Source organism: Pogona vitticeps, chromosome 4 (assembly GCF_051106095.1).
Source record: "Pogona vitticeps strain Pit_001003342236 chromosome 4, PviZW2.1, whole genome shotgun sequence".
NCBI classification, from domain to species: domain Eukaryota; kingdom Metazoa; phylum Chordata; class Lepidosauria; order Squamata; family Agamidae; genus Pogona; species Pogona vitticeps.
Genome location: NC_135786.1, coordinates 63065802 through 63309594, shown reverse-complemented (window position 1 = coordinate 63309594; position 243793 = coordinate 63065802). Strand labels below are relative to the sequence as shown.

The window sequence follows — 243793 nt, the reverse complement described above, 5'->3', positions numbered from 1 at the left end:
CAAAGTATATACAGGGACCACTCACCAAGTGTGAAGTTACCAAAATATACAGAAAATTTGTGACCTGCCTTAAGAGATCAAAAGCTAGCTGATCTCTCCACTGGAGTAGGTTATCAGTGGCAAATGGTTATCTGTGTGCAGCCATGTTATTATGGGCTATCTGGATTGCCACAGGACAGCATAGTCACATAAAAACACAGAAATATTGCAACATTTCATAGGAAAACATCTGAAGAATATTAATTCAATCAAGAGAGGGACACAGATTTATGTAAAAATGAAGTATATTTCCGAGCAATATCTGAACATCGACATGCAGGTACAACATGAATAAAAATTATTGCACCTCTCTAATGTGGCAATTGTTCAAGTTTCTAAAAACACTTTATCCCACAGCATCCTCTGTTAGGCAGATGCCAACTGGCACCAGCGTGATATTGGAACTCAGCACGAAAGCTGTGTTCACAGTTTTCAAAATAACAAAAATTAAAATACAATGTAAACGCACACAGCTGTAAAATCATCTACTAGAAGTACGGCACCAACCTTCACATCCAGTAAAGTAAAACTGGAGGAAGACATCACCCTCCCCACAGGAAATCAACAAACAAAAATTTCAAATCACACCTTAATTCAGTGCTAATGGGGTTGGGGGACAGCAGGTGATTCCCTTTACCCTGCTCTATGGCAAATATTCCTTCATAGCATAATGGACACAACAAGATCTTGGTCATCTTTCCCCCAGGAGTGGCTTTTACCAGTGCTAACACCTAATATTTACACTAAATATCAATCTGATAGTCTTAGATGCACTGCGTTGTTGAGGAATGCATTAGCTGGATACTAAATGTTTAAAGACTGTGGAAAATTAATGAATTCCAAATATCCAAACTAAGAGAAACAAAAATATATGGTGTAAGATGGTTGTAGGTATCTTATAACAAAATGGAGTTCTGCATTCATAGAACACAACTGAGAGTTTCAGGTAGCTGAATCAGCATCAACTTGCTTAAGTGGACTGTGGACTGTCATACCAACACTTGTTTTCCCTCACCAAGGTAACTGAAATTTAATTCAGCTATTGTACACCACTTCTAGCAAGGCTCGATGATTGTTAAGTGCTTTTAAGATCTTAAATTCTGCCCTCAGTAATGTCATGACTGTTAGCAAGTATGTTTTGTTAACATGCGTTTTGATGAAACTTTCTTTAGCCAGTAATCTCACCAAAGTAGGTCCACAATTAAATGAATCTATGAAACAACAGTGAAAAATGAAGGCTTCTGGTAGCTTTAACAATTACAGGAGTTTCCTGTTAATGACATTATATCAAAAAGCATCTGCATGGCATTTATAATACAGAAATGTGGTGCCCAGTATCATTTATTTGGTTATGCTAGAGATATAAATCCTTTGGCTCTATTGTGTATACAGGTGCTACAAAGTATGCTTGAAGCTACATTATTTATCTCCAGGGCACAAAGTCATACAGTACCACTACAATTAATGTTCTCATATTATTCAAGTTAATGTGCGTTTCTGCGTAGCTATGCCATCAACTCATATGAGCAGCAATTCCCTTTTCCTAAATGCATCTGTGTACTGATGCCTCCAATTCTCTTTGCCCAGAGAACAACACAGCAAGTGACAGGCAGGTAAGATTTGTGGCTGAATGCAAAAGCATACAGCTAGCTCTTGCGTGCTCGTGGCATGATTAATAGAGATTAGTGTATTTTGCCTAATAAAAGTCACTGTGGGATCTGGGAACAAATATTGATGAAATATTGAGGATTGAAGTTTTAGTTTTATATAAGAGAAAGCTAATGGATATTCTTTTACAGTATCAACACACACACACACACACACATTCCTATCACACAAATGTAAACAAATAGTGGTTAATGTAAAAAGAACTCCAGGTCAAAGATAAATTGGTCCAAAACTGAAACCAAAGAATCTAGAATTAGGTGGAGGGGAAGAATCAAGGATTTCTCTCAAGAAACAAAAACTCTTGAAATGTGATGATAATAAATTAGGGTTTTAAGATCACAGTCCTAGTGAAGAACTATGTATATGTACTCCAAGGAGAAATGGTGTAGGAAAAGACTTAAAGCATGGCGGAGTAATGAAGCTGTATTGTAATTAGCTCCAGTGCTTGCTCCGAAAAGCTATTACAGTCACCATGTGATCACCTCTGTCTATGTAGAACAATAGACTATGCAAATAATTACCTTCTCTGCCCACACATACAGATGTATTCTGCTAGGCAAGGCTGTAAGTTAAAATCACAAGAATTATGGGATTTATGCAAATAGCCACCTCTGTCTATAAAATATAATTAGATTCAATGAGTAATACATCTGAAAGGCTGCAGATACTGTCTTATTGTGTATAACTGTATTTGTATATCTTATGTATCAGTGAAGTATTACACATTTAGCCATCCTTTTTGACAAAGCACCACATAGAGTTTTCAGAAAGTTACTTTAAAAAGCACACACACATACAAGCAATTTGAAAAAGAGGTTATAAGAGTAAGGAATGGAAAGGGATTTGAATAATAATCAATGTTTTGTCTGTACGTAGGATCCAATTTGTTGAACAAATGCAGGGTAATAAGGATTATATAATGTACAGTGGCTTATCCCAACCTCTTCCTTACAAATTACTGAAGATCACTTTCTACTAAGTCAGTACAGAACACTTTGGTAGATGTTAGCTCTTTCTACAAGAAGCTAACTAGCTCCCCAATAACTTCTCAATGCTGCAGTCTACTTTAATGAGAACCAACTAAATGAACTTACCCTTTTTTGAGGTGATCATCTGCTCTGAGCAAGTTATGGTTGGTAAGACCACAAGCATTATATATTTTAAAAGGCTGATGCTAGACTGTCATGCTTCTTTAAAAGCAGAGTAAAAATAAATCAAAATACAAACTGAAGGTTTGTCTGGATATTTCATTTAAATAGATCTTTAAAAGGGTACTGCTGCTTTGCTTAAGCTGACATTAAAAAGTTCTTTCAAAAAATATATGGAAGCTTATGATATGCCATAACAAGAATTTTAGGAGCCTGCCATCAAAAGGTTTGGGTTTTTTGTTGTTGTTTTCTTTGCCAATATAAAATATGATCTAAAATTCTGGATACAAGGAATAAAATTTGGAACTGGTGGTCAAAATATTTTCTTTTCCAGTGATCTGCTTCATTTTTGCGTATGTATCTTCAATTTTGAAAATTGAATGACTGAAAGAAAATTCAAAATTTAAGTAACTTTCTTTTAAGAGACTAAAAGTTGAAAGAGATGGTCAAAATGTTTTCTTTTCAAGTAAGTTGCCTTATTTTGCAAATATAGTTCTCTGGAATTTTGAAAAATTGAGGAAAATGAATGGAAGAAGGACAATGCAAAAATTAGGCAACTTTTTGAAGGGATGCAAGATTTGCAAATAATTTTGTAATTTTGCTCTAAAGATACCCTGTTAAGAGGCGTCCAATGACTGATGGTGTACAAAAATAGAACTGCAAGAATGAAAAAAGGCAAGAGTGTGAAAACACAAATCTACAAAAAATAGATGTACAAGATTTCTGTTTTACACTATGTTGTTCTAATGCTGTCTTTGTTTTAGAATGCAGAGATCCTGCTATGTTTTCTTCACAACATCACCTTCAGACAACAGGAAGTCTTTTGTTTGTGTCTGACCTCCAGCCTCTCTGATTTCTTCTGGCCTTAAAATAATCTCTTTTTTATAACTCAGGCTACTATCTAGTCCAGAAGAAATCCTAATGGTCTGCTTTGCAGTGCCAGTGGGCTGATCTTCAGAGGGAGGTATTAGCCACCTATCCACCAAAATTTCAGGTACAATAGAATTATCGGGTCTTGGCTCCTCTCTTCTTTCCACTGGACATTCTGACTCCCAAGACTTTGCTGGGCTTTCTGATTCAAAGTAGGAACCATACATGTTAGGGAGATCATCTATGCTGAAGGATTTGGCTCCTTCTGAACTCCACCCCTTCACTGTCTCCTGTATTCCTTGCTTGGAAACATTCTTTTTTATATAAACCAACTCCTTCTGAGGGCACTCTTCTCTTGTTACTTCTAGTTCTTTTGAGCCAGTTATGTTGGAATTTGCTGGATCCAACATGCCTTTTGCATCTGTTGTTAAAAATGCCTGCCAGGCAGCTGTTCCACCATCAGCTGGAGCATCAAGTGTAAAAACTGGAGTACCTGTAGTGTGATCTGTTGGACAACTTGGATTTCTATCACGTGACTGATTTTTATGCTTTGAAACTACTACTGGAGAGGCCAACTCCTGTGGTTCTTTAACACCAGAAGGTCTTTTTGCAGGCATTTCTCCACTGTCTGCCAGCTTCTGAATACTGGTGCTCTCCTTGGCAGACTGGGATTCCTGTTTTGGAGGGGCTTTGTTGAAGTCTATTTGGCTTACTAGTGGAAGAGAGCTCGTACTAGCTGTGCAAGTAGAAGAAAGTGCTAACAAAGCCATAGTATCATGAAATGATATGCAGGCAGTTTCTTGAGAAGCTGATTTCTTCACTTTATCTTTGTTATTTGCCAGTTCTGAGCAATCACCTTGACCAAGCTGTAGGAATCTCACTGATAGGCACTTCAACTGCTCTGGACAGTCTGTGTTTTCCTGGATAACCAGAGCATCTTTAGGGTCATTAGCATCTTTACTATCAGCAGCCTTCTGACAATTATGTTTATTGCCTTGTATTGACTCTAATGCCAATTGAGACTCTGATATTACCTTAACTGCTTCATAATTACTAGCTTTTTCTACAGATGAATTCCTTATACAAATCTCGGATTGTAACTCATCTGTGCTTGTTGGTGGTGTCCTTGCAGCATCCTGTTGTTGGTTTGCCCCTTTCTGCAAATTGCCAGTTTTGGGTTCTTCAGGAAGAAAAGCATCATCCTCCATACTGTCTTTGCTTTCCAAATTGGAAGAATGTTTCAAAACCTCACTGAAAGGATGAGAAATCTGCCTATCTCTACACAAGGGTGGTCGGTCTACTCTTCTCCCATCTTGACTGTCTTCTGAGCCTTCATCAGTTTCATCTTCAGAAGAATCAACTTCTGTAATGGCTTCTTGCTTCTGCAAAGATTCTCTTCTTTCCACTCTGTCCTGCCGAATGGCTCCAAGTTTTCTAGAAGAAGGTTTCTGCAATGACCCTTTTTCTGCAAGCCCAACTTTACCTCCAGTTGTTTCATTCATAGATTCCTGCCAGCTTTGGAGACCTGGATCTCTCTGGAGCATCTCCTTCTTGAATTCAGAATGAGATATGTCCAAACTGTGCTTCCGAGAAGAAGGTAACTTTTTTTCTGAGGAGGACAGAGAGGAAGTCAGTTTTTCAGCTGATTGGACCCTCTTTAGCAGAGGCGATCGTGGTGGCTCAGCACTTTTGGGCCTTGAAATCTGTCGGACAAGAGGTGGGGAGGAGTGTAATTTCACAGGAAAAGACTGCATGATGCTTGAACTCCCAACTGAATGCCCTGACAAAGGGGAAGGGGAGCGCTGTGGTGATGTAGACTGTGGGGTTGGTGAGGGAGTATGAGCTAGTGGTGAGAGAGGAATGTTTCCTGCAGATTTACGTCTTGGGGAGCGATACTGTCGCTGAAGCTTTGGTGCTAATCCATGTAAAGAGCTGGGCCGGATGTGTCCTGAACTGGCAGGAGAGTTGGGAACACTGGAACTAGGTGAACTGCTCTGAGAAGAGTTTCCACCAACTGTAAAAATCAAAAAGGGAAAACAAAAAATAGAATGTGTCAACGAATTCAAGGAGCATTAGGAATATGTATACCATATTTATACCATATTTATAATGATGTGGGTTTTGAAATACGGCAATATGGAATTGAATTAACAGGGCAAATGTGTTTTACTATGGCATAAAATATCAGGTAGTATTGATTTGGCCCCATCAGATTGTATTGTAATTTAATTTACTTATTTATAACTTATTCGGCATGTCTGCTTGGCACCATCTTTGTTCCAGCTTTATTTCCCAGACCAACTTGCTTGCACAACTCATCTAGGAATGCTTCAGCGTGCTATTATATTTATTCTTAGGGTCAAGACTTCTGCATTTCTAGGATTTCCACTCTTAGGATTTGGGGGCTGGGGGTAGAATCTGGGCATAGAAATCCAAAAAATACTCCCAGAAGTGGCCCAGAATCCCCCAGATAGAATTCTGGGATTGGGAGAACAAAAACAGAAGGCAAAAGAGAGGTATCCTCACCAGCGTATGTGTTTCATTCCATGTGTTTGTTCTGAAGAAAGTGGAGACACCTTAGTGCCTGCTGGTAGTCCCCACAGTGCTACATGGGATGAGTAGTTGAGAGGCTCCCTCTATATATCCTAAAGAGTAGAAAGACTAACCTCCTCATGGAGCACTGCAGTGGATCCCAGCAAGCACTGCAATTCCCAGCACACACCAGAATCTCTTCCTCTTCTTGGAACTAAAACATATGCTGGTAGGGAGACCAATCTTTTACCTTTTGTTTTCGCTCTCTAAAGTTCATAAATTCTGTGTAATTCCCTACACTCAGTAGATAAGGTTCTCAGCTCTCATCATATAGCTTGATCTCCTGGACAAGACTCTTCATCTGTACAGCTACTACATCTTGCTTATGCAATGTGGACTACTGTTTCTTCTATTAAATTAATGTGTCTTTTTGTATTCGTGAAGGCTTTCACAGCCGGGATCTAATGGTTGTTGTGGGTTTTTCGGGCTCTTTGGCCGTGTTTCTGAAGGTTCTTCCTAACGTTTTGCCAGTCTCTGTGGCCGGCATCTTCAGAGGACAGCACTCTGTGCTCTGGTGTAGTTTGCTTGGCAAACTACACCAGAGCACAGAGTGCTGTCCTCTGAAGATGCCGGCCACAGAGACTGGCAAAACGTTAGGAAGAACAACCTTTAGAACAAGGCCAAAGAGCCCGAAAAACCCACAACAACCATTAATGTGTCTTTCATTTGTTTCTAAGCCACTGAAATAATGTGACTTGCAGAAATCAAACTCTTTCATATTTTCTAGTGCATTCTTGATTCACTATAGAAATCCTGATATTTTATGTCCTATCTGCAGTATTCTCTAGCTTGAGAAAGCCCATTACTACTAAATCAGAGAGACCTGCTTAAAGATTCCGTCTATCCTTGTACCTGAATGTGCAGATTCAGGTGTAGATCGGTAACTCTGTGTTGGTGAACGAGGAGATAGATTGTGAGTTGGTGAACCCGGAACACTTTCCCCAGAAGACAGAGAACGGTTGAGGGAAGACAAGCTCCTGCTGGTGTGAAGGAGAGATGCTTGCTTCGTAATCTTCCTGAACAGAGAGCTCTTCTTTTTGCTGGAAAAATGAAAGTGAAGACCTGCCATCATTTGTAAAAGCAAGCAGATGCAGATCAAAAAGATTTTCTTTTGTCAATGTAAAAAGTTCTGCTTTTATACAGATGGGCTCTTTCTATTTATGGATGAGCCTTGGATGTAACAGATCTTTTTATGAAAAAAAGTGTAGAAACATCCCGCCCCCGACCCACCATTCCCCTCTTCCTGAATTAAATCCAAATCTTGCTCAGCTGACTTTCAGGGAATGCAAGACCTAAGAGCATTGTCTTCCATGGCAAATAACTGCTTACTATCTAAGACATACTTAAAAGTAAGTCTCTCATTATGTACACACACACACACACACACACACACACACACACACACACACACTGACCCACCAAAGAAACATACACTGGCACACATTACTTCTGTCAATTATTTACTATTGGGACATACCATTTTCCTTGGAAACAATCACTAACCTTTCCTGTCCATCTTTTGCTTTGCTTTTCTTGTTCCTCCTGGCCATTTTTGATTTGTAGCTAGCTTTGCGAGCTGGCCCCACTTTGATTGATGTGTTCTCAAAAGGTGTAGTAGATATGGATACTTTATTCCCGCTCTGAAACAAGGGAAAATATATTTGAACATCTTTTTATTCATCCATTGATCCCTTCTGAGTAGTGGATGTTGAAGCAAAGGGGAATGCCTGTCTTAAATTCCCCCGATTAATTCTTTTTCTTCTCATCCAGTATTTATTTTTTCTTTAGAAAATGCTGCTACAGAGACTTCCTGAATCAGACTCTTCTCTTCTCACTGATTAAACAACGAGTTTTCTAGTTCAATCACCATGGAAAAAGAAATAGAGGGCTAACGCCCGTTCTTATATGTCATGGTTCTACGGAAAACTGACCTCCGACTGGGACACAAGGTCTACAGAAAACCCATCCACACAAACTGGTACCTACACAAAAATTCCAACCACCAGCCATAGCAAAAAGAGGCATAATCAAAACACTGGTAAACCGTGCAAATCTGAACTGTGAAGCTCAGTTTCTCAGCACTGAACTCAACAATCTGAATTGGGCCCTACAGTCAAATGGCTATTCCAAAAATGAAATCACAAGAGCCATCAAACCAAGAAAACAACACCAAACTAAAGAGAAACAGCCACCCACAAATAAAGAATTTCTGCCATACATCAAAGGGGTCATGGACCGCATGGGGAAACTTTTGAAAAAACACAACCTACAAACAGTATTCAAGCCCACCACAGAAATACAACTAATGTTACAGTCAGCAAAGGACAGAAGGGAACCCCTCACCACTGCAGGAGCATATTGGATACCTTGCCGTTGTGGCCAGATATACATTGGAACCACAAAACACAGCATTCCCACCAGAAGCAAAGCACATGAGAGACACTGCAGACGAAAACAACCAGAAAAATCTGCAGTAGCTGAACATGCCCTAAAACAAGCTGGACATGAAATTCTATTTCAAAATACTGAAATACTGGACAACACCAGCAATTATTATGTCAGACTGCACAGGGAAGCCATTGAAATCCACAAGCACCAGCACAACTTCAACAAAAAGAGGAAAGTTTGAAACTCAACAAAACTTGGCTCCCAGCTCTGAAAAATACAGTGTGCAAAAGGTCAATGAACTGTACCCAGCCATAAGGACCGGGGATCACTACACACAAAAGACCAGCTAATGACACCCATCAATCACAGTGACAGATAATCTCTCCTCCTTATCATAACAATACACCCACAACAAGACAACACTAATCACCCATCTCCTGAAAAGGACAAAAGCCTATCTTGCAGCAATATATACTCCACTCCCAAGCAAACTACACCAGAGCACAGAGTGCTGTCCTCTGAAGATGCTGGCCACAGAGACTGGCGAAACGTTAGGAAGAACAACCTTCAGAACACAGCCAAAGAGCCCGAAAAACTCACAACAACCATTAGATTCCGCCTGCGAAATCCTTCACGAATACAAAGAATGGATTTGTTTGAAATGCAAGGCTGGAGAAGAGCTTTGTGGCTATCTTGGACTGCCACAAAGACAGACAAGGGATCCTAATACAAGTCAAGCCTGTACTTTCTGTGGAAGCAAAAATGAAACTGAGGCTTTCATACATGAGAAGACAAGTCTCTGGAAAAGACAATGCTGGAAATGGTTGAAGGCAGCAGAGAAAGAAGACCAAATATGAGATGGATAGATTCCTTAAAGCAGTGGGTTTTTTTCCCTTTACCAGGGACCCCCTTTAAATATCTTTTGTTGCTGCAGACTACTAGAAAGCGAGAGGGGTATTAGTGTCCTCTCTCTTTTTGCATATTTTCCTTTCCTCCTTATACCCAACGGAAAATACTGATTGTCTTGCTTTACATCGGTCCTCCTAATTCCTTTCTCCTGCTTTCTCTTTTGTATCACTTGGGCCACGGCCGGGACTTCAGGAGAAAACCATCTTTTTTGCAGATCAGGGAGAGCTGACGGTGGGCTCGGAGGTTGGGCAGCGGAGCCATGTGAGGGGCTGGGCAGGCGGCCTGATACTCTCTGCACCACCTCTTCCTTGCAGTGCCCCCCAGAATCATAACATTTCTTCAAGCCTTCCCAGGCCCCCTGTGAGGACATCACAGGCCCCCAGGTGCCTGCAGAATACAGGTTAAGAACCCATGCCATAAGGGAATCACAAGCTTGCATTTACAAGAGCTGAGCAAGGCTTCCAAGGACAGGACAGTCTGGAGATCATTCATTCACAGGGTTGCCATAAGTCAAAGGCAATTTGATGACACAACAAAAAACACTTCTGAATACTCTATACCTAGAAAACACTGAAAAGGGTTGCCATAGGTTAGAATGCACCTGCAGGCACCTAAGAATTATAAAGTATTACTAAAAATATGTAGTATCTTTGAATCAAAGATACTCACTTGAAAGGACACACCTAGCATGCCCGCTTAAAAATGTGCAGATTTGCTGTGCTATTGATGTATCATATAGGAAGAACCTAAGATTAAATAGGCAAGCTTTTTTGAAAGTAATGCTAGCAATCTATATAGGAAAACATTGTCTGAGAGTTAATATTACTTACAGCTTAAAGTCAGAAGAACAATCAGAGAAATATTTTCCTTAAGATTACATAGGATAAACTTTTAAACAATTCTGTTATTAAAGGATTGGCTGCCATATATTTGCAGTACAGATGGAATGTAATACTGTATATGAGGCACTGTATAGCCTCATATATTCTTAAAAAGCAAGCCTACCTGGGGAAACCAGAGCTACCATGGGAAACCATTTTAGAACAGAACAGGCACGAGGATACAACCTGTCCTTCGGTTGCCCTGATCTTAGGCTATGAAGATCAAAAACAGCACATTGAATTTAGCCCAGAAACAGACTGGAAAAGTGGACAAAGGACTTGCATAATATGGTCAACTCTCCCAGTCTCTGTATTTTAAACTACAGTTTTCAAATTTTTTGCAAAGGCAGTTCCATGCACATGAACATAGTTATCTATGTTCTATAGGAATCTATGCAGCTTATCTTTTTACAAATGGTACTGCAGCAAATGCACCAACTAAGTGCAACCTACAAGTTAAATGAAGAAAACAAGTCAAGATACTTCCAAGATGTACTGGGTGTGTCATGCAGCTTTATATGTACTTTCTAGTCATACTTTGCCCACTTGTCCTATAGCACATGTGCATTGTCTGTACCTTCAGGACCAACTCTACCACTTCAGTATGAACCAATCCATGTACAGGCTCTCCATTCACATGGGTGATCAAGTCCCCTTCCCGCAGACCAGCTTCACTTGCAGGCCCACCTTCTTCCACATGCTGCCAAGGAAAAACAAAAAAATTTGTCAGCTTCAAAAAAGAAATTATCTGGCCATATTAGTTACCCTCCTCAATTAACCACTCTCACTAGCAGACATTCTAGAAAGTAAATGCCAAAAATTGCAGCAATGCACATCACTTAGTTGTTTTTTTGTCCTGCCATTTACAAAGATGGTTCCTCGTTCTCAAGTCATGCCACTCACTCATGCAACACCAGTTCTCTGGTATCTCAGGAAGAGGTCTTCTTTAGTTCTTACATCTAGGGCCTTTTACCTGGAGATGCTGGAAATTGCATCTGGAACGTTTTATATGTACGTAAAGAATATGGTGTAGCTCTAAAATGAACATCATTAATTATTTCTACCATGATTATTTTTAAATGTCTAACATAAACATTTATGAGTCAATGGATAAACACAATGAAAATAAATAACCCAAGAGGTGACAGGGTTTAATTTGTAGTTTACAACCTGTGTTTTTATCACACCTCAGTTTTTCTACATAATGCAGTCTTTGTTAAGGTCAAGTGAAATAAGGATCAGAAACAGATTTACTAAAGCTATTATTCTACTGCATTTTATTATTATATTACTGCTAATTAGCTTCAAAACAATCTCTATTTAAATGAAGAAACCTTAAGTGATATCTGTAGGGAAATGAGGACAAACTTTAACATCCCTTTTCTCTTTTACCAAATAATACAATGCAGTTAAAAATGACAATTATTATTTATGGGAAATGGCTATAGCAGACAACCACACATCCTTCTCAAAGAAAGTACATGTGAAAGAAAGGCTGACAAAGAATATGGATGAAGGAGAAAGAGCACACGTATATTAAGCCCCTTGTATAACTCACAGCTGAACTGAATCCCAAATCTCTAGTCAATTCAGTGGGAAAACAGTGATGCTTTAAGACATGTAATCAACTTCAAGCAGATGTGAGAAATCCTAAGGGAAAGGAAATGATCTGAAGCAGACCATCATTGTCAACACAGCTCTGAAGGAATTAAATGTAATTAACCTATGGGTTACATCTCTGATAGAGAGCACCCCCTTACACATGCACAGATTTATTTCTTTAGAAAAGACTCACTATTTCTAAGATGATTCTAAGATTTTTTTTAAAAAAAACAAAACAGGGATTTTATCAGGCTCTGATTAATAAAGGTTCCTGTAATCCCAGATTAGGCTAAAGTCACTCATACAGGGACTAAGTATAAACATACCCAGACCATGTGATGCACTGTATAGATATCACTGTTCCCCATGTAAACTCTAATGGCACGAAGAGTGAAGCCATATTTCTTCCCAGCTCTGTGAATGATGATTGGTGGTTTAAGGTTTGTAACAGCTGGATAAAATTCTCGACTTGGAGATGAATCTCTTGAAGATGGGTTGGAGGAGAGAGAATGAGGTGACATAGGACTAGCTAATGGAGAACATGTATGATGCTCTAAATGAAAATACAAAAAGATTAGAAATTAGAAGTCAGGCCTTCAAAGAAAATTTTAATTCACAGTACACTAAGAAAAGGGAATAAGATATTTTGCCTACATTGAGAAATCTCATATTCTTGACCTTTGAAAAAAGTGTCCTAACATTAAACATCAGAAAATGTAAACTTAGTACTGCACTTTCCATGCCACAGCTATTCTGGCTGTTACTTCTTTATAAATATTATTTTATAATTCACATGTAAGCATATGCTCAAAAATATTCTGGTAAATCGTCTTTTAAGCCACAGCATTTTTCACTATACAAATAAGTATTGTTTCTTTATAAAATTACAGTAAAACTTAACTATAATCTATTCATTATATTTCAACAGAAAATGAGTATCTACAAAGAAATGAATGCCAATTACAGATCAGAGTGCTAAGGTCTACTATGTCTGCTACACAATTTAGACAGAGCAAAACTCCAAACAGGAACCAATTATGATATCCAATGCTTAGTTAGGAGACACTTTATTCTGACTCCACAAAGTAACTTTTTTAAAAAAATAAAAAATAAAAATAAAACTACTTTATTTCAAAATATGCAGCTTGCCCAAGACTACACAGGCTGGCTTTTCTCTTGGGAAGCACAGTGGGTAATCAGTCCTAGCCTCTGATTCTGTAGCCACATACCTAATGTACTGAGCTATCCAGCCACTATAAAACTGCCATATAAATCACAAATGTTTATAATATCTTGACTTTTAGTACAGTGTATGTGTGTAGGCATAAACAGAAAGATATAAAGGCATTAGGTGTTTATGGTCACAAGTTTGTTGCTTCTAGAAAATCACTTCAATTCTAAAAATTATAATTTTTATTGCACATTACCTGAGGGAATTAAAAGTGAGAGGGCAGTAGCTGATGCTGACTTAATAACTTTGTTGACAGGTCGTGATGTCCGCTTTTCTGCTGATTCACCAGAAAGTAACCTATGTCGGGCTCGCCTGACTGCTAAGTCACTTGTAGCTTTAGAAGTAGTAAATTCTGGGCCCTCACTACTGTTACTGCGGGTGCGCTGCTCACAGAAGTCTGTAGTGCTCCCAGCTACAATTTCAATTAACACAGATTAGAACCATAGGGAATTTCTAACAGCCTGCTCTCCTGCAGGCACATATATGAAATCAAAGTAATATTTACACACAGTCTAACACTGAACTTTCCTCAGAAACAAACCCAGACCCTAGACCTTATTTAAAATGCATTTAATAAGGGGTGATATAAGTCATAATAACATTATCAGATTTCCTTTTGCTTTTGAGAGAAAAATAATTAACCTGAAAAAAGATTACCTCCTGCAGCTTCTCTAAATAAAACAAACTGTGATACCATGCAGCAAGCAGTATGTATTTGAAATGAAAGTTATTGATTAAGAATCCAATCAGAAGATGAAGCCTGATTAAGTATAACTTAAATAGTATTCTAAGATTAAAATGGAATATCTCTATCAAAAACCATAAGTTAGCTATATCTTCTTCATATGATATTCTGCAATACAAATCAACATTGGAAATTATAATATTTTTAACATGGATGCAACACGAAGATGAACCAGGTTTTTAATGGTTGCAACATGAAACCCAGGGTTCTTTTGTGGAATTGTGCAACCCTGTGTATTACAATGGACTCATTCAAATAATCGTCACTAAATGTGACAAGGAAGCAATATCAGAACTGTCTCATCTGCCCAAGTGCATCTGTCCCATCTCTGGATAGTGGGTTAGTTTGTGAATGTACATGCACACAAAAGCTAGTGTGATGTTTCAAATTGCACCAGATTGCACACTTTATATCAATCTGAGTTACATATTACTGTATACATACAGTATAAGTTATTCAAACATTATCTCACATATGGATGTCCCAAGGAGAGGACCATCCAGTGGGTGGAGAGGCAAGATCCACATAGGGAGCAGTACAGTGGCAAATTAAATCAAGTACAGAGTACTTTAGAGATCATAATTTTATCCCCAAGGGTATCTACCTGACAGTGTTGAGCTGCTAACGCTACTGACAGTTGAAGAAGGTGTTTTGGGCCCATTCTCATCATCTAGTTGGAGTTCCCGTTCTACAGGCTGTTCTGGAATTGGAAAAGGAAGACCTTCTCGTGGCTGCATCACAGCCAGTGATGCTCCATCCAGTGCTTTCTTCTTCCCTTCTTCCTCAGCTGAAACAGCAAATCGAGACATATCGAGAAGTCCAGAACAACGCCGACGGACAGTCAGTGGTGGGCTGGAGTCACTCTCTGTATGAGAGGATTCAGACACTGAGATATGTTTACGCAGTCTGATGAGAAAACAGAACACATCTTGCTCAGTTTATTTTGCAATGACATTAGTGACTTTTAAAATCTAATGACTGGTAATGATGCAGAAGCATAACAAAGAGGATATCAAAAGTGGACAGTCTGGAGTAAATGAAAGAAGGAAGACAAAGCCTACTCCAGAATAGACCTTATTTTTCTTAATGCTGGTCTTAACGTGGTCTGGGAAGGATAAGCATTAGAGCCGTGGCAGGAGTTGGCGGGTGCTACGAGACAGCGAGCCACGAGATCGGCAGAACGCCGGAGGGTTAGCGCACCAACGCCATGTTGGTGTTTCTTTCCCCAGCCCTTTTCTTCCCCACTTCCCCCGCTTGTTGTCCCCCAGCCTATAAGGACATCACTCTAACTGTTACACTAGGGCTGAGAATGGTGGAATCTGTGCCTTTTTCAATCTGGCCCTCCGTGACTCTGATACTGTTTGTGCATAATACTGGGAACTCTGAACTAAGAACTGTGGTCTGGGAGTTATACCCCTTGAACGATTGTAAATCAGTGCTGCCTCCGATAACATCAAGGACAAGGACACACGGGGGAGAAAGTCAGACCTGGGATGCAGGTGGGGGGATAGTTATTATAGACACTTAATTAGTTGTTCTTTTATAATTATTGTTATTATTTCATTACTACTATTGTTATTATTTTATTATTATTTTATTATTATATTTTACTGCATTGGGTTCATGCATATGTACTTAATGCACATTATTTTTATTTTGATGCACTTTATATTTTATTGTTTTGATTATTTACTTCAATTATTATTAAGTTTGACACTGTTACTTTATATTTTTATTGCTTGTATTTAATTTAGTCCTTGTATAGTATAATTTTTTGTTATTCTTTGGTTTATCTGTATTAGTTTTTTTTTTTTTTTTTTTGTCTTTTGCTTTTCTTTTCTTCTCTATCTCTCCTTTTCGTCATGGAATGGGGGGCCCGCTTTCCCAGCGAGGGGCCACAAAACATCTCTGTGACCATTGGTAGAGGGCGATATGGCGTTGGCTCCGTCCCTACTCGTGTCAGAAGAACTTTGAACAGATGTTTAAAGGCTGTTCCTTGTTCTGAGTCGGAGACCAACCTTCAATATCGAGGTAACCAGACCAGCCAGCCCTCTACTCTACGCCTGGTGTTGTTGAATGCCAGGTCTGTATCTAACAAAACCCAACTAATTTATGACCTTATCTTGGAGGAAGATGCAGACCTGGCTTGCATAACCGAAACATGGATTGGCGGTGAGGGGGGTCCCCCCCTAGCTCTCATCTGTCCGCCCGGTTATGCTGTCCAACACCAGGGTAGACTGGAGGGACGGGGGGGGGGAGTTGCCATCGTCTACAAATCCACCTTGGAGGTAGCTAGGCGCTCCTCGGTGGTAAAGCCGGGTCTTGAGGCCCTCCACGTGTGGATTGGGGCCAGGGACGGTATTGGGATCTTGCTGGGCTACCGTGCTCCCCGCGACCCAGCCATTTCCCTACCGGAGCTGGTGGACTTTGTCTCCGCGGCACTGTTGGGTTCCCCGAGGCTATTGGTCCTGGGGGACTTTAACGTGCATGCGGGGGCAGGGACCTCCGGTCCAGCTCTTGAGTTCCTGGAGACCATGGCCTTCTTGAACATGTCCCAACATGTTAACGGCCCTACACACGTGGGTGGCCATACATTAGACCTGGTCTTTTCCACCAATGGGAGTGAGAGTGGTCCGATGGTGACTGACCTTGAGTCGGCTCCCTTGTCATGGTCGGATCACCACCTAATAAAATGCACCCTCAAGATGGCTCTCCCCCCTCGCAGGGAGCAAGGACCTATTGTCATGGTCCGCCCTCGAAGGCTACTGGATCCGACTGGATTCCAGGATGCCATGAGAGGGGTTACGGCTGACCTGGTTGGCGCTCCTGTCGAGGCTCTGGTCGACGGCTGGTTCACCGCCGCGGCTAGTGCCGTAGACACGATCGCGCCTAAACGCCCTCTCCGCCGCAGAGATCGCCCGGCGCCCTGGTTTAACCAGGATCTCCGGACGTCGAAGCGGGTCAGGAGACGGCTAGAGCGCAAATGGAGAAAGGACCCGACGGTTTTTAATCGTATAGCTGTTAAGGTCGCTACTAACCTTTACCAAGCTAAGGTAAAGGCTGCCAGTCGAACCTACCTCACTAACCGGATAAGTGAGGCATCCAACCAGCAGGCGGAATTATTCCGTATAGTACGTGACCTATCCGGAATTGGCCCGGGTGATAGGCCTCCCCCTAGTTTTACACCGGACCAATTTGCAGCATTTTTTAAATCTAAAGTGGAGGCCATCCGCCGGGACCTCTCCCCTTTTTTGAATACAGTGAGTCGAGCTGAGATGTCCAGCGCTCCGTCTTGCCCGGTGACTTTTGACTCCTTTCAGCCCGTCTCGCCCGACACTGTGGCCAGGACGCTTGATCGCTGTCGTGCCACCACCTCCTCCTTGGACCCTTGCCCGGCCTGGCTAATCAAGGCAGCCAGGCCTTCAACAACAGAATGGGCTACTGTAATAATTAATGGGTCTTTCCTTGAGGGCAGATTTCCTTCTGCCCTCAAGGAAACACTCATTAGGCCCATCAGAAAGAAACCTAGTTTGGCGGCGGACGAAATTGGCAATTATAGGCCCGTCGCCAATGTTTCTTTCTTGAGCAAGGTAGTCGAGAGGGTGGTGGCCGATCAGCTTCAGGCGCTCCTGGATGAAACAGATGCCCTGGATCCATTCCAGTCGGGCTTCAGGCCGCGCCATGGAACAGAAACGGCATTGGTCGCCCTGTGTGATGACCTATTGAGGGAGGCCGACAGGGGCAAAGTGTCTCTGCTGGTCCTCCTCGATATCTCAGCGGCCTTTGATACCATTGACCATGGTATCCTCCTGGGGAGGCTCTCTGAGTTGGGAATTGGTGGCCTCGCATTGGCCTGGCTCCGTTCCTTCTTGGTGGACCGCCCCCAGAGAGTACAGCTTGGGGAGGCTGTCTCGGCCCCGTGGAGCCTCAATTGTGGGGTCCCACAGGGGTCGATCATCTCCCCAATGCTGTTCAACATCTATATGAGGCCGCTGGGTGGGGTCATCAGGAGGTGTGGGGCACTGTGCCACCAATATGCGGATGACACACAGCTCTACATCTCCTTTTTTCCAACTGCAGGAGATGCCGTTCTGTCCCTTCAGCGTTGCCTGGAGTCCGTACTGGAATGGATGCAGGAGAACGGGCTGAGGCTGAACCCGGACAAGACGGAGGTACTGAGGGTGGGTGCCCCCACACTTGGGGATATGGGAAACTCCCTCACTTTTGGGGGGGTGACTCTGTCCGCCAGGGATGGGGTCCGCAGCTTGGGGATCCATCTGGACCCGGCGCTCACCATGGAATCCCAGGTGGCGTCCGTGGTCCGCACCGCTTTCTTTCATCTTAGGCGGATAGCCCAGCTGCGGCCCTACCTCGATGTTGGGGCTCTCACCACTTTGGTGCATGCGCTTGTAATCTCAAGATTAGACCACTGTAATGCGCTCTACGTGGGGCTACCTTTGAGGCTGCTGCGGAAACTACAGGTGGTGCAGAATGCTGCGGCCAGATTACTCAGTGGAGTGAGAAGATACCAACATATCTCCCCCACTCTGGCCGCGTTGCATTGGCTGCCCATCCGATTCCGCATCGACTTCAAAGTCTTGATGCTTACTTACAAAGCCCTAAACGGTTTAGGACCTCGATACTTGATGGAGCGCCTTCTCCCACCAAGATCTACCCGTGTCACTCGTGCAAGCCAGGAGGTGAGGCTGAGGAGCCTAACGCCGAGAGAGGCCCGGAAGGAAAAGACTAGAAATAGGGCCTTCTCGGCGGTGGCTCCTCGCCTCTGGAACAACTTACCTCCTGAGATTCGCGCGGCTCCCTCGCTGGGCATGTTCAAGAAACAATTAAAAACGCTGTTGTATAAGCGGGCCTTTCCAACAGAAAACTCCTGACGATTTTCTTTCTATATCTTTTTAATTTCTATCTTTCTTAAATTGTAATGTTTTAAAATTTTGTTGTTGCTGTTTGTTGTGAGCCGCCTAGAGTGGTCTAGTACGACCAGATAGGCGGGATAGAAATAAAATAAATAAAATAATAAAATAAATAAATAAATGCTAGCTGTGCTTGCAATGGCACAAGATAATTTTAAGTTTCATTTTGAGCAAATATGATGTTTCAGTCAGAACAGAACTGAGACTGGCTAGACTTAAAAGACTGGAAAGCTACAACAATTATAACTGATTTTTCTCTCAGATTGATTACACAGTTCCATAAAGATGTTAAAAACAATTCAACAAATCTTTTAACCTGATATAGCTTTGACCTCTCAACATCATAAATAGCTGTGATTTCTCTTTTTCGTGTGTTCAAGCATACCAAACAAAAGCTACGTAAAATTTACATTTCATTTCAGAAATAAAAACTTTTAGCTGCAATCATTCATACTGAAAAACTGCAGCATTGCTTATAATGAACCTATAAGCCTCCAAATGTTACTTGACTAGAACTTCTACAACCACTATTAGAGATGGGCACGAATTGGAAAAATGGCAATTCATTTTGATTTGTGATTTGTCAAGGTCAACAAATCACAAATAATGAATTCATAATTTTTCTGACAAATCAACGAATCAATTCATCAATTCATTTTTGCCTGTAAAACACTATAATGTAGCCCCTCAAGCACCTAGAGACGCCAAAATCACAGGGAAGCTTTCCCTGATTCTCCTCTATAATCCCTCCAAGTTTGGTAAAGCATGGGATTCAGACCTCCAAATTATACACCCACAAAGTGGGTCCCCCCCAGGAAAGTGCCCTTTAACAGAAATCTAATGTTCACCAAACTTGGAGGGACTGAACAGGAGAGTCAGGGGAAGCTTCTTTGTGATTTTGGTGTCTCTGGTTTCTGGGGAGAAACTTTCCTGGGGGGCCCTCTTTGTGGGTGTATAACTTCGACATCTGAAACCAAACCTTTACCAAACTTTGGAGGTGTTTTTGAGAAGAGGTAGGGGAAGCTTCTCTGCCTAATGGAAAGTTTTATAGCCCAATAAATTGACATATCAAAAATTGCTAAAATTTACTGATTTGTATTCATCAGGGGCATTGATCGGGATGAATACGAATCAACATTAGAATGAGAACTTAAATCTGGAAGGCAGAAAATAGCAAAAAGAGTAATTTGGAATGTTGATATGACAATATGTATAGAATGGATATTAGTATGTCATTGTTTCTCCTCTTCCCTTTAACCTCAATCCCTTTTTCCTTCCTGTTACCCTTTGTTAAAAATAAAATATTTTTTAAAAAAGAATACAAATCAACAAATTAGTGCTTTTTGATTAATTTTGGTAATTTGTTTTTTAATTCATGCCCATCTCTAACCACTAACCATTAGCTATGTCTTGGGTGGAGATTCAAGATGAAGTCCAAAGACATCAGGAGGGCCATAGGTTTCCTTCCCCAATTCATAGAACTACAGCTTCACTTTAATTTAGTATGTTAAGCTTACATTTCAGGAGACCCAATCACCCAGCTGCGGTCTCGATTCTTCAAGCCACCTAGACTATCTAGTCTATCATCCTTTTCCTCACTCAGGCTACGCTTGGTGGGTGGTGGTGTTTTTCTCTCTTCATGGATAGAAAGACGTTCCATACTGCTGTATACCTATGGGTATAATCATATAAAATGCATACTAACAAGTGAAATATCATTGCTATAGTGTTTTAATAAAATAATATGGTAGATCAGAATTGCAAAGTTCAAATGAAAAGTTGGACTTCATAATCATCTTTGATTTTCTGTCTGCCCCATCCCCCAGTTTGCTCAGGGCTGGGGGGAAAACAAAGGAATAGCAGTCTAGTATCTCTACTACTCACTGTTCAGCTGTTGTCCAGACTATGGCCGTGCATTTTGCTGCACTAGTATTGCTGTAAAGGTTTTTTTTTTAATTTGTAGGACAAATTTTGCAAAACTGTGTTTAACAAATTCAATGCTAGATTAGGACCAGGGTGGCAATATTTTCAAAGCCTGAGATAAACTATTTCAAAAAATCCTGTAACAGGAACTTAACCCAGTTTTAAAAAAATATCCTGCCCCCATGAGCTAATATATTTAGTCAATCATACCTGAACTACTTTTACAATGACATTTGAAATCACTGAACGGTTAACAAAAGTAGACCAAATTCAACTGAAAAGCTGATTTGCATATGAGACTAATGAAAAGAACACTATTAAAAATTCACAACATCAACAGGAAAGCTGTTAATAAATTATCTGGCTGAATCATCAGAGAAGACTTTCAAAATATAATGAGCCTTTCATGCTGCCAACACTATGAATGCTGTACTATTTTTCAGTGTTCAAGATACGAACATGTCTGTACCACTCCATTTTTACACCAAACTTCCTGCCCCAAAATTCTGCAAGATATTTTCCAATTTGCATCTTATTCCAGCCCCATTGCTCACTTCCAGACTACTTTCTATGTCAGTTTATTCTTCATCAAAGAGGTATTATGCTTTTCATAATGTCCCCTATGTTTCAAACTATATGTGACACAAATATTGACACAAACAGTGAAACAAACTGCTGCTTCCGTTTTGACTTATATACCATCCTACAATGCTAGAGCACTCTCTGGGCAATTTACAACATAATTATGAAAAAAAAACTGACTTGCCCTCCAGAGAACGGGATATTCATTTTACCAACCTCAGAAGGATGGAAGGCTGCATTGACCTTGAGCCAGCCACCTGAACCCGTTGGGATTGTACTCAGGTCATGAACAGAGGTTTGACTGCAGTACTGCAGTTTAACCACTGCACCATAGGGCTCAATGCAAATTCTACTCCTTGCTTGCTGCGCTTTTTATTATCAAGCTCTCTTTCATATTAAATAAAACTGATCCATGAGGTGTGAATACTAAATACATTCAAAGATCAGTGCTAGGTGAAAATGAAAGGAAAAAGACATTTAATAAGGGAAACTGAAAACTTAGTATTGTATGCTTGAATGAGATACAAAGCTAGATCATGATTAATAGTCAATGGGAAAATAAAGTAAACACTTCGTGAATTTACAAAAATTAGGAATGATCTAATTTTTTCCTTATGATTTAAACTGGAAAGAACTGTCCTGAGGTACTGAAACACTTATAAAAATTGTGAGTGCATCAGGCACAACCACAAAGAAAGTTATGAATTTACTGTATTCTAACATATTTTGGTTTACAGAATGAACAAGTACAAAATGCAAAACCAAGAATTAGTAATCCTATAATACATTTATTACTGGTCAAAACATGGAGGGAGAATATCAAATATTTTTGAATTGTCAAAGTATGGATCAAGATATGTAAGGAAAATAGCACTAACTACATTTTAATTAAACAAAAATCTTCCGTCTTCACTATACCTTTCTTTTCTATCAAACACTGCTCATAGTGGCTAATAGCGATAATCAGCTAACTAACCCAAAAGCTACCAATGTAACCCTTGAGCTGTAGCACTGTAGGTGCAAAAACAGAGCAAGACTGACCAGTAATTTAAGACTCTGAACATTAAATTCTTGAATGTACAGAGGCATCTCTACTTTCTTAGGATAGAAAAGCCTATCATTTATTTAATATGTGCTAAGGCAGCTTTGTTGCATTTGGGCAAGAAACTGCTTATTCTGCTCACTGGGCAGTACATAGTAAGATACCAGCAACCCACCCATACATTATGTCAACAATATTCATGACTTCTTGACAATCTTACTGGGGATCTTTCAGTATTTACATATAACCTCCTCTAGGATTTTTCTAAATAACTAATTTCAAAAACCTTGTATGTGTCTATAGATAATGATGAAAACATACATGCATAATCTCTAACAAACTGGTTGAAATCCTGTTGTGCAGCTCTGTGTATGCAACAATGATGAAGTATCAGCAGTGGCAAAATGCCATAGCAGGTAATATACTCTTGAGGTCACTTCAGTTCTATTGGTTGTTCTACAGGTTTGTAATTGCCTACTAAAACGCCTAGGTTCCATGAAGGTTACTAATCACTGTACTTTAGTCTCTTTGGACCACAAATAAATTTAAATCACATTTAAATCAGCATTTTACACACCTTACTAAACCTTGGTGAACATGAGGAAAACTGTTTAATTTCCACGTGATCATCATCATTTGTGTCTTCCTCTTCCTCAGAATCTAAATGCTGATACCGCTCAGTACGAGCTGAAACAAGAACAGAGATTTAAGTTCAAGAATTCAGACAGAAGGAAACAGCTGACATTCACTATGCTCATAAACCAGTATCCTACATGGGACCCAAGACTTTCCTGAGATTCACTGTTAAAAACTAGGAAATTTATTATTATTATTATTATTATTATTATTATTATTATTATTATTATTATTATTATTATTATTATTATTATTATTATTATTATTATTATTATTATTATTATTATTATTATTATTATTATTATTATTTTCTTTATTTCTTTATTTGTTGTTGTTGTTGACCAAAGTCTACTCTGGGTGGCTATGAGCTTCATTCTTAATCAATAATCCATGATATCAGAATAAACTATGAATCAATAAAGGCAATTCTCAATTTAATAAACAACCAAAAGTATGGGAAACAAGCAGCCCACCCAGTGGCTATTTCTGCAGAGGCCGTGTTCCCGCCACCCCTCAGTGAATTTGCTACTGCAGTGGTGTTGATAAGTATCAGTGGCAGCAACGTCCTGACATTTTTTGAAAAACTTAAGGATCATTCCCCCATGCCCTTGTTTGCAAGTGTAATCATACTCCTAGGTGTAGGATTCCATGTATGATCAAAATGTGCAGAGTGTGTATGTGCTGGGTTTTAATGGAGGAAACTGTGTGTATATGTAGACCATTGTGAAAACAGCAACTCTGGTGGTGAAAGCAAGCATCAGGGGAGAGTGAAACCACTGGTTCTTAACTCTAAAAAAAGGATAGGATGTTTCATATATAAATGTCAGAGATGTAAAATAAAAATTCAGCTACCCAAACTTATTGTATACTCTTTCAACTTATACGGATGTTTTTTGCTATCAGGCAAGACCATTATTTCTAGTATTTCTTCCATTTCTGTTGGTGAGTACAGCTGTATTTCATTGGACTAACTGTCATGCTATTCAAACACCTGAAGTGAAAATGCACTCAATTGATACTTGATGATACAACACTGGAACAGTACTGTGTAGGTCATTTTCTGTATATCCTAAGAACAAACTGAAAGACATCCAATAACATCTGCTGGAAGTGCAAAGGGCATCTGTCAGAATAAGAGTGACAGCTTTTCTTATCAACAGCTGAGTCAAAATCTGATAGATGGTTCCCATAGCCACAGTGAAACTTAATCATTGCTTATTGTCATTGCCCATTATCTTCAGCTGGCTAGCAAGGGCAAAACAAGCTAAACATGACAAGTTCTCCCTCTACATTATGTTCGTGTTGCAACCGACTGACACCTCAAATACAAGAAAATAATCAAGAGAAATATATTCGCGAAGGCTTTCATGGCCGGGAGCTAATGGTTGTTGTGGGTTTTTCGGGCTCTTTGGCAGTGTTCAGAACACGGCCAAAGAGCCTGAAAAGCACACAACAACCAATCAAGAGAAAATTCATGCAATTATATTATTTGACGTATTTGATATGCATGCCCTGCTGCTAAAACTATTACAGCTACCTTTTCAGTTACATATACTGTACAGTGGTGCCTCGCTTAGCGATTGCATCGTTTAACGCAGTGGTCCCCAACCTTGGGCCTCCAGATGTTCTTGGACTACAACTCCCAGAAGCCTTCACCACCACCTCTGCTGGCCAGGATTTCTGGGAGATGAAGTCCAAGAACATCAGGAGGCCCAAGGTTGGGGACCACTGGTTTAACAATGTATTCGCTTAGCGATGAGGTTTTTGGAGCGACCTTGTGCTCCGTTTAGCGATGGTTCCTATGGGGAAATTTCGCATATCGATGTTCGGGACCTTGCCTCGCTTAGCGATGACAGTTTAGGTCCCCCTGTTTCGCTTAGCGATGTCCGTTTTCACTATTTTAAGTGTGTCTTAAAATGTTCAAAAACTGTTTTAAATGCTTGGAATCGTTAGTGCACCTTGTAAAACCTTTGCAAACTTAATTTGGCTTTGTTCTGACTCTTCGTTAATTTTTGGTGAATTTCCCCCCCCCCATTGGAATGCATTGAACTGTAGGTTTGACAGCTGTCAAACCTACAGTTCAATGCATTCCAATGGGGGGAATTCACCAAAAATTAACGAAGAGTCAGAACAAAGCCAAACCTACAGTTCAATGCATTCCAATGGGGGGGGGGGAATTCACCAAAAATTAACAAAGAGTCAGAACAAAGCCAAATTAAGTTTGCAAAGGTTTTACAAGGTGCACTAACAATTCCAAGCATTTAAAACAGTTTTTGAACATTTTAAGACACTTTAAAAATAGCGAAAACAGACCTATCAAAACCATTGAAATGCATTGAATAGGCTTCAATGCATTCCAATGGGGGAACCGTGTTTCACTTAGCAATGTTTCCTATGGCGATTTTCGCTTAAGGACGGTAATCCATTCCCATTGGAACGGATTATCCGGTTTTCAATGCATTCCTATGGGAAATGGTGTTTCGCTTAGCGATGTTTTCCCATAGCGATTTTTTTGAACCAATTAACATCGTTAAGCGAGGCACCACTGTATATATTTTATGTGCTGAACAAAACACATAAATGAAAGTTCCTGCCTCTCAGGCTTAATTTGTGAGAAATCTATGACAAACAATCTATTTTTCAGACTTTCAAAATCAAAAGCTTTGGTGTACAAAAATCACATGAGGATTGAAAACATGCATTTCAATTTACCAGAGAAGTTTATCCAATACAAACAGCAGATAAATCTATGCAAGAGAAAACTGTTTCTCTTGAGTCCTGTGATTCTCCTCTCCTATTTTGTAATAACACTAATTTGCAATGTGCATGTTCTACTTTTAATAAGCTCTAATAAAACTTATTTTATGTAGCTAGTCTAAATTCAATGTTAGTAGACCCACTGGAATTAATAAAATAAGAGGACTCAGAACTATTATAAGTGGCATTCATTTCAATGGGTTTATTCCATTTTGTTCTTAAATTGGACAAGCAAAGCTCATCCACTTTCCCACTTAATTCAGGAATAAATATTTAATACAAGCTTTATTTAGGGATTCAGGCCTCATGTGTTCCTCAATGTAAAACAGCAGGGATGTGATCCTTAGCCTAGACCCCTAGGTTGCAATGTGCAAGGCCTGGCACTGCCCCCCTCCTTATATTGTGATCTGTTTTCTGAAGTATATAGCTTGCTCTATATGCGTAGGTTCTCCAAGCGATTATGAAATCTAATCTGAAAAGTCCGAACTCTAGAGATGCAGGCCTAAAGATTGGAGGGCGGCAGATCTAGGTCATCAGGCTGTAATAAAGTCAATGAAGCAGGTAAACAGTTTTCTAGTGCACATGACCATGTGACATGGAAGTTTTGAGACCAGAAGTAATAAAGAAAGATTATTCTGAGACTGCAGGATGATACGTGATATTCCAGCACAAGGGACTACAATAGGTGGCTTCTGAATTACTGATGGTTGTACGCATTCTTTCTGAAGCTCAAAATCTTTGTGTGGTTCATTTTCATGAACAGGCTTCTGAGCTACTTTTTGGTACATCTTAATGCCTGACCGGAAAAAAATATTTTTAACTGTAAGCTTTCTTACTGTCGAAGTAACTTGTATCATCTTCTGATTCTAACTGTGGAATAAATTCTGCTTTTTGGCGGAGCAATCCATTCCAGTCCAAGTTCTTGAAGAACCTGTGCTGCTTCACTTCAAAAGCACCACCTGAAATGACAACATTGCAAAGGATTTCTTAAACCTTGTTTTTGGAAGTATAACCTAAACAATATAACATTCCTTTGAAACCTGATCTGAGACGACAACTTAGCCACAGAAAAATTACAGCCCACTAATTTACAGAAATAATGTTTCAGTAAATAAGTTAGAAGTATTATTACATATAAAACATATCAAAAATAAAACAAATATATTGCAGTACCTTAAAGACAAAGAGATTTATTTCAGTGTTAGCTTTCATGAATTAAAGTCAAATTCCTCAAAAAGACAGAGTGAAATATTCACTCACAGGTTTAGAGTACACATTAGCTTGGGTATTGACTCAGAGAAGAGAAATACAGGCACAGAAAATGAAATTACTATCACAAGTAAAGAGCTCTGTGAATATTGATTACATAAACATCGTAACTACAGCTAGGTGGTTAATTGTCAGCTCTTCAAGTTTATGCTTTTCTTTGAACCACAAATTTGCTAAATCAGGTGGTGGGTTTTCCCCCTGATTGACTTTGTGATTCTGAAGCCAGAGTAAAAATAAACAAATAAATAAATCTGTAGATTTTAAAGAAAAGTCTTAGTCTATTTAAGCCTTCAGAGTGCACCAAAATTTGTGGATGAAACCTACCTCAGTTGTCTCCCTCTCAAGTTATCCTATGTTGATTCTTTCCCCCCAAAACAGTCCTTTTGTATATTAATACTATCTGGAGTCACAGAGATGGGAGCAACTATAAAATCAAGTGTGGTGTCATAGATATTACCTGTTTTAGATTGTTGAGAAAGGCTGAGGAAATTGTAATTTTTATCAAACCCATATAAGAAAAATAAATTGTCCATTTTTAGTAATTTACAAAAAAAAAACCCAAACTTAGGTAAAAGAGGATATACAAAGGAAGCAATGTTTAATTATTTTTAAATCCTTTTTCTTTTTTTGAAAAGGAGAGGCAGATGGAACCCACTGAATGATGTGCCCAAGAAATCCTAATTAAAGGCTTGCATCTGCATTAGATATAAAAGATTATGGGTTAGGGTCCAGTAACTCCTTCAAATAAAAGCCATTAAATATACACTAGAGTGTTCTGAGATTTGTATACATGTAACCAAAAATCACATCACACAGAATCCTAAATACTGTACTGTACTTCAGCCAAAGGATAGCCCTGATTCAAGCCACCAGTGTACCAGGTGGTATTCTCGCATGAAGTTGCCAACACTCCATTTCTTGCTCAGAGTATCTGTTACATCAAAGGCTAACTTCTTGCATACAAAAAAGAGGCATATGTCATTGTAATTTGAAATTTAATTTATACAGTGGTATAAATTAAATGTAATTTATACAGAGCCACCCAAATAAAGGCATCACATGCTAAACTGCTCATGGAGTGCATTTGTGTGCTGAAGGGAAGATATATAAACTGCAGCATACAAAGAGATGAGGGGGTAATCTGATGGGTATCTCACATAAGTCTACTGCTACAAAACTGGTAAACAGAGCTGTTTGAAATTGTATGAAACTATGCTATATTATGGTTGTGTTTCTGCCTTCTAAACTGCTGATTCTTGCCTAATATTCCAAAATATTTTATAGTAAAAAAATAATTAAGCCTGATCTCAGAGTGATACCTTAATATTTTATGCTATTGAGGAAACCTATACTGTACTATGTACAGTATGGTAAGAGCTCTGGTAAAGCCTATCAAGGTGACACTTAGAAAAGGAGTTTTGAATATGTTCAATTAACTGCTTTGTCTTCAGCTGAAAAATATAATGGCACATCATCCTAAGACATGAACATCTGTTACAATAGACAACTTTTGTAGGCTGCTTGCGAACTACAACCTCCACTGCTGCCTAATTGGTCCCACATTTGACAATGTAGCAGTAAAAAAAATATGTTAAAGAGATTTCTATTATAAATGAACATACTCAGAGACAACACGCCTTTTAAAGTGGATTTGTAACCCAAAAGCCTCCTGGAAGTGCCAATGTGATTTAAAATAAAGGAACTACTTGTTGTATGCCTTGATTTTAAGCAGAAATGTATTTCAAAAGCAGATTTTCCTGTTCCCATGATACTGAATTGTGATCATATGCTAGAGAGCCCCCAAAAGATTCCAGAGGAGGAAGAAATGGTCCCTGGATATATGTAAGTTGCCACTGATCTAAATAGATTAATAGAAATTACTGAAAAACAGAAGGGAGAAATTATGTCATCACCTCATTTGTGAGAACTATGAGACAAAAATCCTGGTAAGTGATTGGATGTACAGTGGTGCCTCGCTTAGCGATCGCTCCGTTGAGCGATGAAATCGCTTTGTGATGGACTTTTGGCCATTGCTGGAGCGATCGCTTAGCGATGTCCCCTATGGCTAAAATTCGCTTTGCGATGATCGCGGGGAAGCGATCATGGCAAAGCGAACTTTTTTAAACAGCTGATCGGCGGTTCCAAAATGGCCGCTGCAAAAAACAAAATGGCCGCCACTGTTTTGCCTCGCTTTAGAGGCTCCCAAAACAGCCACCGCTATGGAGGAATTCCGCTTTAAGGTACGTTTTTAGCCCATAGGAACGTATTAAACGCGTTTTTAATACGTTCCTATGGGCTTTTTAATATCGCTTAGCGATTAAATCACTTAGCGATGTTTTTACCGGAACGGATTAACATTGCTAAGTGAGGCACCACTGTATATTTTTTGGTGTCATTGATTTTCAATGTTTGTTTAAGCTTAAAAAATGTAAGCAAATAAATGCTGTAGAACAGTGGTCCCCAACCCCAGTCTGTGACCTGGCAGCGGTCCAGGACCTGTGTCCGTGGCCTAGGCAGGACCGGACCACGGACACAGATCTCCCCCCGGAGCGCTCCCCCCCGCAAGCGTGCCCCACCCCCTGTGACACGTTGCCCTGTGAGTGTGACATGCCACCCCGTGAGCACAACATGCCCCCACCAACCAGTCCGCGGTTGGGAAAAGATTGGGGACCACTGCTGTAGAGTACAGAACAGTATGGCAGTACTGTCAAATGAAGCAAAAGAGATAGAAATAGAAACACTTAAAATGCCACACTATTCAAAAGTGAACCAGCTTTATCATGATTAAATTGTGTTTCAGAGCTTTCAAACAGTACCCAGCACTGGCACCTGCTAGAGCAGAGTGGATTGGATGGGAGATAGCATGTTGTGATACTTGTAACAAGTTAAGAATTGGAAAAAATCACATATTAATCCCTTTTCCATATGCAGTGATAACTTTCCACTACAGAACCATTCACAGGTTTTATCATTAAACCATAAAGAAATTAAAAAGAAAATTACTAAGGCAATTAATTAGTTATATTGTCACTGCACATTCTTCCCTGTAATTAGCAGTGGCCAGAGTGCCACTAGTGGCCCTGTAAGGTTTACACAGCTTTTCAGAGCTAATTATACCTGAGCTGTTGTGTCTTGTGCTACCAAGATGCATTTCATCAAGGAGCCACAATTTGCAGCTGCAAGTTATGCAGACCTTATGTGAATTTAGAATTCTGATTTTTTCAAACATCAACCTGGATTTGAATTCAATATTTCTAGAAAGTTCTTTTAAAAGATAACAATAAAAATAAATGTGTATCTGCACCTGTTCCAAGTCTTTCCATTGGGTTTTGTCGGAGAAGTTTACCAATGAGGTCCTGTGAATCTGGAGGTAACGCTTCCTCTCCTTCTGGCCAGGCAATCTCATCTACAGAAATCATATTGAACAGATTAGATCCAATAAAACTCCTAGGCTTAATCCAAATTATGAACATAATTGCTTTAATGAAAGAGGGCTTTCCTGACCCCTGCTCCCCAAATCCGGTCCCCTGTGGCCCATAAAAGCCATTCCTGATCTCATGGAAACCTGTAGATAACAAGTGCAGGACATTAGCAGTAGACGAAAATGAAACTGACAAGAATGGGGAGCACTGACTTTGAGCCAATTAAAGTAGTCAACCTCGCTGTTACTTTTGCATTCAAATCATGGTGTTAAAGATACAACACAGATTAAAATCTCCTTATTAAATAAACTATTGTTAATCAAATGAAGTTATAGCAGGTTATCTGGTTTCCATTAGTAAGCACTGCAGGGAGCTACATAAGGGCCATCTCATCATTACATATTATGGTGTATGTTCAGAATGCACACCTTCAGCGTGTGTGTGTGATTTATGAACAAAAAAGCTATCCCATGTTGCATGAAAATTGGTGCTTATGAAATTTACATTGTGTAATTGCTAATGCTATAAGATATGAAAGTGTCATATATAAATGTTAATGTGAGTCTCAATTAAAGCACAGAATATAAACCTATACTTAAAGGAAGATTCCGTATTATAAACTGAAATTATTTTGAGATCCGTATTAGAATGGAATGTTATAGCTGCAAGCATAAATTCTATTATTATCCCCAATGTTGTTCTTGTTAAGTGAAATGAAGTTCATCTCACTAATTCGCAGAACCATGTTAAAATCATCAGGAGGCCTTTCTCTTGGTACTGCCACCTTCACAGGTGGCTTGGTGGGGATACAGGAGAGAGCTTTTCTCTGTTGCTGCTCTGAGACTTGGAATTCCCTTCTACAAGAGGCCAGGCTGGCCCCATCTTTGCTGTCCTTCTGCAAGCAGGTGAAGACCTTTCTCTTCAGGCAAGCTTTCCCTTAATGACTGGCTGCCTGGGTGGGGTTTCAAAATAGATTATTATACAGTGGTGCCTCGCTTAACGAGCACACCATTTAATGACGAATCCGCATAGCAATGCGTTTTTTGCGATCGCTAATGCGATTGCATTGCGATGTTTTAGGTGGCAAAACATCGCATTGCGATGATCGGTAAGCGTTTCGCTTACCAATCTTCCCATTGCGATGTTTAGAAAACAGCTGATCGGCGGTTCCAAAATGGCTGCTGGGTGCAGAACATGGCCGCCCGCAGCGTTTTCGCGCCCTGCCCTCGCTTATCGAGGCGGCGAAAATGGCGGCCAGATGGGGAATCTTTGCTTACCGGTGAGTTTTCCCCCCATAGGAACGCATTAAACGGAGTTTAATGCATTCCTATGGGGTTTTACGTTCCTTATAGAGATGTTTCCGGATAGTGATGTTAATCCTGGAACAGATTAACATCGCTATGCGGGGCACCACTGTACTTTACTGCTTTGAACATGTTTGGTGTTGCTTTTATTTACCCCCTTTTTAGTATGGTATTTGTTTGATCCTTTTCAGCATTTATATACTCACTGCTCCTGGTTTTAAAAACTGTCTTTTAATGATGCAAGGTGCCTTGGGTCCTTTTTAAGAAGAAAGGGAAGGAAAAATATTTTTAATAACATAAATAAATAAATAATAAACCTATTCCAGAGCAAATTGGTAGAAACAATTATTAAGGTTAGAACTGTTGTAACACACAGACACACACACACACACACAACCCAAAAAAACCACACCAGTCTTGCTAAGGAAATAATAAAATGGGAAAATCCTGCTTCACTAACATCCTGGGGTTCTCTGAGAGCATCAATAAGGAAGAAGGTGAGAAAATCCCTGATTAAAGTCTCCAAAGTAAATTTACCAACATTTTCATCCCTGAGCACATAAGTTACCAGTTTAGGTGGTACATGGGGCTATACACAGACAATCCATATTTTTTAATTTAAAAAGCAAAACTGGCATTTATTTAATTTTTATTGTCATCTTATTTTTTCCTACTTCATTACATCCTCTCTTACTTTAATTTCCCCACTCCATTTTCCTCATTCCTCTATCTCCTCACATGACTGCAAATCATCAGCTTTAACAGTCAGAGGCAATATTCACAGAGCCCTCTGCCAAAGCACCTGCAGAAAACCCTCTGAGAGTGCTGCTAGAGCATTTCTAAGTCTGATGATATTACACAGCAGCATGTTTATGGCCAAAATACAGCAGCTGTGAGAATCAACTGAGATGTGTGAAATCAACCTGGAATAGCAGGAGAAAACTTCAGGTGAAGGGAATGGGATACCAAATAGGCGGCGGCAGCAACCGAGTAAATTGGTGGGAATTTGCTAAAGCGAAGACTCTTACAGAGTCTTTGGGAGCTGGGCTTCAGTTTGGGGAAAGTCAAGCTCAAGGGCTACACAGTCCTGATTTAGTAGATAAGGCACATGCAATAGCTAAAGAGCCCCCAGGTTTAGAGGCAGTATGCTTTTGAATTCCGGCTCTAGGGTAAAGTGCAGGGAAGAGCAACTGCTTCCTAATCAGTTTGTGTAGTTTCCAAAAGCATCCAGATGATTATTTAAAAAATAATTATTGTTGGCCTAGACAGAGCTTTGGTTTCTTCCAAAAGGACTCTCATGCACCATTCTTATAAATGAATTAGCTGCATGATCCTAGTTTACAAGAAGCTCCCACATCAGAATCTTGCTTTTCCTTCATTGTTCTTTTAATGGTTTGACTGATATCAAGATTCCATTTCAGTGTTTATTATGTCCATTGTATCTTTGTTGAAAGCTGTCTGGGAAGCTTGAATGTTGATTAATTAAATTGTCTTAGAGTCTTTTATGAAACACAGGCATAAACAACATGTCTTGATATAGAGATACAATACATACCACTGATAACTTGCCCGAATAACTCTTCTGGTGTATCACCAAAAAACGGAACACAGCCAACTAGAAACTCATAAAGTATTACTCCCATGGCCCACCAATCCACTGGCTTCCCGTAACCCTGCCGCAATATCACTTCTGGAGCAATATATTCTGGAGTTCCACACACCTGAAAAAGAAAGTGAGGAACAATTAAAGTGCAGAAAATAACTTGATACTTAAAGGCACTGCTATTCTGCATAGCTCATGGCATGTGGATACTTCTTAAGATAGTATTGCAGACTATATATTAATATAATTATAATATACCCAACAGCATAAGAGGATTGTCATGAATTGGGTACTCCGCTGATCCTAAGGCTCCCAAAGTTCTCCCCAGGTCAAAAAGAATCCTGAAGGAGTCTCAGAATCTAGAGTGTGTAATTATATTTAATACGTAATAAAATCCATGCCTGATGACATAATTATCTTGAGCTTGTGTAAATTTACATTATAGGATTTTGGTCATTATATGCTATGAGAATATTAAGAAAATTGTTTGGGGAAAGGCATGAGCACAACTAGATCGGTCTGATGCTGCAGTACAAATAATCACAGTATTTTAAGGACTCTTGAATAAATTTGGATTGCTGTCATGAAGTGACATGCTGCAAAAACTGCAATGAGCACTTGTTCTTTGTATCTTTAAAGAACAGTCTGTGGAGTTACTCACAGAGATTTTTTTAAAAAATGTATTTCTGCTTACCTGTTTATCCAAGAATTCTCGTGCATCTTTTTCAATATGATCTTCATACAGGTTAGTTGTCAGGCTCATTAAGCCAATTTTAGAGAGGCCAAAGTCAGTCAGTTTGATATGACCCATTGATGTTATGAGAAGACTGAATAAGAAGAGAGATCAATGTTAAAAGACATTTTTGAAAAATCAAGCAAACAATAGTGTTATACTATTACCTACTGAAATACTTGATAACATGTTATTACTTTAACAGTTTGACACAGAAAGTATAGTCTTATAGGAGAAAGAATGAAACATCTAAACAGACTTGGGTGAGTATTTCAATATACTGTACCACAATTTAAAATGCACATTTATAAAAATTTTCCAACTTTTACATAGTACAAATTAAGTAGATGGATTTTGCCAAAAAGAGGTTATTAAAATATGACCATATGCTAACGATAATGACAAGATAATGGGAAAGGTTAATCAGATGAATGGCATAGTAGTGAACTTTTTATTCACCACCATCTCCACCTCCAGTGGGGGAAAATCTGAATGCTGTTCTAACACGGGGGTTTCAGGGGGAGACTATTTCCTTAGGTATGCTGAACCAAAGTGTGGAATTAATCTGGGGCATCTTTAGATGCTTGGAAGCTAATCAGCAAAATTTCATGTTGCAGCTCAGCCAGTTCAGAACAGTCTGATATACATACCTGGGGTTCAATCAAGACTTACTCATGCTTAGAGCAGATGAAGTGAAATCAGTGAAACTTCAGTCATGATAACTGTGTTAAGTCATATCTATTTCAGTGACTCTACACTATAGTATAACTAAGTCTGGATTCAACACACTGTAAATTGAAATGGCCAAAATCCAAAAATTATGCCAGTATAACTCCATCAGTATAAATTTCAGCTGTGAAATACTGCATATTAGGAAGTTGGTGTAAGCACTTATTGTTTTAAAATCTTTCATCTATGGAGTTGCACCAGTAGGTAAAATTAATATGATTCTGACCAATAAATGGGCTAAGTCTCATGCTTCAAATTATATGGCATTTTTGGTTATGGTTTTACTTCCATTAATTTGTTTGCTAAGTAAGAGGACAAACATTGTTGCATTTAAAAAGTAAAACCCATTTTTAATTCTGTGGATATTGTTATAGAAGGAAGAGATCAAATACATACACAAAATCACAACGTGACATTTGTCAATAAGTAGATCAGTAACAAGAGCAAACCTGGAAAAAAAATTAAAAGTTGCCCTTGTAGAAGACAGAATATGGCACATGTTGTTCTTGTAACTATTTTTAGCAAGGACAGCTGCAACTGCAGGTCCAAACATGAGAAGCTAAAAGCGTACTTGTCAGGCTTTAGGTCACGGTGAACGATGCCATAATTGTGGAGATATTCCAGTGCCAGCACAGTTTCTGCAAAATACATCCTTGCCATATCAACAGGCAAAGCTCCGATATTCTTCAAAAGAGTTGCACAGTCTCCTCCTGGACCAAAATGAAAATACAGCATACACAGCATTTGGATCAATTATCATATGCCAGTGAAAGCTGAGAAATTACAACTTGCATACTTGTCTGTTCAAAATAAGTCCCACTGAGGCTGACTCTGAGAGAAGTGGACAGAAGATTGCAGTTCTACACAACTACTTTTTAAGAACAACTTCCTTTACGCCTGGGCCATGTTTTGGCAGAGTGTGCTGCCTCTGGCATAATGACTGCACAGGTGGGGTGGGGTGGTAGCTTTGTTCTGGCTTGCTTCTCACTGGATACATGCACAACTATGATCAGTTCCCATGGAGGTTCAAAACAGAAAAGGCGGCAAGCAAACTGAGAAATGGTAGGCCATTTCTGAAGTAGCATGGCAATCTTGACACCCAGTGGCCAGTGGAATGTTCCCTACTGTAGTGATATTGCAAGCAATTTTCATTAATTAAGGACATTTCAAAACAAGAATACTTAACATGCAGAAACACAACACTGAAACCACATAGGGACAATCTGTATCACTACTCACTAAGAGACTATTTAGGCAACACAAGCACACCAATATGCATCTCCGAGAATATTGGAAAGTATACAGTTTCACATTATAGTCACAACTGTTGTGATTGCGGGTTCCAGTGTGCATCTGTGTATATTGTAATAAAAATGTTAAACATCTTGCAATGCTTGAAATAAATGGTTCAGACTTTAGCACTAAAGTTTACTAAGACTCCAAAGATAGGTAGTGTTCTTGTCCTTGACAAATTTTTGGTTCATCATATAGTACTCTACTGATATGCTGGGAAGTGCAACAGTAATCTTATGAGAGGTTTGCATTATTCAGTGAGGAACTAGCTAGTTGCTGCAAACCACTTGTGGAACTACTGCTATACATGTGGACCTTTCAACAGGATACTGGCTAAAAGTTGAGGCAATGTGCAGGATATAATGCTTTCTGGAATCTACAGGATCCAATTCACTGTGACATTTGGAAACCAAAATCTTGGCTAAACCTTCAGAATATAAGGAAATAAATGCAAACATGGAATACTGGTAATGTTTACTCATAAAAACCCTTGCTACATGGATACAGAAACACATGCCTTCTTCTATTTAAAGTTTCTGAACAGCTGTCAAATGCATTTCTGTGTTTAGTGCACCATACCAGGATTTTCAGTTATGAATTAAATCAAATCAAGGCCAGGCCTGGCCTTTATTTAACTAAAATTTCCAATACATTCATGTCACAATAGCTGAAATTCTGCAGCTTAGTACAGTAAATCACAACTAGGAACAGCAATTGAATCAGTTGCTATTTGGTGAGTCAACTCCTACATAGGTTCCACTAATCCACTGGGCTACTCTAGTTGCGACTAACTCTGCTAAGCAATAGGATCTCCGCCAATATCTCCCAACTACCACTACAGTGTGCAGTTCTGTCTGGACCCTGTTCTGGTCACTAGCAGTCTTCCAAATCCACAGTTACGAGGCAAGTAAAGGAATATGTGATTGGTTTCATGCCCTGTGAACATTTGTCAGCTTCTCTCTTCCACAGAAGCTTCAGAAGCAGATACCAATGCCTCCAGACAAGAGCAGATACAGCCAACCACAATGACAATAGCCCTCAAGGAAATTTCTACAACAATCCCTTGTTAAAACACTGGATTCATAATGTGGATGTATCATTCTACTTTCAAAAATGGACCTTGTGATGTTGATTCTAGACTTACGTAATACTAAGCAGCACTTAGGGTCCATTAGGACATAAGAGTCAGCATATACTGTGCTCACTGTCTCTCTCATAATAGAACCAAGGTTCCCTCTAAGATGCACAGCTGCATGAGTGCACACAACTCTGTGCAGATTTCCTCCTCTTCTGCGCACCCACAGGAAGCGGTTTCAGACCATTTGATTCTGGTTGCGATGGAAGCCTGAGGGTGATGGAGTTGCATGTGGACAGAATCGCATGCAAGAGGGGTGGAGCCCTACCCAGCAGGGCTGAAAATTAGAGGGAACACTGAATGGAACCCACTTAAATCAATATTTAATGATCAGTATTAGAATTTGGTGAATTCTGTGGTGGTAAAACAATACCTTCCACGTACTCCATGACCATACAAAGGTGCCGCTTCGTTTCAAAGGAGCAGAACATGCTGACAACAAAGGGGTTTTCAGCAAAAGTTAAGATGTCTCTTTCTACAAAAGCTTGTTGAATTTGATTTCTCAACATGAGATTCTGTTTATTGATCTTCTTCACTGCAAAGCGCTCATGAGTAGTCCTGTGACGCACCAAGAACACTGCACTGAGAGAACACAAAAAAATTGAAATGTCATCATCAAGTCCTCAACTGTCTGAAGTTTCAAATGTTTGACCTCTCATGAAAACTATCAAAATGTAAAGAATGAAGTACAAATGTTCCACCCTTCTTTCTCTGCTTCTATTACAATGTTAAACAAGTGGACAAGATTTCTGCTGGACTCGCAGTAATCCTCAGTAAAAGTGGGAAGTCCAAGTTCATACATTACAGAAAAAATGGAGAAAGAAGATGTGTAGTAATACTAGAACTAGATTTTGAAAATGAAGTAATGTATTGTTCCAGTACTGCAAATCATAAATTACCATTACCGTATTTGCTGGAGTACAAGATGACTTTTTGGCCCTGAAAAACATGCCGCCAAGTTTGGGGGGGGGGGGTCGTCTTATACGCAGGGTGCACTTCCAGCAAACCCTCCCTCTCTCCCAGCTAAGTCACTTACCTGGTAGTAAGACCGAGTAGACAGCCCCGCTCCTTCTTGGTAGCCTGGGAACAGCCTGACTCTAGCGCCGAATAGCTGACTGTCGGGAACCAGCAGAGAGGCAGCAGCCATTTTGAGATGCGACCACATGGCTGCTGCCTCTCAAAATGGCTGCCGCCTCCCCAAAATAGCTGCCGCCTATCTGCTGGTTCCCGACAGTCAGCTGTTCGGCGCCGATGCTGTCCTTCTTCCAGCAAACCTCGCTCTCTCCCAGCGAAAGGAACCAAAAGCTGCAAAACAAACTCTCCCCATGATGCAGCCAAAGCAGAATCACGGAAGAGGGGGTAGTCTTATACGGCAAGTATATAACAAACTCTACATTTTGAGTGGAAATGTTTGGGGGTCGTCTTATATGCCCAGTCGCCTTATACGCCGGCAAATACGGTAATTAAAACTTTGCCTAGATATCCCTATATAACCCTTGATTGTTTAAAAAAAATGGGGCCCCACAATTTTTGCAGCCAAGTATTCTTTTCGCTTTTTAAACTGGCTATGCATTACTATCAAAACTGTCAACATATCTTCTTTGAATAATTTAACCAATCTCCTGTTCTTTGAAAGAGGCTACTGTATCATATGCTATATACAACAGCCAGGTTTCCATACAAAAATAGAACAGGTTATGGTTTATTAAATTTTGGTTTGTTTGTGTGTTCAAACCCAGCTTTGCAAACAAACCACAGTTTGCTACCCAGCCATAAACCACAGTTAGAAGTTATGTAGTTTTTGGACTGTAAATCCTGAGTTATATAAAGCATGCCTTTTTGTTACAGCTGAACTTTGAACTGTGGCTTGTTTTCCTAGCTGCCCACTGTGAAATAGGAGATAAAAGAAAGGTGGGAAGGTAACAGAACTAAGGGAATCATCTTCTGCAGGATAATTTGTGGCTGAAGCAGCAAAGCATGACTTAGTGTAATCTGCAAAATGCAGTCAAAAGCATGGTTTTCACACAACCAGGCCTACTGGTTTACCATGGATGAGCAGTTTGCTTGCCTTTTTGCTTATATGAGCACTGGGAGAAGGTAAACAAACAATTAACTTTTAATACATTGCTTTTTTTACTGTGATGAATGAACCCAGCAGGAAACCAGCTCTCTGGTTTGTCTTCCAACTGCTATAACTAGATAGAACAATAACTTTAATGCAAATCCTGGCTTATATTTCAAGTTCAGCAATGGGCAAATATAGCTTTCCCAATGGTGATGGGATACAATTCCCACTGTTGGCTATACTGACAAGGACTGATGGTAAATGTAGTCCAATAACTATCACCTAGAGAGACGCAGTTGCTCATCTCTGTTATAGCTTGTCAGAAAGAGAGATGGTGCCTGCCAAGTTCACATATCAATAGAAATAAACAGCATAACTGAGGGCCATTGACAGTTTAGGTCTTCCTGCTAAAACAGCAGGGATTTGGCAGCGTACACATCCTAGCACATCCTCACAAATCAGAATTCTCTTGAATCCCAGCTAGTTGTAACATCCCAATATAAAAATTATTTCATAAATAGCTAAAAGATATACAAGAATAGGTTATCGATCCTCATTCCCTTTTAAATATATTTTTGGAATGTAAACATTCAGTATTTGAAAATCTTAGCTAGCAAAACTATTGTACTTGATTTTCTAAAATAATATAGTCATCACAATTATTTTCATGCATTTTTCAATTTTATTTCAGATCTCAAGGCATGCAGAAGAACAGCCATCTGGATGACTACATAGAGAGCACATTTTATAATAATGCAAAGATAATGGCTTTATAAAGGACCTTAAAAGACAAACAATATAATGAGTTTTAAAGGAGTTTGCATTTACAATTTAATCCCTATCTCCCTTTATAATGTCTGATACAAACTCTACCCAACAGCTTTGTTTAGTTAATGTGAAACTAAAAACAAATACTGGAAACTGCATTGCAAATCTCCCATAAATTTGTCTTTCTAGGTTCTTTGTTGGCTTGCAAATGCTATTTTTAAATGGCAAGGCAAAATTTAATATCCTTACCCATATGCCCCATTGCTAATTAGTTTAATAGTTTCAAATTCCTCTTCAGACGGAGTTTTCTTGACTTGCACTGTTGCTCCCCGGCTCTGAAAACACATGAAAAACAGTTGCCCATTTCTTTTCCGTGTTTCTTTTTTGGGGAAACTTATTTAATGAATTCTGCGTTGGCATTATCTTTTAGAGAAAGATATATGTATTTCTAAAATGCAAGTTTTTGAACTACATTGTAGCTGGTTTATCTCAGTACACTTAAAATATTTATACTACTCTTTCCTGATATTTTCCACAGATACAAGGGAACATTTTTTCCTGCTTCTGGTTGCAGTTATAAGTGCATGTGCACATTGGGGGGTGAGGAAGGGAGAAACATATTTCAAAACTACAGGTTCCAACTAGGTTTCCTGTAAAACACAGTTCAAACAGCTGCTTCACCAAAAACCCAAATATAACATTTGCTTTTCTATTCATCTTATAAATACTTTGTAGTACTGTAACACTCAGGGATCTTTCCATGGAAAAAATGAATACTCATGGACTATTTGTTATTTGCAACACCATACTGAAACAGAATAGTTAGAATAGCTGCTGTTTTATTATCAAATGAATCATTTAGCTCAGTACCTTTCCCTCAGCAGAATCATCTGTTTCTGGAGTGTCTGGACTATCACAGCTATTCAACTGGGCCATTTCTGGAGGGAAAAACAGAAATGCACATTTCGAGAAAGCCTTCGAGAATACAGAAATGCACACTCTTAGAATGAAAAAGGTACACAATTTTTGGTGCTCACAGAAGCCAGGATCCTATCACATCAAACTAATTATGCAGTTGACTGCAAGGCAAGCAGCTGGAAATTCTGGCATCTAGGACCTTACTATAGAAGCAAAAGTTGTGTAGTCTCAATGATAATCACTGCTTACACAACAGCATTTTTGTATTGTTATGCCAGCAGGGATTTTTTTTCTCTGATGATTTTCAGCAGGTCCTTGGATAGAAGGATCTACCTAATTCCACCCATTGGCAACCCTTCCCTTAAATTCACATATTTCCATGTTCAGGATGATGAAAGGTTTTGTATGGATCCCTGTGAAGCTGAGGCTGAAGAATGTGGTGTCTTCTACAATTGTTCATATTGGAATCTTTCAATAAAAACACACTCATCACTGATTAGGGCAATAGGGAATATGATTCTATAATACAGTATTCTGTGATTGGACACATTAAACTGTCTGGCAATTTGTAGCACATACAGAAAATCTTGTAATTGCATGGGACGCTGTAGTGTTAAAACAGTACAGTATGAAGGGGGCCCATATAGCAAGTTTTACATTACTACAAGAGTATAATACATATCAAATTATTTATGCTATTATGTGGAGGGATGGGAATGGTTTTAACTTCAATTAAACATTAATTTATTGACAATATTAACACTGTAAATGTAACAAACAGAAACACACGAAGTTCCACAAGCACTTACTGTAGAATTTAATTTTCATTTTTACAAATAAGAAAGCAAGCTAAATCAATATTTGTAGCAAGTAGTTGCTTAATTGCCGAAAAGTTGTAAACATTTTAATTTTGATTATAGAGGCTGGAAGTAGCTGAAAGTTGTTTCCCTAAAGTTCACAAATATGGAAATGTTACAAATTGACAATATGGAAAATAAATCTGATTCACAAAGTTATGAAAGAACATGAAAGACGTGTGCATAAACAGTGTGTGCAGTGTATAGTTCTTATTACATTTCATATTATTTCAATAAAATAATGAAACAATTACAATTCAATTTCACTAAAACCCAAAGATAGTAATGTGAAATGTATTCTTCAGGTCTCTGGCTCACACAATCACCAATAAACATCTACCATGTTCTGCCTACTCATGTCTATGGCTGTAAATAGCATAACCATTTCCCTAAAATGGTTTTCCTCCATTGCTTTGAATCCTTATCCCCTAATTTTTCTGACAAATTAAGGTGCTATATGTCTTGTGTGTACTTCTGTGTATTTCTCTTTATTGCACTGATAAAAAGTGTATCAAACAAAGGCGAGCCAAATAAAGACAATTTACACTGGTGCCTTGACTTACGAACGCCTTGACCTACTAACATTTTGACTTACGAACAGCTCCGTTCACACAATTTTGCTTTGACTTGCGAACGAAGCTTTGACTTACGAATGGAAAAAGGCAGGGAAAGGGGGCGGGAAATTCAAATATACTAACCGTTGGTGGCGAAAAGGCTGCTTCTTTGTAGTTCTTTCACCCCAACAGTTCAGGAAAGGGATGCAGCAGCGGGGGTGGCCGAGTGCCGGGAGGCAGGAGCCCAGGAAATTCAAATGGCCTCCCGTCCGGGTTCTCACTCCCAATGCTGGATCCATCCCCACTGCTCGCTTCCCAGCCGGGCTCTGTCTCCCGGAGTCCGGCTGGAAAGTGAGCAGTGGGGACGGATCCAGTGCCAGGAGCTAGAGCCCGGCCAGGAGGCGAGGACCCATCCCGGCTGGGCAGCAGTGGCGGAGCCCAGGCCGGGCAATGGTGGACGGCAGTCTCGGCAGCAGTGGAGCCCAGGAAGCTGAGCATGGCCGGGACGCTTCAGAGGAGGCTTGATGGTGAGGTAAGGTGCTGCTTTTTGCATTTTTTTGAACTGTTTTGGGTGTCTTTTACATGGTGGGATTGGGCTGTTTGTGTTTATTTGTTGTTGTTGTTTTTTGCAGCCCCAGAGACCTGCAGTGTTTTATTTTTAATTTTTTTTGTTTGTGTGGTGTTTTTTTTTTTGAAATGCTGGAACAGATTAATCCCGTTCCCATGCATTTCAATGGGAAATGGTACTTTGACTTACAAATGTTTTGATTTACGAACATCTTCTGGGACGGATTAAGTTCGTAAGAAGGCACCGTTGTACATTTGATATTATTTTCATTAATTACTCCTCTCTTCCTTGTAGCTTCCAGGGCCATTTCATGCACTGTCCCATATTCTGGTGCAGTATTGAAGGCTGTAGGTGAAGGGAAATGGATGAAAACCACTTCCTCCCCCTGCTTCCATTACACAGTGAACCAATTTGTGGAGTTGTGCTCTTCCCAATTCTGGATCCAACCCAGGATGTACTGAAAATACACTTATACACAATATACATATTGTGGGCACCTGATACCAACTGTAGTCATCAAAGGAAACAAAAGTCACATCTATTTTAAAAATGACACTTTTCCTCACACATTACAAGATGTACCTACTTATCAAATTTCATAAAGTGCACATCAGTTATTAGTTGTCCGTACCAGAATATACAAGGATGGTTTGTGTTACTTAGCCTACTTGTGGTCTATGCAGCCCTAAGAATAAATAGTAAAAGTCCTTACCCTCCAGGGGATCTCTGGTGAGGCCCAGCTGGGAGATAATATAACGAGGGATATCACATTTAATTCCTTCCCCTTCCTTGGCATGGCCTTCAGCAGCTTCTAGCAGATGATAGAACTCTTCAGGATCAAATTCCTAATACCCCAATACATAAATACAGAGAACAGTTAATTTGATTTCCAGAAGATATAAAAGTTTATAACTTCGAATATTGATTAATCCTGATGAAAACAAGAAAATCAAACATAGTTTAACTTAAACATCAGGGGCTCTTCTACAAATTCAGAACAGATATGAACAGTTCATAGCACAAGTCACAGTGTAACACTATACAACATGTATGTATATTTTCTAGGATTAAATGTAAATCACTAGACAAAATTATTACTGGGAGTGAGTACGTACATAACATCATTTCAGTTGGCCATTCTCCCTACTGATTAAATTGCCCAGATTTAAATAAACCAAGCCAGAGATATTATGTGCCTCCTTCATGCTGAACATGTGCAAAACCTGAAATGAATCACCCTGATTCTCAAGTTTCACAAACTTGGCTTCAAACTATCTGAAGAAAATAGACACAGGACTAGAATTCTTCTTTAAAATAAATAAACCTCAAGATACTGGGATCACCAATATCTGGGATACAGGGAAGGCTTACTTCCGGGGACTAGCACTTGACATTGCAATGCAAAAGGAAAGAGAAAGAAATAAGCAATATCAAAATTTACTAATGGCCCTTAAAAAGAGGAAAAAGCTTTAAAGATAAACCCTACAGCACAACAACTTTAAAATAAGATTAATAGATTACAGCATAAAAATCTGCTTGACCAGGAAGAGATGGCAAGGAAAGTAGAATTCGCAAGACAAAACTTTTTTGAAGATGCAAATAAACCGGGAAGATGGCTCGTATATAAGATTTAAAAAGAAAGAGAAAATTCAATGATCAATTGACTTCTGGATAAGGAAGGGAAGGAAACCTTCAAACAGGAAAAAAATTAAAGAAATAGTTCTGAATTTTTTTGATAATCTGTACAAGAAAAAAGAAATCCCTTTGCAGCAACGAAAAGGAACCCTCCCCTGGAAGTTATCAGAGCAACAGTTAAAAAATTTAAATAACCCCATAGCAATGAATGAAATTATAGAAGCATGGGAAAAAACCGAAAAACAGTAAGACACCTGGACCAGACAGGTTGCTGGCAAAATACTATAAAGCTTTCCAGGAAAATCTGATACATTTCAAAAAACTGTTAGAAGTTATTGAGACTGGTGGAAAAAATACCTGAATCACGGAAAGAAGCCCATATATCTCTAATACATAAAACAGGAACAGAAAGGAATCAAATTAAGAATTATAGACCAATTTCCCTCTTAAATGTGCATTATAAGATTTTTGCCTCTATTTTGGCTAACAGGCTGAAAAAGGTCCTAACTCTAATGATATACAAAGATCAGACTATTTTTCTAACTAAACAGAAAATGGCTGCAAATATAAAACAGTAATAGACATACTGGAGTATTATGAAGCTCATCCAGAAAAGCAAATGATGTTAATCTTTTTAGATGCAGAGAAAGCCTTTGATAATGTGAATTGGGACTCTATACTGAACCATTTATATATATCCTGCCTATCTAGTCAACAACCACTCTAGGTGTTAAAGATGATGAGCCTTCAAAGAAGCTTTTTTCAGGTGGTGGAGTCAATTTATTGACAACAGAAAGCAAGAGTCAAGGTCAACGGCCAAATCTCAGAGGCGATTCAAATTCAATAGGGCACAAGACAAGGATGCCCCTTATCACCTTTACTTTTCATGTTGACATTAGAAATATTAAACAGAGAAATAAGGCAAAATCCCAGAAATAGGGGGCTGAGAATAAAAGGTGAGGAATATAAATTACAAACTTATGCTGAGAATTTGGTACTATGCTAGAAAACCCAGAGGAATCAATTAGAGAATTAATATCCACAATTAAAAACTTTGGTGCAGCATCAGGACTTAAACTAAATTATGAAAAAAATTGACAAAAATGTGACACAAGAAGAAGCAAAAAAAATTAGAATTAGAAACTAGCTTTCAACACATATCAAAAATTAAATATTTAGGAGTGTATATCTTAAAAAACCAAGTAGCTTGATGAATGACAATTATCTCCCAATACTTAAAGAAATACAGGAAAATCTGGAAAACTGGGGCAAACTGCAACTTTCAATGCTGGGTAGAACTGCAGCTATAAAGATGAACATTTTACCAAAACATTTGTTCCAAAATTTGCCAATATTGTTGAATTATACATACTGTATTTTAAGGACGTACATGAGGTGTTCTAAAACAGTGGTTCTTAACCTGGGTGATATCGCCCCCAGGGGGCGATTTCATTTTTCAGGGGGGTGATGGAACAAGAAGGGGCGACGGGGGGTGAAGGAACAGAAGAGGGGCAATATGGGGGTGATGGAGCGAGCCAAACCTGAGAAGGCGGCTGAAGCCGTGGTGCAGACAGCAGATCCAGAGCAGCTGGTGCTGGCAGCAGATCTGGTGCCGCCACCATGGGGAGGGGGGCAATGATAACTTCCTTAATGACTCAAGGGGGCGTTTCTTTCAAAAAGGTTAAGAACCACTGTTCTTAAAAAAACAACAATAAAACTCAAGCTCTACAAGATTTAGAAGAAAGAGGAGAAATAGGCTTACCAAATTGTCTACCTTACTACAAAGCCTGCACACTTAACTGGATAAAGGAATTGATTATTTTGGAGGACCTAAGACTTTTAAAACTGGAAGGGCACAATTTGAGATTAGGATGGCACGCATATATATGGTATGGCAAGGGCCAAGACCAAACACTTTTTTTTCTGATCACATTGTAAGGAAAGTGCTATACCAGGTCTGGCAAAAAATTCAGATGCAAATATACAAATAAATTCCAATATGGGTAGTGCCTTTGGAAGCTTTTACACAACCTTCTCTAATCTTGAAAGAACTGAGATATACGTATAAAGAGCTCTTAACCAAAGAGCAACAATTTAAAAATACACAGGAGCCGAAGGAAATAGGTCTACCGATGAATTGGTGGGTGATGCTAAAATTAGAATCCAGGTTTTAAAAAGACAAAATAGTGGATTTTTATGAAGGGAAGTTCAGGTGGATAAGTTATGGATTTATACTAGTGATAAGCCCAGAGGTTACCTCGAACCCCCCCAGGTTTGGGGCTCAAGGAAGAGGATCTAGAATGCAAAAGAGGTATCTTTCTACCACCATTGTCTGCTTCACTTCATGTGGTTCAGCTGGAAAGAACAACATGCCTCCTTCCTGGGAGTGACCCCACTACTCCATGGGAGGGTAGTTCAGTGAGAAGCTCCCCCTAGAATGGGTAGCAAGACTCCCCTTCCCATGGAACTGTGGGCAACTCCAGGAAGGCAGGCAACTGTGAAGGCATTCCCTTCTTCTTTCCAGGTGAATTACACTAAGATTTCTCAAATATTTTCATGGCTGCCACCACGAAATTTTTATTTCTATATTTACCTTTCAATATTTATTGTCTGTCATGTCAGCATCCCCATCTCATACACTGGTTTGGGTGGTAGAATGCTTACCTGGTACAAATACAGAAGACCAAACCCTATGCCAGGGTTACTTAGCAACTATTCAGATAGTGAGTACTAATTGTATTCACTCTCTGCATCATATCAGGATAGCATGGACAGGGTATCATATTAAAACACAGAATGAGTAAAATGACACTTGGAAATACTTTTGGGATCACATGGATAATCAAAGCACACTGTTGAAAAGAAAGGATTTGAATGTAGCAATGTAACTGAATGAAGCTGCTCTGTTTGGATCTGTTCCAGGTTGCATTATACTACCATTCAGCTATCTGGCACATAAAGCATGAACACAGAGGGAAGATAATACTTAAAAGCATACATAATTAAAATTTTTACTCCTTCAGTGTTAAACCCTCAAATTAACATGCTCAATAATTCATCTTAGAAGTCAACCACATTGTTGGAAATGTATCCTTTTATAGGAAATAATCTGCAATCATTTCTGGGCATGCAGGAGTTCATATCTCAATCTATGGCAATCTAAAATGAATGATACCAGATGCTCTCTATTATTACAAGAAATCAATAGCAGTAAGCATAGGAGGCCTATCACTATTTTTATGGTAATCTATGGTACCTAACATGCATGTATATTTATTAAGTCTTTCGCCCTAATTTTAGCTGTTTTTACTGTCATTTTATGTCAATCTGACTGATTGTAGCTGTTTTATCTTTTCACGGTCTTTGACTGGTGCATGTAGTCACACACACAGAGAGAGAGAGAGAGAGAGAGAGAGAGAGAGAGAGCAGACAGTATGGCTTATACAAAAGAGGATGTCAAACATCCATCTGGTAGTGGTGTAAAACTGTGGATGCCACCAAGGCCCTTGTGGTACTGGTGTATGTACCAGCTGGTAGGCCAACTGGATAGCATAGGCGATGCTCTGGAGATGCATTGGGAGGTAACTTGGAGCCCTTTCGAGGAGGGCTGGTAGCTGATAAAGAGTCGAGCAGAATATTGAAAGGGTTGCGTGCGGGCCACATAAATGGCAAGAGCACATCAGACATTGAGAATGTGAAGCATGTGCTTGTGAGTAGCGGATGGAGACAGAAAGGAGGACAGAAGAACGATGGGCCGAGAGAGGTGAAACTGGGAAACCACCTTCGGAAGGAATGAAATGTCCATAAAGAGATGAACCTTGTCAGGTAGTGACATCTGAAGGTAGTGATAGTCAGAGCATAGAGCTGCTAGCTCACTGGCATGTCATTCGGAGGTAATTGCCACAAGGAAAATAGTTTTAAATGTCAGGAGGCGTAGATGCGTAGATGCCAGGGGCTCAAAAGGGACCCATGTGAGATGTCTGAAGACTAGTATCAATTACCACTGGGGGGGAGCAGACATTGGGGTATATATGTGCTCTTAAGAAAATGCTTGATGGTTGGATGTTTAAAGAATTGAGAAGCTGGAGAAGTTAATAGTTGATGTGTGACAACAGGACAGAGATATACACTGAGCTATGACATAGAGAGGCCTTGCTGCTTGAGGTGAAGAAGGAAGTGTAAAACCATGTGAAGTGAAGGATTAATGGGTGACTTGGCTATGGAAGAAATAAAGAACACTCAGCAAGGAGGTAGAATCCTCCACACCACCAGATGAAGCGTTGGGAGATCTGGGTGGAGAATTTGAGCCCTGTTTTGAGTAAGGAGGTGAGGTGGACAAGGAAGGTGGTAGACTTTGGATGACAGCTGAAGCAGAGTCAAGAAACAGGACTGCCATGGCCTCCACAGAGCTACGAGAATGGCACTGATCTTGTCCTGATGAAGGCAGATGACTACTTAGTGCAGGAGTGGAAACAACAGAAACAGGTGAGTGTCCTGGGCCAACATCTGACAAAGGTATAGCCAAAGAAGTTCTTTCCAATCCCTGCACGAAAACAATAGCATCAGCATTTCCAATTTGTTCTGGAAGCAAATAGGTTGACCTTGGGTATCCCCCAACAGGTACAGAGGGCATGAAAAACTGTTTGGTCTGATTATCACTAGTGAGCCTCGTATTCCTTGTAGCTGAGTAGATCTGCAAGGTTGTTGTCTTGATTGGCTTCATGGACTGCTGTGAGGCACATGTGGTGGGAGAGCCACTATTCCCATAGATCCACTGCATGATACAAGAGGCTTGGGGAGTGAGTACCACCCTGTTTGAGAATATAATACATTGTAGTGATCAGTACCATTTTCCTGTAAAGACGGTTCTGGAAGACCTTGCAGGCTTTGATGATGGCCAGGAGCTCCAGCTCATTGATATGGAGCTGTTTCTCTCTCTGGGTGCCAATCTGGAGGGATCCACAGTGAGCTTCCCAGCTTGCTAGACTCATATCTGTAGTGACCTCTGTGTGTGGGTATGGCTGTTGGAAAGGTCTGCCCAATGTTGGGTTCTGTTTGGAGGACCACCAAGTGAGTTGAGTGGCAAGTTCAGGAATGACACATAAGACAGAGAAAGGGTTGAACACATTAAGAAAACATGTCTGAAGGGATATGCTGGATGATGGAAGTCATTGAGGCCATCATGCCTACAACACATTGCACCATCAATGGGGACATTGTTGTATGATGAGTGGAGGCATCGAGAAGATCAACTTGAGATGTTTATCCTCCGGGAGAAACATTTGAGCCATGTCACAATCTAGATAGGTGCCAATATAGTGGATGCAACTTTTTGGAACAAGACTAGACTTTTCTAAGTTTATAGCAAGGCCAAGGTCTTGAAGGAAACGTAGTGTGAAATGTATATCGCGCTGAGCTTTGCAGAGAGAATGTGTAACCAGAAGTCAGTGGTTGATGTTGAGTGCACTTAAACAAATATCCAGGCCTACCAGGTTTTAAAGTTATTTTCCATACTTCTTGGAATCTCAAATAGAGTAATTATTTTCTATGCTTCTTGGATTCCATCCATATTAAAAGTATATTCAAGGCTTGGGGGGTGGGCAGAATAAGTCAGTGTTTGGGTACCGGTTCATGGCTCAGGGAACAATAGAAGAAAATATTTACAGTTGGGAAGCAACTAAATAATAACTGTCCTTTTGAACTGCTGACTAGCAGCAAACTGAATGTCACTTTATCATGAATGAACTGAGCTTTATACTTTTCAACCACATTTACTGGATGATCCCAGTTCAGAAAAGAAAAAGAAAAAGAAAACAGCACCTATGTTGCCCAAAGATACAACGCTAGCTAAACTACTTCAGATCTTTTAAGAATATATAGGGGGATAACAATTCTCTCTTGGACCATTAAGATAAAGAAAAGTTGGTTGGAAAAGAAAGGAGGCTGGCTTCGGCTGAGAAGAAGGGGCTGAAGATGTGTTTCACCATACCAGCATGAACAAATACACACCATACCAATTCCTGAATTCCATGTATCCCCTTCAATCTGGCAGCCTATGAGCAATCAGCAGCTGGAGACCTCATTAATCAAGGCAGAGAAGAACTTGTGGAAGCAATAAACAATGTTACTTGAGCAAGAACTCAGCCCCTTGAAGATATAATTTCTAGTATATGGGAGGAGAATCTGACCCTCACAAAATCCCAAGTCCAGGCTTTAGCTCTCAGCCAAGAAGCAACCCAGGAGCTGGATGAGAAGCATCAGGAAGCCACCTATAATGATGTCCTGACAAAACGACAAATTCTAATCTGTTGCAGTCAGAGGATTCTGATAAACAGAAGACTACAGGCTATTATATGCAATAGCAGCAGCTGTTTTATTAGCAAGCAGCCATGAGTCATCTGTTGAGACCAAAGCTTCCCAGTTTAATTATGAATCCGAGCAATTTCTATAAATATGAGAGGAATGTATCAAGCCACACCTGGTGCAATTCATCCATCACCTTTGTACTATGCACCCTCTCTACTGAGTGGGGAAAAATCCAGGACCATTCCAAGGGAAATATACATTTTTCTACATTTAAGCCTATAATAAGACTAAGGTGTATAGTTCTAATGTGTCCAACATTGATTCATGTTAGATAAAGACTGTAATAAGATACAAGAATTCCACAACTATCAAATTAACAGGCACAGTTAGCATTCCTTCTGATATTTAGCAACTTCTGCTGCTGCACTCCGGACAGCACACCATTCATATATGCCAGTTCATAAGAGAGACTTTCTGTATGCATTCAGCAACATGCATATATATTGCAGAAGCTGCTCCATTCTATATTGAATATCAGCCTCAGTGCAACACCCATGTAGACCAAGGTTATTTAACAAGCTGGCTTGGGAAATTGCTACTCATTGGGAAAATATGCAAATCTGTTAGACACAGATAATCAGTTGCATTATACTATAGGTTGTGACCCTACTCACCATATCTGCACAGAGTAACAAATGAAATGGGTCAATACTTGAAGCAATACTACAGAGAACCAATGTATACTCCTTAATAGAGAAAGCTGCTCCCCACTGAACCAGAAAGACTTTTAGGAGAAACCTCTGGGATTTCCTGTGCGTTGCACAGTATTTTTAAGAACATCACTGAAGTACTAATTATTAGTTTCTGTGTACTGCCACAACATGTTATTAGTGATACAGCTCCTGAAATAATATATCTGCTTACCAGACATTCAAGCAATCGTGCAGGTCGTGCAATGATGATCATCAATTTTTTCACTAGTTGGGTTACAAATGTCACCTCTGAGCTCTCTGATCGTTCGTGAGCCTGTGGAAAGGTTTAAAGAAAGAATTGGTTCCATGTATGTTAAGTGCAGCAGCCATCATTGGTTGTTAGCTGCAGCTCACTAAAGGCATCAAAGAAGTAAGCAGCAATCAACATACTCTCCTTCCGTGTTGCCAAAGCTTTGCACTAACACAGGCTACAAGCCACAAGCAAAACTGCAGAAGATTTATTCATCAGAAATTCACTGAACACTTTCTCAACAGGATTTGAAAAAAAAAAATTCAATCACATGCTACTTTAACTATTTCCTATACCAAAATACATTTTTATATTTAGAATTAATTGGCGTACATTTTTGTTATTTCTATTACTCTAAAGAAAACGAATATTTCACTCTTTAATTCTTTTATAAGGACATTAATTTAAAATGCTGTGTCCACAGAAAGCAGCCTCTTGCCCACCCATATTGTAAGCTGTATAAGTATCTATATACCTACACACAAACTTCCACATATAATTCAGTGATGCAAACAGTACTGATACATCACTGTGAAGTACTTCAGCTCTGTTTTTAGTTACACTGATACATAATACTCGAGCAGTGCATCTCCTTTGCACCTTTCACATTCTTCTTTATACAGAAGAAAGAAGGGGGAACACATTTTCTATCTTATTTGCTCTGTATAATGAAGGTTATATCATTGTACAAGAAGACGCCATTCTTTATCATTACTCTAAAAGAACTAAAGATAACTGAAGGTATAACTTTGTAGGATGATAAATAATGCTTTAAAAAAGAGGTTCACCAATTAGATGAGTAGCAAACAATTATTGAGCTTTCTAAGAGCCTGCTGATGAAAGTGTACAATCCGTAAGTATAGCAGCCAACAATTACTTACTGACATTCATTTAGAAGAAATACAATTCCATACACAAACAAGCACTCCCCTTTATTTACAGAAATACTATTACATTACTCAACTTGGCTTAATTATCTATTAGAATTACTATTTCACAGCAAATGACATTTACACCTCTGAATTTACATAGTAAATGGAGACAGTTTAAACAAAGTGAATGAATACTTTATTAGGGTCAACAACCAGTAAAGTTTTAAACAACGTGTTATAGGAATGTTTTATGAATTTCTACACTAAAGTAATACACAATACTTTGAAAACCAGTGAAATAAACTAATAAACAAATCTAACTATTTACAATTTACAATTCTGCCTCCCCATTACCCAAAGGAAAATATACAATTCTCATGGATTCTAATGGATTTAGCTTGGACCTTATAATTTAACTAGGGTTTTTAACATTTTGTTTACATTTGTAAATTTATTAAATCTTAATATAAATTGAAATTAGATTTAGCATAAGCACCAATACTTAAAAAAAATTAAAACTATTTCCATAGACAAGGAAATTTGAAAACAAATGTTTAAGCTTTTTCAAAAACAAAGATTTAAGAAGCTGGTCATGCAATCATAATATTGCTTCATTTCCAAAATCAAATGTGAAAAAAACTTCCTAAAATTATTATCTGTGGTTAAATTAAAAGTTTATTAATGTAAACACAATTGTTTTTGTTCCCTATCAAGTCAAAAGTCAATAATATTTAATTTTTATCTTGCTTTGTATTTTGCAAAATCTAAGCTAAAATAAAAATGGTAACAGTAGTATATGGAAAGATTACAAAAACATAAAAATCAAAGACAACTTTTAATAGCCACTCAGCCATGATATCTGCACAGCACTGCAGCTCCAAAATCTTTAACAAAATATCCATTAGCTGTTTCTGTCTCTCAGTGGATACTCTAGACATCTTTCCAAATGTTTTGTTTTAGAATACATCTCATTTTTACTATGCCTTGTATGCATGGATTATATACCACATAGCTGCCTATCATTCATTTCCCTTGGTATGATGCATGCCATCTAATTAACAGCTCCAATGACAACATGCTTGTCTGAAGGTTGAGGATGATTTTTTTTTTCTTTTCTTGATGGCAAGGGATGGGGCTAAGCACGAGGGTGATGCCACCATTTGCTTATAGAAACAAAGTCATTTCCACTGACACATGTACTAGAGGTGGAAACAGGCAATTTACAAAGTGAGTCCCTTATCTGAAAGACTCATCCGTCACTAACTGTCGTCACTGAAGCATGAAATTAAAATCACTGTCCTCCTCTGGAGTCCAGCAGGACTAACAGTAGTCACAACTATGTAAATGAGCTAATACACTGATATAGACAGAGGCAGCCAAACACCAGAGAGAAAAACCGACACATGTGTATTAAAAATGGACATTCTAATTAGGGCTGCAGTTTAAGTGGACAATCATTCTTTATTAATGTCCGAGCACTGCACAGCTTCACATGTTGGGCAAATAAAATTCAAACAAATATTAAAATTATTGGATTATTTTTGACTAGAAGCAGGCTACTTCAATAGTGTTACCTCAGCTGTTTATTAGATCTTATTTGTACACGTGGTGGGACATAAATTGAATGTACATAAATGCTGCATTGATTCAGTTTCAACACATTCACACACAAAAAACTGTCCTATATCTAAGTAGCCTTATTTTACCTGATAATTATTTGATCTTCCTACTTCCCTTCAAAGTCTATTAGGTGAGTTTCAGTTGGTCCAGCCAGGATCTGTTTGCAGTCTCAGATTTTGAGTATTCACCCATTTGGCAAAGTGTGTTCTTTTTGCTCTCCATAGGTTTGTGCCTGGAGCCTGGTCCCATTTCCCTAGGAGGTTTTTGGCTGGGGATGAAGGCCAGGTATGTTTTCCATGTGTATTTTGCTGAGCCGTTTGTTTTGTGGGGGGGCATATCTTTGTTCTCCCTCATCACATGGCCGAAGAGGGAGGGCCTAGTGGTTTGAAATGGGATGTGCCTGTGACAAACCCAGACCTACTGGGATATGTCACACAGTTACACTAAGCTGCCACCAACCATTCCCTATAATAAGTCACACAGACCAGGGATGGATTTTTAAACAACAAAAGAATAAGGTTTATTTTAAATACAAACAGGGTAAATAAAACAATCAGGTGAATAAAATAAAGTAACGTGGCTTATTCTCACACACACAAGCATACAGTTTGGTTCACCTAGAACCTTTAACTTAAAGCACAGACCCTGAACCCATCAGTTCTGGCTAACCCACAGACACCTGAACTTATCAGGTTGGTACTCTGACACACAGTAGTACCCTGTCAGACACCCAGACTCCCACAACAGCTTCTTCTTCCCCAGCTGCTGCTTCGTCCCAACCCAGTGTCTCACAGTCTGTCTCAGCATCTACTCTTCACCACACAGGCATCACATATTTATACAGTACAGCCCCTCCTCCTGATGTCCCGCCTTCCACTCCCCATAGGATGGAACTTTCCCTCCAAACCCATGACAGACAGGTAACATCAGTGCTGTTATGTAACACCTCCCCTCTTTAAAAGTTGTTTTGTAGGGGGAAAGCTAAGGTGCTTTTCACCAAAAAACAACCTGAATAAAATACACAAAACCAGTTATACATACCCTATAATACTTACATATACTTACACTCCAAGTTAAACATAGCAAATAGGTATTTCAAACATTTACCATATGCATTACATCAATTTTACCTTTATTAATACAAACCAATTTAAAACCAGGTACATTTTAACTTTTTGTCTTCATTATATACATATAGTCCATGTTCTTTCGCCGTCTTCAGTCTTCAGGTCTTCTTGATAAGGCGTCAGCAACACAGTTCACTGACCCTCTGACCACCTTCACTTCAAAGTCATAGTCCTGTAAGTTCAAAGCCCACCTCATAAGTTTGCTATTGTGGGTTTTCATTGTCTTTAACCATTGCAATGGTGAATGGTCAGTACACAGAACAAAATGTCTTCCCCAGATGTAAGGCTTGGCCTTCTGGATCGCGTAGACTATGGCCAAACACTCCTTCTCCACGGTTGCCAAATGTCTCTCACCTTTTTGAAGTTTCCTACTCAGGTAGGACACCGGATGTTGGTCACCATTCTCATCCTCCTGGCACAGAACTGCTCCTACCCCGCTGTTAGACGCATCTGTGTAGATGATGAACTCCCGGTCGAAGTCTGGAGCACGCAGGACAGGATAGTTGATTAACGCCTCCTTCAACCTCTGGAACGCCGCCTCACAGTCGCTGGTCCACGGGATGCGGTCATCAGCCTTCTTCCTCGTCAGATCGGTCAGCGGAGCCGCAATCTCGCTAAACCTCGGGATGAACTTTCTGTAGTAGCCCACCAACCCAAGAAATGATTTGACTTTTCTCTTGGTGGTGGGTCTAGGCCAATCTCGAACAGCTTCTATTTTGGCCTCCCGGGGTTTTATCACTCCTCCCCCTACCATGTGACTCAAGTATTTTCTCTCTGGGATACCCAGCTGCAGTTTGCTCTCTCTGCAGGGCCCAGGCCACAGCACTTCCTCCCCTGGGTCAAAGTGCCTCTCCCTGCCTTGCTGGTCATCCCAAGCTTTCTTTCTGACCTTTTGAGCTTGCAGGGTCTCTGCTGCTAGCTCTAGGTTTCTCTTTAGGTCCTTCCTTAAAGAGTCTCTATATGTCACAACGTCTTGTGGGTCACCCTGGGCGATCTGCCCCCAACCCTGCTCGATCAAATCAAGGGGCCCCTTCACCCCTTTCCCAAATAAAAGTTCAAATGGACTGAACCCGGTACTGGTTTGTGGCACTGATCGATAAGCAACCAAAAGGGATTGCAGCTTCTGGTCCCAATTGTTTGGATTCTCTGCCAAGTAAGCCCTAATCATGCGCATTAGAGTCCCATTGAACTTCTCAGTTACCCCATCACTTTCAGGATGATAGGCAGTGGCTTCCCTGAGCTTTATTCCACAGATTTGCCATAAGCGTTTCATGAGCTTTGACGTGAACGATGTGCCCAAATCTGTGATTATCTCTGAGGCAAATCCCATCCTGGACATGTACCCCACCAAAGCATCGGCCACTGTGTTAGTTTCGATGTTTGTCAAGGGTATGGCTTCAGGATACCTTGTGGCATGGTCCACAATTGTTAGTATGAACCTGTTCCCCCTCTTTGTGGCCTTGGGCAAAGGTCCCACTATATCCACCCCTATGCATTTGAACGGAGTGTCAATCACAGGCAAAGGGCACAACTTTGCTTTGGTCCTGTCGCGGTTATTCCCCTGCCTTTGACACACATCACATTGTTTACAGAACTCCCTGATCTGCTTCCCTATGTCAGGCCAGTAGAAATTCTGTGTGATTCTCTGCTGTGTCTTGTTCACTCCTAAGTGCGCAGCAAACATGTCAGAGTGACCCCTTTGTAAGATCATAGGGCGATACTTTTCAGGTACCACCAGCTGACTTCTGATCCCATCTCCCCCTTTTGAGATATTCCTCAGGGTTTCTCTATATAAAATCCCCTTTTTCTCCAGAAATCTCACTGGGGTTTCAGGTGTTAGCTGGGCGTCAGTCACCTGTTCAAAACACTTTTGGAGAGTGGCGTCTGCCTTTTGCTCCTGTCCAAATCTGCTGTCTGTGGTTAAGGTTTCCACCACAGCTTCTGAACTCCCCTCTGCTTCCGTCTCTGGCTCATCATTACCCCCCTGAACTGTCCCCGTGGTGGCTTGTGAACGTGTAATCACTAGCACCCGTTTCACATGTTCAGCCAGGTCATTTCCCACGAGCACGGCTGCTGGCAGAGTCGATGAAATTGCTAGCCGCCAAACTCCCCTCCAGCCTTGAAAGTTGACAGGTACCTCCGCGACTGGCAGTGAGATTATCTGCCCCTCAACCCCTGCTACCTTTATGCTCTCATTCGGGATTATATATTCCCTAGGAATAATATCTGGATGGCACAGGGTTACCTGAGAACAAGTGTCCCGCAGCCCCCTATACTGGCGGTCAAGTATTCCTACGTCCACCCCTGCTGTCTCAAACAACTGAGAATCTGTTTTTATCAGCAAGCAGCGCTTCACCTCCATAAGAGGACCATTTTCCTCAGCCTGATCAGCAGAGGTAGCTGTTCCAGACTGAGTAGTCATGGCAACAGGCTCCCTCTGTGACAATGAGCTTTGCTCCTTCTGGACACAGAACACAGCTTTTGGCTTGGTCCCACTAGCATTCTGAGGCACCATTCCTTTTAGCTGCTTTAATTTCTGACACTCTGAGATTAGATGACCCTTTCCCTGACAGAAATAACATTTTCTGGCGTATTTTGATTCTCTCTCATCTTGTTTTGGTTTTCCCTCCAAAATCTGAGGTCTTGGTTTCATGTCTGAGGGCTTCCCTTCACCATGGGCCCCTCCCCCTTGCTGGCTTTTCCCTGGTCCCTGAGAGTACTTGCTGTAGGTTTCTTTGGGTTTACCTACAGATTTCCCCTCACCCAAGGGCTTTCTTATTTGGGAAATAAAATCTGCGATTTCTGCGGCTGCTGCCACAGATTTCGGTTTCCTTTCCCTCACCTGGAATTTCAATTCCCCATGCAGAACTGAATAGAACTGTTCCAGGGCTATCAAGTCTTTAAGCTGTTCATAGGTCTCTGTTCCCTCCTGCGACAGCCATTTCTCAAGCAGCCTCACCAATTGGGCCCCCACTTGGGTAAAAGTCTGTTCTGGCTTCTTGGTGAGGGACCTGAACCTTTGTCTCAGCTGCTCTGCATTTATCCCATGTCTTGCAAACACCAGTTTTTTAAAATCTGCAAAATCTTTCATCCGTTCCTCAGGCATCTCGGCATAAACCTCAGCCAGGCTACCACTGATTAAAGATCGCATGATGGTCATCTTCTCAGTTTCCCTCACTGAGAAGTCCACAAACGCTCTTTCCACTAAGGAAAAGAACACCTCAGGACAATCTCCCTTGTGGTACACAGGGAATTTCTTCAGGTCAGCCTTAGACAGTTGGCCTCCCTCAGAATCCCTATTATTATTATTGTTCTGGTTCATCATTTCCAGTTTTCTTAATTCAAACGCCATTCTTTCTTTTTCCAGAGCAATTCTCTCTCTCTCCCTCTCGATTTCCATTCTTTCTCTCTCTCTCTCTAATTCAAATTGCCGCTGTTTCTCTCTTTCCCTTTCCTCCATTTCCCTCACCCTCAGTTCATGCTGTTGGGCTAGGAGTATTTTTCTGAGTTCTGGGTCTTGCTCTCCTGTGCTGTCACCTTGCACTGAGCCAAATTCATCCTCAGAACCTTGGTCAATTTGGGGGTCTTTCACTTCACCCATGTCTGCTATCTTGCTTCGAGTCAAGGGCATAATCCCCCCTCAGAACAGGCTACTTTAAAAAGTCAAGCCTCAGAATAAAACGACCACTTTTTTCCTTCTTGCCTCAGAACCAGCTCTCCTAGAGATTGCTGCTGTTCTTCAGCACTAAATTTGCAACAGTATCGAGTCAGAGCCTACCCCCCTCTGCTGGGCCTCTCAGCTGGCAAGCTAGCTCACTGTTGCTACGCAGTTTTGCCTCAGCGTTTTCCCGCCAAAATCAGGCTGCCTCAGAGCACCTTAATCTAAGTCTCCCCAGTTGGCACGTTCTTCTACTAGTGCACCTCCCCGTGAGGTACACCTAGAAGATTACCTACGCGCCTCAGACTGTCCCTGACTAGACCCCCCTTGCTCTGGGCACACTTGCCAAGGCTTTGCTGGACCGCTGGACAACTGGACCAGTCGTATCCCACACGCTGGACACCAATCAATGTGACAAACCCAGACCTACTGGGATATGTCACACAGTTACACTAAGCTGCCACCAACCATTCCCTATAATAAGTCACACAGACCAGGGATGGATTTTTAAACAACAAAAGAATAAGGTTTATTTTAAATACAAACAGGGTAAATAAAACAATCAGGTGAATAAAATAAAGTAACGTGGCTTATTCTCACACACACAAGCATACAGTTTGGTTCACCTAGAACCTTTAACTTAAAGCACAGACCCTGAACCCATCAGTTCTGGCTAACCCACAGACACCTGAACTTATCAGGTTGGTACTCTGACACACAGTAGTACCCTGTCAGACACCCAGACTCCCACAACAGCTTCTTCTTCCCCAGCTGCTGCTTCGTCCCAACCCAGTGTCTCACAGTCTGTCTCAGCATCTACTCTTCACCACACAGGCATCACATATTTATACAGTACAGCCCCTCCTCCTGATGTCCCGCCTTCCACTCCCCATAGGATGGAACTTTCCCTCCAAACCCATGACAGACAGGTAACATCAGTGCTGTTATGTAACAGTGCCTGAGTATTCTCAAATACTCTAATTCTATCTCTGATCCTAATATGGTAAATAGGAATGGCCTGAGGGAGGGAGAGTTTCAGCTTTAAAGGAGGATGAGCAGGACAGCGTGTCTAATGGCGTGTGAAATTCTCTAATCCCATTTTTTACCCTAATTTGGTAAATAGGAAAGCCAACTAACATTGCATACACCTGGGGGGAGTATACTTTTAAAGGTCAGATCATATTTCCACACTATTAGAGAGCAGGCCAGGTAGGTGGGGCTCGTAAGCCCTGAAAGGCAGCCCATCTAGGAGAAGGAAAACTCTTATTTTAAACCTCCACTGCCTTGTGGCTATATCCACTTATGGAAAAGGCTTAAGGAGATAACCCCAAGGCAAAATCCGGAGCCGGAGTCCCAGAGGCAGTTCACTTCATTCTGGCAACTCCTGCAACGTCGCTGGAACCAGTTGTATTGGCTCTTGCCTTTCCACTGGACCATTTGGGTGACGTGGAGAGGGGGGATTTGCTGCTCGGGTAACAGCCTATCCTCCATATTATTTTACCCAGGCTTCGTGCTCTGGAGTGGACACTCCAGCTTCGCATACAGCGTCGAAGCAACACGGGAAGTAGCAGTTACCGGTTATAAGTCTTTGCTCAACTGGCGTAGAGCATGACGCCAGGGGCTACTTCTGACAGTGGGAGAGGTCACTGCACCTCACTAGGTAGATACCGCCCGCCTTAAGCTGGGCAGCCCCCAGCCACTAAGGTGCTACCTCGCCACGGTCTGTTAACTTCACGAGGTGCGTGGGGTTTAGGGTGAGACCTGAAAAGCAGATCGATAATCATGCACCATGCAACAATTGTAAGAAAACTTCTGGCCTAAAGCTGGGCACCTGGAATGTATGGACAATGACTCCTGGCTTTTCTGACTACGGCTTTCCTGACGACCTGCACAAAACAGACGATGTGCACAAGACAGCTGTCATTGACATGGAACTGAGTAGACTACAGATGGACATTGTTGCCCTGCAAGAGACAAGATTGCCAGACTCAGGATCTGTCAAAGAAAAAAACTTCTCATTCTTCTGGCAGGGAAAACCATCGAATGAGACCAGGGAATATGGTGTTGGCTTTGCAGTCAGAAATACTCTTCTGAGATACACTGTTCCACCTACTGTGGGGAGTGAAAGAATCCTATCTCTGCAGCTCCACTCATCAGCAGGACCAGTAACCCTCATTAGTGCATATGCACCAACACTGTCATCCACTACAGAAATGAAAGACAAATTCTATGATGATCTGGCAGCTACTATCAAAAAAGTCCCTGAAAGAGAGCCACTGTTCATTCTTGGAGACTTTAATGCTAGAGTTGGTGCTGATCACAATCCTTGGCCCACTTGTCTAGGCCATTTTGGCATTGGAAAGATGAATGAAAATGGCCAACGCTTGCTGGAGTTTTGCCGTTATTACGTATGGTCTTTGTGTCAGCAACACATTCTTTAATACAAAGCTTCAGCACAGAGTTTCCTGGAGACATCCAAGATCGAAGCATCAGCTCGATTTGATCCTCACTAGATGTTCTAGCCTTCCTAGTATTACAATCACACGCAGTTACCAGAGTGCTGATTGCGATACTGATCACTCCCTGGTGGTTATTAGTAGAGTAAAACTGTGAACAAAGTGATTGTATCACACGAAAAAGGAAGGAAGACTACGTATTGACATCAGCAAGACTCACGATCAAAGAAAAGTGAAGGAATTTGCCCAAGCACTTGAGAAAAGCCTTCCAAGTCCGGCTAACTAAATGCACCTGAACGATGGGAACATTTCAAGAACGCTGTGTATAACACCACCTTGTCCACATTTGGCAAGACCAAAAAGATGACTGACTGGTTCGAAGCCCACTCGGAGGAGCTAATGCCAGCCATCGAGGATAAGAGAAGAGCTCTAGCAGCATACAAAGCCTATCCTAGCGAGTACAACTTGCAAGCTCTTCGAGCTGCTCGTAGCCAAGTCCAACAGGCTGCCAGGAGATGCTCCAATGATTATTGGCTTCAGCTCTGCTCTCAGATACAGATAGCAGCACACACAGGTAACATCAAAAGAATGTATGACGGTATCAAGCAGGCCTTAGGTCCAATACAGAAGAAATCTGCTCCCTTAAAGTCTGTTACTGGTGTGATCATCCAGGACTGAGCACAGCAGATGGAACGCTGGGTGCAGCACTACACTGAGCTATGTTCCAAAGAGAATGTAGTAACCGAAGAAGCATTAAATAACATTGAGTGCCGGCTTGTCTTGGAAGAGCTGGACAGCAAACCAACCTTAGCAGAAATAAAATTGGCCTTGGATTCCCTCGCCTCCGGCAAGGCACCTGGAAGGGACAACATCCCTGTTGAAGTGCTGAAATGCTTTAAGGAGATCATCACCACCGAACTGTATGAAATCTTTTGTCTTTGCTGGAGGGAAGGTGGAGTACCACAGGACATGAAGGATGCAAAGATCGTCACCTTGTACAAGAACAAAGGAGACAGGGACGACTGCAATAATTACCGTGGCATCTCTCTTCTTAGCGTTGTAGGGAAGCTACTTGCCCGTGTTGTGCTGAAGAGGCTCCAGGTGCTTGCAGACAGAGTCTAACCAGAATCACAGTGTGGATTTCGAGCTAATAGATCCACCACTGACATGGTATTCTCCCTCTGACAGTTTCAGGAGAAATGCAGGGAACAACAGCCACTCTTAGTGGCCTTCATAGACCTTACAAAAGCATTTGACTTGGTTAGCAGGGATCGCCTTTTCAAAATACTTCCCAAGATTGGATGTCCACCTTGTCTCCTTAACATCATCAGATCCTTCCATGAGGGAATGAAAGGCACTGTGGTTTTTGACGGCTCCAGATCAGATCTCTTTGACACCCGAAGCGGAGTGAAACAGGGCTGTGTCCTTGCACCAACCCTTTTTGGGATCTTTTTTGCTATCATGCTGAAGCATGCCTTTGGATGCTTTTCTGGATGCTTTTTTGCTCTAGACTGAGAGCAAAAACCAAAGTTCAACTGAAATGCATGTGGGACTTCCTCTTTGCAGATGATGCAGCCGTCTTTTGAGACTGAAGGATGCCTAACTAACTAACTAACTAACTAACTAACTAACTAACTAACTAACTAACTAACTAACTAACTAACTAACTAACTAACTAACTAACTAACTAACTAACTAACTAACTAGGTTTAGCCTAGCCTCCTAGTTTAACATGTAGAGCTTGAGAGATGTACATAAAAATTTTCCTTGATTTTAGCTGTTATCTAGGGCAGTTGTTCCCAAATTTATTTTTATTTATTTATTTGATTTATATCCCGCCTATCTGGTCCAAACGGTCAAAGTTGCCTAGGTGGCTATGGACTACAATTCCCAGAGGCCTTCACCACCAGCTGTGCTGGCCAGGGTTTCTGGGAGTTGTAGTCCCAGAACACGTGGCTTACCCAAGGTTGGAAAACACTTATCTAGGGGGTTGGTGACCATGAAGTGGATGGGTTTGGTGTTGTATTACCTTATTTCATTTGTTATTTGCTAGCACCTTTCAGAGTAGTTTCAGAGTGGCAAATAATAGACTTTTTCAGTGGGGCAGATTTCCAATAAGCAGTAATAGTCTTGCATAATTCATTAACAGCTGCATCCACACATGTGGCATATGCTGATTTATACCATATGTTGATGGCAAATTCTGCTGTGGAGTAGCACAGGGACAAAGCTGTTATTCTTATTGTTTGTGGGCATGCACCCCAGTCTGACACAGCCAGTTTTCTAATTATGTTATTTTTGTGTCATTCTTCTGTCTAGTGTTTAAAGTCAGTATTTTTTTTTGTAGGTCAGAGTTTGATCCAGAGTGACACCCAAATACTTTGGGGTAGAACAATGTTCCAATATCTTGCCTCCTCAGCCAGCTCAGACAATAAAAGCTGTAATATACACTTAATAACAGACTTACAAACAAACTGATTCTTTGTGCAATGTTATTTATTTATAACAACTCTGGAACTGTGAGGCATAGTGACTACGTTACTATAAACCCATGGTGCATCCAGCCCTGACACAAAGAAGACTAGGAAGAAGTGAATTTACACATGTTGACAATTTTTTAAAAGAAGAATAACAAGAATAGAATGGAAAGAAGAAACTAATTTTTCTTTCTCAATGTCCTCCTACAAGAATTTCCTGTGTTATACCCTTCAGTACATAAGTATCTACCCCCAATGTATACTTCCTCCCAGAAGTACGTATAACAAGTAGTAATTTTCACACTACTTTTTATGGAGATGGTGATCTGAAGCTAATTTAGAAAAACTATTAATAAGTACCAAGCTCTCTTTGCTCAGTGCAATTCCATTAAAAGGCGGAGGGAAAAGAATGACAATTACTGCATTAGTATAGCCAGGGCTTGAAAAATGCACTCGTCTAGGATGAGTGAAAAAACACTGCTTGACGAGCCACAGCTCCCTCCCTCCCTCCCTGCCTCCTTACCCTCCACCGCTCTTGCTCTCTCTCTCTCTCTCTCAATGATCCTGCAGTCCTCCCCTCCCCCCTCCCATTGCAAAAGGAAAACAGCCCTCTTCTCACGAGAAGAGAAGTTCAAGCGACACATAGATATATAGCTATGCAGAAGAATGTAGAGTAGTCCCATGCTGCTGAATATGGAGATTCCCTGCTCCCAATTTCAACCCAACGAGGACACATCCTGGGGTGGGAGAGAACGGTGGCTCCATAAGAGGCCGGGCACTTTTGCTTTCACTTTTATTTTTGCTGGAGACATTCAAAAGAACAGCATTCAAAATACAAGCTTCATGACCTTACAGGCATGCAGGTAATAAAGCAATCCAACTCTGAGGGTATATTTATTTTGGGTTTGTACGCCCTGTTACGTAGAAATAAAAGTGAACAAGTGCCTAGTTTAAATTTGTGAACATAAACTGCAAGGCTATAGTCTGGTCATGCTGACTAGTGAAATTTTTGACTGACTGGTGAGACATTCTAAAAACTTTCAAGCCCTGAGTATGGCAAAGTCTGCCATTCTTTCACACAATGAATCTAATCATTTGTCTTATCCTTAATACTGCATTACAGTCAAGCACATTTTAAGTCAAAATGGGCAACCATGGTCCAAGTATTGCTACAACTTCCATCATCCCCAACCAACACAGTCCATGGATTATGACAGTTGCAATCCATTTGGCTGTCACATCTCTCCCCCACTTCCATTTTTCTGTTTTCTGAGGAATTTAAGACTAATGGCAAGAAGTCATATTTATTTTGCTTTAAGAAAAGGCTGTTTAGTTCAGTGGTTCTTAACCTTTGTTACTCAGGTGTTTTTGAACTGCAACTCCCAAAAACCTCAGCCAGCAGAGCTGATGGTGAAGGCTTCTGGGAGCTGCAGTCCAAAAACATCTGAGTAACAAAAGTTAAGAACCAGTGGTTTAGTTAACCAAGAAATATTTCATTATTTGCAGAAGTAATATCTATACTCCCATCAGGCAAAACATACAATCTGCAGACAGAAAATGGAATAATACAGCAAAAGAACACAACCAATTTCATCTTCTTTTGCTTTGATTCCCCAGATATTATGAATAGTAATTATATTGATTGTTTCGGGTTTTTCAGACTCTTTGGCCATGTTCTGAAGGTTGTTCTTCCTGACGTTTTGCCAGTCTCTGCGGCCGGCATCTTCACTGAAGATGAAGATGCCGGCCACAGAGACTGGCAAAACGTCAGGAAGAACAACCTTCAGAACACGGCCAAAGAGCCCAAAAAACCCACAACAACCATCAGATCCTGGCTGTGAAAGCCTTCGAGAATACAGTACAGTAATTAAATTCTCAAGATCATTCAGATATCATTTTTACTGTCCTGAAACCTGAAATAATAATTGAAAGGCAACATTCCCATTTTAACTGGTTCAAGCTGAATGTTCTGCATCTATCCAAAATCTTGAATTCCTTAATTAGAAGTGTCTTGACTTACTTGACTGAAAACCCTGTGGCACAACTCTACCTGTGCAACAGGAATGAAGTTGTCACCAATGGCAAACTGCCAATGATTACACACTTCTTTTTTTTTTAATTTCAGGGCGCACACAGTTTGCACAAAACTGAAAAAGGAAGTCTTTAATCAGCAACAATCTGCTGCTGTTCCTGCTGTAATTGCACAGGCAGCATCCATTCAACAAAGGTTTCAGTCAGCACATTATTCCAATGAAGGTGAACCTGACAACATGCAAGTCTCTTCCTGCCCTACGAATCCAACTAGTTAATAGACTATCCAGTTCAACTGGTTAATATGCTATTCATCCCCAAAAGGGATATTACATATTACTAAAATACTTACATCCTGCAGAAGTTTCTCAAGATTTTCCTGCAATTCATAGAAGTACCGAGAAGTAATTAGCCCTTCACGTGATTTATCCAGGCAGTCTCTGGCCAACTCAATAACTTGATGATGAACAAAACTTAGGACTCCATCTGCTATCTGCAGCACTTTCTCTGGTGTACTGGATGCAATAAATTCAGCCAACCGTTCCTCCATCTGAGCTGTGGCCTACACATAAAATAATAGTTAATGGCATTTTGTTACCAAAAGACAAGAGAATCAGTGAGCTTTGCTGGATAAAAACATATGAAACCTTTTAAATGAAGTGCCATCTAGTTGAGTGATACTATAGTTCTTAGGTGGAAGATATTCTGATTTAAGAAAACAGAAGAATGTGAAGTCAGCTAGGACACTCTGTGTATAAAACAGGTTGATGTATGCAAGCCAAATACATAAAATAGTCAAAGTACATATTACATGTAAGATCTGTAATTGGTTCCTTTGTTTTAATTTTTAATGTTTAAAAAGACACAAAAGCTATGAATTTGATCAAAGCAGTAGTACTGGCAAGGGGAAGGTAAGTCTACTGGTCATATTTACCTCCTATTCTGAAGCTGCTTTTTGTCCTTCAAAAAAAAAAAGCTATATTTCCTAATTAACAAATATCTCACACAACGTGCAGTCTGGTTCAAGCAAACTAAAACAGCGTTTGGAGAAACAGGATGATTAATATAATTTAATTTGATACTGATAACCAAAAATGATGGGGTTCCATTTATTATTTTTCATTTTATATGAGCAAACTCATTCTCCTGAAGATCTGGAAGAACTTCAGTGTAATCAAATACAGGATATTTGAGTAAGAAATTAGCTTTCTAATGCTGTGCTATAGTATCTCATGGTGAAGTGGTTAAACTGCAGTACTGCATCCCAAACTGCCTGTGATCTGGTTCAATCCCAGGTAGCCAGCTCAAGGTTGACTCAGTGTTCTGTCCTTCCAAGGTCGCAAGGATTCTCATTCTCATTCTCTCTCTCTCTCTCTTTACGTTATTCATGTGTTCCTATGTGTCTTTAGGTCACTTTCAAATGATGGTGACTCTAACTGGTCCTCCAAGGTATTTGAAATGTTTAAGAAGGGGTTTACCATAGCTGCCGCCACCTCTACAACTTTCTATGGCTGAGTGGATATATGAACTCAGGTCTCCTGAGTCTCAATCTGATGCTCTCTCCACTACTCTAAACTGCCACTTAAGAGTGCCTCATTAAACAGATTAATTAACTGTACTACTTCTTACCTTTGGAAATCGTTCTTTATACACATGGTTCATCATTACTATTTCACTATCAAAGGACACTGGAGAACGGCCAGGACTGGAGGAGAAAAAGTTCAAAATGTTATAACCAGTTGAAACTAATAATTGGAATCTGTTAAACACTAGTGTGGTATATCAACTAGAAATGACAAAAAAGAGAAATGTTATTTCACCTCTCAGAAAGTTAGACTGTAAAAGCAATAACAAAACTAAAATTACTAAAAACTGAGTCTTAAATCTTACTTTTCTCTCTCTCTTTTAAAAAAAAATGATTTATAATTAAAAGGAAAGAGGGGCGGAGAAGGTTTTTTTAATATCAGACATTAAGTAAAAATGCAAAAGCCAAATAAAAAGATCAGAGATGAGGTTCTGGTTGTCATTCCGCCGGACTAAATTTTAAGTTTTAGTTTATTTTTGTTAGTTTGATAGGAGGAGAGGTTGCACACGGGTACCTATTGGAAGGATAAATTTTGAAATTACATGTGTAAAGGAATGAGGCTTCCAACTTTAAAGGTGGAAGGCCTAGAATCAACAGTGAAAAGAAGAAGAATAGAAGCACTATTGAAGAAAAACAAGATGTACATTGTCTTTCTGCAAGAGACACATCAATCAGAAAATGGAGTCAATGAATTAAAGATGAACAATATAGACATTAAGTTGTATCTGTGGAAAAGATATAGAATGTAAGGCTGAGATTGCTTTGTTATCAATATATGAGAACGTGGAATATGACAAAATGATTAAAGAATTGATAACTAATCTAATAACAGCAGCTAGATTGATTATTGCTAGACAGTGGAAATTAAAGACTGAATTACAAATTGAAGAATGGTATAAAGAAATATGGAATATAGCATTAAATGATAAATTAACTTGTAATTTAAAGATGAAGAAAGGAGAGTTGAAAAAGAATAATTTTTATGTAATATGGGGCAAATTTTTGGAATATGTGTTAATAAGGGGAAAAGGGAGAGCTCCAAATCAAGAATCTATGCAGTTCTGGAGAGGAGGACAATAGAAGACGAAGAATGAGAAGAAGAAGAAAAAGAAGAATATGGCAAGAGGTCCCGTATATGGTGGTGGGGAACACTGTTATTGTGTTGTAAGTGCATATGTTTTATGTATATGATTTTTTTGTTATAGTTATAAATAAATAAAAAAATATATTTAAAAAAAAGAAAAAGAAAAATTTTTTTGGAACTTCTAAATCTAAAAGTGTAGCAATTATAATTTTTAAAAACTGAATGTAAAGTGGAAAAGGTAGTAAAAGATTGTAATGATAGATATGTAATACAAGGTAAAATGGGGCTGAAGAATATATTTTGGTTAATGTTTATAGACCTAATAATAAACAGGGAGAATTTTATGATAAGGTTTTGAAAGAAATGGAAAAGGTAAAGAAAGATTATGTTATTATGGCAGGATATTTTAATATGATTATGGATAAGACAAAAGAGAAAACTTTTTATGGTCAGTATGATATTTATCAAAGAAATACAATACTGAGCAAGAAGGTAAGAAATAACCAATTGAAGGATATTTGGAGAACTGAAAGGTGATGAAAGAAGATATACTTATTTTTCAGATGTACATAATAGTTACTCTAGAATAGATTATACAGTATATTCACATCTCAAGACTTAATTTCTAATATAGTTAATACTGATATTAATTCTATTAAAATAACAGATCATGCTTTGATGTCAATAGAGATTGAAATAAAAAAGATTATAAAGACTCTAAAAGGTGGAGAATGGATAATAATATTTTACAGTATCCAGAGGTAATAGAAAAGATAAAGAAGGAAAGGTTAGCATTATGGACAAAAAATGAAGCAGGAGATGCTAAATTAGGCCTGTTGTGGGACACAATGAAAGCAGTCTCAAGAGGAATAACAATAAGAGAATCCTGTAAATTTAAAAAAATTAGGGAAAGCAATGTGAAAAAATTGGAAAATGATCTAAAAAATTCAGAAAAAAAGATTTTTTTAAAAAAAGAAAGAGATAGAAGAATTTTGGTAGAAAGTCAGGCTAAGCGAAAGGAACCAGATAACATAGAAATAGAGAAAGTCCAGAGAGACTTGATGTATTTAAAGAGGCATGTTTTGAGTTTAATAATAAAAATTCAAAATTATTAGCTAGAATGTGTAAAAATAAAAGAGTAAAAACCTCAATAGGGATAATTAAAGATATAACAGGTAAGAGCTGTAATATAATGAAAGATAAATTGAAGATTTTTTCAGAAACGATATAAAGGAAATAATGTAATGAAACACAATATAGAAAATTACATAAATGAGAACTGAAAAATCAAATTATTGGAAGATGATAAAAGAATATTAGAAGAGATTAAAGAACAAGAAATTGTCAAAGTTATTAATAAGTTGAAAAATGGCAAAACACCAGGTCCTGATGGATTGAGTCCAGAATATTATAAGCATTTTAGTTCCATTTTGATACTTAAGTTAAAAATGTTTTATAGTAAAATAATGGAAGAAGAGATAATGCCTGCTTTTTGGAAACATTAACGATTCTTATTCCAAAACCCAACAAGGATCAAACAGATCTGGAATCTTATAGGCCCATATCTCTAATATACCAAGATGCTAAGATTTTTACTGCTATATTAGCAAATAGGTTAAATAGATTTATAGCAAATTATATTAAGGAAGACTAGTGTGGTTTTATTAAGGGAAGACAAATGGATAATTTAACTAGATGAGTTTTGAACATTATACATGAGATAGAGAAGGAAAAAATAAAAGCATTAGACATATTTAAGGCTTTTGATTGTGTTGAATGACCAACACTAAAACTTCTTATAAGAGGTTGGATAGAAAGGAAAAACTCTAATCACTGGGGGAAATAACCAATAATGATTTAAATAAGATGATTGCTAGAGGAAATCACTAATCAGATAGAAAAAAGGCTATCTTTTACTTTCCTTAATGGAGCTCTGTTGTTCCTACGTCCTGACCAAACGGCGGAAAAAAAGGAACTGAGGGGAAGGTTGAGGAGGCGGAGCTTGCTCCCTGGGAGGGTATCCTAATTGTTAGTCTTTTCTAAGCTCTAGAAACTTCCGAAATGTCCTGTGCAGAAGAAACCCATTTGTGTGCATTCACAGAGGCCCCAACAAAGAAGAAATTAATTTCTTATGCTAGAAACAGTATGTAAATATCACCTGAGGCTACGAGATCGAGGACGCATTGCTGGAGATTGTCGTCCTTCCTCATCTGTGACACTCTCTGTGCTGAAATGCTTTGTCAGGAAGTGAAGTTCATCAGGTGTTGGCTGATAGGGCAGTTGATGCAGCTTCTCCTGAGATGAGCAAGACGACTAAGAACAAAATGTATATAAGAGACTACTTAACGTAAGGTAACATACTTCTACACACTAGAACCCACAAACCCAAAGCCCATGACTCTTCTTTGGCTTCAAATTGCATTGAAGTGCTCCTTTGGACTCCTTATTTAATCCTCTAGTGAGGGAAAGAGATCTAATATAGAAAGAAACTCTCAGTTGCTACATCTGATCCATAGTCATAAGCCACTAGTCAGAACCTTTACTCAGAATAAACGAATAAAACAAGATCTAGGTAAAATATTTTATACCAAGATATTGTAGTTTTTATGAAAACTAAGAGTTAGCACTCATCTCTTGTCTCAAATACTTTAGACGCAATAACATCAAAATAGTCCTCCTTTAGATCCATCCATCCACTTTAGAAAAATCAGATAAAATCAAGGTTTCGTATAGTACAAGTGTAAAACATAAAATTGGGTTGCAACATTGGTACAACTGTTACAGGAATACAATAACTGCATAAGTTAAAACAGAAATGTTGGTTCTAGTTGATGTACATATACCCATCATTTGCTAATTTGCAAGTGTAGATAAGCCTGCCCAAATCAGACATTACATATTAATCTCAGATAAAACTTTCATATTCCCTGACATCAAATCAAATGTAATGCTTTTCATCAGTGACAGGATGTACATGCAGGTAAGAATAAATAAGTAATACACTCCAAATGGAAAAAAAAGGTGAAAAACATGCCTTCAGTATAAATGTTAACTGCATTAATACCCACTCGAAGTCCTGGAAACATCTCTAAAATCAGTCCAACCATGAAAGAGTTACAAAAACAATGACGGTCAAACTGACTTATTATAATGTATTGCTGAAAAAAGTAGAGGGGTAAGAACAAATTTAATACATGTATTTAATATTGGAATTAAAATAATATAATTAATGGTGTTTTACTAACTATGATGAATGTTAACTTACAGAAACTGTAGAACTGGGAGTGTTTGTTCCATATCCAGATGAAGGGAGGGAAGCCAGAGACCAGCGACGTCCATCCGTCCTGAAGAGAAATGCAAGCATTATTACGTATAAACAAAACTAACTCTAATTAATATAGTAATACCATCTTTTTTTCCTGTATAAGACACCCCTCTTTTCTCACCAAAAATTAAGAAATTAAACCAGGGCTTAGCAAAAGGAGGGGAAAGCAGGGATCAAAGCACTGCATGATCACTTTGATCTCTGCTTTCCCCTCCACTTGTTTTTTTCTCAGCTTCTGTGTATAAGACGACCCTCAATTTTCAGTCTAAAGTTTTTAGACAAAACTATCATCCTATACATGGAAAAATACAATACATTTCTTCCACAAAGTAACCATTATGCAGTTGTTAACGGCAAATGTGTTTACTTAGACTTAGCCGTCATCTTTATTTCTCCCTAAAATGGTAGCAGGTTGGCTATATGAAATCCAACATTTGAGTTGGAGGCAATCTTCTGGCACTTGGTTTTTAGGCCATATTTGTCTTTGCTCCTGGCAGTGCAGACAAGAGTGATTATGGGACTAGTCTGTTAGGGCAGATATCACATAAAGTACTTGAGAAACATGGAAAAACATTTAGTGCCATAAACAAGTATGAAGAGATGTATTTGAACACTCTATAATGTTAAGTAATTCCAAAGAATATAATGGCTGAAATCCAGTTGTGCTTTTATGTGAATGGCATAACTTTTACAGGTGATTGCCCCTCAATTAAGAAATTGCGAATGTGAGTCTGCATTCAATAGATAACGTCTATGGAGATTTCTTAATTCATGGCAATTTGCCAGTATGTGTTACACCTTTTACGCAAATGTGAAGCGGTTTTTCAACTAATCTATAGCTGGGTAGGGACAAGCTTCCAATTTCACGTAACAGATCCAGGAAAACACTTTTCATTTCTAAAGCATCTTTTTTTAAAAAAAAATGCAATGGAACAGCATGTGAACATTTAATAAACAATGCCTTCAATGCTTCATGCACAGGTATACAAATATTTAAGTTGTAGATATAGAATCCATGATAAAACTAAAAACTAATTTAGGCAATCTTTTGGACACAAAGATAATTGAATGCTGCTGCGGTATTTAGGCTGTGTCACACTTTATGTCAGAGGAGTACAGCACACTGGAGGTCAGAAAACCACTCACTGGAGTTTAAAAAAATATTTCAAGGACACTAAATGACGGATTGTAGGTTTAATTGCTATGTATGGTGTTTTAAAAATTATTTCAACACTGCCAACTTCCTGGACATTCGAAGTCATAGATGTGGCATTTCCAAAATTTATACCATACTTGATTCCCTGAACTTGGAAGACAACTAAAGTTACTACTGTGTGGTGACCACTTCATAAAGCCACCTATTCCAATTAGATCTGCTTAATAGAGAAATTGTTCCCCCACACACACACACACAATTGGCTTTGCAAAATTTTCTTGGAAGTAATGTGAAGATAGTCACTTTCTGGGGTTAATACGCATCTAAAAGAATGATCATGATATACTTAATTTGAACAGAGCAGCTACCAAAAAGCAAGATTTAAGGCTATTAAATTCATAATTTCCCCCTGCAAGACCATTCTAGCTTATCAGTACACATGCTTAGAATTTAGTCACTGACTGACATTTTACTATGGACAAAATTAAGCCTTATGGTGCCTTATGTAGCCGTTGTTTTACAAATAAATTTGTTTGTATCTACATTATATTACAGACTTACATTTAGATTATATCCTATTAAAATCCCCAAGGAACAAAAACAGCTAATGATGTTTAAAATGCAACAACAACAACAACAACAACAACAACAACAACAACAACAACAACAAAAACCTAGAGATTCCTTTCAAATGTTCAGGTGAAGCTGAGGAATTATCAGATCAGATCAGATCATATACAGTGGTGCCTCGTACAACGAGTGCCCCGTTTAACGATGAATTCGCATAGCGATGGCATTTTTGCCATCGCTTTTGCGATCGTATAACGATGTTGCCTATGGGGAAAAATCGCTTTGCGATGTTTTCCCCATAGGCACCATTTTCCCCCAGCTGAGCGGCGGGAGCCTCCGAAGGAGTGCTCCCGCAGCTCAGCTGGGGGAAAATGCCTGCGGTGGCCTCGGAAGGACCCTTCCGGAGGGTTCTTCCGAGGCCACCGCTGGGATTCCCCTTCCCCGCGGCCGGCTTCCCCAGCCATGGTCGGACTCTCAGGAGTCCGACCATGCATGGGGTAGCCTGCCGCGGGTCGGATCCAAGCCGCGGGGAGAGGGTGGGGGGATCCGGATGGATCCCACCACCCTCCCCCCGTGGCCTGAGGAGGGTGGGAGGCATGGCCGGACTCTTTGGCAGCCACCGCGGCTCGGATCCGAGCCGCGGCGGCTGCCGAAGAGTCCAGCCATGCCTCCCACCCCCACCCCCACCTCCTGCGGCTTGAGAAGGGTGGGAGGCATGGCCGGACTCCTTGGCAGGCACCGCGGCTCCGATCCGATCTGAGCCGCGGTGCCTGCCGAGGAGTCCAGCCATGCCTCCCACCCTTCTCAAGCCGCAGGGGGTGGGGGTGGGGGTGGGAGGCATGGCTGGACTCCTCGGCAGGCACCGCGGCTCCGATTCGATCTGAGCCGCGGTGCCTGCCGAGGAGTCCGGCCATGCCTCCCACCCTTCTCAAGCCGCAAGAGGTGGGGGGGTGGGAGGCATAGCCGGACTCCTTGGCAGGCACCGCGGCTCAGATCGGATCGGAGCCGCGGTGCCTGCCGAGGAGTCCGGCCATGCCTCCCACCCTTCGCAAGCCGCAGGAGGGGAGGGTGGGGGTGGGAGGCATGGCCGGACTCCTTGGCAGGCACCGTGGCTCAGATAGGATCGGAGCCGCGGTGCCTGCCGAGGAGTCCGGCCATGACTCCCACCCTTCTCAAGCCGCAGGAGGTGGGGGTGGGGGTGGGAGGCATGGCCGGACTCCTCGGCAGGCACCGCGGCTCGGATCGGATCGGAGCCGCGGTGCCTGCCAAGGAGTCCGGCTATGCCTCCCACCCACCACCCACCTCCTGTGGCTTGAGAAGGGTGGGAGGCATGGCCGACTGTGCTTGCAGCAGCGGAAGAGGTGCCCGGTGGAGGAGAAGGCAGGAGCTGATCTGTCATTTCTCCTCCACCGGGCACCTCTTCCGCTGCTGCAAGCAATTTCGGGGCAGTCCTTTGGGGGAAGCTGGGCTGTGGAGAAGAAAGGCAGAAGCCCATCCGATCTCCCCCCCCTCCACACTGGGCAGCTTCTCCCGCTGCTCCCGATGGTTGGGAGGGGAGATCGGATGGGCTTCTCCCTTTCTTCTCCACAGCCCGGCTCCTCCCAAAGGGCTACCCCGAAGTTGCTTGCAGCAGCGGAGGAGGTGCCCGGTGGAGGAGAAATGACAGATCGGCTCCTGCCTTCTCCTCCACCGGGCACCTCTTCCGCTGCTGCAAGCACAGTTGGGGCAGCCCTTTGGGAGAAGCCAGGTGGTGGGGGAGAAGGCAGGAGCCGATGCCGTCTTCCCCCCCTCCCCCAAGGCTTCTCCCAAAGGGCTGCGCCCGATAGTGGGGGAGAAAACCGGATAATCCGTTCCTATTGGAACGGATTATCCGGTTTTCAATGCATCTCTATGGGAAAACACGTTTCACTTAACGATGTTTTCCCATAGCGATGTTTTTTTTGGAACCAATTAACCTCGCTATGCGAGGCACCACTGTACTTCTTTATGCCCACCAATTCAAGAACATCAGGAAAAATAAATGGGCTAGGATACCAAGACACATGGGTGGATTTTATAAATACATGAGGCTTTACAAAGTTTGTATACACACTACTGAAAATACTTTCTGTTCTATAAGACAGTGGAAGAAATAGAAGCTGCACCCTTCCTCATTACCCAAACAGAGATCTGAGCCCTAAAAGTGACTCTTGAAATCATTCTTTTATAGTAGTACTTTTTATATTAGCAAGCCGTGAAACAAAAATAGTACATGGATGTTTCAGCAGGCCTTCCCTCCAGTTAATTCCTGAAGTTTTTCTTCCCTCTCCTTTTCTACTGTTTGTTTTCCGTTTTGTTGGATTTTGTTTATTGTTCACTATGTAATAATTTTATATTTACCTGTGCATTTTATGTGTGTTGTATTCATGTTGTAAACCGCCTAGAGTGGTCTAGGCAGGATATTAAATAAATGAATAAATGAATAAATGAATAAATAATAATAAATAATAAATAATAAATAATAATAAATAAATAAATAAATAAAAATAAAAATAAAAATAAAAATAAAAATAAAAATAAAAATAAAAAAAATAATAATAATAATAATAATAATAATAATAATAATAATAATAATAATAATAATAATAATAATAATAATAATAATAATAATAATAATAATAATAATAATAATAATAATAATAATAATAATAATAGTAGCATAATGTTCCAGTATAAGACAATGTTTAGAAGAACAGCAGAATTTTCTTAAAAGATGCAGTGTAGCAAAGTATAGAACTAGCATGCCTAAATGAAATTATAACAGCATATGAAGTCACTAGTACTGTAGCATGCAAAAGCATTCCATTTGCATTCCACACAAAACATATGAATATCTAGTGAAGTATTACGGTACCTGTCTGTCCTGTGTCCATGGCTATATAAGAGAAATAGCACCAGTGATAAAAAATTGGGGGGAAATCACAATCCACATGTAAAACCATAACAGATTATTATTGTTTTGCTTTTAAATCACCATGCCAGACTTTTATTTTTGAAGTAACACTGTGTAAATGTGTAAAACAAGCAAATAAACAGAACTAGTGTAGACACAGAAGAAATAAGTGAATGTACAAAAATTCACATTTTATGTATCTTTTTTTACACTGCAATAATTCTAATCACTCTAAAACATGCAGTTTTGGGAACTGCATGTTTTTGTTAATTAGGTTTGTGAAGACCTCAGTCTGAGAGTTTCTTGTTGTTCTGACTTTATAAGGCACATTAAAACTACAATAAAGAATATGGCCAGGAACAACAACTACAACACAAGCAGATACCTTGAAACCATACTATTAACAAATCCCTCCATAGGTTGATATATAAGGATAGGGACAAATAGAATGAACTATTACTACTAAAATATTGAATTAAAAAATACAAAATTTCAAAAACACACGCCATATTCTTGTAATCAGAAATAACTGTTCACAAAACAACATAATATGACCAACATTCCCTCTAATTTTCAGCCCTGACGGGCCAGGTTCCATCCCTTACATGTATGACTCCACTACCTGCAGGGTTCTGTCACAACCAGAACCAAAGGGGCTGGAAATGCTCACTATGGGTGCACAGAGGAGGAGGAACACTGTTTGGAGGGGGGAACCTTGATCATGACACGATACATATTATAATGAAAAAGAATTCACCATTTAAAAAATTGTAGTAAGACATCAGAGCAATGAAGGGTAAAAGAGAGAGACAGCATCCAGGTTCTATGTGGTGGCTGTCAAAATTTTACTCTCTGTGTATGCTAAAATCTACAATGAAATAGCTTATTAAAGGTTTTTTAAAAATAGAAGATATAGAAGCACAGTTCATTCAACTATAAGCACATGTAAACCCTTCTACAGCTGTCTTTTACTCAGAGCCCTTTAAAGCTCCTGCACTGTGGTGGGAGGGACTAAGTATTTATAGACAGCCAATTAAAGAATGGTATGGAGCTAGTTATTAAGGCACCTGGCCTTCTTCCAACTAGCTATCTCCTGAGATGGCAACAATAGAGAAGTGTATTAGTGGCTCAACAGGCCTGCCATAGGCCTTATGCACACTTGAGAATTAATGCTATTAGCACTCAATTAAGTGTGAGAGTAACACCATTTGTGACAGAGCAGACCCATACTGTACTTTGGAAGCTGCTGTAAACACAGTAAAAATATGGCCAAGTGGAGGGAAATATGCTTATAGCTGTGGGTTTGGAGACACACAGAACAGTCCATAGAACAAGGTTAGTCCTATCATTCATACAGCATACTGCAATATCAGTAAAAGGGGGGGGGTCTGATTAAGAGGTGGGAATATTGATCTCATTTACTTCCTCCCCTTCTTTTTTTTCTTGTAAGGAAGATCCTGGATGGTTCAAGCATATCAGGGGCAGCATGTTATGGCCTCTATGGAAAACTATTTCAATAAAGATGGTTCACTCTATACTCAATCCTTATCTTCTCATGAAAAAGGAGACAGGCATGAGGAAGATTACAGTCAGGGAAACTGGCATCTGTAAGTCTACAGGCACAGAGAAATGCTCTGTAATTCTGAAAGGAGAATGGAGAACAGGATGGAAATAGAATATGCTGGAGGGTTTAGGGAAATGTTACACTGAATATGTCATTTGAAAAGAAGGGTAAATATTCACACCACAGACGTTAAGACTAAACTAATGCAAGAACTTATTGACAAACACTATGCTCTATAACAGAGGTCGTCAACCCCTGGTCCAAGCCAGCTAGACTGGGCTGCGAAGACAGACCTCCCCCACGCACGCACTTCCCCCTCCAGCTGCTTTGTGCATGCGTGCATGTGTGTGCCAGCGCCTGCATGAGCGCTCCGCCACCCCTTCAAGCATGTGTCCAAGTGCCTGTGCGAAGGGGTGGAGGAGTGATCCCATCAGTGCTGGCACGTGTGTGCACACTCCCCACTGCTTCACGCATGCGCCCAAGAGTACCCACGTGAGAGTGAGTGCACTCCGCACGTACGCACAAGGGTGAGGGGGTGCCCCGCCTGCCTTAGCCAGTCCGCCGTCCCAAAAAGGTTGGGGACTGCTGTTCTATAATAGTGGCTCCCAATCTTGGGTCCCCAGATAGTATTGGACTAAAACTCCCAGAAACCTTTACCACTAGCTATACTGGCCAGGATTTGTGAGAGTTGTAGACCAATAACATCTGGGGACCCGGGGTTGGGAACCACTGCTCTATAAGGACAAAGGGAGAGAATACACAGTGGCATCTAATACAACATGGGAACATTTTCAGTTGATTTCAGAGCAATAACTGAAATCAGCTACAAAATCTGTTCCTGGTAAGTGGCACTGGGATATGAGCTAGGCAAATATAGCAATTGATCTTCTCCCCAAAAATTGTATTGGTAGGGGTGAATTTTGTATTTGTATTTACCAAAATAGAGCTGGTCTATCTCTTACAAAGATTGGCAGGCCAGGGAATCATCCCAAAAGCCTTCAAAGCACTTCCTTCAAGTAAATATCTCTCTTGTAGCTTGTGAACAAATTGTATTTAAAGATGGACCTCTTTGGGCAGTGAGTTCCAAATAGTCAAAGCAATTACTGAAAAAGTTGTGCTTTAAACTAATGCCAAGTACGTTTATAGTATGATTAGTAAATTTATTTATTTAAAATATTTTACTCCATCTTTCTCCTTAAAAGGACCCAGTGGCATACATCATTAAAAGAAAAACATTTAAAACCTAAAAACAGAACATATACAGATATTTTAAACAAATTAAACAAGTATATTAAAAATGGTAAATAAAATAATTATTTAAGGTCTTTGACTGCTTGCTGAAGAAGAGCAAAAATGGGGCCAGTCTGGCTTCCCAAGGGAGGACATTCCAGAGTTTGGGAGCAGCAACAGAGAAGGCTCTCTCCCATGTCCCCACCAAGGGCTCTTCTGAGGGTGGTGGGACTGAGAGAAAGGCTTCCTCTGATTATCTAAATGCCCATCCAGGCTCATAGAAGGAGATGCAGTATTTTAGATAGCTTGGGCTCAAGCCGTATAAGGCTCTTTAGGTTAAATATAATTTGAATATAATGTCTGTTTTCAAAAACGTGGATGCATGTAACAGCAATGGGTCTGCTATGTTTGCAATTTAATGTGTCCTCACGCCTAGATAATTTGGTTTGGCATTAATAATCCCTCTCATTTTCAAGTATCTTGATCTGAAGCTCTAGAACTTATAACAAGTAAGAAGCCGGGCACAATTCAAAGCCAGATCCTTTAAACTGAAACATTAAAGCACTAAACTTTTAATACCAAGGAAGTCTACGAAAGGATACTCAATTATTTTTAAGTCACACTCTTAAAGATCTAGATTTTTCTTAATACTAAGAATCTGTTTGTTAATTCAACTACTGATCATCTCAATGCCACAACCGGCCCATTAGAAAGAGAAAGGCAACCTGTGTCAGTGCTTGCGTTCATACAGTGTTTGTCACCTCACCTGGCATAGCTTGTTAGGGAGTAAAATCAGGTTGTATGGCATACATATCTCTGTCCTCTAGTAGTGAAGAACACATGGGAAGTGACATCACTGCCTCTCAGCATCTGCCACCTTGGGAATTGCTTGTTTCTCTCAATTTTCTGGCTATCACATAATGTACAGCCAATCACAAATGAGCTAACCCATATCCATGGCTACCTGCACCTGGCAGGAACTACAGGTGTTTTTGCGGGTAGGATCACTCTATTCTAGTTCAGTTTTTGGTATGTGTAACTGCCAGTATTGAACCAAAGCGGTACCAGTAGGTGTTTCTTCCAACAAATCCGTACTACATCACTTGGATGGCGAGCTAATAAATATGTCACTTACCAATAAATGAAAAAAAATTCTAGCTTTCCCCTGTTCCCTCCAGATAGGATGACAGGAGAGGGCATACGATTCCACCCTGCTTTTTTTCTTTACAATTCAGTGCTGTTTTATTTTGGTGACAGAATAATATGTCACTTACCAATAAATAAGAATAAAATCGAGCTTTCTCTTGTTCCCCTCTTTTGAGCAATGCTGTTTAAAGGTATTCTAACAATATTCATGGCCATAAATCAATAAGACCTACAAAGATTTCTTTTTTTTCATTTTTGTCAATACCATGACTATCTTAAAAAGACTACTAAGATTGATACATCTACATTTCTTCTGTGTTCTACACAGGGTCTGGAATACTATCGACACTAAATTGAGAATGGGAAACTTTTAGGCCTTGCTTCCTAGGGTTGGTGGGAATAAAATTGCTAACTGGGGATAAAGTTCCACTCTAACAATAACTTGAGGGGCACAAGTTCAATATCTCTGCAATTAATAAACATAAAACTAAAAGTTTTGGTATGGTGGTTTCGTATTCTGCTTGTGTAAAAGAGAAAACTGCAATTGTACAAAATGAAACAGACACAATTTTTGAAAAAAGCCTGAAAAAGGTAACTGCTATCATAGAAAGAACAGGAAAGGAAAAGATATTCAGATCCTGTCCATAGCTTTTATTCTTTTCAGTATTAGCTATTGTAATGATATGGGAATAAAAGCAGCTGGAGTGGGTAATTAGCAGTGAAGAAATTAACACTTTGCTTGATGCAAATAAACCCCTTCAGAAAGCACTCTACAACAGTGGTCCCCAACCTTGGGCCTCCAGATGTTCTTGGACTTCAACTCCCAGAAATCCTGGCCAGCAGAGGTGGTGGTGAAGGCTTCTGGGAGTTGTAGTCCAAGAATATCTGGAGGCCCAAGGTTGGGGAACACTGCTCTACAACACATAAGGGGTTGCCAAAAAGCTTTCTAACAGTTTGTCTACACTACACAGTTGCAGCAATTTGATACCATTTTACCAGTTCAGGGAATCGCCACAGAGCTCTCTCGGAGGAATTTGAAATACTTTACCAAAACTGCAACAACAGTGTAGGATACATATATTTTAAGAAAATTTATTGAATTAAATGTAAAATGCCTTCCTGCAGCATCTCATCTACTTAGAAAAGTACTGTAATGCATAATCAACCTCCTTTTATGTTTGGTGCAAAAGAAGGTCTAGCAAATGGTCAAGATAACACTATTAAAGTAGCCTGACTTCTTTAAGTCAAAAATGGAAAATACTGTATTCCCATATTTATGGAGCATCATAAAACAAGACAGGGTGTCAAGACAGGTGGAAATAGGAATTCAAAAGATGAACAAGTAATGCAATGCTCTTCTGATGAAGCAGACAATGACACCATATCATAATCCAACATTTTGCAGTTTAGTTCTTTTCCACCACAACAGCCAACAACAACACAAACAATAATAAAACACCATCAGGCATAGGGTATTTAGCTGTCTGGAAAAAGCAATGGCATTTATCTTGTTAAAGAAAATCAACCACCCACATGGTGGTTGAGCCAGACTATGTTTTTAAGCCATTCACTTCCTATAGTACTTCTGCTTTGGACAGGAACTAGATTTTAGCAGCGGGCCTGTCTGACCATCTTGCATCAACTCTCAACAGGATAGGATGACTCTAAATTTCTATTAGTCCAGAGCATGGAGTGGATATTGAGCCTCATCCCCAGAAGAATGACTAACGGCATGAAAGATCCACTTTCATGGGCTCTAGCTGACTTGAACTTTTTCTACCCATCAGCAGATTGAGTATGTTAAGTCTCTGAACATAAATGTTAAAACCACAGAAATATGAGCAATAAAGCTTGGGTCACCCAAATTTATATATCAGCCCACTTCTTCCCTACTTCTCCTGTTTTCAAAGCAGGATACAAAAGAAAGGAATTTTGCAGTTATTTCTACCTCTTTCCATTTATGTTCATATATCAACACAAGAATGCATTTTCATAAAGATAGAGACAAACAAACATTTACGTAAAACAGGTTTTGTTAATTCATGTGCTTTTTTGTTTTTGAAATGCCTCAAATTCTACATTTTAAACTACCAAAAATTAAATTACTAAGTTAAGAATTAAGGATACCAGACCAAATTACTTCAAGCAGCAGAAAACATTAATTGCATCAAATAGCTTTCACAGGAGAACAAAAATATTCACATACCTACGAGCAGGAACAAAGGAAAAGTGAGAAGGTGCATTTGGAGAGAAATTTCTGGGACTGTCCAACGGACTTCCACCTGTTCAAAAAGTACCAAAAAGAGGACATTTGTACTGCATTCACAATCAACCATTTATTATATTTCATGAGATGGTATACAGTTGTTTGTCACTTATAACAGCCAAGAAGGGATTTTTATATCCATTTTACTCTGCATTAAAAAATAAAGAGTTGGTCTTTCACTGCTTCCAGTGGTACAAATAAAAGTTTATTTTATCTGAACATGGCACCGAACAGTTTGCAATTTTCTAATTAATCTGCATTAAGACATTTAAACTACCTATTCAGATTACAGTGGTGCCTCGCTTAGCGATTGCTTCGTTTAACAATGAAATCACTTAGCGATGACTTTTTTGGAGCGATCTTGCGCTCCATTTAACGATGGTTCCTATGGGCAATTTTCGCATAGTGATGTTTGGGACCATGCTTCGCATAGCAATGACAGTTTGAGTCCCTCTGTTTTGCTTAACGATGGTTTTGACAGCCTCATGTTGGTTGTTTTTTAAATGCTTAAAAATGTTTTTAAAATGTTTAGAATGCTTGAAATCATAAGTGCACTTAATAAACCCTTTGTTAAACTAATTTAACTTTGTTCCGACTCTTTTTTAATTTGTTGTTATATTTTTCCCCCATTGAGATGCATTGAATAGGTTTCAATGCATTTCAATTGGGGAACCGTGTTTCGCTTAGCGATGTTTCCTATGGCGATTTTCGCTTAAGGACGGCAATCCGTTCCCATTGGAACGGATTATCCGGTTTTCAATGCATTTCTATGGGAAACTATGTTTTGCTTAGCGATGAAATCGCTTAACAGCGATTTTTGGGAACCAATTATCATCGTTAAGCGAGGCACCACTGTATTAAGATTCCCATTCACAAGAACAGCCCTGTTGAACTAAACCTAAGGCCTACAGTCCAGCATGCATTTCCTACAGTGGACAATGGAAAGCCCAAAAGCAGGACATGAATTAAACAGCATCATACCATTCATGTTCCTCAGCAACTGATATTAAGAGCCATTTTATTTATTTATTTATTTATTTATTTATTTATTTATTTATTTATTTATTTATTTATTTATTTATTGTATTTATACCCCGCCTATCTAGTCATTTCGACCACTCTAGGCGGCTATTTATTTATTTGATTTATACCCCGCCTATCTGGTCCGAAAGGACCACTCTAGGCAGCTAACAACCATAAAAATAATACAAGACAACGTAAATAGACAATTCTAAGAGATGAAAGCACTACATTAAATCACATAATACTGTATAATTCTGATATAACTAGCACCCATTGATGTATTCCATAAATGTGTCTAATTCCCTTTAAAGTTATCCAGGTTAGTATCTTAGGATAGTGAATTCCATGGTTTAACTATACACTGTACAAATATGTACTTTCTTTTACGTATATGTCTGAAATCTCCCATAATCATGCCCGTGAAGACCGTCTCTAGCATTCCATAATGTTACCCATGACCACTGCTTTCCCCACTTCAGAAGTGGGGAATCAATTTCATTGTATGTTGAGGTAACAGAAGGAGATTGTCACTCTTGTACTTTCTTTTCCAACACAATTTAATTTCTCAATCATCAAATCTGAGTAGTGAGAACAAGTGAAAAGACCATCCCTCTTCCCACCACTCTGTTCACTTTTCCAGAATGAGGTAAGGAGCCATACAGGCAGGGAAGGAATGAGGGAATACTGTATTTTTCCTTATATGAGGCTATACTTTTGTCTAAAATCTTTAGACTAAAAATTGAGGGTCATCTTATACATGGAAGTAAGCTGAGGAGTATAAGTGGAGGGGAAAGCAGGGATCAAAGTGATCCTGCATGGCTTTGATCCCTGCTTTCCCCTCCACTTGCTAAGCCCCACTTAGATTTCTTAATTTTGGGTTAGAAAAGTGAGGGGCATCTTATACATGGGGCATCTTATACACAGAAAAATATGGTATATACATCCTGGAAACATGTTACAAGAGGAACTCAGACAGGAGCATAGCAAGCTTCTCTAGAAGTGACAAGGGGGTGAGGGAGGAAAGAGACAGGAGGGAGCAATATGTACCTGCCTTTCTTTAGGTCTCTGCATCTGTACCCCTTTGTCCTATGTCTATTAGTGATCTTTTACCTCCACATCTCCACCCTGCTATATGTGTAACTATGACAAAATTTCAAAACTCACTTTTAAAAATTAATTCTGTAACTTAAGGCAATGTACTCCAAAAGTTTTGCTGTCTTTGATATGACATACCCTTTAATTACTTGATAAGATACTTACTTTTTCATTTTATATTTTTAAAAGACTGATAAAGTCATGTCATAAGATCTGAAAAATTCTACTTCATTCCTCTCACATATGAAGTTTTTTTTAATTTTACAAAAACAATGAATTACAGGTAATGACATTACCTGTGCATGCTGGTAATGCCAAGCTCTACTGTGTGATTCCCCTCTTTTCCATCCTCACTACATGGGTAAAGGTATATGATTGTGAATTTCTGGTTTTAATTCTCTAGTCCTATGTCTGGATGTACCTATTCCTATTTCCTCTCCTTCCCAACCCCTTGGGGTATTCATTCCTGTGCATTTATGGGCAGTGCAGAAGCCAATTTTCAAATGGTGAAGCCCTCCTTATAGAAGGCCTTTTGTGACAGTCAAAATAACACTGTTAGAATTCCAAGTATGCCCATAAGCTCAATGTTATGTTGCTTAAAATTTAAATATTCTGCTAAAAGATGACACAAATGAGTTGGATTTGGCAGGAGGTGTCAACATTAAGCAGAAGATTTAAATTTTAAGCAACACAACTTTGTCTGATTAAATAAGTGAAACAGATGTTAATGTAATCCTATGGACTACTTGGTTTAGCTCTCCGGATGGGAAAATTCTTAGGAAGGATTGGTTCTGTAAAAGTTTTACAGACATAGAACTGGATAGGAAAGCAGTTTCTGTTTCCCTGGAAGTAGGAACCAGGCTCTTATCACTTTGGTTTAGTTAATAGTTTGTCAACACGTATGTACAGGAGGGGCAATACCGTGACAAATTTCTTGTGGTGGTATTGTGTATTTATACTTTGTGTTTCGTTTTACAGTGTAAAAGGCTTTTCCTTAGACCTACATATCCTTGTGCCTTGAATACTTTTGCAAAAGAAGACACTGGGGGACAGGAATATTCTGCTTTTTGCGTTTGAGACTTTATAGGATTGTTCTGCCAGCAACTCCTGTTCTGCCACCTTATTGGGACATGGAAGTCAGGGTATATTTTTATATATTTGCTCTATGCACCTGGAGAGTATATACAGGCTGGTATACAAGTTAAAATAATAAAGAGCAAAGCACATTGTGCTTGTTATGTGCCATCCCATAGCACTCAAGGCACTCTCAGTGGTTTACAGTTTAATTATGCAGGCTACATATTGTTCTTCCCCTCACCCCCCCCCCCAAGCAAACTGGGTACACAATTTACCAGTCTTGGAAGGATGAAAGACTGCATCGACCTTAAGGTGGCCACCTGGGCCAGAATGAATTTAATTCAGGTTGTGAGCAGATTCTTCACTGCAGTGCTGCAGTTTAATCACTGCACCACAAGGGAAGGAGGGAGGAAGGAAGGGAGGAAGGAAGGAAGGAAGGAACTGACTTTCTTGGTTTTTCTTTGTTCGTATGTAGGTATGTCTCAAAAATAATTAAAAACTTGTTTGGGAAAAAAAGATGTTCCAGTACTGGCTTGCCTGCAAGTTGGTATGCTAACTGTATCGAATGCACTATCCATCTTGATATTGTTTGTGGAGAGGCAGGTGCACCCCTGTTAATGCCATGGTAGCACAAGAAGAGACGTGGAGAATGTCATAAGTTTTGTTTCTGTGGAGGTAGAAGGTGATGGCTCTTTTCACATCCAGAGTATGGAGCTTACGCTCAATCGGTGTGGATGGCGATGGGAATAGGGACGGAAGTATGATGGGTTGGTTTTTGTGGAATTCCGACACCACCTTGGGCAGGAAGGACACATCTAGGTACAAGGTGACCTTCTCAGGGTGCATCTGAAGATAGGGAGAGTCCAATCTGAGAGCAGCTAGCTCAATAGCTCTCGTGACGGATGTAACTGCCACAAGGAATGCCACCTTCAGAGAGAGTAACTTTTCATTACAGGTAGCCAGGGGTTCAAATGGTGGCTCTGTAAGCGCCTCAAGAACGAGCTGCAGTGACCATTGAGGCACAACTTTCTGTGATGGGGACGAACATTCTTCAAACCTTTTAGGAATCTCTTGAGCATAGGGTGGGAAAAAAGTTTAGTGGAGCTAGATCCGAGAGGTTGGTGAGCTACTATTGCTGAAACGTAGACCTTAATGGTAGAATGTGCCAATCCAAGGTTAAATAGATACATGACAAAGGTAAGTAGAGTCGAGAGAGATGATGGGACTGGGGTAAGTCCCTTAGATTCAGTGAATTTGAGGAAGAATTTCCATTTATTACGATGAGAAGTGGATGGCTTCCTAGCCTGATTTAAGATTGCACGGAATTCAGGGTTATCCTCCACACCGTCAGATGTAGGGATTGGACATCGGGATGAATTGCCCTGTCGCTCTGGGAGAGGAGAGACGGTATGGGAGGTAAGTGGAACAGTTTTGCGTTATCTCTCTCAGGTGGGCGAACCATGGTTGTGAGAATTGCATCTGTTCGGTATTGGATTATCCTGATTATTGTCTTGAGCAACACTGGTATCAGAGGAAAGAGGTGAGTTCCCTGGACCACGGTATCATGAACGCGTCCCCGAGAGATGCCATCTCTATGCCTGCTCTTGAACAGTACCTGGGGCACTTGGCCTTGAGATGGGAAGCAAAGAGGTCTATTGTAGGCTGACCCCACCTGCGGCAGATGTTCTGGAAAACAGTGTCATTGAGGGTGGGGAGCCTGCTTAGGCGGTCTGCCAAGTAGTTCTCCACCGATGAAATATGTATTGCATGAGGGGCAATACGGTGGGTACGACACCACTCCCAAAATTTTATGTTGAGGTGAAGAAGAGGAAGTGACTGAGTTCCTCCTTGTCTGTTTATGTAGTACATGACCGTGGTATTGTCGGTCACGAGCTATGATTTCCCCGCGATTCTGGGGAGGAAAGCCTGAAAGGCTTTTATGATGGCCAACATTTCCAATTGGTTTATGTGGAGCGTTCTTTTATCCTTTGACCATAGTCCATGTATCTGAAGTTACCAACAGTGTGCTTCCCAACCATGATGCATCTGTCATCACCTAGATTGACAAGAGAGGCGGCCAGAATGGTATGCCGACCAACAAGTTGTGGGGGCAGGCCCACCACATGAGCTGATTTGCCACCTGTGGCAGTACCAGGAGCTTTTCTAGCTGGGTGTCCGTTGCAGGATTGAATTGTGACAGGAACCAGGATTGAAGTGAACAGAGTTTGAGCTTGGTGTAGGGAACCACCGACGCTGTGGAAGCCATAAGGCCCAGCAAGTGCTGAATGTTGAGAGCGGTGATGGTACCAAGAGGTCAGAAAAGGTATACTGCCCAATGGATTTTTCACTATTCGATCGGGTGGTAGGAATGCTTTCGCCTGACGGGTGTCCAGTTGTGCTCCTATGTAACTCACGAGTTGTGATGATACTAGGTGGGATTTTTCTGAATTTATTTGTAAGCCTAATTCATGCAGGACCTGAAGAGTAGTTCTTGTGGCTATGATGGCCTCCTGATAGGTCCTGGCAACCAGGAGCCAATCGGTGATGTACGGGAAGAGCTTTAGCCTCTTGGTACGGAGGTAAGCCTCAACAGGGGCCATGCATTTTGTAAATGTCCTGGGGGCTGTGGAAAGCCCGAAGGGGAGAGCGACAAACTGGTAAATGGTGTGCTGGAACTGGAACTGGAGGAATCTTTGATGCGACGGTTGAATTGAAATATGAAAGTAAGCATCCTTGAGGTCGATTGTAGTAAACCAGTTTCCCTGCAATAGAAGAGGGAGAATGGAGTCCAGAGATAGCATACGGAATTTTTCGTAAAGAATATATTCATTGAGCTGTGGGAGGTCCATGATGGGCCTAATACCCCCATCTTTCTTAGGGACGGCAAAGTACCAAGAGAGAGAGAAAACGTTAGAGTCAGCAGATGGAACTATGACTATCGCCCCTCTCCTGAGGAGAGCTGAGATTTCCTCTAAAGGTAAGGAGAAGGGGGTGGGCTGGATGAAATCTGTCGGAGGGATGTGCGTGAATTCTATAGTGTATCCCCGTTCAATGATGGTCAGAACCCATTTGTCTGATGTAATTCTCCTCCATTGGGGAAGGAATGGACAAAGTTTGGTGGAGATACCAGGCCAAATAAGAATAGGGCTTACCCCTGCGTTGGGATTTCCGAAAGGGCTGTCTGGAGCCCTAATATTCTTGCTGCTTAGGTTGCAACGTGGTGGATTCAAGCAGCTGGTAGGCGGGTTCATGGTGTTGTTGCCTGCTGTGCCGAAAGGACTAGTACTGAGGGAGTTGTTGGTAGAACGGCTTCTTGTATGAAGGTTTCTGATACCGATAAGGTTGTTATGGGATGCAGGACTTAGCAGTCTTTCTCATTTTGTGGATAGTCTCCACTATGTCATCTGTTTTAGAGTTGAACAGCCCCACAGCATCAAAGGGAAGATCTTCGATTTTGGTCTTGGTATGTTTGCCGCCCTAAGCCAGGCATGTCATCTGAGTGCTATTGAGGAAAGCAGAGATTTGGAGGCGGTGCCAGTGATATGCTTCGCTGCCTGTCTTTGCTGCTTAGTGAGGGTATTGGCCTCTGCATAGGTACTGAGAGCTTCAGTCTTTAATGGTTCCGAAAGGGTTTGAAGCAAGGGGAGAATTCTGTTCCACAGATGCCTTTGGTAGGTGTCCATTGCAGCTTGGTAGTTTGAGATCCTAATAAGTAATGCCGCCAATGAGTAAAGCTTTTTTCCAAAGGAGTCGATCTTTCTGCCCTCCTTATTAACATGTGTGGGAGAAGATCTACTGTGAGAATTGTATTGAGTAGCCTCGACCCCGATGGAGTTGGAAATGGGATGTTTCAGTAGAAAATCCGAGTCCAAACCATGAGTTTTGTAATGGTGTTTAATCTTTCTCGGGATTTGGAGAGTTGAAGGCGATCTATCCCAAGAGCTCTTAACCAAAGTAAGGAGTGCCAGTATGAGGCTCAAACTAGGTTGAGGCGTTTTGTCCTGCTCCATATAATGAAAAACCAAGTCCAGTTCTTGCTGAGGAATTTGTGCATCAAATTTTAGTGTCTTCGCTATACGTAAGATAAGTTGCGCATATGACGTGTAGTCCTCAAAAGGGGACTGCAATATATTGCCAGTGGCACCAGCATCAGGAGCTTCAGATTCGGCAGATGATGAGCTGGCACCTCAAGACGACTGAGAGGTTGGTGGTCATGGTACCGGGGCTGATGGTATAGGTTGAGCATCCTATTGAGTAGATACAAAGAAAGGTTCCTATCATGGTCGTGAGGACCGGAGTACAACATGGTAGCCTGTACCAGGGCACGGCTTCTATGAAGTTTGAGTCATTTAGACGGCGCAGAAGGCGTCTGTATAATCAGTCTCTTTCGAGATGGTGCAGCTTGAGGAGTGGAGACATCCCCTTGGTACTGCAATGACATTTGCCGTGGAGGGGCTATGGGAGGGTACCAGGGTGGTAGCGTGTTGTCTGACCCTCTGTATTGATCATGATATCCATAACCCTAGTATGGATAGGGATGGTACCGGTCAGAGTATGGATGACCATAAGGAGGTAAATCCTCTGGATGGTATTATTGCTTCTGAAGCCCAGATGGCTGGTACAGAGAGGCATGTTTGTGTTTCTCCTTTCTTTTCCTACGAGTGCATGGAGCAGACTCCTGTTCCGACTCAGTCTTGGTATCTGCCCACCCTGAAGATCGAAGACTGAAAGGGGCTACAGCCCCAAATCAGCCCGAACTCGGAGACATGCTCGGAATATCAGGAGCTTGTTGGGCTGGAGGTATAGCGTGTTCCTCCCTGTTGGAAAGCTCAATATCGTCCCTTGAAGAATCCTGCACCGGTACAGGAGGTATAGAAAGAGGTCCGGTAGCCGGCTTGGCTAAGTCCTTTTGCCTCTTAGGCTTCTCTGTCCTTTTTCTAATTTGCAGGATTGGTAGACCATGGCTGAGCCTTGGAAGAAGCCGGCTTAGGTGGTTTTTTTAGAGTTCTTGGATTTCACAGGTAAAGAAGCCATGCTGGATAGAGACTGGGCAACAGGGCTAGTGGTCAATTTAGCAGCCTCCTGGCGAGGAGGGTTGGAGGAAGGGAGGGCTGTAGCCTCCATGGCAGGGTTGAGAGATTTTTCGTAGAGAAAAAAAATTCAGTTGTTGGAGCTGCAGCTTAATAGCCTGCTTGGAAAAACTCCTGCACACGGTGCACGAGTGGGTAAGATGGGTTTCCCACAAAACAAAATAAACAGAGATTGTGCCCATGTGTAAGTGGAATTTGTCGAAGACAAACAGAGCACTTCTTAAAACCTCGAGGGGTCATAAAACAAAAAGGGAAAGAAAAGGGGGGAAGGGGAGAAACGATAGAACGGGAAAAAAGGGATAAGCTGGAGGTTCTATCGTCGGAAAACAGTAGAATAATATAAAAATATACAATATAGAAAAAATGTTCAAAGATAGATTTAGCAAGGCTAAAATCACTTTCTTTAGTGCTCTAGTTTCCTAACGTCCTACTCGAATGGCGGAAAAGAGGAAACTGAAAGGAAGGTTGAGGAGGCGGAGCTTGTGCCCTGCAGGGGGGAACTAATTGACTTTTTTCCCCCTAAGCTCTAGAATCTTTCGAACGTCCTGCGCAGGCGCAGGATAAACCCATTTGTACATACACAAAGGCCACTATGAAGAACTACCCCTTAAAAATCTAACTTACCTTGAAAACACTATTAGGGTTGCTATAAATTGGTTGGGACTTGGTAGCATTTAACAACAGCAGCACTTAACAACAACAGCAGCACAAGTGTTATGAGGTACAGTTCGCTCAAACTATAACTTCTTGCAAACTTTAACTTGCAACTTCATATTTTTGGTCATGCTCTCTGCTGCTGCTCATGTAGTAGCAAAACAAAGTCTGAGGTTGCATGCTAATGCAACCAGTGAGATCTTCAGGCCTTCTCTCCATACTGTAGGTACTATCCTTTTTTTCTTGAAAAAGCTTCTAAGATGCTTTGAGGTGGTATGTCTATCAATGTAGTGTATGTACAGATGAAAGTAAAGACTATGACCAGGGAGAGTTCTTTTTTAAACTAGAATCCAAAGGTACTAAGGATAGTCAAATATAAAACAGTGGTACAGGCTGGCAAGCATACAATGAGACTTCAATAAAAAGGTTTCTGTGAGCAGATGAACCCAGGGTTTTGTGAAAGTATCAGGGCCAGTAAGAATGAAACAACAATACAAATACATATTGTTTCAAAGCACAACAACAGGTCTGCTCCCTCTTTCGGTTTTGGAAAGCTAATTTCAGTTGTTGCTATTAACAATGGCATATTTATTTTATTTTATTTAAAATATTTTTACTCTGCCTTTCTTATTATGAAGGACCCAATGTGGCTTACATCATTAAAAGACAATATTAAAGGATAAAAACAGTAAATATACAAATACTAAAAAGGATCAAACAGATACCACCATTAAGACATGGTTAACAAAACCAACACCAAAAACATATTCAAAACAATAATGTACAGCCGTCCATTTAGGCAGCCAGTCATTAAGGGAAAGCTTGCCTGAAGAGGAAGGTCTTCACCTTCTTATGGAAGGACACCAAAGATGGGGCCAGCCTGGCCCCCTCTGGGAGAGAGTTCCAAAGACTGGGAGCAATTACAGAGAAGGAGGCCAGTCAGACTATTGGTCCATCTAGCTCAGCCATGTCAAGTTCTACTAACACCAACTGTCTATGTCTTAACCAGAATTATTTTTTAGTCCTACTTGCAGATCTCTGATATCCCTTGATGGTCTACTATCCAGGGACTAACTAGGACAGACCTAATTCAGACTTAATTCAGTCCCAAATATACCATACCATATACAAGAGTAGACTTGTATTTAGATGGGCGGGGTACAAATAAATAAATAAATAAATTTATTTATTTATTTAAAAACAGATGCCTGGTATAATAAAAACAATAGCAGCTCTGTCCAACAATGATTTGCAGCAAGATCACATTTTCCATTACCGGCATGCCCATGGAGTGGAGAATGTGGCCGTGGAAGTGTTGGAGATGTGCTGGAGGTAACAATCAGGCTTTTTCTATTACTGGTCCGGCAGCTAAAATGAAAGTGAAGAAACACAAATACTTAAACAAGAAACAGAAACATTTTAGGACATTCATAATATGCTTGTATTGCTTTAAAAGATGCAACAGTGAGGTTTCCAGATAAAATAATATAAAAATGATGACTGGAACCCTGTTGTGCAGTCCCACATGTGCAAAATGAAGCTATTGCAGCAGTAATGAAAATCATGGCACAGTGGAAGTGCTATTCATGAAGTACTTCCCAGTACAACAATTGCAAAGGGAGCAATGCACCTTGTTACTTCAGCATAACTCCCAGCAAATGTATGGAAGTGTACTTTTATATTATGTAAAGACAAACAGGAGTTCATCCACTGTATAGAATTTCCTTGTTGAAACCCTGCTATCCTATACTAAATGCTGTTTCTGAGCTGAAAAGTTTTAAAGAATTAAGCAGTTTTATTCTGCTGCTTTCTATACTCTGCTGCTAGTTTCAGCTGCCGAGATATTTATAATTATGTAAGATGAACAATATTAATTGCTCTAATCAAATTCCATTCTTTCATTGGAAGTCTAGAGAATACAGTGGTGCCTCGCATAGCGATTGCATCGTATAACGATGAAATCGCTTTGCGATGAAGATTTTGCGATCGCTTTTGCGATCGCTTTCCAATGTTCTCTATGGGGGAATTTCGCTTTGCGATGATCAGATCCCTGGGGAACTGATCATGGCAAAGCAAGCTTCTCCAACAGCTGATCGGCGGAAAGAGGGGCTAAGGGCCTGGCCCCAATCCCCGCGCGCAGCCAGAGAGCTGCAAAGGAGGAGGCGGCCGCCGGGGACCGGAATCAAGGCGGCAGTGCTGGACGGGGGGGCGGCGCGCCAGAGACCCCCGCCCCGCCTGCTCCCCGTCGAGGAGACCGGGCATCATGCGGGGCTGGGTGGAATTTTGCTTTGCCCTGATCGGTTCCCTGCTAGGGGAACCGATCAAGGCAAAGCAACTGCGGAAGGAGGGGAGAAGGGCCTGGCCCCAATCCCCGCGCGCAGCCAGAGAGCTGCAAAGGAGGCGCCCGCCTGGGACCGGGATCAGGGCGGCAACGCTGGACAGGGCAGCAGCGTGCCAGAGACCCCCTCTCCGCCCCTTCGGCGCCCGGGCTCCCACTTGGGCTGAGCGTGCCTTCCTGCACATGGGAGCGGGGCGTGGGGTGCGTATGCTTGGCCGCTGCTGCCGGCAGTCCCCTTGGGGGCCTTCCTTGCCCTCCCCGCTTGGCTCGGGTTGCGGCGGGGTGTGTGTGCGAGGTGGCAGGGACGTCCCGGGAGCCGCGGCCTTTGTCCAATGCGGACAAACCCCGGAGGCCTTCCTTGCGGCGCCCGGGGAGCGCGGCCTTGTCCACCCGCCAGGTGCCGCGGGCAGGAGGGGGGAGGAGGCAGAGGCCGGAGCCGAGCGCCTTGGGCAGCCGATGCCCTGTCTGCGGGCTGGCCTTGGAAAGGCTCACTGCGTTTTGGGAGCGCCAAGGACCAGGGAGAGCCGGAGGAGCCCGGCCCCAGGAGGGAGAGGCCCCGCGCCCCGAGCAGTGTGTGTTTGCCCCGTGGCTGCCCAGGCAGCGGCCCGGACGCATCCTGCCCCTCTGGCCTGCCCGTCTGCGCCCCGGGAGAGCCCCGCCAAGGAGGCTGGGCATCGTGGGGGGCTGGCTGGCGGTGGAATTCCGCTTTGCCATGGTCGGTCCCCTGCTTGGGGAACAGATCATGGCAAAACAATGCTTTTTTAACAGCTGATGGGCGGTTTCAAAATGGCCACCCGATGTTTTCAGGACGGATTCCTCGCTTACCGAGGCGGCGAAAATGGCCACCCCTATGGAGGATCTTCGCTGAACAGTGAGTTTTTGCCCCATAGGAACGTATTAAACAGGGTTTAATGCGTTCCTATGGAGTTTTTTGTTCCGTTTAGCAATGTTTCCGGATAGCGACATTAATCCTGGAACGGATTAACGTTGCTATGCGGGGCACCACTGTACTAACAAAAGCTGCCCTTTTTGGGTGCAATTAATGGTGAACAAAACCAACATAATCCTGAAGCAAAATTTTCAGAGTTTGCACACCTACATCATGACAGATTATGGAATTGTGGGGTTTGGACACACTGGATCTTGAATGGTGACCAATGAAGAAGTACAGGAGCCTTGTGGCACTGTGGCTAAACTGCACTATTACAGTCAATGCTCTGCTCACGACCAGGGTTCAATTCCAGGAATCTGGCTCAAGGTTCACTCAGCCTTCCAAGTTTGGTGAACTGAGTACTGACTTCATGGGGGGGGGGGGATAGCCTGTATAATTAAATTGCACACCACCCAGAAAGTGCTTTAAGCATTATGCTGCCCTAAACAGTATGCTTTTCTCTTTGCTTTTACTAAGGCAGATCAATAAAGACCAATAAATTACAAAATGCAAGGATAATAACAAGAAAGGAAAGGTACAGACTGTTACTGCTGATCATCCCAGGTAAAATAAATGAGAAAAAAAGTGTAAAAAAGAGAAGAACTTGGATGAAGAACACTGGAAAATGTCTTCAGTGCAGGACAACACCATCATTCAGAGCTACTCTACCCAAAGTCTGGATAGCTATGATGATGTCTAACTGCCAATCTCCAACAACAACGACAACAACTACAATAATGTACTAGATGCCTGTAGTTTGCTGCATGGTTTCTTAAAATTCAACACGTTTTCTATCATATTTTCAACAAGTACTTCTGAGTGCTTAGGGCTTCAGATAGAGGGATAAATATTTCTCAGCATGTGCAACAGGCCTCTTTTCAGAGACTAGACCAATATATGGAAAAAAGTTGGAAGACGGACTCTATTAATAGAAGATAAAGTGGAAAGTGATAAAGAATAAATAAATGTTATCTTGTACATCATTCTACTTATTATGCCTTTTATTATCTAGACAAGTAGGGCTATCAAAGCAGAGCAACAATCCTGCTTAAAATAGAGATAATAAAGTGATTTGAAATATTAAAATGAAGAGATAAACCATAAATAAATACTCTGTTAAAATTGTCCTCCCTTGTCTACTGTAAAAAAGAGTACGATGAAAGTACCCTAAGTTGCTCTTTGATTAAGAAAGCCATCAAAATGGGATTGATTCATTACATAGGCTGAAATTTTGTTGCTGTAATTCACACCACATAAGGCTGATGACATCAGCAGCACCAACAATTTTTCAGAAACTAATAACTCCCTCCTTCCCTCCCATGGCCTCCATGGTTTCCTGAAGACGAATGAGATTACGTAAGAGCACTGAGAACTTTGGGAGAAATATTTTCGTTCAGAAAAATCACCACAGCTGATTATATTATCAGCTTTAATGCATTGCAATTTATACAAATAGGATTTTAGCCATAATTTGTCAGTTCATGCAGTTACATCTTAGGTTATAAAAGCCATTCTTAACTGCCTTGTGGCAACAAGTACAGTATTGCAGAATGAACTTAAAACATAAGTTGGGAGCAGTGAGGTACAAATGTATACCTAATTAGTGAGCTTCTTGCTACTAATCACTCCACTCCGTTCTCCACCTCCACCCACCACTACCAGGAAGAGAAATGATAACACACTTCTACTTATTAGTGATTTTTAGATTAGGCATCCTTCAGTCTCGAGAGACTATAGCAATGTGCTCTGTATGGAGGTCTTGGAAAAGTGACTACTGTGGCTGAGAAGGCCAATTCGAGAGTGACAATCCCTTCCACACTGAAGACAAATACAATCTGTTCCCTGTCCAGCTCCCTGATTTTGCTGCTTTCGGGACTGCCTCTTTGCCTCGGCTGCTGGACAAGGGTCTCTTCAAATTGGGAGAGGCCGTGATGCAATGCCTGCCTCTAGGCTGAACGCTCAGATGTCAGGGTTTCCCATCTCTTGAGGTCCATTCCTAAGGCCTTCAGATCCCACTTGCAGATATCCTTGTATCGCAGCGGTGGTCTCCTTCTGGGGAGATTTCCCTGCACTAATTCTCCATACAGGAGATCTTTTGGAATCTGACCATCAGCCATTCTCACGACATGCCCAAGCCAATGTAAATGTCGCTGTTTCAGTAATGTATACATGCTAAAAACTCCAGCTCGTTCTAGGACTACTCTATTTGGAACTTTGTCCTGCCAGGTGATACCAAAAATGTGTCGGAGACAACGCTTCAGAACGACAGCAGAAAAGATCCCAAACAGGGTCGGCACGAGGACACAGCCCTGTTTCACTCCGCTTCGGATGTCAAAGGGATCTGATGTTGAGCCATCAAAAACTACAGTGCCCTTCATTTCCTCATGAAACAACCTGATGATGTTAAGGAGTCGACGTGGACATCGAATCTTAAGAAGTAATTTTAGAAAGCCATCCCATCAAAGGCCTTTGTGAGATCTATGAAGGCCACAAACAGTGGCTGTCGTTGTTCCCTACATTTCTCCAGCAACTGTTTGAGGGAGAATACCATGTCAGTGGTGGATCTATTCGCTCGAAATCCACACTGTGATTCTGGACAGAATCTGTCTGCAAACACCTGGAGTCTCTTCAGTACAATACGGGCAAGCAGCTTCCCCACAACATTGAGAAGAGAGATGCCAGGGTAGTTACTGCAGTTGCCCCTGTCTTCTTTGTTCCAATCCTTATACAATCCTCAACAGCAATCTCCCCTAACTTTCAACAGTCTGGGCAGCAATTAGATGGAAGCCTAAGAAAAACAGGGGAGGATTTTAAAACATTTGCTCTTTCTTTGCAGTCCCCGAAAAATTGCTTAACGTTCTGCTTCTATAAAGGAAAAAAAATAAACTGGTTTACCAAGAAACAAGTAGTAAGACATCTAAAGTTCCTCTTGAAGACTCCTCCCTTACTAAAGGACCTAATCTCAGTTGAAACCATAAACAAATCTAACCAGATATAAAAAAGTAGTGTTATTGTTTCAAACAAAAAAATACCATCATTGATACTGAGGAAGAGACTCTTATTAAAGAAATTCGGAATTTTTCCAACTAGAGTGTTCGAAAACACCAAGATTTATCCCCTCCTCCCAAATCTCACTCCCAAGTCTCCTAACAAAGAGCCGGCAAGAATAACATTGCTAACACTGAAACCAAGGACAGAAACAGTCATGGAAACTGAACTAATCATGTGGCCGGATCCAACGGATACTGCACACAAGGAGGACAGCTATATGGTAGATCCGGTGCAGACAGGGACATCGGCAGTTTTCCCGGGCCTGTTAAGGGAAGCACAATCAGAGATTTTGGACAGGTTAAAGAACTGAGCTCACAACTCCAGAACTCAGCAAAGCCTGTTAATCCACCAGAGGGAAACATACAGGACAATGTAGTAAGTGGCACCACATGTGGGTTGGAGTTGTTAAATGTTAAGGAGGATAGGATACCGCTGACCACACCATCGATATCTGTCCTAAGAGCTATAAATCAAGAGTTAAATGGACAAACAGCTAGAATGATTATCTCCTCTGCCACCTCTGATATTAAAAAAACAGGGACTCCCCCATTCGCAATAGATGTGTATTCAATGATGCCGAAAAAATCTTAGATAACATTGAAAATACGGAATGACAAATATTTATCTCCCTGCTTAAGATACTCTCATGGAATGTTGCAGGGTGGTTTCGCTGTTTAACAAATGCATATGATAATCCCTTTGACCACCAGAAATTTGATATTATAGCAATTCAAGAGACTTGGACCAACCAAGAAATCACCTTGCAAGGGTACAATAACTATTGGGTGAAAGCCAGAAGGGGGGAGGGTCTAGGAAGGATGAAAGGAGGGTTGGCACTCACATACCCTAAATTTCAAATGTACAGAGAAACCTCCCATGGATTCAAGGGCTATGGCAATAGTTTTGGAAAGTAGGGAAGATAACCTAATTTTAATAAATGTATATATTCCCCCACTCACTTTAAAACTACAAATACAGTAACTGAAGCCTGGAGCTCTTTAGAGACATATATAGCAAACCTATTAGTAGATCACCCTAAGGCAAAGGTGCTACTTCTAGGAGATTTTAATGCATGCCTCGGCCCTGATGATACTAATCTTGAATCTAAGTACACTGGTGCCTCACTTAACAATTTTAATTGGTTCCAAAAAAAACATCGCTATGGGAAAACATCGCTAAGCGAAACACGTTTTCCCATAGAGATGCATTGAAAACCGGATAATCCGTTCCAAAAGGAACGGATTGCCGTCCTTAAGTGAAAATCACCATAGGAAACATCGCTAAGCGATACAATGTTTCCCCCATTGGAATACATTGAAGCCTATTCAATGCATTTCAATGGTTTTGCGATGTCTGCTTTTGCAATTTTAAGTGTTTCTTAAAAGGTTCAAAAATGGTTTTAAATGCTTGGAATCATTAGTGCACCTTCTAAAACGTGTGCAAACTTAATTTGGCTTTGTTCTGAGTCTTCGTTAATTTTTGGTGAATTTTTTTCTCCCCCATTGAAATGCATTGAACCCGATTTTGACAGCTGTCAAAATTGGGTTCAATGCATTCCAATGGGGGAGAAAAAAATTCACCAAAAATTAACGAAGACTCGGAAACTGTTTTAAATGCTTTGATTCATTAGAGCACCTTGTAAAATGTGTGCAAACTTAATTCGGCTTTGTTCTGACTCTTCGTTAATTTTTGGTGAATTCCCACCCCCCAAACGGGCACTTCAATGCATTCCAATGGGGGAGAAAAAAATTCACAGCAAGTATTGGCTGTTTTTGTTCATCTTCCCAATGCCAAAATGGCCTAGACAAGTGGGCCAAGAATTGTGATCAGCATCAACTCTAGTGTTAAAGTCTCTGCGAATGAACAGTGGCTCTCTGTCAGGGGCTTTTTTTGATAGTAGCTGCCAGATCGTTGTAGAATTTGTCTTTGACTTCTGTTGTGGACGACAGTGTTGGTGCATATGCACTAATGAGGGTGACCGATCCCACTGATGACTGGAGCTGCACAGACAGGATTCTTTCACTCCCCACAGTAGGTGGAACAATGGATCTCAGCAGAGTATTTCTGACCACAAAGCCAACACCATACTGTATTCCCGGGTCTTACTCAATGGTTTTCCCTACCAGAAGAATGAGATGTTTTTTCTTTGACAGATCCGGAGTCTGGCAATCTCATCTCTTGCAGGGCAACAATGTCCATCTGCAGTCTATTCAGTTCCATGTCGATGATAGCTGTCTTGTGCACGTCATCTATTTCCTGCAGGTTGTCAGAAAAGTCGCAGTCAGAAAAGCCAGGAGTCATTGTCCGTACATTCCAGGTGCCCAACTTTAGGGCAGAAGTTTTCTTATGATTGCATGGTGCAGGGTTATCGATCTGCTTGTTGGCTTTCACGCTAAACCCCTTGCACCCCGTGAGGTTAACAGACCATGGCAAGGTCGCATCTTACTGGCTGTGGATTGCCCAGCTTAAGGCGGGCAGTAGGTACCTAGTGAGGTGCAATGACCTCTCCCACCATCGGACGTAGCCCCTGGCATCATGCTCTATGCCAATTGAGCAAAGACTTATAATCAGTAACTGCTACTTCCCATGTTGTTTTGACATGTATGTGAAGCTGGAGTGTCCTCTCCAGAGCACAAAACCTGGATAAAATAGTACGGAGGATAGGCTGTTTCCCAAGCAGCATATCCCTCTTCTCCACGTTGCTGAAATAGTCCAATGGAAAGGCAAGAGCCAATACAACTGGTTCCAGCGACATCACAGGAGTTGCCAGAACGACACGAACTGCCTCCGACACTCCAGCTCCAGATTTTGCCTCGAGGTTCACTCCTGAAGCCTTTTCCATCAATGGATATAGCCACAAGGCAGTGGAGGTTTGAAATCAAAGTTTTCCTTCCCCTACATGGGCTGCCTTCCAAAGCTGACGAGGCCCACCTACCCAGCCTGCTCCCTAATAGTGCGGAAGTATGATTCGACCCCTAAAACTTTCCTCCCGCCCAGGTGTATGCAATGCTATCTGGCTTCATTATTTACCAGATTAGTCAAAAATAGAATCAGAGAACACAGCTCATCTCCTGCCTCAGCTTCCTCTTCAAGAAAAGGGCTTAGAGATACTGCTCATGTTCATTTAAAACTAAACCCCTGTCCCCTCAGACCATGCGATCAGGGAGAGCAAAGGTCAGCCTAGAAAAAATACCTCACCAAATAAAATGCCTTCCCAAACACAGCTCACCTCCTACCTCAGCTTCCCCTTCAGGAAAAGGGCTTAGAACTACTGTTCAGATTCATTTAAAGCTAAACCCCGCCCCCTCAGACCATGCAGTCAGGGAGAGCAAAGGTCAGAATCTTACTGGCTATTACGCTCCCGCATGGCCCTTGGTTGTTTCACCAATCAAAGGGCACAAGTTATGTGTCGTGTCACTGTCATCAGTTGATTGCATCAACATTATATATCATTAATAATAGAGGTCCAGGCAATGTGTCATTTTAAAAAGAACCAAACAGAAGTTGCTTATTATTACAAGTGATGAAGGTACAATCAATGTCTTTAACTCTTAACAAAATATCCTACTTCATCCACTCTCAACCGCCAAGCCCCTCTCTCTACACCAAACTACAATTTCAAAACTCAAAACTCTCAATCTAATCTCCTCCTCCTCCTGCAGAGACTCTTATATCTCATGACTTTGCCTCTCCAGCACTCTCATTGGCCCATGAAGATAGCACATTAATATTCATGACCTGGGTGGACACCACACTTGTGTTCACATAAGGTTTGTGTAATCTGCTATTGCTAACTGTGGTTAACTGACAAGGTACCAGAGTACATCTCATTGGCATGTCTAATCACATGCTCAACTGCACAATAGAAATGCACCCTAGCGCTTTATCAATTAACAGCAATTAGCTGTGGTACGTTACCTTCAAGCTGAATGAACACCAATAGAATTCTGGTCAATATCTTAAAGACAGTAATATCTGTTCCTTTCTCTCTGCGTAAATATCCTACCACTTCCTGCAGAGCCTACATGACAAATATTCCTTGCTATTGATAAAATGTGAAATCATATCCATAGAATGATGAAACCAGATAATATTTTTTAATGGACTCACTATATATCCAATACAGACTTGTGCAATCCCAGCCATTTCTTTAAAGGAACACATTTCTTATAGTCAGCACATCTCAAATGCATAATAATTAATCCACACCCTGAAGAAAAAAAATCCACATATTCTAAAGAAAAGTAATGTCAGAACCTACATGCCAACACTGTCAACATAATATATTTTAGGCCTGAAAGACTGGAAGGTTTCCTTAACATTGCTCTTTACTCAATGTCTAAACAGATTATCCCCACAGATGCAGGCAACTGCACTCCAACCAAGAATAATCTGTTTCATCCCTTCAGGAACCCAGCTTGAAGGAGAAAATCTTCACTAGCATTCATAAAATTACTGAAACTCTTAGGCAAGTGCTTTCATAATACTATTCATAGAAGTTTTCTTTATAGGAAACATTCTGCAGATGAAAACAAATATTTAAAAAAAATTTCTTCACAATGGAGCAAAATATATAAGTCTAAAATTGACATGTTAATGAAAAGTACCAGCTGCACAGCAACATTAAATAGATATGGAAGTTATAGCTTTAATTATAGTAATTTAGAGATGGAAGCAATTTTGCAAGCAATCGTACCACTGACAACAGGAATAATTAATGCCTTCAAAATAGATAACAAGCGAAGCATCCGGTATAACACTGCCTCCATATCTGTTAACAGTTTTAAAAGGTATCTTTTTCTAGAACAGATAAAATTATGAGGTATACATATTACATAGTTGCTATTTTGCATAACAATGTATTACAAATAAGAGTGTGTCACACACATCTTATTACTGTCTGTTGCATACTGAGAGCAAAGTACATTCCTATCAAATAACGAAAAGTGCACATAGAATCAAAGAGTAATTGAGTTGGAGGGGGTCTGTAAGGCTATTGAGTCAAATCCCCACAATGCAGGAATCCAAATCAAAGCAGATATGACAGATGGTTGTTCAAATTTCTTTTGAATGCTTCCAGCGCTGGAGCGCTCACCACCTCCTGAAGTATTTGTTTCCATTGCTGTACTACTCTTAACAGTTAAGAAGTTTTTCCTGATGTTCAGCCTAAATCAAGCTTCTTTGACCCCATTATTACGTGTCCTGCATTCTGGCATGACTGAGAACAGATCCTGCCACTCCTCAGCATGACTACTCTTTCAAGTACTTTAAAAGTGCTAGGATCTCTCCCCTCAGTTTTCTTTTCTCAAGGCTAAATATGCCCAGTTCTTTCAGTTTTCCCCATAGGGCTAGGTTTGCAGTCCCTTGATCATCCTTGTTGCCCTCCTCTGAACTTGCTCCAATTTGTTGGCGCCCTTTATACTGTGGGCTCCCAAACTGGACACAGTACTCAAGATGATGCCTAACCAGTACTGAATAGAGAGAGACTAGTATTTCATAGGATTTGAAGATTATATATCTGTTAATGCAGCCTAAAACAGCATCTACCTTTTTTGTAGCCACATCACACTGTCAGCTCATAATCAGCTTGTGATCTAAAATAATTCCAAGATCTTTATCGTTCGTAGTACAGTGGTGCCTCTGAATTTTTTGGGGGGTTCAAAAAAATTCATCGCTAAGTGAAAACATTGCTAAGCGAAACGCGGTTTCCCATTGAAATGCAATGAAAACCGGATAATCTGTTCCAATAGGAACGAATTGCCGTCCTTAAGCAAAAATGGCCATAGGAAACATTGCTAAGCAAAACGCAGTTCCCCAATTGAAATGCATTGAAACCTATTTAATGCATCTCAATGGGGGGAAAATTCAACAACAAATTAAAAAAGAGTCAGAACAAAGTCAGATTTGGTTAACAAAGGGTTTATTAAGTGCACTTTATGATTTCAAGCATTTTAAACAGGAAACTTTAACTTTATAACATTTAAAAAACAGCAAACATGAGGCTGTTTAAATCAACGTTAAGTGAAACAGGGGACCCAAAAATGTATACCATTTTTACTCTGTTACACTGTATATGATTATGTTTTTTTTGTTAATTGATTTGCCTATTTTAAGTTATACGTTTCTTTTTTTCTTGCTTTATTCTTTTCCCTCCCTTCCCCTCCCCCTTTTTTGTCATGGAATGGAAGGCCTGCCCTCCCAGCGAGGGGCCCCAAAACATCTCTGTGATCACGGGTAGGGGGAGATATGGCGTTGGCATCGTCCCTGCTCATGTTAGAAGAACGACGGACAGATGTTTAAAAGCTGTTCATTGTTCTGAGACGGTGACCAACCCCAAGTATCGAGGTAGCCACACCAGTCGGCCCTCCACTCTACGCCTGGTGTTGCTGAATGCCAGGCCTGTATCCAACAAGATCCAAGTAATTCACAACCTTATCTTGGAACAGGATGCAGACCTGGCATGCATAACCGAAACATGGATTGGCGGAGAGGGGGGTCCTCCCCTAGCACTCATCTGTCCACCCGGTTATGCTGTCCAACACCAGGGTAGACTGGAGGGTCGGGGGGGAGTAGCCATTGTCTATAAATCCAGCTTGGAGGTTGTTAGGCACTCCTCAGTGGTAAAGCCGGGTCTCGAGGCTCTCCACGTGTCGATTGGGGCCAGGGATGGTATTGGCATCTTGCTGGGTTAGCGTGCTCCCCACGACCCAGCCATTTCCCTACCGGAGCTGGTGGACTATGTCTCCGCGGCACTGTTGGGCTCCCCGAAGCTATTGGTTTTGGGGGACTTCAACGTGCATGTGGGGGCAGAGACCTTGGGGCCAGCTCTTGAGTTCTTGGAGACCATGGCCTTCTTGAACATGTCCCAACATGTAAACGGCCCCACCCACGTGGGTGGCCGCACACTTGACCTGGTTTTTTCCACTAATGGGAGTGAGAGTGGTACGATGGTGACTGACCTTGAGTTGGTACCCTTGTCATGGTCGGACCATCACCTAATAAAATGCACCCTTAAAATGGCTCTCCCCCCTTGCAGGGAGCTGGGACCTATTGTCATGGTCAGCCCTCGAAGGCTACTGGATCCCAGGAAGCAATGACAGGTGTCACGGTTGACCTGACTGGCGCTCCTGTTGAGGCTCTGGTTGATGGCTGGTTCGCCGCAGTGGCTAGGGCCATAGACATGATCGCTCCTAAACGCCCTCTCCGCCGTAGAGACTGCTCGGCGCCCTGGTTTAACCAGGAACTCCAGGCATTGAAGCGGGTCAGGAGACGACTAGAGCGCAAATGGAGAAAGAACTCGACGGATTTTGATTGGATTTCTGTCAAGGTCACTACTAACCTTTACCTGGCCAAGGTAAAGGCTGCCAGTCGAGCATACTTCGCTAACCGAATAAGCGAAGCATCCAACCAGCAGGTGGAGCTATTCCGTATAGTACGCAACCTATCCGGAATTGGTCTGAGGGATGGGCCTCCCCCTAGTTTTTCGCCAGACCAATTTGCAGCATTTTTAAAATCTAAAGTGGAGGCCATCCGCCGGGACCTCTCTCCTTTTACGAATACAGTGAGTCGAGCAGAGATGTCCAACGCTCCGTCTTGCCCGTGATTTTTGACTCCTTTCAGCCTGTCACGCCTGACTCTGTGGCCAGGGCGATTGACCGCTGTCGAGCCACCACCTCCTCCTTGGACCCTTGCCCAGCCGGGCTAATCAAACCAGCCAGGCCTTCAACAACAGAATGGGTCACGGTAATAATTAATGGGTCTTTCCTTGGGACACACTCATTAGGCCCATTAGGAAGAAACCTAGTTTGGCGGCAGACGAAATTATAGGCCCGTCGCCAATGTTTCTATCTTAACCAAGGTGGTCGAGATGGTGGTGGCCGATCAGCTTCAGGCACTCCTGGATAAAACGATGCCCTGGATCCATTTCAGTCCGGCTTCAGGCCGCACCATGGTACAGAAACGGCATTGGTCGCCCTGTGCGATGACCTATTGAGGGAGGCTGACAGGGGCAAAATGTCTCTACTAGTCCTCCTCAACATCTCAGCAGCCTTTGATACCATTGACTATGGTATCCTCCTGGGGAGGCTCTCCGAGTTGGGAATAGGTGGCTTGGCACTGGCCTGGCTCCGTTCCTTCTTGGAGGACTGCCCCCAGAGAGTACAACTTGGGGAGAGTATCTTGGCCCCATGGAGCCTCAATTGTGGGGTTCCACAGGGTTCGATTATCTCCCCAATGTTGTTCAATATCTACATGAGGCTGCTGGGTGGGGTCATCAGGGGGTGTGGGGCCATGTGTCATCAGTATGCTGATGACACTCAGCTCTACATCTCCTTTTTACCAACCACAGGAGATGCCGTTCTGTCCCTTCAGCGCTGCCTGGGGACTGTACTGCAATGGATGCAGGAGAACGGGCTGAGGCTGAACCCGGACAAGACAGAGGTATTGAGCGTGGGTGCCCCCACAGCTGGGAATTTGGGAAACTCTCTCTCTTTTGGGGGGGGTGACTCTGCCCGCCAAGGATGGGGTCCGCAGTCTGGGGATCCATGTGGACCCAGCGCTCACTATGGAATTCCAGGTGGCGTCAGTAGTCCGCACTGCCTTTTTTCACCTCAGGCGGATAGCCCAGCTGCGGTCCTACCCTGATGTCGGGGCCCTCACTACCTTGGTGCATGCGCTCGTAATCTCGAGATTAGACCACTGTAATGTGCTTTACGTGGGGCTACCTTTGAGGCTGCTGCGGAAACTACAGGTGGTGCAGAATGCGGTGGCCAGATTACTTAGTGGAGTGAAAAAATACCAACATATCTCACCCACTCTGGCCACATTGCATTGGCTGCCCATCCAATTCCGCATTGACTGCAAAGTGTTGATGCTTACATATAAAGCCCTAAACAGTTTAGGGCCTTGGTACTTGGCGGAACGCCTACTCCCACCAAGATCTACCCGTGTCACTCGTGCAAGCCAGGAGGTGAGGCTGAGGAGCCTAACGCTGAGGGAGGCCCGGAAGGAAAAGACAATAAATTGGGCCTTCTCGGCGGTGGCTCCTCGCCTCTGGAATAATCTACCTCCTAAGATTCGCAGGGCTCCCTCACTGGGTATCTTTAAGAATCAATTAAAGACATGGATGTTTCGGCAGGCCTTCCCACCAGATAATTCCTGACGTCCCCTCCTTCCTCTCTTATTGTGTTTTTTGTTTTGTGTAATGCTTTTGTCAGTTGAATTGTTATACATTTTAATGTCTCATTCTATGATTGTTAGCCGCCTAGAGTGTCCTGACCCAACCAGATAGGCGGGATATAAAATAAATAAATAAATAAATAAATAAATAAATAAAATAATCATTATGCGAAGCACGATCCCAACATCAATAAGCGAAAATCGCCCATAGGGACCATCGTTAAATGGAGTGCAAAAACGCTCCGAAAAAGTCATCGCTAAGTGAATTCACCTTTAAACGAAGCACTCGTTAAGCGAGGCACCACTGTACAAGCACATTTTGTTGTGATGAACTGTTTTAAAAGAAATAATTGTTTAAAGCTCATTAAACATACAGTGGTGCCTCGCAAGACGAGCATTTCGTTTAACAATGAAATCGCATAACGAAGAAGTTTTTGCAATCGCAAAACAATGTTTCCTATGGGGTTTTTTTTTGCTTTGTGATGATTGGTTACCTGCTTCGCTAACAGATTATCGCAAAACGAAGATTTCCGCACAGCTGATCGGCAGTTTCAAAATGGCCGCCGGGTTAAAAAAATGGCCGCCTGCTGTTTTCTGGGATGGATTCCTCGCTGCACGGGCTGCAAAAATGGCCGCACTATGGAGGATCTTCGCTGGACAGTGAGTTTCAAGCCCATAGGAACGCATTAATCGGGTTTTAATGTGTTTCTATGGGCTTTTAAAAATCACTTTACGATGTTTCCGTTCTACAGCGATTTCGCTGGAATGAATTAACGTCGTAATGCGAGGCACCACTGTATATGAACAGTTCTGTCACTTTTGGCCATTATCCTGCTTTTAACAGGATTGCACAAATAAAAAAGAAAGGCAACAGTAACTGATATTCAGAGATATGCTGGCCTTGAACCTCTGGTTTTGTACCAGGGCAAAGTTTCAGCTGCAACAGCTTCCAATGTAGAAAGCTTTCAATATTATTTTTATTATTCTTTAATTTTAAAAAAACAAATCCAGCACAGAAGATTTTTAAAGGATTTGTTCACCATTTTTGAAGAGTCACTGAGAAAGACAACTTATTTTTAATATAGCAGTGAGGTAAACCGCAATGAACAGGACTTAGACTTGCAGCTTTTAATGACAGCATTAATCTACTGTTTTAAATAAAAATTCAGCACAGTTGAATTTTTAATTCAACTTTTCTGAAATATCATGGAATCATTCCTTTAAAAGAAGCCAATTTCTTAAAGAAAATAAAAGTAGGGATTTAAGGATAAAATGTAGCCATTTGGCACCAGTCACCAAATGGAAAGAACAAATGCTCTATCTAGATGAGTTACAACATAGCTGCTGATTGATCAATCCCCTATTAGTACATCTAATTCCCCGCCTTAAAAATTATTGAATCCAGAGACGTCATCTGCGTCTATATGTTGCCTCTTCTGAGTGCCCTGACAAACAATTACATCAAGTGAGCACAATTTCCAGGGTTAAGATGGAATGCTTCCCAACTACCTACTTACCCCAAACTATGAATAAATTTTATCAACTCATGTTTTATTTGCCACAGAAGATCTCAAAATGCTCTAACTTTTACTGGCAAGGAAGATGCTCCAACCTTTCATCACTTTCCTGTTATTTTGTAACTCTCTGGTTTTTTTAAGGGATGTTACGAGAGTATTAACCAACAGAAAAGTTGATCCTAGTTCAGTGTGCAGATCATTTCCAAGTCACTCTGGAAATCAGTTCTACATGACCAATCAGAACACTTCTAGGTGTATGATCTTGGAGAAAAAAGCAGACTATATTTTCTCATCAGCCTGACCTTTTCAATGGCAAGCACCACCAGCTGTAGAAGAAATCATCTAGCTAAAGACTGCATACAAAAGCTAAGAAAGATGTTTAAAATTCAATAGGGCATAGCTAAATTAGGAAGCCAATTTTGATACTTTATAATGATAATTGTGTTCTGTCAAGTCAATTCTGACTTACGGAGGCCCTTTTCCAGGGTTTTCTAGGTAGAGAATACACATAATGATCTAGAATTTTCTCACCTCAATGGCAGGATGCTAACCATCTGCCCATCGCTCTCTAATCGTGCCATGAGGTCATAAAGAACTACAGTGGTGCCTTGACTTACGAACATCCCTACTTACGACCATTTCGAGTTACAACCAGCTCCATTCACAAAATTTTGCTTCTACTTGCAACCAGAGTTTCCACTTACAAACACAAAAAGGCAGGGGAAAAGGGCAGGAAATTCAAATTGCTAACTGTAGGTGGTGAAAGAGGCTGCTTCTTTATAGCTCTTTCGCCCCAGCAGTTAGACTGTGTGCGATCACAGGAGGCTTCCTTGTAAGGTAAGGTGCTGTTTTCTGCTTTTTAAAAACTGTTCTGGGTGTTTCTGCAGCATGGTTTTGGGCTGGGGAGGGTTATGTTTCTGTACTGTGATGGGTCTTGTGGGGGCTGGGTGTTTTTTGTCCCACCCCCCTCCATTTCCAATGAGTCTTGGGAGATTTGGTTGCTTTTTGGATTCCCCCCCCCCCATTTCCAATGGGTCTTGGGGGATTTCCTTGCTTTTTCAATTTTTCTGCCCATTTCCGATGGGCCTTGGGGAATTTGCTTTTTAGTTTTCTGATCTTGCATGATCTGCTTGATTGCTCTTTTGCTTTGACTTGTTTGCATTTGCAATGGGTCTTGCATGGTTGATTGCTTTTCTCCCCCCCCCCTTTCGGCTGGAAGGGATTAATCGTGTTTCCGACTGGTCTTGCAGTGATTTGGGCGGGGGGTTTCCTTCGGCCGGAATGGATTAATTGCATTTCAATGCATTCCAATGGGAAATGGAGCTTTGACTTACGACCATTTTGAGTTGCGACCGTCTTCCTGAACCAATTAAGTAAGTCGAGGCACTACTGTATATAGTGAGGAAAAGCTTTTATGTTTTCCTTGTTTTATTTTATTTTGATATGTAGTCTCCAAGATTGGTACTCCTAATTACTTCTCATGTCCAGGCACTGCATTTTCTGGACAGCTTTCAATTCTAGACCATAGCAGTGCAAAGCTTCAAATCTGGCAGCTGGATTATTTGACAATGGCTTTCACATATAGGAATGTTTTGTACATCTGCCTGAGCACACTTCATATTAACCCTTGAAAATGTTTGCTGAAAAATGCTTATCCCACTAGAATTCACTTCATTGAAAGTGATATTTATATATGAGTAAAACACCATATAACTATTCCTTTCCTCTTCTTTAAAAATCCTTACCATCAAACATCCACTCATTCTTCTGCCATTAAAAATACACTTTAAAATACAGGCATGTCAGTCTTTCTGTAGATCTTGTAGATATTATGTGAATGAGCATGAGACCATATTAATTATGCTGCACTTTTACACTTCCAAGTTCTGAGCCTGAAAGAATCCTTACATGTACACCCACAACATTAAAAGGGGGTGGGAGGGCATTTCACAGATAAGCATGGATTAAAGGAGCTAGTGAGAGACAACCTCATGCCACTATAAATAACCAGACTGAACATCAAAGTGTAAAGTGAATGGGCAGAACAAAACATTAACTCACTTTGTTTTGCCCTGCTTTACTTCTCTCTTTCAAGCAACTGTCAAATTTCTAAAGACCACTAGGCAGTTGTGTCTCTGTTGCTAAATATTGCTAAATATCCGCACTCCTAAATGATTCTACATTTGTCCTGTGTTAAGAGAGACTCTTCTTTAACTTGCTTGCTTGTCCAAGAAAAGAGAAAAGGTAACTCCTACAATTTAATGAGAATTGAAGAATTTTTAAGAATTAGCTGCGGTTTATGTTAGATACTCTATAGATTGCATATCAAGATTTTGAAAATGTTGATATTTTCAAGCAGAAGGTCACCAGACTTTAGGCTCATTTATATATTTTCAACAGTAAAGCACTCAAGGAACATCCCTTCACCATTTAACAGACATCACCTTTAACAGTCAGTGATTCAGGGGGTCATGGTGTTAACCATATTTTTGCCATTTGTGACTAGTTTTTCATTCTGGCAAACAACCCTTTGTCATGGTAATTATACCAGCAATCTTTCAACAGCAAGCCCAGATTGCTACAGATTTTCATTTAGCAAGTATTTGTTGTTGTTTTGTGCCATCAAGTCACCTCTCATTTATGGTGTCCCTATGAATGAGTGATCTCCAAAACATCCTATCTTCAACTGCCCTGCTCAGCTCTTTTAAACTCAAGCCTCTGGCTTCCTTTAGGGAGTTAATCCATCTCATATTTGATTGTCCTCTTTTCCTGCTGCCTTTCACCTTTCCTAGCATTATTGTCTTTTCCAGAGAATTCTGCCTTCACATAATATGCTCAAAGTGGGATAGCCTCAGTTTCAACATTTTGGCCTCCAGAGATAATTCAGGATTAATTCACTTTAGGGCTTGTTTGTCCAACGTTCACTAAATACCAGAGTGCAGATAATCTTGGTCTTGGTCTCCAGTGAAATCCTTAGACTTGATGATCTTTTCTAATTCCTCCATTGCTGCCATTCCTAGTCTCCTGATTTCTTGGCTGCAGTCTCCATTTGGATTGGTGGTGGTGGTGGTGGTGATGATAATCATCATCATCTTTAGACTACAGAGCTGGAAGAGACTGAGTCTTGTCAAGGAGGCACAGTGGGGAATCAAACTCCCAACCTCTGGTTCTGTAGCCAGAGACCTAAACCATTGAGCTATCCAGCAGTTCTTAATCTATTTAATAATTATCCATAACAACAAAACAATCATGTGTAATCAAAATGATTCTGACTTATGTTGATCCTTTCAAGTTTTTTTTTTTAAGTTATAAATCATGCAGAATTTGTTTGCATTTCCCTCTTCTGATGCACTCTGGGATTCTGCAGCTTGTCATTTGGTGAATGGAAATATGTTTTTTAAAACTATGGCAAAGTACTCTTTATATCTGAATGTAGAAAAAGAAGCTACAATTTCCTTTCCTACTTTTATCTCTCTAGATTTTCATAGATGAGATGGCCACCATAGTTCCTGAGTATTGAGCTACTCCCCCAGCATGAATTGCCAGCTTCCTTTTCCCTTCCATTTTACCATAGTAGCAGTCCTGGAAGCATATACCTGTGCAAGAGCAACTTCAAGTAATAAGCAATTTCAGATATGAAGCCTTTATAACTGAGATAATACCATATAATGAATGAAACTAGGGCTCAAATTGCATCAGAACAGCTCCAAGAAATGTGCTTCAATTAAGTTCTTTTCATCATTGTGTCCAAGAAATTTCTCATGACTAGGAAGGAAGGGATACAAGATTTGCAGATCATACTAACCTTCCAATCTTGGCTGAATAAGTCAAGCATACAGCCACCGTTTGCCTCAGTGTTATTTTTACAGATCAATATCAAGTTTAATACGGTCATAGACCAATATCGGAACATACAAATAAATGTACAAAAACAGTAAAACTCATATATAAAAACATGTACTAAGTTAAAAGCATCCTACCAAAGTAATATACTTAGTCTCCCTTTCAGGTTCCTACTAATAACTAAAATCAGGTACAGTGGACCCTCAACTTACAGACGGCTCAACTTACAGACTTTTCAAGTTACAGACTTCTCTGGCCACAAAATTTAGATTCGACTTGTAGCCAGAGAATCGACCTACAGACCAAAAAAACCAAAATGGAACAAAAATAGAGTAAAAACTGCCAGTTATGGGATTAATTGGTTTTCAATGCATTGTAGGTCAATGGAGATTCGACCTACAGACTTTTTGACTTGCAGCCACCGTTCCAATATGGATTAATTCCTTAAGTAGAGGGTCCACTGTAATTTAAAAACCTTCCTTTCACAGATTTTAACAGCAGCTGCAAGAAATTTCACCACATTGTACCAGATATCTATACTGCATCCAGACAGCAATAAAAGCAATAAAAGCCTCAGAGCACCCAGGGAGTAATTTTAGATGAGGTTCAATAAAATTTCTCCAAATAACAACATAATAAGGACAGTACAGTAGAACATGTGTAACTGTTTCTATTGCACCCAAATTACAAGAACAGCTACATTGAGAGTATGGAATTTTCTTATATTTCCCTTCTAGTACTGGCGATGGTGATGCATTTAGTTGTGCAAGGGTAAAGGCTCTACAATATCTGCATATTAACAATGAATAAAGGTAGTTAGCTGGTTTAAAACGCAGTAGCGCTTTATCCAAAGAAATACTACAGTGGGGTCTTGACTTGAGAACTTAATCCGTATTGGAAGGCGGTTCTCAAGTCAAAAAGTCTGTAGGTCAAGTCTCCATTGACCTACAGTGCATTGAAAATCGATTAATCCCGTAACAGGCCATTTTTGTTCCATTTTGGTTTTTTTCTGGTCTGTAAGTCAATTCTCAGGCTGCAAGTCAAACCTAAATTTTGCGGCCAGAGAAGTCTGTAACTCAAAAAGTCTGTAAGTCAAGCTGTCTGTAAGTCAAGGGTCCACTGTATTTGATATTGCTCCCAAATCATGTTGCAATCTTGGCTGAATAGGTCAAGCATACAGCCATAGGTCGCCTTAGTGTTTTATATGAACAGCTCACTAATTTATTATTAGCATTTAAACATAGCTTCCTATCGTACATGAATGAGGAACTACCAAGGAAGCCTGGATTCATAAGCCAACTTCCAGCTCTGATATAAAATTGATTGCTGATCTGCGCTGATTTGGAAACATATAACTATAGTTTCTTTTTACATAATTACATAGAAAGAACTATTGTGAAGCACTAAATCCCAGTTTGCTTTCCAATTACAAACATAGGATCTAAGCATGCATCTTCTTCTGTTAGTACATATCCTGGCTCATTAATTCAGGAATTTCAACTGTAAGATGTCTCCAGTAGGCAAGAGAACAAAGAGATAATTTTCCAGGTGATGTTAGCACTATAGTCAAAATAAAATAAAAAGGTCAGCTTCCTATAGTAAATGGGCTAGTTGTGTGACATTTTGATTGGTAATAACTGAACATCTATTACACAATATCTCCCTTGAAAGATGAAACCTGATTATAAAATGCATTACATATTTTTAATCTGTCTAGACTTTGGAAACTAAGTACTTTGCAAGATGAAGTTCAAAGTGTTTTCCATCCATTTGATCCCCATCAGACAGTAATATAAAATATGGAAGTATGCCAAGACACTGCAAACAACAATATGCCTGGCAAAATTTGTCTCACATAATAGTACCCTAGAGGTCACTTGATAACAAAGATAATAGAACCTCAGTGCTTACACTGAAATAAATTACTGATACTATGTTGACAAAGAGGCAATCTTAAATCTGTATAATGAGACCAGCTAAAATGTATGGCACTTATGACAATAATTATATCTTTTATGATACATGTACTGTTGACATTTGAATTAACATATGTATTTTCCCCTTAAATTGTGTAAGCAAAATTTTTAACACTTGGACTGAAACTGGATTCGTCTAAATTTTAAACCATACAATAATAGTAACCATTTTGAATTTTTTTAAACTGTTGGCAAACTGTATAGTTTTTGGGTGTTGCAGTACTTCAGCCTTCTTTTGCAAATATACTACATTTTAAAATTAATAGGACAGATTCCTCCTGTATTTTTATGACTTTTTATGGTCCTGAAACTCATGAATCTAGTTCAAATAAATAAAAATGAAAGTAACATACTTAATAGAACAACTAACAAAAACTGTAACAGTTGAACACAGTAACTTCGGGTGCTGCAGAATTATCTATCACATAACAAAATAAAGATACTACAAGTAGCCTATGGCATTGTTTCACAGAAATCCATGTCATGCTGGAAGAATATATATCTCACTATAGTAACTTACATACATAATAAAAAGATGCCAGTTCTTACAGCAGGTATCTCTAATCTAAACTTAGAACTACAGACCTAGAAGGGAGCCTATGGATAATCAAGTCCAGCCTTTGTCAAGGTGGCGCAGCAGGGAACCAAATGCCTAATCACTGGCTCCAAAACCAGATACCTAAACCACTGAGCTATCTGGTAGTTAAATTACTTCATGTATTTCTTTTCACGTTAACCTGTTGCATCAATTTATCTATTAATGCAACAAATTGTTTCTCCATTGTTCAATTGAACTTATTTTTGATCTTCAAGCTTTTTTGAAGCTTCTTCAAACAAATTCTAGTCAGAACTGCTACACACCACACTTCCACCAAATATGCACGTGAATTCCCTGAGCTTCATATTCTGTTTACTGAAGCACAGTGGGGTTAAAACCTACTTGTGGAAAAATTTAAGCCTGTGCCCTCCTTGCAGTCTGCCTGTTCCCAGCCCAGTTGCTTCACAGTCAAAGTCCAGCTGCGTTGTTTCATACAACTGGAAAGCTGTGAATGAGTCTATCCACAGCAGCTCAGAACAGAAAATTTCTGTATTTCCTGAAAGCATAAGAGTTTAACCATTGGGAATAAAGGAACCTCACTAATACATCAGTCAGTTTAGACAGAGGCAAACATATAGTACTGTACTAGGGCACATCTATAAAGGAAAGGGTTCAAAACTTCATGACACTAAAGGAAAAATTCAAAACCTTATGACATGTTCGTACATATTTTTGATTTAGAGCAAGCAATCATAATGACATCAACAGTTGCGCTTACACAGTCACCTTAATCATACAGACTTTCACTTAAGAGTGAAAACAAAGTTATAAATGGAGTTGAAATTATGTTTTTGTTAGCTGAGCTCAAACCAATAAGATTAATCTTGCCACTATTTTAGAAGTTCAAAAACAACAGACAGCCATTCTGTGGATATTAGTAGAAAATGAAATACCAAATAACCCAAATATGTTGTAACTTTTAATTGTGCTTCTTTCTTTTTGAACACTGCAAATATATGAATGCTATAATTTCCACATTAAATATTGGTTAATGCTTAGAATGATTTGTGTGAATTCATAGCCATCTTCTATCTCTTAACACTGGCATCATTAAATGTTAAAACCACAGAAAAATGCAAGAACTGCCAGATTACCAGCCTTATTAACACACTGAAATGACATATTTAAGTCCTGGTTTTGACAAAATGCTAGCACATACGCTACACAGCTTGAAGTGTCACATTAAAAATGCACTCAGAGATATTACTGCAAAGTAATAAAAAGTCATTTTGAAACACGAAATATTCCAGCTTTCATCTTAGTTTTAATATAGAACATTAGTTTAAACTGATGGGAAACAATATCTTGATTAATGTATATTCTTCTCTTATCTTCCTGAGGAAGAGGAAACAAATCTACACTCAACTTTCATTCTGCTAAAAAAAAATACTCCAAGCAATTCTGTACATTTTAATACTTACTGATAAAAACATCTACTTTATGTATTCAACCATATTTCTCATCCATCAGCTTTTAACTTTGTAATATTCTCAATCACAGGGAACAAATAAATCAAGGAAACATTATAAGATTTTGTTCTTAAAATCCTCTGATTACCTTTTGGATCGCCTCAACGTGCTGGTTTCTGGCAGCGAGAAATTGGATAGCACTGTCCAGAAGGAGTCAGACATGATTCTTTATGTACTTTCATTGCCAGGAAAAATACTGTACAATCAAGCCACAAGCAATAAATGAGGGATCAAGAAAACCAGTGACAGAGCCAATGCAAATTCCCTGTAGACTTTGCAGGCTGTTCCTTTAAAGCAAGTGAGGCAAGCAGACAGGAAAACAGGAAAGCTGCTGCTGCTTTCAATGTCTGTGCTTTCAATTGATTCCATCCATGCCTGTCTGCCTTCCTCTCTCTACTCAGAAAGGCATTCACAGAATAACAGTTTCCAAAGGAAACCAACCACAGGACAAGTCTCTTGTTTATTTATTTATTATTTATTTATTTATTTATTTTATTTATATCCCGCCTATCTGGTCGGGTCAGGACCACTCTAGGCGGCTAACAACCATAAAAAGTACAATAAAAATATATAAACAATGCAGTTTATTTAAATGTGCTAATTTATTCATTTTGTTCAAAACAAATACCATATCAGTGAAATTCCCTTCTCCTAGTTTGCCACTGAAATGAAGTTTAAGCATAGGAAATTTTATTTTGTCTACAGCACCCTATCTTTCTTATTGTAAATAAGAATTCATCACTAAATACGATTCTGACTTCAGAGCACACACAATGCAAACACAGAAACCCATAACATTGTGGAAGCAAAATAAATACAAGCTAGAAGCACAATACATTAAAATACTGTGCACACTGTAAGTACAGTGGTGCCTCGCTTAGTGACGTTAATCCGTTCCAGGAAAAATGTTGCTAAGCGATTTAATCGCTAAGCGATTTTTAAAAGCCCATAGAAACGCATTGAAATGTGTTTAATGAGTTCCTATGGGCTTAAAAACTGACCTTATGTGAAGATCCTCCATAGGGGCGGACATTTTGGTGCCTCTAAAGCAAGGCAAAACAGCGGGCGGCCATTTTGGAACTGCCCATCAGCTGTGCAAAAAAGGTCGCTTTGCCATGATCGCTTCCCCGCGATAATCGCAAAGCGATTTTCCCCCATAGGGGCCATCGCTAAGCGATCACTCTGGCGATGGCCAAAACCCCATCGCTAAGTGATTTCATCTCTCAACGGAGCGATTGCTAAGCAAGGCACCACTGTAATTTAAAAAGTGTAAAATACCAATATGTTGAAACAGTGATCACAAACCTCCACTTCCAAACTCAGAAGGCACATTACAGATGGAGCCAAGAAAACTCATGATGTAACTCCCATTCAGATCCCTGGGAATATAAGTATGTCTTTCCTTGGCATCAAAAATATGTCAGTGTCAAGATGAATTTTATCACGAACATCTCATAGATGCAGATGGATCACAGAAATAGTTTATTCCTGAACTCCCACATAGAGAAAGGCCTCTGAGGTCAAGCACAGTCATGAGGTAGGTTCATAGAAAGATGCTTCTTGGGGAGAAATACTTCTTGAGGTCCACAGCTCTGCACAGCTTTGCAAGTTAAAAACAGAACTCTGAATACAGCCAAGAAAAAAATGTGCAGGACAGAAAAGACATGGACTTTCATGTTCATATTGCCTACTTTCTGTCAACAGTCTAGCTGGTAAATCTGCCTAGCTACAGTTTCCAAACTGTCTGTAAAGACACCTTAAAGCACAACGCCCTGCTGTAATCCAGCCTGAGAGCAAACTTATTTGCTAGGGGCACTCAGCATACTAACTGTATTCCAAGGAGCTCTGGCATTTTTTGCTGTAGCTACAGTTTTATTTTGTTTTATATTGTTTGGCTTTGACTTTTTATCGTTACCTTTCTACTGGTTTTGTTTTTTTATTTCCTTGCCACTGCTTTGCTTGTATTGTTTTGTTAAGCTTTGTTGTTGTTTAGTCGTTAAGTCATGTTTGACTCTTTGTGACCCCATGGGCCAGAGCACGACAGGCCCTCCTGTCTTCCACTGCCTCCTGGAGATGGGTCAAAGTCATGTTGGTCGCTTCGATGACACTATCCAACCATCTTGTCAAACATCAAGGTCTTTTCCAGGGAGTCTTCTCTTCTCATGAGATGGCCAAAGTATTGGAGCCTCAGCTTAAGGATCTGTCCTTCCAGTGAGCACTCAGGGTTGATTTCCTTGAAAATGGATTTGTTCTCCTTGCAGTCCAGGGGACTTTCAAGATTCTCATCCAGCACCACAGTTCAAAAGCATCAATTCTTTGGTGGTCAGCCTTCTTTATGGTCCAGCTCTCACTTCCATACATCACTACTGGGAAAACCATAGCTTTGACCATGCAGACCTTTGTTGGCAAGGTGATGTCTCTGCTTTTTAAGATGCTGTCTAGGTTTGTCATCGCTTTCCTCCCAAGAAGGAGGAGTCTTTTAATTTCGTGGCTGCTGTCACCATCTGCAGTGATCATGGAGCCCAAGAAAGTAAAATCTGTCACTGTCTCCATATATTCCCCTTCTATTTGCCAGGAGGTGATGGGACCAGTGGCCATGATCTTAGTTTTTTTTTATGTTGAGCTTCAGAACATTTTTTCCACTCTCCTCTTTCACCCTCATTAAGAGGTTCTTTAATTCCTCCTCACTTTCTGCCATCAGAGTGATATCATCTGCATATCTGAGGTTGTTATTTCTTCCAGCAATCTTAATTCCAGCTTAGGATTCCTCCAGTCCGGCCTTACGCATGATGTATTCTGCATATAAGTTAAATAAGCAGGGAGACAATAGACAGCCTTGTCGTAATACTTTTCCACATATAGATTTCTCAGGAGACTGATAAGGTGGTCGGGCACTCCCATTTCTTTAAGAACTTGCCATAGTTTGTTGTGGTCCATATAGTCAAAGGCTTTTGTGTAGTCAATGAAGCAGAAGTAGATGTATTTCAGGAACTCTCTGGCTTTCTCCATAATCCAGCGCATGTTAGCAATTTGGTCTCGAGTTCCTCTGCCCCTTTGAAATCCAGCTTGTACTTCTGGAAGTTCTCAGTCCACATACTGCTGAAGCTTACCTTGGAGGATTCTGAGCATAACCTTGCTAGCATGTGAAATGAGTCCAATTGTACAGTAGTTGGAGCATTCTTTGGCATTGCCTTTCTTTGGGATTGGGATGTAGACTGATCTTTTCCAATCCTCTGGCCACTGCTGAGTTTTCCAAACTTGCTGGCATATTGAGTGTAGCACCTTAACAGCATCATCTTTTAAGATTATAATAGTTCAACTGGAATGCCATCACCTCCACTGGCCTTGTTGTTAGCCATGCTTTCTAAGGCCCACTTGACTTCGCTCTACAGGATGTCTGGCTCAAGGTCAGCAACCAAACTATCTGGGTTGTCCAGGAAATCCAGATCTGTGTGGTATAATTCTTCTATGTATTCTTGCCACCTCTTCTTGATCTCTTCTGTTTCTGTGAGCTCCCTACCATTTTTGTCCGCTCCAGGTCTTGTTTTTGATAACTGTATAGAACTTCTCCATCTTTGGCTGCAGAGAACGTAATAAATATGATTTCAGTATTGATCTCCATGTGTAAAGTTGCCTCTTGTGTTTTTGGAAAAGAGTGTTTGTGATGACCAGTTTGTTCTCTTGACAAAACTCGATTAGCCTTTGCCCTGCTTCATTTTGAACTCCAAGGCCAAATTTAGCTGCTGTTCCTTTTATCTCTTGACTCCCCATTTTAGCATTCCAGTCCCCTATAAGGACAAGAACATCTTTCTTTGGTGTCAGTTCTAGGTGTTGTAAGTCTTCATAGAATTGGCCAATTTCAGCAGCATCAGCGCATAAACTTGGATTACTGTGATGTTGAAAGATCTGCCTTGGATTCGTACTGAAATCATTCTATCATTTTTGAGATTGCATCCCAGTACAGCCTTTCCCACTCTTTTATTGACTATGAGGGCTCCTCCATTTCTTCTATGGGATTCTTGCCCACAATGCTAGATATGATAATCATCTGAATTGAATTCGCACATTCCCATCCATTTTAGTTCACTGACACCCAGGATGTCAATGTTTATTCTTGCCATCTCTTGTTTGACCACGTCCAGGTTACCAAGGTTCATAGATCTTACATTCCAGGTTCCTATGCAGTATTTTTCTTTGCAGTATCGGACTTTCCTTTCACTTCCAGGCACGTCCAAAGCTGAGCGTCCTTTCAGCTTCCGCCCAACCGCTTCATTAGCACCGGAGCTACTTGTCCTTGTCCTCCACTCTTCCTCAGTAGCATGTTGGACACCTTCCGACCTGAAGGGGTTATCTTCCAGCATCATATCTTTTAGCCTTTTGTTTCTGTCCATGGAGTTTTCTTGGCAAAGATACTGGAGTGGCTTGCCAGTTCCTGCTCCAGATGGATCGTATTTAGTCAGAACTCTCCACTATGGCCTGTCCCTCTTGGATGTCCCTGCACGGCATAGCCCATAGCTTCTCTGAATTACTCAAGCCCCTTTGTCATGACAAGGCAGCAATCGGTGATGGGATTAAGCTACTGCACTACATTGCTTTCCTCCTGTATCCTGCTTTGCCTCACTTTGGTTTTGCCTTGCTTTTTTTTTTTATTGCAACCTATGGCAGCTGACAGACAATTATGGCTGACAGATAGTCTTTGTCTCTCCTTAAGTGTCTGAAGAATCTGGGGCCCACAAAGCTCCTAACCATTCTTAGTAGCAAGCTCCTAAGAATTTCTCCTTAAACAACTGCAAGAGACAGTCCACACAAAGATCTGTATGAGATTGTCAACTCTTCTTCTGAATTTAGATTAAGTAATTTTTGGAACTTAAAGTTACATTCTCATTCTATAAAAAAAAGTGATGATAAATATAGAAAACGGCTTTCTACAATAATGAGGAAAGCAAACTGTAAATAATCTGTTGTTTTAAATTAACATGGTGCTTTTGATGAGCACCTGTCACAAATAACATACACAGGAGTTGAAATAAAAGAGAGACTGCTCTAAGAATAGTAGAGAGACAAATATATCACTTTTCAGCATTTTAGCGAAGTATAGCAGGATACACCTTGATTTTCAAAGAAGAGAATGGTGAGCATGTGAACTCTGTATGGTTTTGCAGGAACTTACAGATAGCCTGTCAGAGGCATTACATGAGAATCTGAGAACATGTCAAAGAAAGCTGGAAAATGTTTTATGACTGGGCCCAGAAACAAACATGAGTAGAGAATAGAGCATAGGTTATGGATTTTAGTACTGTAACACAGCCATGGAGCCAAGACAACCACTATACCAGAGGTCGTCAACCCCCGGTCCGCGCCCCATTGCCGGTCCGTGACTTGAGGGTGGGGGTGGGTGGGGAAGAGCCGGGAGACAGGACATGGCCAGCTGCTGGCTTCCCAGAGGGCTCCAACGAGGCCGGGGAAGGCTCTAGAACCGGCACCAGTGTCTGCATTTGAATTTCCCGCGGAGGGCGGCGAGGAGTAAAATAAAAAATGCTTATTAAAAAAAAGACTCCCAGGCTTCCGCCGTCGCCGCTGGCATGCACTCCCTCACCCCTTCAAGCATGCGCCCACGCACAGGGGTGGGCGTGTGGGTGGGCAGGTGCTCCTGCGCATGCGCAAAGCAGTGAGGGAATGCGCACGCGCTCCCCAACCACTTCATGCGTGCCTCGGAGAGCGCAAGCACGAAGGGCCGCCCCACCTCCTTCAGAGGCTCCGCCGATCCAGACTACTAAAAAGGTTTGGGAATGCTGCTATATACTGTATTATTATAACCACTTCCCTGTATTCCTTTGAGTGTTGTTTGTTTGTTATATGATGAAAATATTTAAAAAACTTTTAAAAAATCTATTTGCAGTTTCCATCTTTATTTAATTAATTTCCAGGACAATTTAGGGGGGTTGTTTGGGATAGCAACAGTTATCTTATGAAGAGGATTCTGCTACTACTGGGGTCTTCTCCCAAACAAGCCTCAGTATGTAACTTCTCAAGGGCTGGGAACCCAATTTTACTTCTGCAGTTGATACCTTCTTTTGGTGTGATTTCTCCAACTGTAAGAGGTTTACACAGCAGCATCCTGTCAATCCTTTTCCCTAACTCCCTTCTACAAATAGAAAGGTAAGGAACTTTGAAATTTGTATGATTTTGGTAAGAGAGAGAGAGAGAAGGTTGGTTGAGTTCACCAAAATAAAGTGAGTACAGAGCTCATTAAGACTGGGAGGACCAGCCAAGTGAAGTAAAAGCATGTAATGAGAGCTACTAGAACCAGCAAGGGTATTTTTGTAGGGCTGTAAAAGACTGTTTTATTTTGGACCTTTTATAACATTATAATTTGTCTCATTTATGACTGGGAGCTACATTACAATAAAGCTATCTATTATGTCTTGTTCTTGTACACTTTTATTTTTGTAAGTTGTCCGAGGAGAGAAAAGTATACAAGCAGTGTTTAGAACGACTTTATAGAGTTATTCACGTTTAGCTGGATATGTATTTGGAGGTAGTTGAGAAAGCACAGAAGGAGAGAATGCAAGTTTGAGTTTTCAACCGGAGGTAAGGAGAGTGTTTTTAGGGCACAAAGAAAGCTTTTGGATTTATTTGCTATTATCCTGTAGACTTCTTGGAAGTTTCACCCATTCCCCTCTCATCTAATTCTTTCCATATCTACTTTTTAATTTGAGCTATTCTGTATTTGCTGCCTTTCAGTGATATTACCTGATCTCTCTCTCTCTCTCTCTCTCTCTCTCTCTATTTCGTTAAGAATTTTAATTTAACTAGCAATACCATCCAATACAAATTACTTCTTAAGTTGATATTGTTTAAGAAAGTTCCGTAGAGCTAAGAATTAAGTATAAAATGAGACGTGCAAGAACCAGACAGAAGATAGTAACATTAAACTGAAACTCAAACCCAGTTATCAACTATTTCATCAGGCACACCTAAAATTGTCTGGGGTCTGAGAAGTACTCCTTAAGGTAGTAGATGAGGAGGACATGCAGACCATACAACCAGATTCATGCTTAGAATGCAGGCTGTTGAGATATGTGAGGGCTGTGTGACCATACTGCCATAACCATCCAGAGGGTTTATGAGACTACACAGGGGATTCTGTTTCCGCAATCAGCTCCATCACAATATCCTTTGCATTCTCCAACATATTCTGTGCAGTCTAGGATCCAATCATACATTTTTCTATCTAGGCATTCAAAAGAAGGGAAAAAATAGAAAAGAAAGAAGGTGACCAAGAGATCAGTAGTTTTGATAGCACAAAGAGATCCTCTGCAGAAAGTTGCAATAACACCAAGAGCAAGGCATGTATTCTCCAGGTCCACTGTCACAAAGACCACCTAATTCTGAAGCAGCTACAGTTGTGCCCCGCATGACAACGATAATCTGTTCCCCTGAAATCGCTGTTAAGCGAAATCATCGTCATGTGAAAAACAATTCCCCATTGGAATGCACTGAAACCCATTTAATGCGTTCCAATGGGGAAATTACCTCGTTGTCCAGCGAAGATCGCCCATAGGGAAGCCATTTTTCAAGCGCCAATCAGCTGTTAAAAGGGCTGCCCTGCAAAGCATGGGTCGGGAAAACACAGGGCAGCCATTTTAGGAACCCGACGATCAGCTGGAAAAATCATCTTTCGAACAAACAGTTCACGAAGCACGGACCTAATCATTGTCAAACGAAAATCCCCCATAGGAAACATTGTTTTGCGATCGCTATAGCGATCTCAAAAAATCATTGTCCAGCGGATTCGTCGTCATGTGGGGCACCACTGTATTAGATAGCCTAGAAGCCCTAGAAGAAGTGCAAAGGCAGTCCCAGTTGTGGCCAGGAAGCCCTTTCCTCAAAATTAGTGCACCAGCAGATCCCATTCCTGGAGAGATTTGATCTGGCTATGATGACAGGTACCTTAGTTACATCCTGGCTGGATTACTGTAATGCACTTTATGTGGCGTTGCTTATGGAAAGTGTCAGGAGACTTAAACAGGTTGAAAACACAGGAGCCATTTTGCTTACTGGGGAAAATATTTTTAACCCACCTTTTTCCTTAAAAATTATTATTTATTTTATTATTTATTATTATTATTTATTTTATTATTTATTATTATTATTTATTTTATTTATATCCCGCCTATCTAGTCAACTCAGGACCACTCTAGGCGGCTAACAAGAGAAAATAATAAAAGAAAACATATATAAGGCGGCATAAATAATAAAAATAATACTGTATGAGGAATTTTAAACTAGAGTAATCTTCAATACCATATTAAAGAGGTCCCCTCCAGTGACCTTTCAAAGTTCTCTTGGTCATCAATGCGAAGTGTGAAGGTCATATTCTGTGAGTACATGCATCCCACTGTAAGTGAATGACAACACTGAAATTTAAAACACTGAGTTTCAGGTTAAGGCTGAGAGAATGGGAAATGAAGTGCAAATAACTTCTCCTTCGCTGAAGACTCAACAGAAGGTTTATCAATTCAGATCCCATGAGTGAGATAACCAAGACAAGATTGACTGATGACAATGTCTAGAGCAGAGGTCCCCAACCCCCGGTCCACGACCCAGCAGTGGCCCATGGCCTGGGCAGGACTGGACCATGGACACAGAACTCCTGCCCCCATGCTAGCATGCTGCACACTTGCGCGCAAGCACGGTCTGCCCCCTGCGAGTGCGCTGCATGCATGCGCATGTGTGCCACCCATGTGAGCATGCCATGCCCCCCAACCAGTCCATGTTTGGGGACAGGTTGGGGACCACTGGTCTAGAGGAACTTCTATGACCGCTTCATTGTCTACCAGCAGTGAAGAAGTCAGAAAGGTTCTGTAGCTCAGTGGTCCCCAACCTTTTCCAAAACATGGACAAGTTTGGGCAGGTGCGATCTGTGCGTGGGGGTGCTTGCGGGCGGTGGGGTGCATGCTCACACATGCATGGGGTGGGGGTGTTCACAAGTGGGGGCGCACTCGTGCACATGCTCTGATGGCTGGGGCACCTGTGCATGCGTGTGGGCATGTGTGGGGGAGTCGGGGAGCAGGAGATCTGTCTACATGGCCTGGTCCTGCCAAGGCCACAGTCCGGTACCGGACCATGGATCAGGGGTTGGGGACAATGGAAGCTTCAAAACACTTAAAAAGAGAGTCATAATTTGTAAAAGACTGATGGTTTCTATTTGGTTCATGTGTTTCATGATTATTTTTCCTGTTCTTGCTGAATTTACATGACACCCTGATGTTCTTTGGGGTAACTCAAAAACATGATTCTTACACTGTCCACTTTACAACTTTACGAAACGCAAATGCATTAATTCCACTACATCCATGGCATAAATCAGCTGTCCAATTGTGTTCCAATAAAAATAGGAAAGCTATAAGGTTGGCAAGACTTTGTGCATGACAACCACTGAGGATGTCTTAGAAAAGGAAAACTTGCTTAATTCAAATAAGTTTCTGACATTTCTTGACACATACAGGACTGTCCATAACTCAACTGCCTTGAGCAAATGCTAGCTCTGCACTCAGCAGAAACAGCAGAAGTGTGGATTTCAATATATGCCAAGTCCATGAATTATTTCTGGTTATTCACTAATCCCATAACCAAGGATAAAAGGGCTATCAAAGGTCATGTTAAGCTATTTCATTTTAACAGGAGAGTCCAAAGGGGAATACAACATAAGGAGGATTAGTCAACATTTCAAGTGAGAATTGGGTCATAGTATGATTTGGAAATTACAGACATTTGGAAAATGAAAGATATACTTACACAACCCACTCAAGGTCTGAAACTAGAAAAGGAAGAGTCACAATTAGCAAAGACAACAGAAGTTAAGTATTATTTACCAGGTCATTCACCTGAAAGAATATATGTGTGATTGAACTAGATACTCTAAATTTAGAGAATTTTGTATATCTCCTCCACAGGTGTACTTATGTATTGAATCTGAATAAGGAATATACTTTCATTTGTGGTAGCAACGCATGTACAGTAAATGGTGACACACACAGACACAATGATCACTAGGAACTTATTATTATGGGATAATAGTTCCTGGAATACAGCTTGTGCTGCATCCACAGGACATAATACATATTAATGTATTCCACTATGTGAAACTATCTGGTAGATTAGACAGCAAATAAGATAGATATTAGGGAATCATCTTTGCAGGGCTTGGAAGGCTGGAAATGGAAAGAATACAAGAGCTTCTCTGTGTTGCTGGAAATATTGGCTAATATGACTGATGCTTTAAAGGAAATGGCAACAAAAATAAAGGCCATGAGAGAAGTAGAACTTCAAAATAGGATGACTCTGGACTTTTATTAAAACAAAAAGTAGGTATGTATGCTATTGTGGGAAAACAGTGCTGTGTTTATATTCCAGAAGGTACTCAGTCTTTCACCATGTAGATCAAATGCAGCAAGCTGTAACAGACTACAGAAAAACAGATAAAACAGTAAGATGGGAAAGTACTGGTACCTGGTTCAGAAGGAGGAGCAATATTAAGGTACTGTCTTATTGGGAAAGTCATATTTGTCTTTGGAAAATACGCAATATCTTGTGTGAAAGTAATGACAACAGTTACACTAAAAGACAAAAAAAAGTGAAAAAGAGATTCAGGGACTCGATATGAGAATCACTTGTAAGAATGAAATGGGACCTGAAAGTAGTAGTGAAGGTCAGAGCATGTTCCTGCAGCAAACAGAAATTAGACCATACAATTTGTCAGACAACAGTGAGAACAATTTTGATACTTCAGAAGAATCACCATACAGTACATGCCCATGACGAGTATTAACTAAGACAAATAATACAGACAAAAATTCAGGAGACAGTGCATATGCACCTTGCGTCTCTATTGATAAAATAAGAAACAATTCCCAAGGGTGGATGCACACAATCTCTAGAAATACATATAGTAGACCATGCTGCTTGGCTAACGTAGGATTTACAGGTAAAACAGAGCATACAGTAACAACACAGAAGCAGGTTGGCCTTGTTTTTCATCTAGATCAGCAGTCAGATGAGATTGGAAACAATGATCAGCACTATCCAAAACTTTAATCTACTCATTAGAAGACTGCAGTAGTATAATTTACTATAGTTAAGGGTAAGGATTAAGTGTAAGAAATAGGGACATAGATTATGAGCAAATGGAGCAAATAGTAAAGTCAATACCAGACCTGTGAGACAAATACAAAGCTCCCATGTATAGTATTGACTATGTAAAAAATGAATTAGTGTTAGAGAAAATAAAAGGTATTTTAGTATATTTGACATATTACAGGCCATATTCTGCATGATAAAGAAATTAAAATGAGATTCAGATAGGACGTTGTGAGCAGAGAGACGTCAGTGTGCCGTCCTCCAGTACATCAGCACCTGACGACGACCACGGTTGTATAGAAGGGGTGCTGGTGGAGATAGAACAGAAGAAAACAAAGAGACAAGCGACAGAGGTTTGCTTGGCTGATGATAAGGGGGTGGAGCAAGACCTGATTGCCTGGGAGGAGGTCTTAAGAGGTGGGGGAAAAACACGCAGGCTTTCCAAATAATGGTCAGAGAAGATGAAGAACGAAAAGATAAGGCGGTGCAGACAGACTGGGGCAGTGAACCGGGGTATCCAACTGGACTGCTCAAGGATTTTCCTAATCTCCATACTGGTGGAGATCTGCTACCGGATCCGGTGGGAGATAATGCTGCGAAAGGGGAGCTTGAGCCGCTAGAATGGACAGTGGTCATGTACCCCCGCAACCAGCATGGGGAACGGAGGGTGATTCATCCCAGTCCCTCTTTACTACAACAGTCGCGCAAGGGGGACTGGGCGAGGCATCCCTGTTGTGGGACGATCTGCGCGGTTCAGACCACCCCTTTGAGGCCGATGACGGATCGCGAGCAGTTTGGGCCAGCCCCAATGTAAGAAGCGACTGGATGGCACCAGAGTTAAGAGTTCGTAGTTATAAGGTTCTTCCAGAGTTAAGTTTAATGGACCATTTTAAAGCAGTAGAACAAGAAGTTTTGAATAATAAAAAGGAACCTGTAGAAGTTTTAAGTCAGCCTCCGTCTCTCATTTCCGCGCCTACCAGGGGGCCGCCCATGGCGGGAGAAGGACCCATTCACAGACATTTAGTGCTTGAAAATGTAGTTTAAATCTAAACTTGTCTGTGATATTAAAAAGGTTGCTGAAGTTGGCAGAAGGAAAACCACAAGTATTTTGAATCTGGAAAAATAAGGAGTCATAAAAGGAGGCACAAAGCTCAAAGGGAAAAAATGCAAGAAAGCAATCTATTTTGGCATTTGAAAGAATACATAAAAGGTGTTTACCATATTTTCCGTGTATAAGACAATACTTTTTTCTAAGATATTTAGAGTAAAAATTGAGGGTTGTCTTATACATGGAAGTAAGGAGGAGGAAGGATCAAAACGCTTTGACCCCTGATTTTCCCCTCCACTTTCTTGTGAAGAAAGAAATTTTGGGTTAGAAAAGTGGGGGGTGTCTTATACACGGGAAAATGTGGTAATTGGGAATAGATATCTGGTGTGGTGTAGTGGGTAGAGTAATGGACTAGGACTCAGAAGCCCTGGGTTTGAATCCCTGTTCAGCCATGGAAATTCAATGGGGGTATGGAATTGATAAAACTAAACCTTAAAATCTCAGTTACCTATGCTGGAACTGGAACCTGAGGAATCTTTGATGGGACGGGTGAACTGAAATATGAAATAAGCATCCTTCAGGTCGATGGTAGTAAACTAGTTTCCCTGTGATAGAAGAGGGAGAATGGAATCGAGAGTTAGCATACTGAATTTTTTGTAAAGTATGTATTTGTTGAGTTGTCAGAGGTCCATGATGAGTCTAATACCCCCATCCTTCTTAGGGACTGCAAAGTATCGAGAGAAGAAGCCCGCGTTAGAGTCAGAAGGTGGAACTATGACTATCGCCCCTCTCCTGAGGAGAGCTGAAATTTCCTCTTGTAAAGGTAAGGAGAAGGGGGTGGGCTCGATGGAATTTGTTGGGGGGGTTGCAAAAATTCTATCACGTACCCCCATTCAATGATGGCAAAACCCATTTGTCCATTGTAATCCTCCTCCATTGGGGAAGGAATGGACGGAGACTGGTAGAATTACAAGGGCAGTTAGGAATAGGGCTTACACCTGCATTGGGATTTGCGAAAAGGCTGTCTGGAGCCCTGATATTGCTGCTGCTTCGGTTGCATCATATTGGAATGAAGGGGCTGGTAGGCCTGCTCACGGTGTTGTTGCTTGCTGTACTGAAGGGACTGCTACTGAGGGAGTTGTTGGTAGAACAGCTTTTTATAAGGCAGTTTCTGATACCGATACGGTTGGTATGGGATGTAAGACTTAGCTGTCTTCCTCATTTTATGGATGTTCTCCATTATGTTGTCTGTTTTAGAGTTGAACAGCCCCACAGCATCGAAGGGAAGATCTTCGATTTTGGTCTTGTTATCATCTAGAATGTTTGCCGCCCTAAGCCAGGCATGTTGTCTGAGTGCTATTGAGGAAAGCAGAAATTTGGAGGCGGTGTCAGTGGTATGCTTCGCTGCCTGTCTTTGCTGCTTAGTGAGGATATTGGCCTCTGCATAGGTATTGAGAGCTTCAGTCTTTAACGGTTCCAAAAGGGTTTGAAGTGTGGGGAGGATTCTGATCCACAGATGTTTTTGGCAAGTGCCCATTGCAGCCTGGCAGTTGAAATTCTAATAAGTAATGCCGCCAATGAGCAAAGGTTTTTTTCCAAAGGAGTCGATCTTTCTGCCCCCTTATTCACAGGTGTGGTAGAAGACCTGCTGCGAGACTTGCATTGAATAGCCTCGACCACGATGAAGTTAGGTATCGGATGTTTAACCAGAAAATAAGGATCTGATCCATGATTTTTGTAGTGGTGTTCAATCTTTCGCAGGATTTGGAGAGTCGAAGGCGACCTATCCCAAGAATTTTTAACCAGAGTAAGGAGTGCCAGTATAAGGCTTAAACTAGGAGGGGTCCTGTCCTGCTCCATATCATGGAAAACTAAATCCATTTCTTGTTGTGGAATCTGTGCATCAAGTTTCAGTGTCTTAGCCATGCACAAGATAAGTTGTGCATATGATGTATAGTCCTCCAATGACTGTGGAAGATTGCCAGTGGCACCGCATCAGGAGCCTCGGATTCATCAGATGAGGATGCGTTGGAACCATGAGACAACTGAGAAGTCAATGGTGGTGGTCATGGTACTGGGGCTGGCAGTATAGGTTCAGCATCCTATTGGGTAGATACAGAGAAAGGTTCCGTATCATGGTCGTGAGGACTGGAGTACAGCGTGGTAGCCTGTACTGAGGAGCGGCTCCTGTGAAGCTTGAGTCATTTAGGAGGCACGGAAGGCATCAGCATCATCAATCTCTTTCAGGGTGGTGCAGCTTGGGGGGTGAAAATATCCCCTTGGTACTGCAAAGAAGTTTGCCGTGAAGGAGCTATGGGAGGGTACCAGGGTGGTAGCGGGTGATCCGACCCTCTGTATTGATCGTGGTATCCATAGCCCTGGTATGGATAGGGATGGTACCGGTCACAGTATGGATGACCATAAGGAGGTAAACCCTCTGGATGGTATTATTGCTCCTCAAACCCGGATGGCTGGTACAGAGAGGCATGTTTGCGTTTCTCCTTTCTTTTCCTAGGAGTGCATGGAGCGGACTCCTGTTCCGTCTCAGTCTCAGTATCTGCCCGCCCTGAAGATCGGGAGCTGAAAGGGGCTATGGCCGGGCTGGATGGTGCAACAGCCCCAAATCGGCCCGAACTCGGAGACATGCTCAGAATATAGTATCATGAGCTTGTTGGGCTGGAGGTATAGTGTTCCTCCCTGTCAGAAAGCCCAATATCGTCCCTTGAAGAATCTTGCACCGGTATAAGAGGTATAGAAAGAGGTGCGGTAGCCAGCTTGGCCAAGTCCTTTTGCCTCTTAGGCTTCTCCTTGTCCTTTTTCTTATTTGCAGGATTGGTAGATCTCAGCTGAGCCTTGGAAGAAGCCAGCTTAGGCGGGTTTTTTAGAGTTCTTGGATTTCACAGGTAAAGAAGTTGTGCTGGATAGAGATTAAGCAACAGGGCTAGTGGTCGATTTAGCAGCCTCCTGGCGAGGAGGGTTGGAGGAAGGGAGGGTTGTAGCCTCCATAGCAGGGTTGATTTCTCGTAGAGAAAAGATCTCAGTCATTGGAGCCGTAGCTTAATAGCCTGCTTGGAAAAAGTCCTGCACGCGGTGCACGACTGGGTGTGATGGGATTCCCCCAGACAAAATAAACAGAGATTGTGCCCATCTGTAAGTGGAATTTGTCTAAGACAAACGGAGCACTTCTTAAAGTCCCAAGGGGCCATAAAGCAAAAAGAAAATAAAAAGGGGGGGAAAACGTTGAGGGGAGGGGGGAAGATAGATTTACCAAAGCTAAAATCACTTTCCTTAGCGCTCTAGTTCCTAATGTCCTACTCGAACAGCAGAAAAGAGGATCTGAAAGGAAGGTTGAAGAGGTGGCGCTCATATCCTGTGGGGGGGGGACGAATTGTCTCTTTTTTTCCTCAGCTCTAGAATCTTCCAAACATCCTGCACAGGCGCAGGATAAACCCATTTATGTGCATTCACAGAGGCCACTACGAAGAAGAATTAACTTCAGTCTGTCTACCACATTTATTGCGCTAATTATATGTGCCAATTTCCTCTACTTCAAGTTATGTGGTAAAGATTTAAAAATATAGGAAGCTTTTAAAGGTAAGGGTAAAGGTTCCCCTTGACATTTAGTCCAGTCGTGTCCAACTCTAGGGGGCAGTGCTCATCCCCGTTTCCAAGCCATAGAGCCAACGTTTGTCCGTAGACAGTTTCTGTGGTCACATGGCCAGCACAACTAGACACGGAATGCCGTTACCTTCCCATCGAGGTGGTACCTATTTATCTACTTCATTTTTACATGCTTTCAAACTGCTAGGTTGGCAGGAGCTGGGACAAGCGACGGGAGCTCACTCCGTCGTGTGGATTCAATCTTACGGATGCTGGTCTTCCGACTCTGCAGCACAGAGGCTTCTGCAGTTTAATGCGCAGCGCCACCACATCCCACACATAAGAAGCTTTTACACTGTGAATAAAAACAAGTAGCAAATGTTAATAGTGGCATTTACAGCTGTAAAAGTGGACAGATAATGTTGGGAGCTCTAAGTAGTAACAGATGTCAGAGCTGTCATTTCCAGCTAACATTTGGGAAGTTTACTTTCATGTGATTCTTAGTGATCCATTTTATTGGCAGTAGTGCTTCCTGATATCTGGCTGCTTTATTCTGTGGCCCCCAAGAGTTTCTCAACAATGAAAGGGATTCCATGAGATCCTCGGGAACTTCAGGAGAGAAACTGAAAATGTTTTACAGTATTTCCAAAAAAATCACCAGGGCTACTGACTTCCTCAGCCTTATGTGGCGTAAGCTGCAGTGACAGGGTTACGCCACATAATTATGCACTCAGCTATAGACCTGCAACATTATTGCCAAACACTAGGAATTACACCACTTTAAGACTTTTAATTAAAGAAACTCTATTCTCTACTTATTATAACAGAAAATATTCTTAACAAGAGGCAACCACTGATAAAAGATACAAGAGAAGTGAAAAAAAAATACTGCATGAAGTATTCTATCAATACTGACCATCTCCCCAGACTACTTCTCACTTCCATAAATAGATACAATCAGCTTCTTGTTTTAAAAAATTACCACACCCAGCACAGATCTTATCTAAGCCAGAAAAGGAAAACTACTATCTCAGGCAAGCTTTTATTCTAATAACAACAACATAAGCAAATTTCCTGTTGTTGATCTGTATAGTGAAAGGAGAATGATAAAGACAGTGCTTCTAGGTGAGCAAATAAAATGGCACCAACAAATAATATCACAGTAGATAAAATCATTTAATAAAATGTTTATTAGAATTTTAAGATCCATTTTGATGAAGTGAGATCATACATAAACATTGCTGGAATGGTTAAGAAAGGCATCTGTAATGTTTCCATTGAATTTTTTTTACAGTCTGTAACGCCAGTACCTTTTTTATGCTAATATGAATTCTTCCATTGCAAGTCAATGTATGAAACTACAGTACATTATTAAAATACCATAGATTGAATTTCATTCTGTGATCTAGTAAGAAATACAGAGACATCATTACTATAAATCTTTCTAACTAGGAAAAGTCCCAATTGCATTTCTTTCCCTGCAGCAAATGGACAGGTAAAACAAGTCATTCCAAAGAAATTTCTGATGTATCTCCAGTTCTGAATTTCTGATCAGCTCAAATAATGGGAGTCAGAAGGCTGTTCGGAATTAGTATACAGATATAGCCAGAAACAAGCTTTTACCATTATGGTTTGGAAGGCAATCATCATCAGAAAAGCTACTGAGTTACAGAAACGCAACCTACAGCAAATATGCATGGTGCTGAACTGGTCTCATACCACAAGTTGAAAAACCAACAATCATGTAGAAATTGTAAAGGGCAACAAACCTAGATTGTACCCATATGCTGAAATACTCTAGCACAGCGATCCCCAACCTTTTTGGGACTGTGGACCAGTTGGGGGGTGTGGGCTTCATCTGTGTGGGTACAGGGGCACCCCTGCACTCACGGCTGGGCGTGTCATGCTCACAGAGGGGGCATGTCACACTTGTGGAGGGGTGTGCTGCGCTCGTGCGCCCCTCCACGAGCGCAACACGCCCACTCGCGAACACGACACGCCCGCCCGTAAGCATGACACACCCACCACACATGCATCCGGGGGGGGGGCGAGATCCATGTCTGTGGCCCAGTTCAAGGAAGCCCGCAGACCGGCAGCAAGCCATGGACCAGGGGTTGGGGACCCCTGCTCTAGCAAACTCACTTCACTGACACATTGTTCTCGATTCCTTCCAGTGTAAAAAGATATGGAAGAATCTGCCTTATAGTGGATCAGACTACTGGTCCACCTAGCTCAATATTGTCTCACTAGCAATGGTTACTCAGGATTCCAAACAGAATTATTTCCTAGTACAGTGGTTCTTAACCTTGGGTTACTCAGGTGTTTTTGGACTGCAACTCCCAGAAGACTTCACCACCAGCTGTGCTGGCTGGGGTTTCTGGGAGTTGCAGTTCAAAAACACCTGAGCAACCCAAGGTTAATAACCACTGTCCTAGTATAACATTGGGATCCCTGGTGTTACCTGGAGGTCTTTTATCTAAATACTAACTGGGCCCAACACTGCTTATGCAATCAGACAAGATCAGTGCTTTTTGGATAATATACAGTGGTGCCTCAACTTACAACCACCCCGATTTATGACCATTTCGAGTTATGGCCAGCTCCAGCCACAAAATTTTGCTTTGACTTGCGACCGGAGCTTCAAGTTACAACCAGAAAAAAGCAGGGGAAAATTCAAATTGCTAACCATTGGTGGTGAAGAGGCTGCTTCTTTGTAGCTCTTTCGCCCCAGCAGTTAGAGAGTGTGTGATCGGAGGAGGCTTTGGACTGCCTGGTAAAAGCCATTTAAAAACTTGGCTCTTTAGGCAGGCCTTCCCTTCAATCAATTAACTGATCTTTAGTCTTTGTTTTCTGAGTTATTTCATCATGGCAATGTTTTAGAAATAAGTGTTAAAGTTATGATGTACTGGATGATTTTATGATGTTTGTTACATTGTTATGTTTTTATCATGTGTGTAAGCCGCCCCGAGTAGACTTTGTCTAGGGGGGCAGGGTAAAAATCTAATAGAAGTAAGTAAAAGTAAAAAAAAAAAAAAAAACTGGCTCTTCTGGGTGGGTTTTGCAGCGTGGGTTTGGGCTGGATGATGGGGTTATGTTTCTATGCTGTGATGGGTCAGGTCTTGCAGGGTTTGTTTGTTTGCAGGGTTCCCCCCTAGCCACAGATAAGAAAAGGCCTAAGCAACACAGCAATGTAAAGGGACCTTTTGTAGAGCTATTTTCTAGAAAACTGCTAGGAATACATGACTGCTACACCATATGGTTACATCAGTGAGACATTATTTCCTCATGGGATCTAATTACAGTGGTTCCTTGACTTATGAACATCCCAACTTATGACCATTTCAAGTTACGATCAGCTCCAGCTGCAACATTTTTCTTCCACTTGCAATGACAGCTTCCACTTATGAACAGAAAAAGGCAGGGGGAAAAGGCGGAGAATTCAAATTTCTAACTGCAGGTGGCGATGAGGCTGCTTCTTTGTAGCTCTTTTGCCCCAGCAGTTAGAGAGTGTGCGTCATTGTTGTAGGCTTAGAACTGCCTCCTTCTGCTTCTGAGAGCATGTGTGCTTGCAGGGAGGCTTTGGGCTTCCTTGTAAGGTAAGGTGCTGTTTTCCGCTTTTTAAAAACTGTTCTGGGTGTTTCTGCAGCATGGTTTTGGGCTGGGGAGGATTATATTTCTGTGCTGTGATGGGTCTTCGGGGAGTTGTGCTTTTTTTGTTTCCTCCCCCCATTTCTGATGGGTCTTGGAGAGTATTGTTGCTTTTTGGATTTCCCCCCATTTCCAATGGGTCTTTGGGGGGGTTTCCTTGCTTTTTCGATTCCCCCAACTTCCGCTGGGTCTTGGGGGGTTCGTTTGCTTTTTAGTCCCCCCCATTTCTGATCTTGCATGATCTGCTTGACTGCTTTTTGATTTGTCTTGTTTGCATTTGCAATGGGTCTTGCACGGTTGATTGGGTTTTGATTTGTTTTCTTTGCATTAGGTCTTGCATGCTTGATTGCTTTTTGCTTTGTCTTGTTTGCATTTGCAATGGGTCTTGCACAGTTGATTGGTTTTTGCATTAGGTCTTGCACACTTGATTGCTTTTTGCTTTGTCTTGTTTACATTTGCGATGGATCTTGCACAGCTGATTGCTTTTCTTCCCCCCCCCCCTTTGGCTGGAAAGGATTAATCACATTTCCCACCGGTCTTGCAGTGATTGTTGTTGTTGTTTTCCCATCGGCTGGAATACATTAATTGCATTTCAGTGCATTCCAATGGGAAATGGTGCTTCAACTTATGACTATTTCGAGCTACTGTACGACCATTTTCCTGAACCAAGTAAGTCTGTAAATCGAGGCACCACTTTCAGTAAAAAAAAATTGGGGGGGTAATGTTATAACCAATACACAACAAAAATAAAACCAACCAACCCACGCCCAAACCATTATTCTGGCCATAACAGGTAAGACAGAGTGAAGTCCACCATCATTTGGGATATCACATCACTGAAAGCCACCAGAAGGCAAGAAATGAAGAAACAACCTCGCAAAAACTAAAATAGTGATAAACCAGGTAATTCTGGTTCCTGATAGTAAACCAGTAATAAAAAAAAATTGTTTAAATGTTTTGCCTTCAGTAAAATTTCAAAATAATATATAGCATATAATTTTATAGTAATTTTACATGAGATATAAGGTATTAATTTCCCAATAGAACTGACTTCCCTAAAGCTCAGATTTTTTTTCCGACACTGCAACAAGAGAACAGAAAACAGTCAGGAATGCTAGCACCTGTTTGTCTACACAGATAGGATGACTATGCCAAACGAGAAGAAATCTATGTAAATGTTTACAGAAGAACACTAACAAATAAATGCAATGTTATTTGTGGACAATGTAATAATTTACTAAACCAAGTGTGCTACATCCTCTCTCAGCTGTGGGTATTAAGAGTACAGTGCTGTTAAAAAATAACTTGACAAAATGAACTTTGATTCCAAATCAGTAGCAACAGTTACTGACTGGTAACCAAGTAAATAAAACAACAACAATGAGCAAGTAGATAAAATAGGATCAAGACCTTCACAGGTGAAAGCAACACTTTCCAAAGTGACTACAGAGTTGTGCTTTCATTATCAACTATGTTGTAAGGAAGATAAAAATGCAGCCTCTTAAAGTCTAACTGCTATGTTAATATGAGCTTTTGTGGGTGTCTACTTCCTCAATTGTTTGAAGAAGTAGGCTTGTCCACAAAAGCTTAAATTAAAATATAGCAGTTAGTCATTAAGGGACCAAAACATTTTTGTCTTTTTTTGTCTGACAGGCTTTCAACAGTTTCTATGATTCTCTGTTCAGACAAAGTCAAGCCTTCACCTCCATCTCTCTGAAAGTACACATATATTCAGACACTGGAAGTGTCAATGAATGCAGGATTATTGAGGAGGAGTCAACATGGGCAAGGAGACTGTGAAAAATATGCGTTGTGAATAAGTATGAATTAAGATTATAACATCAAGACTGCACTTCCTGCGAAGAAAATTAACATGTTTAAATCAGGAAGGAACAAAGAGAAGGTAATGTGATCCCCAAGATTACAAAAATGTAAAAGTGGGTGATACCTTTTATTAGACCACTAAAAGTCAAACAAATTGCAAGCTTCCATGAATAAAATTCCACTTCTTCAGTCTTAGCACAACTCCTCCATAGATACAGTGGTGCCCCGTATAGCGACGTTAATCCGTTCCAGGCTGATCCAGGCTGGGGAAAGCAGCGAGGGGTGGCTGCCAGCGAAGGGGACAGGGTGGGGGGGATCCCAAAGCCTTCGGGACCCCTCCACCCTGTCCCCGCCGCCCCGCGCTGCTTTCCTAGCCGAGATCGGACTCCCAGGAGCCCGATCCAGGCTGGGGAAAGCAGCGGGGGGTGGCTGCCAGCGAAGGGGACGGGGGGGGATCCCGAAGGCTTCCAGGCAAAAGCCTGGAAACCTTCGGGACCCCTCCACCCTGTCCCTGCCGCCCCGCGCTGCCGAGCCCAGGATGCCTGACAGGCATCGGGTCTCCCCACCTTCCCCCCGCGGCTTGGCTCCGGCTTGGATCCGACCCGCGGGGGCTACCCCGGGCATGGCTGGACTCTTGGGAGTCCAGCCATGGCAGGGCTAGCCCCCGCCGGTCCGATCCAAGCCACGGGGTGAGGGTGGGAGAGCGGGGGGATCCAGATGCCTTTCAGGCATCCCGGACTCAGATCCCACCCGCCGCCGGTTACCCAAGGCTGGGTAACCGGCAGCGGGTGGGATCCGAGCCCAGGATGCCTGACAGGCATCCGATCTCCCCACCTTCCCCCCGCGGCTTGGATCGGACCCGCGGGGGCCAGCCCTGCCATGGCTGGACGCTTGGGAGTCCAGCCATGGCAGGGCTAGCCCCCGCAGGTCCGATCCAAGCCGCGGAGTGAGGGTGGGAGAGCGGGGGGATCCGGATGCCTTTTAGGCATCCCGGGCTCGGATCCCACCCGCCGCCGGTTACCCAAGGCTGGGTAACCGGCGGCGGGTGGGATCTGAGCCCAGGATGCCTGACAGGCATCGGATCCCCCCATCTTCCCCCCGCGGTGGCCTCAGAAGGACCCTTCGGAAGGGTCCTTCGAAGCCCACCGCAGGCATTTTCCCCCAGCTGAGTGGCGGGAGCGCTCCTTTGGAGGCTCCCGCCGCTCAGCTGGGGGAAAATGGTGCCTATGGGGAAAACATCGCAAAGCGATTTTTCCCCATAGGCACCTTCGTTATACGATCGCAAAAGCGATGGCATTTTTGCCATCGCTATGCGAATTCGTCGTTAAACGGGGCACTCATTATACGAGGCACCACTGTAGTTTGTAAAGAGTGTAGACAAAAACCCAGAAATCAATTTTATATGCCTATGAGAGGTGACACTTAGGAGCAGGGGTGTAAAAATTCCAACCAGACTACAAAGCTGCTCAAGACAGCAGCTTCAGGATGACTTACATCACCTATTTTTGTTGGGATTCTGATACAATCTGTATCTGAAATAGCCTGATTTGTATCCCACTTACTCCTAGTGAATTCTTAGAGAGCAGTTTTTACTTCTAAAATTGCTAGTTTTTCATCACTGGATTCCTCTTCTAAGGAATCTGTCATATCTCTTTCACATAGTTATTTAGTATATTGTTTCTATCTTCTCTTTATCTTATCCTGATTGAGTAGTACACTCCACAACTGATCTATCAATGTCCCTAAACTTGGCTTTCTGCCAGTCTTAATTTCTTTGCCATTAATAATTTTAAGAGTTTCATCAGTCGTCTTATTTATTTATTTATTTATTTATTTATTTATCTATCTATCTATCTATCTATCTATCTATCTATCTATCTATCTATCTATCTATCTATCTATCTATCTATCTATTTATTTATTTATTTATTTATCTATTTATCTATTTATCTATTTATCTATTTTATTGAAGCTGCTCCTTTCATTCTGCTGCAGGAACAGTCTTTTTGCATTCTTCCCACTAATACCTATTTGTCACAATTTTTTTGGTTTTTAGTAAACTCTTTATATGGTCTTTAATTTTTCAGGAATGCAATTTAAATTATATTCTGATACTATGAATTTTTAACTGTTGTTCAACTTTGCTTTGCTTTTGACATTAACAGTGTATGGTCTGTACCTCAGTTTGCTCCTAGTCTTACTCTTGCAGAGAGAAAAGAGCTTGTTCACCATCCATTTCCAATTTTATAGTCTGTTTGGTTTCAGTGTATGGGACATCCAGTGACATCCATGTTACAATAATCTATTAGACTACATGAAGCAGGTATTTGCAACAAGCAAACTGTTGACTGTACAGAATTTTATGGGATGTTCTTCTGCTGTCGTTCTGACTCCTAGGACAAATTCTCCTCAGTGTCTGGTTTTGGTTTGTTTCTTACTTTTTATTTATTTATTTATTTATTTATTTATTTATTTATTTATTTATTTATTTATTTATTTATTTATTTATTTATTTATTTATTTATTTATGCTTCCAGGTTGCCTATGATTACCAGCAAATCCAGTTTTAGACTGTGAACAACTGCCACCTGCACAGAAGTGTTCAACTTCTTCTTAAATGTCTGTAATTAGAGCACAGACCTGAATGACGGTTTATGTTGATAAGCAAGAGATTGTTATTATTCAGTCCGACTTCGCATTATGGTCTCTAACTGCTTATGTTATGCATGCCTCACTATTACAGCCATTTCTGAGTTTATCACTTCCAGAGTAAAACTCTCTGTAGTTATCTGACTGAAAATGCCCTATTCCAGTTCTCTTTAGCTTACTCGGACTAAGTATTGGTATGTTTAAAAGTTCCATTTCTTCTTCTACAACTTCATACTTCATACTGGCTTCATACTTCTCACATGCTATGCTCCAATTTTATGCAACATCAGATATTCCTTTTGCTTTTATGTATATCAGGAACTAGACATCCTTTCAACTTTAACTTTAATCCACTGGCAACTGCAATATTTGTTATTTATCTTTGGCTCTTTCACAATAATCTCTCTACCTTGGAGTATCATTTTCCAGCATTACATCTTATTTCATTTTGAATAATAATAATAATAATAATAATAATAATAATAATAATAATAATAATAATAATAATAATAATAATAATAATAATAATAATAATAATAATAATTTATTGTCATTGTAAGTATATACACATACAACGAAATTCACAGTATTATCATAGTATTTCTGAGGTATAAAATATTCAGATGTACTGTATCTTCCTCTGCACAATACTAATAGTTAACTGTATAGCTGTTGCCTATGCCATGTCACTTTCCACTACTTCTGCCACTCAATGGTTCCTTTTCAAGAATTTCTCTGTCCTTATAGCTTTAGAACTGTCAATTCTCTTCTGATATGATTCTTAATTCCTGAAGAGGATGGATGCATATTAGCCGGCTTTGACCATTCCACTTTGGGCACTCTGCAAACAATACAGACTTGTAACAAAAGTCTAACCTCCTGAGGGCACTGCCCTAAACTTTCCTGACACACTCAAATCCCCCCAGCACATTAAGACATACACCTATCAGCCACAACATTAAAACCAGGTGAACTGAATAGCACTGATTACATCATTACAATGGCACCTGTCAAGTGGTGGGATATATCAAGCAGCAAGTGAACAGTCAGTTCTTGGCGTTCATGTGTTGGAAGCAGGAAATACGGGCAAGTGAAAAAGATCTGAGTGACTTTGACAAAAGCTAAGTAATAATGGCTAGATAACTGGGTCAGAGAATCTTGAAAACACCAAGTCTTGTGGAGTGGTATGTAGTGGTTAGTACCTACAAAAGTGGTGCAAGGAGGGACAACCAATGAATCGGCATCAGGGTTGAGGGTACCCAAGGCTCACTGATATACATGGGGAGTGAAGGCTAGCCCACCTGGTCCATTCACAAAGAAGAGCTACTGTAGCACAAATTTTGTGTGTGTGTTTTTTTTCCTGGGAGGAGCTGTTTGTGATAGTATACACGCTCAGAGAGGATAAGTTCATGCATATTGGGTAGCAAATTTTTACACTTTCCAGGTCAAAGCCCCAGTTGTCCCAACCTACTTACTGCTCAGGTGATGTTCTTGTATGTGGGCAGCTATGTACTCTCTAATTTTCTGTCCCGCTGGGGGGAGAGCTCCACCTCTTGCATGTGCAAGATCATCCCTGTGTGTGCATGTGACTCCACCCCACGTGTGGGGTTGTGCCACAACCAAAACCAAAGGGGCTGAAAATAATCACTGCAGGGAGGAAGAGGAAAGCTGTGTGGAGGGAGGCAGAGTTGAATGTACCTTTGAGGGAATCTTGGTGGGTAAGTAAGCATGTAAGTATGGACGGACAGCAGAGAATTGGCATTGATCTCCAATAATAATTTAGCCTCCTTAGTTGTCAAGTTTTAAACTAGATTAAGTTTTAAAATTATTTTTCAAAGGCAGCCCGCATATAATACACTGCAATAATCCATATGAAAGGATACTAGGAAATGAACATCCGCTTCATGATAAAAAGGAACTTTTACAGTCATACAACTCAGCACAGAACTATTTTTGATCTTCTCACACGTTGCCATGTTGAGTTTGTTGTCCTAGCACTACTTAAAGCATAGCTATCCTTCTGAACACATCTGTCATCCTAATCTCAAAACTTCACAGTGCAGTATTAACAACAAAGTCATCAGATATTTGAAAGACTGGCACATTTGCACATTTGTTTATGTTTTTACTCTCTATGCAAATGTAATAATTAAGAGGAATGGTGAGTACAGATTTTCTTAAAATCAACATTAAGAAATATTAAATCATAAATATTATGATAAAACATAGTTTTCTAAATGCCAGACAGTGATTTGAGCTTACAAATATGGACAGAAAAAAGGAACCTGACCTCCGTGCCATTTTTCAAAAAAATTAAAAAGAGCCAGTTAAAGGAAATAAGACTCCCAAGAATCTGTTCTTATTTGTCAGAAGAGATTGCAATACCTACTGTATTTGGGATGCAGGGTGAAATGCTGATAAGCCCTTGATTGAGAAAATTTTTACTCTGATTTATATTTACTCACTTTCCTCAAGTCTGTATGCAGTGAATGGAGTAGAGCTACTAAACACTGAAATAACCAAAGGAACTTTGCTGTCTGATGTGAGGGTAGCATTCCCTTCCTTATTCATTTCAACAAAAAGAAGCCAACCAGGCTTGTAACTGAATACTAATTCAAGACTGGTAACAGAACAACATTTTCCACTGCACATGGAAGTAGCAAGACAGCCTGGGTGTAAAGAACATGTCACATACATATCCTTTCTCTTTGTCATTGCTTGTTCACTAGGCTATCAAGTGCTTATTTCCTGTCGACGGAAACAAATGCTACATTGCAATAGCACGAGTTATTTGAATAGAGCAACAAATAGACTGAATTGCAGTCTAAACTGCAGTCCATTGTAACTTTCCCAAAACTATCTGACATCATAGGTCAAGGTGACTACAGTGTTTCCCCGAAAATAAGACAGGGTCTTATATTAATTTTTGCTCATAAAACCCCATTAAGGCTTATTTTCAGGGGATGTTTTATTTTAATGTTTTCAGTACAACAATCTATATTTATTCAAATACAGCTATGTCAGCTTCTTCTGGTTGCTGCACAATGGTGGAGGGAGGGGGTTCACTTAACTAGGGCTAATTTTGGAGTACGTATGGCTTATATTATGAGCATCATGAAAAAATCACACTAGGACTTATTTTCAGGTTAGGTCTTATTTTGGGGGAAACAGAGTAGGTAACAGCCACTGAGACCATCAAGAAGCAAATATGTTTGTCACCAAGGAATCAGCTCAGACATATAGGAGGAACAACTGCCCGACAGAGGGATCAGCAGCCCTGTTGTGATATTTTCAGTATCTAGGGCTCTATATGGGAAAAAAGTGGATAGCTTCCCTTATAGTTGTGACAACCACACAGAAAACAGCCCTAATGCTTCTACATTTAGACTTACATTTTAGAGATTCACAGGAAACCAGTTAAATCAACACAGGGTATCATAGCAGATACACATGTGACTACTGTTTCAGCTTCACATACAAACGTTTTTGAAAATATTTTATTATTTGGGAAGATAATCATTTTGACTTCTTTATTGGAGATCAACTGGAATAATGTGGCAAAGGGCATTTTCACTCTACTCTGAACCTTGTTGAGTCATAGTTACTAATTTCTCCAAACCAGGTGACTTCTGGGCACATTCAGGATTTTTTAAAAGAAGCTATTTTGGGCATACAACAGTTCATAAGGGACAAAATAGCCTTTCGGTGCTTTCCTTTAGCTTAGTGTGGGAATTTTAGGGAGCTCCACTTGGCCCAGCACTACTCTAGATGTTTGGTTATGTGCAATAGACAGTAACTTAAAACTGTAAGTTGACTCTTTAAACAATCCAAACAAACAGTTAAGCAAGACTGTATTAAACAGACAGTCCTAATTTAAACGTCTGCTTACCTCCACTGAAGTGGATTGCTGTAGCATGGGCTACCAGGATTACTCTGAGGTTGTGGGTTGAGATAAAACGCTAGAGGAGAAGTAGCAAGGGCACAATCAGCACTAAGTGGGATTTTAAGATGCTGCAGACCAGGTGCAGACGTAGGAGAAAACACGTGCTGATGGACATCACTTCCTCGGCAGTGTGAGAGGAAAGGAGAGGAGATTCTGACAAAGTACCATAATAAAAAGAGTCAGTGTCAATCCTGTTAAGCTTTTTTTTTTTCAGAAAAAAAACAAGCTGTGGATGGCAAATAGCACATCAGCTCCTAAATACAAGCACTATTGAAGCCAAATTAAGTTTTGTATCCCAATTAGAAATTGTACATTAAAAGTAAAACAGCTATATATCAGTCCCAAATATCTGCGTAAACCCTAGATCACATGAAAATATTGACTGCTAAACTCTGAGCTACTGACTTAGAATCTTCCATTATCATTTTCACATTTAATGGTACAGTTTGCTATTATTCAACATCACTTTGAATCATGGACCACAATCTGTAAGACCTGGGGCTTTTTAAGTGAAGGAAATATTAAGTAGTTCCTCCATGCTAGTGCTCACCAGCAATTTTTAATCACAAACTTTACTTTTAATTTATTTTTAAAATGCAAGACTGGTTATGTGCAAACTTCTGGAACTTGGAATATTTAAAAAGTTTCTACAGTATATTAGTTCATCAATGGAGAAAATCCGGGTAAGTTTTACTTAGACTTCAGCATCTCTATTATTTGACAATATTAAGTAGTTACAAGCTCTACAATTGTAATTTTTAATATAAGCTCAACAGCTCAATATTTACTTTTTTTAGAATGAATACAAATGAAACAACTAATTATTTCCATTATGTATAATATAACATTGTACTTAACATTAATTGCTTCTACACATAAGAAACTGGACAAATATAAGAACACTTCTTGTTAAAAGCTAAATGGAAATATGGATTTATCCAGGCAGGGACTATCTTGTTTTGCCAATTGTATGTCAGCCACTCTGGAAGGCGTTTTGACTGGAGAAAAAGATAAAACTGCATTGAATGTATAAGCACAGTCAGACTCAAAACTACCTGGTTCATTCTGAAAGGTTAACTAATTAAAGAAAATCTATTTCTCCAAAACAGTCCTTACTGGATCCGTAGAGAAGGGGCTCCAAATCGCTCTCTTCTTCGTTTCATCATTTCACTGGGTGAAACTCTATATTTTACTCAGTGAATGCAGATCTTACAGCCAGAAAAGTCTGAGAGCTATTAAATCCAATATCAAGCTTGTTGCGTAGTATCAGTATCAAGCATCGATACTGTGCATTCAGTTGCAGTCCAGATCTACCAGACAGATCACATCAGAATCCATTTTTTAAGAAGTCTTCTGCAAATGTATTTATGGCATTCAGGAACAACAGAGCTGTAGCCAACCAGCTTGAAGCCTACAACTGCAAAGGCAAAGATAGGGACTGAACCCTTTTGTCCCACAGCCTACGATATAAATCTGCCAGCACTCAAAGAGTTGTGGAACAGCAAATCATTGACAAACATTTGTTCACTTCAGCAAGCCACCAAAAAAGAAAGAAAGACACCAGAAATCAAGAGAGAGAAATGGCACATGAGCAGAAACGCTGGCAGAAGGCTCACATACCAAAATGAAAACTCACACGACAAAAGTAGTACAGTCAGAGCTCTGATCGAGAGTCTTAGGAAAGTTATAAGCAGCTGCAATATACTGCTATGAAATTATCTCAAAACTTTTTTTTCTTATCCCAGGATTATTTTATTGTGTTACCATTTTGATAGTATTTAAACAACCTCATTTTAAATGCTATTTTATAGCACACAAGGATTCTCAAGAGGTTAATCAGTTTTTCAATTGTATATAAATAAATCAGATTTTAAACTAATCAGTTTCTAATCAGTTCTAAATAGTTTTAATGAATTTGGAATAAGCTAATGAAGAATACAAGGGCTCAAAGGTTAAGAGATTTAAGATGCCCACAAAGTCCTTTTAAAGTTGGAATTTTCCTCATGAAGACTGATTCATTCAATTCAGCTATCAAATAGCAGTTCCTGTCACTGACTCAGTTTCACCATACATATACTGTTACTCAGCAATATTTTCAAACCCAGCATCTGTAAAAATTGCTACCTTATACCAAAAGACTGTTGGTCACTACAATGTTTATTTATATGTCTCTAATTATGACCAAGAACATACCATATGATACCTACAACTCATGCTAGTCCCAAATCTGTCCCTGTATCTATTCACTAAAAATCTCTGTATGACTAAACAATATGACCCATTAACTTTATGATGCAAAGAAGGGACTGGTAAACCACTTCTAAGTACTCTCTACTTAGTAAACCATGGGAAGGGTGACCATAAGTCAAAATCAACTTCCATGCCTACTATATTCAGAAAGTACAGTGAAATGTAGCAGGGTACATAAAGCTACCTTCAGCATATTTATTCATGGGCCGCTAATTTTGAGAACATCCAATATCCACTCATTTGTCTTCAATGATATACGAAGATAACAATCCACTGTTAAATATTATGCAGCAACACAAAAATTATTCCTTTATAGAGACAATATTCTGTTCTACCTTTATATTCACAGATGGAAAATGAGTGGGAGAAAGTATTACAAGAAAGAGAGAGCGAATGAGAAATACCACTTGGGGAAACCTCCCAGTGTGGTGATTCTTCTGCAACCAATATGTAGCGCCTTAGGTAATCTAAATAAAATGAGGACTTTTTTTAAAGAAAGTGAACCTCTGATCACCTCCTTGTTTGTTTATTTGTTTTCAAGTTTTAAAAACTTTTTTGGGAAATGTGCATCCTATGGATCCACCAAAGTTGTCCATCCCAAGTAGTGATATCCATCTTTCTGTCGTGAAGGCAGAGTAAAACATGATGCACAGTATGAACAGGAAAGGAAGTTATGGAACTATTTGACATTCTAACCACTGATTTGTACAATTCATAAGGCTATCTCAAGCCTTGTTACAAAAGGAATGAGCACACTGAGCACTGCATTAATACAAAGAAGTAATATTGTTATGCCTTGTTATGGTAAACTGCAATGAATATTACTTTTAACAAGTTACTTCCGAGCTTTGCACTGCTGATAGAAATAAAACAAATGAGTATGTTCCACATCTGTAAAATTACCTAAAAATAACTTTGAAGTTCCAGGTACACTTATCCATCAGTTATAATAATAATTTAGGAATTACAGTGGTTAATCCGTTCCAGGATTAACGTCGCTATCCGGATTTGTTGCTATGCGGGAGGGGGGAACCCATAGGAACGCATTAAACTCCGTTTAATGCGCTCCTATTGGGGAAAAACTCACCGCTATGCGGGGAATCCTCCATCCGGCCGCCATTTTCGCCACCCGGTAAGCGAGGGCAGGGCACAAAAATTCTGCAGGCGGCCATTTTCTGCACCCGGTGGCCATTTTGGAACCGCCGATCAGCTGTTTGTAAAACATCGCAATGCGAAGATCGGTAAGTGAAATGCTTACCAATCACCGCAATGCGATGTTTTGCCACCTAAAACATTGCAATGCGATCGCATTAGCGATCGCAAAAAATGCATCGCTATGCGGATTCGTCGTTAAGCGGTGCACTTGTTAAGCGAGGCACCATTGTAATTATACCTTGATTCCTAAAATGAATGAATTATATAGAACTGATTATTTGTAGACATTTAATTCTAAAATCTGTTTCAAGCTATACAGTCAAGTATGATTCTGAATGAGTCTCAAGTCTCCTGTGTCAGCAATCTGCATTGCCAAAATAGATACAATGAGCTATTTTCAACAATGAAAAGGGTAGACACAGTGAGTCCTCAATCTGAATTGGGACTCCAGCAAAAGGCAAAAGGTTCCCAAAATGAAGGAATCAATTTTCAGAAAAGAAATGTGCAAGTACAGTGGGCCCTCAATCTGTGGTTCTGATGAGTTCCTCATGCTTACTTCTGCAAAATGGGAAACTAGCCATTGCTGCTATCTCTGACTATAAAGTAGTACTGGCCCTAAAATGAGAGGCACTGATCACCAAACCAAAGAACAGCCATGCATATAATTCTGGTCCTTTAAAAATTCATTTTACCTCAGCATGAAAACTTTTGCCTTAAGAAACAATTCTGATATCTTTTAATTGATGCAATAAAATATTTGAATGGCTGGCTGAAATTTAAGCCAGTGTAGTCTTACTAGTATCTATTTAACACAGCTGAAGGCTCTTATGGAGTGTTCCAGTAATACTGTATACGCTTCCTGATCTAAGATCAACATTTTAAAATGCATTTACAGATGGGTCTAAAAATAACTACTTTGGCACCAGAAGCTATCCAAAGGATTTCAAGATAGTCAGCAAACATCTGTTAAGACAGGCATAGTAGATATAATAGAAATTAAGATATTGTATGATGAATTTCAACAGATGGGTCAGCAATTTTAAACTAAAGAAGAATCGCAGCATGATTTACTGTAGTCATCATCATGTTGCATTCATCAGTCTGGACTCCAAATAATATGGGGACACTTCTGAATCTGATTCAGTAATTGATATACTCAGTTCTATCTTCTTTGCTTCAGTATATAGATTTTTCTTCGTACTGTACAAAATTTAATAGTATAGTGATGCCTCAATTTACGAATGCCCCTACCTACGAACATTTTTACTTACGAACAGCTCCACTTGCAAAATTTAGCTTTGACTTGCGAGCGGAGCTTCGACATAAGAACAGAAAAAGGCAGGGGGAAAAGGTGGGAAAACCAACCATAGGAACAAATGCAAAACCAGTTAATCCGTCCACTACCACTAAGGGGAGAATTTTTCTTCTTTTGACCTAAGATGACTTAGGTTTTAAAAAAGGAAAGGAGGGAGGGAACAATGGAGAAGAGAAGAAAAAGTCTCCCTCTAGTGGTAGTGGATGGATTAACTGGTTTTGCATTTGTTCCTATGGGAATGAATGCTTCGGATTGCAACCGGCACCTCGAGGTACAACCAAAAAAAAGCCGGAACGGATTAATTGCATTTCAATGCATTTCAATGGGAAATTTTGCTTCGACTTACAACCATTTCGAGTTACGACCATATTCTGGAACGGATTAAGTTTGTAAATTGAGGCACCACTGTATAGCTTTTGTTAAACTGTGTTAGAATGCAACTGGCCATTTGAAACCATAACCCTGCCATAGTTATGTGAACAATTCAGGCAGAATGTTCTCTCTCCAAATTTTCACACACTGAGCCATCTGGAAATCTCTTCCCATTTATTGCTGCACAACAGTGCAGCTATGGATTTTGTGCAGCAAAGCAGCATTCTACAAAGTAATTCTAAAAACACAAACTGTCCAAACAAAACTTGTAACTTTGAAATTGAGCTTTGGATCTGCACCAAAAGGACAGGAAAGGAGGGCGGGAACAATGGAGAAAAGAAGAAAAAGTCTCCCTCTAGTGGTAGTGGATGGATTAATAGCAGACAGTCTGTTCTTGAGTTATGCCAGATTTGGGGAAGTCTGAACAAAGAGTTTTTGAGTTATTATTTTAAAAAAATAGAACTGTCCCTCCATGAAACAAGCAACCTCAAGTAACTCCAGATTTAAAGCAGATCACATAAACTGGAAATACTAATCTTTCATATTTTAAAATTTTATAATACTAAGCATGCCTGGGACAGGCCTGCCAGCAAGAACTTCATTAAACAAAACATTATAAGCATCCCTAGGTGGGGAGGGAAATATCTGAAGGTGACGGGCACAGAAACGTACTTAAATAAAGTAATGGAAGGTAAATCCTCCCAAAAGGGGAACATTTTGCCATATATCCCCAAGGAACTAGCATACAATTTTGTAAGACATATTCAGATTATTTCCCCTTACCTTAGAAAAACAGACATCAGCTACATTTTGTTCTAGTATTTTCCGTAAACATTATCCACCAGGAGCAGAATCTTGACCCCTCCTCCCAGTTATCCCATCTCTTCCCTCATATATTCCCGAGAGTCTACCTCCTTCCAGGTCCTGACACTCAAAACTCCTGAGACTAACCAGCAAGCACTTCCACTGGGAACAACTGAGATGGGGAAAAGAGAGGCAGGCACACAGCTTCCACTTTCTGTTCCTGTTAAACATAGAACTATGAAAGCAATAAAGGAGCTGTTCATAGAGCTACAATTTATAGCTCTATGGTCCATTCCTTTTCCTGTGGCACCCCTGCCGGGGTTTAACGGCGCCCCTTGGAGCCATGGAGCACAGTTTGGGAATAATGCATGTTTGCAAAGACTAAGCATGCTCAGTAAGCTCTAGAGGCTGTAGAACAATGCATGTTCAGTGGAAAATATTAAATTAAAAATGGTGGTGGGGAGTGAATTGACTTTTTAAATTTTTTACATTTTTATGATTATTCTGAAGAAGCAATGGATGCAAACCACTTCAGAAAGTCTTAATGTAGGTGAGCTCATGTGTTTCCAATCTTTACACTTATGCATTTTCCTACCAACTAGAGTGGTATGTGATCAGTACTACAACCCATACATTTATCACCAGGATGTATCTACTGGATATCATGTCAAACTGAAAGTGAATAATCTGAAATGTAGCTGATAGTAACAAAGCTGATGAAAGGTGGTGATAATGAAGCTTTTGATAGGAATGAGCAAAACACAGAATCCAAAACCAAAAACTGAAAAATAGGAAAACTGAGTAAGTCTGGACGCACAAGAGATAGTGACAAAGGTAGCAGGTAAAGAAGGTGACATTCCGGAGAAAGCATTTATTTACGATATTTATATTTATTTACGATATTTTTAAGCCGCACCATTACCAGTGGCTTCTGGGCGGCGTACAACAATATTAAAACTTAAAAACTTTAAAAACATTTAAAAAGACAATATAAAATATCATATATTAAAACAATTCTTAAAACATTAATATTAATAAGTCCTGCTGCTCATGTGGCCAGCTAGGGAATACTGTTTAATTAAAATGCTGGCTAAACAGAAAGGTCTTTGCCTGGCGCTGAAAAGCCAAGAGTGTTGGAGCCAGGCGGATCTCTATAGGGAGGGCATTCCAAAGTTGGGGGGCAACAGCCGAGAAGGCCTTATTTAGACATGCCATCCCCCTCACCTCTTTCAGGGATGGCACCTTCAGAAGGGCATCCTGGTCTGATCTTAGAGGACGGGCAGGCTCATATGGAAGAAGGTGGTCCTTTAGGTAACCAGGTCCCAAGCCGTTTAGGGCTTTATATATCAAAGTAAGCACTTTGAATTGGGCCCGAGCAGCAACTGGCAGCCAGTGTAAATTTTTCAGAACCGGCGTGATATGAGTCCGTGCAGCGGTGCCACTTACCAGCCACACAGCCCGGTTCTGTGCCAGTTGCAGTCGTCAGACAGTCTTCAAAGGCTGCCCCACGTATAGTGCATTGCAGTAGTGACTGTTGCCAGGCTCCGCTCATCCAGGTAAGGGCGAAGTTGATATATTCTCCAAAGCTGTAAGAAGGCACTCCCAGACACTGAGTCCACCTGGGCTTCCAAGGTCAGACCGGGGTCAAGGAGCACCCCCCAAGCTGCGGACCCTGTCCTTTAGGGGGAGTGTAATCCCGTCTAAGGCAGGGAAATGGCCCTTTAACCTATCTGGCGGGGCACCTACCAGCAGCACTTCTGACTTGTCTGGATTGAGCCTCAGTTTATTGACCCTCATCCAGACCATTATCGAGTCCAGGCACGAGTTCAGAACGGTGACAGGCAGTCTGGACACTACTGGTTTGAAATATCTTTGAAGTCTACTAGAAAACTGCAAGGGAGGCACTAGTCATGCCAGCTATAGATGTGTCAAACACTGGCATTAACAAAGAGAAGACTGTGAATGTTTATTTTAATACTAGAAAGTTTCATTAAAACAAATACAATAAAGTATCTTGTTTCTCAATTATAATGCCCTCGTTCAAAACTCCGCCAAGATGGCGCCGGCGCCGGGCGGTTAGCGTTTTCTCTGCCGCTCCAGCTTGCTTCTTGGTCTTTTTCTCTTTTTTCCTTTATGCTTTTTTTTTCTTTTCTTTCTCTTCTGATCCCCCTCCTCTCCCCCCATTTACCTGATGCCTACTGGGCGAGACGTGGAGTGCTGGGTCATGCTGGGCAGGACTTTGGAATGCGGAGCCGCCGCAGACCTGAATCGTGGAGGCGGAGGCTCGAAACACAGAGCCGCGGAGCACTCCGCGGAGCACACAGCTGGTTTGTTGTCGGAGTCCGGGAGCTCAGAAGCTGGGAGCCCTGTCTTGCTACCTTGGAGGAGGCTGGTGAGCGCTGGGAGTCAGAGGGAACCAGGATCCAGCTGGACGACCCAGCCGAGTCTCGAGGAGACCATCAGAAGGAAAGGACCTAGAGGCTGGAGACTCGCCCCCCTCCCCCCCCCCAGGTTCCTGCTGGACTCTGAAGGAGATCATCGGAGGGGGAAAAAGACCCAGAGGGGAAGAACCTGGAGGGAAGGTCCATCGAAGGGGAAAGAACCTAGAAGCTGGTGGTTCATGCCCCCTCCTCCCCCCCAGCCGGATTCTGGTTGAGTTCAGCGGTGGGAAAAGGATCCGAGGCTGGAGGTTAGCGCTCCCCTCCCCCCCCAGAAGTCAGCCCTATCAGCATGCCTGAAGCTGAAGTCTGCAGCCGGGGCGGCAGGACTCTTTCTGCCTGGTTGTGGCGAAGACCTTTAATTTTTTGGCATGCTGGTGTGCAAGGCTGTGGGGGGGGGACTCTGGGTGACTGTGAGCGAGAGTGAATTGGCTGTCCTGGTCCCTGGCTGGCTGGTCACCATGTTGGATCTCCAGGGGATGGGACTTCTTCTAGGACCGGTTCGCTCAGTCTCCCTTTTTCAGACTATCTGCAGAGACGCTCTGCCTCCTCCCACGGGGGAGGGGGGAAGGGCCAGCGACTGAAACAACTTTGCTCACCCTTGTGCTCATGATTAAGACCTTTGTGTTATCCTCCACGAGTAATATTCTCACTCCATCTTTAACATCAGTTTTAACAACACTAAAAATAACATAGAAATCTGCAATACTGAATAGACAAGGTCGTGTGGAGGAGGAGGGAGGATCAAGACTATATGTGGGGCTTAGCACGTGATTCCTCAAAAATGTATTTTAATTTTATACACCTGGGGTTTATAATTTGGGATATTTATTGTTTTTTTTTATTTTCTTTATTTTATAGTATATATTTGATTTATGTATATATTTGATTTATGTATTTCTCTTGTGCCTAAGTTTGTTTGTTTTAATAATTTAAATAATTCTTCTTTTCTCTTTCCTTTTCCTGGATATGAAGTGGAAGGCCTGCTTGCCCAGCGAGGGGCCTTCTAACATCTCTGTGATCATGGGTAGAGGGAGATATGGCGTTGGCACAGTCCCTACTCGTGTTAGAGGAACGATGAACAGATATTTGAAGGTCGTTCATTGTTCTGAGACTGTGATCAACCGCCAGTATCGAGGTAGCCAGCCTAGCCAGCCTTCCACTCTATCCCTGCTGCTGTTGAATGCCAGGTCTGTGTCCAATTAATCCCAGGTAATTCACGACCTTATCCTGGAGGAGGATGCAGACCTGGCATGCATAACCGAGACATGGATTAATGGGGAGAGGGGCCCTCCCCTGGCTCTCATCTGCCTGCCCGGTTATGCTGTCCAGCACCAGGGTAGACTGGAGGGGCGGGGGGAGTAGCCATTGTTTACAAATCCAACTTAGAGGTTACTAGGCACTCCTCGGTGGTAAAGCCAGGTCTAGAGGCACTCCACGTGTCAATAGGGGCTAGGGATGGTATTGGGATTTTGCTGGGTTACCGCGCTCCCCGCGACCCAGCCACTTCCGTACTGGATCTGGCCGACTTTGTCTCCGCGGCACTGTTGGGATCCCCGAGGCTCCTTGTCTTGGGTAATTTCAACGTGCATGTGGGGGCAGAGACTACAGGGCTAGCTCTTGAGTTCTTGGAAACCATGGCTTCCTTGAACATGTCCCAACATGTCATTGGCCCCACCCACGTGGGTGGCCATACGTTGGACCTGGTCTTTTCCACCAATTGGAGTGAGTGTGGTCTGGTGGTGACTGACCTCGTGTCGGTCCCCTTGTCATGGTCAGATCACCATCTAATAAAATGGCACTCCCCCCTCGCAGGGAGCAGGGACCTATTTCTATGGTCCGCCCTCAAAGGCTACTGGATCCTGTTGGATTCCAGGAGGCCATGACAGGTGTTTCGGCTGACCTGGCTGGCGCTCCTGTCGAGGCTCTGGTTGACAGCTGGTCCATCGCTGCCACTAGGGCTATAGAAATGATCGCGCCTAAACGCTCAGAGCTCGGCCTGTGCCCTGGTTCAACCAGGAGCTTCGAGCGATGAAGCGGTATAGGAGAAGGCTAGAGCGTAGGTGGAGGAAGAACCCGATGGATTACAATTGGATAGCTGTTAGGGTCGCAACTAACCTTTACCTGACTAAGGTAAAGGCTGCATGTAGATCATTCTTCACTAACCGGATAAGCGAAGCGTTCAACCAGCAGGCGGAATTATTCCGTATAGTCTGTGACCTATCCGGAACTGGTTCAGGTGATAGGGCTCCCCCTAGTTTTTCACGTGACCAGTTTGCAGCCTTCTTTAAATCTAAAGTGGAGGCCATCCGCCGGGAGCTCTCTCCTTTTTAAAATACAGTGAGTCGAGCAGAGATATCCAGCGCTCCGTCTTGCCCGGTAACTTTCGACTCCTTTCAGACTGTAATGCCTGATTCTGTGGCCAAGGTGACGGAAGGCCTGAATGAACATGGTTGTTCATTCAGGCCTTCCCTCCAGCCAGCTCTTAATTTTTTTTTAAATTGTAGTTGTTACTGAATCAGCATGTACCTGTCTGTGTTTTTATTGTTTGATTTTGTATGGAAGCCGCCTAAAGTGGACTCATAGTCCAGATAGGCGGGGTATAAATCTAATAAATAAATAAATAAATAAATAAATAAATAAATAAAGAAAGAAAGAAAGAAAGAAAGAAAGAAAGAAAGAAAGAAAGAAAGAAAGAAAGAAAGAAAGAAAGAAAGAAAGAAAGAAAGAAAGAAAGAAATCCTATTTAAGACTAAGAATCCTCATTAACTTCTCTTGTATGCAGCCTTTATTGATTTTAAGTCTGCCTTTGATCTTATTCCAAGAAATAAACTTTGGGCCAAATTTGAATCTACGAACATAGACAGATGGCTACTTCTGCTAATGAGGCGACTATATGAAAATACCCACCCGAGAGTCCTCTGTAATCCATCTGGAGTTCTATCCAATCCAATCACAGTTTTCAGTGGGGTCAGACAGGGTTGCATACTGGCTCCCACCTTGTTTAACCTCTACATGAATAACATAGTTGAAAATTTATCTAATTTATCTAAGCCTGAATTTCATCCCCCCAAGCTGCACTCATGCTTTATGCAGACGATACAGTTCTACTCTCATTAACATGTGGGACCAAGAAGACTCTTGAGGGGGCTTTCTTCCTATGTAATCTAGAGCAGTTAATAATTAATTACCAGAAGACCAACATTCTCATGGACAGTAGAAAAAGAGTGAAGCACAATTGGGCTATCAATGGTCATCCCATAGAGCAGGTTTCCAGCTATAAATACTTCGGCATAATCTTTCATGCCTCGCGTTCCTGGACCCCCCCCACACACACACACATAAAGCATGCAGCACTGAATGCTCATAAAAATGCAGTAGCATTAACAAGTTTTTTTCACATTAAAGGGGGTCACCATATCCCCTCAGCCATTCAGGTTTTCAAGGCTAAAGTTGTTGCTCAAATGTTCTATGGGTGCCAATTGTTTGCTTTATCTTCTTTATCTAACCTACGTCCTCTTGAGGTAGTTCAAACCAAGTTTTTTGAGATCTATCCTGACTGTACCCCCTTGTACACGTAATGTAGCCCTTCGTTTGGAGGCTGGCCTAATCACCATAAGAGCACGCACCAAAGTCCTAATGTTTAATTACTGGCTAAAGCTTATCTTCTCTTCAGAAGGCTTGGCACATATGTCACTTTCTGACTCCTTTCAATCAGATTGGAAACTCCAACTCACAAAAGAAATAAGGCAAATGGGTTCTTCCACCAACGCTCTCTTGGTGATGGGGCACATTGGTGCTAAAGCAGCAGTCAAACAAAGAACCTGGGACATAGAACTTTAAGAGCATATGAGCCAGTCAGGCAAATACTGTACAGTGTTGCTACTAATAATGCTTTTACAATGTCTTCATATTTGACTAGCACAATGACAACAAAGACCAGAAGAGCCTTCACATTAGCGAGACTTAATGTTTTACCGTCTAAGCTCATGGAGGGAAGATTTCAACATATACCTATTTTGGATTGCCTGTGTCCATGTAACGATGGCCAAGTGGAAACTGTAGGCCATGTTTTACTGTACTGTCTTTTCTATAGAGATATATGCACCAACCTCCTGAGCCCAATTAGATATCCAGGGAGACCAGATGAATTTTACATCAAGCTACTTCTTTCCAATGAAGACTCCCTTATTATACGCAGTAGCAATGGCACAGCACTCCCTTATAGTCTCCTGAGTTCACAGGTTGACTGGTTTTAGCATGAGGGTGGTTTATTGTCGAGTGTAGAGAAATGTTGTGGTCCCAACCGAAGGGACGAAATGTTTACAAATACGTAGGAAGGACTCCCTATAACCCAAAGACCCTATCCAAACCAGTTTGTCCTAGATAATCCAATGGTTCAAAGGATAGGTATAAAAAGGCTGTATTTGATTCTCCCCATATTTTACAACCAGTACACAATTAATTATCTGTTGTACACTTTTTAAATTGCATTTTGTATATTTTAGGCATAAATATGTTTTATGAGTTGGTCACCCAACCATAATAAATAAATTCATTCATTAACTTCTCAAACACTCCAACTAGAAACAGAGTTTCACATCTCCACTGAATAATGATATCAGTCTGTAATCTTAAAGCCAAGTTTGTTGCACATATACTTATCCATAGTGCTTAAAAGCACTTTCCGGGTAATTTATAGTTTAATTATGCAGGCTACATATTGCCCTGTGCCTGTGAGCTGGGTACTGTATTTACTGACTTATGAAGGATGGGATACTCAGTCAACCTCGAGCCAGCTACCTGAACCCATCAGGATAGCATTCATGTCATGAGTAGAGCCTTGACTTGCAGGACTGCAGTTTAACCATTGTGCCATGAGGCTCCTTATCTTAAAATCATGCATCATCATGAAATTCCTTGTACTACTAAAATCAAACAGAACAAGGCATTTAAAAAGTGTATTTAATTATAATAGTACAGCTTTACCAGCCTACATTGTTTCCCACTCCAGCACCTCTACAGAGGTGCAAAATCATGTGTGACTGTAAAAACTGGTAATTTGTATCAGTACTAGTTCATGGTCTTCATAGTACAGTAGCCTGATGTTTATGCTACCTTCCTCACTTCCTTTTCCTACAAACATATCAAACCCTCAAATTATTTTTTTTTAAGTTTTAGTTGCTATTAAGGAAAAAAGTGAAAAAATATACTTACAAGCTTCCTCTTCTAGGGAGACTGAGTTCCTTCTGGGGGAAAATAAAATAGAAAATTAAGTAAGTAGACAAGGACAAATGATTAACGAACACATATCCAGATACAACGTTATTGAAATATCAAGTTTGCAAAGCTTGCTTTTGATCAGATAACTGCACAATGGCTACATTGTTAATATTCCAACAAATTTATAATTTTGAATAAGCAGTGGGGATTACTGAGTCGGCAGTCTTTGTTTCAGCTGTACATTGTTCTAAATATACACAAGATTCCCAAGTTCCTGGTTCTTATAAATACCCAAACTGACTCTGAGAACATTACTGGTCTGGCAGCCAACATTTTATTTATGACTGCTACAGTCACACTATTAAGACTGTTAATATAGCTCAAAAGGTTCAAATTTCAAGATACCATAAATCTCAACCCCACATTTACATTGATGAGACCTGACCTCAGTTTTCTACATGTTCAACATGGAGATCTTAGGATTGTAGTGAAAGTGTTGCTACAATGTGTAGTAATGGCACATCATTACAAAAGGAAATGAAATAATAAAATTGTTAATGTTGCCCTTATATAAATGTATGACACAACCACACTAGAAATATTGTGCATGATTCTCATCAGTGCAAATCAGAAAGAATATGATCAAAGTGATGGAGTAAGATAGGTGGTTCAAAAAAAAGAATATAATTAAGAGGCTGAAGTTACGTTGACCCACTGTTCAGCTTAGCCTAAAGGCAATTGGCTGTGGGGACACAACAGAAGTACAGATAATTATGCATGATGTGGAGAAAGTGGACAGGCTTCTGTCATGCTATGAGAAGCTGGGGTCACCCCAAGGCCTAATAGTGAAGAAATTTAGGGCAAATAAAGGAAATGTTCACATACCACTCACACTTGGCTTGCAGAATTTGCTACCATTAGATGCAGTAACAGGCATCAACATTAATAGGTTTTAGAAGGCACTAGATCAGGGGTCTCCAACTCGCGGCCCAGGGGCCAACTGCGGCCCGCGGGATGATAGTTTGTGGCCTCCGCCTTAATATGAAAGTTTAATGTTAGTGAGGCCCACGGGTTTGATATGTATGGCACTTTACAGTGTTGTTTGTGGAGCTGAACGAACCTACCAATCACCGTGGGGTATATGGCTCTCGGGGGCAGGACATTGGCCAGGCTTGATGCAAGCAGAGATACATTTCTCAATGAGTGAAAGTTATAGCAGTGTTGCCACTGAGTGTTTTCTTCTGTGCCTGGCTGCCTGCCTCGTTTCTATTGGGCACAAGCAATTCATCCCAGCACACTGCGTTCACAACACTTCAAAAAAAGTTTTTTGAAGCTGCTGCCCAGCGGGACATTATATGTACAGTGGTGCCTCGCTTAACAAAAGCACCGTTTAACGAAGAATCCGCATAGCGACCCGTTTTTGGGGTAGCTAATACGATCGCATTGCAATGTTTAGATAGGCTAAACATCGCATTGCAATCATTTCTGCACCCGGCGGCCATTTTGGGAACAGCTGATTGGCTGTTCCAAAATGGCCGCTGGGTGCAGAAAATGGCCGCCCACACCATTTTCGCGCCCTGCCCTCGCTTACCGAGAGCACGAAAATGGCTGCCGGATGGGGGAAACTTCGCTAAACGGTGAGTACAGAAGCCATTGGAACGCATTAAACTAAGTTTAATGCGTTTCTATGGCGTTTTCCGTTCCGTATAGCGATGTTTCCCCAAAGCGACAGTTAATCCGGAACGGATTAACCTCACTATGCGGGGCACTACTGTATATATACGTTTGTGTACACACACACATACTGTACATCAATGGCACTTAGAGAATTAATATGAGCTCTGTCTCTCTCTGACAAAATAAAGCGAAGTGATGTGTATGCGGCAGGATAAAAGAAAAGTAAGAAACTTAATGCAGCCTAATGTAGTCTACAGTCACATAGTGACACCTGTCCATAGGCAATAACAGCCCTCAGTAACCCGGACCAATTATAGGGTTGCACCATTATTTGTGGGTCATTGTTTTTTATTTGCATCACACTATTTGCACTGACTCACACAATGAATATTACATATATTTCTATATGATGTAAAAGTAGTCAAAGCAAATGACATCAACAATAGCATGGTGTCATTTCCGCTTCTTTTTCCTGTAACAACAGCATGGCGGATAACAGTCTGTGAGCAGTCACCTTTTTTGCACTTGCTATCCCGGTACTTTCTACCATCTACAAATGCCATGGTGTTCATGTCATCATGAAAGACATGAACATCGAGCATAAAAACAAAGGAAACTGCTACCGGGCTTTTATCCGCCGACCACCATGCTGCAGTTACAAGAAAAAGAAGTGAAAATGAAGTTCTCCATGCGTTGAGACGTTCGCCATGCATCGGCTAAACACGTGATTGAAACTACAATGTGACAGTGACATCAAGTGGAATTATATATATTACACAACCCCAAGCATGTCTTTTTCAAAGCCTGCAGTGAAGAGAAAGGCTGGTGATGAGCACAGACAATTTCATAAAAGTGGGAAATTTCTGTGTTGAGCACAGGGGCACCCCAACATGTCTTATTTGAACAGAGAAAGTTTTGGTGCACAAGGAATATAATTTGAAACATCATTACACAACTAGACACGCTGAGCAGTATGCAAAATACCAGGGAGATGAGAGAGCCAACTGGGTTGTCAATCTTAAAACATGTCTACTGAGGCAACAAGATTTCTTCAAGAAAGCAACCAAAGAGAATAATGCAGCAGTCGAAGCTAGCTACGTGGTTAATGAGATGATTGCTAAAGCAGGAAAGCCATTCACAGAAGGTGAATTTGTCAAAAAGTGCATATTACAGGTTGCAAGTATACTCTGTCCAGAAAAGAAAGGTCAGTTTAGCAACATCAGCCTTTCTGCCAACACCGCAGCAGAGTGCATTTCTGACTTGTCATGACATTTATGCCCAACTGTGTGAGAAAGCCAAATGTTTCTGTGTATACTCAGTCGCTCTTGATAGTACCACAGACATCACCGACACTGCCCAGCTCGCAATGTATGTCCATGGGGTTGATGACAATTTTGAAGTGATGGAGGAATTGCTCACAGTAATTCCAATGCATGGCCAAACCACTGCTCAGGAGATATTTCACCAGCTGTGTGATGCCATTGAGAATGCTGGTTTGCCATGGAAGAGGTTTGTTGGAATAACAACCGATGGCGCGCCATCAATGACAGGGAGGAAAAATGGACTGGTGGTACTTGTTTAAAAAAAACTGGAAGAAGGGTGTGTGGAGGAAGCAATTGCTCTGCATTGCATCATCCATCAGTAGACCCTTTGCAGCAAATGCCTGAAGTTTGACAATGTGATGTCTGTTGTTGTTGTTGTTGTTGTTGTTGTTGTTGTTGTTGTTGTTGTTGTTAGTAGTAGTACTAGTAGTAGTAGCAGTAGTAGTAGTAGTAGTAGTAGTAGTAGTAGTAGTAGTAGTAGTAGTAGTAGTAATAATAATAATAATAATAATAATAATAATAATAATAATAATAATAATAATAATAATAATAATAATAATAATAATAATAATAATAATAATAATAATAACAACTGATTGATTGATTGATTATTCTTAATTTGTTTATTTTTTCATCTTATTTCGTGTTAAAAAATAAAAATAAATAGATTTGAGAAGATTGGAATTTTTTTAACAAAGCTTTTCTTGTGGAAAACCTGATGCGTCCCAGCCTCACCCAGCCTCTGCCTCCAGCGGTCCCCAGGTATATAGAGTTTGAGACCCCTGCACTAGATCAATATACAGCTATGAATAACTATTAGCAGTTATGTATTGCCCCCAGCATCAGAGGCAGTATATTTTTATACATCAATTGCTGCGTAACATGAGTGGGAAAATGCAGTTGCATTCATGTCATGCTTGTCACTTCCCCAAAGTATTTGATGGTCTATCATGTGAACAGAATGCTGAACTGAACAGACATATTCCCTGGCAAAATATTGCTCTTATGTTTATGTAGTTATTTTTAAGACATCTATTAAAACTAGCCCAAACCTGCCACATTAATCTAAAGGGGCAAGAAAAATCTATGGTTTCCCTTGATTATTTATATAGGTACAGTTCAGTTTATTAAGAGTCTGGGAAAGGGTTCCCAAACCATGTAAGATGCAGGTCTTCTTTGGGATTTTTGCTTATCTGTGTTTGTTCTTGGTCACAGAAAGCTAGGTTACCTAACTGTAACCATGGTTTTTCTAGTGGTCCTCTGGGAATTCACACAAATGGGTTTATCCTGCACCTGCGCAGGACTTGGAAGATTCTAGAGCTTAGAAAAAAGAAACAATTTAGTTCCTCCCCCCCCCGGCAGGGTATAGGCTTCACCTCCTCCACCTTCCTTTCAGTTCCCTCGTCTGCCGTTACCATATGGAATAGGTATCAAACAACGGTATCGTGACGGACAGTGGGGAGGAAGGGAGGGATGTGTCCGTCCACTGTCCATTCAATGGATTTAAATGGGGAAAACAAAAAATCGCCAAAAATTAACGAAGACTCAGAACAAAACCAAATTAAGTTTACACATGTTTCAGAAGGTGCACTACCGAATCCAAGCATTTAAAACAGGTTTCAAACATTTTAAGACACTTTTAAATGAGCAAAAACGGACATCGTTAAGTGAAATTCCCCCATAGAGAACATCGTTAAACGATGGGGAAATTTCCTCAAAGAAACCCATCGCAAAGCGAATACATCGTTAAACGAAGCAATCGCTAAGCGAGGCACCACTGTATATGGACACCGCCGTGTAGAGCGGTCGAAGTGGAGACTGCTCGAGTAGAATGGGCCTTCAAGCGTTCCAGTATCAGCTGGCCTGCAAGTTGATATGCCAGCTGTATCGCTTGCATTATGCACATTGATATGGTTTGTGGAGAGGCAGGGTTATCCCTATTAGGTCCAGAGCAGAGGAAAAGACAAGGAGAGCTTCGAAAGTGTCTCGTCCTTGGGCTTGGCCAGCAGAGGAGCCGAGGTAAGTGGAGGTTGCTCAACCGTACTGGGAGCAGACTTAGGAGTCTCCGAGCGTGGAGTCGAAGCAGGGAGAGTAGCGGCTTCCATGGTAAGAGTCTTTTCGTAGAGAAAGGAACGAAGCCGCTGGTGCCGAAGTTTAATAGCCTGTTTGGAGAGGCTCCTGCACGCGGTGCATGACTGGGCGCGGTGAAATTCCCTCAGACAAAACAAACACCGGTTGTGCCCGTCTGTTAATGGTATTTTTCTTAAACAGTGTACTGTTTGAAGCCCCGAGGGGCCATAAAAGAAAAGAAGAAAAACAAAATGCAAAAAGGAGAAAATGGTGGGGGATCCATTGTGGGGGGGGGTTGAGAATGGCGTATAGAATGGGAGAAAAAAGGAAATTAGTCAGCACCTATTTCTAAACTATTAAAAAAGAAAAGATAAAGTAAAAACAAGGAGTTTTACGGAAAAGAAAGCCCAAAAGGGCTAAGAACTTTCCTAAAAGTCGCTCTAACTATTCCAAATGCCCTACTGGAACAGCGGAAAAAGAGGAACTGAAAGGAAGATGGAGGAGGAGGAGGAGCCTATACCCTTGGGGGGAACTAAATTGTTTCTTTTTTTCTAAGCTCTAGAATCTTCCGAACATCCTGCACTGGATAAACCTATTTGTGTACATTCACAGAGACCACTACAAATAATCTCTGAATCATGGAATAAGGGGCCAATAAGGCCTCCTGTAACTTGAGACCATTATTATGTGTCCTGCACTGGGTGCAGATGACTGGGAACAAATCCTGCCCCTCCACTGTAAGATAATCTGATCTGAAGAGCGCTAAAGTGTCTCCCCTCAGCCTTCTTTTTTCAAAGTTAAACATGTCCAGTTCTTGTTGTATTTTCACATAGGGCTTGGTTTTTAATCCCCTGATAATCCTTGTTGCTCTTCTCTGATCTTGCTCTAGTCTGTCAGTACTGTATCTTTCTTAAAGTGAGGTATCCAGAACTTGACACAGTACTTAACATGAGGCTTAACCAGTGCCCAACAGAGAGGAACTAAACTGCATGTGATTTGGAGACTATATTTCTGTTAATGCAGCCTTATCAATATCTCTTTGAATTTTGTTCCTGTTTTCCAGAGTACAGTGGTGCCTCGCATGATGACGTTAATTCGTTCCAGCGAAATCACTGTAGAATGAAAACGTCTTCATGCGATTTTAAAAAGCCCATAGAAACGCATTAAAACCAGATTAATGCGTTCCTAGGGGCTTCAAACTCACCATCCAGCGAAGATCCTCCATAGCACGGCCATTTTCACTGCCTGTGCAGCGAGGAATCCGTGCGAAAACACAGCGGGCGGCCATTTTGTTTCCCCGGCGGCCATTTTGAAACCGACGATCAGCTGTTCAAAAATTATAGCTTTGCGATGATCGGTTCCCAAAGCAGGGAACCGATCATCGCAAAGCGATATTCCCCCATAGGGAACATCATTTTGCGATCGCTTTTGCAATTGCAAAAACATCAACGTCAAGCGATTTCGTCATCAAACGGAGCGCCCGTCTTGCAGGGCACCACTGTTAACCCCTTTTTGTTAACCCCAAAAAGGAGGGAAAAACTCCAGCGAAGACAACAGACTACAATGCACTACAACCAGCTGCTATTAATGCCAATTTATTGTTATACACAGCTAGGGCCCTTCGTCTTAAAAGCAGAGAAGAGCCCTGATAAAAAGCCAGCATTGGTATTATATAGGGTGATACAAAAAGAGCCGCCCAGAGTGGTCGACCAGACCAGATGGGCGGGATATAAATCAAATAAATAAATAAATAAATAAATTAGCTATTCCACCCAGTTTTGTGTCATCTGGAAATCTGACAAGCATTCCCTACCCCTGCACTCCATTAAAGTCATAAATAAAAATGAGGAAGAACACTTAGCATCCTTTGAAATCAAGAACTCCATTATAACATGGTTACTTTCCCCCAGAGTTCCCCTTATTGTCACTTCTTCCACCAAGTCATCTTTGCTGGTTAGAATCAAGTCCAGGACAATGAATCCTCTAGTTTCTTCCTCCACTTTTTCTAAGAGAATATTATTAGCTACACAAACCAGGAATTTCTTGGAAGGGCCATGTTTGGTAGAATTTGCCTCTCAACAAATATCAGGACATAAGATAAATAAAAGTGAATTTGAAGATCAATATTTTTTAAGTTTTAAGCAGACATTTGTATATTTGTCTGAGCTGTCTCAGGTTCTTTTTGGTCACAGGGGAAATCAGGACAGCACAACGTAAGAAACTAAGAATTTTTTCATATCAAAACTGATGGTATCAACTCAAGTAATTGCCCTAATTTAGTAAAGGACTGAATTAAATATGTTTATTGTTTCAACATCAGATCAGTATTTTAAATGCTATCAAATACAACAAATATATTTCTGCACCACTAGATGGTATCATTATCCTATTTAGAAATCTTTTAACACAATACAGTGGATCCTCTACTTACGGAATTAATCCGTATTGGAATTGTGGCTGCAGGTCAAAAAGTCTGTAGGTCAAGTCTCCATTGACCTACAATGCATAGAAAACCAATTAATGCCGTAACCGGCCATTTTTGTTCCATTTTTGTTCCATTTTGTTTTTTTTTCTGGTCTGTAGGTCGATTCTCCGGCTGCAAGTCAAACCTAAATTTTGCGACCAGAGAAGTCTGTAACTCAAAAAGCCTGTAAGTCGAGCCATCTGTAAGTCGAGGGTCCACTGTATTGTACATAAAAGTTATTGCCCATTATCAATTTTGGATTTTTCTCAGGAACCAATGCAAATATATTTGTTTTTTAAATAAAGATCATTATTTTGTATGTATCATAGTTAATAAATGAAAAAGATTTCTAGATATGAATCTATAGTTAATCTTTAGTGTTCAAATCTATGTTTAAAACATTTACTATAAAAAGGCAATTTTACTATTTTGTCATCCTTGAGAAGGCCATCTACTGATTTTCTGACACATCAGACATTTTCAATTAGAATAGTGATTTGTGATAGGGTTTTTTGTGGGAGGTTAACTTTAACTAGCCTTAACAATCTTCCCAGTTTAACTCAATTTTCAGCAAACGCATGTACCAAAATATTAAGAGTAAAGAGAGGTTATATTTCATTACAGCACTGAATTGTTGAGAGAAAACCTTTAAATAAAAATTTGGGGCAGATTCTCTTCTCTAGTTCTGAATTGCACCTGCAGGATATTTTCCCCTTCCCTTACTAGGACAACATATAGAATCTGATTGGAGATGTGTCCCACTGTCATGCCATTTTCAGTTCTTGTGCTGTTCACTTCTTTTCTCTCCCTCTTCTTCTTCATTAATGATTCCCTTTTGCAGTTCCTCTTTGACCTCCCCACTTCAGGTTCTCACTCCCAGCAGTACGTATAACAGTAGCTCCACACCTCAACTTGAAAATATTATTTCCACACAACTCTCAGCCAACAAGAACTTCTGCCATTTCAGTCCAATTCCAGCTAAAATGATATTTTAAGAATGAGAGGCAGTGTGGCATAGTGGGTAAAATGACAGACTAGGACTCACAGAGATCTGCTTTGCCATGGAATCTCATTGGTGGGTGGCACTACGAAACCTATTCTTTAAGTATTTCACATATTGAAAACTATATTAGGGTTGCCATAAGTCAGGTGCAAGTTGATGACACATAACATACACATGAAAAAAAAACCTCAGCTTTTGCTTTCTTAACTGACTGACAACAGGGGGCAATTTCCAAGCCTCTTCTCCTGACCATGTTAACTACAAAACACTCAATTCTGCGTCCCTTCCAAATATATGCCAAACATCTATGCTACTTATGTTCAAAACAAAAGCCTAGGTTGTAAAATGGAGCTGCCACAGGAAACTACTTATATCTAGGTATCTCTGGAGGAAAGAAGAAAACTTTTTCTCAGCCATTTTAATCCTGGTTTTGGCACAGAGTCTTGTGTTCCGTGCCAAAATAAACTAATAGTAATGTTTAATTTTGTGACTTGCATAGAATCAAAGTAATGGGGGACAATGCCACATGTGCTATTCAACCGTCTAAGAACTGGGAGGGGCAAGCTACTACTTTTTGGGAAAGAAAAAAGTACTCAACATGAATTCAGAGGAACTCTTTACTATATTCTCATAAACTAGTACAAATAACTTTTTGGCACTTTGCTTGGACTTAATTTATGGACCTTTCTCCTACACAACAATATCTACTCATCAAAACTTTAAGCTGCTTTTTGTTGCTGTTGTTTTTTTTATTTGTTTTTTGTTATAATGTAGTCTTAGTCTGCACTGAACTAATAAATCTGTGTCTAAAGTGATATAATCCAGACTGCAGATAAGGACTCATGACTGAATGCTCCCCTATATTAAAAGGAAAACCAGTATGGAATCAACTGGAATTCTCCTTCCTTCCATCTAGCTCCTTTGTGAAATTCAAAATGAGGAGAAATTGTCTCTTATTCCAGTAAGGAGGAGGATATGGGGAAGCAGCGTTATATGGACTTAAATCAATCTTTTCATCTTAGAATTACCTACTCTGAGATACAGCAGCTCTCCATGGATTCAAATAGGAGCCTTTCCCTGTCCTATCTGGAAAACTCTGTAACAAACCAGATGTTTACTTCTGAGCTATAGTCCTCTTAGCTTCCACACTGCGTTTAGAAGTTTTGATTACAATTATGAGGAGAACATTCTTGGGACGCATTCAGTGTAACCAAAATCTTCTCCATACCAGGGAGCCTTCTTTTCTATTTGGAATGTCCAGACTAGAGGAAAGCAGTTTTCCCTTGAAGTCACTTCCATTAACAATAAGAATAGAGAAATAAAGATAGCTTATAGTAAAAGGCAGAGTAAAGCAATAGATTTTTTAAAATACAGCTTAAAACTGCACTATGATTGATGATAACTGAATTAATTCCTCTCTTCCTATCAAACACCGCTTGAGAAAAGCTTGATAATAACACACATGGATACTTTCATAGTTATTAGCAGGAATCAGAGCAGGGGTATTAGTATGCCAGCTAACAAAATGAAGTCTGGAAGTTATATACTGTATCTCAGCTTATTCACAGCATTTGCATCTAACTATGCACAGCTCGGGGAGAAATAAAGGGTTTTCCCTCAGGGAATAAATAATTTCCACATTTTCAAAGAAAAATATCCGAATAAAATATACTGTCAGGTTGTAATCACTGTATTTGACCTAGTATTTAACTATGACAGTTATTTTTCATAGTTTAATAAATCCTGTTCTAAATGTTCTAATTATGTTTAATGCTCTATGTCACATAAAACCCTATGCACATATCAGAGGAAAACTGAAAAATACAATCAAATATAGTGCCAATTTCTTACAGATATTAGCTATCAACACACAAATGTTTTAGCTGTACAGTAAGATCATAGCCACTGGATCAATACCCACAGTTTCACTTAATCAACTCTTGGGTTATTAGAGATCCATTCCTTTGGTCTAGGCCAGATTTTCAGTATGCCTGGACCAGGTGGGAGGTGGGGAAGAACTCCATGCTAAACCCAGCAGGGGACAAGATTCTCCTTGTTCCTCCCCTTTCAATTCAAGGTCTCCCAGGCCCAGGCTGGATTGGCCCTCAGCCAAGGCAAAGCAAGATGTGGCATGCACGCTCTAATCCTGGCTTCTCTCGACCAAAATGTCTGCAATTGCACCAGCAACAGGATTGGGTCAAAGGGAGCAGTGGCAGCAGCTCAAGGGTGGGATCTGGGCTCCCCAGGCAGAAGCATGGAACTCCAATGTGCGCGGAGAAGGAGGATGAAGAGAAGGACCCAAGCAGCACTTGCATTTCCCCTGCCTCCATCACATGCTCCCCACCCTTCCCCATTCATTCTCCACTTCCCCCAGCTGATCTGGACCGCTTGGCCCCACCACCACCACCGGCAGAATTTGGACAGCAGCACATGAACGTGCAAAAAAGTTTCATCAGTTCTGTGACTTTACAATAAAAACTGGATTGCACTGAATTGAAAACAGTCTTTTCATTCTCTGGGCTCCTTGAGCAAAAAGTGAGTTGCCGCCACTGCCTGCTTTGAAAAGGTCTGTCTGCCTAGTTAAGCTGGTGGCAGGGCTTGCTGGAGAAGCTGAACTCGAAGAGTTCAGCATCTTGGGGTGGATCTTTAAATGGCTTAGAATTAGTTTAGCTGTTGCAGTGTTTCTGAAGGGTCATAATTCTCTTGGTGCAACCTCTATAGACCCTATTGGGCAGTGAGACCACATCTTTGAGGAAGCACCATGGCAGTGTTCTTTCTTTTTCTACAAATCAATAAGAAATAAAGGCCAAGAAGCCAATGGTATAGATAAACAACTAAAAAGCCTTTCTTGGTGGTGGTGGTTGTGGCTAAAGGTATGAAGATTTAGATTTCTATGCTGAAATTCCTTAGATTCCTGAATTTTGGCAACTGCAGTCCAAAAACATAGAAGGCCACACCCCTAGCACCTCCTTCAAATAAAGCTACTAAGGTGAACACAAATGCATTTTGAAGCAGCTTGTGAAAAGAATTTGAATAATCGCCTCTCTGCTTCTGTCTCTGGTTCAGTCTGGATTCACATGTTATTCATATGATAATTCAGTAACATAATGAAAATGTAGGTTCTCAACTACCTTTACTTAATGACTTTAATTCATATTGTATTTTATACCTGCCTTTCCCTTTCCCTTGTTTTTTTTTTTTTTTTTGCACTTAGGAATTGAAATTGCTAAATGTTTTTGAAGAAAAATATAAGTATCATCACACACATATTTTTATATGTAAGTCCTTCATGAATGGGTTTGTGCTTCACTTGGCATCTAAAATACTTACAACTCTCAAGAAAAAATAAAGTTATTCTGAGACAGAAAAACCCCAAAAACTGTGGTTTCCGATACTAAAATGAAAACTACACTGCATTACTTTAATCAAGAATATCTAATTTCCTTGTCAGTTTCATAATGACAAATATTCTCAAGGTGAAGTAAAAAATGCCAACTTGCCAACTAAGCAAACCCAGTGGATTAATTTACAGAACACCCTGACTGTGGCAAAAGGTTTATATTTGCAAGCCCATGGAAGCCCTATATCTTGTTGAGAAGTGGAAGAGTATTTTTTTTATCTTGGAAAGGCAAACTTTCTGTTTTTATTTGCTGAGCAGTCACAACTACTTCACCTTTTTACTTTAACACCATGTAACTAAGCAGGTCACAAACGTATTAAGAAATAAAAGGCAAAACATCTGGGATATCTAGTGAATTAAAAGATTAGGAGAATTTGTTAAAAATTGACATTTTAAGGCATCTGAACCTGTTCCATAATTAAAGTAAGCATATAGCCTGCAAGGCAAAAGTAGGATACTAAGACACATCAACTCCATTTGGAATTGGAAATGTAAGAATGCTGGCACACTTATAGAGTATGCTAGCCCTGTTCACTCTGTCTCCAGTTTCACTTCACTCATGCTCATTAAGAATAACAAATATGAAGAGAGAGCTCTGTTCTGTGTGGTTGCCTTCTACCTAAATCAGAAGCCTGACTTTTCAAGGTCATGAGACAAATGGAGAATCCACACAGATAACAGAGGCTTTCCCTTTATTGTCATCATCCTACACATACAGGAAGGTAACAGAAGGGGTGTCGAGTGGCAAGACTAAAATGTACCCTTCTATGCCTGAATGTTCCCCACATATGTAATGCATGAATAGGACCGTTATAAAATACAGTTCACAACCAACCAGTGACAGGCTCCTGACAGAGTAGCAGACCCCTGTTTAGCAAATTCTGAATATTAAATGTCACCATGATACTGAGAGGGAATCTAACCACATCCAGTGTCTTCTTCAGTTCTGCTCTGCATGTACTTCCAGTTTCTACTTCCTATTTAAGTACTGCTAAAATTATGGAAACTTCTGCTGGTTCAGAACATTGCAACATTGTCACTGTTACAGTGACAATGAAACTGATGTGCTATAGGTTGTTCGCTGGCAACAATTCAGAGTGCTGGTCATGACCTGTAAACATCCAAGTGATTTGGAATCAGGAGCCTGTCCATGTGTTGAGATTGTCCAGAAAAGCTCTTCCCTCTGTTCAGACAATATTTGGTATACATCTGGAAGGAATTTGAGAAAGGGTCTTCCAAGTGACTGCACACAAACAGTAGAACTCCTACCAAGGAACTTATTCCCTTACTAATAGTGTTTTGCTTATTGTGGGATGATTTAGTGAGAATCAATGTGGTACACTGGTTCCAGTGCTGGACTGGCATTGTCAATGCGGTACAGTAGTTAGAAAGTTGAAGGGGCACTGGAACATGGAGGTTCTACCTTCTGTTCAGTGATGAAATTGCCTGGATGATCTTCGACAGGGCACTCATTCTTTCTGATCTGACAGGATTGTCATGAGAATAATATGTGCAAAAGTAGTGTCATGTGGAGAGACCTATTTGGCTTTTTCCATGCTGCTCTGTGTTTTCACCTGTATTGCTAATTCAACTATGATTTTACTAGCGGCCTTTTTTCCTCTACTGCTCTGTAATTTTATTGTGATCTTGCTCACTTGTTTGTGAGTTAGTTACCTTTTACTATTAAACCAGTACTTTACTGAGATAAATGGCATGCAGTATAAATAGCTGTGGGAGAATCCTCTGAGAAGTAGTTCCTTAATGAGCTCAAACGTAAGGGTATTTATAATGGCAAGATGGCGCTGGTGCCTGCTGTTGCCTTTTTATGCTTTCCTTTCGGATTTACTCTGTTTGCATTTTGTTTTGTGCTCAGTTTGGTTCTCTGGGGAGGACTAATTGTTCTTTTCTTTATTATCATCATCTCTGGCTCCATTTATTACCTGATCTTCCGACTGCCATCTATCTGTTCCTTAGTTCAATTTATTTTTCTGCTCTCTTCACCTTCAGTGAAGGCTCGCCTGTTCTCTCCACCTTCAGTGAGGCCTATCTAACAAGAAATAGCATTTCTGAGTGCAGAAATCACTGTGCTATACCTGCTTGTGCTGCAAACGAAATTTAATGTAGTAAGTATTTAAATCTTCTCTCTGTGTATGTCTCAGTGTGTGTCTGCAATCTTGCCAAATAAATCAGTTAACTCTGTTATTTATTAGCATGTCCCATTTTGTATCCAGTTCAACACTGTTTAGATAACCTTAATTTCATTTATTTTAAAGAAAATATTTGTATTCAGCTGGATATACTGTTTTTTTTTACTATTTTTAAAGGGTAAATTGGATGGATCAATCGAAAGAGATACTTGTCGGCAATTTAAGGGAGCCAATATACATTTTCATTCAAAAGATATGTCCTGAAATATATGTGTGAAATGCAAATTGCTTTCGAGATTTCTCAGTTTCAAAAATGATTTTGTATCTGGCATAAGGGGATGATATTCAAAAAGCTTAAGCCCAACATCCCTTTGTGAGCACTGAACTGGTCACATAATGTAGTTCTTGCAAACTGTAAGTGATGCTGTGATAAATTCAAGTATAACATTATCAGAGTTGTTTGCTGATTTTCCATTTCAGCATTTTATGTATAGTTTAAATATATATATTTAAGCTACAGTATACCACAGAAATGAGTACACCCCCTCACATTTCATAAATATTTTACTATATCTTTTCATGTGACAGCACTAAAGAAATGACACTTGGTACAATGTAAAGCAGTGAGTATACAGCTTGTATTAACAGTGTAAATGCGCTACCCCCTCAAAATAAAACAACTCACAGCCATTAATGTCTAAAGTGCTGGCAACAAAAGTGAGTACACCCCTAAGTGACAATGTCCAAATTGGGCCCAAATAGCAATTTTCCCTCCCTGCTGTCATGAGACCCGTTAGTGTCACAAGTCTCAGGTGTGAAGAGGCCAACAGAAAATGAGTAGGTGAGACATTTATCAAACCAAAAATAAAAGCTAGCTTTTGACCATATGAGTCTTAATCAGGATAAGCATTTCTGAATTGTGCATTCTGCAGTAAAACATGCAAGTTTCAAAAGTTGTGGCAGTTGTTGGCGCCAGCCTTGTTTCATAAATGTGTGTTCCAAAATGCAGGCTGCAAATTACTTTTAGGCATTTATATGCTTTTTTGCATCATCCACAATGCAGAGGTACTGAGCCTGATGAAGGCTTGTATTGGGTCAAAAGCTAACATTTTTAAAATTACTTTAGTAATTATTTAGTATAATCAACTCTTGCTTGTGTATGGATCACATGGCTTTGCTTGTTTTCTCATGATTTTGTTGTCCAGAAATATTTTGGAGCTTATCGCATTCATATTATCACTGGAACAAATTATTTTTGCAGTACTGTTTGCTTCCCTTTGACAGAGTTTGCTTCCCTTTGACAGTACAGTCATTTCCATATCCATTTCTGGCAGTTCTGCTACTTTACTTTTCATTTAACTATTGATAGAAGTACCTAGCTTCACAAATGGTACTTTCCATCCTGCTCAGTGGTCTCTCTCTCTTTTCGTCTATCCAGTGTTCAGTCTTTTCCTTGGCTCACCCTACTCTCTTTCCTTACCAAGCAAGATGGTTTCACCCCGTGTTCACAAGCCATATAGAGGGAATTCCATTCAGAGCTTCTTAAAGGCCCTGTGAAGGTCTGAATGCCTTTTCCTCTCTTTAACAAATTCTGTCACCTACTGACATGATATTGCAAGCTATTTGTGGAATCATGTCACTTTGAACATATAGCAACTCTATGAATTGGCAAACTCCAAAAGGCACTTCATTAATAGCCCCTGCAAATCAGATCTTGCAAACTGTATGTTACAGCTGCCTTTTCTGAATCAATCCATTTCATGTTCTGTTTTCCTTTCCTGATGTGTTCAACTCTTCCCATCATTACTGCATTTTTCAGTGAGTCATGTGTTATGATATGCCCAAAGTCTACAGTCAGATTATAATTAACTAAAATGAATTAATGAATTTTGAAAAGCAAATGACTTACAGATGACCACCCCAAGGGTACCTCAGTATCCTTGCCAAGTTTCAGGTGTACAGATTCCACAGTGTTGGAGTTATGGCAGAAACAGACAAATACAATCATTTTTGTTACTACAGGTTTGCAGTTTATCTTTGACCTTAAATCTCTAATCCAGAATATAAGACATGCAGAGGGCTATTGTAACTTGAAACCTAGGTGAGAAAAATGAATTAAGCTCTGCTGTTACTACAGTACCACCTTAGAGAAGTTCCTGTCCCTCATCAAACAGTGTGGAGCACACAGCAGAACCTCAGAAACAGATAATTAAATCAAAAGACTGATTTTCTATTATACAGTACATCCAATGATATAACACATTCCCATTGCACATGATTTCATAAAATGCTATTATATTCTCATACAAGAAACATGTAAATTCTCATTAAGAGTAAAATTAACAAAGATATGCATCTCAGATTTGTATACATTATGAAAAATGTTTTCTGAAGCCTTTCCTACCAAAGCAATTACATCTATTGGCAATGCAGTTATTGAAGAAAAGGACTAAAAGGATTCGTACAGAATCCATTATAACATTTCTGGAATGTTAATCTAGGTGCCACGCCTATTTAAGTGTCAAAGATATGAAAGCAGCAAAATAACATTTGTTTGATCATAACTCAGTGTAACCTGAGTATAGTTTTATATTACAAAGGTCTATCCTGATAACCTACATATGAAATCCAGTGTTTCATGGTAATAAGAACATATTCATAAATCAGTGAAAAATGTTCTGGTGTGTTAAAGATTAAAGCTTCACATCACTACAACATTCGTTGTTCTTGTTTTTGAGTAGACTACTTCTGGGTACCCAGTATGATGTAATGGATCAAGTGACAGACCAGGACACTGGAGACCAGGGTTTAGATCCCGATCTGACTATGAAAACTCACTGGGGGAGTAGAATTTGTAAAACCTTAAATATTTCATTTACCTTGAAAGGGTCACTATAAGTCAGTTATGATTTGACAGCACATAATTAACTAGACTAGTTCTAAATGCAACTGTACCTGTCTTAAAACGTTCACTAAAACCAAAACATAAAATGAGAAAGCTGAGTGGTAGTAAGAATTTAAAAAAAAAAAAAACAGTTTAACCTAAGTTTTGTCTTTGTCATAAATGGAAGATTTGAGAATGGAGCTACTTGGATAATGTACTTGTATCATCTACCAAACTAAGTTTTCAGTTAGTCAATTACACCTCATCTCAATATAATGAGAATATAAATATCCATCCTTAGAGGATTTTAAAACTGCAGGGCCAGAAGACCTGCAGTCTAAGATCGAATCCACACAACGGAGTGAGTCCCCATTGCTTGTCCCAGCTCCCGCCAACCTAGGGGTTCGAAAGCATGCAAAATGCAAAATGCGAGTAGATAAATAGGTACCACCATGGTGGGAAGGTAACTGTGTTCCGTGTCTAGTTGAGCTGGCCACTGGCCCTGCAGTTTTAAAATCCTCAGACAAATGCTAGCTCTATGGGTTGGAAACGGAGATGACCACTGCCCCTTAGAGTCAGACACGACTGGACAAATTGTCAAGGGGAACCTTTTCCTTTACCTAAATTTGAGTTTCATTTACCAACCACAGGCCTTTTTACAATGCTAGACTCTTTCTGGTCAGAATACCTAGGAGCAAAGTACTCTAGTCACAGAACTGCATGAGACAAAACTGTGCAAGAACCACTGAATATACTTAAAGAACTGTCATCTTTTTTGTTTTGAAAGTTTCCACCTCTAATTGTGAAGATTATTCTGCTTGTACTGTAGGAGGTTTTCCAGAGGCCAGTGATATAATAGCAGCACCAACTACAGATTACTATAATATTCAGTAATTTAAAGGCAAGATATGACTACCAAAGGGAATGTTGTCACAGCACGGTATTTCTCTATTTAGATGAAGGAAACACAAGGGAATTATGAAGGCCAGTTATTATCAACCATTTGCCAAACAGGTATCTCCCTATTAGTGAAATAAACAGCAAAGTGTAGTACAACTGCCTTTTGTATAACCAAGATGAGTACATAGTCTTCTCTTCAGTCACTATGCTTTCAGAGAGATCAATACACTAATGCACTCACTGAAAGCAGCATTTATCGTAATTGATCTGCAGTTGTTTAGGAAAGATGGAAAACAAGACTTTGATAAATTTTAAAAATGATGTAAGCAATTCAGCTCTTTCTGCAGCACTTAAACATAAAAATACAACCATACCTTTGCACTGTGAAAAATAATGTATGACCCTGTGCCTCACCACTATACCTAATGACGACCTAGATGAGGTGCTATGTGGAAAACAGTTACCATCTTTGATCCTATAATGATACAATAATTGCATTTTCCTATCCATGGTGTTAAGAGTGTTGTAGGTCACTCCCTCTTGATATTTTTTAGCTTATTTTAACTGTCATCAGCATTATGTCTGTATTATCAGCCTTAATAATTGTTGGCTTTTAAATCAGGATTAAAATGAACCTAGCAAATATTTCTGAAACAGATTATCAACTGTATACACCACCAGTTGAAAACATCAATTTACTACTAACTGCTCACTCTCAAGAACAGAAGAAATGACAGGAACCAAATCAGAAACTGAAAGGAGGCAGTTCAACAATGTTTTGTGCAAAATTCAATGCTTTTGCAAGAAGTTCTAGAGATTTCAATAAATGTAACATCTGAATTTTTTCTTCTAAATATAACCCCAGATTCTTTAGGTCCAATATAGAAACCTTCCGCTGCAGTTCCAAAGGCGTGCTTCAGCATGACAGCAAAAAAGTTCCCAAACAGGGTCGGTGCGAGGACACAGCCCTGTTTCACTCCGCTTCGGATGTCAAAGGGATCTGATGTTGAGCCGTCAAAAACTACAGTGCCCTTCATTTCCTCATGAAACGACCTGATGAGGTTAAGGAGTCGAGGATGACATTCAATCTTGAGAAATATTTTTAAAAGGCCATCTCTGTTAACCAAATCAAAGGCCTTTGTGAGATCTATGAAGGCCACAAAAAGTGGCTGTCGTTGTTCCCTACATTTCTCCTGCAACTGTCTGAGGGAGAATACCATGTCAGTGGTAGATCTGTTAGCTCGAAATCCACACTGTGATTCTGGATACACTCTGCTTGCAAGTCTCTTCAGTACAACACAGGCAAGCAGCTCCCCCACAACAATAAGAGAGATGCCACGGTAGTTATTGCAGTCGCCCCTGTCTCCTTTGTTTGTATACAATGTGATGATGTTTGCATCCTTCATGTCCTGTGGTACTCCACCTTCACTCCAGCAGAGACAAAAGACTTCATGCAGTTCAGTGGTGATGATCTCTTTATAGCACTTCAACAGGGATGTTATCCTTCCCAGGTACGTTGCCAGAGGAGAGGAAATCCAAGGCCACTTCTATTTCTGCTAAAGTTGGTTCGCTGTCCAACTCTTCCAAGACCGGCAGGCACTCAATGTTATGTAATGCCGCTTTGGTTACTACATTCTCTCTGGAATATAGCTCAGAGTACTGCTGCACCCAGCAGTCCATCTGCTGTGCTCGGTCTTGGATGATCACACCTGTAGCAGACTTCAAGGGAGCAGATTTCTTCTGTATTGGACATAAAGCCTGCTTGATACCCTCATACATTCCTTTGATGTTACCTGCGTCCGCTGCTATCTGTATCTGAGAGCAGAGCTGAAGCCAATAATTGTTGGAACATCTCCTGCAACCTGTTGGACTTGGCTACAAGCAGCTCAAAGAGCCTGGAAATTGTACCCACTAGGACAAACTTTGTGTGCTGCTAGAGTTCTCCTTTTATCCTCAGTGGCTGACATCAACTCCTCCAAATGGGCTTCAAACCAGTCTGCCGTCTTTTTGGTCTTCTTGCTAAATGTGGACAAGGCGGTGTTATAAACAATGTTCTTGAAATGTTCCCATTATTCAGGCACAGTTGCATCAGCCGGGCCTGGAAGGGTTTCCTCAAGCGCTTGGGCAAATTCCTCCACTTTTCTTTGATTGCGAGTCTTGCTGATATCAATACGTGGTCTTCCTTCCTTTTTCATGTGATACAATCACTTTGTTCGCAGTTTTACTCTACTACACACCAGGGAGTGATCAGTATCACAATCAGCACTCTGGTAACTGCATGTGATTGTAATAATAGGAAGGCTAGAACATCTAGTGAGGATCAAATCGAGCTGATGCCAATGCTTCAATCTTCGATGTCTCCAGCAAACTCTATGCTGAAGCTTCATATTAAAGAACGTGTTGCCGACACAAAGACCATAATAACAGCAAAAACTCCAGCAAGCGTTGGCCATTTTCGTTCATCTTCCCAATGCTAAAACGGCCTAGACAAGTGGGCCAAGAATTGTGATCAGCACCAACTCTAGAGTTAAAGTCTCCGAGAATTAACAGTGGCTCTCTCTCAGGGACTTTTTTGATAGTAGCTGCCAGATCGTTGTAGAATTTGTCTTTGACATCTGTTGTGGACGACAGTGTTGGTGCATATGCACTAACGAGGGTGACTGATCCCACTGATGACTGGAGCTGCACAGACAGGATTCTTTCACTTCCCACAGTAGGTGGAACAATAGATCTCAGCAGAGTATTTCTGACTGCAAACCCAACACCATATTCCCTGGTCTCACTCAACAGTTTTCCCTGCCAGAAGAATGAGAAGTTTTTTTCTTTGACAGATCCTGAGTCTAGCAATCTCATCTCTTGCAGGGCAACAATGTCCACCTGCAGTCTACTCAGTTCCATGTTGATGACAGCTGTCTTGCGCACGTCATCTATTTCCTGGAGATCATCAGAAAAGCCATCGTCAGAAAAGCTAGGGGTCACTGTCCGTACATTCCAGGTGCCCAGCTTTAGGGCAGAAGTTTTCTTACGATTGTTTCATGGTGCAGGGTTATTGATCTGCTTGTCAGCTTTCACTCTAAACCCCACACACCCCGTGAGGTTAACAGACCGTGGCGAGGTAGCACCTTACTGGCTGCGGACTGCCCAGCTTAAGGCAGACGATAGCTACCTAGTGAGGTGCAGTGACCTCTCCCACCATCAGAAGTAGCCCCTGGTGTCATGCTCTACGCCAAGTGAGCAAAGACTTATAACCGGTAACTGCTACTTCCCGTGTTGATTCGACACTGTCTGTGAAGCTGGAGTGTCCTCTCCAGACCACGAAGCCTGGGTAAAAATAGTATGGAGAATAGGCTGTTACCCAAGGAGCAAATCCCCCCTCTCCACGTTGCTGAAATAGTCCAATGGAAAGGCAAGAGCCAATACAACTGGTTCCAGCGACGTTGCAGGAGTTGCCAGAATGACACGAACTGCCACTGGGACTCTGGCTCCGGATTTTGCCTGAAGCCTTTTCCATCAGTGGATATAGCCGCAAGGCAGTGGAGGTTTGAAATTGGAGTTTTCCTTCTCCTAGATAGGGCTGCCTTCCAAGGCTGACAAGCCCCATGTACCCGGCCTGCTCTCTAATAGTGTGGAAGGATGATCTGACCCTTAAGATCCAACCCTAATCTCAGGTGTATGCAATACTAATTGGCTTTCCTATTTACCAGATTAGGGTCAAAAATAGAATTGGCTCTTTTAAAGCTGAAACCCTGCCCCCTCAGACCATGCAGCCAGAGAAAACAAAGGTCAGCCTAGAAAAAAACCTCACCAAAATGTCTACCCAAACATACCTGCCCTCCTGCCTCATTTTCTTCTTCAAGAAAAGACAGGATACCAAAGAAGCTCCAAAAGAAGAGGAGAAAATGCACAGCCTTATGTTTCATTTCTAAATCTCTGTATTATCACAGGAAGGACCATCTCAACTAAGCCAAAGAGACAGACAGCTCCAATTTTTGGATCCAAACAACGGATACAGTCTTTTACATAGCTAAATTAGCACTACATGCACCACATGTAAGTGACTGGTTGAGTCTAACCACAAAATTAACAGTTTCAGAATTAAACCTGAAAAATAGGTTAATAATATTAATATCAAGTTTAAACAACACTTTACATGTGAACAGTTCTTATAATTAGCAAACCATAGTAGGTGAAGAAATTAGGAGTTTGCTTGATTGCTATATGAAGTTAATACCATAGAATTTTGACAGTTTAAACTGGTATTATTTATTCTTAATCTAAAGAGAGTAGAAAGATTTAAAAAACAAATATAAACAGTATGTTTAACTACAGTCTCAAGGCTGCAGACAGAATCCACTTCATTCACTTTGGAGGCACTCACTTCAAGAAATATCCTGCCTTATTTAAAAGCAGTAAAATTAATTATCAAAAGAAACAAATTGTTTGTTAAATGCTTCAGTGACTTAAGTATGCCTCTCAAGGGCAAAAATACATTCTCTTAACAATGAGCAGAAGTGACTAAACTGGCTGAATTAAATGTAACATCATTGACATCCAAAATTCACCTATATAATGGCAACAGAGAAAATTGCTTCAACGAGTCAAGTATTAATAACTATTTGAGTCCTATAATATTATTGATGATGAGGACATGGCCCCTTTTTCCAATTAATGTACAGCTTTAAAAGCTTTAAGGGATTTTCAAATTGATTCTGTGCCTGTCCCCTGCAGAATCAAAGCACTTCCAGCTATATCCCGCACACTAGGACTCACTTAATCTTACTAAATATAAGAAAATAAATAAAAAGCATCAAAAAGGATCAAGTTCAGTCTCTTTGGCAGATTTCAAATCTCCAAATATCAGAAAACCCAGATTGGTTTTAGTCACTGTGAAAGCCAATGTCAAAGTAAGCCAACCTATGCTCATTTATTCAGATCCAAGTACCTGGAAGTTTGGTTTCAGTTAAATATAAATAAACAAGTCTGAATCATTAAAATTCATAGAAAAAAGTAAGAGAAACTGAAAGTAGAGAAGAAAGGGCTTCAGAAATGTTGTGTATACTCTCAGAGCATAGCTGTAATCCTTTAATGACAAATTTCAAGAATGGACCATCTCATATCTGCTCCAGGCCAGTCAAAATAATATTATTTTAGTAACATTTGAAAACAAAAATTTTCAAATGGCTCAGAAGACATTTACATTATATAACATTTGAATGAATTTGATGATAATTTACTATAACTGGTTGCATTCTGAGCTAACCTTCAACAACAGACGATACTGCAACAGAAGATACTGCAACTGAGTAGATATTCCTTGGAAGAGGAAGGAGAAGGAAGATAATGTCTACTAATTCTTGTTTATGTATTCCCTCAAGCAACTAATTCTCTTCCTCAGTGGAAGTATTCTACTGGCCGTCTTCATGTCACAAGAATTCTAGATCCAACTCAATTACAGCAACACAAACCTAAATGAGGATACAATACTAGCAATCAGAAATATTTTAAAAAGATGAACTCTACTGCAGCCCAAGTATTATGCATTCTGCACTCGGCAGTTTTCACACTCAGAAACACAACAGAAATATTTTAAACAATCTATAGCATTTAATTGACTAGTTTAAAAATTATTTTCATTAATGTCTAACTTAAACCTTCTGGTCATGGCTGTACTGCTTCACAGGCTAACAAAACAATTTTGTTAGCAGCAAAGCACATGTGTCACAGGTAGTTCTGTTTGCCTTCAGTAATTCATGCATAAGAATAGTTTACACCGTGTTAATATCCTCAAACCGCAATCCAAAGTAAGTCATTTGAAAATACAGGTATGACGAGACACTTTCGAAAGCACAAACATTAAGTTTAATAGCTGTTATATTGATTTTCTATATATGAGTACACATATAAAACTGTGCACATGATGTTGCATTAAACCAAACCAATAACAATCAGGAGAATTCTTTTGTGCAAGATTAAGTAGTTCAAAATATCTGTGAATACACACCAACATTATTAAATTTATGCTTTAACAAACTTTGCAGTAGGACACAAAAAGTATCAATTAAAGATAAAAACTGCTTATATATAAGATATATTTCCCAAAGATTTTACTGATTTACATTGTTAGTTACCAGGTTTTACTACCTAGTATTTTGAGATGTTTCTGCATAAATGGTGTACAGTACAGTACACAGAATTAAGATTTACTATTCAAATATACACTTTGCTATATTATTAAGAGGGGAAACAGTTTTGAATTAATCTAAGTTGCTCAGGCTATAAGACAGCCTGACAGTAATTAAACCTGTTTCCTCTACTGTTAATCTAATATGATTAAATTTCTTCCCCATTGTAAGTTTTTAAAGACATTACACCAGAAATGCTACCTGTACTACTAAGTGAATCACCTAAATTGTTTTCACACCAACATGTAATAACTATATACTCTAGAACAAGTAAATGTTTTCTTCTATTTTATTCTCCTTAAAACAAGACATTAATTTTACACAAAGTCTGAAACAAAAAATAATGCAACTTCAAATATCTTTTAAAAATTATAAGCCATAATTCTTTAAATGTTTCATTGCCACATTACATTCATGTCTATTAAGAACACTGACAATCATTAAAGTAACTAAGGTCCAACTCCAGGTACTGCAGCCTTGTTTTCTTTTCTTTTCTTTTCTTTTCTTTTTATTTATTTATTTATTTATTTATTTATTCATTCATTCATTCATTCATTCGTTTGTTTATTTATTTATGTATTTACTTGCTTGCTTACTATCCCGCCTATCTAGTTTTATGACCACTCTTCTCATAACAGAAAGATAATGTTATCAATTTCACAGTATTATAAACTTCTCCGAGTAAGGAATTAGGCTTGTTTCTTACCTGTAACCCCCTCCTTCGCAGAATGCTTGAGTCATCCATATTTTAACTCCTTGTTACTCTAAAATCTTCCAGTACTATCCTGATGTTCGCTTGTGCTATTTTCCCCCTTTTCCAATGTTACCTTCTTGACAATTTTTTTAAAGGAGCTTCTATCATAAACAGCAGCAGTCAATGTCTGTCATCAGTTATATATTTTTAAATTCTGCATCTTTATTGCCACTGTCACAACGTATTTGAATAGCCACAACAAATAGAAATCCAGATTTTAGTACCAAGATGTTTTTGTTTGCACACACATTTGTGTACTGGTTAAAAACCTAGCAATGAAAACATGAACAAAATCCCAAAAGCAATCAATTCATATTTTCTTCTTACTTCAGTCAAACTGATCAGCCATACTGGCTCATTAAATTACAACTACATTTATCTTGCAATAACCTCCAAAACCAGAAATTTTATTAACTTGAAAAAGCACAGCCATGATCCATTTTTGTTCAAAGCTCTTTATCCGTTTGGAAAAATGTAAAAATCCAACAGTTATAAGGAGATATCTTTATGTTCAACACACAGAATTCCTTTATCCTCTGTACAGACAAAGCAGATGTCAGAGTCTTCAGATAACAGTAGCATATTCTTTTGTTTTTACTGTCTGAGGTACGCTGAGCTCCTTCTCCTTCCTTGAATGTGTTGAAGCGTGATCATTCTTCTTTTAGTTTTGTGTTGAGAGCTAACTACTCCTTTTATATGAGGGATCCGGAACACATGTTTGCCCTTCAGAATACATAAGAATACGTTCATTGGCAAAGCTATTAATCACTGGTAGAGCTATCCCAAAGAAGCCCTTCTATTTGATATTGGTTAAGTGATATGCATATTTCTACAGATGTTTTTCAACTCTGCATTGTGCCTTCTCCCTACCACCACTATTATTAAAACGCAACTTTAGAAAACACAGCCCCAAAATTTTCCTCCTTCTATATATACAATTAAAATCTAATTTTATAATAAAAAACATGTTTTTAAAACTCCTACAATACAACCTTTTGAAGAAGAAACTTGGAAATAAAACAAAACTCAGAAGATACAAAGTAAAGAAGACTTTTTTTAAAATTCAGCTTCATTCTCCATAGTGGAATGCAAACTTAACAAATAAATATTGTGGGTGAAGCCATTAAAAACCCCACAATAATCTTACACAGAACTTTGAGGGAAACAATTCCACCACTTGCTTAAATCATACAAATGAAAACCAAAAAAGTCTTATTTCCTTTTTCCCTCCTCTAGTAGAAATGTAACAAAAAGCATCAGATATCACATATAAATCTAGCACTTTCAAATCATTTTAATCAAATTACCCCACCTTTTAAAAAGCGACAAGAATTCCAGTCTCCATGTATTGCTAATCTTCACAAAGCACTTTTTTTGCTATAAACACAGCTGTCACCAAAGATTGTATATATCAGAAATGGTTTGGTGATGCTTAAAAGGGTGGATATCTACATATTTCACCCAGTATCTTTACCACTATAGAGTGCCCCCTCCTCAAAATGAAAAAAGCCTAGTTCTGTTCACTAGCAACCACCTCAATCTCAATGGAACCTCTACAGTCTCCTTTTGGTAAGGTGCTAATAAACCCTCAGCTTGCCAGAATCTCTTTCCATCTGCCGTTTTAAACAAGTGAATGCTAAATTAGGTCTACAGATTCTTTGTGAGCCACCCTACAGAGCAACTAACTGCAAGCAGGCTGATCAGGCAGCTTATTTGCATAAAGCACCATACAATGCAGAACCAGAGCACTACAGAAAGCAAGTCTATCTGCCCCTTGATTTTAAAGCAACAGTATCTTCCTGTCCCCGAAGAAGCCAATAGAGAGAATAGGAGTATGTTTTGCTCTACATGTACTGTACTATCTCACTACATAGTTCTTAGCATAAAGGACAATGAAAAGTGCTGGGAATGAAGTATAACCTTATATTAAATTATTACCTCTTGTAATATATTATTGTTTGTTCATTAAACAAGTATGAGTTCCCAACTTCCTCCAAATATAATTTCTTATTCCTCATAGTCTATTTAGGAATTTCTGACATTTCTTTTACAAATTAAATAACTGTTTTCACTGAAAGATTCAATTGTAAAACAAATCACAGCATGATCTAATTATTATTAGCCAGGTAAAGCACTGCCTACCTATATTCAGAGATTTCCTATGGCACTCAAAGAAGATTTTAGTGAAAAGTCTTCATGACTAGCCATGAATATGTGATTTGATTTAAATCCTAGGTAGTACATTTCTGCTACAAACCCTACTGTTCCAACGCTGGTCAAACTTCAAAGATCATCATCACTGTCATTGGTTTATATTCCAGAAAGGCTAAAGAAATAATACACAGTACAAAAACTAAATTATATGCATAGTTTTCACAGCTACTCTGTTAAGAAGTTTGGGTGCTGCATAGTTAAAAATAAGTGTATAACTCCTTAATTTTATCAAGACAAAAATCTCACTCTGTCTGCCTTCTCTAAATCCCAAAGGATGTATTTCCAGCTTCTGAAAATAAAAAACTTAATTATAACTAACAATATACCTGGTTTGTTCTTCAAAATATGAAATCACTGAATAATGGTATAATAATTATCATGTGCCATCAAGTCAATTCTGACTTATAGCGAACCTCTTTCCAGGTTACAGCCGTGGATGCCAACCTGAGATATGCGCATCCCCAAGAGTACAAAGCCAGACATTTAGGTGTAGGTGAAAAAAATTGAATAATGGTAGGAAAAGACATGAACATCAACTATGCAGGTAGCATATTTATATTTTGAGCAGTGAGAAACCCCTCCTTCTCTCTCCATCCACCATATGAAAGCCAAGTCAATTGGCTTTTTGTTCCACCACCAACCCTGGGGCTTGTGCTGTCTGCTCTTTTTCTATTCATGGCAGTCTGTACAAGGCAAGATTCCTTATGGATTTTAACCTCTTTGCTGGCATGCTCATGCATGCTACCAGAGGCAATGAGGAAGTGGCCTGAAGACAAGAAGGTGGGGAGTCCCCCCTAGCCCTGACTCCTTTTCATCAACTCCTGTTTGCTTTGCTTTTCCCTCAGCCATCTTTTTCCTTGATGCATCTGTGTCACGCGCCATCACAACAAAGCAACTCCTGGGGTAACTGCCTTTTCGGTTCTCCCATTTCCCCATGTTCCCATTTTCAACCTGGCACACTACATGACCTCCATCATATTGCTGAAGGAGCAAAGAAGTAAGTGACTCAGGTAGGATGGGGACAAACTACAGTATCTATTTTCAACTCAAGGAGGTTTGGAAAAAACGATTGTAGCTCCTGACCAAGTGCAGAATGGGTGAGAGTGTAATACTGGAAAAGAGACACTGGGGGTGCAAAGTGCTGTCAAGACCCACAGCCAACCTCGCTATAATTTTATTCTGTTAGCAGCATGATGTCTTGGGAGTTTATAGTAAAAGCTGGCTCATCTACAGCATTTTTAAAATTAAAATAAACATACTGTTCTTAACATTTGGGTTTTGCTTGTTAGGACAGCTGAAAGTTAGCCTTATTTTTATATCTGTATATATATTCATTTGAGAGCAACCTTGTTAAATTTGCTGGCACAACATCCATTGATGGACAGTAGTTTAGGCTACCTTAAAAGCCAACTAGCTGGTTGGATACCTCAGTGGTTTAGGTACCTGGCTGTGGAACCAGAGGCTGGGAGTTTGATTCTCCATGTGCCTTTTGCAAGTAAAGCCAACCTGTTTGGCTATGGGCAAGCAACACAGTCCTAGATCACCCACAGAAAAAGGGAATGGTAAATCACTTCTGAACACTCTCTACTTGGAAAACCCTGAAAAACTTGATGGCGTAGTCATAGTAGTAGTAGATGAAAAACAAGCAGCAGCAGCATTGGTATTACAGTGGTGCCTTAACTTACGAACGTCCCAACCTAGGAACATTTCGCGTTATGAACAACTCCGCAAAATTTTGCTTTGACTTGCAAGCGGAGCTTTGACTTATGAACAAAAAAAAAACGCGGGGAAGGCGGGAAATTTGAACTTTCAGTTAACCATTGGCCAGTGAAGAGGCTGCCTGATTGCTACCTCGCTCACCCCAGCAGTTAGAGTGTGTGGATATGGAGAGACTTCAGACTGCCTACTGCCTGGTACTGTACTATACAGACTTTTTTTTTGCTTATTTTATTTTATTTTATTGGATTTTTGACTTTCTTTTTTAAAACAGAGAGAGTGCCTGTTCTGGGTGAGTACACTGTATTTACTGTACAGGGGGTTTGCAGCTTGGGGTTGGGCTAGGTGGGGGTTATGTTTCTGTGCTGGCTGTTGGTTTTAAAATCAGAAAGCTGTTTGCAAAGGTCTGTCTGGCTGTTGGCCTCTAAAATGCACTTTATTCTTTTGGTTTTAAAATCAGAAAACTGTCTGAAAAGGTCTATCTGGCTGCTGGCCTCTAAAATGGATTTTAGTCTTTCGGATGCTTGGTTTAAAATGTGTGTGTTTAGCATGTGTGGGTTTAAAATGTGTTTTAGACTCCAAACTCTCTCTCCCATTGTCTTCTCTCTCTCTGTCTTCTCTCTTTTTGTGCTTAAAAGCACAAGCCTTTGTCTGAGGGGTCTGTGTGCCCCAGTGACGACCTTCTTTCTTTCCTCTTTCCCCCACTGTTCCCTCCCTTCCTCCTTTCTTGCCCCTTTTTTAACCTAAGTTCATCTTAGGCTAAAAGAAGAAAAATTCTCCCCCTAATGGTAGAGGACGAATTAACCGGTTTTGCATTAGTTCCTATGGGAACTAATGCTTCGACTTACAAACCATGCCTCAACATAAGAACAAAAAACAGCCGGAACGGATTTCTCTGGTTTCAATGCATTCCTATGGGAAATGCTGATTTGACTTACGAACATCTTCTAGGACGGATTAAGTTCATAAATCAAGGCACCACTGTATTACCAGTTCCACTCTCCCATTGAGTTTCCATGGCTAAATGGGGATTCAAAACCTTGTCACCAGAGTCCTAGTCCATCACTTGATCCACTATATCATATATGATACATGACATTAAAAAGTACTTCACAACCACATAATTCTCATTTGCTGGCCTTTGAACTATGGTGAGATACTGTATTTTTCCGTGTATAAGACACCCCCATGTATAAGACGCCTCCCCAATTTTCTAACCCAAAATTAAGAAATCAAAGTGGAGCTTAGCAAATGTAGGGTAAAAAGGATCAAAGTGCTGCAGGATGGCTTTGATCCCTGCTTTCTCCCTTTGTGCTCAGCCCCGCATGGCTTAGCAAAAGGAGGGGAAAAGTGATCAAAGCAATTCCACGACTGCACAGTCATTTTGATCCCTTTCCCCCTTATACAGCCACGGGATTGCTTTGATCCTTCCCCCTCCTTTTGCTAAGCCCCATGGAACTTAGCAAGCAGAGAGGAAAGCAGGGATCAAAGCGATGCTGCAGCACTTTGATCCCTGCTTTCCTTTTGCTCAGGCTTAGCCAGTGGAGGGGAAAGCAGGGATCAAAGCCCTGAAGGATCACTTTGATCCCTGCTTTCCCCCACTTGTTTTTTCTCCTCAGCTTACTTCCGTGTATAAGACAACCCTCAAATTTTAGTCTAAAGATTTTAGACAAAAGTATAGTCTTATACACTGAAAAATACAGTATTTTCAGTCACACAAGGTGCTCCCCTATCCAAAATTTACCAAATTCTTCAGCCCATTCACAACAGACTGGATTACAGTGGGGACAAAGAAAATGACAAAAGCAGGTGAATTTTTGAGTCAGAATGGACATTGCAGAGCTGCATGTAATAGAGAGAAACAGAAAATCACAAAATCAACCTGGTCAAGGGTCTCACAGTCTAAAGAAAAGTCCTAAAACAAGAGGCTGCAAAACTTACAGAACCAGCTTCAAATATTATAAACAGAGATTTAATTGTCTTTCTCTATCTCTTGCAGACAAAATCCATCTGACTACTGACAAAGAGCCAAGAGTAAACTCTTCAGACTACCAAGACCCTGAAGCCTTAATATCAAGACAAGATGATTTTTTTTTTAATTTTTTGTGTCTTCCACAATTCCAGCTCTAGAATGACCAGCTGATGAAGAGTCAGGATTTGAAAGCTTGAGAAGTGGGTCTTTACCATGGAAGATAATGCAAACATACTCATTTTAAAAAAGCATCAATCCACAGGATTCTTCCTCTGTTTCCAAAAAGAGACTAGAAATGTAAGAATTTGCAGGGGTTTTCTCTTTGCCCCATGTGGAGGCCCCTGTGATCCCTGTTGGTCTCACATCCACATACTAACCAGAACTAGTCTCCTTCAGCCTCAAAAACAGTTGAGAACCAGTGTGGTCATGATGTTGTGGTTGGTGGATTGTTCAATTACTGAACAATCCACCACAACCAAAGAACAGTCCAACAAGGTAACTAGAGATGGGTGATTTCTTCAACATTGCAGATCTTCAAGAGAAAGTTAGAGAACCATCTCACAAATATAACTTGCATAGATGGTTGGATTTGATTGCTTTAAAGGCCTCTTCCAACTTCCAATATCTACTTCTGCTAGCAAAAGGAAACATTCTATTTAACTGACAAGGCATTATAAGACAGTATATAAGCTCAAATATCTAGGCTCTCATAATTTAAAATGTGACATATTATTTCTTAAAGGTACACAATGCAGGCTATTGCTGTGGAATAACTGCTCATTGCCAATTTAAATTTTCGTTTGCTTCATAATGACCTAGAAATCAGCATTATCCTAACCAAAAGCCAATTAGAGAATGGTCTTCTTTCTTTCTTTTTCTTTCTTATAGAATACTAATTAAATGTCTCTGGTACTGAAGAGTAAAGCGACTCATAGATGCACTGTCTGGTTTTTCCACAATTAGAATCCAAAATCTTCTACATAAAAGTCACAAAAGAATGGATCCTGACTCGTGCTCAGTCACACTGATCCCACTGGGAAAAGGAGAGAGGGTAACCGTTTTGCCAATACCTTCTTCCCCAACAGTTTCCCATGCAATCTGAAAAGTTACTTCTAAACCAGAATGGAAGATGGCTACTATGGAGTCCAGGTGGAAGACAAACTGAAGGGAAATTTCACATTGTCCCCTTCAATTAACAGGAAGTCTCTCTCACATTTTGAATCCTTCCATTTAAGTATCCTTCCATTTACAGAAATAAACTTTGAATCCAATCAATACAATTTCGCCCTCAATTCAAATTCATGTATTGGCCAGAAACCTAAATGTAACAGTGGAGTGTAACTGTTTCACAGGTTGAATACTGTGCCATTTTCAAGAAATCTCCAGCCTTCACTTATAAAATACCCTCTTGTGGAACTGTAATATTTCAGCAACTGTGTGCACAATGGGGCAACTGTGCATGTGGAAAAAGAGCAACAGAATTCAAGCCATCAACTAAAATTAAATGAGATTATGATTACTGCAGATGGAGACAGCAGCCACGAAATTAAAAGACGCCTGCTTCTTGGGAGGAAAGCGATGACAAATCTTGACAGCATCTTAAAAAGCAGAGACATCACCTTGTCAACAAAAGTCCAAATAGTCAAAGCTATGGTTTTTCCTGTCGTGAGGTATGGAAGTGAGAGCTGGACCATAAAGAAAGCTGACCGCCGAAGAATTGATGCCTTTGAATTGTGGTGCTGGAGGAGACTCTTGAGAATCCCCTGGACTGCAAGGAGAACAAGCCTATCCATTCTAAAGGAAATCAACCCTGAGTGCTCACTGGAAGGACAGATCCTGAAGCTGAGGCTCCAGTACTTTGGCCATCTCATGAGAAGAGAAGACTCCTTGGAAAAAACCTTGATGTTGGGAAAGTGTGACGGCAAGAGGAGAAGGGAACGACCGAGGATGAGATGGCTGGACAGTGTCTGAGAAGCAACCAACATGAATTTGACACAACTCCGGGAGGCAGTGGAAGATAGGAGGGCCTGACGTGCTCTGGTCCATGGGATCACGAAGAGTCGGACACGACTAAACAACGACGATTGCAATTACATCACTAGCCGGTCATTATTGCAAACATATGAAGATGGCTGTTTATTCAGCCCCATTAAGCATAATAGCAAGGAGTTGAAAGCCTGCTTTGTATCATGCCATCTTCATCCTACCTAATAAACTCTACAATGGGTAGGAATTAACCAGCATCTAATGAAGAGGATTCCCCCACCACCACAATATCACCTGGAATCCTGTTGAATGGAGATGGCAAAATCTTACACATAAGAAATGAAGTGCTCCACCACTGAGTGAAAGTTTCAGTAAGAGATTTTAATTTATATCCTCTTTTGCAACTCTTATTAACAGGGGCCACCTTCTATGCCAGCTCTGAGAAACAGACTAGAGGGACCACCTTGTTTAAGAGTCAATCTGTCCCTTGATAGTCTTAAAAGCAAAGGAAACATAAAGGTGCAAACCTGTATGCTAGAGTGGTCCTGAGTTGACTAGATAGGCGGGATATAAATAAAATAAAATAAATAAATAAATAAAGAGGTGGGTACAACTTAGAAGTCTGAAAGGACAGATGCTGAACATCTCCACCCTCTGGAAAAAGCAGCTTCTCTCATACCAGCGATTTCCTCTCCAATCTCAAAGATATGGGTGGTGTGAGAGAAAGAACAATTGTGAAGTCAGTTCAACACACCTTTAAGCCCACTTTCCTCTGATTAAATTATACCTCTGCTGAAGTTTTACAAGAAGCTGACACAAACCACCATCTAAACAGATGGATCATGTTGCATTCTAAGTACAACCCATCAGCAAGTCAAAGCCCAAACCCACCCTCTACCTGCTCTGCAGTCAACCAATTTCCCACTGTGCCATTCAGAAGCATTAAGAAAAAACATGGAACTTGATTAGCCACATGTTCATTTGCATCCTGTTCTCCTTCCATTTTAATCTCCCAGAAGCAGCTCTGAGTGTGGGTTAATAAGCACTGCCAAAGAGCTGGGCAGCAAATATAAAGGGTAGAGGATAAACAAGTAGACAAAGGTGTCTGGTAGACCCAGTAGTGATAATTATTGACCAAATGTTGGCCCATATCAATCAAATCCCCATGCTAAACCACCAAATAAAAAGGGAAACCCTGCTTTATGTGCATTTTCATTGGTTGTAGCTTTACAAATTATGCAGCGGATGGATAAAGTGGATAGAGGGAAGCTCTTTTCCCTCTCACGCAATACCAGAACCAGAGGACATCCACTCAAATTGAGTGTTGAGAGAGTGAGAATAAACAAAAGAAAATATTTATTTACCCAGCATGTTGTTAGTCTGTGGAAATCCTTGCCATAGGATGTGGTGATGGCATCTGGCCTAGATGCCTTTTTGGACATATTTTTGGAGGAAAAGTCCATTGCAGATTACAAGCCATGACGGGAATGTATAATCTCCAGGCTTAAAAGGAACGTACTTCAAAATGCCAGATGCAGGGTAGTGGTATCAGGAGACAGGTATATAGTTGTCTCATATGCTCCCAGAGGCGTCTGGTGAGGCCACGGTGAGGGAAGCTGGACTAGATGGGCCCTTGGCCTCATCCAGCAGGGCTCTTCTTATGTTCTAGTGAAGTCTATGTAGAGACAATTTATAGAAATTTCCAAAGAACCAGCCATGTTACTGTGTCTCAACATGCCGGGAAAAGGAAAAGGGAAAAAGGAAAAGAAAAAAGAAAAAAAAACACTGTAGTACTTTAAAGATTAATAATTTTATTTCAATGTGAGCTTTCATGGATCAGTGTCCACTTCTTCAGACACTGGAATGCAAGTATATGAACAGTGTATTTATATATATACCCCATAACCAGGTGTAGATACATAGACAAAATGATCATGGTTCATTAACACAAAGATGGGACTTTCAAGTTCTTAAGTACTTCAGTTAGCAGGTCCTAGCCAGAGCAATAGCTGTAGGCCAGGAGAACTTGGTTAGCATATACTGTATAGGAGATATTTCTGACACAGAATTTGTCAAGGGAGTCAACCGTTTCATGTCTATAAGATTATCGCCGAAAAATGGGTTATTAGTATACACAGTGTATTAAAATGCCTTCAGCTCTACTTAGGTCCTTAGAGATCCCCTGGAACTTGTTAATATAGCCAATTTCTGCTGTCTCCAAATCTAGCAGCCTCCATAGAGATCAGCCAACATCCAGATAATTTAGTTGATGATAAATAAACACCCAGAGTAATGGGTGTCACTAAGTGGAGATGTATACAAGTTAAAAATAAATCAATAAATAGATGAATAAATAAATAATGTACTTAAGAAAGGACTTCAAATTTTCCATTTTAAAATACAGGATGTTCATATACTGAAATAAGACTCTTAATGGAGTGCTTTACTGTTGCAAGGAAAGATTCCCCACTTCTGCCAAGGTTACATAAACATGCCAACCAGTACAGAAAGGAAGAATTTACTAGCAATGTGTCCTAAATAAATAAATACATAAAGCAAAGACATCCTTCCAAAATGTCAACAAGAATAACATTTGTCTTTGGGGAGTTTTAAAAATATTTCTAGTTCTCACTCAGACAAAATTGAGAAAATGCAACAATTCATATTTAAAATCTTAAAAATTTAAACCAGTCTTTTACTCATGTTTATTTCCACCAGAATGTAGCTAGCAGGAGAAAGATTTGTTCACCACAGCTGTTTTAAAGACTCTGTTGGCAAGACAAGATTTGTGACAAATCCCAGCATGCTATAACATACCCAATTACCTTAATAATTTATGCAAATGAACTGGGGTCTTCAGCTTACTACAGGCTGCCAACATATCTCTCATATTGTGACTCATACAATATATATTTCATTTACTAATTAAGTCCTAGCAAGCAAAAATATTGCTTTCTAAACCATGTATAAAGAAATAAATTGTATCTTCACATTTTCAGTTTTATAGTTTACCCCATACCAAAATAATAATACACTTCAATTCACTGGAACAGACACACTGCCTATATAGCAGCTTTCCAAATATGGTACTCCAAGAGTAAGCCATTGCAGTGACAACTCAAATTTCTCAGTGAATGAGAATTTCAATAGGAATTATTACAACAAATACTGTATACAGTACGTCTGGCAAAAGAGAATGTAACCAGCACCATGATCTGCAACACTGATGCAAAACATTAAAACTTTTCAATTCCCAGGTACCAAGAGGGGGGGAAATCCTAGAATTAGAAAAAAGCAACAACAATACTGAATACTTATTGTAAAGCACCGGACTCAATCAAGTATTACTTATGGGAAGAAGGGAATTCCAGCTTTCTTACTGGTAGATCAATGGAAATTAACAGTTTCTAGTCTGTATCCAATTATTTCATTGTGTAAGTGCACAGTCCAAGGTGCTAGCAGCTGTGCATTTAATCACCTTTGCTCATGAGAGGGCACAACCACATGTGTAACAGTGTCATCCAGCGTGATCATGCTGATGCAGATTCTGACTCCGTTGGGCTTACAGTATGTTAAAGATAGGCCAATATATTAACTTCCAAAATTTTTAAAGTGCAAGTGTTGTCATTTTGGCCTCTGCATATTCCTAAAGCAACAATTTATTCAAAACTATTAGCATAAATAACCTGACACAAGATATGCTTTCTTTTATTACTACTATTCAATGATGTACTAATGCTTGTTTGACATCTGCAGTATCAGTGCTATTAATATCCATAACATAAACCCTGAATAACTGTGAAGAGGAAAGTTAATAAAACTATAAAATATTCACTTTTTCAAGAATATGCTACATATTACTCCTCCACAATTATTTATTAGGATTTTTTGTTGTTATTTAGTCATAAAGTCATGTCCAAGGCTTCATGACCCCATGGACCAAGGATGCTTAAAGGTAAATGATGGCTTTAATGTTGTTGCTGTTGCTGATATATTTGAAAGCTTCTTGGCAATGTTTCGGTAAAAGACAAAACATTTATACCGGTTGAAAAGCAATAATGCAGATAGTTACTAAATTGGCAAAGTACTTTCATTTTTTTTCTAATATTGATCTTTGTGTATCTTAAGAGCTAGTCGAAAAGGCTGAGAATTTCTGATCAAGGCTCAATAATTGGAAAGATCCAAAGATCTCTCCTCTCAGAGAGATGCTTCATCAACTTCAATGGGACTTGCTCCTAGGTAAAACTGTACAGAACTGCAGCTCTCAGTGGTAGACTTTTTCATTGCTTACTATGAAATTTTTAAAGGATCTGAAAATTCATGACATTCTATAGAAGCAATGAAAAAGTAAGATCAGTAAAAGATCAGTAACAGAAACGGCTACATTTTATACACTACACATTTGGTTGCCATCAGTTAAAGAGGCATTTCACTAGTTATCCTAAAAGACTGAAGGAACTGAGCACTGAGTGTTCTTGGTGATGGCAGCATAATTTTATAATGCCATCCCCTTGAGCCATTTGCCTGGTGCCTTCTCTGATGAGAATAGTACAGAGCATTTCCCATGCTTTTTAGACTGTTCTGTTCTCATTCTGCCATTGATATTAGGTCGCTTCTTTCAGATGAAAACTCTTTCATTATTATATTTTATTAATTCCATAAGCTGCCTGCAAAGATATCTAATCGAAAGGCTGAAAAAGTGTCCAGGTTTTTTTAACTGATTTCACCTTACCAAGTACTACAATAAATATAGCAGAACATTCAATAAGAAACACTTTTAAGAATAAACAGTGCTTTCTAACTAGCATACTTAATATCCAAGTATTCAATTCCATATCAAAATTCAGATATGAGAACAGAAAAATGAAAATGCATTTAAGCCTAGCTACAGCTTGATCACTTATAGGGCTTGAAAAATGCACTCATCCACCGTGAGGAGTGAAAAATGCTGCTCACAAGTCACAGCTCCCTTTCTGCCTGCCTCCTTCCCCTCCACCTCTCTCTCTCTCTCTCTCTCTCTCTCTCTCTCTAATCCTGCAGTCCTCCCCTCCCCACTCCCATTGCAAAAGGAAAACTGCCCTCTTTTCGCGAAAAGAGAGTTTGAGTGGTACATAGAGATATAGCTCTGCAGGAGAATGTAGAGTAGTCCCTTGCTGGAGAACATGGAGAATCCCTGCTCCCAATTTCAACTGAACAAGGACACATCCTGGGGTGGGAGAGAACCGTAGCTCCTTAAGAAGCCAGGCACTTTTGCTTTCAGTTTTATTTTTGCTGGAGATATTCAAAGGAAAGGCATTCAGAATACAAGCTTGATGATCCCACAGGCATACAGGTAATAAAGCAACCCAAGTCTGAGGGTATAAATCAGTGATTCCCAATCCCCCCAAAAATTGCAAGGCTATAGTCTGGTGAAATTTTTGACTGACTGGTGAGACATTCTAAAAATTGTTCAAGCCCTGCTAATATATAAAAATCTATTGCACAACATGGAGTTTAAAAGACCAGAAGAGGCCAAATTAGAAAGAGGTAAAACAGTAATCTCAATTGAAGGACCAAACTGACAACTCTTTTGATAATACATACAGGACAAAATAAGAAAACTAACATCCAAAGTTATATTTGCACAAAGCAGTAGTCAGGGTACAAAGTATATTCACCAAACCATTCAGGGTAATAGACTAACATAAAGAAGTTGTCAGCCACTAGACTGCCACTCCAAAATTTTTAGAGGGAACCTGGAACAATATTCTTCCCTATATCTGAAAGATAAAAAAATAGACATTGTGACACTTGCCACCTAGCTTTGGTTGACCCACCCTTTCCCCATCCATTCCTAGAATGCTGCCTTCTTCTGGCCCCCAAATGTTTTCCCAAGTTGGAGTGTGTCCCCTTGGGCTGTAAAAAAGATTCCACACTCAGATTCAGACTAATCTAATTCTATTGAAGCACACTGAAAGCATCACAATACTTTGAGTTAGGCAATTAGTGTCACTAAAAATGAAAGGACTTCATTCTAAGTAGAAATACATAGTTTGCAAAATTACAAAACTGGAATGAAATAACAGCTATTTGGTCTATGTATTTGGAGACTTTGGGAAAGGGATGTTGGAAGAGTTTAGTAAGCATACTTTACATTAATTATGTGTAAGTTGAATGCCAGGAATGGCTAGATCTTCATTAACATTTAAACCTAAATATACTTGCCAGTAAGTGAATCCCACAGAACTCAGTTTTTGAGTAGACACAGAAAGAAGTGGGATCTAAGCAATTGTTCATTGAAACAACAAAGATAATCTTAGCTTTTCCAAAGTTCTATTTTGTTCCATATTAAGTTCGAAAATACTTCAAAATAATTCACAAGGAAATGGTGAATTTGCCTAATATATGCACCTAGTACTGCAGGACTAGAATACATATCTTTTATGTTCACCAAGAGATAAAGGTTAGAATGGGGGGAGGGGTTTGAAAAGTCAGCTATATTCAGGGCCACAAAATATTCATGCTATGAGAACATAGCTTTCATCCCACTGACCTTCCATTCTGAATAGCTCTTTATAAAATATTTGCAAGACAGAAAAATAAGAATCTTGCTTGCCAAGCACACTCCAGCAGTTTCTCACTTTACACTCACAACAGGGCTGCTGTCAAAAAGAAAGCAGAGTTTTTGTGCCAAAATCAATTCAACAATCTCTTAAACAAAAAACAAAAATCAAAAGAAAGAAAAGACACAAAACATAGCACTTGAGGATAATGAGAACTGCAATCATTCCAGCTGACAGCAGATGACTACCAATTATCATAAGGCAAGTTCTATGCATTTACATTTGGCTGTGTAGCTAGAAGCTGACATGCTTCAAAATATATTGCAAGTATTCAGGTTCTGTTCAATATGGAAATTTCCCAACAGCTGCTGAGGACCTTCTCTGAAAATAGAAGTAGTAAACTGAAAGGAAAACAAGATTTCATTGGAGGTGTTTTAATATTTCTACAAATAGGGTTGTGCTAAATATTCTGATAAATGGCATAATAGCCAACATACAGTTTTCCGCTAAATATAAACACTTAATAATCACTATACTGTATTAGTTTTAAGTATTTGTACATAGGGGAATGCAAATGACTATTCTTTCCAAAAATATGTCCTAGCTAATGCAGAATAATAAAGTATTAAATACTGCTCTAATAGGTTCCATATGAAGTCTGGCACTGGACACAATTATTTTCCCTTCATTATTGTTGTTATGCGCTGTCAAGTCAGAACTGGCTTACAGTGACCCTACTAGGAATTTAAAGGTAACAGAGCTATTTAAGGAGCGGTTTTACCAGTTCCACTCACCCAGTAAGTTTCCATGGCCAAGTGGGGAATGGAACACTGGTCTTCAGAGTCCTAATCCACCACTCTATCCATTACAACACATTGGGTACCTATATTATTATCAGGGTGGATTAAAATAAATGGTGCCTTTTTAAAAATTAAAATAAAAATGAATGTTGAAAAAATTAAATTAGTTTTTTATTTAAATCAGATTTAATTTAATGAAATACTTTTGGAAGAAAAATTATCTAAAGATAGTTTTCTATTTAAGATATACAGTAGTTCAAACATTATTCAGCATGAGATAGAGCTTAGTTATGTAGCATGAGACTGTATATTTATTATATTTCTGGTAAACTAATTAAATTAATCCAAGTTATCCAAGCTGTGATAACATGCATTTTTCACAGTAAAAATAGTATAAAATAAGCAACGTTCAGGAAAAGACTTTAATCCTATTTTGTTCTGCAAATTTATGTATAAACAACAGGACCGCAGTATCTGCAGGGGATTGGTTCCAAGTCTCCCTACAGATGCCAAAAAATGTGGATGTACCTGTAGAGACTGTCATACATTGCATGGTCTCTGGATCCCTCTAGTGGCCGGTTCCAGTAAATACACCCTGGAAATATGTATGGCAGGGATTTGCCGTATTTTTTGCTCCATAAAACACACCTGACCTTAAGACGCACCTAATTTTTAGAGGAGGAAGGGAAAATATATTCTGAACCAAATAGTGTAACTATAACAGAATAATATTTGAACCATGTAAAGTGAACAGCAGTCAACAGTGGCATTAAGAACCATTACCACTGTCATTAACAAATGGAGAGACTTAAAGATTTGTGTACACTAGTTTATGTACCATAAATTTAAGTCAAGTACATATAGACCATTATCAGGCAGTGATAAGACCTATACCACACTACCTATATTTTACATTTCCTTTCATCCACCTCCTCCACATGCTTATAGAAATGACTCAATGACAGATGTAATTGTTGTGCAACTCTGCGCAGCTACAGCTCAAGCCTATATTAAGTTAGAAATGGTTTGTCTGATTTCACACTGCATTGAGAGGTCCCTTTTAGTTGTGTGGAGGATAAATAGTGGAATTAAACTATTTAACAGCTGGTTTTCCTTATTTACTTTAGATTATGCAAAAGAACAGCAACACAAAGCTTAACCTGATCCCATTCAACAGCAGTAGAACATGTTCAGCATAAGACCAAATCTTGGTTTTCTGACATAATTGAATGTTTATAGCATGCAAGGCACAACAGGTTATTCAACACAAAGCCAGGAACAATGTTCTTGGCGAGTCAAAAAAAACTGAATACAAACTACAGTAGCTGAAATCAGGAAGCAGGTAAAGTGGTGCCTCGCTTAACGGGCGCCCCGTTTAACAACGAAATCGCATAGTGATGAAGATTTTGCGATCGCTTTGCGATGGTGTCAATGGGGTTTTTTCGCTTTGCGATGATCGGTTCCGTTTCGCTTACCGATTATCGCAAAGCGATGATTTTCCCCCAGCTGATCGGCGGTTCCAAAATGGCTGCCGGGTTAAAAAATGGCCGCTCACTGTGTTTAGGGACGGATTCCTTGCGTACCGGGCAGCGAAAATGGCCGCCGTATGGAGGATCTTCGCTTAAAGGTCAGTTTTAAGCCCATAGGAACGCACTGAAGGGGTTTCAATGCATTCCTATGGGCTTTTTTTATTCGCATAGTGACAAAATCGCTTAGCAGCTATTTTTGCTGCACTGATTAACGTCGGTATGCGAGGCACCACTGTACTGTAATTCAGTTAGAAGTCACGAAGAATTTTGACTTTCTTAATTTTCAAACTACTGTATCAGCAAATGTAGTATGTGCTACAGGCAAGAACTCTGTTCCAAAAACACTAATCAAATAACTATGCCCTGTCTCTGAGACTTCCTGGCCCTGTTCTGATTTAGATACATCAAAGAGATACCACAACCATAAGGACTTGGAAACAACTAAAAGACTGAATTTTGCTTCCCCATGTATGCAGGGCAAGTTTGTGTTCTGGCTCATAAAGCACAGTTACTTTCCTTGCTGCAACACCCTTTGGAAATACATTCTCTATTAGATGCCCAGAACTAGTCGAAAAGTTTACAAGTCGAATCCAAATTTCTCATAAGAATGCATTGAAAATTAATTAATGCAATCTTACGGGGAAAAAAGGTCACTTACCAGGTACTGTAGACTGAGCCCGGCTCTTCACAGTGCCTAACAGCTGAAAAAGAGCACCAAACAGCTAAAAGCCGGCACCCAGCAGGCAGCTGGCAGCCATTTTGTGCTCTTGTCCGCTCCTTCCCCCTCCCCTCTCCCCACCTAACAGCTGATCGGAGCTGGTCTGAAAGGCTTCCCAGGCAATTTTAAAGCAAAACTAGCAGCTTTTAAAGCAAGTATGCAGGTTTCTACAAAAGCAGGTTTGAACTCAAATGGAGAACCTTTTCACCCAAGCACTAACCCCAAACAAGCAGTTTTTAAACTACATTTTACATTTTAAAATGACAATACCAGGCAGTCCCAGGTCTCTCTCCCAGCTCTCTAACCGCTTGGACTAGCAAGGAACCAGACAAGCAGCCTCTTCACTAACTGAAAGTTTGAATTTCCCGCTTTCCCTGCCTTCCCCACACATTAGGTATGCTAATATCTGTGCACTGGAGGATTGTGGGAGGAACACCCAGCCCGATGGGGGTCCCGTGGGGCACCCCAACACACTGAGGAGCTCTCTTGGCCTCTGGCGGACTGGGACTATGCAGCCCTGTTCTGAGCAGGAGGTGCAGCCGGGGGGTCACCATGCCTTTGGGGAGCAGGGCACAGAAGGGGGTAGGAGGTGCAAGGGCCACTCCAACTCATACCTGGCAGGGGAAATAGCATGATCATAAAAGTGGTTTTCCCAGGGTAAGGCTCATCCATTGCACTTTGGATGTGCTGATCCCTGTGATTTCCCCAAATATGGGAAAATCAACTGCCTAATTTGTGGTAGTGGGGGACTGTGTTTGTCATTTCCCCTGATCTTTTTAGGATCACTCTTTCCCCTTTGGTCCTTGGTTGTTTTCATTGCACTCTGCCATTTAAATTTGCTGCTGTTGGCCCTGCTGGTTTTCCAAGTGGGCTCCAGGAGGTAGATCCTGGAAAGCTAGCCATGCAGATGGCAGAGTGGTGAGGTCCAATGTGGCTGCCACAGCAAGCAGCCTCTGGTGCCACTTCAGAGGCCTCCCAGCATGGTGGTGGGAGGCTTCTGAGTGGTGACGGCGGCTGAACCCTTTTTTACAGTATTTGCTCCATAAGACGCACATACTTTCTTCCCCACTTTTGGGGAGGGGGGAACTGCGTCTTATGGAGCAAAAAATACGGTACTATTTTCAGGCAGCAGATAAGTGAATCAGCAGATTCAGATACCACAGTTGGGGTGGTTCCTACTGTACCTTAAACGCTATATCTGAAGACTGCTTGGAAGATAGTTTGATTTTTTAAAAAGATATTTCAACTACTCCAGTTAATAGACATTGGTGTTTAAGCAAATATAAGAACATGTACGCTCAGTAAAATAAAACAATTTAAGTAGCTATTCAAATATGAGTGATTAACCTATTAAACTAAAATCAGTTCTGATATAACTGTTTTACAAATAAGACACATTATTATTCTAAATATGAACTCTTCATCTGGTTGCAAATATTAAACATTATAACTACAGTGGGGTCTTGACTTAAGAACGGCTTGAGTTAAGAACATTTTGACTTAAGAACCGCTCTCATAGGAAAATATTGATTTGACTTAAGTACTTAGATTTGAGTTAAGAACTGAAAAAAACCCACGTGGAAGGCAGGGAAAGTGCAAAAAGTGAACTTTCAGTTAACTGTTGGCCAGTGAAAAGGGTGCCTGTCTGCTTCCTCACTCCTCCCAGCGTTTAGAGAGTGGATTGGGAGACAGTCTTCGGACTGCCTGGTACTGTACTGCCTGGACTGTATTTTCCCTGCCTTCCCTGAACCTTTCTTGACCTAAGAAAAAAAGAAACAAAATATCCCCCTTTAGTGGTCGAAGGCGGAATAGCAGCTTCCCATTAGTTTCTATGGACGGAAAAGAGCAGATACGGATCAAATGGTTTTCAATGCATTCCTATGGGAAATGCAGATTTGACTTGAGAACTTTTTGACTTGAGAACCGCCTTCCAATACGGATTAAGTTCTCAAGTCAAGACCCCACTGTACCAGCAAGGATGAGTCCTTACATTTAAAAATCATGATTTAAACCAAGTCTTACTGACGAGTGATTTAAATGATTTAAATTGACTTGATTTAAATCAAATTCACCCTGATTATTATCATACAAATAACTGTGCAGAACTCTATTTTCAACTCTATTTATTTTGAATATTCCTACTAAAAGGTCCTAAAAAGTAATTTGTTTTCTTGTGTTCATTTATCGTCTCATAACCACTAGTCTTCATAAAGACCAAGAAATGTTTTCAACAAAAAATTGTGATTCAGATGTTTTTTCGTAAGAGTGACAGATGTGACTTACAAACAAAATGAACTTATGCAAATATTACCTCTGTGGTTATACATTAATGTATCTAACTTATCTCAGACTGTCATTTCCAATTGTTTTCCTTTTAATTTAAGCAGTTGCAAGTGGCTGCAATTTCTCTTATTACTGCTCTTATTACTATTATTATTTCTCTTATTACTAATCAGACTGAACATTTCTGCACCCTTGGTAATTTTACTTCTTGGCAATTACTTACGTTCTTCACCCTATATAGTATTAATGTGGCATCTCCAGCTAATGAGTCTAATTTGGAGGCTTGTGGAGCCTTACTGTCCATCATCTCAATAGTTTCTCCTATATTGTACCCTCACTTCTGTGACTCTGTTACTTACTGGCCAAGGCTTTCTTTTCCCCCCACGGTTTCTTCCATCAGATTGAAGCTCATACTAAAATAGATCTGTTAGTCCTTAAAATGTTACAATATTTGGCTTTGGCTTTCTTTTTCCTCTGTCAAAAGGCTCAGACCAACTAACATGGCTTTATTTGGAAATTAGTTTTGAAAATTAGTTAGTTTGGCAATTAAATCCATTTAAAGGGATTTTTTTCACTATGCAACCATTCATCTTTTGGAAGAAAAAAAATTGAAAAGACTTTCTTAAAAGGAAAATGATTCTTAAAGGGTCAACACCGTGAACATTATAAAAAAAATTAAAATGCCAGTACTGAAAGGCAGTAATGATTTTAAAGAAAGGAGAAATATCTTTGGGTGATCTTCAAGTAAGCGACAAATAGTGGAGAAACAGATTAATTAAAAGCAGGGATATTAAACAAATTAGCGGAAGATAAGAGAAAGGGTAAGAATGGATTGATAGATGCAAGCTGGGGGTGGGAGGAGAGAAGTGACCTCATCAATTTTGGGACCTGGGTCCACTCAATTCTATCGTGCAGTCCTCATACCTAAAAAGATTTTTTACTATATGTTAATAGCGAACATATTATCCAAATGTGAGTTGTCATGCAGATAAATATACAAGGACAGATCAACAGCAGGCTTAGGAAAATCCCAAGGTTTGCAAAAGTAAATCTTCGTTTAAAAAAAAAACTAAACAGACCCCTGCTGCTCTGAGGCTACAGGATGCCAACTAACTCTGAGTATATTTTAATACTTTCTCCATACATATACCCTCAAAAGTAGTTCACAAGGTGTAGGTAATGTCCTATCAAGTCAGTTTTGACTTCTGGTAATCTTTTCAGCATTTTCCAGGTATAAAATACACAGAATTAGTTTACCATTCCCTTCTTCTGGGTGCATTCTGGGACTGTGCAGTTTACCCAAATCTACACAGGTTGGCTCTTCTGCTGGAACACATAGTGGGAAACTGGATTCCTAGCATGTAGCTCCACAGCCAGGCACCAAACTCACTGAGGTAGTTAGCCAATTGTGTGGAATACAACTAACTTCAAATATATCTAAGCTCATGTTAAATATCTCTAAGCCGGCCATCGGCAACTTCCAAGGATCTGCAATCCCTTGATTCTCGAGGGCTGCACATCCTTCCAGGATCCTGAAAACAAACTAGTCATAAAAACACAAAATGCATCCCCACCAAAGATTCTTGGCAGGGAATAATTTGCACTGAATACCCAATTTTGGTTCTTGTAATGCTCTTTTTACAAACAGGGGGTGACCACTCAGGTTCAAGGATCTTAAACAACCAAGAGGATGAGAGAATGTGAATATATTACAAATCACACTTCATAATACTTTTTGAGGTGCACAATTTGTTCACCCTGGATATTCCAAAAGTACACTAAATAACAATAACTCGTTTAAAGGGATCTGAGGAGGCAACACTGATCTCCAGTGGAGGCTCACTTTGCCCTTTTTTGCTATAATTCTCAATTGTTTTCATAGCAGAAGGTATCCACTTTTGGGCTTCTGCAAACAGTAGTTTCAGTTATGTGGGACCAAAAAAAAAATCCCTTGCTTTCTGGGGCATTTAACAACATCATCAAGTGGTGGTGTATTTTTGTTCTGTTTTGCTACAATTTGCTCCAGCCCATGATCTGCTCCTGTGGACCCTGGCATACTTAGGTAATGGAAACCTTTAGTAATTTACAAGAAAGTTCTTCCAACCTTGCCCTTCTTACTGTTGAACAATCTCATACTGTATATCTCCATAAAAATGATTGTCAAGGCACAGAATACAACATGATATAAAAACGATACAGTGGTGTCTCGACTTACGAACGTCCCTACTTATGACCATTTCAAGTTACGACCAGCTCCGGCTGCAAAATTTTGCTTCTACTTGCGACCGGAGCTTCCACTTACGAACAGAAAAGGGCTGGGGGGAAAAGGAGGGAAATTCAAATTTCTAACTAGGAGGTGATGAGGCTGCTTCTTTGTAGCTCTTTCACCCCAGCAGTTAGACTGTGTGCATCAGAGGAGGCTTGGGACTGCCTCACTTATGCTTCAGAGTGAGTGAGTGTGTGTGTTTGCAGGGAGGCTTCAGGCTGCCTGGTAAGGAAAGCTTTTTAAAAACTGCTTTGGGTGTTTTTGCAGCATGGTTTTGGGCTGGGGGTTATGTTTCTGTGCTGTAAGGGTCTTGGGGTGTTTGTTTTTTGTTCCCCCCCCCATTTCCGATGGGTCTTGGGGATTTTTGTTGCTTTTTGGAGTGTTTTTTCACATTTCCAATGGGTCTTAAGGGTTTTTGTTTGATTGTTTTTCCCCCATTACTGATGGGTCTTGGGGGATTTAGTTGCTTTTTGGGGGGTTCCCTATTTCAGATGGGTCTTTGGGGGTTGTTTGTTTTTTGGATTTTTCCCTCATTTCCGATGTGTCTTGGGGGGTTTGGTTGCTTTTGGGGGGGTTCCCCATTTCCGATGGGTCCTGCATGCTTCCCTTACTTTCCTTAACAGCTTCACGGTCCCATTTCTGTGTTAATAAACCATAGTCAGTTTGTCTGTTGTCTGGATCCTCACCTGCTCATGGGGTAAAGTATAAGAAGTATACTGTGTTTCCTCAGTATCTGAGGAAGTGAACTTTGATCCACCAAAATAAATACTGAAAAAAAATGTTAGTCTTTAAACTGTGTAAGAAACCCACCTAAAGGGTATTCTACTAGGTCAGTGATGGCTGACCTTTTTGAGCCCGAGTGCCCAAACAGCGACGCAAAACCAAATTATTTCTTTCCAAGTGCCAACACTGCAATTAAATCTGAATGCTGATGTTTTAGTTTAGAAAAAACAACTGATACAGTTGTCTGAATTAATCATCACCTTTTATCTTCAAAACATAACAGAACTTTCAATGATACAAACATTTTTATTGAAAAATAACCATTAACTCTAGTAAATGGAAACAAATATTAAAATAATACAAGCCAGGTAATTTATACAAACTTTTAAAATAATTGTATGCATGTATTTTTTGATAAGGAATACTCAACTTGGCATGCTTTTGCACAATGTGATTTTTGATGTTGTATGCATCTAATAATGTGTCAAACCTTGGCCCATATGCTATTAGTTTGAGAGCAACACATGGAGCCAGACAACCCAGATAGTGTGGTTGCTGACCTTAAGCCAGACATACTGGAGAGTGAAGTCAAGTGGGCCTTAGAAAGCATGGCTAACAACAAGGTCAGTGGAGGTGAAGGCATTCCAGTTGAATTATTTAAAATCTTAAAAGATGACGCTGTTAAGGTGCTACACTCAATATACCAGCAAGTTTGGAAAACTCAGCAGTGGCCAGAGGACTGGAAAAGATCAGTCTACATCCCAATCCCAAAGAAGGGCAGTGCCAAAGAATGCTCCAACTACTGTACAATTGCACTCATTTCACATGCTAGCAAGGTGATGCTCAAAATCCTACAAGGTAGGCTTAAGCAGTATATGGACCAAGAACTCCCAGAAGTAGAAGCTGGATTTCGAAGGGGCAGAGGAACTTGATACTAAATTGCTAACATGCACTTGATTATAGAAAAAGCCAGAGAGTTCCAGAAAAACATCTACTTCTGCTTCATTGACTACGGACCACAACAATGGCAAGTTCTTGAAGAAATGGGAGTGCCTGGTCACCTTATCTATCTCCTGAGAAATCTATAGGTGGGACAGGAAGCAACAGTTAGAACTGGATATGGAACAACTGATTGGTTCAAAATTGGGAAAGGAGTACGACAAGGATGTATATTGTCCCCCTGCTTACTTAATTTACATGCAGAATACCTCATGCAAAAGGCTGGACTGGAGGAATCCCAAACCGGAATTAAGATTAAATGTAATGAGAGGAAATGGACATACTGGAAGAAATATCAACCTCAGATATGCAGATGATACCACTCTGATGGCAGAAAGTGAGGAGGAATTAAAGAACCTCTTAATGAGGGTGAAAGAGGAGAGCACAAAAATTGGGCTGAAGCTCGACATAAAAAAAAACCAAGACCATGTCCACTGGTCCCATCACCTCCTCGCACATAGAAGGGGAAGATACGGTGGCAGCGACAGATTTTACTTTCTTGGGCTCCATGATCACTGCAGATGGGGACAGCAGCCATGAAATTAAAAGACGCCTTCTTCTTGGGAGTCAAGCAATAACAAACCTAGACAGCATCTTTAAAAGCAGAGACTTCACCTTGTTGACAAAAGTCCGCATAGTCAAAGCTATGGTTTTTCCAGTAGCGATGTATGGAAATGAGATCTGAACCATAAAGAAGGCTGACCGCCAAAGAATTGATGCTTTTGAATTGTGGTGCTGGAGGAGACTCTTGAGAGTCCCCTGGACTGCAAAGAGAACAAACCTATCCATTTTGAAGGAAATCAACCCTGAGTGCTTACTGGAAGGACAGATCCTGAAGCAGATCTTATGGCCATCTCATGAGAAGAGAAGACTCCCTGGAAAAGACCCTGATGTTGGGAAAGTGTGAAAGCAAGAGAAGGGGACGACAGATGACGAGATGGTTGGACAATATCATCAAAGCTACCAACATGAATTTGACCCAACTCTGGCAGTGGAAAACAAGAGGGCCTGGCATGCTCTGGTCCATGGGGTCACAAAGAGTCGGACACGACTTAACAACTAAACAACAACATTTATAAAGATTATTAAGTACACTGAAATTCTGGACTTGTTTCCTGCTAAGTAAACCACCCTCAGCAAAGCAGCTATATATAGGAGTGCAGACTTTTAATACATTTTATATACTACATAAAGTGTATACACACATTTCACTTATTTGAAATGTAGTGTTGGAAAAGAGTTTTACAGATAGCATGACTTGCCAGAAAGATAAGTAAAGCAAATTAAGTGTGGACTTTCACTACAAGCTAAAATAACCAAACAAAGGGTACTGTACTACAATCATAAGACGACACTGGAAATGGCAACAATGCAAGAAAAAGTGCAAAGCAGCAGGAAAAGAGGAAGAGTGCACATGAGATGGATTGACACAAAAAAGAAACCCATGGTCTTTTGTTTGGTGTTGCAGTCAAAGTAGGACCAGGAGCAGAAAGACTGGGATTCAGATTTTGGGAATAAAATGTGATACTTTGCCTGCTTTGGGGATGACAGAGAAACAAGATTCCTACACACTTCATATTTGTGCTGTTCTCAGCAGAAACTGCAGAGCTAAATGCAGTGATTAACAGTTTTGAGTCAGTCTCCCTCCCTCCCTCTCACACACACACAAACACACCCTTGCTCCCTCTATTTTGTACATACAGTGGTGCCTCGCTTAACGAGCGCCCCGTTTAACAATGAATCTGCATAGTGATATTTTTTTGTGATCGCATTGCGATCTTTTTAATGGCAAAAAATCGCTTTGCGATGATGGGTAAGCTGTTTCGCTTACCGATTTTCGCACAGCGATGTTTTTAAAACAGCTGATTGGTGGTTCCAAAATGGCCACGGGAAAAAATGGCCACCTGCTGTGTTTTTGCACCCATTCCTCGCATACCGGGCAGCAAAAATGGCGACCATATGGAGGATTTTCACATAACGGTGAGTTTTTTGCCGGTAGGAACGCATTAAACGGGTTTTAATGCATTCCTATGGGCTTTTTCTTTTCGCATAGCGACGAATCCAGATAGTGACAATTTTTCTGAAACCGATTATCGGCGCTATGCGGGGCACCACTGTACATGTAAACAACCTTGATGAAGTTGCACGTTCCTTCCCTCAACTGGAGCTTTCCCTCCTTGAATCAGTTCCTGTTTTTTCAGTTTTGAGTCTCTCTCTCTCTCTTTCTCTCTCTCTCTCTCTCTCTCTCACACACACACACACACACACACCTTGCTTCCTCCATTTTGTACATACATTTAAACACGCTTGATGAAGTCGCACATTCCTTCCCTCCTTAACCTGGATCCTTTCCCTCCTGCTTGCTATCACCTCTGGGCGAAAGCAGTCATTCACAGGCCCCGGATTGAATGCCAGGGGCGAGCTAGAACCAATCAAGCAGGCTTATCTCCGATCTCTTAAAGAAGGAGGGCCGGAACCAAGGAAAATAGCAGAAAGAGGTGGCTGACGATGGTGTAGTTTGAGGTTCGGCTATGGGGTGGTGGGGTGGGGGTCGGTAGTGGGGGTGGGTAGGAGGGGAGTAGTGCTCTGCTTGCGTGCCAAGGGAGATGTCTCAGCGTGCCACCTTTGGCACGTGTGCCATAGGTTCGCCATCATTGTACTAGGTGAGCCTCTCTAGTACTATACTCACCACCCTTTCAACTGCAGACTGGGTGAAACCCAGAGGATGCATGAATTAGCACTATGGGCAAGCTTCTAACCTACGTTTTTACCTGCCACTTTACCCAAGACAGAATTTCTCCTGACTGTGTTCTTTGTACTTATTGCACCAAGCAGACAAAGTAGTCTACCCAAAATACTTAAATGTAGCAAATGTGGACATTTGGCCAGGCACCTTCTTTAGACACCCAAACCCCTTTTCTCCCAAGGATCACAACCTGGTAAAATATTAAAAAGTTTATTAAAAATGATTTTAAAAATAAAAGAATTATAAAAGGCAGTTGTGCAGCTTTAGAGCAATACAAAAGTATCAAGGAATTCATATTCAGATAATTAAGTAAGCTTACACGAAAGCAATCCCTATAACATAATAAAAGCTGGCTACTTCTGCCTAAAACTATTTTCCAGCTAAATAATCATGACTAAATCTCTACAACCGTGTTTTAAGGCCTAATCCATCATCTGCAGGCATACAGATGAAAGGATAGCTAGCTAGACAAAATGCAAACCCCAACTAACTCCTTGTTAGATCTTAAATCTATGTTCCATCAACATGGTGCGATCCAATCAGGTTTAAGTCCTTTGTCCAGTAACTTCACCCACAATTTTTTTGCTTAAAAAGCACTCCCTCGGCTTATACTCGAGTCAGTGTCAAAATTACATGTTCTCCCCTGCAGTGTGGGTGTTCTCCGGACTCCCCCGCTCATCTACAGGTGCCTACAGTCTCTGTGGGTGGTCCGATGACCCGGATTAAGTACACTGCATTTCCGCTACCAGGACACTCCCATCCTCCTCCTTCTGCATATTTTATGTACCCACCTTCCTCCTCCCACCTTCCTCCTCCATCCTCCATCTCCCTCCATCTTGTTACGCAGCAGTAAAGCAGTAGATAAGTACAGCATCCGATATGAGTCCTCCCTCCGCAGACAGTGAAGTGTGTCTCGCGGATGCTGATGCCTCAATTAATGTAATTTTATTGATATCTATTTTTATTTTTTAAACTTACCAGTAGCTGCTGCATTTTCTACCTTCGGTTTATACTCGAGTCAGTAAGTTTTCCCAGGTTTTTGTGGTAAAATTGGGTGCCTTGGCTTATATTCGGGTCAGCTTATATTCAAGTATATACGGTAGTCTGAATTGCAGCAGAATAAATCTTTTTTCTCATGCAAATAGATAAAGCGCCACCTTGTAAAAGACTGGTGAAGTACAATATAACCCATCTGATTTCCTCACAAACTGCAGCAGTATTTTCATTCTTCTTTTCTTTTGGCAATAATTACACCATTTATCTCAATATAATAAAGCTGCCACATAATAGAAATCTTTCAACCAGGAAGCTCAAGCTATATGGGCCCCTGAAGCTCTAATCTGATTTTTAGGAAACACAATAAATCAAAGTTATTGATCAGAACTCTTTGTTGAGCTCACAGACACGCCTCCACAGAAATTATAAGGAATTTTCGACCATTACTAGGTGACCATTCAACTTGGAGAAGAGGTGGGTTCTGAAAGGATACAGTGAATGTGTCTAAGAACCTAAACTTGTAATTAACTTGTCAAACCTGTCAAAGCAACACAACATTCACTTCAAACAAGCAATGAGGAATATTGTCTTATGACCTTTTAACAAGTCAAAGATACTCCTTGATGAAACAGTACATTTCTCACTCTTTTAACAAAAGCCTTATGGTTCAGCATCTAGCCCAGGTTACTATTTGGTGCTCAGAAAAAAACAAAAAAAAAAACCCAACAATTACCTAAGATAATGGCCAGAAGCCTTTTGGGAATTTATGCACACATATGTTAAACTGCATAACTTGCCATAGCAAACTGCAGGCACCAGTTCCATTACAAGATGTGTACCTGCATGCACTTGCCTCATAACACAATTAGAGACTTGTTAACTAGCAGCAATTCACTATGGGAGCCCATCCAATTTAAAGTTTGCACATGTACCTCACTGACAGGATTCTTGCCATTGTTTATGTGTCCACAAAAATTTGTGCATTTCACATCAATACCTTGTTAACCCTGAAAGTATGTGGCTCCTATTCATACAGCCGTCTTCCTCAAAAAACTACATGATGTAATTTAACTACTGCTAAAATAGTAAAAAGAGAGAAATGAATTCACACAAATGCACCATATAATTCTCTCTTTCAAGAATTAGGTGGCTTTAAAAAATTAATGGGAAGGGAAACCTTGAAATGGGATTGCAACATTTCTATGTTCCTTGTTCATTTTGCTCGTACCTAAGAAATCAGCAAAATGTCAACGTGAATGGGAGCTCATATACAATCTTCCAAATTCAAAGACAGGAAAAATATATAGAATAGACCTATCTAGGCATAGAAAAATACAATCTTTAACCTGTGGGAAAAGGACTGTAAAAACAATAAGGAGACTATGGCTGAAATCCTTTTAGTAGCATAAGCCCAAGCAAAACCCTCCATCCTTTTTTCTCTTGTTCTCAAATTGCAACAGCTGTGATTCTAAGGTTATGTGCACATGCACACACCAAACCACCATGCACATGCTCCCAAGAATTGCAGTAGTGGCAGTTTATTTAATAGTCAGAAAGCTACTCTTGGGCTTATGCTATACAAAAACAAAGATTTCAACCAGTGCTATGGAGTTACAGGAATTTATGAAAACTACAAATGGCTGCAACAGTAGACAAACATTTCTGATAGCAGACTGGGCAGTAATGTGCCTGGGAGGACATTCTCTTATGTCCTTAGCTACTCCCCAATTAAATAAATATTCATAGCAGTCAACATTCCATCTAATTTCATTCCATTGCGACGGGAATGAAAGGAGCCAGAAACTATCACTGTGGGTGAGCAGAGGAAGAGGAAAGCTGCATGGAGGGGGGCAGAGTCGCACACCTCAGAAGGAGCCTTGATACCAGTTCATAATAACTGGCAAAGTAGATAACCAAAACAGAAAAAGAAAAAAAGCACTGGAATTCTTTCTACCTAACCTGTTTTGACATTGACAGTTTCAGAACATCAAAATTTGACCACCATAATAACACAGTCTAGAATAGGGACATGCCATTCCGAATTTTTTGGACTTCAACTGCCGGAATTCCTTATTTTTGGAGTTTCACTTGACAGACCTACACATTAAGACACCTAAATGTATCTCACTTGGAAGAAGGCCTAACACGAAGCCTTCACAACCTAGCTTGCTGTTCAAAGAGGAAGCTACCATAGTACTTGCTAGAAAACTCCAGATAGGCCCAATTTAGGTGTGTGTAGATAGGATATGTCAGGTGGAATGACTAGAATGGAGCATTCTGTAGGTTGGAGCCCAAAAAATCTACATATCACATACCTAGTCTACAATAAATTGTCTTCAGTTCTTGGGAAATTTCAGTTGGTGCAGAATGCAGCAGCCTGTATCCCTGCGAGGGCACCTTATTAAAATCATGCCCCACCAGTGCCACACAATCTGTACTGGAAACTGACTGTCTTTTAGGCATAATTCAAGGGGCTGCTTTTGATCTGCAACACCTTCAACCTGCAAATAGAAGACATTCATGACTGTTAACATCACCCGAGTGTGCCTTCTTCACTCTTATTATTTGTGTCCAAAGTTCAGACTGCTGGCTTTTGTGGACACTGTTCAGTATTTCAAAATACTATCAAAGGCAGAGGCTATGTACACTTTGGGAAAGCTCTGTTCTAACCGGCATTCAAAAGACATAGCTAAGCAGGCAAATAATTAAACTATGTATTATTATTATTTTAAATGAAACCTAAACTGGCAAAACTTCCCCAGCAGATGGCACCATGGCATAAAGTTCATACCACTTGTGGTGAATGTGTCATATTTATACCTTCATTTCAATAATGGGTTCATGCACACCGCTATTTTAACACATACACAATCAAATCAAGAACAGCAAAGACTGCCATTTTAATAAAAATATAAGAAAACATAAGATATTTGAGATCCTTGATACTAGCAAGGAGAGTATGCTTGAGTCCTGTGGCACTTTAAAGGCCAACAAATTAGAGTACAATCCTATACAGTACATGTTTTCTCAAAAGCAAGACCCACTGATTTCAAAGGGATTTATTCCTAGGCAAGTAGGTACAGTTTCAGTCTGTATAAGAAACTAACGCTAACCTTTGGAAGAAGGTAAAATGATGTTGTTCATTGATACCTTGTTTCAAAATGTATTTAAAAATAAGATATGGAAAACCCCTTTTTCTTTGTTTGAATTTGGTTTTCTAATTTTTGTGAGAGAAAGAATTCTCCCTTCTCCTCCCCCATTCTTATGCATAACTTTGTGACATTTCAGGTACGTAGTCCATCAGCAGAGATTTAACATTTACATTGGTCTCAACAAAAATGGAAAGATTCGTAAGGTGAGGGATCACAGATATAAAATAGATATTTCTTTCAAAGTTCTAATTTTATCATTTTTTGTGAAAAAATTTTATGAAAGACATAAAATGATAAAAATATTATTCCTCCCCCCTTTACCCCTGCCAGTTTGCATAGTTCTTTGTGGAAAGCCTAACTGTTTAGCAACCTAATTTTGAGTATAAAAGTTGCACAATTATTGACCACCAGTCATAATATTAATATTTATGAGAAGTTAAAGAAGAGTACTGTTGATCAACTATTTAGTAAAGCCCACCTAGTGTTCTCAGTGTTCTCAGAACCAACTCATTATACTTCTATGGCCAAATTAACTATATGTGCCTTAAACTAGGGGTCATCAACCCCGGGCCACGGCCTGGTGCCAGTCCATCAGATTGCCAGAACCGGGACACGGACAAGGATCTCTGCCCCCCTCGCACGGGGGGGGGGGGGGTGTCACGCTTTCAGGTGAGCATGTTGAACCTTCCCTGTAACCAGCAGCGGCTCAGCCTCTGCTCCCACCGACTGGTGGGGCGGCGCAAGTGCACTCGGCGGCAGTCACTGGTCCCTGCCACACTGCCTGGCCCCCAGCCGCAAGGAGCTGAGCCACCACCGGTTGCAGGGAAGGCGAGGAGTCCAGGCTCGTGACCACCGCTTGGAGGCCTTGGAGAAGAGAGGCATGGACCTACTCCAGCCAGCTTGGGGGTCCACCTGCCAGGGTCCCAGGGTCCTCGTCCCCTGCCCCTGCTGCTGCTCTTGCTGAGGCTGCGCGCTGACTTGGCAAGGCGAAGCGGGGGGTTGGGCCCAGGAGGTGCCTCCGGCCCCCGATTGAGGAGGACAGGGGGAGGGGGCTCCATCTCAGGACTTGGCTCAGCTCTGAAGGAGGCGTGCCCATCCAAGTCCTCCCGTGACCTTGATGCGCTGCACTAGCAGCAGCCACGAGGAGGGAAATGGGCTTGCCTGACGTGGTCAGAGGGCAGGCGGGGACCCTCAGCACATGCAAGGCAGTGGGGGGGGAGCTTCCACCCTGGAAAGAGATGGCAGTGGCTGCACACTCTGTCACCCACCTCTCCTCAAGCAGGTTGGCCCATACAGCAATGGGAGGAGGGCTATCTGGATCAAAGCCCTTCCGAGGGGGGCATCTGAGGAAGGGATTGGCAGACCCCCCGCTAGGTGGAAGACATCGAGTCCTGCGCATGCCATTCCCCCCATTAGAACAAGCAGGAAACGACCCCCGACGCCAGGTGGGAGTAAACCGTCGCTCATGGCTGCCTCCACGCCTGCATTTGATGCTCTGCCTTTCTCCCCTGAGCTGGCTCGGTGGCTCCGGCTTTACCTTCCCAGCAGGACGACCTGAGCGGTCCGGGGCAAGCGGCAGAAGGAAGAAGGGTCCCAGTGCCCCCCCCCAAGATGGAAGGGCTGGTAAACCTCCTAAAATTACTTCTTGAGGAGGGGGTCCCCAGAAGTCTGAATCCACTTGAGGAGCATCCGATGGATCAGCCTGCGTTTGCACTGGTGTAATCCTGAACTCTGCAGGCCTTTTCCTGGCTCTTTTTAGTGCAAAGGGTCCCTTTTCCCACCTCTATGCAAGGTGCTTGGGAAAACATGGAGCGCCTCTTTTCCTCCCACTTTCTCCGCACCTCCCACCCTGCCAAGGCCCCTCAGCCTCATCAATGGTTCAGGTGAGAGAAGAACCTTTCTGGCCCCTTCTTCCCATCAGTTTCATTTCCTTCCCAAACATCAGCCATCCTTTTAATAATCGCAGAGGGTGGAGCAAGAAGCTGCAGTTTTGCCTGCCTCCCCCTCCTCTCTTTCTTCCTGGGCTGCCCCGTCAGAGCCCTCGAGCAACTGCAGCACAGCCCCAGGCAGGCGGAGCAACCGGGATCAACCAGGCCTTGGGACGGGAAGAGGGAAGGAGACAGGGACGCCCACCAGGGAGGGGACATCAGCCGGAGGCGGAGGCGGCAGGTGCTGGAGCTGCTGCTGCTGACGCAAAGAGGAAGAAGCAGCTGCCGTCTCCCCGGCAACCCCAGGTCAGGAGGATAAGCAACCGAGACGGAATGCCAGCCAAACCCCCGTGGCCACTCCTGCAATGGGCTGGCTACCCGCCAAGCCATGAGCCGGGAGGAGGAAGCAGACCTCGACGCCCCACTGGCACTCCAGGGCCACCACTTCGGCAGCATAGGTGCAGAAGCCCTCATCCTGGAATACCTGGTTCAGGAGCTCCGCCCGTCAGGTCGAGGTTCTCCAGGTTCAAGCAGGCCACCATGGCAAAGTCACCTCCCCTCCGCTCAAGGTCGGGCTCACCCAAGAGGTGGGCATGCCATGCATGAGCACAAGGGGCGTGTCACACTTTCGTGTATGTGCATGAGCTCAACATGCCCCTCCACAAGCACGACACGCCCACCTGCGAGTGTGACATGCCCACCCGTGAGCGTAGGGGAGCCCCCACCCCCAACCAGTCTGCGCACGAAGCCCACACCCTCCAACCAGTCCACAGTCCGAAAAAGGTTGGGGACAGCTGCCGTAAACAACAGTTAAGACTATGAAATCTACCTTTCCTCATACTTTCTAACACAGTACACCTTGAATGGGCAGATAATGAGAGCTTATCAGCAAGCTCTGGAACACATTAGATACTCTGCTGGATACAGGGGGCTGAGGGGCATACAAAACTCAATCATTCTCCATCATTCTCCCAATATTAGGCAATACCAGCTGAGGGTCAAAAGAGCTTCATAATATCATGACAATGTGATATCGATACATGGAAGTGGAGCTTTCACTATATGTATAAGGATCTCCCAAGTAACACAACAAGTGGGGAGAGCCATGTTAAGGATAGCCTTTCATACAACATAAAGGCCAGAGGACTGTCCATTATATAAGTGTCTTAATTTCTGGGCTGTCCAGGGGCTTAATGCAGACTTAGAAGTTCAGTATAAATTTGTAAACATTCAACTGTCATGTAGAGAAATTAAGCCAATCACAGTGGTGCCTCGCATAGCGAGGTTAATCTGTTCTGGATTAACCCTCGCTATGTGAAAACATCACTGAACGGATCAAGAAAACCCATTAAACATTGTTTAATGCGTTCCAAATGGGCCGAAACCTCACCGTTCAGCGAGGGCGCGAAAACGCTGCACGTGGCCATTTTGGGGCGTCCGGCGGCCATTTTGGAGCCGCCGAACAGCTGATCCGCGGGTCGCAAAGCGAAGGTCGGTAAGCGAAATGCTTACCGACCTTCGCTATGCGAGTTTCGCCCATTGGGGCCATCGCTTTGCGACTGCAGTTGCGATCAAAAAAAAACCTTCGCTATGCGGATTCGTCGTTCTACGGTGCGCTCGTTAAGCGAGGCACCACTGTATTCTGAAAAATCTTTAAAAATTATGTAATACATAAAGACATACCAAGCCAGCCGTAAGTGATGGAGCAGACTGTCCCAATGACTGATTCCTCATGCGGACCAAATTCGTTGATTCTCCACCTGGTTGCCATGTTGATGGTCCCACTCCACTGTGCATACTGGTGGATAAAGGAAGCAACTGCTTTCCTTTAAAGAGAAAAATACATTTTTTTACTTGTCATTTTATTAGTTCAGAATGCAATGGCTCAATTACAGAGTACTATAACTAAAATTCAATCAAAAAGATTCACATCAGAGTATTTCAAAAGACTTGTTACAGCCCTAGATAAATAATCCTTATCTGTTGAAAGACAGCTTAAATTTCATTTATACATATAATACTGTAAACCTGCATATAATACTGTAAACCTGCTACAGTGGTGCCTCGACTTACGAACTTAATCCATTCCCAAAGATGGTCAAAATGGTTGTAAGTTGAAGCACCATTTGCCATAGGAATGCACTGAAACGCAAATAAGTCGTTCCAGCCGGGGAAAAAAAACACTGCAAAACCCATCCGAAATGCGAATAATCCGTTCCGACCAAGGGGGAAAAAACTCCAAAAAGCAAACAAACCCTGCAAGACCCATCGGAAATACAAAAGAAGAAAACCCAAAAGGCAAACAAACCCTGCAAGACCTATCGGAAATGGGTGGGAAAACCCCCCCAAACCCCCCCAAAGCAAACAAACCTTGCAAGACCCATTGGAAACGTGAAAAGAACCAAAAAAGACTGCAAAACCCATCACAGCACAGAAACATAACCCCCCAGCCCAAAACCACACTGCAAAACCCACCCAGAAAAGGCAGTTTTTAAAAAGCAGAAAGCAACACCTTACCAGGCAGTCCGAAGCCTCCTCCAAACGCATTTGCTAATCACTAGGGTGAAAGAGCTACAAAAAGCAGCCTCTTCACCGCAAAGGTTAGCAATTTGAATTCCCCACTGGTTTCCCTGCCTTTTTCCCCGATCGTAACTCGAAGCTCCGGTCACAAGTCGAAGCAAAATTTTGTGGCTGGATCTGGTTGTAACTCGAATTGGTCATAAGTCGGGATGTTCGTAAGTCAAGGCACCACTGTACAAGTTATCATCAGATGTAAGTTCAACAAAACCATTACCTGAGAAAGAACTGGCTAAACTGCCCTTTCGTAGCTTACAGTCATCTTGACTCAACTGACGATGGAGTTTACTTTTCCCAGTCGATGAAAAAATGTCAGGGTTACTAAGTTTTCGGCAGCGCAGAGAAAGCGGTTCTGCCACAATGTCCTGGAACAACAGTAAAAAGTTAACAAAATAAGTTTTATGGCTATAGAAATCTTACATTAATTTAAAAACAGACAAGATCATTATTTGGTCCTCAAGTCCTCAAACTTACAGTTCAATTTTAAACAAGTTTACTCAAAATGAACTTTATCTAATGGGAGATACTTCCTCACATTTATGTTCAGGGTTTAAAACCTTAGGTTCTTAGTTATTACTTTTTTATATATAAGCCGTCATTTTAAGTGTTTCATTAAGTACATAATACTCACCCAACTATGTCGTATAACATACAATCTAAAAAAATTAAAAAGCTTTCCTCTTCAAAACAAAAAACTTCTGGGCTCATTTAAAAAACCTGTTGTGTACATCAAGAAAAGCTTCTATCTTCTTTGCAACAAAACAAATCTACTCCTTTATGCAATCAGCTAAAAACTAAAAATGTTACTATTTCAAGTTATCTTCATGCTAACAGCACACCATCGGTTTTACCAGATGGGATGTACAATTACACATACAAAAAGTCTACAAAAAATACATCCATGTAGCAAACTAACCTGATTCATAAAAACAATAAACAAATCTATATAATAAAAATCATTAGTAGCCTCTTCAACATATAAACTCCAACATTTACAGAATGCAGCAAACATCCATTCAAGGTAATTATAAACAAACAACACATGTTAAAACAAGTTTAAATATTAGAACTGATTTCAGTTAGCATATTTCAGCCAAAGGAATGGCACTGTCTCACAAACACTGCAACTGCATACCACAAAAAAGTGAACTGATTTTAGGATAAATGCAAAAACCAATGCATGCAGAGCCACACAACAAAAATCAGCCTCTATCACAACAGACATGAGTACAGGTACCTACAAGTGTAGATAAGTGCTAGAGAATCTTTTAAATCCTTTGTATAAGGACAGGTTCTCTGGTACCACCAACTGTCTGCCGCAACCATTTTTCTAGGAAAATCAATGTTACACAGCAGGTTTAACTCACACTTTAAATACAGTACAGACATATATACCGTATTTTTCTGTGTATAATATGCCCCCACATATAAGACACCCCCCTTTTCTAACCCATAATTTCTTTCTTCATAAGAAAGTGGAGGAGGGAGGCAGGGATCAAAGCACTATGATTCCTGCTTTCCCCTTCCACTTTCTAGCAAGGAAAGTGTTTTCCCCCTCCACTTTTCCCCCCTCAAAGCAAGAATCACTTTGATTATTCCTGCTTTCCCCCTCTACTTTCTTCTTTGGAAGGATGTGCAGGGGGAAAGCACTTTCCTCACAAGAAAGCATGTTCTTGTGAGGAAAGTGCTTTCCCCCTCCAGTTTCCTCGCAAGAAAGTGCTTTCCCCCTCCACTTTCTTCTGTCCCCTCCTTACTTTCGTGTATAAGACAACCCTAAATTTTTAATCTAAATATTTTTGAGAAAAGTATCATCTTATACATGGACAAATAAGGTAATGTGAGCCCTTCCCAATTCTCATCAATCTAATAGTGCAAACCACAAAAACAAATTACAAAGATTATGCGCTATATATGCATTTCAAGTATTTTCAGTAAGGAAAAGGAAGCAGTCACTAGAAAATTCCCTTCATTCTTTCCAGATGAAATCTGCATCTATTACACTAGGATTTGTCATCAGAAAAGCAAGAAGAGCACTACAAACCATTTTCAAGATACCACATAATGCAAATGAGCTAATGCACACAATTCATCCGTTCTAACAAAACAAAACAAAAAACACAAAAAAGACATGTGGTACCTGAAAGACTGCTATATTTTAATGTAAGCCACTGCCTCTTAGCAAATTTTTTATCATGTAGTCTCTATATCCTACTCATATGTCTGAAAAAGTGGACAATGTTCCATGAAAACTTATACTAAAATATAGTGGTCTTTAAATTGCCGCAACATCTTTTTCTTTTACTTTTTAAATTTTGTTTTGTGTTTCTTGATGTAATGCCTTGCCTGCACAGACTAACACAGCTACAATTGTGAAAGCAATTCATCCAGAATCCCACTACAGTGGTGCCTCGCTTAACGAGCGCCCCGTTTAACGATGAAACCGCTTAGCGACGAAAAAGCGATCGCATTGCGATGTTTTAAATAGGAAAAAAATGCTTTGCGATGATCGGTAAGCTGTATTGCATAGCAATCTTTTTTCTACAGCTGGTTGGTGGTTCCAAAATGGCCACCGGGAAAAAAACATGGCCGCCCGCTGTGTTTTGGGACGGATTCCTCGCATACCGGGCAGCAAAAATGGCCGCTGTATGGAGGATTTTCGCTTAAAGGTGAGTTTCAATGCATTCCTATGGGCTTTTAAAAATCACTTAGCGATGTTTTCGCTTAGCAGCGATTTTTGCAAAATTACAAAATTACAAAATTACAAACCTTGCCAATGGCATACTGCCATAAACTTTGCTGAAGTCAAGATATATTATGTCTACAGCATCCCCACTGTACACCACGGAGGTTAGCCAATCAAAACATAAGATTACTGTGGCAAGTTATGTTCTTGACAAATTCATGTTGGTTTCTAGCTATTACCGCATGGCTTTCAAGGTGCTTGCAGATTGACTGATTTATAATCCTCTCTAGAATTTTCCCTGGAATTGATGGCAGGCAGGTCTGCAATTCCTAGATTCTTCTTTCTGTCCTTTTTAAAGATAAGGATTATGTTGCCCTCTTCCACTTCTGGCACTTCACCCATCTTCCAAGATTTCAAGAAAATATTAGACAGTGGTTCTGAGAGTTCTTCGCCCATTTTCTTCAATACTGTACTCTTGAATGCTATTCATGGGGCACTGAAGATCTGAACTTGCTCAGAGTATTTCTTGACTTACATTATGTAGTTTCATGACACTCTTACAAGAATGCACTGAAGCATAGCTTGTGGCCTTAAGTCTATTTATTTAGCATTAACTTGGCATTTAAGAACATGTTATTAGCTTAATGTTCTCTTCAGCTAAACGTTTGTATTGCATTTTTCTTATTTTACAGAAACTGTTTTATTTTATATCTGGAATTATTTTCTGCATTTTAATTATTTGTTTTATTGTAAGCTACCTGCAAAATGTCCAGGTTTCACATAAGAATATTGTTAATATAAATTAGGAATTATTTAAAATCTATTGATTAACTCTTCTAGGTCATGCTTTCAGGGAAAATTATAGCTGTGAGTATTTCAAACACTTCACATTCATACAGAGAGAGAGTACAGTGTAGTAGACAGAATACCAGACTACCACTCAGGAAATTTGGGTTCAAATTCTTGCTTGACCATGAAAACTCACTAAAGGCTGACAATGGTAAAACCACATGTCAGATACCTTTAAAACCTTATTAGGGTAACTGTAAGCGGGATGTAAATTAATAGTACATAACAGTTTCCCTAGCACTGCTACAACTACTCCAAATGCAAAGCAAAGCAAAGTGTGCTGCTTATAGTGCTTCAAGCACTCTCTAGGCAGTTTACAAGTTAATTACTGTATGCAGGCTACACATCCCCCCCCCCCAGCAAGCTGGGTACTCATTTTACCAACCTCGGAAGGATAGATGGCTGAGTCAACCTTGAGCCGGCTACCTGGGATTGAACCCCAGGTCGTGAGCACAGTTTGGCTGCAGTACAGTTATTTAACCACTGCGCCACGAGGCTCCTCACCAATGGAGAGAAATGCTCTCTCCATTGAACCTACCATGCAATATATATACAGAGAACCATTAATTTGGAAGTCCATCCCAGCAACGTGTTGTTTTGATGATTAACAGTACCTTTGAATAATGTTACATAACATTTATTTATCTATTAGAGCACAATTCTAAAAATTAGTTTGCCAGGACTTATTACTAGTGCATACCAACAAGAAGACGGCATACCAAGATATCTATATTTCTAGAGAAAATCATAGCTCTCTCAGCCTGGCGTACAGCACAGATTTCTTATTGTGAGGATAAATTGGGGAAGAAAGCAATATGTGCTACCATAAGGTCATTAAAAACGAACGGATATAAATAGAACAATTAATTAATTGTTCTATTTATATCCTTTTGATTTTAATTAATTAATTAATTAAAAACAAATTAATTGCTTTAACATACAAAATGTTAACTAAAACTTTTTAAATGTAGGTGCAATCTGCATTAAACTGTTTTGTTTCTGGGTTTTGCACATTAAACTATTGCACTACAGCAGATTTCAATTAATATGTTAATTCTCAACATTAAATAAATTGTGTCTTAATGGATTCTTCCATTCTGTTTCAAGAAACATTGCCTCCTCTTTTAAAAAAGGAGTAGAACCGCTGTAAAAGAAACTGGAAAAGACAAGTTTCCTGAGGCGATCTTGGAAGACCTGCTTGCTCAATAGTTTAGCATATGAAACCTGCTTGCTCAATAGTCTGAGACAGGAAAGGGATAGAAATTCAAAGCAGTTGTGACAGTACCCTTGCATGCATTTCATAAATAGAACTGAGGCTCTACCTCTTGACTGAGTTTACATTCCAAACCAGGAGCTGCCAATACTCACCTTGGGGAAACAACTGGAGGAAAGCAAAAACAATGAATGAAAAATAAATAAATACATGCATAAATACCATTTTTAAAAAAGGCCTTCTTGCATAATCTTTTGCTTTCTTCCAACAGTTTGGCCAGGCACCATTTCTGAAATCAGATTATCATGCAAAACAAAAAGTCATTTTAATTCATTCATATAGGTCATATACATGTAAAACTGCATCTGGGTGAAAATCCCCTACAACGGAGGTCATCAACCCCCGGTCCCCGGCCCAGTACTGGTCCCTGGCCTGAGGCCGACTGGGCCGTGAAGCTACACCTCCGACGCCACCCCCTGCATGCACTCACCCCTGCAAACGCTGTTTGAGCCTGCACGTGTGCTCATGTGCATGCACAAATGGCAGCGTGGCGCTTGTGCAGGCGAGAGACAGAGTGGTCTGCTGGAAACTTAAAGGTCCCTAAGCAAAAAGACACCGCTTTCCTTCTCCTCCTCTTTGAATGGTGGGGCATTGTTATTGGGTGGGGACTCGGTTGGTGGGGAGGGAGAACAAGCGGTGGCCTTTCTCTGTGAGGAAGGAGTGCGGGAGGGTGAGCCAGCGCTTCCCTTACTCTCCAAACTGAGGACGCTCAGGGCAAAGGAGAAGGGGGAAGCGCGGGGGTTGTCGCAGTCCCTACAGTTGTCTTGGAGCCGAAGAGGCGCTGAGATTCTCCCTTGCCCCTTGTTGGGAGAGAGAGAACTAGCATAACAAAGGTGGTAATTCCAGCCTCTTTTCTCCTCTCTTTAAGCATCTTTCCTCTTTTAAAAGCAAGTTCTTATTTATTTCCTTAGGACACCAATCCTTCTCTGGGTCTTATGATTCTAAAACAAACTCCCTACATAGTAAGCCAGATTGGGTGCTGGGACTTGTTTTTAATTTCTGCTAGTCAGACGTTTGCTTGCAGCAATATATGGAGTACTTTCCATGCTTGATGTTTAGCATCAAGTCTGTATACAATCGGGTTGGGTATTTTCAAGTCAACTTTAGGGTCCCTGCTGGTTTTACAGTGCAATACAGTGGACCCTCAACTTACAGACGGCTCGACTTACAGACTTTTCGAGTTACAGACTTCTCTGGCTGCAAAATTTAGGTTTGACTTGCAGCCAGAGAATCGACCTACAGACGAGAAAAAAACCAAAATGGAACAAAAAAGGAACAAAAACAGCCGGTTACGGGATTAATCGGTTTTCAATGCATTGTAGGTCGATGGAGACTTGACTTACAGACTTTTCGACCTGCAGCCACCATTCCAATACGGATTAATTCCGTAAGTAGAGGGTCCACTGTATTCAGAAATGCAACAGAATTGGGAGAATTGCTTTGATGGTGGAAAGCAGGGATGGCCACAAATCTTTATTAGGGACTCTCTGCCCCTTTCACTCCCAGATCCTTGCCTTTAATCTACCCTACAGCCTTGACTCTTATGCTCATAGGCATGCTGTTGGCACAAAACTCTGCCCATGGTGGTGTAGAATTAATAGTGCTATTTTATAGGAATAGTTCTGACTGAAAATTTCAGCCATCTCTTGAGTTAAGATACGTAATAAAATGTTGATGTATTTAAAGGTTGGTATTGCTTATTGAGTGCATAAGAAAATTCAGTCTCAGCATCTGGGTGTTTCTTTGCTTAATGTTTTGTTTGGGATCTTAAGACAACTCTTGTAGCTGAATTCTATGCAGAGTTAAACATCCTTAAATGTATTTACATAGAAGGAATGAGAAACCAATCATAGTCCAAGAAAAATGACTCCTTTGTTCAAGGATTTTGTCGTATTTCTAACTGTTCTGCCACACATACATATACCAGCACATATTCTCTACCTAGAAAACCCTGGAAAGGGTTGTCAAAAGTCAGTATTGACTTGATGACACACTATTAGTATCATTGTCTTATTAGGTGGCAATTCATGGGTCATCACTGGAATTCTTGGGGCATATGTTCCTATTGACTTGGCACACAATCTAAAATCTCAGCTAGGGCTTGTTAACTGCCAGTCAGAAGCTGCTGGAATTTTTTTGTTTGTTTTCCATGTATGTAAGCAACAGGATTTCAGCCATAGTTTTAATGCAGATACCTATTTTATGTGCAAAGCTACAATCTTCAGTACATTTCCCTCAGTGTGAGTCAGTGAACACAGTTGACAGAAGTCATTTGTAGCTTAACTTGTACAAAATCATCTTGCACATCTGTCTCTGCTAGTACTGTCTTAACCTTTACACACAGTATATATATGACAAATAATTATGTTGGATAACCGGAGTTAATTAGTTTGGAAGTTTTCCAAAGACTGAAACTCAGACTCATCTGAGCACCTTGTCAATTAGCCGCAGTTAGCTGTGGCAAGTTATGCAGACCTTGCCCACATACTAGTAGGATTCCATCCATTGGCTGAAATCTTGTGCAGTTACACAAAAGGCATACATTTTAGACACACATTACCCAAAATGAGGAAGTTTCTGTAGACATCTGCTGCATGCAGATAACATCTATGGAGATTTCTCAATGAAAGGCAATTTGTGTCTAAATGTTATAATTTTGCATTGCTGTGCAACAGAATGTAAGCCATTGACATTTTTACTTAACATTCCTGAGCTTATGTGGCACAATGTGCTGCTGTGCTGATTTTTAAATAAAGAACTACAGTGGATATACTGTACTGTAAAAAGTTTACACACCACTGTTAAAATGTCAAGTGTCTGTGATGTAAAAAAATGAGACAAAGATAAATCATTTCAGAACTTTTTCCACCTTTAATGAGACCTATGAACTGTACAACTCAGTTGAACAACAAACTAAAATCTTTTAGGTGGACGGAAGTAAAAATAAAAAACTGAAATAATATGGTTGCATATGTGTGCACCCCTTTAAACTAATACTTTGTCAAAGCACCTTTTGGGGTTTGAGTCTATCAATATGGCACATCTTGATTTGGCAATATTTGCCCACTCTTCTTTGCCAAAACGCTCCAAATCTGTCAGATTGCAAGGTGTCTCCTCGGCACAGCCCTCTTCAGATCACCCCACAGATATTCAATCAGGTTCAGGTCTGGGCTCTGTCTGGGCCATTCCAAAGCGTTAATCTTCTGGTGAAGGCATTCCTTTGTTGATTTGGATGTATGTTTTCGGTTGTTGTCATGCTGAAAGATGAAATTCCTCCTCCTGTTCAGCTTTCTAGCAGAAGCCTGAAGGTTCTGTGCCAATATTGACTGGTATTTGGAACTGTTCATAATTCCCTCTACCTTGACTAAGGCCCCTGTCCCAGCTGAAGAAAAATAACCCCAAAACATGATGCTGCCACCACGTTTCTCTGTGGGTACAGTGTTCTTTTGGTGATGTGCAATGTTGTTTTTGCACCAAACATATCTTTTGGAATTACGGCTGCAAAGTTCAACCTTGGTTTCATCAGACCATAACACTTTTTCCCACGTGCTTTTGGGAGACTTCAGGTGTGTTACTGCAAAATTTAGCCAGGCTTGCATGTTTTTCTTCATAAGAAAAGGCTTCCGTCTTGCCAGTCTACCACATAGTGCAGACATATGAAGAATGCAGGAGATTGTTGTCACATGTACCATACAGCCAGTACTTGCCAGATATTCCTGCAGCTCCTTTAATGTTGCTGTAGGCCTCTTGGCAGCCTCCCTCCTTCTAGTCTTTTCATCACTTTTGCAGAGACGTCCAGTTATTGGTAATGTCACTGTTGTGTCATATTTTCTCCACTTGATGATGATTGTCTTTACTGTGTTCCATGGTATATCTAATGCCTTGGAAATTCTTTTATACCCTTCTCCTGATACCTTTTGAACAATGAGATCCCTCTGGTGCACAGAGAGCTTTGAAAGCTCTCTGTGGACCATGGCTTCTGCTGTAGGATGTGACTAAGAAAATGTCAGGAAAGACCTACTAGCATAGCTGATCTTTATTTGGGATTCCTCCGAGGCACTTTAAATGATGGCATAACATACTACTGCATAACAAGTACCCCCACGCACGGACGCCCCCCCCACGCCCCATTCACAGACGTCGACGGCGGCGGCAGCCACCCCACTGGTCCTTGGAAGAATGGTCTTCAACAAAACCGGTCCCCAGCATTAAAAAGGTTGGGGACCACTGCCCTACAAGATGCCTTCTTATACCAATGGTTTCTGCCCTTACTGACTTTATTTTCTTCTCTTTGCCTGAGCTTGCAATAGGAGAAGCCACGAACAATCAGGGTTTGCAAATAATATCCAAAGCCCTCAAGGAATGTTGTGAACAATGAAAGGGAATACTTCATTTTTCAGACAAACTTTGTGTAACTGGAAGCAGGCGTTGGAGAAGTTGTATTTTCTTTGCCAAAGCAAGACCAGGAGCAGATTGTGGTACTGACCATAAACTGTTATTATCAAACATTACAGTAAAGCTGAAAAAAATTTAAAGAATCATAGTGCCAAAACATAATTTAAGCAACATTCCTGATGAAAGGAACAGATAAGGATAAGTCCACATAACAGATAACAGATAAGTCCACATAAGGAACAGATTCCCATTACTAAATTCAATTGACCGTGAACCACAAGAACTGTACTGTATATTGAAACCATAGGTATTATTAGGGAAGAATGCAAAAAGACAATTCCTGTAGTGAAAGAAAGCAAAAATCTAAATTCCTGATATTCAAGCTAGTTTCCAAAAAGGAAGAGGCATCAAGATCATATTATAAATATCCACTAGCTACTGGAGCACATCAAAACATTTCAGAAGTCTGTGCTTTATAGACTATAGCAAAGCATTTGTGTGGATCAGGAGAAACTATGGATTGTTCTGAAAGAAATGGGTGTGTCTCAGCATTTGATAATCCTGATGTGTACTATGGACATGAGATACCACTATGACAGCATATAGACAGACAGAATGGTTTCCTATAGGCAAAGTATAAGACAAGTGCACATTTTATCCCCTTATCTGATTAATCTATATTCAAAACATATCATATGGAAAGCCAGTTTAAATTCAGATGAAGGAGAACTGACAACTGGTGGAAGAAACATCAATAATTTAAGATATGAAGGTAACACTATCTTACTGGCAGAAAACAGGAACGAATTGAAAAAAACTTTTAGTGAATGTGGGGAGAAGGTACCAAATCGAGACTGTAGCTGAACATTAAGCAGGCAAAAACCTTGATTACAGAAGAACAACACAACTTTAAAGTCAACAATGAAGAAACTGAAATACTGAAATATTTTGAATACTTTGGTTTAATTACCAATGCAAATGGAGAATGTAGCCAAGAAATTAGAAGACTGAGACCGGAAGAGCTGCAATGAAGGAATTAGAAAAAATAATCAAGTATAAGATGTTGTCACTGGAGACCAAGACCTTCCACACTCTTGTACTGTATTCCCAATCTCTACATATGGGTGTAAAACCTAGACAGGAAAAATGATTCATTTGAAATGTGGCACTGGAGGAGAACTTTGCAGATATTCTGGATTGCCAGAAAAATGGACAAATGGGTTCTAGAGCAAATCAAGCCTGAACCATGTCTGGAGGCAAAAATGATGAAACAGAGGCTATCCAACTTTGGCACATCATGAGAAGGCAAGATTTGCTTGAAAAGATAATAATGCTGGATATCTTGGCATCAGCAGGAAACAAGGAAACCCAAGTATAAGATGGATTGACTATTTAAACTTGAGTTTACAAGAGCTGAGCAGGGCTATTGAGGACAGGACATTCTGGAGATCCCTCATATATAGGGTCACCTTAAGTCGGAGGCAAATTGAGAGCATGTAACAACACATACACATACAGATGTATATATTCCATTTAAATACAGTGGTGCCTCGCACAACGATTGCTTCATACAACGATGAATTCACACAGCGATGGGTTTCTTTGAGGAATTTCCCCCATCGTTTAATGATGTTCTCTATGGGGGAATTTCACTTAACGATGTCCCTTTTTCGCTCCTGTAAAAGTGTCTTAAACTGTTTGGAACCTGTTTTAAATGCTTGCAATCGTTAGCCCACCTCCTGAACCCTACGCAAACTTAATTTGGTGTTGTTCTGAGTCTTCGTTAATTTTTGGTGATTTTTTAAATTCTCCATTGAAAGCCTTTGAATGGTCTGTTCAAAGGCTTTCAATTGAGAATTTAAAAAAATCACCAAAAATTAACGACGACTCAGAACAACACCAAATTAAGTTTGCATAGGTTTCAGGAGGTGGGCTAATGATTGCAAGCATTAATCTGTTCCAACTGGAACGGATTAACCGGTTTTCAATGCATTCCTATGGGAAATGGTGTTTCACTTAACGATGTTTTCACATAACGATTTTTTTATGGAACCAATTAACATCGTTAAGCGAGGCACCACTGTAAATAGTTTTCACAGAAATACTGCAAAATCAGTGACTCCTTGTTTGCATGTGTGTGTGGTGTGTGTCTGTAGTCTGTATCTGTATACAGAGAAAGATATACAGTATATGAATCATTCACTGATTCAATCAAGTGTTTTTTTAGGCAACTTCATATACTACAGTATACAGCAGATATCAATGGCAACCAGAGCAACATCAAAAAAACTAAAGAACTCATAATTGATTTTAGGAGGAAGAGAAATGTACATTTACCACTGTACATAAACGGTGAAGAAGCGGAGAGAGTTGGTAGTTTTAAATTTCTGGGTACTTACATCTCAGAGGACCTCTCATGGACTATAAATGCCAACATGCTAATAAAGAAGGCACAGAAGAGGCTGTATTTCCTGAGAATGCTCGGGAAGTTAAATTTATCACAGCATTTACTTCTGTCCTACTACCATAGCACCATTGAGAGTGTCCTAACTTATGGCATTCTGGCATGGTTTGGGAGTAGCTCTGTAGCGGACAAAAAAGCTCTACAGAGAACCATTAAAATTGCCCAGAATATCATCGGGCTCCAGCTACCAACCCTGGATGACATCTTCACATCCCGCTGTCTGAGGAAGTCACACAGCATCCTGAGAGAATCTTCCCATCCTGCTTATAACTTTTTTGAACTGTTACCGTCTGGCAGAAGATATAGAACAATTAAGACTCGGACCACACGTTTTCTAAATAGTTTTTATCCTAGAGCTATAATTGCAATTAATAATGAGCTTAAAGACCACCAGTAGTGAATAATTAGTTGGACTGTGTTACTTGGCCTGAGGTGTAGATGTTTGTATTTTTAGTGGGGGACTTCTAGTGGGTGGGGAGTGTTTGGGGAATGTTATGTGTGTGCATGTGTCTGGTCTCTGGGTGTCTGTGAATTTCGTTGTATGGTATACTGTGTATATACTTACAATGACAATAAATTTTATTATTATTATTATTATTATTATTATTATTATTATTATTATTATTATTATTATTATTATTATTATTATATACTGCATCCATGTTCCAAGACAGTATACCTCAAAATATCAATTACAGTGGTGCCCCGCATAGCGACGATAATCCGTGCAGCCAAAATTGTCGCTATACGGATTTGCTGCTATGTGAAATAAAAAAGCCCATAGGAATGCATTAAAACCCATTTAATGCGTTCCTATGGGCAAAAAACTCACCTTTATGCGAAAATCCTCCACTTTCGCTGCCCGGTAAGTGAGGGATCCGGGCGAAAACATAGCGGGTGGCCATTTTTTTACCCGGTGGCCATTTTGGAACCACCGATCAGCTGTTGGGAAATCATCATTATGCGAAAATCAGTAAGCGAAACAGCTTACCGATCATCGCAAAGCGATTTTTCCCATTAGAAACATCGCAATGCGATCGCAAAAACGATTGCAAAAAATCCGTCGCTATGCAGATTTGTCGTTAAACGGGGCGCCTGTTAAGCAAGGCACTACTGTACTGGGGATGAACAGTAAGGGAAAGTTTTAAAAAAGGTACCAGGTTCAAAAACAGGATGTTTGACAAGATAGGTCACTGGTCTAGTCCAACAGGGCTCTTGAACTGTTATGGAAAACAGTTCCATAGAAGCAATCATACCTCCACTATCTGCTACATATTACATCATTTTTCAGAGGCAAATTCTCTGGCGGCAAGATGTGGATATTCTGTTTTCAGACAGTACAACGTATAGAAAGGAATTGTTTTCAGCTTTATTATTTGCACCTTCAGATGAGATTTCTCAGATCAGAAGGTATGATATTTACTGACCACAGAACATCTAACTATCCTAACCCTTGTAGTTTACTGAACAAGTTCCACAGACTGCATGAATACAAGTCTACAGCATTTTACAATCAGAACAAATATTCATCAAAAAAAATTATAGATAAATAATGTTTAAGCCACATGATTTCACAGTGTCTTTAAAACATCTATCACCAGCCAAACCACATAACTATAAAATCCATCTGGACTTGTTTAGAAGTCTGATTCCTTGCCAATCAATCCAAATAGATCAGTCATTCTATCATTTCAGCAGGCTGTGGAAAGGGGCAGGTTCCACCCCACCCAGACCCCATATTAGTGCTTAGACTTGTAATTATTTTTATTTCACTACCTGAAAGGTTTTCAAAAAACCAGTTTTCTGCTTCTCTTCTCATTTTTTCTCATCAAAATGCCACTAGATCTTGTTATACATACAGTCAACTGATACTTTTTTGCATCATCTAATCCACCAATACACATACAGGCAAAAAAGGTTTAATACAATTACAGTACTACTAACTGTTTCTGGTGTTACAGAAAAGATAGACATGCTCTTCCACAAGTTGTCAGTCACATCCTTACTGCTATGATTGAAGGGGAAACAGGTAAAGGTAAAGGTTCCCCTTGACAATTTTTGTCCAGTCGTGTTCGACTCTAGGGGACAATGCTCATCCCTGTTTCCAAGCCATAGAGCCAGCGTTTTGTCTGAAGACAATCTTCCGTGGTTACATGGCCAGTGCGACTTAGACACAGAACGCTGTTACCTTCCCACCAAGGTGTTTCCTATTTATCTACTTGCATTTGCATGCTTTCTAACCGCTAGGTTGGCGGGAGCTGGGACAAGCGACGGGCGCTCACTCCGTCGCGTGGATTCGATCTTACGACTGCTGGTCTTCTGACCCTGCAGCACAGGCTTCTACGGTTTAGCCCGCAGCGCCACCACGTCCCTCTGAAGGGGAAATTGATACACACAAATCACTATGGAACATGCATTTAATTCCTTAAATTTTGAGACATCTCCCTCAGTTTTGTATAAATATTCCTTTCAAATGCTATAGAACCATAAGAATGTATATTGCAGAAAGTAAGCCATACTTATGTAACATGCAATGCAGCTTCAATTGGACTGAAAATCTGACAAGTACACAGTCCATGCAATCTTCCAAATAGTGGGCCATTCCACTGTTGTTTCTTCTACACATTCAATGACTTATCTTACAACAGGCTAGGAAGCTTACTGATGAAATATGGATGTAATCACAGTAGGGTTCACTTATTAATGAAGTGCCACAAAGCATTTGGTTGTGTCTGCACTACACCATGCCTAACAAATGATAATGGAGACTAGGAGAACTAATGATACATAAATACGGCCAAAAAGCAGATGGTCAAGAATATGGGGAATGCTGGACCCTCCAGACGTCTTAGATTTAACTTAGAAGAAGCCAGAACCAGTACAGCCAATGATATGGGATTGTACTAGTTGTTTATAAACAGGCCCAAGGTCAAGATTCTCCACCTTTGGTCTACCCACAAGACAGGGCCTTTTCTAGGTTTTACCTTGATTAACCACGCACACTGTTATTCTCCACTGACAGGGACAGATGACAAGTACAGATGTGACAAACTGTAAACAATTATCCACCAAAGTAAATCACTTATGCACATCTTGTTCAGACTAGCCCTAGATCTCCAGTTGCTAGAGGAAACAAAGAATAGATAAATATGTTAGCTACACATCTGCTGCAATTTTTCATACACCTCAATTGAAGCAACCGATGCATTAATAAAAAGTACCCGGTTGATGCATTAATAAAAAGTACCCGGTTGGAAAGACATGAGTCTAATCATGGACTGAACATGCCTGGCTGGCACTTTCTGAAACTGCAATTGGCCTGAAGCAACTCAGAGCCAGTCTTTACCAATAAAGACAAGTTGAGCCTCAGGTTACCCATGGCAATCTCCACAGGTTGGTCTGAAATAACCAAGGCCAGAACCAAAGACTTTTCTTACATATTCTCTATCAAACCCACCAAAATAAAAAAGTCTGTTTGCTTTTATCCAAGATATTTTTCCTACTAAAAACCAGACCATTATAACCACACACATATCCTCTGGTATCAATAGTGTTTTTTAAAAAAGAAAGAAAAGTAGCCTTTTACTTGCTCTTCTGCCCCCCCCCCGCCAAAATACAAAATCGCCAGGAGCTTTGTGAAAGCAACGAATGTCTCAACAAGGTTTTCCTGGCACAGCATCCCACAAGACCAGGCCAAGAGTTAACTTCCCTCCAACAGGAAGGATCCTTCCTCCTACCACTCAGGCATACGCTATCTTATCCATAGTGACACCACACAAAAAGGGCTGCCCACAACAGTGTCCCGCAGACCCGCCTCACTTTTAACCTGTCTCCTCAGATAAGTGTCTGTGAAGCCTCCATTTCCCCCCGCCCGCCCCCCGCTTTTCACTACCTCCCCTCCTTGCAAAAAAAAAGAAGAACGTGCCGCAGCCCCCAGTACCTTTTCGGGCATCTCCCTGTAGGCGGCGCTACCCCCACCCGCTTCTTCGGTCTCCTTCCCGCAGCTCGCCACGGAAGAAGCGCTTTTTCTCTCCGAGGTCTCTATCGGGATCCGGGCAGTCTGCTCCATCCTCCTCGGGGTCGGCAACGCCGAGGGCCCCGCTTTGTCCCCCCGAGAGCGCCCCTTCTTCATGATGAAAGCAACGGCAGGGGCGGCGACAGCGCCTCAACGCGGGGGCTCCTTGGCTAAGCAACCGCCCATGGCTGCAGGGAGCGCCAGGGAGGGAAGGCGGACGGGGATGGTGTGGGAAATAGGGGACGTCGAGGAGCGCCCTCAGGGAGAAGCACCCTCGCGCCCCGACATCCTCTCCACTCCTGTCAGGGGCGAGCACGCCGGAGCGCTGCTGCAGTCCCGGCTCCTCGGCCACGTATCGCGAGAGGAGGGGCCGGCGGCTCGCGAAACAAGAAGTCCACGAGGAGGCGGGAGGAGGAAAACACGAAGGGAGGGAGGAGCGTGAGTTGCGTAGTAGCTAAGGCGAAAGAACGGCGGGAGAGACGGAAAGGAGGGAGGGTTTAAAACGTGTGTGGGGGGGGGGAAATCGCCGTCCTTTCGCAAAGCATGATGGGGGCCATAGAACCGTTCTTCATAAATACAAGCGCGGGCAGACCCGGCTGGGAGTCCTTCAGCTGGAGTCTCTGGAAAGGGGCGCTCGTGTTCTTAAGAGGGAGCCAGATGGTCTCCCATAGTTTCGTATTTTTGGATCATGTAACGTAGGTCTGGAACGTCGGCGAAATTATCACGTGTAACTAAGAAAAGGGAAGGTGTATATGGCAGATTGAGGCAAGTGTCTGGCGTCGTCTGTAACCGCCCACAAACTTGTACAAAACAGAGTTTCAGAAACCCATATAAGGAGAGAGAGAACTGCTGCTGAGCATCTTTGTAATGTGAAGTTCGTATAACAGATTCCAAATACGGGCTTCCAAGATGGATTTTCCAATGTATGATGGGGACAACGTTGTGGTGTGGGGCGTTTTTCTCTCAGTTCCTAAACAGACATTTATTGATGCCAGAAATTAAAATATCAATATAAGGTGCCATTATAGTATACATTGAACATAGTCTGTAGTTATATAATAATAATAGTTCCCACTGCTTTTCATCCTCATCGCAGCAGATCACGATGGACTTTTTGCCAGAACAAGCCTGAACATGCCTTCTAAAAGGCAGGAGCTGACACCTTGTGAGGATCCTGTAAGACACTGCTGATAGATCCCTTTCTGAGCTTTGATATATTGTGAAGCCTAAAGAAAATGTCTGGGTTCCAAACAGATACCAAAAAAATTCTCAAACTATTTCATTTAAGTGCTTGCTTCTAAAAAGGTTTACCTGTAAAGACAGGAGCTGAACTGAGCTATTGACACAGTTGCTTTTTTTCAGTTCTAAAAATTGAGTTCTGCAAAAGTAAGAAGCCCTCAGGAAAGAAAATACATTTGATTAAATTAATTCTTCTGTTCATTTCCTGAAAGAGTAGAAAAGAAAATTGTAAACATACTTGCATAAATAAAATATTGCACTCTAATACTTTCTCAATTATTTCATATTGATAATCTATATAGGCATCTGTTAGTAGGTTTTATCGTTATGTATCTTATTGTATTTTATTTTATTGTATTTTATTACTCCTGTAAGCCGCCCCGAGTAGACTTTGTCTAGAGGGGCGGGTTATGTCCAAATAGGTTAAAAAGTAAAAGAGTCCCCTGGATTGCAAGGGGATCTGTTCTATCCATTCTGAAGGAAATCAACCCTGAGTGCTCACTGGAAGGACAGATCCTGAAGCTGAGGCTCGAATACTTTTGCCATCTCATGAGAAGAGAAGACTCCCTGGAAAAGACCTTGATGGTGGGAAAGTGTGAGGGCAGGAGGGGAAGGGGACAACAGAGGATGAGACAGTTGGACAGTGTCATCAAAGCTACCAACATGAATTTGACCCAACTCCGGGAGGCAGTGGAGGATAGGAGGGCCTGGCATGCTGTGGTCCATGGGGTCACGAAGAGTCGGACAACTAAACAACAACAAATACAGAGTAAGATGGTGGGGCAGAAACTACTTAATCAGAAAAAACACCACAATAGACTGTTTATTATATGAACATTTACATTATAATTTTGGAAGAGCAGGTCCCACACTGCAGTTACAATGTGAAAAGAGAAGATACCCATTCTAATATGGATTACTAGTCCTAATATAAAGGCATAAGGATGCATGTTAGCATTTTCCAGTAGAGACATGTTCTCATAGCAGCTGCACACTTTTGGAGAGTGCTGTTGGTGTTTATTCTACTATTGGGCTGGATTGTGGTCTGGTTTTAATATACAGTACCAGTTGGCTTCTTTGTTGTTGTTATCTAGTCGTTAAGTCCTGACCCCATGGACCAAAGCATGCCAGGCCCTTCTGTCTTCCACTGCCTCCCAGAGTTTTTAAAATCTTTTAAGATTTTAAATAGTTCAGCTGGAATGCCATCACCTCCACTGGCGTTGTTAGCCATGCTTTCTAAGGCCCACATGACTTCACTCTCCAGGATGTGTGGCTCAAGGTCAGCAGCCACACTATCTGGGTTGTCCAGGACATCCAGATCTTTCTGCTATAATTACTCTATGTATTCTTGCCACATCTTCTTGATTTTTTCTGCTTCTGTGAGGTCCCTACCATTTTTTGTCCTTTATCATGTCCATCTTTGCACAAAAGTTTCCTTTAATAGCTCCAGTTTTCTTGAACAGATCTCTGGTTTTTCTCTTTCCATTATTTTCCTCTATTTCTTTGCACTGTTCATTTAAGAAGGCCCTCTTGTCTCTCCTTGCTATTCTTTGGAAATGTGCATTCAATTTTCTGTAAATTTCCCTATCTCCCTTGCATTTTGTTTCCCTTCTCTCCTATTTGTAAGGCCTCGTTGGACAGCCACTTTACTTTCTTGCATTTCCTTTTCTTTGGGATGGTTTTTGTTGTTGCCTCCTGTACAATGTTACGAGTCTCCGTCCATAGTTCTTCAGGCACTCTGTCCACAAAATCTAGTTACAGTACTTAAATCTGCTCTTCACTTCCACTGTATATTCATAAGGGATTTGGTTTAGAATAGATTATACCTGACTAGCCCAGTGGTTTTTCCTACTCTCTTCAGTTTAAGCTTGAGTTTTGCTATAAGAAGCTGATGATCAGAGCCACAATCAGCTCCAGGTCATGTTTTGCTGACTGTATAGAGCTTCTCCACCTTTGGCTACAGAGAACATAATCTGATTTTAGTATTGCCTATCTGGTGATGTCCATGTGTAGAGTCCCCTCTTGCGTTGTTTTAAAAGAGTTTGTGATGACCAGCTTGTTCTCTTGACAAAACTCGATTAGCCTTTGCCCTGTTTGTTTTGAACTCCAAAGCTAAACTTACCTGTTGTTCCTTTTATCTCTTGACTCCCCATTTTAGCATTCCAAAGCGTGCTGCTTATATATATTCCAGTCCGCTATAATGACAAGAACATCTTTCTTTGGTGTCAGTTCTAGAAGGTGTTGTAAGTCTTCACAGAATTGGTCAATTTCAGCCTCATCAGCATGGGTGGTTGGTGCATAAGCTTAGATTAATGTGATGTTGAAAAGTCTGCCCTGGATTCATATTGAAATCATTTTATCATTTTTGAGAGTCTATCCCAGTAAAGCTTTTCCCACTCTTTTGCTGATTATGAGGGCTACTCCATTTCTTTTACGGGATTCTTGCCCACAATAGTAGATATGATAATCGTCTGAATCGAATTTGCCCATTCCCATCCATTTTAGTTTACTGACACCCAGGATGTCAATGTGTATTCTTGCCATCTCCTGTTTGACCACATCCAGCTTCCCAATGTTCATAGATCTTACATTCCAGGTTCCTATGCAGTATTTTTCTTTGCAGCATTGGATTTTCCTTTCCCTTCCAGGCACGTCCACAGCTGAGCTTCCTTTCGGCTTTTGCCCAACCACTTCATTAGCACTGCAGCGACTTGTACTTGCCCTCCACTCTTCCTCAGTAGCATGTTGGACACCTTCTGACCTGAGGGGCTAGTCTTCCAGTGTCATATCTTTTAGTCTTTTGTTTCTGTTCATGGGCTTTTCTTGGCAAAGATACTGGAGTGGCTTGCCAGTTCCTGCTCCAGGTGGATCGCATTTAGTCAGAACTCTCCACTATGTCCTGTCCGTCTTGGGTGTCCCTGCACGACATAGCCCATAGCTTCTCTGAATTACTCAAGCCCCTTCGCCACAGCAAGGCAGCAATCCGTGATGGGCTCAGTTGGCTTCTAGCCAGAGTATTGAGAGTCCAAAACAGAAAGGTACATTGGGTAAGACTCCATTCTTTACATCATTTGTACATTTGTGTGTTAAATATACACTTTTATACATTAAAAAAGCCTAAACAATCTGTTGGTCTTGCTGTCTCCCTCTGGTGGAATCAGAGCAGATTGCAAGAATTTTACTTTCTGTCTGGTGCATTTCATTATCATCTGTTAAAATAGTGTGTTCTTAGAAAAGCCTAGAAAATTAGTGTGCCACTAGACTTAGTGTGGTGAATGTCCATGTGAATCTCTATATATTTATGGACAATGTATACCTAGCGTAGGAATCTGTATCTGCAGTGCAGGGTCTCTTCTTTGTCCTGGAAAATGGTATCTTTGTTCTGTAGTGTAATGGTTATGACTGTGTTTTCACAGCTTGCGAAATCGAGGAAGCAAATTATGCTGAATCATGTATTACCAAGGTTTCTCCTGGGTATCTGCATTATCAGGAGTCCTGCCGATGGTATTTTTTTAAAAAAAAAAAATTAGGTCCACAGCAGGCCCCGAAATGGATATCAGGCAGAACCAAGCTCAGACCCCTGTAAAAAGCTTTAGTGCCAAGCTGAGCAACTCTTGAGCCATCACCTTCTGACTTCCACTTTTGCAATCATTTTGGATCAAACTGTTCTTTGAAACATGAGGCAAAACCCAGAGCAGATAAGGAATCTTATCTTTTATAAATATTTACATAATTTAGCTCTGATTATACTATTTGGAACTTATGTTCTGCTTTTGCCTCCGATAGCCAAAACTGTATTAGTCTGTTTGTCCCAGAATGTGTGAATGCATGACAAAGTTTCTACTAATACATTCTAAGACTTAAAAGCTAAGCTACTTCTTTTGTGTTGGATATTGAAAACAATAGTTTCCTGTCAAATGTTCTCAGCTTTTTATGATTTTTATAGTCATATTAATGTCAAGTTGGCAAATAAACAGCATGGAAATTGGAATCAATATTTATTTGTTCTGTTGTTTTTAATGGATTTCCAGAACAAACACTTCTAAGCTCTCCAAGAACATCTTAGCTGACATCTTTTTCAACACCTGAATTTTAAATCAGGCTCAGTTTTTGAAAAATGTAAACTAGGTTTAAAAATACCAAATGCTATTGGTAGGTTTTACTACTAACTACTAGAGGTGGTAGTCATGGTTGTAAATTCATAGGAGTATATTTTCATTTTAAAATGCATATTCAGAAACTACACATACAACCTATGTACATTTATTTGACCTCCACTTGTATTTCTATAGTAACCTTTCTATGGTAATATTGGGTGAAATTCTGTTGCTTAGAGTAGTAAGTTACAGTAAAATAGGTACATTTGGGGGATTTGGTGAGAGCTCCATAAGTCCCATTGATTGTAAGAAGTTTGCTCTTAAGTGCAACATACTTTAGCATGGTAAGTTGCAACTACAGTAGGAACATTTGAATCAGTAGAATTTATGAAGATGTTGATTCATGAAAGCCCCACTGAGTCTGTGGGCCTACTCTGTTGTGATTTACTGCACTAAGCAACATAATTTCAGCACTATTTGATTAAATAAACATTTGTTAGTTGCCTGAAATGATTTGGTGCTCTTGGAGGCTGGAATGTCCTTTCAATGACAGGAAACAGTCTTAGGTGTATTAGGATTATTGGCTATGGCAGGAGGGTTTGGGTTGACCATCACTAGACCTTCAGTGTAATGAGCTGGATTGGTGTTGGCCATGGCCAGGCAATTCTGGCGCCAGTGGTTGTAAGTGGCCAGAGTAACTTCTAGTATCTTGGTCCATTCCTCCCGGGAGAGCAAGGTTATTAGTAGGGATAAAAGGTCCAGAATGTTGGGTCCATGAGTGGCTATAATGCGTTCAGCCAATTCTACATAGGCCTGTGGACTCTCTTTGTAAAGAGATCTGAGGTGGTAAATGGGGTTTGTACATAAACAAGATGGTTGCCGAGAGGAACTTGGAGAAGAGGGAAGGCCATGGCTGGGCCTCCTGATGCACCATATTCATCTGGATCATATCGTTGAGGGGCTCGCCTGCGGCGGACAGGAATTCTTTGGGAGGAAGAATCCTCAGGGGATGTATAAAGGATTGTTGAAGGGGTTGACTCAGCTGAAGGGCCAGTCAGTGGAGGAGAGCCTGCTTCCATAGCTTGTTCGTTCTGGCCTAGCGGTTGAGGCAGGGGAGGGGGTGACGGTAGAGTGGTAGAATATGGAGTAGGGAATTCTTCTTCAGAGTGGCATGGCAGCAGACTCAAAGGATACACTGTTGGGGAGGAAAGGAATATTGCAGGGGCTGAGGGCGTTACAATAATTTAAGACAAGGGGTAGCCGTGGCACTAAGATCAGGTTTCGTGCAAATGCCAAGATGGACACTGAGACTCAGAAACGTTTGTCCATAGGGAAATTCCTCTTCAAGAAAAATAAGATTCAAGTAGTTCATTAAATAGTTAAGAACAGTTCTAACGCTTCCTGTGGGAGGCCATCATGGAAGGTCTTGCCCTAGGTAATATTTGGGCTATTTGTTAGTACAAATAGCCTTTTCCCTAGGAAGCTGGGCTGAGGGCGAAGGCCAGGTCTGTTTGCATGGATGCCTTGCTGAGTTTTTTTTCCTGGGCTTTCTTTTTGTCTCCTGACCACATGGCCTGGGGGTGGGGCCTAGGGGTGGGACTTCCTGCTTTAAAAGAGCGTGTCCCAGGACCCAGGACCCTTTTCCCTAGGAAGCCGAGCTGAGGGCAAAGGCCAGGTCTGTTTGCATGGATGCCTTGCTGAGTTTTTTTTTTCCTGGGCTTTCTTTTTGTCTCCTGACCACATGGCCTGGGGGTGGGGCCTAGGTCTTCCTGCTTTAAAAGAGTGTGTCCCAGGACCGCACGCCTAATGGCGCGCAAAATTCTCAAATTTTGTATCTGGCCTTAATATGGTAAATAGGAAAGCCAATTAGATTTGCATAAGCCTGGGAGTCTGGAAAGTTTTAAGGATCAGATCGTACTTTTGCACTATTAAAGAGCAGGCCGGGTAGGTGGGGCTCATCAGCCATGGAAGGCAGCCCATCTAGGAGAAGGAAAACTCCAATTTCAAACCTCCACTGCCTTGTGGCTATATCCACTCATGGAAAAGGCTTCAGGAGTTAACCTCGAGGCAAAATCCGGAGCTGGAGTCCCGAAGGCAGCATGTGTCGTTCTGCCAAATCCTGTGACATTGCTGGAACCAGTTGTATTGGCTCTTGCCTTTCCATTGGATCATTTCAGCAATGTGGAGAGGGGGGATCTGCTGCTTGGGTAACAGCCTATCCTCCACATTACCTTACCCGGGCTTCATGTTCTGGAGAGGACACTCCTCAATTCAGAGCATGTTACCATAGCCTCTTGAGACTGAAGGATGCCTATGATTGTTTGTACATAAGTCAATAAGGCATTTCTTTGTAAGTTTTGGAACACCAACTTCTTGAAATTCTGTAACACACAATTACAGTGGTGCCTTGACTTACAAAATTAATCCATATTGGAACAGTGGTCGTAACTTGAAATTTTCATAAGTCGAAGCACCATTTCCCATTGAAATGCATGGGAATGGGATTAATCCGTTCCAGCATTTCAAAAAATTACCAATACAGTAATAATAATTAAAAAATTAAAGCACACAGAAAGCCCCATCGGAAGGTGCTGGGGCTTTAAAAAAACAACCAAAAATAAACAGAGCAAGCCACGAGAGCTGTAAAATACAAACAACCCCAAAAAATAAACATCGAGCAATCCCCACGCTGGGACTGCAGAAAACAACACAGCACAGAAACATAACCCCCCTCAGCCAAAACCCACCCTGGAAAACCCACCCAGAAGTTTTTAAAAAGGAAAAAGCAGCACCTTTCCAGGCAGACTGAAGCCTCCTCCGATGGCACTCACTCCCTGGTGGGGAACCGCCTCCTGCACCGCTGCCGCATGCCCCATCCACGGAGGAGCCCCTTCCACCCGCGCGCCTTTGGCTGCCCTTACTCATGAGTAGACCCGTGCCTTCTGTGGGCCTTACTCATGAGTAGACATGCACCTTTGGCTGCCCTTACTCATGAGTAGACCCACACCTTTGGTGGGCCTTACTCATGTGTAGACCCCTGACTTTAGTGGGGCTTACTCATGAGTAGACCCGCACCAGGGATGGGCAGGGAGCGCACCAGCTTCCTGCACTTCACGGCGATCTGGAGCTGCCCCCTCCTCTCCTTTCTCCTCCTGCCCTGCAGAAGTAAAAAATTTCTCTGACCCCCTGTTCTAACCGTTTGGGCGAAAGAGCTACAAATAAGCAGCCTTTTCGCCACCAACGGTTTGAATTTTCTGCCCTTTCCCCTGCCTTTTTCTGTTCTTAGGTCGAAGCTCTGGCCGCAAGTTGAAGCAAAATTTTGAAGCCGAAGGTTTTCACAACTCAAAATTTTCATAGGTAGGGGTGTTCCTAAGTCGAGGCACCACTGTAAGTGGCGTTTCCCCTAGAGGGCCCAAGACTGGCTTACTTTTAAAATTCCCAATTTCCTTATCAGAAGTCTAATCCCCGCAGGTTTCTCACCCTAGCCTTGCCAAATCAGGATTCGGCCTGACACTTCCCTGCCTTCGTTGAGACTAGACCAGAAACAGATTCAGTAATGTCTCACAAATGCTCACTCAATCACACAGTTGTTTTCTGGCCGTGCCCCTCGCGGGGTGATGGAAACACGAACTCAGCCGTCAGACACACTCATGTGTTCGTGTGAACTTCTCTTTCTTTCTGAGACTTCCTCATACACTCCCCTCTCCCTCCCGTGTGCCAACTACTCACCAAGTTGCTTCAGTTTCAGAATGACCAGCCATCTTGGTTCCCTATCAGATATCCAGGGTTACGTTCATGGCGGCTGCATGGTGTCCTCCAGTCAGCGAGAAAACAGCTCCCCTCTGGCATAGTTGCCAGTGAGTGCTGGGGATTCTGATTCATGGCTGACTGGTTTTCACTGGATCTGGGTAGAAGGCAATGTGGCCGTAAGGCAGCACACTTTTCCTGGCAGGCTTTTATGCCTTCGAGCCCCATGTTAGGTGCCAGGCAGAGGCCTGTTCCTCAGACCTGTCTTTAATGAACCAGTCCCTAAGAGCCAATAAGAGATTGAGTTGGGAGATCTGGATAATGTTTCTTTAATCAGCTGAGCAAAGAAATGGGCGGACAGTCTCTTTCCAAACTGCTGCACTTACAAACAAGCAATACCCCTTTTTATACCCTTAAACAGTTATACCATTCCCCCCTGTACCACACATTCTTCTCCCTTCTGTCCATCACATTCTTACAATCTCCTGATCATGAGTTGGCAGTTGCTCACCACCCCCGCCCAGTCCTGTTTGCACATACATAATCCATCATGGAGTCACTTTGGTTCCCTTCAGTTTATTTATGCATGAACTGTTTTTCAAAACCTGAAAGCAATGTACAGTGTAT

At 40.8% G+C, this 243793-nt stretch overlaps 1 protein-coding gene, 2 long non-coding RNA genes and 1 other non-coding gene across 20 annotated transcripts; 2 read left to right on the top strand and 2 right to left on the bottom strand.

Moving 5' to 3' along the window:
- Positions 1 to 266: 266 nt before the first annotated feature.
- On the bottom strand, positions 267 to 234339 carry MAST2 (microtubule associated serine/threonine kinase 2). 17 transcript variants are annotated; one of them, XM_072997567.2, is made up of 31 exons: positions 234009 to 234339; positions 218622 to 218769; positions 217511 to 217653; positions 158449 to 158480; positions 144844 to 145050; positions 93420 to 93511; positions 83145 to 83220; positions 76960 to 76980; positions 72281 to 72359; positions 71174 to 71328; positions 67976 to 68051; positions 66699 to 66908; positions 52028 to 52129; positions 43875 to 44007; positions 41136 to 41203; positions 40515 to 40600; positions 37806 to 38014; positions 35576 to 35714; positions 34237 to 34369; positions 33495 to 33660; positions 30518 to 30619; positions 26781 to 26903; positions 23129 to 23238; positions 20522 to 20676; positions 14678 to 14979; positions 13525 to 13740; positions 12424 to 12650; positions 11073 to 11195; positions 7821 to 7957; positions 7170 to 7357; positions 267 to 5739 (listed from the first exon to the last, which is right to left on the bottom strand). In XM_072997567.2, exons 1-31 carry the CDS (start codon positions 234198 to 234200, stop codon positions 3635 to 3637), a joined length of 6255 nt encoding a protein of 2084 aa, XP_072853668.2. In that variant the 5' UTR covers positions 234201 to 234339; the 3' UTR covers positions 267 to 3634. The 17 variants fall into 17 exon arrangements, with proteins under 17 accessions (XP_072853668.2, XP_072853669.2, XP_078248974.1 ...); XM_072997568.2 differs by having other exon boundaries at positions 71174 to 71310; XM_078392848.1 differs by lacking the exon at positions 144844 to 145050 and adding an exon at positions 219646 to 219734 and having other exon boundaries at positions 234009 to 234143.
- LOC144589034 (uncharacterized) lies at positions 172395 to 189363 on the top strand. Its single transcript, XR_013544891.1, has 2 exons — positions 172395 to 172513; positions 189187 to 189363. It is a non-coding gene; the product is annotated as an uncharacterized LOC144589034 (long non-coding RNA).
- LOC144589035 (uncharacterized) lies at positions 183507 to 184940 on the bottom strand. The gene is made up of 2 exons (XR_013544892.1): positions 184570 to 184940; positions 183507 to 183980 (listed from the first exon to the last, which is right to left on the bottom strand). It is a non-coding gene; the product is annotated as an uncharacterized LOC144589035 (long non-coding RNA).
- On the top strand, positions 201341 to 201504 carry LOC140707249 (U1 spliceosomal RNA). Its single transcript, XR_012087169.2, has one exon. It is a non-coding gene; the product is annotated as a U1 spliceosomal RNA (small nuclear RNA).
- Positions 234340 to 243793: the final 9454 nt, after the last annotated feature.

What these genes read in the sequence shown, in the direction of transcription:
- MAST2 (XM_072997567.2), bottom strand. Translation starts at nt 234,200, where the DNA reads ATGAAGAAGGGGCGCTCTCGGGGGGACAAAGCGGGGCCCTCGGCGTTG. An exon ending in CATGGACACAGGACAGACAG is followed by an intron (nt 72,360 to 76,959) that starts GTACCGTAATAC and finishes ATTTCTCTTCAG; the next exon opens with GACGGATGGACGTCGCTGGT. An exon ending in CACCAGAGATCCCCTGGAGG is followed by an intron (nt 41,204 to 43,874) that starts GTAAGGACTTTT and finishes TTTTCCCTCCAG; the next exon opens with AAATGGCCCAGTTGAATAGC.